Source organism: Nerophis lumbriciformis, linkage group LG24 (genome assembly GCF_033978685.3).
Source record: "Nerophis lumbriciformis linkage group LG24, RoL_Nlum_v2.1, whole genome shotgun sequence".
Taxonomy (NCBI): Eukaryota; Metazoa; Chordata; class Actinopteri; order Syngnathiformes; family Syngnathidae; genus Nerophis; species Nerophis lumbriciformis.
In genome coordinates this window covers 35072501-35325000 of record NC_084571.2, presented here as the reverse complement: position 1 = coordinate 35325000, position 252500 = coordinate 35072501, and the positions used below count along the sequence as shown (strand labels likewise).

General features: G+C 39.6%; 5 protein-coding genes and 1 long non-coding RNA gene across 10 annotated transcripts; 3 read left to right on the top strand and 3 right to left on the bottom strand.

The window, feature by feature from the left end:
- Window positions 1-7498: 7498 nt before the first annotated feature.
- LOC133620474 (uncharacterized) lies at window positions 7499-27285 on the bottom strand. The gene is made up of 3 exons (XR_009817522.2): window positions 27039-27285; window positions 26817-26968; window positions 7499-7729 (listed from the first exon to the last, which is right to left on the bottom strand). It is a non-coding gene; the product is annotated as an uncharacterized lncRNA (long non-coding RNA).
- lfng (LFNG O-fucosylpeptide 3-beta-N-acetylglucosaminyltransferase) lies at window positions 12192-36332 on the top strand. Its single transcript, XM_061982028.2, has 8 exons — window positions 12192-12697; window positions 24139-24187; window positions 24376-24478; window positions 26454-26607; window positions 26685-26770; window positions 26839-27004; window positions 27082-27167; window positions 33316-36332. The coding sequence occupies exons 1-8, from the start codon at window positions 12311-12313 to the stop codon at window positions 33380-33382; spliced, it is 1098 nt and encodes a 365-aa protein (XP_061838012.2). The 5' UTR covers window positions 12192-12310; the 3' UTR covers window positions 33383-36332.
- Window positions 36333-78742: 42410 nt separating this feature from the next.
- On the bottom strand, window positions 78743-154252 carry ttyh3a (tweety family member 3a). 3 transcript variants are annotated; one of them, XM_061982034.2, is made up of 16 exons: window positions 153854-154249; window positions 141577-141750; window positions 133343-133512; window positions 120702-120813; window positions 120391-120608; window positions 119355-119450; window positions 114906-114978; window positions 114757-114832; window positions 108437-108492; window positions 105663-105755; window positions 105155-105247; window positions 103217-103353; window positions 96662-96835; window positions 94447-94522; window positions 93914-94018; window positions 78747-78841 (listed from the first exon to the last, which is right to left on the bottom strand). In XM_061982034.2, the coding sequence occupies exons 2-15, from the start codon at window positions 141700-141702 to the stop codon at window positions 93938-93940; spliced, it is 1581 nt and encodes a 526-aa protein (XP_061838018.2). In that variant the 5' UTR covers window positions 141703-141750; window positions 153854-154249; the 3' UTR covers window positions 78747-78841; window positions 93914-93937. The 3 variants fall into 3 exon arrangements, with proteins under 3 accessions (XP_061838019.2, XP_061838018.2, XP_061838016.2); XM_061982035.2 differs by lacking the exon at window positions 93914-94018 and having other exon boundaries at window positions 78743-78841; window positions 153854-154243; XM_061982032.2 differs by lacking the exons at window positions 78747-78841; window positions 93914-94018 and adding an exon at window positions 87503-88719 and having other exon boundaries at window positions 153854-154252.
- A 62-nt stretch (window positions 154253-154314) lies between these two features.
- Window positions 154315-196960, top strand: snx8a (sorting nexin 8a). 2 transcript variants are annotated; one of them, XM_072916015.1, is made up of 14 exons: window positions 154315-154512; window positions 154634-154700; window positions 157346-157473; window positions 159972-160101; window positions 165921-166111; window positions 172674-172794; window positions 172872-173008; window positions 173156-173236; window positions 173303-173463; window positions 185433-185562; window positions 185654-185722; window positions 185793-185942; window positions 190664-190813; window positions 196126-196960. In XM_072916015.1, exons 2-14 carry the CDS (start codon window positions 154664-154666, stop codon window positions 196207-196209), a joined length of 1569 nt encoding a protein of 522 aa, XP_072772116.1. In that variant the 5' UTR covers window positions 154315-154512; window positions 154634-154663; the 3' UTR covers window positions 196210-196960. The 2 variants fall into 2 exon arrangements, with proteins under 2 accessions (XP_072772116.1, XP_072772117.1); XM_072916016.1 differs by having other exon boundaries at window positions 154315-154516.
- nudt1 (nudix (nucleoside diphosphate linked moiety X)-type motif 1) lies at window positions 187635-214679 on the bottom strand. 2 transcript variants are annotated; one of them, XM_072916017.1, is made up of 5 exons: window positions 214532-214679; window positions 214299-214455; window positions 205572-205717; window positions 205299-205484; window positions 187635-187735 (listed from the first exon to the last, which is right to left on the bottom strand). In XM_072916017.1, exons 1-4 carry the CDS (start codon window positions 214557-214559, stop codon window positions 205312-205314), a joined length of 504 nt encoding a protein of 167 aa, XP_072772118.1. In that variant the 5' UTR covers window positions 214560-214679; the 3' UTR covers window positions 187635-187735; window positions 205299-205311. The 2 variants fall into 2 exon arrangements, with proteins under 2 accessions (XP_072772118.1, XP_061838245.1); XM_061982261.2 differs by lacking the exon at window positions 187635-187735 and having other exon boundaries at window positions 205069-205484.
- A 9339-nt stretch (window positions 214680-224018) lies between these two features.
- On the top strand, window positions 224019-229548 carry mrm2 (mitochondrial rRNA methyltransferase 2). Its single transcript, XM_061982260.2, has 2 exons — window positions 224019-224330; window positions 228706-229548. The coding sequence occupies exons 1-2, from the start codon at window positions 224051-224053 to the stop codon at window positions 229134-229136; spliced, it is 711 nt and encodes a 236-aa protein (XP_061838244.2). The 5' UTR covers window positions 224019-224050; the 3' UTR covers window positions 229137-229548.
- Window positions 229549-252500: the final 22952 nt, after the last annotated feature.

The window sequence follows — 252500 nt, the reverse complement described above, 5'->3', positions numbered from 1 at the left end:
AAATCCATATTCTTTATTCCAGTAGAACAATGGCTTTGGCTAATCCATTTAATATGAGAGGATGAGCCCAGCTGGACTTACCACATGCTCTGCTGGAGATCCTGCAGGGGATAATCCTGCTGACCGAGGCAGAGGTGATGGCTGCAATCCTCTTCACGCACCTGCTGGACAGTGGAGACGTAATGAGAGCAGCATTCAAAATTGGACCTTGATAAAGACAATAAAGCTTACTTTTGATTTGACACTGTAATGTTTATTTTATTTTATTTTGACAGTCATTTGCATCTCAACAGTGCGCTTTCTAATATTTTGGCTAATTTAATTACCCTCAATATAAACTTTAGTGTGTGTTTATAATGTAGTTTTAAAAAAAAAAGTTGTACCGGTTACTATTGATCTATTTTCCATTCAAAAGAAAAAAAAAATAGAAAAAAGTACAACAATGTATATTTTATTCAAAACAAAATGACTACCTTTTAATAAATTAAAGCGTTTTATGAATAAATTAAACACAAAAATATAGAAAAAATACAGTTTATACATTTTTTTCATGACTTGAAAATAAGAAAGGCCTCTCATATAGCATTTGGTTGTATTATTTTCTAAAAGGTAACTTATGTACAAAAAGTGTGTATGTTGTTGCATTTTACTGGTATTTTTTCCATTTTTCATCATTTAATCATTAAATATGTATGTATTTTTTTTATTTGATACAATTTGTATTAATTTCTAAAATATAAGGTTTTTTAAAAATAAATAAATAAGAAATGTTACTTTATTAAAAGTACAAATCATCAACAATTACATATATTTTATTTGATGCACTTTGTATTTATTTCTAAAATATGAGCTTTTTAAAAAAAGGAATTTTACTAATATTTATCAAGCATTTATTAGCACTATAGCATTTGTTTTTATTATTTTCTAAAAGGTAACTTATGTACAAAACTTGTGTATGTTGTTGATTTTACTGGTATTTGTCATTTTTTCCATTTTTCATCATTTAATCATATAATATGTATCTATTTTTTTGTTTGAAAGAATTTGTATTCATTTGTAAAATATAACATTTTACATTAAAAAAAGGAATTTTACTTTATTAAAAGTACAAATCATCACAAATTACATATATTGTATTTGATGTACTTTGTATTTATTTCTAAAATATGAGCTTTTTAAAAAAAGGAATTTTACTAATATTTATCAAGCATTTATTAGCACTATAGCATTTGTTTTTATTATTTTCTAAAAGGTAACTTATGTACAAAAATTGTGTATGTTGTTTATTAAAAGTACAAATCCTCACAAATTACACATTAATATTTTATGTGATGCAATTTGTATTTATTTCTAAAATATGAGCTTTTAAAAAAAAAATATTTTACTAATATTTATAAAGCATTTATTAGCACTGCAGCACATCTAATTATTTTTATTTTTAATAATAAAAATACATTTCTAAAAATTATATATTTATAGCATTTTTTTTATTAAAATATTACGTTTTAAGAAATCATTTTACATGTATACATCAGTAATGTTGGCATCTTGATTAGCATTATAGCACTTTTAATTATTTTCCAAAGTGGTCATTTTATGTATGAAATTGTTATATGTATGATGTTGTAGAATTTCCCTTTTTTTCCTCACTTTTTTTAAATGTACAAATAATCACAAAACACGTACATTTTTATTTAATGTCACTCTGATTGTTTGCAAAATATTATTTTTTGGAAAGGAATTTTACTCGTATTTATCAAACATTAATTAGCATTTTACTGGTATTCGTCATTTTTTCTATTTTTCATCATATAATATGCATCTATTTTTTATTTGATACAATTTGTATTGATTTGTCAAATATAACGTTTAAAAATAATAATTTTACTTTATTAAAACTACAAATCATCACAAATTACACATATTTTATTTGATGCAATTTGTATTTATTTCTAAAATATGAGCTTTTTAAAAAAAGGAATTTTACTAATATTTATTAAGCATTCATTAGCACTGCAGCACATCTAATAATTTTTTGGGGTATTTTTAATGATAAAAATACATTTCTAAAAACGATATATTTATTTGATTTTTGTATTAAAATATTACGTTTTAAGAAATAATTTTACATGTATACATCAGTAATGTTGGCATCTTGATTAGCATTATAGCACTTTTAATTATTTTCCAAAATGGTCATTTTATGTAGGAAATTGTTCTATGTATGATGTTGTAGAATTTCATTTTTTTTCCCCTCCACCTTTTTAAATGTACAAATCACAAAACACATACATTTTTATTTAATGTCACTCTGATTGTTTGCAAAATATTATTTTTTGGAAAGGAATTTTACTCGTATTTATCGAACATTATTTAGCATTTTACTGGTATTCGTCATTTTTTAAATTTTTCATCATATAATATGTGTCTATTTTTTATTTGATACAATTTGTATTAATTTGTTTAATATAACGTTTTAAAAAAAGTATTTTTACTTTATTAAATGTACAAATCATCACAAGTTACACATTGATATTTTATTTGATGCAATTTGCATTTATTTCTAAAATATGAGCTTTTTAAAAAAAAGGAATTTTACTAATATTTATCAAGCATTTATTAGCACTGCAGCACATCTAATTATTTTTTGGGGGTATTTTTAATGATAAAAATAAATTTCTAAAAACGATATATTTATTTTATTTTTTTATTAAAATATTATGTTTTAAGAAATCATTTTACATGTATACATCAGTAATGTTGGCATCTTGATTAGCATTGTAGTACTTTTAATTATTTTCCAAAATGGTCATTTTATATATGAAATTGTTGTATGTATGATGTTGTAGGATTTCCCTTTTTCCCCCCACTTTTTTAAATGTACAAATAATCACAAAACACATACATTTTTATTTAATGTCACTCTGATTGTTTGCAAAATATTATTTTTTGGAAAGGAATTTTACTAGTATTTATCGAACACGAATTAGCATTTTACTGGTATTCGTAATTTTTTTCCATTTTTCATCATATAATATGTATCTATTTTTTATTTGATAAAATTTGTATTAATTTATTTAATATAACGTTTTAAAAAATGATTTTTACTTTATTAAATCTACAAATCATCACAAGTTACACATTAATATTTTATTTGATGCAATTTGTATTTATTTCTAAAATATGAGCTTTTTTAAAAAAAAGGAATTTTACTAATATTTATTAAGCATTCATTAGCACTGCAGCACATCTAATAATTTTTTGGGGTATTTTTAAAGATAAAAATAAATTTCTAAAAACGATATATTTATTTCATTTTTTTATTAAAATATTACGTTTTAAGAAATCATTTTACATGTATACATCAGTAATGTTGGCATCTTGATTAGCATTATAGCACTTTTAATTATTTTCCAAAATGGTCATTTTATATATGAAATTGTTGTATGTATGATGTTGTAGGATTTTCCTTTTTTTCCCCACTTTTTTGAATGTACAAATAATCACAAAACACGTACATTTTTATTTAATGTCACTCTGATTGTTTGCAAAATATTATTTTTTGGAAAGGAATTTTACTAGTATTTATCGAACACGAATTAGCATTTTACTGGTATTCGTCATTTTTTCCATTTTTCATCATATAATATGTATCTAGTTTTTATTTGATACAATTTGTATTAATTTGTTTGATATAACGTTTTAAAAAAAATTATTTTTACTTTATTAAATGTACAAATCATCACAAATTACACATATTTTATTTGATGCAATTTGAGCTTTTAAAAAAAAGGAATTTTACTAATATTTATCAAGCATTTATTAGCACATCTAATTATTATTTTTTGGGGGTATTTTTAATGATAAAAATACATTTCTAAAAACGATATATTTATTTTATTTTTTTATTAAAATATTACGTTTTAAGAAATCATTTTACATGTATACATCAGTAATGTTGGCATCTTGATTAGCATTATAGCACTTTTAATTATTTTCCAAAATGGTCATTTTATATATGAAATTGTTGTATGTATGATGTTGTAGAATTTCCTTTTTTTTCTCTACTTTTTTAAATGTACAAATAATCACAAAACACGTACATTTTTATTTAATGTAATTCTGATTGTTTGCAAAATATTATTTTTTGGAAAGGAATTTTACTTGTATTTATCAAACATTAATTAGCATGATTGTTTTTTTAATTTTCAGTATTTTTTTTAAGGATTATATATTTCTTTAAATGTTATCATTAAAACATTTTTTAAGAAATTATTTTACTTGTTCTTATAAGGAATTTTAGAAACTTGGTCAGCAATGTAGCACCTTTATTGCCTTATAATATGTTCTTCCGTAGTGCCTGTCATGCATTAGACTTCATGCAAATTCAACATGTTCCACAACACTGCAAAGTACACATGCAAAAAGTAAAAATGCATGTATTTACAGTAAATACGGCCCGTATGTGTTGGAGATTAGCAGCGTGCCCATTAAGGCAGCATTGACATGAGCGTCATGAGTGTTTTCACAGGGCAATAAAGTAATTGACGTGCCCTGCAGGCACATCTGCTTTTCATTGCCACGGCTGCCCTAATTTGTCTGGCCTCTCCTGTTGCCGTATATCACGCCGCTCCCCTGCCGTGCACGCGCTCGCTTAACAACATGCCTCGAACGTTATTAAGACAGAACTCCCGTCGTAAAAAACGGCAAAACTGCTAGAAAGGAGCGTGAGGGCCTCGGTGCGCTGCTCATCCTTGTTGCTGCCTCGCTATAGCGGCTAACAGGCTAAATAGCAACAGATGTCATGTGTATGGCAGATGATTGACCCTGAAATCCTGGCGCCATCTGTCATTGATCTCTGTGGGATAGAGTGGCATCACAGGAGAATATTGGGACACGGGAGCTGGGAGGGGAGAGGGGATCTAACATCAGAGGGAACGTACCCATCAAACATTTCTCGTGGTAATATATGAATATTTGTATTCTCACAAAGCCCAGAGGTTGCTAATCCTGAGACCCCCAAGGGAGTCCACATTGGCTTGAACCTGGGTTCACATGACCGAGTATGATAGGGAAACATGTGCCTCTACAAGAGCGTTGTGAGATGAGAGCTTCTAATGCTTGTTGCAAGCATAAGCATCTGACCACAGATCTTGCCTCCAGAAGGTCTTATCTTTGTCCATGTGATGTCAGATGAAACAAAAAGGGAGCTTTTTGACCACAAAACCATGTTTGGAGGAGAAAAGGTGAGGCCTTTAATCCCAGGAACACCACACCTACCGTCAAGCATGGTGGTGGTAGTATTATGCTCTGGGCCTGTTTTGCTGCCAATGGAACTGGTGCTTTAAATGGGACAATGAAAAAGGAGGATTACCTCCAAATTCTTCAGGACAACCTAAAATCATCAGCCCGGGTGAAGTGTCCTGCCCAAGGACACAACGGCAGCGATTTGGATGTCAAGAGGCGGCAAGTGAACCTGCAACCCTCAGGTTTCTGGCACGGCCGCTCTACCCACTACGCCATACCGCCCCCATATATATATATATATATATACATACATATATATATATATATATATATATATATATATATATATATATATATATATATATATACATACATATATATATATATATATACATACATATATATATATATATATATATATATATATATATATATATATATATATATATATATATATATATATATATATATATATATATATATATATATATATATATATATATATATATATACGTATGTACATACATATATACGTTAGGTCAGGAAAAAACACAGAGGCTATATCATCCCTACAAGCCTGTTTCGCAGATTTCCCTGCAAAATTTTATATTCCGCTCTACCCCGGTATTGAGCACTGAATCGACTATATATATATATATATATATACGTATGTATATATATATATATATATACACGTATATATATATATATATATATATATATATATACATACATATATACACGTATATAAATAAATAAATGATAAATGGGTTGTACTTGTATAGCGCTTTTCTACCTTCAAGATACTCAAAGCGCTTTGACACTACTTCCACATTTACCCATTCACACACACATTCACACACTGATGGAGGGAGCTGCCATGCAAGGCGCTAACCAGCAGCCATCAGGAGCAAGGGTGAAGTGTCTTGCTCAGGACACAACAGACATGACGAGGTTGGTACTAGGTGGGGATTGAACCAGGGACCCTCGGGTCGCGCACGGCCATTCTTCCACTGCGCCACGCCGTATATATATATATATATATATATATATATATATACATACATACATATATACACGTGTATATATATATATATATATATATATATATATACGTATGTACATACATATACATATATATATATATATATATATATATATACGTATGTACATACATATATACGTTAGGTCAGGAAAAAACACAGAGGCTATATCATCCCTCCAAGCCTGTATCGCAGGTTTCCCTGCGAAATTTTATATTCCGCTCTACCCCGGTATTGAGCACTGAATCGACCATATATATATATATATATGTATATATATATATATATATATATATATATATATATATATATGTATATATATATATATATATATATATATATATATATATATATATATATATATATATATATATATATATATATATATATATATATATGTATATATATATATATATATATATTTATTTTTTTAACCTACTCAGTGGCCTAGTGGTTAGAGTGTCCGCCCTGAGATCGGTTGGTTGTGAGTTCAAACCCCAGCCGAGTCATACCAAAGACCATAAAAATGGGACCCATTACCTCCCTGCTTGACACTCAGCATCAGGGGTTGGAATTGGGGGTTGAATCACCAAAAATGATTCCCTGGCGCGGCCACCGCTGCTGCTCACTGCTCCCCTCACCTCCCAGGGGGTGATCAAGGGTGATGGGTCAAATGCAGATAATAATTTCGCCACACCTAGTGTGTGTGTGACAGTCATTGTACTTTAACTTTAACTTTATATCTATATATATATATATACGTATATATATACTGTATATATATATATATATATACGACTCCCATTGGCTCCATTGCAAGCTGACTTTTGCTCACGTCTAGAATGCATTAAAACAAGAAATACATGTGTTCTTGTCTTACATAAGGATTGTGAGTGATAGGCAAATTCCCCCAAAAAGTACAGTTCCCCATTAAAGTAACTGTAATAGAGTAATTGTCATGTGTAACCATACGGCCTCTGCAGGTGTGCACTGCAGAGAGCCTGTGGTGATTATTTTAGCTCTTCCATCACGGCAGAGGTTGCGGCCGCTACTTCTCGCTTTAACAACCGCCTCGCTCCAAAAAAAAGGAGCCTCAAGGAAGTGCGAGAGGCGCACAAAGAAGCTTTTAGATGGGAGAAGAATGAAGGCCGCAGGGATGACGCCCTCCGTTGGCTTTCTTATGTTCCCTTTTGGACAATTTTCCGGGCGCCGATGAGAACAATGAGAGCGAGTCGAGAGCGACAAAGACACTTCTAACTTATGTCCCATGTGCTCCGCTGGACAACAACATCTGCAATTGAAAAAGATCAAAACTAAACTAAAACAGAACATTTTTGCTTGAAGGCGGCGTGTTACCGAGGAGTCTGAGCAGCAGATGCTGGTCGTCTGAGGGGTCAGCATCCTGGCAGCAGACGGCGCTTGCAGCTGAAAGCCACCATCTGAATAAAAACAACAAGCATTCACGAACGGCCAACTGCTCAATGACATGCAGGAACAATGGCGTCCATTCCTGCAGGCTGGGCACGGATCAACTTTGTCCGACATAGAATATAAAAAACGTTTGCTTGACTTTGCATGTAAAACATCTTTAACACACCCTATGATCTGCTACAGCGTCAAACTCCCGCCATAAATCAGAAATCACACCCGCATTCTTTTACTACGAAGCCACGCTGTTGTAACACGTGCAGAATGTGGCTTAGCATTGCCTTGCTGAAATAAGCAGGGGCGTCCACGAAAAAGACGTTGCTTGGATGGCAATATATGTTGCTCCAAAACCTGTATGTGTCATGATCCGTGGTCCGGATCATGTTTTGGGTTTTCTGTTAGTTTTGGACTCCTTTAGTTCCTGTTTGTGCACCTCTGAGTTTGTTTTGGTTGCCATGGTTGCTCATTATGTTCACCTGTCTCTGATTAGTGCTCGGGTAGCAGATGGACTATGGACTGTACTCTCACAATATTATGTCAGACCCACTCGACATCCACTGCATTCGGGGGTTTTTACCCACATATGCGGTCCTCTCCAAGGTTTCTCATAGTCATTCACATCGACGTCCCACTGGGGTGAGTTTTTCCTTGCCCTTATGTGGGCTCTGTACCGAGGATGTCGTTGTGGCTTGTGCAGCCCTTTGAGACACTTGTGATTTAGGGCTATATAAATAAACATTGATTGATTGATTGATTGATTGAGATGAGCGGGCGAACACTAATCAGAGACAGGTGAACATAATGAGCAACCATGGCAACCAAAACAAACTCAGAGGTGCACAAACAGGAACTAAAGGAGTCCAAAACTAACAGAAAACCCAAAAACATGATCCGGACCACGGATCATGACAGCATCAATCAATCAATCAATGTTTATTTATATAGCCCTAAATCACAAGTGTATCAAAGGGCTGCACAAGCCATAACGACATCCGCGGTACAGAGCCCACATAAGGGCAAGGAAAAACTCACAACCCCAATGGGACGTCGATGTGAATGACTATGAGAAACCTTGGAGAGGACCGCAATGGTCTCTAGGGGAGACCGGATGCAATGGACGTCGAGTGGGTCTGACATAATATTGTGAAAGTCCAGTCCATAGTGGATCTAACATAATAGTGAGAGTCCAGTCCATAGTGGATCTAACATAATAGTGAGAGTCCAGTCCATAGTGGATCTAACATAATAGTGAGAGTCCAGTCCATATATGTCCAGTATGTACCTTTCAGCATTAATGGTGCCTTCACAAATGTGTAAGTTACCCATGCCTTGGGCACTAATACACCCCCATACCATCACAGATACTGGCTTTTGAACAGTCCGGATGGTTCTTTTCCTCTTTGGTCCGGAGGACACGACGTCCACGGTTTCCAAAAAAATGTTTAAATGTGGACTCGTCAGACCACAGAACACTTTTCCACTTTGCATCAGTCCATCTTTGATGAGTTCAGGCCCAGCAAAGCCAGCGGCGTTTCTGGGTGTTGTTGATAAATGGCTTTCGCTTTGTATAGTAGAGTTTTAACTTGCACTTACAGATGTAGCGACCAACTGTAGTTACTGACAGTGGTTTTCTGAAGTGTTCCTGAGCCCATGTGGTGATATCCTTTACACACTGATGTCGTTTTTTTGATGCAGTACCACCTGAGGGATTGGAGGTCACAACCTTGCCGCTTACGTGCAGGGGTTTCTCCAGATTCCCCGAACCTTTTGGTGATATTACGGACCGTAGATGGTGAAATCCCTAAATTCCTTGCAATAGCTGGTTGAGAAATGTTGTTCTTAAACTGTTCGACAATTTGCTCAGGCATTTGTTGCCAAAGTGGTGACCCTCGCCCCATCCTTGTTTGTGAATGACTGAGCATTTCATGGAAGCTGCTTTTATACCCAATCATGGCACCCACCTGTAAAAAATAATATGGTGAGTTGGAATAATTTCACCTCAAAATTTTGTGTATATTACTGTAAATGGAAAAAAACAGTACTGCTGTTTTTTATGGTAAAGAAAAGGCAGCTCAGTTGCCAGACTTTTACTGTAAAATTGACTTTATTTTTTATTTTATTTTTTTTACTATAAATTAAAAAAACTGCAATTTTACAGTAATTTTTTTTTACTGGTTTGTTTTTTTTGTTTTTTTTTACTGCAAACTGTAGATTTTTTTGTGTATTACTGTGAATGCCAAAGCGGCACCACAGTTTATTACAGTAAAAAAAAAAGTACAGTGTTTTTTTCATTTAGAGAAAAATGCTGTAAAAACCACAGTAAATTTCACAATTTTACCATGAAATCTATTGCTACTTTTACATTGCACAATCTGATGGATAAATTGCCTTGAAATCATTATTATTAGTATTTATTTCTATTTTAAAAAATGGTTTGAATGTCGGATAATATATTTTTGCATAATTAGACAATATTTATGTTAACATAATTTGCGATTACATGGAGTACATGTATTTTTTTTCTCCTAAAGTATAAAAAAAGAATACATTTAGTAAGAAAAGTTACAGTACTTTTATTGATACATATTAACTCCAGGCTTTCGAGGGCCACATAAAATGAAGTGGCGGGCCACATCTGGCAACCCGGGCCTTGAGTTTGACACCTGTGTTTTAAAACCTTTGTCAGTAAATTTAGTGGAAAAAAACAATAATTTGGAGTAATATTTCACACTATCAAACAATGAGACCAATTTACTTGAAGACTACTTATCCACTTCAAGAAACTAAATTGCTTACAAAGTACAAAGAAGAAGAACCACGATAAACATTCGGAATTCATTTTCTAGATAATCTTACTCATCTCACTGTATGAAATATAACTTACTTCACTAATAATTATTTATTTTTGTATTGTTATTACTTACGGAGTATGTTGTGAATAAATTGAGAACAGGAAGGGAACAAAAGTTTTAGCAGCTGCTATGCAAAGGAAAAGGGGTAGGATTAAATAAACTCTCCTTCTTCCTACTCCTTTTCGAACATGTTGAGTAGAGAAACTGGAAAGTGTGATGCATCATGTTGTATGCATGCATACTCCAAATAAACTCAAACTCAAACTTACTATACTAGTACTAGCTTGTTTTATTTTTCTAATTTAACTATGGGAGACCGGGATTTCTGCTCCGCCGCTCCCAGTCTGTGGAATGCTCTCCCTGACCACCTGAGGGCACCACAGACTGTGGATGCTTTTAAAAAAGGCTTAAAAACCCTTCTTTTAAAAAAAGCCTTTTTATAGATATATGCATACAAGGTCTAGCTATTACATACTTGCCAACCCTCCCGAATTTTCCGGGAGACTCCCGAAATTCAGCACCTCTCCCGAAAACCTCCCGGGACAAATATTCTCCCGAAAATCTCCCGATTTTCAGCCGGAGCTAGAGGCCACGCCCCCTCCAGCTCCATGCGGACCTGAGTGAGGACAGCCTTTTCTTTATGACGGGCGGACAACAGGGTGACAAGAACTAAATCATCCAGACTAGAGATAAATTGTATTATTATGTTTATCTTACCTAAAAATAAATATATTTATTAATTAAAAAAAAAAAAAAAAAAAAAATGTTTTTCTATATCTTGCTAAAAACATCAAAATTAATTGTATTTTTAATTTGTATTTTTTCTGACTCCTTATTACATCCAGCCATAGAATTATACATTAAAATAAACATATTTGAAATAATTAATTTTAAATGATCATAATAATTCATTTAAAATGACCATATTTAATTATTAAAATAATTGCTTGTTTATCAACAACTTTAGCATTTTATTCATTACATTTTGAAGCTCTCAGAAGCCAAGTTATGTTATATTCCTTAAAATTTATTTATGCAAGTTTGAAGTATCAATTATCTAAACACAGTTTTGTTTGCATATTTTCAGGATATATATATATATATATATGAAATACTTGACTTGGTGAATTCTAGCTGTCAATATACTCCTCCCCTCTTAACCACGCCCCCGCCCTCAACCACGCCCCTGTTCCACCCCTGACCACGCCCCCCCCCCCCCCCCCACCTCCCGAAATCGGAGGTCTCAAGGTTGGCAAGTATGAGCTATTAGGCTGTTCTAGTTTTTTTTATTTTTATTATTATCTTTTTATTATTATTATTATTTTTCAAAACACTGTAGCACTTTGAGGTTGTTTGCTCAATGTAAAGTGCTTTTTACAAATAAAATCTATTATTATTATTATTATTATTAATTATATTATCTTTTTTGGTTCTTGTCGGAAACTCTTAGATGTTTGACTCAGATGACAATAAAACTTCTTTATTTCCCCCATCTTATCTTTCAACTGTAAAACGAAACATCCTGCATGCGGTTATCTTCGATAGGGCGTGGCCTTGGTGAAACTCCTCCCATGGGGCGTGGCTTGCGTCAGAGCTTATATATATAAGCTGCTGTGACGTAGCAGCCATTCGCTGGGTAGCAATGCACAGGAGAGGTCACGCAAGAGGACACAAAAAGTTACCGTATGGACTTTAAATAAGAAATTGGTGTATCGTTTTTGTCATAAAAATAGTTGAATTATGTTAAACAACAACGGGAAGAAGACTGCCATTTGCGTGGCCACCACTGCGGGTCTTTGCCTACTGACGCTGCTGGTCGCCGTGCGGCATCACCGGGTTTATGCGGAGAGCACCCTCCGGGGGACGCGCACCGAGCGGGACAGCGACGCCGCCGGGCAGAAGGGATTCTCGGCGTACTTCAGCAAGCTGAACCGCGGGCGGAGGGAGGCGGAGAAGCCCGCGGAGGGAACCCCCGGCTCGGAGAGCGCGGATGCTCGCGCCTCACCCCCGCCGGCGGAAGACATCAGCCCCAACGACCTGTTCATCGCGGTGAAGACCACCAAGAAGTTCCACCAGGCCAGACTGAACCTCCTGCTGGACACTTGGATCTCCAGAAGCATGCAGCAGGTAGACTTTATTCATAATAATCCATCCATCCATTTTCTACTGCGTGTCCCTTTTTGGGGTCGCGGGGGGTGCTGGAGCCTATCTCAGCTGCATTCGGGCGGAAGGCAGGGTATACCCTGGACAAGTCGCCAACTCATTATTCATAATAATATTAATAATAATTAATTATTGGTGGGTCTTTATGCCCCTCCCATTTGTGCACTTTCCCTTCTTCTCTGAGTGATGTGAGGGGGGGGGGGGGGGCTCCCTCTTTTTATGATGCAAGGGGTGTCAAACATGCGGGCCGGATAGGTTTTATCCGGCCCGCGGGATGAGTTTGCAAACTATAAAAATGAGCCGAAATTTTTGAATGAAAGAAGCTGCTGTTCTAAATGTGTCCACTAGAGGTCACCATAGCAATCCTTTGTATCTTTGTAGATGAATCTACATGTTTGTACACCACAAACTACGTCAATAACATCCTGTATATTGATTTCTATATTCTTTTTTTTTTATATCTTGATAGATTGAAAATGAACACCAATGAGTTGACTCACGAACATTATCACAATTTAATAATAATATATTTTATTTGTAAAAAGCACTTTACATTGAGCAAACAACCTCAAAGTGCTACAGTGTATTAAAAACTAATAAAAAGATGATAAAAATAAAAACTAGAACAGCCTAATATCTGTCGATTATTACTTCGATTAATCTATTAATAATCGGATAAAAGAGACAAACTAAATTTCTATCCTTTCCAGTATTTTATTGAAAAAAAACAGCATACTGGCACCATACTTATTTGGATTATTGTTTCTCAGCTGTTTGTAGATGTTGCAGTTTATAAATAAAGGTTTATTAATTGTTTTTATTTTTATTTTTTTAAGTAGCCTCCGCGCATAGCATAGATCCAATGAATCGATGACTAAATTAATCGCCAACTATTTTTATAATCGATTTTAATCGATAAGTTGTTGCATCCCTACTATGCATATATCTAAAAAAAGGCTTTTTAAAAAAAGAAAAAAAAAGAAGTGTTTTAAAGCTTTTTTTCATCCACAGTCTGTGGTGCCCTGAGGTGGTCAGGGAGAGAACATTTATTCAGAAAGTATAAATAACGACACATATAGATAGAACACTATTAACCGCAGCATGTAAGTGTAAAAAAATGTGTACATTTTCAGAATGTGCTTGTTCTATTTTCTAAACAAAGAAAGCAATCTGAGGTTGTCTTTATTTTTAAGTTTTCGTGCCGTGATTTTACAAGTCCGGCCCACTTTGGAGTAGATTTTTCTCAATGGGGCCCCCCGATCTAAAATGAGTTTGACACCCCTCTCTTTTTTTGGGGAGAGGGGTGTTTTTTTTTTCAAGCCCCCCCCCCCAGATGCTTCTTTCTGCAAGCCAGCACCACAACTCCTGTCCCCCCTTTCTTCCCAAACCATGAAGGAGGAACAAAGGCGGTCTTTTTTTTGGGGGGGGGGGAAGAGCTTTCCCAGTGCCTTGTCTCCCCTCTTTTTTTTCTCCATGGGAACGCTAGAGCCGAGTCTGGGTCAAGCGTACGGAGGTGACGGGGGGCTTCCTTCGAGAAGGGGACGCGGACAAAAAAAAAAGGGGTGCGTGTGAAAATGTCACCTTAAGATGGGGTAGGGGGGGATCATCCCATGTGAAGATGCATGGAAAGTGTTAGGCCACACCACAGGTTTTCTATTGGATTTAGGTCTGGGCTCTGTTCGAGCATGCTTTTGGTACGTTTATATCTGTGCATGTGTGGTTGAAAGGGGCAGGCTAAGCGAGTTAAGATCTCTAACTACTGTAGTGAAAAGAAAAAGTACTGCAAGGCAGCTGGCGACAATAAGGAGAAAGATAGAGACATGGTGTATGGGCTACAATGCAAGAGGGAGTTTCCTGCAAGGGAGGGGGTGCAACGCCAGGTGGTCAGGAGACACGGAACAAAGGATGCTCCCGGTTCCCACCGTGTACATATGGCCGCACATAGCCAGCGTCATTCATTCTCACGCTCAGCTGATGAACATCTGCGGTGCTTAAGGCCATCATTTTTGGCAACCAGAGTCAGACAGATGTCTTCACCATGGCGACAGCCATCGATTGTTTTAGTGACCTATCGATTACTTTATTCGATTAATCGGGTAAAACGCACTTTCCTTATTCTGCTTGCCATGACCTTCATTCTTTCATACGTATTGCGGTATAAAGTGTAATCCATTACTTGATTACTCAAACAAACTAGTCAATACATTACTTGAGTGCAGCCCTAGCTTTAGGGATGTCCGATAATATCGGACTGCCGATAATTATCGGCCGATAAATGCTTTAAAATGTGATATCGGAAATTATCGGTATCGGTTTCAAAAAGTAAAATGTATGACTTTTTAAAACGCCGCTGTGTACACGGACGTAGGGAGAAGTACAAAGCGCCAATAAACCTTAAAGGCACTGCCTTTACGTGCCGGCCCAGTCACATAATATCTACGGCTTTTCACACACACAAGTGAATGCAAGGCGTACTTGGTCAACAGCCATACAGGTCACACTGAGGGTGGCCGTATAAACAACTTTAACACTGTTACAAATATGCGCCACACTGAACCCACACCAAAGACGAATGATAAACACATTTCGGGAGAACATCCGCACCGTAACACAACAGAACAAATACCCAGTAGCCCTTGCAGCATTAACTCTTCCAGGACGCTACAATATACACCCCCCGTTACCCCCTAGCCCCCCCCCCCCTCCCTCCTCAACCTCCTAGAGCATGTCCCAAATTCCAAGCTGCTGTTTTGAGGCATGTTAAATTAAAAAAAAAAAAAATGCACTTTGTGACTTCAATAATAAATATGGCAGTGCCATGTTGGCATTTTTTTTTTCCATAACTTGAGTTGATTTATTTTGGAAAACCTTGTTACATTGTTTAATGCATCCAGCGGGGCATCACAACAAAATTAGGCATAATAATGTGTTAATTCCACGACTGTATATATCGGTATCGGTTGATATCGGAATCGGTAATTAAGAGTTGGGGAATATCGGATATCGGCAAAAAAGCCATTATCGGACATCTCTACCTAGCATACTATATTTTGAAAACTTTGAATATTCAATGTCTAACTTAAAAGTGAAATATGTCTCATTCCGGAAAATTACATTTTGAGTATATTTCTGTAACTTATTTTTGTGTCATACTTAAATGAATATTATTAGCATTGTACTAGTAATATTCTTTCTAGTTTGATACATTTATGTACCGTATTTTTCTGACTATAAGGCGCACTTAATATCCTTTCATTTTCTCAAAACTCCACAGTGCCTAATGTACGGAAACAATTTTGGTTGTGCTTACCGACCTCAAAGCTATTTTATTTGGTACATGGTGTAATGATAAGTGTGACCAGTAGATGGCAGTCACACATAAGAGATACGTGTAGACTGCAATATGACTCAAGTAAACACCAAAAATGTTGTATGTTCCATTGAAAATATAGAACATTACACACGGTGCTCAAAAATCTATCAAAAAGTTTTAGTAGGACTTTGGTAAGCTATGAAGCCACACCGCTTGAAGGATTGTACTGTGATTCAACATAGGAGTATTATTATGGTGTGTGTATAAGGTAAGACATATTATCTGCAGTTTTGTTTCGCAATATTATGCAAAAGCAACTTTTCTTACCTTCTGGTACCTGCTGAGCTGTATTTGGGATCTCCATAAGTCCTGAAAATTTGCGCGCATCCACCTTTGTGGATAAGCTTCTTCTTTTTCTCTATCTTCTTGTTATGGGACATTCATCCTCCGCTGTTGCCATTTCTAATATAAAGTAGTGTAAAGTTCTTACTTATATCTGTCAGTAAGCTCGCCATGAAAGCACTAAAACATACCGGTGTAGTGAGTTTACATTATTCACCCAAGGAACTTTAGTAATTAGAGTTTCGGTCGGACGGTTTTTCACGGGACACATTTCCGGTGTTGTTGTTTCCGGATGAGGAAATTCTGCTCCGTTATTGATTGAAGTAAAGTCTGGATGTCATTAAAACAGTTGGCGCCATCTTTTGACACTTCTTCCACTCCTGTCCTTGCACGCTACACCGCTACAACAAAGATGACGGGGGCATACTTGCCAACCCTCCCGATTTTCCTGAGAGACTCCCGAATTTCAGTGCCCCTCCCGATCTCCCGGGGGAACCATTCTCCCGAATTTCTCCCGACTTCCACCCGGACAACATAATTGGGGGCGTGTCTTAAAGGCACTGCCTTTAGCGTCCTCTACAACCTGTCGTCTCGTTCGTTTTCCTCCATACAAACAGCGTGCCGGCCCAGTCACATGATATATGTGGCTTTCACACACACTTAAGTGAATGCAAGGCATACTTGGTCAACAGCCATACAGGTCACACTGAGGGTGGCCGTATAAACAACTTTAACACTGTTACAAATATGCGCCACACTGTGAACCCACACCAAACAAGAATGACAAACACATTTCGGGAGAACATCCGCACCGTAACACAACAGAACAAATACCCAGAACCCCTTGCAGCACTAACTCTTCCCGGACGCTACAATATACACCCCCCGTTACTAAATCTCGCTCTCTACCGAATACACTTTGTTTTAGAATAGAAGAAGCCAACAATCCAGCAATGGCTGCCTAAATTCGTAAATGGGTGGAATTCAGTACATATTTGTTTTAGAACCACTTTTTCTACTACAATGGAGTCTGGGGTGCTCAATAGAGGGAAGGGTGCCCGCCAGTGGGCTTCCTTCCTGTGGCGCTGGAGGCAGCCATCCAGGCACCACGCACTCCGACGGGGGCCATGCCAAGCCACCCCTGACCTCCCTCCCCTTATCTCTGCTGCACAGATACTTTCATTTGCATGCAGTGAAAGTTGCCGTTTAGAAACAAAGGCAAGGGGGTGGCGGCGGGGTTAAGGGGGGAGGGGCTTAGCTCCTGCAGCTGAATGCAAATGCAAGCAAACATATTTAGAACTCACCCCAGTGGAGGATTTTCCTCAGAATGAAAAGTCCCACATTGTTCTATTCACTCCACATAGAGAGAGGGTGGTCGTCTCGGGGGCAGGTGGACACATACTTTTTGATTGACTGATCACATTCTGATCCCAGCTTCTGTGCCTCGCCATCTGCCTTTAGCTCACAGGTGTCAAACCCAAGGCCCGGGGGCCAGACGTGGCCCGCCACTTCATTTTATTTGGCCCTCGAAAGCCTGGAAATAATATGTATCAATAGAGTACTGTAACTTTTTTTTACTAAATTTAGTCTTTCTTTCTATTTTGGTAGAAAAAAAATACATGTACTTCATGTAATCGCAAATTATGTTAACTTAAATATTGTCTAATTATGCAAAAATATATTATCAAACATTCAAACCATTTTTTAAATAGAAAAAAATACTAATAATGATTTCAAAGCTAGTTATCCATCAAATTGTGCAATGCAAAAGTAGCAATAGATTCAATGGTAAAATAGTGAAATTTACTGTGGTTTTTACAGCATTTTTCTCTAAATGAACTACTTTTATTACTGTAATAAACTGTGGTGCTGTTTTGGCATTTACAGTAATACACCGAGAAATCTACAGTTGTTGATTTGCGGTAAAAAAAATGCCCCCAAAAAAACACAATTTTACTGTAAAATTGTAGTCTACAAGTAAATTGGTCTCATTGCACAGCATGTTTCTAGTGTTTGATAACTTGAAATATTACTCCAAAATATGAATTTTTTCTACTAAATTTACTGGCAAAGGTTTTAGAACACAGGTGTCAAACTCAAGGCACGGGGGCCAGACGTTGCCCGCCACTTCATTTTATTGGGCCCTCGAAAGCCTGGAAATATGTATCAATAGAGTACTGTAACTTTTTTTTTTTTTACTAAATGTAGTCTTTCTTTCTATTTTGGTAGAAAAAAAAATACATGTACTTCATGTAATCGCCAATTATGTTAACTTAAATATTGTCTAATTATGCAAAAATATATTATCAAACATTCAAACCATTTTTTAAATAGAAAAAAATACTAATAATAATGATTTTAAAGCAAGTTATCCATCAAATTGTGCAATGCAAAAGTAGCAATAGATTAAATGGTAAAATAGTGAAATTTACTGTGGTTTTTACAGCATTTTTCTCTAAATGAACTACTTTTTTTACTGTAATAAACTGTGGTGCTGTTTTGGCATTTACAGTAATACACCGAGAAGTCTACAGTTGTTGATTTGCGGTAAAAAAAAACGCCCCAAAAAAACAAGATTTTACTGTAAAAATTGTAGTCTACAAGTAAATTGGTCTCATTGCACAGCATGTTTCTAGTGTTTGATAACTTGAAATATTACTCCAAATTATTGTTTTCTACTAAATTTACTGGCAAAGGTTTTAGAGCACAGGTGTCAAACTCAAGGCCCGGGGGCCAGACGTGGCCCGCCACTTAATTTTATTTGGCCCTCGAAAGCCTTGAAATAATATGTATCAATAGAGTACTGTAACTTTTTTTTACTGAATTTAGTCTTTATTTCTATTTTGGTAGAAAAAAAATACATGTACTTCATGTAATCGCAAATTATGTTAACTTAAATATTGTCTAATTATGCAAAAATATATTATCAAACATTTAAACCATTTTTTAAATAGAAAAAAATAATAATGATTTTAAAGCAAGTTATCCATCAAATTGTGCAATGCAAAAGTAGCAATAGATTCAATGGTAAAATAGTGAAATTTACTGTGGTTTTTACAGCATTTTTCTCTAAATGAACTACTTTTTTTACTGTAATAAACTGTGGTGCTGTTTTGGCATTTACAGTAATACACCGAGAAATCTACAGTTGTTGATTTGCGGTAAAAAAATGCCCCCCAAAAAACAAAATTTTACTGTAAAATTGTAGTCTACAAGTAAATTGGTCTCATTGCACAGCATGTTTCTAGTGTTTTATAACTTGAAATATTACTCCAAATTATAGTTTTTTCCCCACTAAATTTACTGGCAAAGGTTTTAGAGCACAGGTGTCAAACTCAAGGCCCGGGGGCCAGACGTGGCCCGCCACTTCATTTTATTTGGCCCTCGAAAGCCTGGAAATAATATGTACCAATAGAGTACTGTAACTTTTTTTTTTTTTATAAATTTAGTCTTTCTTTCTATTTTGGTAGAAAAAAAATACATGTACTTCATGTAATCGCCAATTATGTTAACTTAAATATTGTCTAATTATGCAAAAATATATTATCAAACATTCAAACCATTTTTTAAATAGAAAAAAATACTAATAATAATGATTTCAAAGCTAGTTATCCATCAGATTGTGCAATGTCAAAATAGCAATAAATTTAATTGTGAAATTTACTGTAGTTTTTACCGCATTTTTCTCGAAATGAAAAAACCCCGTACTTTTTTACTGTAATAAACTGTGGTGCCATTTTGGCATTTACAGTAATACACCCAAAATATTTCCATTTTGGGAGAAAAAAAATGTACTCCATTTAATCGCAAATTATGTTAACTTAAATATTGTCTAATTATGCAAAAATATATTATCAAACATTCAAACCATTTTTTGAATAGAAAAAAATACTACTAATAATGATTTCAAAGCAAGTTATTCATCAGATTGTGCAATGCAAAAGTAGCAATAAATTTAATTGTAAAATTGTGAAATTTACTGTGGTTTTTACCGCATTTTTCTCTAAATGAAAAAACCTGTACTTTTTTACTGTAATAAACTGTGGTGCCGTTTTGGCATTTACAGTAATACACCAAAACATCGTTCTATTTTGGGAGAAAAAAAAAGTACTCCATGTAATCGCAAATTATGTTAACTTAAAAATGTTTTCTAATTATGCAAAAATATATTATCAAACATTCAAACCATTTTTTAAATAGAAAAAAATACTACTAATAATGATTTCAAAGCAAGTTATCCATCAGATTGTGCAATGCAAAAGTAGCAATAAATCTAATTGTGAAATTTACTGTGGTTTTTACCGCATTTTTCTCGAAATGAAAAAACCTGTACTTTCTTACTGTAATAAACTGTGGTGCCGTTTTGGCATTTACAGTAATACACCAAAAAATCTTTCTATTTTGGGAGAAAAAAAATGTACTCCATGTAATCGCAAATTATGTTAACTTAAATATTGTCTAATTATGCAAAAATATATTATCAAACATTAAAACCATTTTTTAAATAGAAAAAAATACTAATAATAATAATTTCAAAGCTAGTTATCCATCAAATTGTGCAATGCAAAAGTAGCAATAAATTGTAAAATTGTGAAATTTACTGTGGTTTTTACCGCATTTTTCTCGAAATGAAAAAACCCATACTTTTTTACTGTAATAAACTGTGGTGCCGTTTTGGCATTTACAGTAATACACCCAAAAATATTTCCATTTTGGGAGAAAAAAATGTACTCCATTTAATCGCAAATTAAGTTAACTTAAATATTGTCTAATTATGCAAAAACATATTATCAAACATTCAAACCATTTTCTAAATAGAAAAAAATACTAATTATGATTTCAACGCTCGTTATCCATCAGATTGTGCAATGCAAAAGAAGCAATAAATTTAATTGTAAAATTGTGAAATTTACTGTGGTTTTTACCGCATTTTTCTCTAAACTGTTTTGGCATTTACAGTAATACACCAAAAAATCTACAGTTGTTGATTTGCGGTAAAAAAAACAACAACAAAAAACCAAACTAGCAGCTCAGGTGCCAAAATTTTACTGTAAAAATGCACTTTTTTTCATTTACAGTAAAAAACAAATGTAAATTTTACAGTAAAAAAATAAATATACATTTTACAGTAAAATTCTGGCAAATGAGATGCCTTTTTTTTTTACCATAAAAACAGCAGTACTGTTTTTCCATTTACAGTAATATACACTACATTTTAAGGTGAAATTATTGCAACTTACAATATTTTTTTGTACATTTTAGTGTTAAAAAAATCTAATAAAATGCAAAAAAAAAAAAAAGGTGTAATAATAGTATTCACTGTGGACCCCAGTGAAAATCACTTTGACACTAGCTGGTGCACACAGACAGAAACCGTCTAGAGGACTTGCCCGGTCAACCGCCGCCCCAAAGCAAATAAAGTCTCATGGCGCTCCACTTAAGATGTTTGCCGCACAAACACAGCCAGGCGCCTCTGGATTTGCATGGACGGGGCGGTGAGGAGAAGGCGTTATGAGGCGGCGTGTATAGACACGTGGCGCCGTGCAAAAGCAGCGTGCCGCCCGGCAGGTGCTGCCTCACCTGGAGTGTAAACAGACTGTTGGGGCGAGCACCTGTCGAGTGTCACACGCACAAAAGTCGTTTTTTTTTTCTTCTAAAAGCGCCTCAAGTCACATACTTGGGTGGAAAAAGGGAGTGATGACGATAATTGGGATGCATGAATAGGGTCTGCAAGAAGGTGGGCGGACAGTCTGCCTCGCCCGTTTTGTTCCAGGGTCTGGGATGCTTCGGGGGCGGCTGTGCGGTTGCCATGGAGAGAGTAGAGACGGGCGGCACAATGGGCCTTTATGGGAGCAGGAGGTTGTTTAACTCGGGCGACATAAAAGACACGCTGAACGCTGCTAATCGGGGGCGGTTTGTCTTAAAGTGAGGGGAAGCAAGATGCATCATGGGGGCTCGGGTGCACCTGCACAATATAAGACCTTTTTCAATATGGAATGCACTCCCAACAGGTGTAAAAGAAAGGGCATCTCTATCCTCCTTCAAAATTACCATTTAGTGGTCAATTGTACGAAATATGTACTGTACTGTGCAATCTACTAATACAAGTTTCAATCAATCAATCAATTTCTATCTATCGAGCATTAGCCAGCTCCAGGTTTTAGGGTAGCTGAGTTCAGTGAACTAAGTAAATACAATAAATTGTGTAAACGTCACATATTTTATTAAAAAATGTGCTTTTACCGATCTAATCGATAGCATTAGCGTTAGCACCAGCTAGCAAGCCAGACTGGTAAATTACGCTATCCAGCTATGTATCATGTTAGTGTAAGAAATACATATCACTGGCTTGTTATCTACACATATACTTTTTCTTTAGAAACTAGCATCAATCGATCTAGCTTAGCATTAGCGTTAGCACCAGCTAGCAAGTCAAAATGCTAAATTACGCTATCCAGCTATGTATCATGTTAGCGTAAGAAATACATATCACTGGCTTGTTATCTACATATACTTTTTCTTTAAAAACTATCATCTATTTACGATCGATCTAACTTAGCATTAGCGGTAGCACCAGCTAGCAAGTCAAACTGGTAAATTACGCTATCCAGCTATGTATCATGTTAGTGTAAGAAATACATATAACCAGCTTGTTATCTACATATACTTTTTCTTTAAAAACTATCATCGATTGATCTAGCTTAGCATTAGCGTTAGCCTGCTAGCAAATAACACAGAATGTTAAGCAAATCAACTTTTTTTGCTATACTTCTTTTGTTAGCAAAATGATAACTTATGTTTTCTCGTGAGCTGATGCTAACGCTAGCTTAGCTATTATGTTCTGTATTCTCACGAGCTGATGCTAACGCTAGCTTAGCTATTATGTTCTGTATTCTCGCGAGCTGATGTTCTGCACTTCTAATTCCCTGCAAACTTTTTTTTATTCACCAAGCATGCAGGGGACATTTTGATATTTTTGTATTTAAAAAAAAAAATGCTAAAACAGAAATATTTAATTAAGGAATACATTTTGTGTCACCTTTGTGTAGTAGGTATTAGTAGAGATCGGCTTTTTTGCCGATATCCGATATTCCGATATTGTCCAACTCTTGATTACCGATTCCAATATCAACCGATACCGATATATAAAGTCGTGGAATTAACACATTATTATGCCTAATTTTGTTGTGATGCCCCGCTGGATGCATTAAACATTGTAACAAGGGTTTCCAAAATAAATCAACTCAATTTATGGAAAAAAAAGTAGCGGGGGTGTATATTGTAGCGTCCCGGAAGACTTAGTGCTGCAAGGGCTTCTGGGTATTTGTTCTGTCGTGTTTATGTTGTGTTACGGTGCGGATGTTCTCCCGAAATGTGTTTGTCATTTGGTGTGGGTTCACAGTGTGGCGCATATTTGTAACAGTGTTAAAGTTGTTTATACGGCCACCCTCAGTGTGACCTGTATGGCTGTTGACCAACTATCGGCAGTCCGATATTATCGGACATCTCTACTTATTAGTATCAAGATGTCAGCTTTTTCTCATTCCATTTAAAGTTTGCTCATTCTTTTTACTTTTTGAGTGCGATTTTTTTGTTTACATTTATTTCAACAATATGCTGCGGGCCAATCAAAGTCGAGCTAAGGTGCCACACATTGGACACTCCTGGTTTAGTGCATGTGTACCTAATATTGTGACCTGTCACACATAACAAACATGCCGTTAATTCCTTCCTTTCTCTTTGTCTACAGACGTACATCTTCACAGACGGCGAGGACGAAGAGCTCAAACGGAAAATTGGTGAGTGTCACGATTTGGCGGGGGATTTTCTCGCCCACACAGACGCAAGTGTTGACTTTTAAGCGCGTTGCGCCTTAAAGGGTCATAGGACACATCCGTCTCTGTGAAAGTTTCCGCCAAGAAGACATTGGCTGCATTGATGCAGGCGTTTATGTTTCATGACTCTCCTCCTTCATGTGCGGCCTCAGGGAGTCACGCCATCAACACCAACTGCTCCGCCGCTCACAGCAGGCAGGCCCTGTCCTGCAAGATGGCCGTGGAGTACGACAAGTTCATAGAGTCCAGCAAGAAGTAAGTGTTCACGTTAAGTACACTCGGGGGCGTCGCACTGATTCCTCAAAACCCCTAAAGGTGACTTTTTAAAGATGGCATTAACATATCTAGATAAACACCAAAAATACATTGGTTTTGTTTCGTAAACAAACCCCACAACAAATTCAATACAGTGGCCACAATATCAATTCAAATAACTTGTCGTTATTCTTTTAAATAAGATGATAAGTGTCTGCCCTGAGATCGGTAGGTTGTGAGTTCAAACCCCGGCCAAGTCATACCAAAGACTATAAGAATGGGACCCGTTACCTCTCTGCTTGGCACTCAGCATCAAGGGTTGGAATTGGGGGTTAAATCACCAAAAATTCACCATTATGTTAGATCCACTATGGACTGGACTCTCACACTATTTTGTTAGATCCACTATGGACTGGACTCTCACACTATTATGTTAGATCCACTATGGACTGAACTCTCACTATTATGTTAGATCCACTATGGACTGGACTCTCACTATTATGTTAGATCCACTATGGACTGGACTCTCACTATTATGTTAGATCCACTATAGACTGGACTCTCACTATTATGTTAGATCCACTATGGACTGGACTCTCACTATTATGTTAGATCCACTATGGACTGGACTCTCACTATTATGTTGGATCCACTTTGGACTGGACTCTCACTATTATGTTAGATCCACTATGGACTGGACTCTCACTATTATGTTAGATCCACTATGGACTGGACTCTCACACTATTATGTTAGATCCACTATGGACTAGACTCTCACTATTATGTTAGATCCACTATGGACTGGACTCTCAATATTATGCTAGATCCACTATGGACTGGACTCTCACACTATTATGTTAGATCCACTATGGACTGGACTCTCACACTATTATGTTAGATCCACTATGGACTGGACTCTCTCACTATTAAGTTAGATCCACTATGGACTGGACTCTCTCACTATTATGTTTGATCCACTATGGACTGGACTCTCTCACTATTATGTTAGATCCACTATGGACTGGACTCTCTCACTATTATGTTAGATCCACTATGGACTGGACTCTCTCACTATTATGTTAGATCCACTATGGACTGGACTCTCACACTATTATGTTAGATCCACTATGGACTGGACTCTCACACTATTATGTTAGATCCACTATGGACTGGACTCTCACACTATTATGTTCGATCCACTATGGACTGGACTCTCACTATTATGTTAGATCCACTATGGACTGAACTCACACACTATTATGTTAGATCCACTATGGACTGGACTCTCACACTATTATGTTAGATCCACTATGGACTGGACTCTCAATATTATGTTAGATCCACTATGGACTGGACTCTCACTATTATGTTAGATCCACTATGGACTGGACTCTCACTATAATGTTAGATCCACTATGGACTGGACTCTCACTATTATGTTAGATCCACTATGGACTGGACTCTCACTATTATGTTAGATCCACTATGGACTGGACTCTCACTATTATGTTAGATCCACTATGGACTGGACTCTCACACTATTATGTTCGATCCACTATGGACTGGACTCTCACTATTATGTTAGATCCACTATGGACTGGACTCTCACTATTATGTTAGATCCACTATGGACTGGACTCTCACTATTATGTTAGATCCACTATGGACTGGACTCTCACTATTATGTTAGATCCACTATGGACTGAACTCTCACTATTATGTTAGATCCACTATGGACTGGACTCTCTCACTATTATGTTAGATCCACTATAGACTGGACTCTCACTATTATGTTAGATCCACTATGGACTGGACTCTCACTATTATGTTAGATCCACTATGGACTGGACTCTCACACTATTATGTTAGACCCACTATGGACTGGACTCTCACTATTATGTTAGATCCAGTATGGACTGGACTCTCACAGTTACAATTTAGTTTGATGCTAAAATGTCCAAAATGGTGTTGCCAGGTGGTTCTGTCACGTGGACGACGACAACTACGTGAACGTGCGCACCCTACTGAAGCAGCTGTCCCAGTACCAGCACACCCAGGACGTGTACATCGGCAAACCCAGCCTGGACAGACCCATCGAGGCCACGGAGAGGCTCGGGGACAACAAGATGGTGCGGAGACCACCGATTTACCTCATTTCGGGTTGAGTTAGCCTGTCTACATTTGTCTGTCTTCTTCTTCACCACAGAAACCAGTCAACTTCTGGTTTGCAACCGGAGGGGCGGGCTTCTGCGTTAGTCGGGGTTTGGCGCTGAAGATGAGCCCGTGGGCCAGGTAAGAACCGCGGTCACCGATCAGGGGTTGTCTTATCACCACTTACCTTAACCGTGTCTCGTCTCTAGCGGCGGCCACTTCATGAACACGGCGGAGAAGATCCGCCTGCCGGACGACTGCACCATCGGTTACATCATCGAGTCGGTCTTGGGCGTGCCCCTGATCCGCAGCAACCTCTTCCACTCCCATCTGGAAAACCTTCAGCAGGTTTCGCGCTCTGAGATCCACAAGCAGGTAAGGAGCAATCGCCATCATCATAGTCTCTCACCTTCTGGAACCATCTTGACGTGACTTCTTCTCTTCCGTGTCAGATCACTCTGAGTTATGGGATGTTTGAAAACAAAAGTAACATCATCAACCTGAAAGGAGCTTTCCCCATGGAGGAGGATCCATCGAGGTGAGACCTTACAACATTAGATGAGAGCAAACAATCAAAAAATAATATAACAAGATGTATAAATATGCCTGTAGCGTATGTCATGTTTTTTTTTTGTTTTTTTTAAATAAATATAACCATAAACTACGGAGCCCCTAAAGGGACATGGGGGAAAGTATTTTTTTTACAATTTTTATTTTATTTTTTTTAGACTATTTATTTAAATATTGGCAATATAACAATAAATATTTAATTTTATATATATATTTTTTTAAAGATATGTTTATTACGGAGTCCCTAAGGGACAAGGGGGAATTTTTAATTTTTTTTATTTTTTTATTTAATTTTTTTTAGACATGGCACGAGAACGTTTTTTTTTTTAATAACTTTATAAAAAGTTTCTCGTGCGCACGAGATACATGTCTAAAAAAATAAATAAATTAAAAAATTAAAAAATTAAAAATTCCCCCGTGTCCCTTAGGGACTCCGTAATAAACATTTTTTTTTTTAAATTTAATTTAAATTGTATTTATTTTTTTAATTAATAAGAACAGCTACATCCTTGCAATATAAACTGGTACTTTTTTTTAATTAAAAACATAAGTCTCTCTACAGCAGTAGTTTTCTAAGGTTCAAATGTGTGGATCCTGTAAAAAAAAAACGTACAATGGAATACAATAAAATCAACACAAATATATTGATGGATACAATAATTTAATAATAATCATATAATTGTTATAGAAAAAGTGAATTATGTATAATTGTCTATACAAATAATTATTGGTGTTTTAAAATATTTTTTAAATTGGAAACAGTAATATTATGATTTTGTTCAATAAAATAAACTTATATTTTGTTGATGAATGTAGTGATTATTATTGTAATAATAATAAGATAAATATAGAAAAAAGGATTGGTACAAAGATGTGCAGATAATGATCTGAGTTTAAAAAGGTGTTTCAATTAGAAACAGAAACTAAATATAATTAAATAAACATATTCTACTGATGAATATAATAATTGAAATATAGAAACAAGTAACACATAAAATCTACAAATAATGATATAGGTTTAAAAAAAGTATTTACATTTAAAAAATAAAATACAATGAAATAAACATACATTTATTTGACTGTTTAATATAATGATTAATATGATAAATAAAAATCATAGAAATACTGTAGAAAAAAGTGAGTTAAGTATTAAAATCTACAAATAATAATCTGGGTTTAAGAAAGTATGTCAAGTAGAAACCAAAACACTAATTAAATATAATAAAGTGAACATATATTGATGAAGGTGGGACCTTACGACATTAAATGAGAGCAAACAATTAAAAAACAATTAATTATCAATATAACAAGATGTATAAATATGCCTGTATGTCATGGGTTTTATTTTTTTAAGAAATATAACCATAAACATATATATATATATATTTTTTTTATTAAATTAAATATTTATTGTTATATTGCCAATCTTTTTTTATTATTATAAAGAACAGCTACATCCTTGCAATATAAACTGATACTTTTTTATTAAAAACATAAGTCTCTCTACAGCAGTAGTTTTCTAAGGTTCAAATGTATGGATCCTGTCAAAAAAACTTACAATGGAATACAATAAAATCAACACAAATATATTGATGAATAAAATAATTAAATAATAATCATATAATTGTTATAGAAAAAGTGAATTATGTACAAGTGCCTATACAAATAATTATTGGGGTTTTAAGATATTTTTTAAATTGGAAACTGTAACATTATGATTTTGTTCAATAAAATAAATGTATATTTTATTGATGAAAGTAGTGATTATTATTGTAATAATAATAAGATAAATATAGAAAAAATAATTGGTACAAAGATGTGCAGATAATGATCTGGGTTTAAAAAGGTGTTTCAATTAGAAACAGAAATTAAATATAATTAAATAAACATTCTACTGATGAATATAATTGAAATATAGAAACAAGTAACACATAAAATCTACAGATAATGATATAGGTTTAAAAAAAGTATTTACATTTAAAAAATAAAATACAATGAAATAAACATACATTTATTTGACTGTTTAATATAATGATTAATATGATAAATAAAAATCATAGAAATACTGTAGAAAAAAGTGAGTTAAGTATTAAAATCTACAAATAATAATCTGGGTTTAAGAAAGTATGTCAAGTAGAAACCCAAACACTAATTAAATATAATAAAGTGAACATATATTCATGAAGGTGAGACCTTACAACATTAAATAAGAGCAAACAATTAATAATCAATATACCAAGATGTATAAATATGCCTGTGAACCATAAACATATATCTTTTTTATTATTTTTATTAAATTAAATATTTATTGTTATATTGCCAATCTTTTTTTATTATTATAAAGAACAGCTACATCCTTGCAATATAAACTGGTACTTTTTTATTAAAAACATAAGTCTCTCAACAGCAGTAGTTTTCTACGGTTCAAATGTGTGGATCCTGTCAAAAAAACTTACAATGGAATACAATAAAATCAACACAAATATATTGATGGATTCAATAATTTAATAATAATCATATAATTGTTATAGAAAAAGGGAATTACGTACAAGTGCCTATACAAATAATTATCGGGGTTTTAAAATATTTTTAAATTGGGAAACAGTAACATTATGATTTTGTTCAATAAAATAAACTTGTATTTTATTGATGAATGTAGTGATTATTATTGTAATAATAATCAGATAAATATAGAAAAAATAATTGGTACAAAGATGTGCAGATAATGATCTGGGTTTAAAAAGGTGTTTCAATTAGAAACAGAAATTAAATATAATTAAATAAACATATTCTACTGATGAATATAATATTAATTGAAATATAGAAACAAGTAACACATAAAATCTACAAATAATGATCTCGGTTTAAAACATTTAAAAAAATAAAATACAATGAAATAAACGTACATTTGACTGTTTAATATGATGATTAATATGATAATAAAAATCATAGAAATACTATAGAAAAAAGTGAGTTAAGTATTAAAATCTACAAATAATAATCTGGGTTTAAGAAAGTATGTCAAGTAGAAACCCAAACACTAATTAAATATAATAAAGTGAACATATATTGATGAAGGTGAGACCTTACAACATTAAATAAATAAAGTTGATTTGATTTGATTTGATTTAAATAAGAGCAAACAATTAATAATCAATATACCAAGATGTATAAATATGCCTGTGAACCATAAACATATATCTTTTTTATTATTTTTATTAAATTAAATATTTATTGTTATATTGCCAATCTTTTTTTATTATTATAAAGAACAGCTACATCCTTGTAATATAAACTGGTACTTTTTTATTAAAAACATAAGTCTCTCAACAGCAGTAGTTTTCTACGGTTCAAATGTGTGGATCCTGTCAAAAAAACTTACAATGGAATACAATAAAATCAACACAAATATATTGATGAATAAAATAATTAAATAATAATCATATAATTGTTATAGAAAAAGTGAATTATGTACAAGTGCCTATACAAATAATTATTGGGGTTTTAAGATATTTTTTAAATTGGAAACTGTAACATTATGATTTTGTTCAATAAAATAAATGTATATTTTATTGATGAAAGTAGTGATTATTATTGTAATAATAATAAGATAAATATAGAAAAAATAATTGGTACAAAGATGTGCAGATAATGATCTGGGTTTAAAAAGGTGTTTCAATTAGAAACAGAAATTAAATATAATTAAATAAACATTCTACTGATGAATATAATAATTGAAATATAGAAACAAGTAACACATAAAATCTACAAATAATGATATAGGTTTAAAAAAAGTATTTACATTTAAAAAATAAAATACAATGAAATAAACATACATTTATTTGACTGTTTAATATAATGATTAATATGATAAATAAAAATCATAGAAATACTATAGAAAAAAGTGAGTTAAGTATTAAAATCTACAAATAATAATCTGGGTTTAAGAAAGTATGTCAAGTAGAAACCCAAACACTAATTAAATATAATAAAGTGAACATATATTGATGAAGGTGAGACCTTACAACATTAAATGAGAGCAAACAATTAATAATCAATATAACAAGATGTATAAATATGCCTGTGAACCATAAACATATATTTTTTTTATTTTTTTTATTGAATTAAATATTGTTATATTGTCTATTTTTTATATTATTATACAGAACAGCTACATCCTTGCAATATAAACTGGTACTTTTTTTTTTTTTACTAAAAACATAAGTCTCTGTACAGCAGTAGTTTTTAAGGTTCAAATTTATGGATCCTGTAAAAAAAAACTTATAATGGAATACAATAAAATCAACACAAATATATTAATGGATACAATAATTTAATAATGATCATATAATTGTTATAGAAAACAAAAAGTACCTATACAAATAATTATCGGGGTTTTAAAATATTTTTAAATTGGGAAACCGTAACATTATGATTTTGTTCAATAAAATAAACTTATATTTTATTGATGAAAGTAGTGATTATTATTGTAATAATAATAAGATAAATATAGAAAAAAGGATTGATACAAAGATGTGCAGATAATGAACTGAGTTTAAAAAGGTGTTTCAATTAGAAACAGAAACTAAATTAAATAAACATATTCTACTGATGAATATAATATTAATTGAAATATAGAAAAAAGTAACACATAAAATCTACAAATAATGATCCAGGTTTAACAAAGTATTTACATTTAAAATATAAACATACATTTGACTGTTTAATATAATGATTAATATGATAATAAAAATCATAGAAATAGTACAGAAAAAAAGTGAGTTAAGTATTAAAATCTACAAATAATAATCTGGGTTTAAGAAAGTATGTCAAGTAGAAACCAAAACACTAATTAAATATAATAAAGTGAAGATATATTGATGAATATAATAATAGTAGTACAACATATCATTAAAAAAATTGACAACAATCTACACAATGATGGTTTTAAAAAAGGTATATAAATTGGAAAAAGCAAATCTATAATCATACAAATAATCTACTGATTAAACAGCAACCAAGTGCCTGCAAAAATTACTGGAAATTCAGAAAGTATCATTTTTTGCGGCTAAAATGATTACACATGCACAATATGTAAGTCTGTGTAAAGTACAATACTCCAAATATTGTTACGTAATATACGTTGGCCCTGCGATGAGGTGGCGACTTGTCCAGGGTGTACCCCGCCTTCCGCCCGATTGTAGCTGAGATAGGCTCCAGCGCCCCCCGCGACCCCAAAAGGGAATAAGCGGTAGAAAATGGATGGATGGATATTATCGGCCGATAAACGCTTTAAAATGTAATATCGGAAATTAGCGGTATCGTTTCGGAAATTATCGGTATCGGTTTCAAAAAGTAAAATGTATGACTTTTTAAAACGCCGCTGTGTACACGGACGTAGGGAGAAGTACAGAGTGCCAATAAACCTTAAAGGTACTGCCTTTGCGTGCCGGCCCAGTCACATATCTGCGGATTTTCACACACACAAGTGAATGCACATCATACTTGGTCAACAGCCATACAGATCACACTGAGGGTGGCCATATAAACAACTTTAACACTGTTACAAATATGCGCCACACTGTGAACAAAGAATGACAAACACATTTCGGGAGAACATCCGCACCGTAACACAACATAAACACAACAGAACAAATACCCAGAATCCCTTGCAGCACTAACTCTTCCGGAACGCTACAATATACACCCCCAGCTACCCTCTACCCCAAAACCCCGCTCACCTCAACCTCCTCATGCTCTCTCAGGGAGAGCATGTCCCAAATTCCAAGCTGCTGTTTTGAGGCATGTGACTTCAATAATAAATATGGCAGTGCCATGTTGGCATTTTTTTTTTTCCATAACTTGAGATGATTTATTTTGGAAAACCTTGTTACATTGTTTAATGCATCCAGCGGGGCATCACAACAAAATTAGGCATAATAATGTGTTAATTCCACGACTGTATATATCTGTATCGGTTGGTATCGGAATCGGTAATTAAGAGTTGGACAATATCGGATATCTGCAAAAAAGCCATTATCGGACATCTCTAGTAATAACGTATGTTTTTTTGGAAAGTCCTTGCTAACCTAGTTTCTCGCCTCTCTTTCTTGCAGGTTCAAGTCTGTGCACTGTCTGCTGTACCCAGACACGCCGTGGTGTCCCCTCCAGGTTGCCTTTTAGGGCGACCGCTCCTTTCCTCATCCTCGTCCTCGCCGTGCCTCGGTATCTGAAAGGCACGCGAGGACCAGCGTCTTTCTCTTTAAGGCCGCGTGTCGCCGCCGCTGGGTTCTTTACAGCGAGCGGCACGCGGGGTCTTTGTGTTAATTGGGCTGCTGTGCGGCACCACACTTACGGGACTGCCACCACTTCCTGTCTAGAGCTTGGACAGGAAGTAGCTTTCTGCGTTTTTTATTTTTTATTTTATATTTTCTAAGCTTTGCAGGCAATCAGTGGCGCTTGTAAATGAATCTGCAATTCTCATAGAATGTATTTGATATTTTCCAAGCCCTTTTTTTTTGCCAGCTTTACGCGACTTTTGTTTGTCTTTTAGAATGTTCAAGCGTTTCGATGGTGACTTTCGATGACGGCGATTTTGTTATTCGTCAATAAGGCGGCCCAATCTGAAGTTAATCAGGACTAAGCACTTTTTTTTTTAAAACAAATTACATAATATATGTCCTGGATTGGATTCAGATTTGTGTCAAAACTAGCAAAATGTTTTAACCAACAACCCCACAAAACCTCTTTCCATTCATTTGTATACACTTTATACAAACCCCGTTTCCATATGAGTTGGGAAATTGTGTTAGATGTAAATATAAACGGAATACAATGATTTGCAAATCCTCCATTCAATTGAATGCACTACAAAGACAAGATATTTGATGTTCAAACTCATAAACTTTATTTTTTTGTTGCAAATAATAATTAACTCTGAATTTCATGGCTGCAACACGTGCCAAAGTAGTTGGGAAAGGGCATGTTCACCACTGTGTTACATGGCCTTTCCTTTTAACAACACTCAGTAAACGTTTGGGAACTGAGGAGACACATTTTTGAAGCTTCTCAGGTGGAATTCTTTCCCATTCTTGCTTGATGTACAGCTTAAGTTGTTCAACAGTCCGGGGGTCTCCGTTGTGCTGTTTTAGGCTTCATAATGCGCCACACATTTTCAATGGGAGACAGGTCTGGACTACAGGCTGGCCAGTCTAGTACCCGCACTCTTTTACTATGAAGCCACGTTGATGTTGGCATTGTCTTGCTGAAATAAGCAGGGGCGTCCATGATAATGTTGCTTGGATGGCAACATATGTTGCTCCAAAACCTGTATGTACCTTTCAGCATTAATGGTGCCTTCACAGATGTGTAAGTTACCCACATCTTGGGCACTAATATACCCCCATACCATCACACATGCTGGCTTTTACACTTTGCGCCTATAACAATCCTGATGGTTCTTTTCCTCTTTGGTCCGGAGGACACGACGTCCACAGTTTCCAAAAACAATTTGAAATGTGGACTCGTCAGACCACAGAACACTTTTCCACTTTGTATCAGTCCATGTTAGATGAGCTCAGGCCCAGCGAAGCCGACGGCGTTTCTGGGTGTTGTTGATAAACGGTTTTCGCCTTGCATAGGAGAGTTTTAACTTGCACTTACAGATGTAGCGACCAACTGTAGTTACTGACAGTGGGTTTCTGAATTGTTCCTGAGCCCATGTGGTGATATCCTTTACACACTGATATCGCTTGTTGATGCAGTACAGCCTGAGGGATCGAAGGTCACGGGCTTAGCTGCTTACGTGCAGTGATTTCTCCAGATTCCTTTGATGATATTACGGACCGTAGATGGTGAAATCCCTAAATTCCTTGCAATAGCTGCTTGAGAAAGGTTTTTCTTAAACTGTTCAACAATTTGCTCACGCATTTGTTGACAAAGTGGTGACCCTCGCCCCATCCTTGTTTGTGAACGACTGAGCATTTCATGGAATATACTTTTATACCCAATCATGGCACCCACCTGTTCCCAATTAGCCTGCACACCTGTGGGATGTTCCAAATAAGTGTTTGATGAGCATTCCTCAACTTTATCAGTATTTATTGCCACCTTTCCCAACTTCTTTGTCACGTGTTGCTGGCATCAAATTCTAAAGTTAATGACTATTTGCACAAAAAAAAAATGTTTATCAGTTTGAACATCAAATATGTTGTCTTTGTAGCATATTCAACTGAATATGGGTTGAAAATGATTTGCAAATCATTGTATTCCGTTTATATTTACATCTAACACAATTTCCCAACTCATATGGAAACGGGGTTTGTACAACGGCGCTCCTTTATTGCACGTGTTACAATCAGGAGCGACATTATGAGTGGAAGAGTTCTTGATTCAGGGTTAAAAATCTGCTTTTTTATTATTATTTACAAAGATTTGAAAATTGCACAGCTGAATTTCAAATGAGCTGATGTGACCTCTCGACCTGAGCAACGTCAGCGTGTCTGCGCGGAGTCCACCCACATTGGGTTTAAACTGTACATGAGCATGACGACAGTATTGTGTACTGTGACTTATTGTGTACAAAATGTTGTAAAATGTGATTCTTTGTTGTACTGCTTTTTAAAGACAAATTATTCTCCAGCATCTGGAGCGTTCAAAACAGTTCATTCCCATTAGTTAGGATTTCTCAGGGATTATGAGCTGATCCTGATATTTAACTAACTCCGTGGGGGCCCCCCCAAAAAAACTCTAAATAAAAGTGCATAACCACTGAGAAACTGAATATGGATTCACTTGTTGTGTTTTCTTTCAAATTCACAATTGTTGACTTTTGACATTATAGTGAAACCTGACTGAAGAATGCTAGTCTTGACTTTCTGTCACATATTTTTGCAGTGTTGGGCAGCTGAGCTTTCATTCATTCACTGCTATGAAAAAAGTGCAGTGAGCATTACGGGCTACAGTAGTCCTACAAAGTCTGCCTAGCAACAAGACCAGAATAACATGAATAATCTGCAGGTGTAAATTGATGCTTCTGTTTGACAGCTACCATATATTTCGGACTACCGTATTTTTCGGAGTATAAGTTGCTCCGGAGTATAAGTCGCACCGGCCAAAAATGCATAATAAAGAACAGTGACGTGCAGTCACTAGAGGCAGGTGAGGCCATCATGGAAAGAAAAAAAATGTAAAAAGAAAAAAAATTAATTAAATTGTTATATGTATCCAGTGATTATACTATAAAGTTATTTTCCATTTAACTTCACCAGTTTTAGATTATTGTTATTCAAAATCGCTGAATTTTCACATTTGCCGTTCAAATACTGAGAAGAGACGGTGCGGTGAACAACAGCCAGTTGAGGCACGTCACTCAGTGCCTCAACATGGATTCCGGACTCGGCTAACTGCTGGACCGTATTGGTATATGAATTATATTATACATTTCCATAGTTTAGTTAGCTGAGGTATATAATGTACAGTATATTTTGTCAACAACTGTATGTGTGTAAAATATTTATTGTGCTGAGCGATCATAAAACGGCTGCAAAAGACGCACTGGCTGAGGCTCGCCTCCTGCACCCCCGCCGTAGAATTGTTATATCAACTAAAGCCCACACTTAAACTTTCCACGTGCAAGATTGAATCTATTTAAAAAAATTATTTCATAAGAAGCCAAAAAGTGCAAAAACAATAATGTTCGTGTTGGAGGAGTTGTGAATGACTGCAGGGACACAACATTAGGTACACCTGCAGACTGCAGGTGTATCTAATTCACAACTCCTCCAACACGAACATTATTGTTTTTGCACTTTTTGGCTTCTTATTAAATAACTTTTGTAGCCTATTTTCATGGGCTTTCCTCTTTGTGGTGTTAAGTTCCTGTTATGTGCTGTTATACAGTATATGCCTTGAGCTCTTATTTTGAAGGCGCTAAGAGCGGAAGTGATGTCACGTTGCGGAGGTTTTTGAAAGAAGGTAAATAAAGTGGTCCTCGTGTAAACTGGAGCCTCCGTGTTTGTTATTTTGTAGTTTCATACAGTATAGGCGACATTTATAAACCCTCGGTTACACTTTTTTAAATAGATTCAATCTTGCACGTGGAAAGTTGAAGTGAGGGCTTTAGTTGCGGCGCATGGACTTAATTTCTAAGTAAAGGTAAGACCATAATAACGTTTTTTTTTATTAAATGTGCTTTTTTGTGTGCTACAGTTTGTATGTGTAAAGTTAAAGTTAAGTTAAAGTAGCAATGATTGTCACACACACACACTAGGTGTAATGAAATTTGTCCTCTGCATTTGACCCATCCCCTTGATCACCCCCTGGGAGGTGAGGGGAGCAGTGGGCAGCATTGGCGCCGCGCCTGCGGATCATTTTTGGTGATTTAACCCCCAATTCCAACCCTTGATGCTGAGTGCCAAGCAGGGAAGAATGCTGGTATGAGCTTTTAAACATAACCCGTTAACTGCTGCCAATCAAATGATGAACAAGATACTCTTTAGGGTTCATATGTTTGTAAATCTGACTGTGATGAAGTCAGTGCCTCACCAGCCATCAACCTCACCGCACGTCACTGATATATGAGGCATAAATAACCAACTGAGAACGTTCCTGGTATGTTAACGTAACATATTATGGTAAGAGTCATTCAAATAACTATAACATATAGAACATGCTATACGTTTACCAAACAATCTCTCACTCCTAATCGCTAAATCCCATGAAATCTCATACGTCTAGTCTCTTACGTGAATGAGATAAATAATATTATTTGATATTTTACGCTAATGTGTTAATAAGTTCACACATAAGTCGCTCCTGAGTATAAGTCGCACCCCCGGCCAAACTAGTCCGAAAAATACGGTAGTTAAAATACTTTCATTTTCTCAAAAATCGACAGTGCGCCTTACAGCCCGGTGCGCCTAATGTACGGAGTAATTCTGCTTGTGCTTACCGACCTCGAAGCAATTTTATTTGGGACATGGTGTAATGATAAGTGTGACCAGTAGATGGCAGCCACACATAAGAGATACATGTAGACTGCAATATGACGCCAGTGAACGACCCCAAAACTTTAAATGTTCCATTGGAAATAAAGAACATTACACACGGCGCTCAAAAATCTGTCAAATTGTTTTAGTACGACTTTGATGGATTGTCGGCCCATTACGGCTACCGTAGTCAGAGGTACAAGTTTTACTATGGTGCGTGTATAAAGACCGCAAAATGGCACCCATTAGCAGACATATTATCTGGCGTTTTGTTTCAAAATATTATGCAACAGTAACTTTTCTTACCTGCTGATGTGTATTTGAGATCTGCATAAGTCCTGAAAATTTGCGCACGTCCGCCTTTGTAGTCGATAAGCTTCTTCTTTTTCTCTATCTTCTTGTAATGGGACATTCATCCTCCGCTGTTGCCATTTCTAATATAAAGTAGTGTAAAGTTCTTACTTATATCTGTCAGTAAACTCGCCATGAAAGCGCTAAAACATACCGGTGTTGTGAGTTTACATTATTCACCCAAGGAACTTTAGTTATTAGAGAGTTCCGGTCGGACGGTTTTTCACGGGACACATTTCGGATGAGGAGATGCTGCTCCGTTATTGATTGAAGTAAAGTCTGAATGTCATTAAAACAGTTAGCGCCATCTTTTGACACTTTTTCCACTCCCGTCCTTGCACGCTACACCGCTACAACAAAAATGACGGGGAGAAGACGCTGTCGAAGGTGAGCCACGTAAATAAGACCGCCCACAAAACGACGCTTCGGGAAGCGACTGTCAGAAAGCGACTTGAAGATGATGTGTAAAACATCATCTATGCAACATTTTGACCTAAGACTCACCATTACATGTTATGTAGACCAGTGTTTTTCAAACACACTAGTGGTCACCTATTTGGGTTAAAAATATTTTTTGCAAACCAGTAATTATAGTCTGCAAATGATGTGTTGTTGTTGAGTGTCGGTGCTGTCTCGAGCTCGGCAGAGTAACCGTGTAATACTCTTCCATATCAGTAGGTGGCAGCCGGTAGCTAATTGCTTTGTAGATGTCGGAAACAGCGGGAGGCAGTGTGCAGGTAAAAAAGGTGTCTAATGCTTAAACCATACTTGCCAACCCTCCCGAATTTTCCGGGAGACTCCCGAAATTCAGCGCCTCTCCCGAAAACCTCCCGGGACAAATATTCTCCCGAAAATCTCCCGATTTTCAGCCGGAGCTGGAGGCCACGCCCCCTTCAGCTCCATGCTTACCTGAGTGAGGACAGCCTTTTTTTCACGACGGGAGGACAACAAGAACTAAATCATCCAGACTAGAGACAAATTGTATTATTTTGTTTATCTTACCTAAAAAAAAAAAAAATTATTAATTAAAAAAAAAAAAAACTAAATACATTTTTATTATATTTTGCTAAAACATCAAAATTAATTGTATTTTTTTTTGTATTTTTTCTGACTCCTTATTACATCCAGCCATAGAATTAAAATAAACATATTTGAAATAATTAATTTTAAATGATCATAATAAGTAATTTAAAATGACCATATTTAATTATTAAAATAATTGCTTGTTTATCAACAACTTTAGCATTTTATTCATTACATTTTGAAGCTCTCAGAAGCCAAGTTATGTTATATTCCTTAAGATTTATTTATGCAAGTTTGAAGTATCAATTATCCAAACACCGTTTTGTTTGCATATTTTCAGGATGTAAATATACATATATATATATATATATATATATATATATATATATATATATATATATATATATATATATATACATACATACAGGTAAAAGCCAGTAAATTAGAATATTTTGAAAAACTTGATTTATTTCAGTAATTGCATTCAAAAGGTGTAACTTGTACATTATATTTATTCATTGCACACAGACTGATGCATTCAAATGTTTATTTCATTTAATTTTGATGATTTGAAGTGGCAACAAATGAAAATCCAAAATTCCGTGTGTCACAAAATTAGAATATTACTTAAGGCTAATACAAAAAAGGGATTTTTAGAAATGTTGGCCAACTGAAAAGTATGAAAATGAAAAATATGAGCATGTACAATACTCAATACTTGGTTGGAGCTCCTTTTGCCTCAATTACTGCGTTAATGCGGCGTGGCATGGAGTCGATGAGTTTCTGGCACTGCTCAGGTGTTATGAGAGCCCAGGTTGCTCTGATAGTGGCCTTCAACTCTTCTGTGTTTTTGGGTCTGGCATTCTGCATCTTCCTTCTCACAATACCCCACAGATTTTCTATGGGGCTAAGGTCAGGGGAGTTGGCGGGCCAATTTAGAACAGAAATACCATGGTCCGTAAACCAGGCTCGGGTAGATTTTGCGCTGTGTGCAGGCGCCAAGTCCTGTTGGAACTTGAAATCTCCATCTCCATAGAGCAGGTCAGCAGCAGGAAGCATGAAGTGCTCTAAAACTTGCTGGTAGACGGCTGCGTTGACCCTGGATCTCAGGAAACAGAGTGGACCGACACCAGCAGATGACATGGCACCCCAAACCATCACTGATGGTGGAAACTTTACACTAGACTTCAGGCAACGTGGATCCTGTGCCTCTCCTGTCTTCCTCCAGACTCTGGGACCTCGATTTCCAAAGGAAATGCAAAATTTGCATGGTTGGGTGATGGTTTGGGGTGCCATGTCATCTGCTGGTGTCGGTCCACTCTGTTTCCTGAGATCCAGGGTCAACGCAGCCGTCTACCAGCCAGACAAGGTACTTTAAAAAAAATAATTAATAAAATAAAATAAATTAAAAACATTTTCTTGAATAAAAAAGAAAGTAAAACAATATAAAAACAGTTACATAGAAACTAGTAATTAATGAAAATGAGTAAAATTAACTGTTAAAGGTTAGTACTATTAGTGGACCAATCATGTGTGCTTACGGACTGTATCCCTTGCAGACTGTATTGATATATAATGTAGGAACCTACCAGGTAACAGAAAGAAACAACCCTTTTGTGTGAATGAGTGTAAATGGGGGAGGGAGGTTTTGGGGGTTGGTGCACTAATTGTAAGTGTATCGTGTGTTATGTGTGTGTTTATGTTAATTTAATTAAAAAAACAAACAAAAAAAACCCGATACCAATAATTAAAAAAACGATACCGATAATTTCCGATATTACATTTTAACGCATTTATCGGCAGGCTGATATTATCGGACATCTCTAATAAAAACAAGTGAAATATTCTTGATTGCTAAAACAAAGTAGATGCGGGAAATATCGCTCAAAGGAAGACATGAAACTGCTACAGGAAAATACCAAAAAAAAGAGAAAAAGCCACCAAAATAGGAGCGCAAGACAAGAACTAAAACACTACACACAGGAAAACAGCAAAAAAAAAAGTCCAAATAAGTCAGGGTGTGATGTGACAGGTGGTGACAGTACACCTACTTTGAGACAAGAGCTATGGTCATGCATGCTTGGTTATGCTTTAAAGTCATATCCAACAATTGCGACAACGACTTTTTACTGTCGACTGAGTTTCGTTTTTTAATGATTTCTGCTGGTGGTGTTTTTAAACGCAAAAAATGTTGAAAAACACTAATGTAGACCACAAGGAAGTGTTTTACATTTAGAAAAAAAATTAAAATAATATGACCCCTTTAATGCGCCCTATAATCCGGTGCGCCAAAAAACCTGACTAGACCCGCTCATCGGCAGTGCGCCTTATGGTCCGGAAATTATGTTTTGTTTCCTGTGCAGCTCATTACTATTCGAGGAATATGACTTTCATGGTTAGTGCCTTACTGTTATTTACTTCATGAAACCACCAGTGACTGTATGAACCCGAGATGGAATGCCAGAGCAGGACTCAGACGTGGGAGGTCTTCCTCATGTGGCCAGCATGGGAATGTGCATAATTGCAACAGCAAACTGTGGCGCAGCAGCAGAGAGCAGCACTGCAATTAGATGTAATAAGTGCCTTCTGTGATGTCACACAGATGTGACCGTGTGCTGTGTGGGAAGGATGCTGAGGAATTATTATACAAATATCCCTCTGGGTCATGAACTGGAGGAGGGGGGAAAAGGGAAGGGACAACTTACAAAGGAAGTTTTTAGCCTGGGGTGCCAAGAAGGTCCTTGTCATAAAAGTCTAATATAAATGTAACACTCTCACTACATTAAAATATTCAAACATAACAGAATACTTAACATTTGTTTTGCTTATATGGCTCTGGAAAAACAATAAATGATATCTATTATATTCCATAGTATCATATTTAGGGGTGTCCTGATTTGATATTGATATTGATCCCATATCAGCAAAAGACCAAAGGCCTGGTCTGATTTATTAAAGGTTTGCATGGACTAAAGCAAGTCCAAACTTAATAGTAGAGATGTCCGATAATGGCTTTTTTTGCCGATATCCAATATTCCGATATTGTCCAACTCTTAATTAACGATTCCGATATCAACCGATACCGATATATACAGTCGTGGAATGAACACATTATTATGCCTAATTTTGTTGTGATGCCCCGCTGGATGCATTAAACAATGTAACAAGGTTTTCCAAAATAAATCAACTCAAGTTATGGAAAAAAAAAGCCAACATGGCACTGCCATATTTATTATTGAAGTCACAAAGTGCATTATTTTTTTTAACATGCCTCAAAACAGCAGCTTGGAATTTGGGACATGCTCTCCCTGAGAGAGCATGAGGAGGTTGAGGTGGGGGGTCAGGGGGTAGCGGGTGGTGTATATTGTAGCGTCCCGGAAGAGTTAGTGCTGCAAGGGGTTCTGGGTATTTGTTCTGTTGTGTTTATTTTGTGTTACGGTGCGGATGTTCTCCCGAAATGTGTTTGTCATTCTTTATTATTACACAAATTATTACTTAGCACGCGCAATGGGATTTATCATTGTTTTGCAAGCACTTGGATACGGAAAGGATACGGATAGAAAGGATAATGCACACAAGGGTACAAACAAAAGGTATAAAGTAGACTAAAAATGTACCATAGTAGCAATATAAAAGATAACATATATGTAATATTTACATATTATATATACAGTATATATATATGAGCTTCAAGAGGTAGTCACCTGAAAGGGTTTTCATTTCACAGGTGTGCTTGAGGCTCATCGAGAGAATGCCAAGAGTGTGCAAAGCAGTAATCAGAGCAAAGGGTGGCTATTTTGAAGAATCTACAATATAAAACATGTTTTCAGTTATTTCACCTTTTTTTAGTTAAGTACATAACTCCACATGTGTTCATTCATAGTTTTGATGTGACAATCTACAATGTAAATAGTCATGAAAATAAAGAAAACGTTGTGTCCAAACTTTTGGCCTGTACTCTATATGATAAAAGTTTAATATTTGAGATATTACAAGCTAAATACATTGATGATTCGTTTTGTTATAATAATTGAATGGTTTAAAACAATAATAGGAGTCACTGGGATCAAATCGGTCCTGTAGGTCAGTGTTTTTCAACCTTTTTTGAGCCAAGGCGCATTTTTTGCGTTGAAAAAACTCGGAGGCACACCACCAGCAGAAATCATTAAAAAACGAAACTCGGTAGACAGTAAAAAGTCGTTGTCGCAATTGTTGGATGTGAATTTAAAGCATAACCAAGCATGCATCACTATAGCTCTTGTCTCAAAGTAGGTGTACTGTCACCACCTGTCACATCACCCCCTGACTTATTTGGACTTTTTTGCTGTTTTCCTGTGTGTAGTGTTTTACTTCTTGTCTTGCGCTTCTATTTTGGTGGCTTTTTCTCCTTTTTTGGTATTTTCCTGTAGCAGTTTTATGTCTTCCTTTTAGCGATATTTCCCGCATTTACTTTATTTTAGCAATCAAGAATATTTCACTTGTTTTTAATCCTTCTTTGTGGGGACATTGTTGATGGTCATGTCATGTACGGATGTACGTTGTGGACACCGTCTTTGCTCCACAGTAAGTCTTTGCTGTCGTCCAGCATTCCGTTTTTGTTTACTTTGTAGCCAGTTCAGTTTTAGTTTTGTTCTGCATAGCCTTCCCTAAGCTTCAATACTTTTTCTTAGGGGCACTCACCTTTTGTTTATTTTTTGGTTTAAGCATTAGATACCTTTTTACCTGCACAATGCCTGCCGCTGTTTCCGACATCTACAAAGCTATTAGCTACCGGCTGCCACCTACTGATATTGTATTACACGGTTACTCTGCCGAGCTCTAGACAGCACCGACACTCAACAACAACACATCATTTGCAGACTATAATTACTGGTTTGCAAACAATACAATGCTTTACGGTAGATGGAAACGTGACTGCTGTTGTTGTGTGTTGTTGCCGCGCTGGGAGGACGTTAAAGGGGAACATTATCACAATTTCAGAAGGGTTAAAACCATTAAAAATCAGTTCCCAGTGGCTTATTTTATTTTTCGAAGTTTTTTTCAAAATTTTACCCATCACGCAATCCCTAAAAAAAGCTTCAAAGTGCCTGATTTTATCCACCCGTCCATTTTCCTGTGACGTCACATAGTGATGCCAACACAAACAAACATGGCGGAAAGAACAGCAAGCTATAGCGACATTAGCTCGGATTCAGACTCGGATTTCAGCGGCTTAAGCGATTCAACAGATTACGCATGTATTGAAACGGATGGTTGTAGTGTGGAGGCAGGTAGCGAAAACGAAATTGAAGAAGAAACTGAAGCTATTGAGCCATATCGGTTTGAACCGTATGCAAGCGAAACCGACGAAAACGACACGACAGCCAGCGACACGGGAGAAAGCGAGGACGAATTCGGCGATCGCCTTCTAACCAACGATTGGTATGTGTTTGTTTGGCATTAAAGGAAACTAACAACTATGAACTAGGTTTACAGCATATGAAATACATTTGGCAACAACATGCACTTTGAGAGTGCAGACAGCCCAGTTTTCATCAATTAATATATTCTGTAGACATACCCTCATCCGCTCTCTTTTCCTGGGGGTCTGGCGGCAGATTTCTTTGACTTTATCGTTGGAAATGCATCTGCTTTGAGTGTCGCAGGATATCCACACATTCTCGCCATCTCTGTCGTAGCATAGCTTTCGTCGGTAAAGTGTGCGGAACAAACGTCCAATTTCTTGCCACTTTCGCATCTTTGGGCCACTGGTGCAACTTGAATCCGTCCCTGTTCGTGTTGTTACACCCTCCGACAACACACCGACGAGGCATGATGTCTCCAAGGTACGGAAAACAGTCGAAAAAACGGAAAATAACAGAGCTGATTTGACTCGGTGTTTGAGAAAATGGCGGATTGCTTCCTGTCATCGCTCCAAGAGCGAATATTAGAAAGGCGTTTAATTTGCCAAAATTCACCCATTTAGAGTTCGGAAATCGCTTTAAAGAAATATATGGTCTTTTTTCTGCAACATCAAGGTATATATTGACGCTTACATAGGTCTGGTGATAATGTTCCCCTTTAATCAAAATAGGTGAAACTAGATCCCACGGCACACCAGACTGTATCTCACGGCACAGTGGTTGAAAAACAGTGTATGCATGTTTGCAAATGTTCTACTTTATACAATAGATAAACCCAATAAAGGGAATCATCTCACATTAAAAGGAATAATTACAACAACAACAAAAAACAGAGTGGCCACACTGCCTTAAAAGTGACTACTGAGAATGACAACGACCACAAAAGGGTTAAAAACCTTTGCACTGATTTGTGAACAACAACAAAAAGATCACAGTTTGCACATTTAACGCTTGCCAATCTAATCATCCACGAGGGCACACATGCTCGGCGTTCCCACGACGGGCCGGAACAGGAGAGGACCATTTATTTGGGCGCCGAATAAAAACGCTCAGGGACTCACCCGTTGCCGCGACACGAGAAGATGATGGATGTCCGTCTGACACAAAACACTTTATCTCCATTCCACATCCCTGCAAGGCAAAAAAGCATCGTGATGATTTGTGGAGGGAATGTTTGACTTCCGTGCGTGACTTTTGTTTTTATTGACTTTTCCCCAGAATCACATCCCTTCAGTTACAGAGAAATACCCTCAAGCTCATGACTATTATTGTACGGACGCTGGGAATAATCTTTGATAATCATTAGACCAGGGGTGCTCATTACGTCGATCGCGATCTACCGGTCGATCTCGGAGGGTGTGTCAGTCGATCACCAGCCAGGCATTAAAAAAATAGTCCTAAAAATGAGCGATCATAAATCTTCACTATGACGTCACTTTCGTCACTTGATTGACATTCACGGCACCCGAGGGTCTTCTGAGATGACGCTGGCTGCTGCCAGCTCATTAAAATTACCGACTGGAAGGCGAGAAACACTTTATTTCAACAGACTCTGGCGCTGTACCTGTCGTCAAAACTCCAAAGACCGACTGCACAGTTGCACAATAAAAGCTCTGCTTCATCCTGCCTGCGCTACCAAAATAAGAGTCTCAGAAAGCTGGCGTGCACAAGCTAGCAAGCTACGGAGTTTGCCGACAATGTATTTCTTGTAAAGTGTATACAAAGGAGTACGGAAGCTTGACAAATAAGATGCCAAAAACCAACCACTTTCATGTGGTATTGGACAGAAAGGAGGACTTTTTTTCTCCTCCATTCGAAAATGCGGATGTTATCATCACCACTGTCTGATTCCAATCAATGCAAGTCATCACAATCAGGTGATACACCAACTTATATTCTTGTCTTCATGAAAGAAAGGAATCTATATGTGTTAAACATGCTTGTATTATCTTTAACCACCTTTAACTTGTTAACAATATTAACTATATGTGTTAAACATGCTTGTATTATCTTTAACCACCTTTAAGTTGTTAACGATATTAACTATATGTGTTAAACATGCTTGTTTTATCTTTAACCACCTTTAAGTTGTTAACAATATTAACTATTTGTGTTAAACATGCTTGTATTATTTTTAACCACCTTTAACTTGTTAACAATATTAACTATATGTGTTAAACATGCTTGCATTATCTTTAAACACCTTTAACTTGTTAACAATATTAACTATATGTATTAAACATACTTGTATTATCATTAAACACCTTTAATGTATTAACAATATTAACTATATGTGTTAAACATGCTTGCATTATCATTAAACACCTTTAACTTGTTAACAAAAACATAAATTATATATATGAATGAGGTAGATCCCCACAACTTGATCAATTGAAAAGTAGCTCGCCTGCAGAAAAAGTGTGAGCACCCCTGGACTAGACAGATGATCAACGACTTATGGACAACGAGCTGAAGTCTCGCCCACATTTGGCTTGATAATAATAATAATAATACATTTGATTTATAAGCCGCCTTTCTGGGCACTCAAGGACACCGTACAAAATCACAACAATAAAATCAAATTGGATAAAAACAACAACAACAAAGAGAAAAGAAAAGATGATTACAATAGGAATAGGTGTGTTTTGAGTCTTGATTTGAAGAGGGATATTGAGTCTAAGTTGCGACGGTCTGGTGGTAAAGCGTTCAAAGATGTGGGGCAGAGCGGCTGAAAGCTCGAGCACCCATGGTGGACACTTTAAATAAAGGGACAGTGAGATGGATGGATGAAGAGGATCTTAGTGAACGTGAGGGCGTGGCGACATGGATCAGGCCATATTTCCTCACCAAGTTTTTACACACGTGGTTGTCGATCCCAAAAAACGTGTGTACCAGTTTTTGGGGTGATTCGACTAAGGCAGGGGTCAGCAACCCGCGGCTCTTTAGCGCCGCCCTAGTGGCTCTCTGGAGCTTTTTCAAAAATGTATGAAAAATGGAAAAAGTTGAGGGGAAAATTTTTGTTTTTGTTTTAATATGGTTTCTGTAGGAGGACAAACATAACACAAACCTCCCTAATTGTTATAAAGCACACTGTTTATATTAAACATGATTCACTGATTCGAGTATTTGGCGAGCGCCGTTTTGTCCTACTAATTTTGGCGGTCCTTGAACTCACCTTAGTTTGTTTACATGTATATCTTTCTGCGACTTTCTTGGACGTGTTTTATGCATACTTGCCAACCCTCCCGAAATTCAGCGCCTCTCCTGAAAACCTCCCGGGACAAATTTTCTCCCGAAAAACTCCCGAAATTCAGGCGGACCTGAGTGACGTGTTGACAACACACAACAACAGTGTCTACCGTAAAGCAGTTCGTCTGCCGTAAACAACAATGTTGTGACACTTTTAAACAGGACAATACTGCCATCTACTGTACATGCATACAGGTAAAAGCCAGTAAATTAGAATATTTTGAAAAACTTGATTTATTTCAGTAATTGCATTCAAAAGGTGTAACTTGTACATTATATTTATTCATTGCACACAGACTGATGCATTCAAATGTTTATTTCATTTAATTTTGATAATTTGAAGTGGCAACAAATGAAAAACCAAAATTCCGTGTGTCACAAAATTAGAATATTACTTAAGGCTAATACAAAAAAGGGATTTTTAGAAATGTTGGCCAACTGAAAAGTATGAAAATGAAAAATATGAGCATGTACAATACTCAATTGGAGCTCCTTTTGCCTCAATTACTGCGTTAATGCGGCGTGGCATGGAGTCGATGAGTTTCTGGCACTGCTCAGGTGTTATGAGAGCCCAGGTTGCTCTGATAGTGGCCTTCAACTCTTCTGCGTTTTTGGGTCTGGCATTCTGCATCTTCATTTTCACAATACCCCACAGATTTTCTATGGGGCTAAGGTCAGGGGAGTTGGCGGGCCAATTTAGAACAGAAATACCATGGTCCGTAAACCAGGCACGGGTAGATTTTGCGCTGTGTGCAGGCGCCAAGTCCTGTTGGAACTTGAAATCTCCATCTCCATAGAGCAGGTCAGCAGCAGGAAGCATGAAGTGCTCTAAAACTTGCTGGTAGACGGCTGCGTTGACCCTGGATCTCAGGAAACAGAGTGGACCGACACCAGCAGATGACATGGCACCCCAAACCATCACCCAACCATGCAAATTTTGCATTTCCTTTGGAAATCGAGGTCCCAGAGTCTGGAGGAAGACAGGAGAGGCACAGGATCCACGTTGCCTGAAGTCTAGTGTAAAGTTTCCACCATCAGTGATGGTTTGGGGTGCCATGTCATCTGCTGGTGTCGGTCCACTCTGTTTCCTGAGATCCAGGGTCAACGCAGCCGTCTACCAGCAAGTTTTAGAGCACTTCATGCTTCCTGCTGCTGACCTGCTCTATGGAGATGGAGATTTCAAGTTCCAACAGGACTTGGCGCCTGCACACAGCGCAAAATCTACCCGTGCCTGGTTTACGGACCATGGTATTTCTGTTCTAAATTGGCCCGCCAACTCCCCTGACCTTAGCCCCATAGAAAATCTGTGGGGTATTGTGAAAAGGAAGATGCAGAATGCCAGACCCAAAAACACAGAAGAGTTGAAGGCCACTATCAGAGCAACCTGGGCTCTCATAACACCTGAGCAGTGCCAGAAACTCATCGACTCCATGCCACGCCGCATTAAGGCAGTAATTGAGGCAAAAGGAGCTCCAACCAAGTATTGAGTATTGTACATGCTCATATTTTTCATTTTCATACTTTTCAGTTGGCCAACATTTCTAAAAATCCCTTTTTTGTATTAGCCTTAAGTAATATTCTAATTTTGTGACACACGGAATTTTGGATTTTCATTTGTTGCCACTTCAAATCATCAAAATGAAATGAAAAAAACATTTGAATGCATCAGTCTGTGTGCAATGAATAAATATAATGTACAAGTTACACCTTTTGAATGCAATTACTGAAATAAATCAAGTTTTTCAAAATATTCTAATTTACTGGCTTTTACCTGTATGTGACCCACCCATAATGTGTCACATTTTTGTGTTGATTTATTTATTTTATTTTGTGGTTTCGTTTTTGGAGCTGTCATTACACATTTATCAGTATTCACATTGGTCAGTAGGGGGCAGTAGGGCGTTTCTTCCCAATTGAATGCTATCACCTGCAGACCGGAAGTGTCTTGTCATTCTGATGAGCGCGACCAGTCTGCGAACAATTGAAACGTCCTGTGTGCTTTTTCCTCCTGTATAACAGGTTAGTTTTGGTGAATCAACTCACTGAATAATATCCATGTGATCTTTATAAGTTTAAGTACACAATCTGATGGTGGAGCCTAACTCTAAAGTGTTTGTGAGTTGTAGTTTGTAAATGAACACTGAAATTCAAGTATTTATTTTATTTATATATATATATAGCTAGAATTCACTGAAAGTCAAGTATTTCTTATATATATATCTTAACCACGCCCCCAACCACACCCCCGCCCCACCCCCCACCTCCCAAAATCGGAGGTCTCAAGGTTGGCATAAAACTTTTATGCCACTTCTTTTTCTGTCTCATGTTGTCCACCAAACTTTTAACGTTGTGCATGAATCCACAAAGGTGAGTTTTGTTGATGTTATTGACTTGTGTGGAGTGCTAATCAGACATATTTGGTCACTGCATGACTGCGAGCTAATCGATGCTAACATGCTATTTAGGCTAGCTATATGTACATATTGCATAATTATGCCTCATTTGTAGCTATATTTGAGGTCATTTAGTTTCCTTTAGGTCATATAAATTCAATTTATACCTCATGACACACTATCTGTATGTAATATGGCTTTTAATTTTTTGCGGCTCCAGGCAGATTTGTTTTTGTATTTTTGGTCCAACAAGGCTCTTTCAACATTTTGGGTTGCCGACCCCTGGACTAAGGGATGTCGGGATCAACATTTTTGGCCTACAATCGAGATACGATTTTTTTTAGCCTCACCCTGCAAAAAGTCAGTGTTCAAAAACAAGAAAAAAAAATACAAAAATTAGGGGTATTTTATTTGAACTAAACAAAATTATCTGCCAATAGAACAAGACTTTCCAAAACAAGTAAAATTAGCTAACTCCAATGAACCCAAAAAAATAGCTTAAAATAAGTATATTCTCACTAATAACAAGTGCACTGTTCTTGGTAGGAAAAAAAAATTGAAAACTTTTTGCTCAATATGTTGAAAAAAAATACCCCTCCAATGGGCTCACCACCCATAGCAGGGGCCATAGAGGTCGGGTGCATTGTGAGCTGGGCGGAAGCCGACGGCAGGGCACTTGGCGGTCCGATCCTCGGCTACAGAAGCTAGCTCTTGGGACGTGGAACGTCACCTCGCTGGGGGGGAAGGAGCCTGAGCTAGTGCGCGAGGTTGAGAAGTTCCGGCTAGATATAGTCGGACTCACTTCGACGCACAGCAAGGGCTCTGGAACCAGTTCTCTCGAGAGGGGCTGGACTCTCTTCCACTCTGGCGTTGCCGGCAATGAGAGGCGACGGGCTGGGGTGGCAATTCTTGTTGCCCCCCGGCTCAGAGCCTGCACGTTGGAGTTCAACCCGGTGGACGAGAGGGTAGCTTCCCTCCGCCTTCGGGTGGGGGGACTGGTCCTGACTATGGTTTGCGCTTACGCGCCAAACCGCAGCTCAGAGTACTCACCCTTTTTGGATTTGCTCGAGGGAGTACTTGAGAGTGCTCCCCCGGGTGATTCCCTCGTTCTACTGGGGGACTTCAATGCTCATGTTGGCAGCGACAGTGAAACCTGGAGAGGCGTGATTGGGAAGAATGGCCGCCCGGATCTGAACCCGAGTGGTGTTCTGTTATTGGACTTTTGTGCCCGTCACAGATTGTCCATAATGAACACCATGTTCGAACATAAGGGTGTCCATATGTGCACTTGGCACCAGGACACCCTAGGCCGCAGTTCCATGATCGACTTTGTAGTTGTGTCATCGGATTTGCGGCCTCATGTTTTGGACACTCGGGTGAAGAGAGGGGCGGAGCTTTCAACCGATTACCACCTGGTGGTTGGCTGCGATGGTGGGGGAGGATGCCGGACAGACCTGGCAGGCCCAAACGCATTGTGAGGGTTTGCTGGGAACGTCTGGCAGAGTCTCCTGTCAGAGAGAGTTTCAATTCCCACCTCCGGAAGAACTTTGAACATGTCACGAGGGAGGTGCTGGACATTGAGTCCGAGTGGACCATGTTCCGCGCCTCTATTGTCGAGGCAGCTGATTGGAGCTGTGGCCGCAAGGCAGTTGGTGCCTGTCGTGGCGGTAATCCTAGAACCCGTTGGTGGACACCGGCGGTGAGGGATGCCGTCAAGCTGAAGAAGGAGTCCTATCGGGTTCTTTTGGCTCATAGGACTCCTGAGGCAGCGGACAGGTACCGACAGGCCAAGCGGTGTGCGGCTTCAGCGGTTGCGGAGGCAAAAACTTGGACATGGGAGGAGTTCGGGAAAGCCATGGAAAACGACTTCCGGACGGCTTCGAAGCGATTCTGGACCACCAGCCGCCGCCTCAGGAAGGGGAAGCAGTGCACTATCAACACCGTGTATGGTGAGGATGGTGTTCTGCTGACCTCGACTGCGGATGTTGTGGATCGGTGGAGGGAATACTTCGAAGACCTCCTCAATCCCACCAACACGTCTTCCTATGAGGAAGCAGTGCCTGGGGATCTGTGGTGGGCTCTTCTATTTCTGGGGCTGAGGTTGCTGAGGGAGTTAAAAAGCTCCTCGGTGGCAAGGCCCCGGGGGTGGATGAGATCCGCCCGGAGTTCCTTAAGGCTCTGGATGCTGTGGGGCTGTCTTGGTTGACAAGACTCTGCAGCATCGCGTGGACATCGGGGGCGGTACCTCTGGATTGGCAGACCGGGGTGGTGGTTCCTCTCTTTAAGAAGGGGAACCGGAGGGTGTGTTCTAACTATCGTGGGATCACACTCCTCAGCCTTCCCGGTAAGGTCTATTCAGGTGTACTGGAGAGGAGGCTACGCCGGATGGTCGAACCTCGGATTCAGGAGGAACAGTGTGGTTTTCGTCCTGGTCGTGGAACTGTGGACCAGCTCTATACTCTCGGCAGGGTCCTTGAGGGTGCATGGGAGTTTGCCCAACCAGTCTACATGTGTTTTGTGGACTTGGAGAAGGCATTCGACCGTGTCCCTCGGGAAGTCCTGTGGGGAGTGCTCAGAGAGTATGGGGTATCGGACTGTCTGATTTTGGCGGTCCGCTCCCTGTATGATCAGTGTCAGAGCTTGGTCCGCATTGCCGGCAGTAAGTCGGACACGTTTCCAGTGAGGGTTGGACTCCGCCAAGGCTGCCCTTTGTCACCGATTCTGTTCATTACTTTTATGGACAGAATTTCTAGGCGCAGTCAAGGCGTTGAGGGGATCTGGTTTGGTGGCTGCAGGATTAGGTCTCTGCTTTTTGCAGATGATGTGGTCCTGATGGCTTCATCTGGCCAGGATCTTCAGCTCTCGCTGGATCGGTTCGCAGCCGAGTGTGAAGCGACTGGGATGAGAATCAGCACCTCCAAGTCCGAGTCCATGGTTCTCGCCCGGAAAAGGGTGGAATGCCATCTTCGGGTTGGGGAGGAGACCCTGCCCCAAGTGGAGGAGTTCAAGTACCTCGGAGTCTTGTTCACGAGTGAGGGAAGAGTGGATCGTGAGATCGACAGGCGGATCGGTGCGGCATCTTCAGTAATGCGGACGCTGTATCGATCCGTTGTGGTGAAGAAGGAGCTGAGCCGGAAGGCAAAGCTCTCGATTTACCGGTCGATCTACGTTCCCATCCTCACCTATGGTCATGAGCTTTGGGTCATGACCAAAAGGACAAGATCACGGGTACAAGCGGCCGAAATGAGTTTCCTCCGCCGGGTGGCAGGGCTCTCCCTTAAAGATAGGGTGAGAAGCTCTGTCATCCGGGGGGAGCTCAAAGTAAAGCCGCTGCTCCTCCACATCGAGAGGAGCCAGATGAGGTGGTTCGGGCATCTGGTCAGGATGCCACCCGATCGCCTCCCTCGGGAGGTGTTTAGGGCACGTCCGACCGGTAGGAGGCCACGGGGAAGACCCAGGACACGTTGGGAAGACTATGTCTCCCGGCTGGCCTGGGAACGCCTCGGGATCCCCCGGGAAGAGCTGGACGAAGTGGCTGGGGAGAGGGAAGTCTGGACTTCCCTTCTTAGGCTGCTGCCCCCGCGACCCGACCTCGGATAAGCGGAAGAAGATGGATGGATGTTGAAAAATATTCTTAAATGAAGTAAATGCTAGTGCCATTATCTTGACATAATGATATGCGTTCGGCATTACATGTACTTAAAACTAGGGATGTCCGATAATGGCTTTTTGCCGATATCCGATATTCCGATATTGTCCAACTCTTTAATTACCGATACCGATATCAACCGATACCGATATATACAGTCGTGGAATTAACACATTATTATGCCTAATTTGGACCACCAGGTATGGTGAAGATAAGGTCCTTTTTAAAAAAAAATAAAAAAATAAAATAATATAAATTAATTAAAAACATTTTCTTGAATATAAAAGAAAGTAAAACAATATAAAAACAGTTACCGTATTTTTCGGACTATAAGTCGCAGTTTTTTTCATAGTTTACTATTATGTTAGATCCACTATGGACTGGACTTTCACTATTATGTTAGATCCACTATGGACTGGACTCTCACTATTGTGTTAGATCCACTATGGATTGGACTCTCACTATTATGTTAGATCCACTATGGACTGGACTCTCACTATTATGTTGGATCCACTATGGACTGGACTCTCACAATATTATGTTAGATCCACTATGGACTGGACTCTCACACTATTATGTTAGATCCACTATGGACTGGACTCTCACACTATTATGTTAGATCCACTATGGACTGGACTCTCACTATTATGTTAGATCCACTATGGACTGGACTCTCACACTATTATGTTAGATCCACTATGGACTGGACTCTCACTATTATGTTAGATCCACTATGGACTGGACTCTCACTATTATGTTAGATCCACTATGGACTGGACTCTCACTATTATGTTAGATCCACTATGGACTGGACTCTCACTAATATGTTAGATCCACTATGGACTATACTCTTACTATTATGTTAGATCCACTATGGACTGGACTCTCACTATTATGTTAGATCCACTATGGACTGTACTCTTACTATTATGTTAGATCCACTATGGACTGGACTCTCACTATTATGTTAGATCCACTATGGACTGGACTTTCACAATATTATGTCAGACCCACTCGACGTCCATTGCATCTGGTCTCCCCTAGAGAGGGGGGGGGATCACCCACATATGCGGTCCTCTCCAAGGTTTCTCATTGTCATTCTCATTGACATCCCACTGGGTTGAGTTTTTCCTTGCCCTTATGTGGGATCTGAACCGAGGATGTCGTTGTGGCCTGTGCAGCCCTTTGAGTCACTTGTGATTTAGGGCTGTATAAATAAACATTGATTGATGATTGATTGATAATCCTATAGGCCCTATGGTCCGGAAAATACGGTTACTTTACATGAAGACTTAACAGTTAGCTTCTAGTGTTTTCCTGCTCGGTGTGAGTGTAGCATGCTGAGCCATTCCTTTTCATCTCCTCCAGTACTTGGAAGAAACTTTTCCGCCATGGTGGTGAGTAACAGTTTCTTAGAAGCGGCTTCACAATGTGGATAGACAATTTTAGCCATGTACCGTATTTTATGGACCATAAGGCGCACCAGATTATAAGGCGCATTAAAGGAGTCATATTATTAAAAAAAAAATTCTAAATGTAAAAGACTTCCTTGTGGTCTACATAACATGTAATGGTAGTTCTTTGGTCAAAATGTTGCATAGATGATGTTTTACACATCATCTTCAAGTCGCTTTCTGACAGTCGCTTCAGGATGCGCCGTTTTGTGGGCGGTCTTATTTACGTGGCTCACCTTCGACAGCGTCTTCTCCCCGTCATCTTTGTTGTAGCGGTGTAGCGTGCAAGGACGGCAGTGGAAGGAGTGTCAAAAGATGGCGCTAACTGTTTTAATGACATTCAGACTTTGCTTTAATCAATAACGGAGCAGCATCTCCATATCCGCTGGAAATGAAAATCGTCCGACCGGAACTCTCTAATAACTAAAGTTCCTTGGGTGAATAATGTAAACTCACTACACCGGTATGTTTTAGTGCTTTCATGGCGAGTTTACTGACAGATATAAGTAAGAACTTTATACTACTTTATATTAGAAATGACAACAGTGGAGGATTAATGTCACATAACAAGAAGATAGAAAGAAAGAAGAAGCTTATCGACTACGGACTACAAAGGCAGACACGCGGACTTATGCAGATCCCAAGTACAGATCAGCAGGTACCAGAATTTAAGAAAAGTTGCTTTTGCATAATATTGCGAAACAAAACGCCAGATAATATGTCTTACCTTATACACACACCATAATAATACTCCTATGTTGAAGCACAGTACAATCCATCAAGCGGTGTGGCTTCATAGCTTACCAAAGTCCTACTAAAACATTTTGATAGATTTTTGAGCGCCATGTGTAATGTTCTATATTTTTCAATGGAACATATAAACTGTTGGTGTTGTTTACTTGATTCATATTGCAGTCTACACGTATCTCTTATGTGTGACTGCCATCTACTGGTCACACTTATCATTTCACCATGTACCAAATAAAATAGCTGCAAGGTCGGTAAGCAAAACCATAATTATTCCGTACATTAAGCGCACTGTCGAGTTTTGAGGGGGAAAAAAGGATTTTAAGTGCGCCTTATTGTCCGGAAAATACGGTATAGCAGATGTCGACACTATCGATACCTGGTAAAGTATCTGTATAAAAACAATACGAAAGTGATTCGAACAAATTTTTTTCCTGTTATTATTACAAAACCTTTTTGTCTGGCCGTTTTTGTTATCGTTTACAAACTGCTTCTTTATTTTGCTGAAAAATTGTATGTAGCATTCAATACCACACAATTTATACGTCATCTGATTTACAACTATACTATCAATTTCTACATTTAATAAGATCATCTTTATAGAAAATAAAATGTCTTATGGTGTTCACTTTTACGGAGCCCCTGGTCACACTTATCATTTCACCATGTACCAAACAAAATCGCTTCGAGGTCGGTAAGCACAACCAAGATTATTCCGTACATTAGGCGCTGTCGAGTTTTGAGGAAATGAAAGGATTTTAAGTGCGCCTTATAGTCCGAAAAAGACGGTACACACTGGGACAGAGCTGCGGTAAAGATCGACTGGGATCAGCGGCGTAGTTTCAGTGGTCGTTTGATAACAGTGGTCAGTTGATAACAGCGCCATCGTGTGGTGTATCAGCACAAAAATAATACAACATTAGAGGTGCACTATTTGGTGTCCAGTGGTAGACTACAGACTGGACCGAGAAAAAGGGACATGGGTGACGAGTGTGTGTTAATTGATTGATTGCAACACAAACACAAAGCTGTGCTTCCTCGCACCTCCCGTTGTTGAACGCTCGCAGGGAAGCCGTGAAGTTTGTCAGCTCCGCTAAGTCTCGTTTACGACCGAATGAAAGCCGACGACAACAGCAGGTATAATGGCTCTTTGGAGGGCAGGGGGCCACGGGGGTGTGAAGTGTTCGTGGCAGCCAGCGAGGGACATTCCTCAGATTTCAGGGGATTACGCGGACGGCGTCCACTCGCACATTGTCTTCATGGCTTCCCTCCGCCACGTCCAATTAAGCGTCGGTATTGTCTGCCGGATCAGACGTGGGACAGCAACTGGCAGAAAAGGTTCTGATCCTTCTGGTCGGCACACGAGAGGGACTCTAAACAAATCCTACTATCACGTGTCAGTGCTGGGACTTCAGCTTTGTAGAGGGCAACACTCCACAACTCTACAACCTGTTGAGTGTCTCCAATGTGCTCACGAGACCTTTAAAACATGTTTTCAATCAAAATCTTCATTTTGAAATTGATTATTCTTTGTTTTCATGCAATAAATGTGCAGTACAAATCAATCCATCAATGTTTATTTATATAGCCCTAAATCACAAGTGTCTCAAAGGGCTGCACAAGCCACAACGACATCCGCGGTACAGAGCCCACATAAGGGCAAGGAAAAACTCACAACCCCAATGGGACGTCGATGTGAATAACTGAGAAACCTTGGAGAGGACCGCATATGTGGGTGACCCCCCCTCTCTAGGGGAGACCGGATGCAATGGACGTCGAGTGGGTCTGACATAAAATTGTGAAAGTCCAGTCCATAGTGGATCTGACATAATAGTGAGAGTCCAGTCCATAGTGGATCTAACATAATAGTGAGAGTCCAGTCAAAAGGGGATCTAACATAATAGTGTGAGAGTCCAGTCCATAGTGGATCTAACATAATAGTGTGAGAGTCCAGTCCATAGTGGATCTAACATAATAGTGTGAGAGTCCAGTCCATAGTGGATCTAACATAATAGTGAGAGTCCAGTCCATAAGTGAGAGTCCAGTCCATAGTGGATCTAACATAATAGTGTGAGAGTCCAGTCCATAGTGGATCTAACATAATAGTGAGAGTCCAGTCCATAGTGGATCTTACCCCATGTCTCTAAAGGGACATGGGGGAATTTTTATTTTATTTATTTTTTTTTTAGACATGTATCTCGTGCGCACCAGAAACTTTCTTGTGCGCACGAGATACATGTCTAAAAAAAAATAATAATAATAATTTTTTTTCCCATAAAGTTATTAAAAAAAAAAAAGAATATATATATATATATATATATATATATATATATATATAATTTTGTATAAAAAAAAAGTATATTTTTTTTAGACATGTATCTCGTGCGCACGAGAAACTTTTTATAAAGTGATAAAAAAAAATGTTTTATTTTTTTTTAATAATTTGTATTTATTTATTTATTATTACAATAAATACATTTATTATTTTAGGCATGTCTCGTGCGCAAGAGAAAGTTTCTCGTGCGTATGAGATACTGGTCTAAAATTTTTTTTTTTAAAATACATCATTTTTATTATTATTATTTTTTTAGACATGTATCTCGTGCGCACGAGAAACTTTCTCTTGCGCACGAGATACATGTCTAAAAAAAATTATAAATTTTTTATTTTTTATAACTTTTTATAAAGTTATAAAAAATAATTTTTTTTAATTATTTTTATTTTTATTTTTTTAGACATGTATCCCGTGCGCACGAGAAACTTACTCTTGCGCACGAGATACATGTCTAAAAAAAAAAAAAAAAAGTCTAAAAAAAATATATATATATATCATTTTTATTTTTATTTTTTTTAGACATGTATCTCGTGCGCACGAGATACATGTCTAAAAAAAATTATACATTTTTTATTTTTTATAACTTTTTATAAAGTTATAAAAAATAAAATTGTAATTTTTTTTATAATTTTTATTTTTATTTTTTTAGACATGAATGAGTGTGAATGGGGGAGGGAGTTTTTTTGGGTTGGTGCACTAATTGTAAGTGTATCTTGTGTTTTTATGCTGATTTAATTAAAAAAAACAATACCGATAATAAAAAACCGATACCGATAATTTCCGATATTACATTTTAACGCATTTATCAACCTTTTTTTTTTATAACTTTATAAAAAGTTATTAAAAAAATTATAATTTTTTTTTTTAGACATGTCTCGTGCGCAAGAGAAACTTACTCGTGCGCACGAGATATATGTCTAAAAAAAATATATTATATATATCATTTTTATTTTTATTTTTTTTTAGACATGTATCTCGTGCGCACGAGAAACTTTTTATAAAGTGATAAAAAAAATGTTTTGTTTTTTTTAAATAATTTGTATTTATTTATTTATTATTACAATAAATACATTTATTATTTTAGACATGTCTCGTGCGCAAGAGAAAGTTTCTCGTGCGTATGAGATACTGGTCTAAAAAATTTTTTTTAAAAATACATCATTTTTATTATTATTATTTTTTTAGACATGTATCTCGTGCGCACGAGAAACTTTCTCTTGCGCACGAGATACATGTCTAAAAAAAATTATAAATTTTTTATTTTTTATAACTTTTTATAAAGTTATAAAAAATAAAAAATATTTTTTTTTTATTATTTTTGTTTTTATTTTTTTAGACATGTATCTCGTGCGCACAAGAAACTTACTCTTGCGCACGAGATACATGTCTAAAAAAAAAAAAAAAATGTCTAAAAAAAAAATATATATATATCATTTTTATTTTTATTTTTTTTAGACATGTATCTCGTGCGCACGAGATACATGTCTAAAAATAATTATACATTTTTTATTTTTCATAACTTTTTATAAAGTTATAAAAAATAAAATTGTAATTTTTTTTATAATTTTTATTTTTATTTTTTTAGACATGAATGAGTGTGAATGGGGGAGGGAGTTTTTTTGGGTTGGTACACTAATTGTAAGTGTATCTTGTGTTTTTATGCTGATTTAATTAAAAAAAACAATACCGATAATAAAAAACCGATACCGATAATTTCCGATATTACATTTTAACGCATTTATCAACCTTTTTTTTTTATAACTTTATAAAAAGTTATAAAAAAAATTATAATTTTTTTTTTTAGACATGTCTCGTGCGCAAGAGAAACTTACTCGTGCGCACGAGATATATGTCTAAAAAAAATATATATATATCATTTTTATTTTTATTTTTTTTTAGACATGTATCTCGTGCGCACGAGAAACTTTCTCTTGCGCACGAGACATGTCTAAAAAAAAAAATTATAATTTTTTTTATAACTTTTTATAAAGTTATAAAAAAAAAAGGTTGATAAATGCGTTAAAATGTAATATCGGAAATTATCGGTATCGGTTTTTTATTATCGGTATTGTTTTTTTTAATTAAATCAGCATAAAAACACAAGATACACTTACAATTAGTGCACCAACCCAAAAAACCTCCCTCCCCCATTCACACTCATTCACACAAAAGGGTTGTTTCTTTCTGTTATTAATGTTCTGGTAGGTTCCTACATTATATATCAATATATATCAATACAGTCTGCAAGGGATACAGTCCGTAAGCACACATGATTGTGCGTGCTGCTGGTCCACTAATAGTACTAACCTTTAACAGTTAATTTTACTCATTTTCATTAATTACTAGTTTCTATGTAACTGTTTTTATATTGTTTTACTTTCTTTTTTATTCAAGAAAATGTTTTTAATTTATTTATCTTATTTTATTTAATAAATTTTTTTTAAAAGGACCTTATCTTCACCATACCTGGTTGTCCAAATTAGGCATAATAATGTGTTAATTCCACGACTGTAAATATCGGTATCGGTTGATATCGGTATTAGTAATTAAGAGTTGGACAATATCGGAATATCGGATATCGGCAAATAAGCCATTATCGGACATCCCTAGTAAGAATTATACATTTAAATGAACTTAATCTGATTTAGATTTTAAAACACCAAACGGACTATTTTCACATTGTTATAATTGTTTTCCTTTTTGCTGTCTTTGAATAAATACCTAAAAAAAAATCTTGAAAGAAATCTAATTATCTTTTTAATTGATTAATTTTGCGATCATTATTACTTTTTTTTTTTTTGTTAAACTTTATTAATAGACTCATGTTAATCACCAAAGGGATACTAATTAATCATTTAAACTCTGTATGTTCCTTTCAAGCCCTTTTTGACTGTTAAAATGCCAACTCTCTAAAGGTTGGGGGTGACAATGTTGGTAGTAAAGGGGCAAATAGCATCCTGGTGAGCGGGCGTCTTTTCTTCCTTTATGGAGCTGTGCTAACTCTCCAGCTCCATAAATCCTTCACAGGCTGCATGCTCCCTCTGACTGGTGTGGCTGACGTGTACAAAGGAGGAGGTGAGGTGTTAATAACGTGACGCCACCACAACCACTGACTGACTCGCCACCCCCCAACACCCCCTCTTTCTAAAAAGCCATCCAGGATGCAGCTGCCTCCTTGTGTGCAGAAGACAATAGAATAGCATCACTATGACACGCACGCACACACAATGACTTCAATGTCTGCTGATTTCTCATCAGTCACTCGGCTGCTGTTTGCTTTCTAACAGGCTAACAATCGAATTGAACTATTGTTTGTCACTTCAGTAAGTAACAGCCGAAGTGCAAAAATCAACACAAGTCTTATCCAAGGTAACAATTTTGAAGGACTAAAACCAGATAACAATTTGGCCTTGATTGGTGCATTTTGTTATGTACCATATCTGATATGTGATATTCCGATATTGCCCAACTCTTAATTACCGATTCCGATATCAACCGATACCGATATATACAGTCGTGGGATTAACACATTATTATGCCTAATTTTGTTGTGATGCCCCGCTGGATGCATTAAACAATGTAACAAGGTTTTCCAAAATAAATCAACTCAAGTTATGGAAAAAAAAAAATGCCAACATGGCACTGCCATATTTATTATTGAAGTCACAAAGTGCATTTTTTTTTAACATGCCTCAAAAAAACAGCTTGGAATTTGGGACTTGGGCGGGGGTTGAGGTGGGGAGGTAGGGGGTAGCGGGGGTTTATCTTGTAGCGTCCCGGAAGAGTTAGTGCTGCAAGGGGTTCTGGGTATTTGTTCTGTTGTGTTTATGTTGTGTTACGGTGCAGATGTTTTATATATATATATACATATTAGAGATGCGCGGATAGGCAATTATTTCATCTGCAACCGCATCAGAAAGTCGTCAACCATCCGCAATCCACCCGATCTAACATTTGATCAGAACCGCATCCGCCCGCACCCGCCCGTTGTTATATATCTAATATAGACGATGCAAGGCATTAGTGAGGTTATAAAGCTTTTGCCTGTTAAAGAAAGGAGACTGATCCAATGCATCACAGACATTCGCGTGCCACGCTGTCACGACCCAGACGCACACCAGTGCGCAATCATATGGGAGCCGCGCTGAGCGCACCTCCAAGCGCGTCTCGCTGCCGGCGACAGCCGGGTATGGGCCCGACGCTCCAGCGCCATCCATATTCAGGGCTAGTTGATTCGGCAGGTGGGTTGTTACACACTCCTTAGCGGGTTCCAACTTCCATGGCCACCGTCCTGCTGTCTATATCAACCAGGGTGAGCCCCACCCCTTTCGTGAGCGCACTGCGCGCGGAGTGACCCCTGTTACGCGCCCCCGGCAGCAGGGGTGGCGGGCAGGTAAGCTGCGCGGGCGGAGCGCGCGGAGTGACCCCTGTTACGAGCCCCCGGCCACGGGGGTGGCGGGCAGGTAAGCTGCTTACCTGCTGCGCGTGACGCCGGCCGCGGCGAAGGCGGACGAGGCGGGGTGTCGGTACGGTGGGCGCGGTGGTGACCCTGGACGTGCGTCGGGCCCTTCTCGCGGATCGCCTCAGCTACGGCTCCCGGTGGGGCCCTCTCGGGGGAAAGGGGCCTCGGTCCCGGACCCCGGCGAGGCGTCCCTTCTCCGCTCCGTAAAAGTGTCCATCTCTTTTCTTTTTTTTCTTCTGTTGTGGCATATGCAGCAGGTGCCTGTTCGTTTTTCGTATGTGGGTAACAACATTTAACTATGTATATATATTTCCCAATTGGTTTAACTGCCACCCCGCCTGAATCTATTTAAAATCTAATTTTTTTTTATTTCAACCACCCGACCCGACCCGACCCGCGGATAAAATCTAATTTTTTTAAATTTCATCCGCCCGATCCGCAGATAATCCGCGGATTCCGCGGTTGTGCCCGCAAACCGCGCATCTCTAATACATATATATATATAAAATATTGGGGGGCCGGAGTTTGGGGACCCCTGACCTACAGCATTGCAGATAAAACTGAAACGTTGCATTATCGCCACCTACAGGATTGGAGTTAAACAACATAGCTTGTTAGCACGATTATGCTAAAAATACATGATGAATTCCGACAAAGTTTGGATAATTTTTTACATTGAAAACAGAAACCTGCAACATTTTGGTACAACTGCAGTAAATTTTGCATTTCTGCAACCTAAAGAACTAGAGATGTCCGATAATATCGGACTGTCGATATTATCGGCCGATAAATGCTTTAAAATGTAATATCGGAAATTATCGGTATCTGTTTCAAAATGATCAGTATCGGTTTCAAAAAGTAAAATTTATGACTTTTTAAAACGCCGCTGTGTACACGGACGTAGGGAGAAGTACAGAGCGCCAATAAACCTTAAAGGCACTGCCTTTGCGTGCCGACCCAGTCACATAATATCTACAGCTTTTCACACACACAAGTGAATGCAATTGCATACTTGGTCAACAGCCATACCGGTCACACTGAAGGTGGCCGTATAAACCACTTTAACACTGTTACAAATATGCGCCACACTGTGAACCCACACCAAGCAAGAATGACAAACACATTTCGGGAGAACATCCGCACCGTAACACAACATAAACACAGCAGAACAAATACCCAGAAGCCCTTGCAGCACTCACTCTTCCGGGACGCTACAATATACACCCCTTGCTACCCCTTACACCTCAACCTCCTCATGCTCTCTCAGGGAGAGCATGTCCCAAATTCCAAGCTGCTGTTTTGAGGCATGTTAAAAAAAAATATTGCACTTTGTGACTTCAATAATAAATATGGCAGTGCCATGTTGGCATTTTTTTCCCCCATAACTTGAGTTGATTTATTTTGGAAAACCTTGTTACATTGTTTAATGCATCCAGCGGGGCATCACAACAAAATTAGGCATAATAATGTGTTAATTCCACGACTGTATATATCGCATTGTTGCCAACCCTCCAGGATTTTCCGGGAGACTCCTGAAATTCAGCGCCTCTCCCGAAAACCTCCCGGGACAAATTTTCTCCCGAAATTCAGGCACACAATATAAACAGCGTACCTGCCCAATCACGTTATAACTGTAGAATGACGGAGGGCGAGTTCTTGGTTTCTTATGTGGGTTTATTGTTAGGCAGTTTCATTAACGTCCTCCCAGCGCGGCAACAACACACAACAACAGCATTTCGTCTACCGTAAAGCAGTTCGTCTGCCGTAAACAGCAACGTTGTGACACTCTTAAACAGGACAATACTGCCATCTAGTGCATTTGATGAAAGCACTTTTGTGCGTGCCACACAGCAATGCATCATCAGAGAGGGTGTTCAGCATGGTTCGAAAAATAGTGACAAATAGAACAAAGATGGACAATTCAACCCTTAACTCAACAATGAGTAGATGAGTGTTATGTGTGTGTATATGTGTAAATAAATGAACACTGAAATTCAAGTATTTATTTTATATATATATATATATTAGAGATGCGCGGTTTGCGGGCACAACCGCGGAGTCCGCGGATTATCCGCGGATCGGGCAGATGAAATTAAAAAAAATTAGATTTTATCCGCGGGTCGGGTTGGGCGGTTAAAATAAAAAAAAATTAGATTTTAAATAGATTCAGGCGGGTGGCAGTTAAACCAATTCGGAAATATATATACATAGTTAAATGTTGTTACCCACATACGAAAAACGAGCAGGCACCTGCAGCATATGCCACAACAGAAGAAAAAAAAAGAAAAGAGATGGACACTTTTACGGAGCGGAGAAGGGACGCCTCGCCGGGGTCCGGGACCGAGGCCCCTTCCCCCGAGATGGCCCCACCAGGAGCCGTAGCTGAGGCGATCCGCGAGAAGGGCCCGACGCACGTCCAGGGTCACCACCGCGCCCACCGCACCGACACCCCGCCTCGTCCGCCTTCGCCGCGGCCGGCGTCACGCGCAGCAGGTAAGCAGCTTACCTGCCCGCCACCCCCATGGCCGGGGGCGCGTAACAGGGGTCACTCGCAGTGCGCTCACGAAATGGGTGGGGCTCACCCTGGTTGATATAGACAGCAGGACGGTGGCCATGGAAGTCGGAACCCGCTAAGGAGTGTGTAACAACCCACCTGCCGAATCAACTAGCCCTGAAAATGGATGGCGCTGGAGCGTCGGGCCCATACCCGGCCGTCGCCGGCAGCGAGACGCGCTTGGAGGTGCGCTCAGCGCGGCTCCCATATGATTGCGCACTGGTGTGCGTCTGGGTCGTGACAGCGTGGCACGCGAATGTCTGTGCTGCATTGGATCAGTCTCTTTTCTTTAACAGGCAAAAGCTTTATAACCTCACTAATGCCTTGCATCGTCTATATTAGATATATAACAACGGGCGGGTGCGGGCGGGTGCGGTTCTGATCAAATGTTAGGTCGGGTGGATGGCGGATGGTTGACGACTTTCTGATGCGGTTGCGGATGAAATAATTGCCTATCCGCGCATCTCTAATATATATATATATATATGAAATACTTGACTTAGTATTTCTTATATATATATATATGAAATACTTGACTTGGTGAATCCTAGCTGTAAATATACTCCTCCCCTCTTAACCACGCCCCCGCCCCGCCCCCCACCTCCCGAAATCGGAGGTCTCAAGGTTGGCAAGTATGATATATCGGTATCGGTTGATATTGGAATCGGTAATTAAGAGTTGGACAATATCGGACTATCGGATATCGGCAAAAAAGCCATTATCGGACATCTCTATAAAGCTATTAAGAAAGACTGTAAAATAATAATAAAACAATATTCTTAAAGAACTTTTTGTAAGTAATTTTGATGTCAAATGCTGTGGTTTTGCATCACTGCCACCTACAGTACTGGAATGGAACAGCAACATTTGCTTTTAATGGTACACATGACATAATTACGCTTGTGTGACCTCGTTTTATTCAAGTTTTAAAGGTGACGCACTGAGGAAACAGGGGTTTTGTGACCAGAGGAGTAGTTTTGCCAGGGAAGGATGCAAAACAGTTAGAGAGAAAAAAACCCAAAACAAGGCTATGTTGAATAGCAATAGAAGCGTCCTTGTAGTCTCTCAATGCTTTTCATGCTGCAGCTGCCCTGTGTGGCGTCACAAGCCAAGCAGCTGGCGCTCGGCCCGGCCAGACCCAGGAAGTGTCCGCCAGGAGGGTGCGGAGGGGGTGCTGGTGTCTGCAACACCACCCCCCCCCCAACCCCCCACCTCCACGACCATTGAGGTCTGTGCCTCAAAGCTTTAGCGACGCATTCCTCTGCAGTCCCAGCAACAAGCCAGCTAATTCAATTTTCTCTCCGACAGCGAGAGGTCGTGTGAAATTTAATTTGCATCTGCCCTCGCCCTCTGCGGACGACGGCTGATGATGACATCCCCTCTCGAGCCATCAAACACCCCCTGTTCCGCCGTGCTGGTTGTTTACAGCCTTGTTTAGCAGCCAGGACAATCAGCAGCAGGGGAGATGATGTCATTGCTTCTCTTTGTTGTCACGACACTTCAAACTACTGGAATGAGGGTCATTTTAAAAACGGGTCAAGCTAAAAATACTTGATAACGCACTTGTTTGATAGCAATATGCAACTTTTTTTTTTCCGCACAATAGGTCATTTAAAAAAAATTGTAGTTTACAGTAGGTTTGTTTTTAAAGTAAGCCAGTTTCAGAAGTGCTAAGCCTGTGTTTGTTTGTGTAAGAGATAGTGTGTGTGTGTGTGTGTGTGTGTGTAAAAGAGTGTTTGTGTCCATTTTGTGTTGAATTGTGAAAAAAAGTAGAGATGTCCGATAATGGCTTTTTGCCGATATCGTCCAACTAATAGTTTAAATGGATTAATAGTTTGGCATTGCTTGTGTCAGAGTATGTTGGTGGCGAACCCCAAGATGCAGAGATAGCGGCAGGCTTGGTACAAGAAAACATGATTTAATTTAACACTATAGCAAAAAAACAAACAAAAGGGTACAAACAAAAGGCGCGCACAAGGCGGAGAACAAACTTGGCTATGAACTAAAATAGCACAAAGGCTAACTGTCGACAAGAAACAAAAACACTTACTGTGACACGAAGGAACTATGACATGAGCAGTAGTGACGGGTCCGGCAACACCGATGCATCGGCGCATGCGTCGAGCTCATAGAGCAAAACCCTGTGTCGGTGCGCGTACCGCTTTTAGAAAGTCACGTGACCGATCATGAGCTGTTTGGTCACGTGACCGATACGCGAACTGTGTCGCACTGACGCCTCCTCTGTGCCCTGTGAGCGTGTCTTTTCTACAGCCGGAGAAATAATAACTAAGAGAAATCGCCTAAAATGTAATACGTCGGAATTTTTTTTTTTTTTTTTATAAAAATGTGTAAAAAACTAAAATTAAAACAATTCCCAGTCCACAATCCTCCACAACACGTTCTCTTAGATTTCCATGTTATGATACATGTTCACATTATTTATTGACTGTATCTAAAAAAGATAAAAATAAATTTTTATTTAAATGAAGATATGAAATAATCCTAAATGAAATACAATGACTTGGTTTATATTATTGTATATACTAGGGCAGGGGTCACCAACGCGGTGCCCGCGGTCACCAGGTAGCCCGTAAGGACCAGATCTGTCGCCCGCTGGCCTGTTCTAAAAATAGCTCAAAGAGCAGCACTTACCAGTGAGCTGCCTCTATTTTTTTAAATTGTATTTATTTACTAGCAAGCTGGTCTCGCTTTGCTCGACATTTTTAATTCTAAAAGAGAAAACTCGAATAGAATTTGAAAATATTTTAAAGACTTGGTCTTCACTTGGAATAAGCGGTAGAAAATGGATGGATGGATGGGTCTTCACTTGTTTAAATAAATTCCTTTATTTTTTACTTTGCTTCTTATTACTTTTAGAAATACAATTTTAGAGAAAAAATACAACCTTAAAAGATGATTTTAGGATTTTTAAACAAATATACCTTTTTACCTTTTAAATTTCTTCCTCTTCTTTCTTGACAATTTAAATCAATGTTCAAGTAAATTTATTTATTTTTTATTGTAAAGAATAATAAATATTTTAGCTTCTGGTTTTTCGACGAAGAATATTTGTGAAATATTTCTTCAAACTTACTATGATTAAAATTCCAAAAAATTATTCTGGCAAATCTAGAAATTCTGTAGAATCAAATTTAAATCTTATTTCAAAGTATTTTGAATTTCTTTTAAAATGTTTGTTCTGGAAAATCTAGAAGAAATACTGATTTGTCTTTGTTAGAAATATAGCTTTGTCCAATTTGTTAAATATTCTAACAAAGTGCAGATTGGATTTTAACCAATTTAAAACATGTCATCAAAATTCTAAAATGTATCTTAATCAGAAAAAATTACTAATGATGTTCCATAAATTTTTTTTTTTTAATTTTTTCAAAAAGATTCAAATTAGCTAGTTTTTCTCTTCTTTTTGTCGGTTGAATTTTGAATTTTAAAGAGTCGAAATTGAAGATAAACTATGTTTCAAAATTTTATTTTAATTTTTTTCGTGTTTTCTCCTCTTTTAAACCGTTCAATTAAGTGTTTTTTTCATCATTTATTCTCTACAAAAAACCTGTAAAAGGAAAAAAAAAATGTACGACGGAATGGCAGACAGAAATACCCATTTTATTTATTTAGCTATTCTTGTTTAAATCACACTTACGTGTAACTTACAAATGACAATACATTTATTTATTTAAGTGTGTATCAAACTGGTAGCCCTTCGCATTAATCAGTACCCAAGAAGTAGTTTTTGGTTTCAAAAAGGTTGGTGACCCCTGTACTAGGGCATAAAATCAGTGTCAGTTGAGTCGGTCCATAGGTTGCCTGTAGGGATTTTTAATGTCCAGCAGATGTCAGTATTTAGTGACACAGTATCGACACAGTATCAATACAGTTTTGCAATGTGTCAAAACGCTTCATGACGCCTCATCAACCCATCACTACCGATATCCGATATTGTCCAACTAATAGTTTGAATGGATTAATAGTTTGGCATTGCTTGTGTCAGAGTATGTTGGTGGCGAACCCCAAGATGCAGAGATGGCGGCAGGCTTGGTACAAGAAAACATGATTTAATTTAACACTATAGCAAAAAAACAAACAAAAGGCGCGCACAAGGCGGAGAACAAACTTGGCTATGAACTTAAATAGCACAAAGGCTAACTGTCGACAAGAAACAAAAACACTTACTGTGACACGAAGGAACTATGACATGAGCAGAGTGAACAAAAGTAGACAGAGCTACAACGACAAGTATTACGACAGGTAGTAGTGACAACAACAATGACAATAATCCAGCACTGACTGGAGAGGAAGGCAGGTTCAAATAGCAGCTGGCTGATTGACACCAGGTGTGGCCAGGTGCCAATCAGCCACAGCTGAGGGGACAAAGCACTCAGGGAGATAATCAGGAAATAACCAAAATAAGAGCGCTGACAGGAAACAAAGACAGGAAAAACTAAAACCTAACTGAACTGTCAGTGACAAACCTGACAGCTTGTGTTGTAACTCCAGTTTGTTCCATAGTTTTACTCCGCATACAGACACACAAAAACGTTTACGAGTGGTTTGAGCTTTCGGCAATAAGAAATATCCAAAGCCTCTCAAGTTATGAGCCTGCACTCGTCTTATAAAAAATCGTTGTAGATTTGGCGGCAATAATTTATTAAATGCTTTACGATTAATACGAGTGAACCCCCACATATGTTATACCTAGAGATGTCCGATGATGGCTTTTTTGCCAATATTCGATATTGTCTTACTCTTAATTACCGATTCCGATATCAACCGATACCGATATATACAGTCGTGGAATTAACACATTATTATGCCTAATTTTGTTGTGATGCCCCGCTGGATGCATTAAACAATGTAACAAGGTTTTTTCCAAAATAAATCAACTCAAATTATGGAAAAAAAAAATGCCAACATGGCACTGCCATATTTTTATTATTGAAGTCACAAAGTGCATTATTTTTTTTAACATGCCTCAAAACAGCAGCTTGGAATTTGGGACGTGGGTAGGGGGGTAGCAGGGGGTGTATATTGTAGCTATTGCTGCAAGGGGTTCTGGGTATTTGTTCTGTTGTGTTACGGTGCGGATGTTCTCCCGAAATGTGTTTCGTCATTTGGTGTGGGTTCACAGTGTGGCGCATATTTGTAACAGTGTTAAAGTTGTTTATACGGCCACCCTCAGTGTGACCAGTATGGCTGTTGACCAAGTATGCATGGCATTCACTTGTGTGTGTGTGAAAAGACGTAGGTACTACGTGATTGGGCCGGCACGCAAAGGCAGTGCCTTTAAAGTTTATTGGCGCTCTGTACCACTCAGTACAGCAGCATTTTAAAAAAGTAATAAATTTTCCTTTTTGAAACCGATACCGATAATTTTGAAACCGATACCAATAATTTCCGATATTACATTTTAAAGCATTTATCGGCCAATAATATCGGACATCTCTAAAAAAAAAGGCATGACGTTGAATGAATACTTGCATAGTTGCAAACAAGTCGTCCCATGTTAACAGTGGCGGGCCGTGAGTTTCCCACCTAGGCCGTCAGTGATGTCCGACTTCAGTGATTACCTCTCAAAATACCATCATTGATGTCCCCACATGACCATTGCTGGAGAAATACTATACAGAAACACATTTATGCACTACTGAGTATTGAAACACATCAACAGTGTACAAAACGGGTTATTTTCTGGCGCATTTAAAAGTCAATAAACCCGCAAACATATCTTAAGTGGTACTGTCAAAATTTAAATTGCAAAACAGGTGAAAAAATAAAGTAATAAAATATTTGAACTCACAATTTGTAGAACCCATTCGAAGACGTATAGCCCCTCGTAGTCGGTTGATTCGAGTGGAAACGGCGGCCATTTCCCCATTTCATCGCAGACATGGTCTCACGAGATGTAGTTTCTCTTTAAATATCCTTCTTGAAAATGGCCTTGCGAATATGTATGTATATATATATATATATATATATATATATATATATATATATATATATATATACATATATATATCCTGCGAAATTGAAACTTGTGAATAGATACTCACTTTGGAATGACAAGTGAGTATCCAATCACAGTCTCGTTAACACCAGGCTACCTAGATAGGCTACTGTCAACGACTTGTGATCTGATTGGCTATCGCAACTGTCTATCAACTGTATGTGTTCTCAAAGTCATCCGCCAACGGTCCTGGTGAGTATCCAATCACAGGACGTGTAAATGTCAGCTTCAACGTTGAGGCCAGCTGACAACAACTCGTGATCTGATTGGCTATCGCAATTGTCTATCAACTGTATGCGTCCCTTCACTTCCAGTGCATAGACGCCTGCATTGTTGATTCTGAAAGAATTTGGTACAAGCATGGCAATTTAAGCTAGCTGAATTCTGATTGGATACAAACTCTAACCTTAAAACAACAGTACTGGAAGGAGCATAATATGACATGAAGAGAATATGAATATTTTTACATATTTAGGGCAATTAATAAAAAAAATACTTTTATCTTTAATTATAATCATGATGTTAGGCCAGCAGAGACATGCTGCTCATATTCTAGACTGGAATGTATGAAAATGGAAAAAGGTGTGGGAAAAATATATATATTTTTGTTTTAATGTGTTTTTTGTAGGACGACAAACCTTCCTAATTGTTAGAAATCCCACTGTTTATAGTAAACATGCTTCACTGATGAAAGCATTCAGCGAGCGTCGTTTTCTCCTACTAATTTCGGCGTTCCTTGAATTTACCGTGGTTCGTTTACATGTGCAACTTTCTCCGATGCTGCCACAGAAAGACGTGTCTTATGTCACCAAATGTTTTATACTGTACGTGAATACACAAACGTGAACCTGGTTGATGTTGACTCGTTGGAGAGCTAATCAGGCATATTTGGTCACGAAATGACTGCAAGGCTAGCTGTGTGTACATATAGCATCATTATGCCTCGTTTGTAGGTATATTTGAGCTCATTTAATTTCCTTTACTTATGTCCTCGGTGTATTTAATTTATATCTGCGTGTCTCATGACATATCTGTATGTAATATTAATAATAATAATAGATTTTATTTGTTAAAAGCACTTTACATTGAGTAAACAACCTCAAAGTGCTACAGTGTATAAAAATAAATAAAAAGATAATAAAAAAAATAAATAAATAAAAACTAGAACAGCCAAATAACTAAAACTAGTACCGGTATGCATATATCTAAAAAAAAAAAAGCTTTTTAAAAAAGAAGGGTTTTTAAGCCTTTTTTAAAAGCATCCACAGTCTGTGGTGCCCTCAGGTGGTCAGGGAGAGCGTTCCACAGACCGGGCTTTCTGCTCCCAGTCTCCCATTGTTCGTAGCTTTGTCCTCGGAGGTTGGAGGAGGTTAGCCTGTCCGGAGCGGAGGTGTCGTGTGGAGGATTTGGGGATGAGTAGATCTTTGAGGTAGAGGGGGGGCATTTCCATGGAGGCACTGGTGGGTTAGTAGGGAGACTTTGTATTCAATCCTGAGTGGAACAGGAAGCCAGTGAAGGGATTTGAGAATTGGTGTGATATGGTCATATTTCCGCACTCTCATCAGACTGCATTTCTGTGGTGTGCCATGTTGTTCCAGACCACAGCAAACGTTACCCAGGGAGCAAAGATTGTAATGAATCCATTAGAAGAAGACAACCGGCTGTTTCCTTTAACTTGAACACACACACATATACATTTGGCCACTCTAAACCAGTAATTTCCAGGAGTTATCTCACCCTCTGAGAAGCCTCTGTTTTACTAGAGTTTTCCAATGTTGTAAAAATTTGTAGAATAAATATTACATTTCAACATAGCAGCGAACATTTGTCTCACACTGCGACACAGTCATTTTGATAGTAGGCTAATACAGCTAATATAAACACTTACATCATGTGTTGCCTTATACAAGACTTTTAATATTTGTGGCTCCACAGAGATTTTTTAATTTTGTATTTTTGGTCCAATATGGCTCTTTCAACATGTTGGATGGCTGGCCCCTGTTCTCCAAGCTTATCAGTCCCCGAAGTGTGTACAAAATTTGGTGATGATTAGGGATGATGTTCGAAACCGATTCTCCCGGTTGTTCGATAAGAAAAGAACCGATTCCATGGACTCGAATCCCTTTTTGAGAACCGGTTCCCGTTATCGCGGCCACTATAGTAAAGAAAAAGAGTTGGTTCTTTATTCGAATCCCTGGGAACGAATCCCAAATGGGCAATGTTATGCCCATTTGATTGGAGACTCTTACTGACATCTTGTGGCGATATGAAAATACTACGCGTCAATAGTTTGGGCACTTCCGGGTCGACGATGTTAGTCCAGTTCATGAGACAATTGAGAAGTAGACAAGTTGTGTTAGCTCTTACAAGTCTCGGAAAAGATAAGTCTGTAAGGAAACTGTTTAACTTGTTTATGTAACTCAATATTAAGGTGGAAAGTGGTTAAATTTGATAGTAAGATGTTTATTGAAAAACGATTTTTGTGCACTGTTTCAATGGATGTTTTGAGGACTTAAAATGGAATGCCAGTCGTATATTTCCACCATCGAAATAGTTTCAACACTCGGAAGTATTTGTTTGATGATAGTACTGTATATTTGTGTGAAGCTAATATTTACATAGTGTTTTACATTTCAGTATGTTAATTGAATCACATAGCTTATACATGTGTCATTGTGTGTATTTCAGTTTAAAAAAAATAAAAAATAACAGTCCAGTGCAAGACAAAAATAAAGATAGGAAAAGACAAAGCAAGATCAACAACAATAAAGAGCCTAAATGGATGAATCTGCTTTGGAACTTTATTAGACGTCTTGGATTGTTTGTTAGCAGTCTGCCTGTGTGTGTAGTTAGTATGTTCCAATAGCAGTAGAAGTGCACTTTTTGGAGAGCTGTGTTATTTTCAGTTTTGTGCCCAAGGGACTGATTTGATTTAACACTATATTATTATTTATACACCTATAGTGATCACAGAGACAGGTTGTTTTTGTGTTACTGTATATATTTGTTTTTCTGAAAAATCCCACTTAATATACTTTGGGTAACAACAGTCAATATATATATATTTTTTTCTTATAAAAGTGAGCTTTTGTTAAACCAAATATTGAGGTTTTTTCCATATACAACAACTTATCTGGATTCGATAAGAGGATTTGATAATAGGCTCGAACTCGATAGTTTCTTATCAAACATCCATACTTGCCAACCCTCCCGGATTTTACGGGAGACTCCCGAAATTCAGCGCCTCTCCCGAAAACCTCTCGGGATAAATTTTCTCCCGAAATTCAGGTGGAGTTGGAAGCCACGCCCCCTCCAGCTCCATGCGGACCTGAGTGACGTCGTGTGCGCAACACCACGTAAATCGTTGGCCAACCAAAAAGTAACCCCAGTACGCTATAGCCAACATTCACCAGGAGATGGCAACAGACAAACATAGATAACTCTATTACATTCCTCCCCTTTTAGAAATGTATAGAAGTTACTCAAAATAAATAAACAACCCAACCAAAAAAATGCAGCAGCTCGATTAAAAAACTGTACTTAAGCCACATTCTTTTCTTTTTTTTTTTAGTACTGAACTCTTAACCCTCATTTGTAAAAAAATAACATGCTTATTATACAAACAGTATTTGTACACCTTTAACACAGATTTTTATACTGTCTTCAGAGATTCAGTTTTTTTGGTGGTACTCGAAACCTTTCTGGGTACCTGCGAAAGGGTGTTCAGCATGGTTAGAAAAATAGTGACAGAGAATAGAACAAGGATGGACAATTCAATGAGTAGATGAGTGTTATGTGTGTGTATATGTGTAAATAAATGAACACTGAAATTCAAGTATTTCTTTTATATATATATATATATATATATATATATATATAATAAAAAAAATATATATATATAGCTAGAATTCACTGAAAGTCAAGTATTTCTTTATATATATATATATATATATATATATATATATATATATGTATATGTGAAATACTTGACTTGGTGAATTCTAGCTGTAAATATACTCCTCCCCTCTTAGCCCCGCCCCCAACCCCCCACCCCCCGAAATCGGAGGTCTCAAGGTTGGCAAGTATGAACATCATCCCTAGTGATGATACAGCTAAACACTCTAAATACAGTGGGTGTTTTGCATCAAACTGTGTGAGAAATTTCAATTCAATCTGACTTTTGAAGAATAGTAAATAACAGCGCCACCATTGATCCAATAGTACCATGTTATATGAAACCTGGAAGCTCCACCCGCCCCCCACATGACGGGGAACAGCAGCAGCAGCTGGTTGGCAACAAGACGGGAACGCTGACTAAACCAGACGGGAGGTTTTGGCGCTGACTTTGACCTCGACGCCAGCGAAACATCAGACACACAACACCTGCTTTGTCCTTCACTCGCACAAACGAGCTGATGTCTAGTGAAAGCTGTTAAAGGGGAACTGCACTTTTTTTGGAATGTTGCCGATCGTTCACAATCAATATGAAAGACACGACGATGGATGTTTTTCGGGGTTTTTTGCATTCTAAATAGCAAATAAATGCAATCAAAAGTCCGCTTACAATGGAGCCTACGGAAGCTGTGCAATCCTGCCTACAAATAAGCAGGGGCGTCCATGGTAACGTCGCTTGGATGGCAACATATGTTGCTCCAAAACCTGTATGTACCTTTCAGCATTAATGGCGCCTTCACAGAAGTGTAAGTTACCCATGGCACTAATACACCCCCATACCATCACAGATGCTGGCTTTTACACTTTGCGCCTAGAACAATCTGGATGGTTCTTTTCCTCTTTGGTCCGGAGGACAGGACGTCCACAGTTTCCAAAAACCATTTGAAATGTGGACTCGTCAGACCACAGAACACTTTTCATCGGTCCATCTTAGATGAGCTCGGGCCCAGTAAAGCCGGCAGTGTTTCTGGGTGTTGTTGATAAATGGCTTTGGCTTTGCATAGTAGAGTTTTAACTTGCACTTACAGATGTAGCGACAAACTGTAGTTACTGACCGTGGTTTTTTGAAGTGTTCCTGAGCCAATGTGGTGATATCCTTTAAACACTGATGTCGCTTTTTTTTTTGACGCCTGAGGGATTGAAGGTCCGTATTATCATCGCTTACATGCAGTGATTTCTCCAGATTCTCTGAACCGTTTGATGATATTACGGACCGTAGATGGTGAAATCCCTAAATTCCTTGCAATAGCTCGTTGAGAAATGTTGTTCTTAAACTGTTGGACAATTTGCTCACGCATTTGTTCACAAATTGGTGATCCTCGCCCCATCCTCGTTTGTGAATGACTGAGCATTTCATGAAAGCTGCTTTTATACCCAATCGATGGCACCCACCTGTTCCCAATGAGCCTGTTCACCTGTGGGATGTTCCAAATAAGTGTTTGATGAGCATTCCTCAACTTTCTCAGTCTTTTTTGCCACTTGTGCCAGCTTTTTTTTAAACATTCCAAATGAGCTAATATTTGCAAAAAATAACAAAGTTTTCCAGTTCAAATATTAAATATATTGTCTTTGCAGTCCATTCAATTGAATATAGGTTAAAAATAATTTGATAATCATTGTATTTCGTCTTTATTTACGATTTACACAACGTGCCAACTTCACTGGTTTTGGGTTTTGTATTTTTTTTTAAATACATCCGTCGTCATGTATTTAATAATGATTGTGAACAATAAGCAAACTTCCAAAAAAAAAAAGCGCAGTTCCCCTTTTAAGTGAGTATCCAGTAAAGTGAAAACAAACCAATAAGCTTCAAGTGCTCTGCTGCCATCTGCTGCCTGCTGGTGTAATTACACACAAAAGAACTACAGTTAAATGTATTTAATTTTGAAAACACGGCGTTCAAGCTCATTAACCACAGTTTGAGATCACATAACTGTATAAAACCTGATTAAAAAGGAAAACATCTATTATTATCCACAACATTTTTACTAATAAAATAAAGCGGAAAAAAATCCAATCAAATTTAAAGCAACAAAAAAAAAAAGGTCCAATTTCAGTAACTCGACAATGACACACAAAGATAATAAGACGGCCAAACAAAAAAAAATAGCATCAAACATGAAAAGGAAAAAAAAAAAAAATTAGGCTCATTTAAGACATTTAAAAAGGTTTGTTTGGCACCGTCTGTAAACTGGCATAAACATCTGGTCGTAGTCATCTATTTGTTAAAAAAATGCTAAAACACATTTGTGAGACGCTGCAATACCGACGCAAAAGCTTTGGAAGTCTACCAACAACAAAAAATGCTTATTTCACATCAACTTGCACCCAGGTGTCTTTTACTGTAAACTGCTGCACTGTTATAAGCGCCCTTTGCTTTTGCCGTGCAGGTTTTATTTTTTTTAATTTTTTTTTTGCTGTTGCAGTGAGCAGGTTTGAAGACGGCGAGGCAGACGAGCTTCCAAAAAAAACCAAAAAAAAACTGAGTGGTACTGTAAAAATGTTCCGCTTTCCAGTAGTTGTCAAAAAAAAAGTCTCAAGTTTTAAACCCTCTTTTGATTCACATTTTTCATCCTTCTGACAGAAACCTTTTTTTTTTTTTTTTTCTCCAATGCAACAAATCAAATCCTCCAAATTCACAGCTTTGTGGCTGGTCAGTGCTGCGGGAAATGTCTGGGAAAAAAATTGCTCCGTTTCAGGCTTGTAATGCATGCAAGTTGTGCAGGATGACTGGTCCCCAACACCAGGGTTAAGACTAAGCATCAAATGAATACTATACCATGTACAAGTCAGTACACATGAAGTCTTTTTTCTTCATTTGTTCCAGTAAGAGGAAAGATTCTGTGAAAAGTCGCCAGGAAAACGGCTAAGAAGGAGTGATCCCAGGATGTTGGGAGAGTAAAAACTTCAGAGAGAAGGTGGGAGTGACGTTTTCAAAAAAAAAAAAGAAAAAGAAAAACGAGTGGCAGGTCCATTTCCTGCTAGTTTGATGACGACGGGGGCGTGTTCTGGGGTTCCGGCCGGCTGTTAGCGATGTACTTTGCCCGCATGCTGGAGGTGTACTGTGTGTGACAATCAGATGGGAGGATGAAATGATGGAAAAAAACAAAACGTGTTACTCTCTGCAGGATGTTCACAGAGCTTCAAACAGGAGGAGAAAAGGGGACACACACATAGAGGTTACACATGCAAGGGTTCACTTTGCAAACTGCACACTAGGGGGTGCAAAGGTCTACTGATTAGGGATGTCCCGATCCAGGTTTTTGCACTTCTGATCCGATACCGATACTGACCGATACTGGCCTATCCGAGCATGTATTAAAGTTTAAAGTTATTTCGCCTACTTAGTTGTCAGAATCATGTTGAAAAGGGTTTTAGTACTCTTGATAACAACTAGCCAGCTGAATTAGGGGAGTTTGAATAATACACAATGGTTGGTAACAAGAAACTGACCTGTTTATTCAAGGATAAACACAAAATAGACAAAATTATACACGACAAACAGAAATGGCATCATTGAACTAGGGCTGGGCGATATGGCCTTTTTTTAATGTTGCGATACACAATATATATCTCGATATTTTGCCTTAGCCTTGAATGAACACTTGATGCATATAATCACAGCAGTATGATGATTCTATTTGTTTTGATTGATTGATTGAGACTTTTATTAGTAGGTTGCACAGTGAAGTACATATTCCGTACAATTGACCACTAAATGGTAACACCCCAATAAGTTTTTCAACTTGTTTAAGTCGGGGTCCACTTAAATTGATTCATGATGCAGATATATACTATCAGATATATACTATCATCATAATACAGTCATCACACAAGATAATCACATTGAATTATTGACATTATTTATAATCCAGGGTGTGGAGGGGGGCGCCGGACATAAGTGTCAAAAAGACAGCCAAAAGAGTTTGATATGAGAATAAATCTAAAGTTAAAATATAGGGTAGAAATGCACCCATTTGCAGGAAATGTAGTCTTGATTTTCAAAATGTTCTTTCAAGGCTTGCATGTCTACATTAAACATTCTTCTTCATACTGCATTAATATATGCTACTTTTAAACTTTCATGCAGAGAAGGAAATCACAACTAAAAAAAATCACTAATTTTTTCATACGGTGTTGATGTGGAAATTTTTGCCTCAGCATTTTGATGGTGTGGGCGTGTGGCACCGAATGGAGATAAGCGTCTCGACAGACGTCACAATATTTGAACAATGATGACGAAAACTGTTTTCTCTGTCGTGTCCGTGTTTCGAAAATTGTTATGCGCTTATTTTTTTATTAGATTTTGTGCGTGGCATAGATTTGCTATGCGCAGAGGACGCTTAAACAGTGCGCAATTGCACAGGCGAGCACCTTAGAGGGAGCGTTGCTCGCACGGCTGCGCTAGCATCACAGCTAACGTTAGCCATGCTGCTACCTCTCTGCTCGGGGAGGACGTATACGTATGTGACGTATGTCGTGACAGTATGTGACGTGTGTAAGAAGGTGCGCTTGCTGTCTGTGAGAAGCACAGACACAGGAAAGAGTGTAATGCCAGCAGCTAAAAGCAACTGCGTGAGAATTCACAGACGTGTGGATGTGTTGAAGGTGTGCTGGAAAATGCGGAACGGAAATTACGGAGCAGCAGAAAAGTGGAATGTATTATTTAAATCGGTGCGTTGGAAAACACGGACCGGAGTTTTTTTTCAAACTGGATCGGCATTTTCCCATGCCTTGCCGATACGCAATTTTTGGCAAATATCGGCAGCCGATCCGATCCAAATATCGGATCGGGACATCCCTACTACTGATCCAAACAGAAGCTGAGCCACAGAGGAAAAGGAAGGGTATACTTCCATCCATCCATTTTCTACCGCTTGTCCCTCTAGTGCAGGGGCGTCAAACTCATTTTAGCACAGGGGCCACAAGGAGGAAATTGTGTGGAGACGCGGGCCGGACTATTAAAATCCTGGCATTAAAACTAAAAAAATTAAGACAACTTCAGATTGTTTTCTTTGTCTTACTTTGGCCAAAAATAGAACACATTGTGAAAGAAATACCAGCAGCGGTAAAGTTTAGATCCATGAAGGAAAGAAGAAGCCTATAGACAGCGATTTTAAACTTGACAAACAAGTCAATGGCGTTTTAAAATCGAGTTTTTATCATCTTCGTTTTTTTAGCAAAGGTAAAACCGTTTTTATCTTTTAACCTTTTTGAACAAGTCGTGCATGCTTTTATTTCAAGTGGCCTGGACTACTGCATTGCACTTTATGCTGGCATTAGCCAAAAAGCTCTCTCCCGGTTGCAGTTAGTCCAGAATGCGGCAGCTCGACTTTTAACGGGCCAGGAGACGCCAGCATATAACCCCAATTCTTGAGAGTTTGCACTGGCTCCCTGTTCATCTTAGAATTGATTTTAAAACCTTGCTGTTTGTTTTTAAAGCTTTACATGGACTGGCACCTCAATTTATCTCGGACCTTATCCAAATTTACAATCCTGCGTGCGCTCTGAGGTCCGAGAGCCAGCTCCAGCTCGTGGTGCCCAAGACCAGACTTAAAACCAGGGGAGACAGGGCCTTCTCTGTGGTCGGCCCTAAGCTCTGGAACACTCTGCCCCTCCATGTTCAAACTGAGTGTTTTAAGTCTCGTCTTAAGACCCACTTTTATTCTTTGGATTTTAACACTACGTGAGTTGTGTGGTCCTCTGTGTTTTTAAAATTTTGATTTCTATTTACTGTTTTAATTGGTTTTACCCTTTAAAATAATTTTTAATCATATATATTTTATATTGTTTTTTTTGTATTTATTTTTTGTAATTTATTCAGTCATTGGTGGAGCTAAGGATAATATTTGAATATTGTTTTTAATATTGTTGTGCAGCACTTTGGAAACATTTTGTTGTTTAAATGTGCTATATAAATAAAGTGGATTGGATTGGATTGAAGAAAGTGAATTATTTTATAACTGAATACATTTACATATCCATAAACATTTTTCTTTTGTAATATTTTTGAATGAATTAACTTTTATGACAACCTTTTTCCAAAACACAATATAGAATGTGAGATGTAACAGGATAATGCATACATTTATCATATGTTTTCAAAACGCTTACAAAAAAAGTGGGACCCCAAAAATGTACCGTGGGACCCCATTTTTATGACTTGATGGGGTACCTGGGACTAGGGATGATGTTCGAAACCGGTTCTCCCGGTTGTTTGATAAGAAAAGAACCGATTCCATGGACTCGAATCCCTTTTTGAGAACCGGTTCCCGTTATCGAGGCCACTATAGTAAAGAAAAAGAGTTGGTTCTTTATGACACTAAATGACACAAGCAGCAAAAATAATGGACCGGAAAAAACGCCTCAAGGCATGGCTATTCACCTATAGTGATCACAGAGACAGGTTGTTTTTGTGTTACTGTATATATTTGTTTTTCTGAAAAATCCCACTACTTACTACTTTGGGTAACAACAGTCAATACTTATTTATTTTATTTTTTTAGGGGGGGTAACAGTCAATATTTATTTCCATCCATCCATCCATTTTCTACCGCTTATTCCCTTTGGGGTCGCGGGGGGCGCTGGAGCCTATCTCAGCTATTTATTTATTTATTTTATTTTTTTCGATGTTAGTCCAGTTCATGAGACAATTGAGAAGTAGACAAGTTGTGTTAGCTCTTACAAGCCTTGGAAAAGATACGTCTGTAAGTAAACGGTTTAACTTGTTTAATGTAACTCAATATTAAGGTGGAAAGTGGTTAAATTTGATAGTAAGATGTTTATTGAAAAACAATTTTTGTGCACTGTTTCAATGGATGTTTTGAGGACTTAAAATGGCTGCCAGTCGAGTATTTCCACCATCGAAATAGTTTCAACACTCAGAAGTATTTGTTTGATGATAGTACTGTATATTTGTGTGAAGTTAATATTTACATCTTGTGTATTACATTTCAGTATGTTAATTGAATCACATAGCTTATACATGTGTCATTGTGTGTATTTCAGTTTAAAAAAAAATAAAAATAACAGTCCAGTGCAAGACAAAAATAAAGATAGGAAAAGACAAAGCAAGATAAACAACAATAAAGAGCCTAAATGGATTAATCTGCTTTGGAACTTTATTAGACGTCTTGGATTGTTTGTTAGCTGTCTGCCTGTGTTTGTAGTTAGTATGTTCCAATAGCAGCAGAAGTGCACTTTTTGGAGAGCTGTATTATTTTCAGTTTTGTGCCCAAGGGACTGATTTTATTTAACACTATATTATTATTTATACACCTATCGTGATCACAGAGACAGGTTGTTATTGTGTTACTGTATATATTTGTTTTTCTGAAAAATCCCACTTAATATACTTTGGGTAACAACAGTCAATATATATATATATATATATATATATATATATATATATATATATATATATATATATATATATATATATTTTTAGGGGGGTAACAGTCAATATTTATTTATTTATTTTTTTCTTATAAAATAAAAGTGAGCTTTTGTTAAACCAAATATTGTGGTTTTTTTCATATACAACAACCTATCTGGATTCGATAAGAGAATGTAAGGAATCGGTTCGATAGGAGGATTCGATAATGGGCTCGAACTCGATAATTTCTTATCAAACATCATCCCTACCTGGGACCCCATTTTGAACATTCCTAGCGCCAACGCTGATGGAGTATTGATGCGTGCAAAACAGCAGCAGGCGGCTGTGGCCTGTGGGGCCGGTTCTATTACTAATCAAATATCATCCCGGGGGCCATAGATCATTCATTCACGGGCTGGATCTGGTCAGCGGGCCTTGATTTTGACACACAGGCTCTAGTACCAGTCAAAGGTTTGAACACACTTTATCATATTATCCAAAGGAAGGATGTGTCTAAGCTTATGACTGGTACTGTACATCTTTTTAAAAGTACAATTCTTAACTTCATCATTCCAGTAAGTCCTACTCATGTTTAACTTGATTAAAAACATAATTTAAGGGCTTAAATTTTTTTTGGAGCCGTGCAGAAGACATTTTCCATCACAAACACTACAATTTTACAACACCTCATGTAAAGCAATAACGCCCCAAAATGTACTGGTAAATTCTAACCATATTAAATCGATTGTGTTATACAAACTCGTTTCCATATGAGTTGGGAAATGATGTAAGTTGTAAATATAAACGGAATACAATGATTTGCAAATTATTTTCAACCCATATTCAGTTGAATATGCTACAAAGACAACATATTTGATGTTCAAAGTCATAAACTTTGGTTTTTTTGCAAATAATAATTAACTTAGAATTTCATGGCTGCAACACGTGCCAAAGTAGTTGGGAAAGGGCATGTTCACCACTGTGTTACATGGCCTTTCCTTTTAACAACACTCAGTAAACGTTTGGGAACTAAGGAGACACATTTTCTAAGCTTCTCAGGTGGAATTCTTTCCCATTCTTGCTTGATGTACAGCTTAAGTTGTTCAACAGTCCGGGGGTCTCCGTTGTGCTATTTTAGGCTTCATAATGTGCCACACATTTTCTATGGGAGACAGGTCTGGACTACAGGCAGGCCAGTCTAGTACCCGCACTCTTTTACTATGAAGCCACGTTGATGTAACATGTGGCTTGGCATTGTCTTGCTGAAATAAGCAGGGGCGTCCATGGTAACGTTGCTTGGATGGCAACATATGTTGCTCCAAAACCTGTATGTACCTTTCAGCATTAATGGTGCCTTCACAGATGTGTAAATTAACACCCATATCTTGGGCACTAATACACCCCCATACCATCACACATGCTGGCTTTTCAACTTTGCGCCTATAACAATCCGGATGGTTCTTTTCCTCTTTGGTCCGGAGGACACGACGTCCACAGTTTCCAAAAACAATTTGAAATGTGGACTCGTCAGACCACAGAACACTTTTCCACTTTGTATCAGTCCATCTTAGATGAGCTCAGGCCCAGCGAAGCCGACGGCGTTTCTGGGTGTTGTTGATAAACGGTTTTCGCCTTGCATAGGAGAGTTTTAACTTGCACTTACAGATGTAGCAACCAACTGTAGTTACTGACAGTGGGTTTCTGAAGTGTTCCTGAGCCCATGTGGAGATATCCTTTACAGACTGATGTCGCTTGTTGATGCAGTACAGCCTGAGGGATCGAAGGTCACGGGCTTAGCTGCTTACGTGCAGTGATTTCTCCAGATTCTCTGAACCCTTTGATGATATTACGGACCGTAGATGGTGAAATCCCTAAATTCCTTGCAATAGCTGGTTGAGAAAAGTTTTTCTTAAACTGTTCAACAATTTGCTCACGCATTTGTTGACAAAGTGGTGACCCTCGCCCCATCCTTGTTTGTGAATGACTGAGCATTTCAGGGAATCTACTTTTATACCCAATCATGGCACCCACCTGTTCCCAATTTGCCTGTTCACCTGTGGGATGTTCCAAATAAGTGTTTGATGAGCATTCCTCAAATGTATCAGTATTTATTGCCACCTTTCCCAACTTCTTTGTCACGTGTTGCTGGCATCAAATTCTAAAGTTAATGATTATTTGCACAAAAAAAAAAGTTTATGAGTTTGAACATCAAATATGTTGTCTTTGTAGCATATTCAACTGAATATGGGTTGAAAATGATTTGCAAATCATTGTATTCCATTTATATTTACATCTAACACAATTTCCCAACTCATATGGAAACGGGGTTTGTATTATAACCATTGTTTTTAACCATTTAATGTTAAATGTTGACAATTTTGTTGTTTTGTAAACGCAGCAACTGTAAGGTCCACAAATATTTTGACAATGACAGTTTTTTCATTGATTTTGCCTTTACAGTACGTACCACCACAAAGGATTAGGACTAAATTAATCAATGAATAAATTAGTATGTGATTGAAGTGTAGACTTTCAACTTTAACTAGATGAGGCGATTCTTGAAGTTGATCTAAAATGCTGACAGAATGTAGTATGAATGTAAGAATAGTTTGAATGTTGGAATGGTTTGAATGTTGAAGAGTTAGAATTTCCGGAAAACCGGAATTTGGTTTGGAAATTGGGAAAGTGTTAGTTTGAATGTCCAGGATGAGTGGAACGTGTTGATGTTGGAATGGTTTGAATAGGTTGAAAAATGTGGGAATTTTGGAACTTGGAAAAATGTCCCAATCATTTCAATGGGAATTTCATGGAATTTTGGGAAAAGCGGGATTTTTTGGAAAATGATTAAGACCATGGATGTCCTGAATGCTTGGAATTTTTGTTTGTTTTCGTTATATTTGGATGTAATTGTTGGTTTATTTGATATTAAGTAAGACTACGTATTATGTTGAAGGGGGCAGGAAAATATAAGATTTTTCTTCATCCTACTCCTTCTCAGGCATTAGTGTGTAAATGTATAATTTAATAATTGTGGTATAATTGTCTATCGATCAAAGATGCACATCAATGAAAGAGATAAATAAAAAATGAAATGAATGAATGAAATGAAATGTGTTGAATTGGTTGGTGTTGGAATTTTTTAAATCGGTCAAGAAATTTTATTATGGAATTTCAGGAAAACCGGGAATTTTTCAAGTTCTTAAACTAACTTGTTTTTTTGTCATGACTATGAGGAATATTTTGACAGTGGAACGATTGAAATGCGTTGAAAAATGTGAAAGGAGTCATCGCACTAAAAAAGGTTGGAGACAGGGTTAGAAAAAAAAAGAAGGAATTCCTGGAAATGTGTTGAACATGGAAAAATGGTTGTTTGAATTTCCAGGATGAATTGAATGTGTTGAAGGTGGAATGGTTTGAATCGGTTGAAAAATGTGGGGATTGTGGAAGTTTAAAAAAATTGATCATTCATTTTGAATGGAGAAAATGTCCCTAAAGACTGGGAATTCTAGGAAATTCTGGACTTTTTTTTATAACTGTTGAAAGAGAGCACACAATTCCTGAACAGGCTGAATATTTTGAAGTTGGAATGGTTTAAACCAGATAAAAAATAAATGTGGGAGTTGTGGAACTTTGAAAAATGTCCCATTGTTTTCAATGGGAATTTAATGGAAATTTCTGGAAAAGTGGGATTTTTTTTTTTGAAAATGCTAAGAAATGTGAATTGATTGATTGATTGAGAAGTTTATTGACATCTTAAAGAATTTAATCCATGTAATGCTTTAAAAAGGCAAATGGATGACACAAAAAGCCAAAAGGCTTGTGTCCATTGTGTGGAATGTTCTAAATGAGAATGAGAAAATTTGTGGTTTTCAAAATCTGTAAACCATGATCATCAAAATTTAAATGGTTGGTGTTGAGAAATGGTATTATGGAATTACTGGAATTTTGGGAAAACTGGGGATTTTTACGGGTTCAAAAAACAACTTAGTTTTTTGTCCTTATTAAGAGGAATGTTTTGACAGCGGAACAGTTGAAGTGGGTTGAAAAATGTGGAAGGAGTAGTCGCCAAAAAAGGGTGGAAAAAGAGTTTGAAAAAACGGGAATTCTGGGAATTCCTGGAGTTTTTTGGAACTTGGAAAAATTATAGTTTGAATGTCCAGGATGAGTGGAATATGTTTAAGGTTGAATAGTTTGAATCGGTAAAAAAATGTGGAAATTGTGGAAGCTTGAAAAATGGCCATTTCGTTTTGAATGGGAAAAATGTCCCGAAAACCCTGGAATTCTCGGAAATCTACGAGAATGAAATCAGATGAGTCCCTTGCATCCTGTCATGCACGGGACTCATCAAAGACACAGTATGGTCTTCAGCCATTTTGGTTTTTATGTCCCATTTTTGGGGTTATTTGGGCCGATTTAATTCCTTCTTTGTTTTTTAGGTGTAATATTCTAACTTAGGACGTGGACATTATTTTGTCTCCAGACTGTGCTGTGGGCCAACACAAAACAAGCCGTGGCCTGCAATTTGGACACCCCTATTCTCGACATTTGTTTACATGAAAATATCAGAGTTTAGAGTTCCCATGTAAATGCTGAGAACGGTATTGGCTAAAAGCCAAAAGGCAAGTTTAGCTTTGCTATGTGCTCGTACAGTCCAAGTCGAAAGGTTGGACACGACTTCTCATTTCATAGCATGGGAGAGTGGCTCTAAACTTTTGACTGTGGCGAGTCACTGTACTTTTGTAGTGTTTTTGTGCATCTCTCTTTTTAAAGTGCGCATTTATTAGTTGTTTTCATTGCCATCACCTGGCCTGCCCGCAAACTGACAGCGGCAAGTGACCAAACGCATCCTCAACGCAATGTAGATAATGGCTAAAGTCCCTGCATAGTGCAGCTTCTAAATCAATAATCCTCACTTCTATGGATGCAAATACATGTATCATTATCACTGCAGGACTAGAGGAAGAGGAATAACTAAACATGCTACATTACACACCGTAGAAAGATACAAAAAAGCGATTGTGAATGTAAACAAGGGTGGGCGGATCGATACACATATCGATAGTAACAATACCAAGTATAGTATCATTATATGGGCAATAGTAGTGATTAGATCGACATTCTTTTTAAACATTTTTGTTGTTGTTTACAAACTTACCGACCCTGAAAATGTAACCTATCTGTATCAGCGTTGATATGTTTAAAACTGCCCCGTAACTACTTGTATTGGGTCGATTCCCATAGTTGTGGTATTGCCCAAAACAAATGTAAAGTAGCCAAACAACAGAAGTTTAAGTGCTTTTAGTACATTTTAGCAGAAGTGTAGACAGACCCGCATTACAATAGAAAGTAATGAGCTATCAACAGTAAATTAGCAAGTAGAATAATAATAATTTTGAGAAAATAATACAACTACTATGATCATACTTGCCAACCCTCCCGAATTTTCCGGGAGACTCCCGAAATTCAGCGCGTCTCCCGAAAACCTCCCGGGACAAATATTCTCCCGAAAATCTCCCGATTTTCAGCCGAAGCTGGAGGCCACGCCCCCTCCAGCTCCATGAGGACCTGAGTGAGGACAGCCTTTTTTCACGACGGGAGGACAACAGGGTGACAAGAACTAAATCATCCAGACTAGAGACAAATTGTATTATTATGTTTATCTTACCTAAAAATAAATATATTTATTAATTTTTTCTAAAATAACTTAATACATTTTTACTATATTTTGCTAAAAACATCAAAATTAATTGTACTTTTAATTGTATTTTTTCTGACTCCTTATTACATCCAGCCATAGAATTATACATTAAAATAAACATATTTGAAATAATTAATTTTAAATTATCATAATAATTCATTTAAAATGACCATATTTACTTATTAAAATAATTGCTTGTTTATCAACAACTTTAGCATTTTATTCATTACATTTTGAAGCTCTCAGAAGCCAAGTTATGTTATATTCCTTAATATTTATTTATGCAAGTTTGAAGTATCAATTATCTAAACACAGCTTTGCTTGCATATTTTCAGGATGTATGTATATATATATATATACATATATATATATATATATAATGTATTAAATACTTGACTTGGTGAATTCTAGCTGTCAATATACTCCTCCCCTCTTAGCCACGCCCCCAACCACGCCGCGCCCCACCCCCGACCACGCACCCCACCCCCCACCTCCCGAAATCGGAGGTCTCAAGGTTGGCAAGTATGACTATGATACAATATGTTACCGCATACGTCAGCAGCTGAATTTGGAGCCTTTGTAACCCGTTTTAAAATTATTCTATTATCATTTGAATGCCAAATAATTTAACTGGATATACAGTACAGGCCAAAAGTTTGGACACACCTTCTCATTCAATGCGTTTTCTTTATTTTCAGGACTATTTACATTGTAGATTGTCACTGAAGGCATCAAAGCTATGAATGAACACATGTGGAGTTATGTACTTAACAAAAAAAAGGTGAAATAAATGAAAACATGTTTTATATTCTAGTTTCTTCAAAATAGCCACCCTTTGCTCTGATTACTGCTTTGCACACTCTTGGCATTCTCTCGATGATTCGAGAGGTAGTCACCTGAAAGGGTTTTCACTTCAAAGGTGTCATAGTTTTGATGCCTTCAGTGACAATCTACAATGTAAATAGTCGTGAAAATAAAGAAAACGCATTTATTTTGAAAATGTAATTTTGTTTACAGATTATATGCAATATGTTGTTGAAGTTCCCAAATTTCGAGTGTACATAAATGTAGGTGTGTGTTGCTGAGCCCGACCTGGACATAATCTGGACTGGACCTGGTTTTAAGAACCCTTTAAACAATCTAATTTCATTGACAAGCAGGTCTGGTGAAGATATGGTCACTTTAAAAAAAAAATAAATAAAAAAAAAAATAAGATAAATAAATTAAAAACATTTTCTTGAATAAAAAAAACAAAAAACAGCTACCGTATTTTTCGGACTATAAGTCGCAGTTTTTTTCATAGTTTGGCCGGGGGTGCGACTTATACTCAGGAGCGACTTATGTGTGAAATGATTAACACATTAGCGTAAAATATCAAATAATATTATTTAGCTCATTCACGTAAGAGACTAGACCAGGGGTCGGCAACCTTTACCACTCAAAGAGCCATTTTGACCCGTTTCCACAAATTAAAGAAAACAATGGGAGCCACAAAACTCTTTTGAAATTTAAAATGAAATAACACTACATACAAAGTTTTTTTTTGCTTTGTGCTATGTATAAACCAGGGGTCTCAGACACGCGGCCCGCACCTTAATATGGAAATGTAATGTTAGTGCGGCCCGCGAGTTTTATATGAAGGGCACTTGACAGCGTCACACTTGCCAACCCTCCCGATTTTTCCGGTAGACTCCCGAATTTCAGGGAAACTATTCTCTCGAATGTATGCTGATTTTCACCCAAACAACAATAATAAGGGCGTGCCGTGATGTCACTACCTTTAGCGCCCTCTACGGCTTGAACAAACAGCTTGCCAGCCCAGTTACATGTTATATGAGGCTTCTGCAAACACACATAAGTGAATGCCATCCATACTTGGTTAACAGCCATACAGATCACACTAAGGGTGGCGATATAAACAACTTTAACACTCTTAATAATATGCGCCACACTGTGAACCCACACCAAACAAGAATGACAAACACATTTCGGGAGAACATCCGCACCGTAACACAACAGAACAAATACCCAAAATCCCATGCATCCCTAACTCTTCCGGGCTACTTTATACACCCCCGCTACCACTAAAGCCCGCCACCCCAACCCTGCCCCCCCCCACACATCAACAACACCCCCCAACCCCCGTGCGTAGATTGAGGTGGGAGGGGTTTGGTGGTAGCAGGGTGTGTAATGTAGCCCGGAAGAGTTAGGGATGCATGGGATTCTGGGTATTTGTTCTGTTGTGTTTATGTTGTGTTACGGTGTGGATGTTCTCCCGAAATGTGTTTGTCATTCTTGTTTGGTGTGGGTTCTCAGTGTGGCGCATATTAGTAAGAGTGTTATAGTTGTTTATACGGCCACCGTCAGTGTGATCTGTATGGCTGTTGAACAAGTATGCCTTGCTGTCACTTAGTGTGTGAGCAGACAAAATGTGACTGGGCCGGCACGCTGTTTCTTAGGTGAAAAAGCGGACGCGACGACAGGTTGTAGAGGACGCAAAATGCAGTGCCATCACGGCACGCCCTCAATTTTGTTGTCCGGGTGAAAATCGGAGAATGTTTGCCCTGGGAGAGGCAGTGAAATCCGGAAGTCTCCCGGAAAAATCGGGAGGGTTGGCAAGAATGCAGCTGAGCTGCATCAGAGTGGTCAAAGAGCCGCATGCGGCTCCGGAGCCGCGGGTTGCCGACCCCTGGACTAGACGTATAAGATTTCATGGGATTTAGCGATTAGGAGTGACAGATTGTTTGGTAAACGTATAGCATGTTCTATATGTTATAGTTATTTGAATGACTCTTAACATAATATGTTACGTTAACATACCAGGCACGTTCTCAGTTGGTTATTTATGCCTCATATAACGTACACTTATTCAGCCTGTTGTTCACTATTCTTTATTTATTTTAAATTGCCTTTCAAATGTCTATTCTTGGTGTTGGATTTTATCAAATAAATTTCCTCAAAAAATGCGACTTATACTCCAGTGCGACTTATATACGTTTTTTTCCTTCTTTATTATGCATTTTTGGCCGGTGCGACTTACTCTGGAGCGACTTATACTCCGAAAAATACGGTATTTACATTGTAGACTGTCACATCAAAACTATGAATGAACACATGTGGAGTTATGTACTTAACAAAAAAAGGTGAAATAACTGAAAACCTGTTTTTATATTCTAGCTTTGCATACTCTTGGCATTCTCTCAATGAGCTTCAAGCACACCTGGGAAGTGCAAGCCATTTCAGATGACTACCTCTTGAAGCTCATCGAGAGAATGCCAAGAGTGTGTGAAAAAGTAATCAGAGCAAAGAGTGGCTATTTTGAAGAAACTATAATGTAAAACATGTTTTCAGTTATTTCACCTTTTTTGGGGAAGTACATAACTCCACATGTGTTTCATACCGTATTTGTTGGACTATAAGTTGCAGTTTTTTTCATAGTTTGGCCGGTGGTGCAACTTATACTCAGGAGCGACTTATGTGTGAAATTATTAACACATTACCGTAAAATATCAAATAATATTATTTATCTCATTCACGTAAGAGACTAGACGTATAAGATTTCATGGGATTTAGCGATTAGGAGTGACAGATTGTTTGGTAAACGTACAGCATGTTCTATATGTTATAGTTATTTGAATGACTCTTACCATAATATGTTACGTTAACATACCAGTTGGTTATTTATGCCTCATATAACGTACACTTATTCAGCCTGTTGTTCACTATTCTTTATTTATTTTAAATTGCCTTTCAAATGTCCATTCTTGGTGTTGGATTGTATCAAATAAATTTCCCCCAAAAATGCGATTTATACTCCAGTGCGACTTATATATGTTTTTTTCCCTTTTTTATTATGCATTTTCGGCCGGTGCGACTTATACTCCGGAGCGACTTATACTCCGAAAAATACGGTATTTACATTGTAGATTGTCACATCAAAACTATGAATGAACACATGTGGAGTTATGTACTTAACAAAAAAAGGTGAAATAACTGAAAACCTGTTTTTATATTCTAGCTTTGCATACTCTTGGCATTCTCTCAATGAGCTTCAAGCACACCTGGGAAGTGAAAGCCATTTCAGATGACTACCTCTTGAAGCTCATCGAGAGAATGCAAAGAGTGTGCGAAAAAGTAATCAGAGCAAAGGGTGGCTATTTTGAAGAAACTATAATGTAAAACATGTTTTCAGTTATTTCACCTTTTTTGGGGAAGTACATAACTCCACATGTGTTTATTCATACCGTATTTGTCGGACTATAAGTGGCAGTTTTTTTCATAGTTTGGCCGGGGGTGCGACTTATACTCAGGAGCGACTTATGTGTGAAATTATTAACACATTACCGTAAAATATCAAATAATAAATATTTATCTCATTCACGTAAGAGACTAGACGTATAAGATTTCATGGGATTTAGCGATTAGGAGTGACAGATTGTTTGGTAAACGTATAGCATGTTCTATATGTTATAGTTATTTGAATGACTCTTACCATAATATGTTACGTTAACATACCAGTTGGTTATTTATGCCTCATATAACGTACACTTATTCAGCCTGTTGTTTATTTATTTTAAATTGCCTTTCAAATGTCTATTCTTGGTGTTGGATTGTATCAAATAAATTTCCTCAAAAAATGCGACTTATATATGTTTTTTTCCTTCTTTATTATGCATTTTCGGCCGGTGCGACTTATACTCCGGAGCGACTTATACTCCGAAAAATACGGTACTTTTGTGATTGATGACCCCATTTTGAATGTGGCTTCTCCATGTATACTACTTAATTCAACATAGCTTCATTGAATCCAAAGAAAGATGATGAAAAGACAAGGATCAGTGAGTCTTGAGGTAGTTCCGCATGTTCCCCTCAGAATGTGAGGGGTTGCAAAAGGGTGGAATGCAGCCCAAAGGGCTGCAGGCAACAAACAGGTGGGACACTGAGCAAGAATCGAGAGGGTAAGTTGAGCTGGGTATTGGGAGGTTGCACTTGAAGGGAAGCGGGTCTTGGGGTTTACAGGCCAACAGGTGGGGTACAGGGGGAGGGCGGTTAGTGTTGTACCTGTTAGCATAGCAGACCAGAAGGTTACCAAAACGACCTCGAGCTGTCCGAAGGCTTTAACTGCCAGCTGTGGCCACTGTTAGTGTGGGCGGGAGTCAAATACAACTGGATGGATTGGCAAAGGGGGTCGAAGTGGGAGAGAAAAGAGACGACAAGAGAGTAGAGAAGAAATGTGAAGCAGCAGTGTCCAGGTCAGACACAAGAGGTAATGAGGAGAGAGAGGGTGTGGGAGTTTAGACTGGAGAAAGGGGGTGGTGTTAGCTATGGGATAGCTGGTGAGAGGAACACCACTTTGAAACTGTCAGCTTTTTTTTAAATGAGTTAAGTAATAATACCAGCCAGAGAGGGCGCTCGTGTTACTATAGGATGCTTGGTGGATCTTTCCGGATCAGGGTTATAGCGCCATGTTTTCACCGAGCGACAAAGGTACTAAAATAATCTGTTGTGGTGAATTAGGCTTTCCAAATGGACTGAGCGGCTCGGTGGAAGCTTAGCTGAAGGTGCCAGTCGGGCATTTGTCGCTTTGAACTCACCGAGGGGGGAGGAGACTCTCGTCCGATCAGAGGAGTGTTCTCACAGCGGGAGTTCGGGAAGTTGGCATTCTGCGCCCTGCAAAGGGAAAATAAGTATCGATATCAAACAAGGAAATGAGACATTTGCAGTGCTTGAATATGGAAATGATGGCGGTAGTGGTCCCAACCACTGACCCCAGGGAATGGGTAGCAAATTCATTTTTTATCATCAATCCATGTTTCTGTGTAGGTGGATGTGCTCCTAAATCTAGGTCTTCTTGTTTAGTGGTCCCTTGGAACATAGTAGTGTTGGTGTTAAATGTGTTTGTTTTCCATCAGACTCCATTATCATCGTCGTCGTCGTGGAAGCAGTGTCAACTTTAAAATGTGTACAGGACCTTGATGTCATGGACGGACAACAAGGACTCTTGCTTCTGGACCTCCATTCAGCGTGATGTACATTTTACAGTTGGCGCTCCAAGTCCCCTGAATTATTCCCTGCTTTCTCAAGTCGCATGCTTTTCTTAGCGAGTTCAGCATTACGTTTTGTGAGACGCTCATTCATGTAATTTGTTCCCTTCAGCTTCTTTAACGAGTTTCAGAAGGACGACTGGAGGACTGGTGTCGTTTCTTCCATTCGGTGGGATGCATGTTTCCATTTCAATTTCCTTTGATTGCAGAAAGATGACCACTTGCTGTTCTGCTGAAGCAACATCCATTTCATCTGGTTCTCCATTATTCACAGCTTTCACGTAGGATCTTGGTTTAATTCGGTGCCCTGCCACGATGATATCATTCATTCGTTTATCCAGATATTCCTCGACATGTTGTTGTCTCGTTTCACTGCAATAACTTCTTCTTGAAGAATCCTCATTTCTTATCGCATTTCCTGAAAGTCCTTTCTTATGTCGTTATTCTGACTTTGCAGACTTTCTAAATTTTCCTGCACACTTCTCCGATCTTCTTTGTATTCTGTTGTTGCTTTTCTCTTGTTACTCTTTCTAGGTCTGCTTTGTAATCTTCTTTAAGTGCTCTTATAAGGTTAGGTCTGGAGTGTCTAATTAAATGGTTGTGGTGGGCCCATTTTTACAATGCCAACTCTGTTTTGATTTACCGTATATATTTAAGTTAAAGTTAAAGTACCAATGATTGTCACACACACACTAGGTGTGGTGAAATGTGTCCTCTGCATTTGACCCATCCCCTTGTTCACCCCCAGGGAGGTGAGGGGAGCAATGAGCAGCAGCGGTGGCCACGCCCGGGAATCATTTTTGGTGATTTAACCCCCAATTCCAACCCTTGATGCTGAGTGCCAAGCAAGGAGGCAATGGGTCCCATTTTTATAGTCTTTGGTATGACTCGGCCGGGGTTTGAACTCACAACCTACCGATCTCAGGGCGGACACTCTAACCACGAGGCCACTGAGTAAACAGATTCTGGTGATTGTAAAATACTTAAATATAAAAGCACTATTGGACAGAAAGGCTCTGTTGGTTTTAAAGAATCTACCGCGAAAATCCAAATCAGAAATCCTCTAAATGTTTTTAAAGGACGTCCTGTTGTGTTTTATCATTTCCCTGCCTTCTCCTTTATTGTGATGTGTTTTCTTCAGCTCCTTAGTCTCCAGCGAGGGGCGGACACTAAGGCACACCGGCAACCAATTTCAACCGAGGAGTATTCAAGCTCGTCACTTACAGCTGGGTCTTGCCGGTTATTTTCTCCTGCACCTCCCACGTGCATGCGCCTGCTTCACCTTGTCAGTTCTGGTACGTTGTCTCTCCTTAGTCCTGAAATCCCTCACCTTTTGTGTTTGTTTCCTAGCCTCCCTGAGGTAAAGAGGACTTTATGCTGTGCTCAGTGCGCCCTGGCTTTTCCCCCTGCCGACCACTGAGGAACCTGTTTTTGTTGGTAATTCATGGTGTGCACTTCTGCCCCATCGCCTTTTGTGACACTTTTTGGACTTATTACATTTTTCCCTTTTTGCAATTCAACCTTGCCTCCCGTCTCTGCATCCTGGGGTCACCTCCTTGATCAGTTCCTAACACGTCCTGCAGAAAGGCTAATCAAACATCCTCCTTTTAAGCACCTACTGCAAAAAGGCTAGTCAAACATCCCTCTCTATGTGACGGACAGAATATTCTGCTGTTTATTTGTCACTTGACTGAACCTGGTTTGGGGTTTCACATGCATCACAGCTGGAAAGAGACGGTGTAGTTGACAAATGGGAGTGTCTTACATATACTCGGTGACAGGGGCGTTGCTGACGGTGTGTGCGGTGGCCGGGATGGACGCCTCGCTGCCGTAGCTGCTGCCACAACTGTACAGGCTTGGCATGTGCACGCGGTACAAGTTGTCGTGGTTTTGCCTCCCGCCGTGACCCAGAGAGCCGTCGTCGCTCTCCTCGTCAGCCCTGCAAACACAGCGCAGACACTGTGAGCCACCAGAGGGAGCCCCCTCCCTGTCTTTTATTTTTTCAAATTGACAGGAATATGGAAGCCGTGCCATGTTGTAACGTTTGCCGATTCGTTAGCGTCTGTAGGGTAAAGAATTAAAGTTAACACGCTTGACACAAAAAACTAATTATGTGCATTGCATCAGCTTTGCAGGGAGCACTGAGCAGAACAGGCTCTAACAGGAAGCGCCAGCTGTGATGAAGCAGATGAACACCCTAGCCTTCATTAGTTTGAGGGATCCCTTAATTAAGTGTGAGACTTTCCTGTGAGAAGAATGCAAAAAGCAAACACATCTGAGTAAATCCACCTTCCCAATGTGGGAGATGACTTCAACTCTGGCAGTGGCTGTGACAGATTCAGGCCGACTCTTCACAATTTAGCGTGGGGGGAGGAAATGAGTACTACTTGAGGACGCAGCTGGTGTAGTCCGGAAGTGAATGTTTGCCGAGTAATTTGTGCACACACACACAAAAAAAACAAAAACACTTACTGGTTCCATGTCCAAACGAGACCTTGCAATACATGTTTTGAAGCTATGATTAATTTATGTGTTTGCCCTCATAAATCATTCCTAGCTGTGTATGCATGCACACGCACTAACACGAGCGTGCCAATATAAGCTTTAAAGGGGAACTGCACTTTTTTTTGGAATTTTGCCAATCTTTTACATTATCATTGTGAAAGACATGATGACAGATGTATTTTTTTTTTTTTGTAAATATACATCCATCCATCCATCCATCCATCTTCTTCCGCTTATCCGAGGTCGGGTCGCGGGGGCAGCAGCTTAAGCAGGGAAGTCTGGGCTTCCCTCTCCCTAGCCACTTCGTCCAGCTCCTCCCGGGGGATCCCGAGGCGTTCCCAGGCCAGCCGGGAGAGATAGTCTTCCCAGCGTGTCCTGGGTCTTCCCTGTGGCCTCCTACCGGTCGGACGTGCCCTAAACACCTCCCTAGGGAGGCGTTCGGGTGGCATCCTGACCAGATGCCCGAACCACCTCATCTGGCTCCTCTCGATGTGGAGGAGCAGCGGCTTTACTTTGAGCTCCCCCCGAATGACAGAGCTTCTCACCCTATCTCTAAGGGAGAACCCCGCCACTCGGCGGAGGAAACTCATTTCGGCCGCTTGTACCCGTGATCTTGTCCTTTCGGTCATGACCCAAAGCTCATGACCATAGGTGAGGATGGGAACGTAGATCGACCGGTAAATCGAGAGCTTTGCCTTCCGGCTCAGCTCCTTCTTTGCCACAACGGATCGATACAGCGTCCGCATTACTGAAGACGCCGCACCGATCCGCCTGTCGATCTCACGATCCACTCTTCCCCCACTCGTGAACAAGACTCCAAGGTACTTGAACTCCTCCACTTGGGGCAAGATCTCCTCCCCAACCCGGAGATGGCACTCCACCCTTTTCCGGGAGAGAACCATGGACTCGGACTTGGAGGTGCTGATTCCCATCCCAGTCGCTTCACACTCGGCTGCGAATCGATCCAGTGAGAGCTGAAGATCTTGGCCGGAGGAAGCCATCAGGACCACATCATCTGCAAATAGCAGTGACCTAATCCTGCAGCCACCAAACCAGATCCCCTCAACGCCCTGACTGCGCCTAGAAATTCTGTCCATAAAGGTTATGAACAGAATCGGTGACAAAGGGCAGCCTTGGCGGAGTCCAACCCTCACTGGAAACGTGTCCGACTTACTGCCGGCAATGCGGACCAAGCTCTGACACTGATTATACAGGGAGCGAACTGCCACAATAAGACAGTCCGTTACCCCATACTCTCTGAGCACTCCCCACAGGACTTCCCGGGGTACACGGTCGAATGCCTTCTCCAAGTCCACAAAGCACATGTAGACTGGTTGGGCAAACTCCCATGCACCCTCAAGGACCCTGCCGAGAGTATAGAGCTGGTCCACAGTTCCACGACCAGGACGAAAACCACACTGTTCCTCCTGAATCCGAGGTTCGACTATCCGGCGTAGCCTCCTCTCCAGTACACCTGAATAGACCTTACCGGGAAGGCTGAGGAGTGTGATCCCACGATAGTTGGAACACACCCTCCGGTTCCCCTTCTTAAAGAGAGGAACCACCACACCGGTCTGCCAATCCAGAGGTACCGCCCCCGATGTCCACGCGATGTTGCAGAGTCTTGTCAACCAAGACAGCCCCACAACATCCAGAGCCTTAAGGAACTCCGGGCGGATCTCATCCACCCCCGGGGCCTTGCCACCGAGGAGCTTTTTAACTACCTCAGCAACCTCAGCCCCAGAAATAGGAGAGCCCACCACAGATTCCCCAGGCCCTGCTTCCTCATAGGAAGACGTGCTGGTAAGATTGAGGAGGTCTGTAAATATACAGTACAGGCCAAAAGTTTGGACATACCTTCTGCTCATTCAATGGGTTTTCTTTATTTTCATGACTATTTACATTGTAGATTGTCACTGAATGCATCAAAGCTATGAATGAACACATGTGGAGTTATGTACTTAACAAAAAAAGGTGAAATAACTGAAAACATGTTTTATATTCTAGTTTCTTCAAAATAGCCACCCTTTGCTCTGATTACTGCTTTGCACACTCTTGGCATTCTTTCCATGAGCTTCAAGCACACCTGTGAAGTGAAAAGCATTTCAGGTGACTACCTCTTGAAGCTCATGGAGAGAATGCCAAGAGTGTGCGAAAAAGTAATCAGAGCGAAGGGTGGCTATTTTGAAGAAACTAGAATATAAAACATGTTGCGAAGTTGGTAGAGTGGCCGTGCCAGCAATCGGAGGGTTGCTGGTTACTGGGGTTCAATCCCCACCTTCTACTATCCTAGTCATGTCCGTTGTGTCCTTGGGCAAGGCACTTCACCCTTGCTCCTGATGGCTGCTGGTTAGCGCCTTGCATGGCAGCTCCCACCATCAGTGTGTGAATGTGTGTGTGAATGGGTGAATGTGGAAATACTGTCAAAGCGCTTTGAGTACCTTGAAGGTAGAAAAGCGCTATACAAGTATAACCCATTTATTATTTATTTATTCAGTTATTTCACCTTTTTCTGTTAAGTACATAACTCCACATGTGTTCTGTGGGGGTGGAGGGCGTGGCCCGCGGACCTGCAGCGAAGCGGGGTTTGCCAGGACCGGCTTCGAGATCAGCGTGCGTACATGGCCCACCTGGGCCTGCTTATCTAATCACCTGTCGCTCTGTTAAAAGTCAGCAGCCGGGAAGGAGAGGAGAGTTGAAGTTGGAGCACACGAGAGAGAGTGAGACCAGACAACTGCTGAAAAGCACCAAAGGACATTGCACATGGATGAAAATAAAACTGTCTAAAAACCCTGAAAAGGAGCGATGATGTCGGTGATTTGTGGTCCGAGGGAAGGAGTCTTTCACATGTTTTGATGCCTTCAGTGACAATCTACAATGCAAATAGTCATGAAAATAAAGAAAACTCATTGAATAAGAAGTTGTGTCCAAACTTTTGGCCTGCACTGCATACTACTCATGTTGAAATAACTTTTTATGAAAATGATCTGCTCCAAATATTGATCATCGGCCTCCTTGACTATTAATCGGTATCGGTCCTGAAAAAACTACATCAGTCGATCTCTATTGTTAATCTGTCAATAGCACTTACCATGAATAAAACAAACAATTTACAGTTAATACATGTGTATGGTATTGGTATCGGCCGATCTTGCTCATGGATGATCGGAATCGGCAGCATGTCGGAACAAACCCTAACAAATTATTCAGCATGTTAAAGTCAGTACCTGCACTAAAATCCCCACCGGCTAGTCCGCAGCTGAGATAGGCTCCAGCACCCCCCCGCGACCCCAAACGGGACAAGCGGTAGAAAATGGATGGATGGGGATGGCATTGAATGAAGGTGTGTCCAAACTTTTGGCCTGTACTGTACGTAAATAAAAGTGTGCATACAACAGAGCCAATAGGAGGTATTCTATTCCGCCCAAAAAACCCAATCAATAACCATCCAAAACCCGCCAACAATACTCCATATACATTTCGTGGCTTGAATATTAACCAAGTGTTAGTGATATTGTTATTATAAGCGCTAACGCACACAAACTATTTATAGTGGTGGCGTGATCACGAGCTTGTGTGCCTGTGTTGAAATGATTGACTGATCTGCTCCTTCCTTATTTTCTTGCTTGTGGAAGTTTATTGTAGATCATAAATCATGCCTCTCACCCTAATAGTACAAGGATGAGGACTTAGTCCGACAAGTTCGTACACTTCGACAGCCAATTTAGACCTGGAAATGGCGAGAACAACACAAAAACACGCTTGGTTCCATGTTCCTTTTCTTTGCGATTATGAGTCATTCTTGAGCTAAACGGGACTATAACAATATTCTATCAGTCGGCATCCTAATGACAGCAGACAACGTACAGTAAGTGATGTTTTATTATGCTTGTTGGCTCCCATGAAGTCTGCAGTGAGTAGTAGTAGTTTTTGAAATGAATGCGCCGCGTATGCTTAAAATGAGCAAATTACGTAAATATTAAATGTTATTATAAATGTGCCTGTTACTACATTACATATACCGTATTTTTCGGAGTTTAAGTCGCACCGGCCAACAATGCATAATAAAGAAGGGAAAAAAAACATATATAAGTCGCACTGGAGTATAAATCGCATTTTTTGGGGACATTTCTTTGATAAAAGCCAACACCAAGAATAGACATTTGAAAGGCAATTTAAAATAAATAAAGAATAGTGAACAACAGGCTGAATAAGTGTACGTTATATGAGGCATAAATAACCAACTGAGAACGTGTCTGGTATGTTAACGTAACATATTATGGTAAAAGTCATTCAACTATAACATATAGAACATGCTATACGTTTACCAAACAATCTGTCACTACTACCGTATTTTCCGCACTATTAGCCGCACCTAAAAACCACAAATTTACTCAAAAGCTGACAGTGCGGCTTATAACCCGGTGCGCTTTATATATGGATTAATATTAAGATTCATTTTCATAAAGTTTCGGTCTCGCAACTACGGTAAACAGCCGCCATCTTTTTTCCCCGTAGAAGAGGAAGTGCTTCTTCTTCTACGCAAGCAACCGCCAAGGTAAGCACCCGCCCCCATAGAACAGGAAGCGCTTCTTCTTCTACTGTAAGCAACCACCCGCCCGCGTAGAAGAAGAAGCGCGCGGATATTACGTTTCATTTCCTTTGTGTGTTTACATCTGTAAAGACCACAAAATGGCTCCTACTAAGCGACAGGTTTCCGGTTCATGAAAAGACGCAATCTCTCCATCCGCACACGGACTACTATTTCACAGCAACTGCCTAAAGACTTTCAAGAAAAGCTGGCTACTTTCCGTGCATATTGTAAAAACAAGATAGCTGAAAAAAAGATCCGGCCAGAGAACATTATCAACATGGACGAGGTTCCACTGACTTTTGATATTCCTGTGAACCGCACTGTGGATACAACGGGAGCACGTACGGTGAATATTCGCACCACAGGGAATGAGAAGTCATCCTTCACTGTGGTTCCACCCATGGTGATATTCAAAAGGAAGACCTTGCCAAAAGAGACCTTTCCAGCCGGCGTCATCATAAAAGCTAACTCGAAGGGATGGATGGATGGATGAAGAAAAGATGAGCGAGTGGTTAAGGTAAGTTTACGCGAAGAGGCCGGGTGGCTTTTTTCACGCAGCTCCGTCCATGTTGATATACGACTCCATGCGCGCCCACATCACGCTGGTTTTTAATATATTATTAAAGTTTGACTGACCTATCTGACTGTTTTTTTGACATTCCTTTAGCGCAGTTAGATGCGGCTTATAACACGGGGCGGCTTATAGGTGGACAAAGTTTTGAAATATGCCGTTCATTGAAGGCGCGGCTTATAACCCAGGGCGGCTTATGGTGCGGAAAATACGGTAATCGCTAAATCCCATGAAATCTTATACGTCTAGTCTCTTGCGTGAATGAGCTAAATAATATTATTTGATATTTTACGGTAATGTGTTAATAATTTCACACATAAGTCGATCCTGAGTATAAGTCGCACCCCCGGCCACACTATGAAAAAAACTGCGACTTATAGTCCGAAAAATACGGTATATTCACAGCATGTATATAAAACCTTTATGGAGGTGTTTCAATGTTTTTTTAAGGGCTTTATAGGCAGAATAGAGCGATTCCCATCGGCTGTATTGTAAGCGGACTTTTAATCACATTCGTTTACTATTTAGAATGCATTACAAAAATAAAACGTGTGATTCTTTTTACATATAAGGATTGTGAATATTAGGCATAATCCCAAAAAAATGCAGGTCCCCTTCAAAAAGCCTCTACAGTTTCAGGGCTTACTGACCGTTTGCTGTGCCAGGTATGAGGTACGCTGCAGATAATGGAGCTGAACATGAGGGCCGTCACAAAGGAGAAGAGCACCAGGTAGATGAGGCCCTCCAGTGCGTCGTAGCACACCCCGGTCACAGCCTGGACGTAGTCCTGCAAATTGGAGCGACGGCAGGGATAAAAAAGCAGACCTAATAATGACAACACAGGATGCGAGAGTTTCTATTTTCACATTTCGTGGTTTTTTGCGATTCTAACTAGGTCAAAGTGCTGAGCTCACAGTTGGCACGCACGCACGCACACACACACACACACATGCACACGCACACATGCACACGCACACACACACACACACACACACACACACACACACACACACACACAAACACACACGCACATTCTTGTATTTGTTACCTTCTTGAGACCTCAGAAAAAAAAAAGCCTACCTCTTTAGGACCAACTTTTCTAAATATATATAGATTTGTATTGACAACATTAAAACATATACATATTATGCACATATAAAAAAAATCAAGCTTTTAGTAATTTTTTTTTAATTTAAATTTTTTGTTTGAAATAGGTTTTTAATATTCATTACTTCAAGTTATTACAGTATGTCTCTCTATACATATGTATTTCCATCCATTTTCTACCGCTTGTCCCTTTCAGGGTCACGGGGGGTGCTGCAGCCTATCTCAGCTGCATTAGGGCGGAAGGCGGAGTACACCCTGGACAAGTCGCCACCTCATCACAGGGCCAACACAGATAGACAGACAACATTCACACACTAGGGCCAATTTAGTGTTGCCAATCAACCTATCACCAGGTGCATGACTTTGGGGGTGGGAGGAAGCTGGAGTACCCGGAGGGAACCCACGCCGTCATGGGGAGGACATGCAAACTCCACACAGAAAGATCCTTAGCCCGGGATTGAACTCAGGACCTTCGTATTGTGAGGCACATGCACTAACCCCTGTACCACCGTGCTGCCCACATATGTATTTATTTTTTTAAATACATTTTGGCCAAAGGGGGCATATTTCAATTTCTTACACACACTTGTTATTACATATGTTGGCCAGAGGGGGAGCATTTCAAATGTTCACACACACTTGTTATTTCATATGTTGACCAGAGGGGGGGCACTTTTAAAACCGACACACAGTCAATTTGAAAAATTCCTCCTTTTTTGGCCCACCCTAATTTTAAAGTTAAAGTTAAAGTTAAAGTACCAATGATTGTCACACACACACTAGGTGTGGCGAAATTATTCTCTGCATTTGACCCATCACCCTTGATCACCCCCTGGGAGGTGAGGGGAGCAGTGGGCAGCAGCGGTGGCTGCGCCCGGGAATCATTTTGGTGATTTAACCCCCAATTCCAACCCTTGATGCTTGATGCTAATTTTGATAGATTTCACCACCAGGGGTGCAAATGAGACATTCTCTATTAGATACAATGGTTTTTCCGTAATAGGACCATGATTTCGGTCATAACTTGTTCACCGGTCCTCATATGGAAGGTACTTTTGCTTGTTGATGTCTCAAGAAGGGTAGAAATACAAGAACACACACACACACGCAGGAAGCCGCACATTTTCTCTCCTACATTCAAGAAAGCACTACATAAACCCCCCAACCCCCATAGGAAGACCTCCATCTTGTATGCATGGCTTGTTAACGGGGAAAAGGCTTGAAGGAGAAGTCAAGACCGTAAGAAGGAAAGGGCGCACATGTGCAATTTGGATGCGACTACAGCGAGTCCTCACAGCGGACAGGAAGTCCCGTGCATGAGTGTTATTTATGAAGACAAGTGGAGTCAGCTGCATGGAAGAAAGGTGCCTTTTATATAACTTTAGCACTGCACTGCGCTGATGTCACAACACATCAGCGCCCGGCTGGCCACCTTTTCCTTGCGAGCAGAGGAGCGAGGCGGAAATGTCTCGGTGGCTCACCATGTGTAGGCTGCGGCAGTCCACCAGGGCGGTAAGCTGATGAAGGCTGATCTCAGTGGTGTTCAGTATCCCCTGAATCTCCTCCAAGCTCACCTGAAAGTTAATGAGGCGGGGAAAAAGACACAGACTTAATGGGGGGTTAAGCTGCATGCTATACCTACAACAAAGCAGGTAGTAAGCACCATACATGAATAGCAATGCTACAGCAATATAGTAGCAATAACAGGATGGTTGCATAGTTTCATTTTATTTAGCAGTTGTGCACCATTGAAAAAAAGTCTGCCCCTCACAAATGATTCCACCAGCTCAGCACATTTCGCGCTAAAAATCAGCTGCAGTTTGTGCCCATCAACACACAGGGGGAGGACAATAATGGAGCTCCGCATTGACTGAAAGGCTAATGCAGCTAAATGGACATAATGCAAGGCCCCAGGTGCACTGTGCTTCACTGCGTGTCATCACAAATTAGAACAATGGCGTATGTGAGTCTCGGTACGCTGAGATGGACCTGAGTCTGTTTGTATTCCCCGGTGGCGGATCGCAGAAGCTCCAGCACGTCGTCCTGCATCTCAACGAGCGCTTTGTGGCTCCCAGAAAGCTTCTGCAAAAGAGAGCATTAGGACTTAGCAGCCCACACTCATTGTCAATGTTTTGATTTACGCTCATGCACTGCAAAAACTGAAATCTAAGTAAGATTAAATATCTCAAATAAGGGTGATATTTGCTTACTTTCTGTCTGATAAGATAATTCTTTTCACTAAGCAGATTTTATGTTAGAGTGTTTTACTTGTTTTAAGGGTTTTGGTCCTTAATGATCTCAGTAAGATATTACAGCTTGTAGCTGAGATTTTTTGACCTATATTGAGTAAAACATGCTTGAAACTACAATATCAACTGATGCAAAGCTGTGTCATCAACAGTGTTGGGACTAACGCGTTACAAAGTAACGCGTTACTGTAACGCCGTTAGTTTCGGCGGTAACTAGTAATCTAACGCGTTATTTTTTATATTCAGTAACTCAGTTACCGTTACTACATGATGCGTTACTGCGTTATTTTACGTTATTTTTCATGTAGTATCGGCTAGAAACAGAAGATCTGAGTGTGTTTTATTGCAGCGGTGGAAAAGAAAAGGCGTGCTTTGTGTGGGTGGGGGCGGGGCTCCCATACCGCAGTTGAGGAGCGCAGGGGAGACGTTCCTCCAGGGCCTATGTACGTCTTCGGGGCTAACAACCTTCACTTTACCCGGCAGTGGGTCTTTACAGCTGAGGGTGAATGACGAGACCGGCGGTTTGTTGCAACTTTGTGACTTTATTGTACGCAGCCATCCACCAAGCTAGAGCACCTGCAAGCACTCACTGTCGCCGGTCCCTCACCTCTCTCGCCCACTCACTCACTGACGTCACTCACCTCACATGCTGTCATATCTTAAAGGGCCACACACACACACACACACACATACGCTACTCTCATAACAACTAACAAGACATCATGGAGAAGCCAGAAGTCGAGTTTTTTAACATGGAGATATTCTCAATACTTTTCTTTTGTCGAGCACAAAGAAAATAACATTTTCGTTAAATGTAAGTTGTGTCTTGGATCAAAGATCCTATCTACTTAAAGTTAAAGTTAAAGTGCCATTATGTTGCAGCTATTTAAAATAGTTTTGTCAATTTGTTGTGGCCTGAAATAAATTGGCCTTTTAAAACATATCTTTGTCTTTGTGTGTTGTATGTAGAGCACATTGCTTAGCAGAGTTCAGTGATGCAAATGCATAACTGAGTTACTTTTGAAATAAAGTAACTAGTACCGGTAACTGTAACTAATTACTGGTTTTCAGTAACTAACCCAACACTGGTCATCAACACTCACAAGTATAAAACTACTTTTTTAAAGTAATAATTTCTTATTTCAAGCATGAAAACAATGTTTTGTCTCATAATTAAAACAGATGGACTTTGCTGTTTTATTTTCAATGAAACAATAGAAAATACATACTCATATAGTAGTACAGTTGGCACCGTACAGTAAACTGACTGTTAATATTTAAACATTTAACATGTGACATTTCTAACAATTTTGAACAGAAATAGTTCATGCACATTCAGATGAATTCTTCAAAATTACAACTAAACATTTTTTGCTGTATATATATATATATATATATATATATATATATATATATATATATATATATATATATATATATATCCATCCATCCATCCATTTTCTACCGCTTATTCCCTTTGGGGTCGCGGGGGGCGCTGGAGCCTATCTCAGCTACAATCGGGCGGAAGGCGGGGTACACCCTGGACAAGTCGCCACCTCATCGCATATATATATATATATATATATATATATATATATATATATATATATATATATATATTCCTCGCGCACTAATTGACTGAAAAAGCACGCACTTGGCACAATGATGTCATGTTATCGATGGGAAAATGCATTTTTAGACAATATGATTTGCCTGAGTGGCTAGGAGACCCCGAGAGTAAAAGTTGCCTTTCCATTAAGAAAAATCAATTAGTTTTTAGTATAAGTTTGCTGGTTTCAAGAAATGTAATGCCGAGCGCATATCATTATGTCAAGATAATAGCACTAGCATTTACTTAAATTAAGAATATTTTTCAACATATTGAGCAAAAAGGTCTCTTTTTTTTTTGTACCAAGAAAAGTGCACTTGTTATTAGTGAGAATATACTTATTTTAAGCTATTTTTGGGTTCATTGAAGTTAGCTAATTTTACTTGTTTTGGAAAGTCTTGAAAAGCCATATTTTCTTGTTCTATTGGCAGATAATTTTGCTTAGTTCAAATAAAATACCCCTCTTTTTTTTTCTTCTTCTTGTTTTTGAACACTGACTTTTTGCAGTGTGTGAAAGCATGCGGTCAGTTTTTAGACGGAAGATGCACACTGTAGGCACTATAGAATATTTTTAACAATAGATGCCTTCAAGCACTCAGAGGCTGTGACTTATTCATGCAGTCAAACTATAGATTATTTGCACAAAAAAAAAGGAAGTCCCATTTCAGTGTAATATCTTTGACCTGAAAACACAGCACGGTGCTATTTGCAGTGGGATCGTCAGCATCTTCTCTAGGGCTGTAGTAGTCACTTGCTGTGCCCACAAATTTACACAATATGCAAACTATTGATGCAATGTATCCACCAAGATTCGAATAACATCAGCAAACGTTGCGTTAATAGTAAACTATAAGTTTTAAAGGCAAACCCTTGTGATTGTAATTTTGTATTTACAAGCAGCTGACCTGCTGGAAGGGGTTGGTTTGGTCCAAACTGCAACTCAGGTAGTACTTGAGGATTTCTGAGAATTAAACAGAAGGGAACAGATTAGCATACTCTAGGAATGTAGACAAGAACTGAATACATTTGTTAGAAGTTAGAGAAGAACAGGATTTTTTTTTATAAGATTCTTATGCATTACATCATTGTTTTTCTGCTCATGATGCTGCCATTGATCCAAAGAAAGTCAAATTGATGGGAAGGGATAATAGCTCAGACGGAGAAGAGCAAATGCTCACCCCTCCATCGTATGTTGTTTTTTAATAGATTGTTAATGAGTTGAAGGACTGTGCTTCTTTTGGGAACAATACAAAACAAAACAAAAAGACTACATTTTAGAGCATGTGTTATTTTAATGTTTTTCGTGCTCAAAATGCATATATTTTTTCTAGAGTACACATTTTGGCACACAGTTTTTAAGTCAATAAAGGTCCGCAAATGGCGATTTCGTTGCAGGAATAACAATAATAAAAAATGAAGCCTTCCACCTCCATGCTCAGACCCTAATGTTTTGATGATCGTTACGTTTCTGAACTCTGTTACATCTTACTGTACTTTCTCATCGGCTCTCTGTATTGCTCGCACAAGTTAATAACAGGGGTGCATGATAAAGATTGGACAGAAAATTGTCGGGCTGACATGAGGGATTCCATCAATCCATTCCGCTTATCCGAAGAAAGAAACTACAAACCCCGTTTCCATATGAGTTGGGAAATTGTGTTAGATGTAAATATAAACGGAATACAATGATTTGCAAATCCTTTTCAACCCATATTCAGTTGAATGCACTACAAAGACAAGATATTTGATGTTCAAACTCATAAACTTAATTTTTTTTTTGCAAATAATAATTAACTTAGAATTTCATGGCTGCAGCACGTGCCAAAGTAGTTGGGAAAGGGCATGTTCACCACTGTGTTACATGGCCTTTCCTTTTAACAACACTCAGTAAAGGTTTGGGAACTGAGGAGACACATTTTTTAAGCTTTTCAGGTGGAATTCTTTCCCATTCTTGCTTGATGTACAGCTTAAGTTGTTCAACAGTCCGGGGGTCTCCGTTGTGGTATTTTAGGCTTCATAATGCGCCACACATTTTCAATGGGAGACAGGTCTGGACTACAGGCAGGCCAGTCTAGTACCCACACTCTTTTACTATGAAGCCACGTTGATGTAACACGTGGCTTGGCACTGTCTTGCTGAAATAAGCAGGGGCGTCCATGGTAACGTTGCTTGGATGGCAACATATGTTGCTCCAAAACCTGTATGTACCTTTCAGCATTAATGGCGCCTTCACAGATGTGTAAGTTACCCATGTCCTGGGCACTAATACACCCCCATACCATCACAGATGCTGGCTTTTCAACTTTACGCCTATAACAATCCGGATGGCTCTTTTCCTCTTTGGTCCAGAGGACACGACGTCCACAGTTTCCAAAAACAATTTGAAATGTGGACTCGTCAGACCACAGAACACTTTTCCACTTTGTATCATTTCTTCTTAGATGAGCTCAGGCCCAGCAAAGTCGACAGCATTTCTGGGTGTTGTTGATAAACGGTTTTCGCCTTGCATGGGAGAGTTTTAACTTGCACTTACAGATGTAGCGACCAACTGTAGTTACTGACAGTGGGTTTCTGAAGTGTTCCTGAGCCCATGTGGTGATATCCTTTACACACTGATGTCACTTGTTGATGCAGTACAGCCTGAGGAATGGAAGGCCACGGGCTTAGCTGCTTTCGTGCAGTGATTTCTCCAGATTCTCTGAACCCTTTGATGATAATACGGACCGCAGATGGTGAAATCCCTAAATTCCTTGCAATAGCTGGTTGAGAAAAGTTTTTCTTAAACTGTTCAACAATTTGCTCACGCATTTGTTGACAAAGTGTTGACCCTCGCCCCATCCTTGTTTGTGAATGACGCATTTCATGGAATCTACTTTTATACTCAATCATGGCACCCACCTGTTCCCAATTTGCCTGTTCACATGTGGGATGTTCCAAATAAGTGTTTGATGAGCATTCCTCAACTTTATCAGTATTTATTGCCACCTTTCCCAACTTCTTTGTCACGTGTTGCTGGCATCAAATTCTAAAGTTAATGATTATTTGCACAAAAAAAAAAGTTTATCAGTTTGAACATCAAATATTTTGTCTTTGTAGTGTATTCAATTGAATATGGGTTGAAAATGATTTGCAAATCATTGTATTCCGTTTATATTTACATCTAACACAATTTCCCAACTCATATGGAAACGGGGTTTGCAATTTCGGCCGCTTGTACCCGGGATCTTGTCCTTTCAGTCATAACCCAAAACTCATGACCAAAAGGTGAGGATGGGAATGTAAATTGACCAGTAAATTGAGAGCTTTGCCTTCCGGCTCAGCTCCTTTTTCACCACTACGGATCGATACACTGTCCGCATCACTGCAGATGCCTCACCAATCCGCCTGCCCATCTCACGAGCCACTATTCCCGCACTCGTGAACAGGACTCTGAAGTACTTGAATTCCTCCACTTGGGGCAAGATCCGAGGGATTATGATGTTATAAATCCGATGAAAAATAGCTTCGATAAAATAACAGGTCAGGGTCTATTCTTGGGCATTGTGTTACATTATTGCTTCACAAGGTACAAACAACCGACAACACTCCAATGAAGTAAAATGACCCGTACTGTGGGTTAGGGTGAGCAAATCAAGCGCTCCTTTTCTCCTGCTCTAAACGGCCTGAGCTGACTGTAAACAAGCGTGGCATTGTTTGTGTGAGGCTTCCTCACTGCTTCAGAGGAAACGTTTGTACCAAATGTCCTGCAAACATTCCGCGTGGGGAAAAAAAAACATTGCGCCTCAACACATCAAACCTTATCCGCCACCTGAAACGCATAAACTGCCTGTAAACAAACATGCCGTTGACCATGTGGGACTTCTTCACTGTTTTAGAGGAAGACATTTTGCATGCTATTTGCACCAAATGTTCGGCAAACATTTCACAAGGAGGGAAGCTCCGACACATCAAACCTTATCAGCTACCTGAAATGCTAGCATTGCAACCTACAAAGCTGCCCTAAAGCCAGCCGTAAGGAAAATATAAAGATATACAATAAGTAATTGTTTACCAGTCTTGAGAAGCAGGAAGTTATCTGTATCATTTTGGAAAATGTATATAGTACATACTTAGTAATTCATTAGATCAGTGTTTTTCAACCTTTTCTGAGCCAAGGCACATTTTTTTCATTGAAAAAATCTGGAGGCACAGCACTAGCAGAAAACATTAAAAAAAATAAACTCAGCAGCCGATATTAACAGTAAAAAGTTGTTCTCGCAATTGTTGGATATGAATTCAAACCATAACCAACCATCATCACTACAGCTCTTGTCTCAAAGTAGGTGTACTGTCACGACTTGTCACATCACGCCGTGACTTATTTTGACTTTTTTGGTGTTTTCCTGTGTGTAGTGTTTTACTTCTTGTCTTGCGCTCCTATTTTGGTGTTGATTGTCACGTCATGTACGGATGTACATTGTGGACGCCGTCTTCGCCATAGGCTGTAAGTCTTTGCTGTCGTCCAGCATTCTGTTTTTGTTTACTTTGTAGCCAGTTCAGTTTTAGCTTTGTTTTGCATAGCCATCCCTAAGGGTCAATGCCTTTTCTTAGCGGCATTTGCCTTTTGTTTATTTTTGGTTTAAGCGTTAGATACCTTTTTACTTGCAAACCATCGTCGTCATTCCCGACATCTACAAAGCAATTAGCTACCTGCTGCCACCTACTGATATGGAAGAGTATTACACGGTTACTCTGCCGAGCTCTAGACAGCACAGAGACTCAACAACAATTTGCGGATTATAATTACTGGTTTGCAAAAATTCAGGTGTACTGGAGAGGTGGCTACGCCGGATAGTCGAACCTCGGATTCAGGAGGAACAGTGTGGTTTTCGTCCTGGTCGTGGAACTGTGGACCAGCTCTATACTCTCGGCAGGGTCCGAGAGGGTGCATGGGAGTTTGCCCAACCAGTCTACATGTGCTTTGTGGACTTGGAGAAGGCATTCGACCGTGTCCCTCGGGAGGTCCTGTGGGGAGTGCTCAGAGAGTATGGGGTATCGGACTGTCTGATTGTGGCTGTCCGCTCCCTGTGTGATCAGTGCCAGAGCTTGGTCCGCATTGCCTGCAGTAAGTCGGACACGTTTCCAGTGAGGGTTGGACTCCGCCAAGGCTGCCCTTTGTCACCGATTCTGTTCATAACTTTTATGGACAGAATTTCTAGGCGCAGTCAAGGCGTTGAGGGGATCCGGTTTGGTGGCTGCAGGATTAGGTCTCTGCTTTTTGCGGATGATGTGGTCCTGATGGCTTCATCTGGCCAGGATCTTCAGCTCTCGCTGGATCGGTTTGCAGCCAAGTGTGAAGCGACTGGGATGAGAATCAGCACCTCCAAGTCCGAGTCCATGGTTCTCGCCTGGAAAAGGGTGGAGTGCCATCTCCGGGTTGGGGAGGAGACCCTGCCCCAAGTGGAGGAGTTCAAGTACCTAGGAGTCTTGTTCACGAGTGGGGGAAGAGTGGATCGTGAGATCGACAGGCGGATCGGTGCGGCATCTTCAGTAATGCAGACGCTGTATCGATCCGTTGTGGTGAAGAAGGAGCTGAGCCGGAAGGCAAAGCTCTCAATTTACCGGTCGATCTACGTTCCCATCCTCACCTATGGTCATGAGCTTTGGGTTATGACCGAAAGGACAAGATCACGGGTACAAGCGGCCGAAATGAGTTTCCTCCGCCGGGTGGCGGAGCTCTCTCTTAGAGATAGGGTGAGAAGCTCTGTCATCCGGGGGGAGCTCAAAGTAAAGCCGCTGCTCCTCCACATCGAGAGGAGCCAGATGAGGTGGTTCGGGCATCTGGTCAGGATGCCACCTGAACGCCTCCCTCGGGAGGTGTTTAGGGCACGTCCAACCGGTAGGAGGCCACGGGGAAGACCCAGGACACGTTGGGAAGACTATGTCTCCCGGCTGGCCTGGGAATGCCTCGGGATCCCCCGGGAAGAGCTGGACGAAGTGGCTGGGGAGAGGAAAGTCTGGGCTTCCCTGCTGAGGCTGCTGCCCCCGCGACCCGACCTCGGATAAGCGGAAGAAGATGGATGGATGGATGGTTTGCAAAAAATAATTTTAACCCAATTAGGTGAAATTACATAATCTCCCACGGCACACCAAATATCTCACGGTACACTAGTGTGCCGCGGCACAGTGGTTGAAAAACACTGCATTAGACTAATGAAATGTCGTTATATTTTAAATTTTGCGGATTTGTTCAGAGTTTTTGCTGTATATTATTTTTATTTTTAAATGTAACTGTGAAGGAGCCATTGTAAGTGATTTATATTATGTTTATTTTTAAATGTAACTGTGAAGGAGACATTGTAAGTTTACAAGCTGGGCTAAAAAGAGGACCAACAAATACTAAGTGATGTGCAAGCAAGCACACATCAATGCTGACTCATGAGACGTTCAAGAAGATAACCACATCCGTCACAAACAGCTACAAGACAATATCAAGAGCAGCACATTTCCTGAAGTGGAACACAGTGTGTTTTCATGCTGCTAAACAAAACACAATAACAGGCATGAAGCAAACTTGTGGTTACTTCTGCATCACATTTCTACCTTAAAAGCAAGCTTTGGTTGTGACTCATGCCAATTGTGATTGATGATCAAATTAAAAAAGGAATCACATGACTGCTTCAAAGAATACAGCTTGTGCAAGCTCAATAAAACATTGGCCTATTCCCTGCAGCTTTTGTCAAACGCTTAGATTTTCAAGCACAAGGAACTCGGGCCTACTCAACACAGTGAATGGGCATCCAATTTTTAGCGTCACAATCCCTAAATAGATTTTTAGCCTTTAGCGGTGAGAAAAAATAGAACATATGTCTGAAATACTTTGACAACAATGGAGTCTATTGCACTATTCCATTCATCTTATTTGCCTCAACACAAGCCTCTCTGTCTTTAAAAATTGGTCTTTCTGCAACCATGTCTCATCGTTTGACCAATTACTAAAATGAGCTGTAGTCTATAGAAGCTTCTGTTCAGCCTAAAATGGTATCCCGTTGCCCTGTGACACGGCTGGCAGCCAATACTAGGGGCTTTTTTCATACGCAGCGCAAAAGGCCTGCTCTTTAGAACAATGCCATCTCACTGCTGCGCAATAATCGCGGCATTGAGTGCAGCAAAAAAAGGACGTGGAGAAGGCCCCTTTAGAGATGACTGAGAACACAAGTCGTCATAACGTGCATAAAAATCCTACCTTGATTGATGACTCCATGCTGGTTTGCTACTTGGATTACGTACATCTCAGGAGCCACGCAGAAGTCACTAGACGTCTAGGAGAGTTGAAGGGATGAAGGATATCACATAAAATACAGAAAGATATCATCTATACAGATGGACACCTACCACAGAGGCGGCAATTTCCAGACCGAGTGAGGCCCAACTGACCACCAGAGCCAAAACACCAAACAAGCACACCCTGTCAAGAGAACCACACGATTGAAACTGTAAACTTGATACAGTCTTGAAGAATGCACTTACGCTTATGTATATCTACATAATTTAATAATACTGCAATCATGCTTTTACGGATACTGTACAATGGTGCCTCAATTTATGAGTATTTTGAGATAAAAGCTCTGCTTTTCGCTATGCTTTAAAGGGGAACATTATCACAATTGCAGAATGGTTAAAACCATTAAAAATCAGTTCCCAGTGGCTTATTATATTTTTCAAAGTTTTTTTCAAAATTTTACCCATCACGCAATATCCCTAAAAAAAGCTTCAAAGTGCCTGATTTTAACAATCGTTATAAACACCCGTCCATTTTCCTGTGACGTCACATAGTGAAGCCAACACAAACAAACATGGCGGAAAGAACAGCAAGCTATAGCGACATTAGCTCGGATTCAAACTCGGATTTCAGCGGCTTAAGCGATTCAACAGATTACGCATGTATTGAAACGGATGGTTGTGGTGTGGAGGCAGGTAGCGAAAACAAAATTGAAGAAGAAACTGAAGCTATTGAGCCATATCGGTTTGAACCGTATGCAAGCAAAACCGACGAAAACGACACGACAGCCAGCGACACGAGAGAAAGCGAGGACGAATTCGGCGATCGCCTTCTAACCAACGATTGGTATGTGTTTGTTTGGCATTAAAGGAAACTAACAACTATGAACTAGGTTTACAGCATATGAAATACATTTGGCAACGACATGCACTTTGAGAGTGCAGACAGCCCAATTTTCATCAATTAATATATTTTGTAGACATACCCTCATCCGCGCTCTTTTCCTGAAAGCTGATCTGTCCAGTTTTGGAGTTGATGTCAGCAGGCCAGGGAGGCTAGGGTCGATAGGGGGTTTAGCTCGCTCGTCTTCGGGAACAAACTGCCGCCATTGCTTGCCGTGCTACCAAGGCCCTTTGTCCCTGAATTGCTCACACACTCTGGCAGATTCAATGGGGGTCTGGCGGCAGATTTCTTTGACTTTATCGTTGGAAATGCATCTGCTTTGAGTGTCGCAGGATATCCACACATTCTTGCCATCTCTGTCGTAGCATAGCTTTCGTCGGTAAAGCGTGCGGAACAAACGTCCAATTTCTTGCCACTTTCGCATCTTTGGGCCACTGGTGCAACTTGAATCCGTCCCTGTTCGTGTTGTTACACCCTCCAACAACACACTGACGAGGCATGATGTCTCCAAGGTACGGAAAACAGTCGAAAAAACGGAAAATTAACAGAGCTGATTTGACTCGGTGTTTGAGAAAATGGCGGATTGCTTCCCGACGTATTAGAAAGTTCACCCATTTAGAGTTCGGAAATCGGTTAAAAAAATATATGGTCTTTTTTCTACAACATCAAGGTATATATTGACGCGTACATAGGTCTGGTGATAATGTTCCCCTTTAAATTGTGAGCATAAATTGGAGGTAGGAGCCACCTCATCACTCGTGGGCATACCGATTGTTAGAACAAACCCCGTAAGATCCACCCCTAAACATCCGGTCATACTAGCTACATTAGCTTATAGCTAGAAGTCCACATACATTTTTTTTTCAACTATGGGAACGGAGAATGTGAGTGTGAATGACAGTGCTGAGAAGAACAATCAGATGATATTCATTGAACTAAAGAAATAATAGGAAATGATCAAAGACATGACAGACCTGGCAAGGCAATGGTAGTCGGCAGACTACCATTGGCGTTAGCTGTCGCGAGCTGACTAGCCCAGCTTGTGACAGCCCCAAGCCTAAATCTACAAGCCACGGTGAGCCGGTTGAGACGCATACTACATTTAGCCCTTTAGCTAGTCCTCCACCCCTGTCTACCGGGTACCACACCTTAGTCATAGGGGACTCCATTAAGTGGAACATAAATCTTAGTAATAAACCAGCCATAATTTAGTGTATTCTTGGGACCAGAGCACCTGACATTGAAAGTAGTCTTAGGGAACTGACTCGCAACATGCCTCGTAAACACGTAAAACAGGCTAATCGCGTCACTAGCTACACGAACATAGTTGTACACTCCAATGACACTAGGATGAGACAGTCAGAGATTACAAAGAGGAACATAGCTAGGACTTGTAATCTCGCTGGAAAGATGTACCGGTATCGAGTACTTGTCTCTGGCCACCTGCCTGTGAGACGCAATGATGCATGGCAGATTAGCCTTGCTTAACAAGTGGCTCGCTAATTTTTGGAGAGATCCTGGACTAACGTTTATTGATGATTGGCCCTCTTTCTGGGGCAAACCAGGCTTGCTGAGGAGGGACGACCTTCACTGTCTCCAGAAATGTAGACCACTATTTGAGTCAACCTTGACTAACGACACTAGAGCACGCTCGGACACAGGCAACTACAGTGTCTGTTAGTCCGGGTGAAGAGTCAGTTAAGCTAGAACTAACCAACCATGTGATCGAAATTATTTAAGGCGCACTACACAAAATAAACATATTGTTATTAATACCAGTACTACGGATACCATTAACAAAAATTCCTCAAAACAGCCCACTATCTATAATATGAGCTTTTTAAACATCAGATCATTGTCTCCCAAAACTTTATTAGTTAATGAGGTCATTAGAGGCAACAATCTTAATGTTATTCACCCCCTTGGGCCGTATTTGGACTTTATTAGTGAATTTTCAGAGTTTGTCGCTGATCTAGTGACGCACGCAGATAGTATAATTATAATGGTGGATTTTAATATCCATATAAATACCCCTTCAGACCCTCTGTGCCCGGTGCTCCATAATAAATGAACCCACGCATCGCAACGGTAATACGATCGACCTAGTCCTTGTCTGGTGTGTCACCACCTCCACAATTATGGTACTCCCACTGGGCGCAAACCATCCATCCATCCATTTTCTACCGCTTATTCCCTTTGGGGTAGCGACTGAGAAACCAGGAAAGACAGCTAAAAGCCCTGAGCTGTCAGTTCATTGTCTAGCGCTGTTTTTGAGGTGTCAGGAAGTGCGCGCACTGCCACACTAGGTGGCATCCATGTACTTAAAGGGGAACATTATCACCAGACCTATGTAAGCGTCAATATATACCTTGATGTTGCAGAAAAAAGACCATATATTTTTTTAACCGATTTCCGAACTCTAAATGGGTGAATTTTGGCGAATTAAACGCCTTTATATTATTCGCTCTCGGAGCGATGGCGTCACAACGTGACGTCACATCGGGAAGCAATCCGCCATTTTCTCAAACACCGAGTCAAATCAGCTCTGTTATTTTCCGTTTTTTCGACTGTTTTCCGTACCTTGGAGACATCATGTCTCGTCGGTGTGTTGTCGGAGGGTGTAACAACACGAACAGGGACGGATTCAAGTTGCACCAGTGGCTCAAAGATGCGAAAGTGGCAAGAAATTGGACGTTTGTTCCACACACTTTACCGACGAAAGCTATGCTACGACAGAGATGGCAAGAATGTGTGGATATCCTGCGACACTCAAAGCAGATGCATTTCCAACGATAAAGTCAAAGAAATCTGCCGCCAGACCCCCATTGAATCTGCCGGAGTGTGTGAGCAATTCAGGGACAAAGGACCTCGGTAGCACGGCAAGCAATGGCGGCAGTTTGTTCCCGCTGACGAGCTAGCTAAACCCCCTGGATGTCTTGGCTCACATCGTCCCTTAAACTGGACAGATCAGCTTTCAGGAAAAGAGCGCGGATGAGGGTATGTCTACAGAATATATTAATTGATGAAAATTGGGCTGTCTGCACTCTCAAAGTGCATGTTGTTGCCAAATGTATTTCATATGCTGTAAACCTAGTTCATAGTTGTTAGTTTCCTTTAATGCCAAACAAACACATACCAATCGTTGGTTAGAAGGCGATCGCCGAATTCGTCCTCGCTTTCTCCCGTGTCGCTGGCTGTTGTGTCGTTTTTGTCGGTTTTGCTTGCATACGGTTCAAACCGATATGGCTCAATAGCTTCAGTTTCTTCTTCAATTTCGTTTTCGCTACCTGCCTCCACACTACAACCATCCGTTTCAATACATGCGTAATCTGTTGAATCGCTTTAGCCGCTGAAATCAGAGTCTGAATCCGAGCTAATGTCGCTATAGCTTGCTGTTCTATGCGCCGTGTTTGTTTGAGTTGGCATCACTATGTGACGTCACAGAAAAATGGACAGGTGTATATAACGATGGTTAAAATCAGGCACTTTGAAGCTTTTTTTAGGGATATTGCGTGATGGGTAAAATTTTTAAAAAAACTTCGAAAAATAAAATAAGGCACTGGGAACTGATTTTTAATGGTTTTAACCCTTCTGAAGGTGTGATAATGTTCCCCTTTAACTGTGAGACAGTTACATGCAATTTCATGGTGGAGACTCACCCAATGAGGGTCCCCTTGGAGTTTCGAATGAGGCCAAACAGCACCAGCAGACAAATGAGGATATCGAACAGCAGCAGACCAAGGTAGCCCAGCCACCTGTAAGCATACATACACAAAAAAATAGTGAGCGCTACTATCACATAATTATTTTTGCAACTTTTTTTTGGCAGTCACTGATGCTGCATGCAAGGAACTGTAGCAGACCACTGAAGAACCTACACCATAGTCCATGTGCAAAACGCAAATTAATCCCAAAGAAGGCAGATGAGACTGAAACTGTCAAGACTTGGTTCGGGGTGTGTGCTTTTCCAGGATGCAACGGAAAGTTGGCACGGGCGAGACGGGAATTAAGGTACATGATTTATTTATTAACTATAAATACAAAAAAAAGGATCAAACAAAAGGCGCGCACAGTGGCGGAGAATAAACTATGAACAATTAAACAAAACTTGCAAACTATGGCTTGAATAAAGAAAACTTACTTGGCATGGACAAAAAAGGAGCAGCGTGAACATGGACATGAAACAATGGACAGAGCATAAATGTGGTGTGAAGTCGTCAGGACGAACAACAGAAAATGAATGAACTTAAATACTATGGACATGATTAACGAAAACAGGTGCGTGACTCAAAACGTGAAACAGGTGCGTGACGTGACAGGTGAAAACTAATGGTTGCTATGGTGACAAACAAGAGTGTACAATGAGTCCAAACGTGGAACAGGTGAAACTAATGGGTAATCATGCAAACAAGACAAGGGAGTGAAAAGCCAGAAACTAAACAAAACATGACTAAGACAAAACATGATTACACAGACATGACAGAAACCTGGTAAAAGTGAAAGACAGCATCTTTGCTCATTAGCTTAAGCACAATAAAACATTTATGACTCAATCTAATGAGGTCCAAAGCTAGAGAGACGACCTGTCAGTGTATCACTGCTTCATCCTTATTTAGCTACATGACAGCATTTTGTAGATGCAGTGATGTTTACCAATTGAAGCGTTATAAGCGAATAGTAGTTTTTCTGGCTCACCTGTACCAGTCATACAGCTCGATCCTGACAGCCAGCTCCTCCAGGGAGATTGTGTTGTCCCAGAAAGGAATCTCCACCATCTGTCTGACAAGCTCGTCCAGCTGGCCCTGCAGCTTTTGGATGATGGACTGGTAGTCTGCATTCTGCGCGTACTGGCTCTCGAGTTGCTGCAGCTTTTCATCTATGGTCTGGTTCAGCGAGGACGTACCGTTGGAAACCTGGACCCGGTGAGGGGACAGTCATGGTGAAGAAGGAATGTGAAACTTTGTTCTGGCTGAGTTATGAAATGCTTTGGTTTTATGTGCCCTCACCAGATACTGCACACCAGTGATTGTGCGGTTTGCGTGGCGCAGGGAATACGTCAGCCGGTTCACTCCATCACAAGTCTCGCCGTTCCCATAGAAGCCGACAGCAATGCCAGCACTGGGAGGAGACAAAGGGAATAAGGAAAGGGAGGAGAGACGAGCGAGGGGGCGGGAAGGGGATTTGCTTAAAAAAACAAACGGACGAGGGAGATGGTGAGCCAGGGAGAGGAGGAGGCATGTGAACCCCAAATTAACCCCAGCAGTTCAGACGCCACTCGGCCAGGCTTCTTTTCAGAACCAGAACCATGGGAACACCGTGGAATGGACCCTGTATGTGTATGTGTGCCACAGGCCACAGTACCGACAAAAGGGTGCACTTTGCTCGGCTTATCAGATCGTATGTGAAAAGAACGGCCTGAGCGTGCAGAAAAGCAGGACTGAAATGTCGTTTTCTGTATTTTAATGTGTCAAATTCAGCATTGAGTGATGAATGCAAATAGGAGCCAGTAGAAATTCAATATCTGGCCTCCATAATTATGAATTTGACAATAATATGAGAGCTCAGCTCAGCAAGGATAAAAAATTAAAAAAAAGCTCAACTTTGCATGTTTTTCTTTTTCTTTGGCCTTTTCGCAACACAAGAGCAGCCTTGTGGAATGTTAAGAAGACTCAGACTGCAGCGTCACTTGTCATCAGTGCATTTTACTCTTTTAACATTTTACAACGGTTAACTTGTGGATAGTCGAACCTCGGATTCAGGAGGAACAGTGTGGTTTTCGTCCTGGTCGTGGAACTGTGGACCAGCTCTATACTCTCGGCAGGGTCCTTGAGGGTGCATGGGAGTTTGCCCAACCAGTCTACATGTGCTTTGTGGACTTGGAGAAGGCATTCGACCGTGTCCCTCGGGAGGTCCTGTGGGGAGTGCTCAGAGAGTATGGGGTATCGGACTGTCTGATTGTGGCGGTCCGCTCCCTGTACGATCAGTGTCAGAGCTTGGTCCGCATTGCCGGCAGTAAGTCGGACACGTTTCCAGTGAGGGTTGGACTCCGCCAAGGCTGCCCTTTGTCACCGATTCTGTTCATAACTTTTATGGACAGAATTTCTAGGCGCAGTCAAGGCGTTGAGGGGATCCGGTTTGGTGGCTGCAGGATTAGGTCTCTGCTTTTTGCGGATGATGTGGTCCTGATGGCTTCATCTGGCCAGGATCTTCAGCTCTCGCTGGATCGGTTCGCAGCCGAGTGTGAAGCGACTGGGATGAGAATCAGCACCTCCAAGTCCGAGTCCATGGTTCTCGCCCGGAAAAGGGTGGAGTGCCATCTCCGGGTTGGGGAGGAGACCCTGCCCCAGGTGGAGGAGTTCAAGTACCTAGGAGTCTTGTTCACGAGTGGGGGAAGAGTGGATCGTGAGATCGACAGGCGGAACGGTGCGGCATCTTCAGTAATGCGGACGCTGTATCGATCCGTTGTGGTGAAGAAGGAGCTGAGCCGGAAGGCAAAGCTCTCAATTTACCGGTCGATCTACGTTCCCATCCTCACCTATGGTCATGAGCTTTGGGTTATGACCGAAAGGACAAGATCACGGGTACAAGCGGCTGAGCTGACTTTCCTCCGCCGGGTGGCGGGGCTCTCCCTTAGAGATAGGGTGAGAAGCTCTGTCATCCGGGGGGAGCTCAAAGTAAAGCCGCTGCTCCTCCACATCGAGAGGAGCCAGATGAGGTGGTTCGGGCATCTGGTCAGGATGCCACCTGAACGCCTCCCTCGGGAGGTGTTTAGGGCACGTCCAACCGGTAGGAGGCCACGGGGAAGACCCAGGACACGTTGGGAAGACCATGTCTCCCGGCTGGCCTGGGAACGCCTCGGGATCCCCCGGGAAGAGCTGGACGAAGTGGCTGGGGAGAGGAAAGTCTGGGCTTCCCTGCTTATGCTGCTGCCCCCGCGACCCGACCTCGGATAAGCGGAGGAAGATGGATGGATGGAACGGTTAACTTGTTACTATACTAGCAGAGGGGTCGGCAACCTTCGCCATACAAAGAGCCATTTGAGCCCATTTCCCACCAAATAAAACCCACAGAGAGCCGCAAACTCTGTTTGATCCCTAAAATGACGAGAACACCACTTATAGTTTCACTACACTTATGAAATAACATTCATTAAAAATCAAACCCTAGACAGAAAACGGACTCACCAAGTTTTTTTGTTCGGATCAGCTTTTTCGGTCATCTCCAGCAGGGTATTTTTCCGCAAATGCTGTGTGTTTGTTCTCATTTGATGCTATTTTCTCCCCACATATTAATAAGCACACAGATGAACCAACCTCTTCAACAGCGAAGGCAAATTAATCTGTCCACAAAGCATTAAATGTTGCATTTTCCATCAATTGCTACAGCTTACCAAATGTCGACCGCTAAAAACAATACAATTGCTTGACAATCAAAGATGACACTTAAGGGGTGTGAGTGACATTGCTTTTCGATCGACAAAATATTGAAATATGTTTTATTTTTATATTACAAGATCACAGAACTATCCAAAATAACAACCGTAATATTAAAATAAACTACCTGTAAATAAATAAAATGATACAAATTAAATAGCCTTTATTTAGTGAAATCTTATGTCAAAGGCAAGCCGCAGGTTGCAGACCTCTGCACTAGCATGACAAGTAAGAGTGTGCAATAATGGGTGTGCCTTGCAAATGTGCGACAGTATGGCTATGTTTATATTATAAGATGGTGTTTAACGTTTTTTTAGACTTGAATGACAGTTTAGAATGTTACTGTTCAACATGTCTGTACAGTTAAATGGTAGGCCTGGGCTGAAAGTACATTTTGCAGGAGAATGTCCCTCATATTATTGCCTTTTAACAATATTATTGCCTGTATTATTTTGAGCTAATATTAAGCACTAACATAATCATATAATAATTATAATGCAAATACTCCTTTCAAACGCAATAAACTTTAATTTCTCATTAGTTGTTTTTTTTACCCCTTGCAACTGGAAGTCCAAGGACTTTAAAGGGGAACATTATCACCAGACCTATGTAAGCGTCAATATATACCTTGATGTTGCAGAAAAAAGACCATATCTTTTTTTAACCGATTTCCGAACTCTAAATGGGTGAATTTTGGCGAATTAAACGCCTTTCTATTATTCGCTTGCGAAGCGATGACGTGACGTCACATCGGGAAGCAATCCGCCATTTTCTCAAACACATTACAAACACCGAGTCAAATCAGCTCTGTTATTTTCCGTTTTTTCAACTGTTTTCCGTACTTTGGAGACATCATGCCTCGTCAGTGTGTTGTCGGAGGGTGTAACAACACGAACAGGGACGGATTCAAGTTGCACCAGTGGCCCAAAGATGCGAAAGTGGCAAGAAATTGGACGTTTGTTCCGCACGCTTTACCGATGAAAGCTATGCTACGACAGAGATGGCAAGAATGTGTGAATATCCTGCGACACTCAAAGCAGATGCATTTCCAACGATAAAGTCAAAGAAATCTGCCGCCAGACCCCCAGGAAAAGAGTGCGGATGAGGGTATGTCTACAGAATATATTAATTGATGAAAACTGGGCTGTCTGCACTCTCAAAGTGCATGTTGTTGCCAAATGTATTTCATATGCTGTAAACCTAGTTCATAGTTGTTAGTTTCCTTTAATGCCAAACAAACACATACCAATCGTTGGTTAGAAGGCGATCGCCGAATTCGTCCTCGCTTTCTCCCGTGTCGTTTTCGTCGGTTTTGCTTGCATACGGTTCAAACCGATATGGCTCAATAGTTTCAGTTTCTTCTTCAATTTCGTTTTCGCTACCTGCCTCCACACTACAACCATCCGTTTCAAAAAATGCGTAATCTGTTGAATCACTTAGGCCGCTGAAATCCGAGTCTGAATCCGAGCTAATGTCGCTATAAACTTGCTGTTCTATCCGCCATGTTTGTTTGTATCGGCATCACTATGTGACGTCACAGGAAAATGGATGGATGGATATATAACGATGGTTGAAATCAGGCACTTTGAAGCTTTTTTTAGGGATATTGTGTGATGGGTAACATTTTGAAAAAAACTTCGAAAAATAAAATAAGCCACTGTGAACTGATTTTTAATGGTTTTAACCCTTCTGAAATTGTGATAATGTTCCCCTTTAATTATTCTAAATAAGTAAACAAACAATAAAAATACAATGGACTTAATCTCTGTTAGCAAAAATAGCACTTGAATAAATATCGATGAACATCATGAAGTGCAGTTTTTTCAGTTGGTAAAAATGGGTTGAGTGGTTTACTTGATTGTTGGGTTTTGTTGCTATCCCTTTCCAACAACGTGTACATGTGTGCACGTTCATCCATGTTGATGGGCTCATAAAAAAATTCCACCGAGACAAATACTGTTGATGACAGACAAGAGGGTTACCTCCGTTCATTTAATTCTGCTATTGAGCTCAGGTGCTAAGAGTGATGTATAAAGTATTATACCCTGTTTGAAAGCCAGAGACAAGACAAACACACACGGAAGACATTACAATTTATAAATGACAGCAAAGTTGTAGAGGTAATGTCTATTTATTCCATCAATCCATCCATCCATTTTCTACCGCTTGTTTTTTTTGGCGTTGCGAGGGGCTGGAACCTATTCTGGCTGCATTTATTGTTCTATTATTTATTGACAATTGGCCTAGGTCAGGGGTCGGCAACCTTTACCAGCCAAAGAGCCATTTTGACCAGTTTCACAAATTATAGAAAACAATGGGAGCCGCAAAATTTTTTTGAAAATTTAAATGAAATAACACTGCATACAATATTTTTTTTTGCTTTGTGCTATGTATAAACCAGGGGTCTCAGACACGCTGCCCACCCCTTTATGTGGAATTTGAAAGCTGGTGCGGCACGCGGGTTTTAAATGAATGGCGCTTGTCAGCGTCATGCGTGCCGTGATGATACAGCATATAGCACCTATTACAGCCAGCGTGCCTGATCAGCCACACGTTGTATGGGGCTTCCGCTTGCTCACGTAGGCGACAGCAAGGCATACTTGGTCAACAACCACACAGGTTACACTGACGGTGGCGGTATAAAAAAAAAAACTTTAACACTCTTACTAATAATGCGCCACACTGTGAACCCACACCAAACAAGAATGACAAACAAATTTCGGGAGAACATCTGCACCGTAACACAACATAAACACAACAGGACAAATACCCAGAATCCCATGCAGCCCTAACTCTTCCGGGATACATTATACCCCCCCCGCCCACCTCAACCGACGTACGGGGGGTGGGTGGGGGGTGGGTGGGGGGGGTGATGTGTGAGGGAGCAGGGTTGGGGTGGGGGCGGGGTTTGGTGGTAGCAGGGGTGTATAATGTAGCCCGGAAGAGTCAGGGCTGCATGGGATTCTGGGTATTTGTTCTGTTGTGTTTATGTTGTGTTAAGGTGCAGATGTTCTCCCGAAATGTGTTTGTCATTCTTGTTTGTTTTTGGTTCAAAGTGTGGCGCATTATTAGTAAGAGTGTTAAAGTTGTTTTATATGGTCACCGTCAGTGTAACCTGTGTGGCTGTTGACAAAGTATGCCTTGCTGTCACGTACGTGTGCAAGCAGAAGATGTATATTGTATAACAAGTGTTGGGCTGGCACGCTGTTAATACAGATTATAGAGGGCGCCAAATGTTGTACCATCATGGCACGCCCTTATTATAGCCATATGGGTGAAAATCGGTGAATATTAATCCCGGGAGTTTTCCGCGAGAGGCACTCAAAACCGGAAGTCTCACGGGAAAATTGGGGGGTTCAGCAAGTAAGCTGCTGAGCCGCATCAGAGTGATCAAGGAGCCGCATGCGGCTCCGGAGCCGCGGGTTGCCGACCCCTGGCCTAGGCTTAGTTAAAGGGGCTGTTTGACACCTTTACGTAGATGCCTATAAGGCGCTAACTTTCCTGTGTTTTAAGCATTATGTTCTGCCCTCTTACGGTTTTTAACACATAAAGACATAATCTGCCCTTTTACGGCTTTTCACACAAAGACATAAACTACGTTTGTACGAGTCTTAACTACCGTAGTGATAGAAATTTGGCTAGTTAACTTTAGCTATCATTGAATGTATAGCCTTTTGCCAGTGATGGGCAAGCTACTTGGAAAATTTTGTAGGCTAAGTTACAAGTTACTCTCGATTAAATGTAGTTTAGCTACAGGGGAGGCTATCCCGGGAGAATTGTAACCAGCTACACGGCCAAAGAAGTTTGCTACATTTAACTGCATTTATATCTATAGGCCCACATGTATAATATCAATGTTAATGTAACTTCAAGTGTACAAATGGGCCTAATAACTATCTGTCATTTAGCTGGGGACACCCTACAACTACCTCTATGGGTCCCCGTACCATGTATGTATTTATTTAGTCTGCCTTTTCTTTGGCCCACCCCTATAATGTTATTAATTTTCTCTACCTACAGTAAAAAAAACAGCATCTATCTGTATCTTGGCAAAAAAATAAATAAAACGACATGTGTGTTGTTTGGTAACAGTCAATAATGGTTATGTGCAGAAAAACTTTTCATGAGCTCAACTCACCTTAATGTGTGTTCCTAAATGTGTGTTGGACAACTTATTAGAGCAGTTATAATTTTGGTTTACAGAGTAAATCACTAAAAACTAAGGTTTTGGGCATTGTTTTCTCTAATCGCATATATTTGTCCAAATATGGTCAAGGACTTGCATTATTGTGGTTTTCCTGGATGTCGTCTTTATCACTAAAGGTAAAATCTAATCTGCTGGAGAGAATCCTTTAAAAACTAAGGTTTTGGGTAGAGATGTCCGATAATGGCTTTTTTGCCGATATCCGATATTCCGATATTATCCAACCGATACCGATATATACAGTCATGGAATTAACACATTATTATGCCTAGTTTTGTTGTGATGCCCCGCTGGATGCATTAAACAATGTAACAAGGTTTTCCAAAATAAATCAACTCAAGTTATGGAAAAAAATGCCAACATGGCACTGCCATATTTATTATTGAAGTCACATAGAGCATGATTTTTTTTTTAACATGCCTCAAAACAGCTGCTTGGAATTTGGGACATGCTCTCCCTGAGAGAGCATGAGAAGGTTGAGGTGGGCGGGGGGTGTATATTGTAGTGTCCCGGAAGAGTTAGTGCTGCAAGGGGTTCTGGGTATTTGTTCTGTTGTGTTTATGTTGTGTTATGGTGTGGATGTTCTCCCGAAATGTGTTTGTCATTCTTGTTTGGTGTGGGTTCACAGTGTGGCGCATATTTGTAACAGTGTTAAAGTTGTTTATATGGCCACCCTCAGTCTGACATGTATGGCTGTTGACCAAGTATGAATTGCATTCACTTGTGTGTGTGAAAAGCCGTAGATATTATGTGACTGGGCCGGCACGCAAAATCAGTGCCTTTAAGGTTTATTGGCGCTCTGTACTTCTCCTTACGTCCCTGTACACAGCGGCATTTTAAAAAGTCATACATTTTACTTTTTGAAACCGATACCGATCATTTGGAAATCGATACCGATAATTTCCGATATTACATTTTAAAGCATTTATCGGCATCACTAGTTTTGGGCATTGTTTTCTCTAAAAGCATACATTTGTCCAAATACAAATTGTGGGTTTCCTGGATATCATCTTTATCACTAAAGGAAAAATCTAATCTGCGGGAGAGAATCCTTTAAAAACTAAGGTTTTGGGCATTGTTTTCTCTAAACTTATACATTTGTCCAAATACGGTCAAGGACTTGTATTATTGTGGGTTTCCTGGACGTCGTCTTTATGACTTAAGGAAAAATCCAATCTGCGGGAGAGAATCCTTCTGCCATTTTCATGTACGTTTTTTAAATTATTTTTGAGTCTTCAGCTTGAAGCGTCCCTCTGTCTCCGACTCCCTTGTCATCATGTGACATGAGTGCATGTCTGTTATGATTTTGCTTACTAGTTTCGATGACCCGTCTTATCTTGCCTCTGATTGGCCAGTGTATAATATTTAGCCCCAACCTTAGCCAATTGTGACTCATCATACAAACACCAACCAATTATCATGGATTTTCTCCATATGTATGGATATTTTGATTCATCAAGGTCATCGTATTTTCTCCGTATTTTGTGGAGGCCTGGATTCGCACTCCATTTTCTCTCTTTGTAGCTTGTAGCTTTATTGTAAGCTACCTCGCTACATGGGTCTAAAAGTAGCTAAGCTTCCGCCAAACTACTGGAAAATGTAGTTAAGCTACATAGCTTAGTGACATGTAGCTTTGTACTGCTCATCATGACGTGACTGCAAATTGCTAGTTGCTTCTCTGTGACTGCTTTTGTGAGTGCTCGCGCTCTCTTGTCTGTACATGTGGATGAGACAGCGGTGAGTGACAAGCCTGAACACCAAAGTAATTCCTATAACCTATTTTATTCAATATAATAAGTTATTTTGAAAAACATACCCATTAAAATATATATACATTACAGGCTCAAAAGTTTGGACACACCTTCTCATTTCAATGCGTTTTCTTTATTTTTCTGACTATTTACATTGTAGATTGTCACTGAAGGCATCAAAACTATGACACCTGTGGAGTGAAAACCCTTTCTTGAAGCTCATCGAGAGAATGCCAAGAGTGTGCAAAGCAGTAATCATAGCAAAGGGTGGCTGTAGTTTCCTAATGAAGCCTTAGCTTGACGCTCCTCTACTTTCTCCTGCTCCCGCTTGCTGCGGCAACAACAAACAAAACTCCAGACGCTCCTCTTCGTTTTGTATCGTTTACTTGTCAACTTAATCCTTCAAAAAACGTAAAACATGATGTGGGAACAAATGAATGGCAAAATAAAGCTAGAAAAAGTAAGACTAAGGTCAAAAAACTGTGTGGCTCGATTCCACCATACCTAACTGCCATTACCCATAATACATTGTGTCCAAACCATATTACCACACAGATCCTTACGCCATATATGCAATTAAACAGTTACATAATCTTCTGTATTAAAGCAGTATAAAATAATACATCATCAAATTATTCAGACAAATGTAATAATTACAAATAAAGTGTACCTTATAAATATTCTAAACATGCAATATATACATTTTCGTATTATGCAAATAAAGTAAATAGTCCCATTTTGGCTGAATAAACATAAAGCGCCTTCCATAAAATGTAAATTAACTTAAACAGCATTTAGGCTCCTACAGTGGCTATTTTGAAGAAACTAGAATATAAAACATGTTTTCAGTTATTTCACCTTTTTTTTGTTAAGTACATAACTCCACGTGTGTTCATTCATAGTTTTGATGCCTTCAGTGACAATCTACAATGTAAATAGTCATGAAAATAAAGAAAACTCATTGTGTCCAAACTTTTGGCCTGTACGGTATATATCTTCTGTTAAATCACTAATAGCAAGTACGGTAATAGAGATGTCCGATAATATCGGCCTGCCGATATTATCGGCCGATAAATGCTTTAAAATGTAATATCGGAAATTATCGGTATCGGTTTCAACCTCCCGATTTTCCCGGGAGACTCCCGAATTTCAGTGCCCCTCCCGAAAATCTCCCGGGGCAACCATTCTCCCGAATTTCTCCCGATTTCCACCCGGACAACATTATTGGGGGCGTGCCTTAAAGGCACTGCCTTTAGCGTCCTCTACAACCTGTCGTCACGTCCGCTTTTCCTCCATACAAACAGCGTGCCGGCCCAATCACATAATATATGCGGCTTCTACACACACACACAAGTGAATGCAATGCATACTTGATCAACAGCCATACAGGTCACACTGAGGGTGGCCGTATAAACAACTTTAACACTGTTACAAATATGCCCCACACTGTGAACCCACACCAAACAAGAATGACAAACACATTTCCGCACCGTAACACAACATAAACACAACAGAACAAATACCCAGAACCCCTTGCAGCACCAACTCTTCCGGGACGCTACATTATACCACCAAACCCCACCCACCTCAATCCCCCCCACCAAATTCGGAGGTCTCAAGGTTGGCAAGTATGCTCTAGTATACTATGGACTGAAGCTGTGTGCCTTCATTGTTTTTGTAGCTGTTGTTTTGAGGCATGTTTAAAAAAAAAAAAATGATAATGCACTTTGTGAAAGTCAAAGTATAGTACTTCCCATAGTTGTAGTGGGTATTAGGATTATCTCAGGGAGAACATGTCCCAAATTCCAAGCTGCTGTTTTGAGGCATGTTAAAAAAAAAAGAAGCACTTTGTGACTTTAATAATAAATATGGCAGTGCCATGTTGGCACTTTTTTCCATAACTGGAGTTGAAGTTGTTTTTTGGAAAACCTTGTTTTTGATTGATTGATTGAAACTTGTATTAGTAGATTACACAGTACAGTACATATTCCGTACAATTGACCACTAAATGGTAACACCCCAATAAGTTTTTCAACTTGTTTAAAGGGGAACATTATCACAATTTCAGAAGGGTTAAAACCATTAAAAATCAGTTCACAGTGGCTTATTATATTTTTCGAAGTTTTTTTCAAAATTTTACCCATCACGCAATATCCCTAAAAAAAGCTTCAAAGTGCCTGATTTTAACCACCCGTCCATTTTCCTGTGACGTCACATAGTGAAGCCAACACAAACAAACATGGCGGAAAGAACTGCAAGCTATAGCGACATTAGCTCGGATTCAGACTCGGATTTCAGCGGCTTAAGCGATTCAACAGATTACGCATGTATTGAAACGGATGGTTGTAGTGTGGAGGCAGGTAGCGAAAACGAAATTGAAGAAGAAACTGAAGCTATTGAGCCATATCGGTTTGAACCGTATGCAAGCAAAACCGACAAAAACGACACGACAGCCAGCGACACGAGAGAAAGCGAGGACGAATTTGGCGACCGCCTTCTAACCAACGATTGGTATGTGTTTGTTTGGCATTAAAGGAAACTAACAACTATGAACTAGGTTTACAGCATATGAAATACATTTGGCAACAACATGCACTTTGAGAGTGCAGACAGCCCAATTTTCATCAATTAATATATTCTGTAGACATACCCTCATCCACTCTCTTTTCCTGAAAGCTGATCTGTCCAGTTTTGGAGTTGATGTCAGCAGGCCAGGGAAGCTAGGGTCGATAGCTCGCTCGTCTGCGGGAACAAACTGCCGCCATTGCTTGCCGTGCTACCAAGGTCCTTTGTCCCTGAATTGCTCACACACTCCGGCAGATTCAATGGGGGTCTGGCGGCAGATTTCTTTGACTTTATCGTTGGAAATGCATCTGCTTTGAGTGTCGCAGGATATCCACACATTCTTGCCATCTCTGTCGTAGCATAGCTTTCGTCGGTATAAAGTGTGCGGAACAAACGTCCAATTTCTTGCCACTTTCGCATCTTTGGGCCACTGGTGCAACTTGAATCCGTCCCTGTTCGTGTTGTTACACCCTCCGACAACACACCGACGAGGCATGATGTCTCCAAGGTACGGAAAACAGTAGAAAAAACGGAAAATAACAGAGCTGATTTGACTCTGTGTTTGAGAAAATGGCGGATTGCTTCCTGATGGGTTCCTGATGAGCGATGACGTCACAACGTGACGTCATCGCTCCAAGAGCGAATATTAGAAAGGCGTTTAATTCGCCAAAATTCACCCATTTAGAGTTCGGAAATCGGTTAAAAAAAATATATGGTCTTTTTTCTGCAACATCAATGTATATATTGACGCTTACATACAGTAGGTGTGGTGATAATGTTCCCCTTTAAGTCGGGGTCCACGTTAATCAATTCATGGTAAAGTTACATTGTTTAATGCATCCAGCGGAGCATCACAACAAAATTAGGCATAATAATGTGTTAATTCCGCGATTGTATATATCGGTATCGGTTGATATCGAAATCGGTAATTAAGAGTTGGACAATATCGGAATATCGGCAACAAAGCCATTATTGGACATCTCTAGTAAGTAACATAAGCTAGCAGGTGGTGTTCTTGTTATATGTATATTTTTTTACTTTAAACAACCACTTATTACATTATTTTCTATAGGATTATTACAGGGTGGACATGACAGCATCTGCCGTTTTAATGACATCCATTTAAACCATAGTGGTTTTGTGTTGTCAAGTAGGGTGATGACATGAGCACCACTTCAAGCTAGAGTCAGACCGGTCTAGTGGTGGTAAGCCAACAGTGCATCATTGTGCTCGTCTCCTCTTCCTGGACCGCTAATCTCTTCCTCTCACGCTTCGCGGTGGGAAAACCAGTGGACAATAGCCGTGTCACAGCAAAACAGGACAGGGGGGAAGAGTATGGAAACTATGAAAAGCGATTTTAAAAAGCCATCCTCCTAAGTAGTCTGTTTTGACAAGTGATGCTTAGCATGACGTCTTTATTGCTATTAGTAATGACCAGAGACACGGAGTGATTGTGATGCAGTTGGCGTCCTCGTCAGGTCCCCAAAGCTCTTTTTTGTGTGGCTCTGAATCAACTGTGATGGCTCTCTAGTGGCTCATAAACACATGGAGAAAAAAAAACAGGAAACAAATGCTGACGCAATTCCAGATGGTGCATTTGTAACACATTTGTTACTCCACCGCGCATTGGCGTGGATTTTTTATTTTTTTTATTTCGTTGCTTCACTCTTTTAAACAATTCTACCTGCACTCACCTGCACACCAGCGTGGCGATGATGACACACCAGGCGGTGCAGCAGCAGTCGGCCGACGGCTGCTCCTCCCTTTTGCTCCGCCGGCAGCACAGCCAAATGGAGTAGAAGAGCAGGAACAGGAGGTCCAGGGCCAGACAGACCAGCGCCACACCTCCCAGTAAGAGGATGGACTGCACGAGAAGAGGGTGATGGAGACGTAAATGGATACCATTATCGACACTGTGAGGATAATGGACGTTCTAGTTTCCAAGTGCTCTGGAGAGAAACACCACTCAGAGTGTTGTGTTCGCATCAGCGTGTATTAAAACCTTTTTTGCTTGTGTTGTCAATATGTGCAGCTAGTCACTTTATGAGTCCTGACCTAAATATCGGACTATTATAACCCTGACGATAAGACTATTTCTCATTTCTTAAGAGAAAACCTGTATCTCACATTTTTAATATCAGTGAAATAATACACCAATGCGATGTAATATCTTAGTTGACTTAAAATTAGCACAACTCTTCCTCTGTTTGCCAACAACCTTTCAGACGCCCTTTCCCATGTATGCCTTTGTCACATCTTTCCAGGGCACTGTTGTGCGTGTGTGAGTGACGGGAAAAAAAGCTCTGGCAGGCCTAGGGATGATACTCGAAACCGGTTTTCCCGGTTGTTCGATAAGAAAAGAACCGAGTCCTCGGACTCGAATCCCTTTTTGAGTACCGGTTATCGAGACCACTATAGTAAAGAAAAAGAGTTGGTTCTTTATTCGAATCCCTGGGAACGAATCACCTTTGATCACTAAAGACACTTTAACTGCTGCTGTGACCAAATGTCACCTCCATATTTATACTGTTGACTGTCAATCAGAATGTGCAATAATGTTATGTTACTTACTGTGCCTTGTATATACATTTTTATTTTTTAGCTAAGTACCGTGTGACTTGTTGAAGGGTGGACTAGCAAAGTAAGATTTTCATTGTACGGCAAACTGTCTGTTTAACTGTGCATATGACAATAAACAATCTTGAATCTTGAATTTTGACAAGCCAAATTTTCTTGTTCTATTGGCAGATAATTTTGCTTAGTTCAAATAAAATACCCCTAATTTTTGTATTTTTTTCCCTTGTTTTTGAACACTGACTTTTTGCAGTGTAACATTATAGCAGTATTGCCTTCATTTTAATTGTTCTAATATCTTTCATTTAGCCCGTTTTATGTTGATTTACACAGAATATGTTATTATTATACTGTATGTGATTTGATTATTATGATCATGTTTTCTTTTGATTATGTGTAAGTGTCTTCAAGTACCGTATTTTTCGGAGTATAAGTCGCACCGGAGTATAAGTCGCACCTGCCGAAAATGCATGATAAAGAAGGAAAAAAACATATATAAATCGCACTGGAGCCCGGCCAAACTATGAAAAAAACTGCGACTTATAGTCCGAAAAATACAGTACCTATTAAAAGCATTATATAAATACAATCAATTATTATTAATAATATGTACTTATGACCATATATGGATTTACATTTGAACCTATACTAGTACCAGAAACGATGCCGGTGCTTAAACAGTGTCCAAACCGGTATATTAAAAATGGAAAACATTCCTGTAAAATAAACATAAAAACAATGCCTTTATATTTTTATTTTGTGACATTAAAATTTAACCAAGTGAACTTCAAAACACTTTTTCACAACTTCCACCATACTTGATCTTGTGTATTTGGATATTTTTAATGTAATAAAATGTACACTTTGGGTCACCTATGGATTTGATCTGATTCCGATTGCTGTGGTAATGATTTAATTCAGAATCGATTCTCGATTCAAACCGGTTCTCGCAATGTGTTGTTTTTTTTAATTATAATGAAACTTTTTCAAAACAGGTTACAGGTTAGAAAAGCTCCTTCTGGTTGCGTGGAAACTACCTAATGTATTTAAAAAAAATGCATTCCTATAAAACTAGAATTCACTACAAATACCCTCCCACTGTTTCATTATAATTAAAAAAAACAACACATTGCGAGAACCGGTTTGAATCGAGAATCGATTCTGAATTAAATCATTACCACAGCAATCGGAATCAGATCAAATCCATAGGTGACCCAAAGTGTACATTTTATTACATTAAAAATATCCAAATACACAAGATCAAGTATGGTGGAAGTTGTGAAAAAGTGTTGTTTATACTGTCTGCAAACAGCACCATTAAAAATGTTCCACCCAAACTTCCTATCAAGAATTGTCCAATTACACTCATGGGGGTAAGACAACATGTGTGAAAGATTTTCATGTCATAAAGTCCCAACTCACAGTAAAAACATCTTACTTCAAACGCTGGTTCTATCTAATCTGTGAGCTATGACGCCAATCAGGGCTCACGGTGTCCACTCAAGTACCCCTGTGAGATTATTTACTGTATGTACATAGTGTATGGAATGTCAGTGCACCGCTTGGTAAAGAGACAATGTGATAATGACGCATGTCTGGGCTGAGTCTTTCTCTGTCATAGCAACGGAAATTGAAATATGAATCATAGTGGGAAAAAAAGAGCTCAATTTGTGTCAAGTAAAAGAAAAATGCTTTTGAAAGGCTTGTGATCCAAGGCATACCACATCGTGATGGAAGTGCTACAAACCAGGTAGGTTAGAAGGGATTGTAAAAATACTTGTGTGTGAAGAAATAGCAAGGAAGCCCCCCACTAAGGTGGCTTGGCCTGGATTAGAACAATACCAGCTGGTCTAACGCCTTGAATAGGCCAAGGAAGACACATATAGTAGCTAAACAGATGGTGACATAGATCTAAAAGGTTAGGAGGTGGAAGAACAGGTGCTGAGGAAAACATTTCATCTTCCAAGAATTAGCATGAATGGGGGAATTCATACATTAGACATAACCATGATGGAAAGCTTGTATGTCATGGGCGATATGACTGAAAACTGTATCACAATATACTAGGGGTGTAACGGTACACAAACATTTCGGTTCGGTACGTACCTCGGTTTAGAGGTCACGGTTCGGTTCATTTTTGGTACAGTAAGAAAACAACAAAATATAAATTTTTTGGATTTTTATTTACCAAATTTGTAAACAATGGCTTTATCCTGTTAACATTGGGAACACTATAATAATTCTGCCCACATTAATCAACATTAAACTGCCTCAAGTTGTTGCTCAGATTAAATAAAATGACAAAACTTTTCTTCTACATATAAAAAGTGCAACATTAAACAGTTTCAAGTCAACTCATCATGCTTAATTTATTACAGCATTTGGTAAGCCTGTAATTGATTTTTATATGTAAATGTTATATTTTTATCAACGTGTGATAGCAGGGACCCTGCCATTCAAAACTAGACTGCTGCATTACTAATGATTAATGTAACTATAGCTGAAAAAAATAGTACCATAGCAATAGGAGAGACTATTCATCCCTGAACACCATGGAGTTCATGTAGGCTTAATGATGCAGTTACATTGTTATATCAACTATCAGAGACAGAAACTCTTTATTTAACATAATGTCCTTTTTTGCTGCTTCAACACAGCTCAATCAACACAGAAAAAGGTCAAGTGAAATAACAGACAGACAGGGCTTTGCTGTCCGTAACACACACACACACACACACCGCAAAATGACCTAACGTTACGCTAAAAACGAATTAGCCTTCGCCTCAAGCTAGGACTGCGAGCGAGCTGAGCTGCCTTTTATATTTCTAGAAGGTCAACGGGCTCACAGTGATGTTACTAGTAGTTGACTGGGAGGTGTTTATTATAATTTGGGGAGAGTCCGCTGCCTGATGCTTACCTGCTAAACGCTAAGCACTGACTACATGCGCTCTGAATACGCACTGCTGATTGGCTGTTACCGCTCTGTTTGTAACCAATCAGATGGTTGTGTGGGTGGGACAATGCTGGGTGCTGTGTAGAGGACTGACAAAGACAGAGGCAGAAGGAAGCGGAGGCGGCTACTTAATATGTTCGTGTGGAAACTCGTTCGGTACACCTCCGAACCGAACCGAAACCCCCGTATAGAAACGGTTCAATACAAATACACGTACCATTACACCCCTACAATGTACGTGTTTTATATTGGTTGATCGGTAATTGTTGGCTTTTTTATGACCTACCGGTACTCAAATTAAGGATATGAAGTGGAAATGCAAACATGTCATTTAAAATGAAACCTTCCTCTGATTAAAATCCCCTCAGGTATCAAGGCAAAAAGGAAAGGAAAAGTCGACACAACCTTGGAAAACAACTAATGTAAACAACATTGTAAAACCACATTGACCACTTAAAGGGGAACATTATCACCAGACCTAGGTAAGCGTCAATATATACCTTGATGTTGCAGAAAAAAGACCATATATTTTTTTAACCGATTTCCGAACTCTAAATGGGTGAATTTTGGCGAATTAAACGCCTTTCTAATATTCGCTCTCGGAGCGATGATGTCACAACGTGATGTCGCATCGGGAAGCAATCCGCCATTTTCTCAAACACCGAGTCAAATCAGCTCTGTTATTTTCCGTTTTTTCGACTGTTTTCCGTATCTTGGAGACATCATGCCTCGTCGGCGTGTTGTCGGGAGGGTGTAACAACACGAACAGGGACGGATTCAAGTTGCACCAGTGGCCCAAAGATGCGAAAGTGGCAAGAAATTGGACGTTTGTTCCGCAGACTTTACCGACGAAAGCTATGCTACGACAGAGATGGCAAGAATGTGTGGATATCCTGCGACACTCAAAGCAGATGCATTTCCAACGATAAAGTCAAAGAAATCTGCCGCCAGACCCCCATTAAATTTGCCGGAGTGTGTGAGCAATTCAGGGACAAAGGACCTCGGTAGCACGGAAAGCAATGGCGGCAGTTTGTTCCCGCAGACGAGCGAGCTAAACCCCCTGGATGTCTTGGCTCACATCGTCCCTTATGCCACCGAAGATGATCAAGAGAAGAATATCGACCCTAGCTTCCCTGGCCTGCTGACATGAGGGTATGTCTACAGAATATATTAATTGATGAAAATTGGGCTGTCTGCACTCTCAAAGTGCATGTTGTTGACAAATGTATTTCATATGCTGTAAACCTAGTTCATAGTTGTTAGTTTCCTTTAATGCCAAACAAACACATACCAATTGTTGGTTAGAAGGCGATCGCCGAATTCGTCCTCGCTTTCTCCCGTGTCGCTGGCTATCGTGTCGTTTTCGTCGGTTTCGCTTGCATACGGTTCAAACCGATATGGCTCAATAGCTTCAGTTTCTTCTTCAATTTCGTTTTCGCTACCTGCCTCCACACTACAACCATCCGTTTCAATACATGCGTAATCTGTTGAATCGCTTAAGCCGCTGAAATCCGAGTCTGAATCCGAGCTAATGTTGCTATAGCTTGCTGTTCTTTCCGCCATGTTTGTTTGTGTTGGCTTCACTATGTGACGTCACAGGAAAATGGACGGGTGGTTAAAATCAGGCACTTTGAAGCTTTTTTTTAGGGATATTGCGTGATAGGTAAAATTTTGAAAAAAACTTTGAAAAATAAAAATAAGCCACTGGGAACTGATTTTTAATGGTTTTAACAATTCTGAAATTGTGATAATGTTCCCCTTTAACAAAAACCTCTTAAAACTAGGGAGCAAAAATAAAAAATACGGAAAAAAATGCTTAATAAAGTGTGACAAAATAATGCTAAGTCTGAAAATGTAAACCGAGTGGGGCGAAGGTGGTTCACATTGATCTGACTAGGCACCGTTTTTATACTGTCAAGGTGACTTTCCCTGTTTTATTGACAATTTATTCACTCTTTGCAGCAGTCATTTTTACATTCTCTTCTCACACTGGCGCAACCAAACCTGATAATTACATGTTACCCGAATGGCTGTTAGCGTGTCACTCGCACTGATCAGTGATCACTTCCTGCGTTGCTCGGTTACCAAACAGCGAGTGCCTTTGTTCAGTTAATCAACCTTGCTTAGCAACTTCTGGTTTCTTTCGACATAAGAAAAAAATGATTCAACATTTTAACGAATGCATTTTTTATTGATATCGAGTACATGTATATCGCGATATACATGTACTCACTCAGCCCTAATGTCATTTGTATCGATCGGTGATCACTTCTTGCATTGCTCGGTTACTCGAGAGTGAGTGTGTTTGTTGCAGGCAACCAACCCTTCTTCACAACTTGTTTTCTTCCAACAAAAACGGAAAAAAAAAAAACGTTTTATCGAACACATTTTTTTTAATTGATATCGATTGTATTTATCATGATATATCTTGATATCGTTTTATTGCCCAGCCTTACTGTGCCTCGCACATATCAGTGATAATTCCTGCGTTGGTCGGTTACCAGACAGCGAGTGCCTTTGTTCCTGTAACCAATCTTGTTTTGCAATTTCGCATTTCTTCCGACATAAAATTTAAAAAAAATCAAACGTTTTATCAAACACATTTTTTATTGATATGGTGTACATGTCTGTCACGATATACAGTACAGGCCAAAAGTTTGGACACACCTTCACATTTCAATGCGTGTTCTTTATTTTCATGACTATTCAGATTGTCACTGAAGGCATCAAAACTTTGACACCTGTGAAGTGAAAACCCTTTCAGGTTTCACTACCTATTGAAGCTCATCGGGAGAATGCCAAGAATGTGCAAAACAGTAATCAGAGCAAAGGGTAGGTTATTTTGAAGAAACTACAATATAAAACATGTTTTCAGTTATTTCACCTTTTTTTGTTAAGTACATAACTCCACATGTGTTCATTCATAGTTTTGATTTGACAATCTACAATGTATATAGTCATGAAAATAAAGAAAATGCATTGAATGAGAAGGGGTGTCCAAACCTTTGGCCTGTACTGTATATTGATATCGCCCAGCCTTAGTATCACTCGCACTGATCAGTGGTCACTTCCTGCGTTGCTCGGTTATCTGAGAGCGTGTGCGTTTGTTCATGCAACCAACCCTTCTTTGCAACTTCCGTTTTGTTCCAACTAAAAGAAAAAAGAGACACTTATTGAACGTTTTATTAAACACATTTTTATTGATATCGAATATGTGATTATCGTGATATATATTGATATCGTTTTATTGCCCAGCCTTACTGTCCCTCGCACATATCAGTGATAATTCCTAAAACCTTGTTTTGCAATTTGGGTTTCTTCCGACATAAAAGGAAAAAAAAATCCAACGTTTTTTTTTACCAAACACATTTTTTATTGATATCGTCGTGTACATGTCTATCACGATATATATTGATATCGTTTTATCACTGAGCCCTACTTAAACATATGTAAATATTGACAGTAAATCATCTCGGAAGTTTAATTGTGACACAAATTTGAACTTCTCAGGATAACACCCCAAAACATGATTTAAAGAAACTAGAGATGTCCGATAATGGCTTTTTTTTGCCGATATCCGATATTGTCTAACTCTTAATTACCGATTCCGATATCAACCGATACCGATATATACAGTCGTGGGATTAACACATTATTATGCCTAATTTTGTTGTGATGCCCCGCTGGATGCATTAAACAATGTAACAAGGTTTTCCAAAATAAATCAACTCAAGTTATGGAAAAAAATGCCAACATGGCACTGCCATATTTATTATTGGGGGGGGGGGGGGGGTGTATATTGTAGCGTCCCGGAAGAGTTGGTGCTGCAAGGGCTTCTGGGTATTTGTTCTGTTGTATTTATGTTGTGTTACGGTGCGGATGTTCTCCCGAAATGTGTTTGTCATTCTTGTTTGGTGTGGGTTCACAGTGTGGCGCATATTTGTAACAGTGTTAAAGTGGTTTATACGGCCACCATCAGTGTGACCTGTATGGCTGTTGACCAAGCTTTGCATTCACTTGTGTGTGTGAAAAGCCGTAGATATTATGTGATTGGGCCGGCACGCAAAGGCAGTGCCTTTAAGGTTTATTGGCGCTCTGTACTTCTCCCTACGTCCGTGTACACAGCGGCGTTTAAAAAGTCATACATTTTACTTTCTGAAACCGATACCGATAATTTCCGATATCACATTTTAAAGCATTTATCGGCCAATATTATCGGACATCTCTGAAAGAAACATATTTTCTTCTCACCCTAGAATTCTAAACGTTCTCTCACAACAACAGCCAAAAATATATTAATTAATTTGATTAAGCCTTTGCTGTAACTAAAGTAAGATTCTCCTAATTTTTCTGAAGCTGCTGCGCCTCCCTGAAGTCTTTGGATCAAAAAAATAGCCTTACCTGCTGATACGTCCAATCCTCCGGCTGAAAGTCACTGCTGGTTTGCTCGAACATGAGGTTGAAATGGGGAAGCCGGTGCAGCAGGTTGACCCACCACGGTGGAGAGTAGCTCACCACCGCCGCCATGGCCACCCAGAAGTCCGGTCAGTTGGTAAACAAAGACGCTAGTAAAGTCTGTACAGGAAACAAAACAAAGGGCGTTCGGCGCTGAATTCCCAGAGCTCAACAACCTAGCATGCACTCCAAACAGCATCACTTGCATAATTCATAATATTGTGGGTATGCTCTTGCGCTGAATAAGAGACCCTGGAGAATTTGCCAGCTCTCATTTTGTGCATGTGAGTGACTAAGAAAAGCTCTGACTGAAACAGTTTAAAACATCAGACATATCTTCTCCCTTTGAATGTGTGTAATCCCTGTCCAAATACTAACAATAAAGACTCTTTGAAGTCTCAACATGTTGTCAAGGAGTGTGCTCTGGTTAGAGTGTCTGCCCTGAGATCGGTAGGTCGTGAGTTCAAATCCCCGGCCGAGTCATACCAAAGACTATAAAAATGGGAGCCATTACCTCCTTCCCACTCAGCATTAAGGGTTGGAATTGGGCCAGGGGGTGAGGGTCATAGGTCAAACGCAGAGGATAATCTCACCACACCAAGTGTGTGTGTGTGACAATCATTGGTGCTTTAACTTTACTAACACAAGACCCTGGAGAATGTGCCAGCTATCATTTTGTGTACGTGAGTGACAGGAAGAAAAGCTCTGACTGAAACAGTTTAAGAAACATTACTTTTGAATTTGTTGTAATCCCTGTCTAAATATTAACAATAAAGACTCTTTGAAGTCTCAACATATTGTGTCAAGGAGTGTGTTTGCTAGCATCGTTTAGTAAGTAAGCTAGTAACCAAGCACCACTACTAGTACTAGCAACTAGTTAACTTGAACGTTTTTCTTCTTAGTCATTCTGTCCATACAGTTTGTTTACATCCTGCTGAGCGGATCCAATCCGTGTCACGGTTCGTTATTCGTAGTCGCTCTTGCTCTTACTAAGAGACCCTGGAGAGTTCGCCAGCTATCATTTTCTGGATGTGAGTGACAGTAAGAAAAGCTCTGACTGAAACAGTGTAACTAACTTTTGTTTCTCCTTTTAAATTTCTGTAATCCCTGTCCAAATACTCACAATAAAGACTCAAAATGACCTGCTCAGTGGCCTAGTGATTAGAGTGTCCGCACTGAGATCAGTAGGTCGTGAGTTCAAACCCCTGGCCGAGTCATACCAAAGACTATAAAAATGGGACCCATTACCTCCTTCCCACTCAGCATTAAGGGTTGGAATTGGGGGTTAAATCGCCAAAATGATTCCCCGGCGCGACCGCCGCTGCTGTTCACTGCTCCCCTCACCTCCCAGGGGGTGAGGGTGATGGGTCAAATGCAGACGATAATCTCACCACACCTAGTGTGTGTGTGACAATCATTGGTGCTTTAACTTTACTAAGAGACCCTGGAGAATTTGCCAGCTATCATTTTGTGTATGTGAGTGACAGTAAGAAAAGCTCTGACTGAAACAGTTTAATAAACATTACTTTTGAATTTGTTGTAATCCCTGTCTAAATATTAACATTCTGTCCATACAGTTTGTTTACATCCTGCTGAGCGTATCCAATCCGTGTCACGGTTCGTTATTCGTAGTCGCTCTTGCTCTTACCAAGAGACCCTGAAGAGTTTGCCAGCTCTCATTTTCTGGATGTGAGTGACAGTAAGAAAAGCTCTGACTGAAACAGTTTAAAATATTAGACATATCTTATATCTTATTTGTGTTTCTCCTTTTGAATGTGTGTAATCCCTGTCCAAATACTAACAATAAAGACTCTTTGAAGTCTCAACATATTGTGTCAAGGATTGTGCTTGCTAGCATCGTTTAGTAAGTAAGATAGCAACCAAGCACCACTACTAGTACTAGCAACCAGTTAACTTGAACATTTTTCTTCCTTGTGAAATGTCAACAATACAACGTTTATACAACAGATAATTAAGAATATTGAGGATGTTTGCTTTGTTCATACTCGCAGTGAGGTCCTAGTTAAGTCGGCAGCTAACGTTAGCCGGTTTAGCTCTAGTTAGTAGGTGATAACGAGTCTCTTTTGTTCCTCTACTTAGTAAGTGATAACGATTCTTTTTTGTTCCTCTCGTCATTCTGTCCGTGCGGTTTGTTTACATCCTGCTGAGCGGATCCAATCCGTGTCACGGTTCGTTATTCGTAGTCGCTCTTGCTCTTACCAAGAGACCCTGGATAATTTGCCAGCTATCATTTTGTGTATGTGAGTGACAGTAAGAAAAGCTCTGACTGAAACAGTTTAAAACATCAGACATATCTTACTTCCATTTCTCCTTTTGAATGTGCGTAATCCCTTTCCAAATACTAACAATAAAGACTCTTTGAAGTCTCAACATGTGTTAAGGAGTGTGCTTGCTAGCATAGTTTAGTAAGTAAGTTAGTAACCAAGCACCACTACTAGTACTAGCAACTAGTTAACTTGAACGTTTTTCTTCTTTGTCATTCTGTCCGTGCGGTTTGTTTACATCCTGCTGAGCGGATCCAATCCGTGTCACGGTTTGTTATCCGTAGTCGCTCTTGCTCTTACTAAGAGACCCTGGAGAGTTTGCCAGCTACCATTTTGTGTATGTGAGTGACAGTAAGAAAAGCTCTGACTGAAACAGTTAAAAAAACATCAGACATATCTTGTAGCTTACTTTTGTTTCTCCTTTTGAATGTGTGTAATCCCTGTCCAAATACTAACAATAAAGACTCTTTGAAGTCTCATGTTGTCAAGGGTTGGAAATGGGGGTTAAATCGACAAAATGATTCCAGGGCACGACCGTCGCTGCTGCTCACTGCTCCCCTCACCTCCCAAGGTGATGGGTCAAATGCAGAGGATAATCTCACCACACCTAGTGTGTGTGTGTGTGACAATCATTGGTACTTTAACTTTACTAGGACAGGACCCTGGAGAATTTGCCAGCTCTCATTTTGTGTACGTGAGTGACAGTAAGAAAAGCTCTGACTGAAACAGTTTAAAACATCAGACATATCTTCTCCTTTTGAATTTGTGTAATCCCTGTCCAAATACTAACAATAAAGACTCTTTGAAGTCTCAACATGTGTTAAGGAGTGTGTTTGCTAGCATCGTTTAGTAAGTAAGCTAGTAACCAAGCACCACTAGTACTAGCAACTAGTTAACTTGAACATTTTTCTTCTTCGTCATTCTGTCCGTGTGGTTTGTTTACATCCTGCTGAGCGGATCCAATCCGTGTCACGGTTCGTTATTCGTAGTCGCTCTTGCGCTTACTAAGAGACCCTGGATAATTTGCCAGCTATCATTTTGTGTATGTGAGCGACAGTAAGAAAAGCTCTGACTGAAACAGTTTAAAACATCAGACATATCTTACTTCCATTTCTCCTTTTGAATGTGCATTACATCCCTTTCCAAATACTAACAATAAAGACTCTTTGAAGTCTCAACGTGTGTTAAGGAGTGTGCTTGCTAGCATAGTTTATAGTAAGTAAGCTAGTAACCAAGCACCACTAGTACTAGCAACTAGTTAACTTGAACATTTTTCTTCTTCGTCATTCTGTCCGTGCGGTTTGTTTACATCCTGCTGAGCGGATCCAATCCGTGTCACGGTTCGTTATTCGTAGTCGCTCTTGCTCTTACTAAGAGACCCTGGAGAGTTTGCCAGCTATCATTTTGTGTATGTGAGTGACAGTAAGAAAAGCTCTGACTGAAACAGTTTAATAAACATTACTTTTGAATGTGTGCAATCCCTGTCCAAATACTAACAATAAAGACTCTTTGAAGTCTCAACATATTGTGCCAAGGATTGTGCTTGCTAGCATCGTTTAGTAAGTAAGATAGCAACCAAGCACCACTACTAGTACTAGCAACCAGTTAACTTGAACATTTTTCTTCCTTGTGAAATGTCAACAATACAACGTTTATACAACAGATAATTAAGAATATTGAGGATGTTTGCTTTGTTCATACTCGCATTGAGGTCCTAGTTAAGTCGGCAGCTAACGTTAGCCGGTTTAGCTCTAGTTAGTAGGTGATAACGAGTCTCTTTTGTTCCTCTACTTAGTAAGTGATAACGATTCTTTTTTGTTCCTCTCGTCATTCTGTCCGTGAGGTTTGTTTACATCCTGCTGAGCGGATCCAATCCGTGTCACGGTTCGTTATTCGTAGTCGCTCTTGCTCTTACTAAGAGACCCTGGATAATTTGCCAGCTATCATTTTGTGTATGTGAGTGACAGTAAGAAAAGCTCTGACGGAATTAGTTTAAAACATCAGACATATCTTATTTCCATTTCTCCTTTTGAATGTGCGTAATCCCTTTCCAAATACTAACAATAAAGACTCTTTGAAGTCTCAACATGTGTTAAGGAGTGTGCTTGCTAGCATCGTTTAGTAAGTAAGCTAGCAACCAAGCACCACTAGTACTAGCAACTAGTTAACTTGAACGTTTTTCTTCTTCGTCATTCTGTCCGTGCGGTTTGTTTACATCCTGCTGAGCGGATCCAATCCGTGTCACGGTTCGTTATTCGTAGTCGCTCTTGCTCTTACTAAGAGACCCTGGAGAATTTGCCAGCTATCATTTTGTGTACGTGAGTGACAGTAAGACAAGCTCTGACTGAAACAGTTTAATAAACATTACTTTTGAATGTGTGTAATCCCTGTCCAAATACTAACAATAAAGACCCTTTGAAGTCTCAACATGTTGTCTAGGAGTGTGCTTGCTAGCATCGTTTAGTAAGTAAGCTAGTAACCAAGCACCACTACTAGTACTAGCAACTAGTTAACTTGAACGTTTTTCTTCTTCGTCATTCTGTCTGTGCGGTTTGTTTACATCCTGCTGAGCAGATCCAATCCGTGTCACGGTTCGTTATTCGTAGTCGCTCTAGCTCTTACTAAGAGACCCTGGAGAATTTGCCAGTTATAATTTGGTGTACGTGAGTGACAATAAGAAAAGCTCTGACTGAAACAGTTTAATAAACATTACTTTTGAATGTGTGTAATCTCTGTCCAAATACTAACAATAAAGACCCTTTGAAGTCTCAACATATTGTGTCAAGGAGTGTGCTTGCTAGTATCGTTTAGTAAGTAAATAATAAGATAGCAACCAAGCACCACTACTAGTACTAGCAACCAGTTAACTTGAACATTTTTCTTCCTTGTGAAATGTCAACAATACAACGTTTATACAACAGATAATTAAGAATATTGAGGATGTTTGCTTTGTTCATACTCGCAGTGAGGTCCTAGTTAAGTCGGCAGCTAACGTTAGCCGGTTTAGCTCTAGTTAGTAGGTGATAACGAGTCTCTTTTGTTCCTCTACTTAGTAAGTGATAACGATTCTTTTTTGTTCCTCTCGTCATTCTGTCCGTGCGGTTTGTTTACATCCTGCTGAGCGGATCCAATCCGTGTCACGGTTCGTTATTCGTAGTCGCTCTTGCTCTTACCAAGAGACCCTGGATAATTTGCCAGCTATCATTTTGTGTATGTGAGTGACAGTAAGAAAAGCTCTGACTGAAACAGTTTAAAACATCAGACATATCTTACTTCCATTTCTCCTTTTGAATGTGCGTAATCCCTTTCCAAATACTAACAATAAAGACTCTTTGAAGTCTCAACATGTGTTAAGGAGTGTGCTTGCTAGCATAGTTTAGTAAGTAAGTTAGTAACCAAGCACCACTACTAGTACTAGCAACTAGTTAACTTGAACGTTTTTCTTCTTTGTCATTCTGTCCGTGCGGTTTGTTTACATCCTGCTGAGCGGATCCAATCCGTGTCACGGTTTGTTATCCGTAGTCGCTCTTGCTCTTACTAAGAGACCCTGGAGAGTTTGCCAGCTACCATTTTGTGTATGTGAGTGACAGTAAGAAAAGCTCTGACTGAAACAGTTAAAAAAACATCAGACATATCTTGTAGCTTACTTTTGTTTCTCCTTTTGAATGTGTGTAATCCCTGTCCAAATACTAACAATAAAGACTCTTTGAAGTCTCATGTTGTCAAGGGTTGGAAATGGGGGTTAAATCGACAAAATGATTCCAGGGCACGACCGTCGCTGCTGCTCACTGCTCCCCTCACCTCCCAAGGTGATGGGTCAAATGCAGAGGATAATCTCACCACACCTAGTGTGTGTGTGTGTGACAATCATTGGTACTTTAACTTTACTAGGACAGGACCCTGGAGAATTTGCCAGCTCTCATTTTGTGTACGTGAGTGACAGTAAGAAAAGCTCTGACTGAAACAGTTTAAAACATCAGACATATCTTCTCCTTTTGAATTTGTGTAATCCCTGTCCAAATACTAACAATAAAGACTCTTTGAAGTCTCAACATGTGTTAAGGAGTGTGTTTGCTAGCATCGTTTAGTAAGTAAGCTAGTAACCAAGCACCACTAGTACTAGCAACTAGTTAACTTGAACATTTTTCTTCTTCGTCATTCTGTCCGTGTGGTTTGTTTACATCCTGCTGAGCGGATCCAATCCGTGTCACGGTTCGTTATTCGTAGTCGCTCTTGCGCTTACTAAGAGACCCTGGATAATTTGCCAGCTATCATTTTGTGTATGTGAGCGACAGTAAGAAAAGCTCTGACTGAAACAGTTTAAAACATCAGACATATCTTACTTCCATTTCTCCTTTTGAATGTGCATTACATCCCTTTCCAAATACTAACAATAAAGACTCTTTGAAGTCTCAACGTGTGTTAAGGAGTGTGCTTGCTAGCATAGTTTATAGTAAGTAAGCTAGTAACCAAGCACCACTAGTACTAGCAACTAGTTAACTTGAACATTTTTCTTCTTCGTCATTCTGTCCGTGCGGTTTGTTTACATCCTGCTGAGCGGATCCAATCCGTGTCACGGTTCGTTATTCGTAGTCGCTCTTGCTCTTACTAAGAGACCCTGGAGAGTTTGCCAGCTATCATTTTGTGTATGTGAGTGACAGTAAGAAAAGCTCTGACTGAAACAGTTTAATAAACATTACTTTTGAATGTGTGCAATCCCTGTCCAAATACTAACAATAAAGACTCTTTGAAGTCTCAACATATTGTGCCAAGGATTGTGCTTGCTAGCATCGTTTAGTAAGTAAGATAGCAACCAAGCACCACTACTAGTACTAGCAACCAGTTAACTTGAACATTTTTCTTCCTTGTGAAATGTCAACAATACAACGTTTATACAACAGATAATTAAGAATATTGAGGATGTTTGCTTTGTTCATACTCGCATTGAGGTCCTAGTTAAGTCGGCAGCTAACGTTAGCCGGTTTAGCTCTAGTTAGTAGGTGATAACGAGTCTCTTTTGTTCCTCTACTTAGTAAGTGATAACGATTCTTTTTTGTTCCTCTCGTCATTCTGTCCGTGAGGTTTGTTTACATCCTGCTGAGCGGATCCAATCCGTGTCACGGTTCGTTATTCGTAGTCGCTCTTGCTCTTACTAAGAGACCCTGGATAATTTGCCAGCTATCATTTTGTGTATGTGAGTGACAGTAAGAAAAGCTCTGACGGAATTAGTTTAAAACATCAGACATATCTTATTTCCATTTCTCCTTTTGAATGTGCGTAATCCCTTTCCAAATACTAACAATAAAGACTCTTTGAAGTCTCAACATGTGTTAAGGAGTGTGCTTGCTAGCATCGTTTAGTAAGTAAGCTAGCAACCAAGCACCACTAGTACTAGCAACTAGTTAACTTGAACGTTTTTCTTCTTCGTCATTCTGTCCGTGCGGTTTGTTTACATCCTGCTGAGCGGATCCAATCCGTGTCACGGTTCGTTATTCGTAGTCGCTCTTGCTCTTACTAAGAGACCCTGGAGAATTTGCCAGCTATCATTTTGTGTACGTGAGTGACAGTAAGACAAGCTCTGACTGAAACAGTTTAATAAACATTACTTTTGAATGTGTGTAATCCCTGTCCAAATACTAACAATAAAGACCCTTTGAAGTCTCAACATGTTGTCTAGGAGTGTGCTTGCTAGCATCGTTTAGTAAGTAAGCTAGTAACCAAGCACCACTACTAGTACTAGCAACTAGTTAACTTGAACGTTTTTCTTCTTCGTCATTCTGTCTGTGCGGTTTGTTTACATCCTGCTGAGCAGATCCAATCCGTGTCACGGTTCGTTATTCGTAGTCGCTCTAGCTCTTACTAAGAGACCCTGGAGAATTTGCCAGTTATAATTTGGTGTACGTGAGTGACAATAAGAAAAGCTCTGACTGAAACAGTTTAATAAACATTACTTTTGAATGTGTGTAATCTCTGTCCAAATACTAACAATAAAGACCCTTTGAAGTCTCAACATATTGTGTCAAGGAGTGTGCTTGCTAGTATCGTTTAGTAAGTAAATAATAAGATAGCAACCAAGCACCACTACTAGTACTAGCAACCAGTTAACTTGAACATTTTTCTTCCTTGTGAAATGTCAACAATACAACGTTTATACAACAGATAATTAAGAATATTGAGGATGTTTGCTTTGTTCATACTCGCAGTGAGGTCCTAGTTAAGTCGGCAGCTAACGTTAGCCGGTTTAGCTCTAGTTAGTAGGTGATAACGAGTCTCTTTTGTTCCTCTACTTAGTAAGTGATAACGATTCTTTTTTGTTCCTCTCGTCATTCTGTCCGTGCGGTTTGTTTACATCCTGCTGAGCGGATCCAATCCGTGTCACGGTTCGTTATTCGTAGTCGCTCTTGCTCTTACCAAGAGACCCTGGATAATTTGCCAGCTATCATTTTGTGTATGTGAGTGACAGTAAGAAAAGCTCTGACTGAATTAGTTTAAAACATCAGACATATCTTATTTCCATTTCTCCTTTTGAATGTGCATTACATCTCTTTCCAAATACTAACAATAAAGACTCTTTGAAGTCTCAACATGTGTTAAGGAGTGTGCTTGCTAGCATAGTTTAGTAAGTAAGCTAGCAACCAAGCACCACTACTAGTACTAGCAACTAGTTAACTTGAACGTTTTTCTTCTTCGTCTTTCTCTCCGTGCGGTTTGTTTACATCCTGCTGAGCGGATCCAATCCGTGTCACTGTTTGTTATCCGTAGTCGCTCTTGCTCTTACTAAGAGACCCTGGAGAATTTGCCAGTTATAATTTGGTGTACGTGAGTGACAGTAAGAAAAGCGCTGACTGAAACAGTTTAATAAACATTACTTTTGAATGTGTGTAATCCCTGTCCAAATACTAACAATAAAGACTCTTTGAAGTCTCAACATATTGTGTCAAGGATTGTGCTTGCTTGCATCGTTTAGTAAGTAAGATAGCAACCAAGCACCACTACTAGTACTAGCAACCAGTTAACTTGAACATTTTTCTTCCTTGTGAAATGTCAACAATACAACGTTTATACAACAGATAATTAAGAATATTGAGGATGTTTGCTTTGTTCATACTCGCAGTGAGGTCCTAGTTAAGTCGGCAGCTAACGTTAGCCGGTTTAGCTCTAGTTAGTAGGTGATAACGAGTCTCTTTTGTTCCTCTACTTAGTAAGTGATAACAATTCTTTTTTGTTCCTCTCGTCATTCTGTCCGTGCGGTTTGTTTACATCCTGCTGAGCGGATCCAATCCGTGTCACGGTTCGTTATTCGTAGTCGCTCTTGTTCTTACTAAGAAACCCTGGATAATTTGCCAGCTATCATTTTGTGTATGTGAGTGACAGTAAGAAAAGCTCTGACTGAAACAGTTTAAAACATCAGACTTTCGTTTCTCCTTTTGAATGTGCGTCATCCCTGTCCAAACACTAACAATAAAGACTCTTTGAAGTCTCAACATGTGTTAAGGAGTGTGTTTGCTAGCATCGTTTAGTAAGTAAGCTAGTAACCAAGCACCACTAGTACTAACAACTAGTTAACTTGAACGTTTTTCTTCTTCGTCATTCTGTCCGTGCGGTTTGTTTACATCCTGCTGAGCAGATCCAATCCGTGCCATGGTTCGTTATTCGTAGTCGCTCTTACTAAGAGACCCTGGACAATTTGCCAGCTCTCATTTTGTGCATGTGAGTGACAGTAAGAAAAGCTCTGACTGAAACAGTTTAACAAACATTACTTTTGAATGTGTGTAATCCCTGTCCAAACACTAACAAAAAAGACTCTTTGAAGTCTCAACATGTGTTAAGGAGTGTGTTTGCTAGCATCGTTTAGTAAGTAAGCTAGTAACCAAGCACCACTAGTACTAGCAACTAGTTAACTTGAACATTGTTCTTCTTCGTCATTCTGTCCGTGCGGTTTGTTTACATCCTGCTGAGCGGATCCAATCCGTGTCACGGTTCATTATTCGTAGTCGCTCTTGCTCTTACTAAGAGACCCTGGAGAGTTTGCCAGCTATCAATTTGTGTATGTGAGTGACAGTAAGAAAAGCTCTGACTGAAACAGTTTAATAAACATTACTTTTGAATGTGTGCAATCCCTGTCCAAATACTAACAATAAAGACTCTTTGAAGTCTCAACATATTGTGTCAAGGAGTGTGCTTGCTTGCATCGTTTAGTAAGTAAGATAGCAACCAAGCACCACTACTAGTACTAGCAACTAGTTAACTTGAACATTTTTCTTCCTTGTGAAATGTCAACAATACAATGTTTATACAACAGATAATTAAGAATATTGAGGATGTTTGCTTTGTTCATACTCGCAGTGAGGTCCTAGTTAAGTCGGCAGCTAACGTTAGCCAGTTTAGCTCTAGTTAGTAGGTGATAACGAGTCTCTTTTGTTCCTCTACTTAGTAAGTGACAACGATTCTTTTTTGTTCCTCTCGTCATTCTGTCCGTGCGGTTTGTTTACATCCTGCTGAGCGGATCCAATCCGTGTCGCGGTTCGTTATTCGTAGTCGCTCTTGCTCTTACCAAGAGACCCTGGATAATTTGCCAGCTATCATTTTGTGTATGTGAGTGACAGTAAGAAAAGCTCTGACTGAAATAGTTTAAAACATCAGACATATCTTACTTCCATTTCTCCTTTTGAATGTGCATTACATCCCTTTCCAAATACTAACAAAAGACTCTTTGAAGTCTCAACATGTGTTAAGGAGTGTGCTTGCTAGCATAGTTTAGTAAGTAAGCTAGTAACCAAGCACCACTAGTACTAGCAACTAGTTAACTTGAACGTTTTTCTTCTTCGTCATTCTGTCCGTGCGGTTTGTTTACATCCTGCTGAGCGGATCCAATCCGTGTCACGGTTCGTTATTCGTAGTCGCTCTTGCTCTTACTAAGAGACCCTGGAGAGTTTGCCAGTTATCATTTTGTGTATGTGAGTGACAGTAAGAAAAGCTCTGACTGAAACAGTTTAATAAACATTACTTTCGAATGTGTGTAATCCCTGTCCAAATACTAACAATACAGACTCTTTGAAGTCTCAACATATTGTGTCAAGGAGTGTGCTTGCTAGCATCGTTTAGTAAGTAAACTAGTAACCAAGCACCACTAGTACTAGCAACTAGTTAACTTGAACATTTTTCTTCTTCGTCATTCTGTCCGTGCGGTTTGTTTACATCCTGCTGAGCAGATCCTATCCGTGTCACGGTTCGTTATTCGTAGTCGCTCTTGCTCTTACTAAGAGACCCTGGAGAATTCGCCAGTTATAATTTGGTGTACGTGAGTGACAGTAAGAAAAGCTCTGACTGAAACAGTTTAATAAACATTACTTTTGAATGTGTGTAGTCCCTGTCCAAATACTAACAATACAGACTCTTTGAAGTCTCAACATATTGTGCCAAGGATTGTGCTTGCTAGCATCGTTTAGTAAGTAAGATAGCAACCAAGCACCACTACTAGTACTAGCAACTAGTTAACTTGAACGTTTTTCTTCTTCGTCACTCTGTACATACAGTTTGTTCACATCTTGCTGAGCGGATCCAATCGTTATTCGTAGTCGCTCTTACTAAGAGACCCTGGATAATTAGCCAGCTCTCATTTTGTGCATGTGAGTGACAGTAAGAAAAGCTCTGACTGAAACAGTTTAAAACATCAGACATATCTTATATCTTACTTTTGTTTCTCCCTTTGAATGTGTGTAATCCCTGTCCAAATACTAACAATAAAGACTCTTTGAAGTCTCAACATGTTGTGTCAAGGAGTGTGCTTGCTAGTATCGTTTAAGTAAGTTAACTAGCACCACTACTAGTACTAGCAACCAGTTAACTTGAACGTGTTTTCTTCTTTGGTGTAATGTAAACAATTCGCATGCAACATTTATACGACAGATAATGAAGAATGTTTGCTTTGTTCATACCCTCAGTGAGGTCCCAGTGAAGTCGGCGGCTAACGTTAGCCGGTTTAGCTGCTAGTTAGTAGGCGATAACGAGTCTCTTTTGTTCCTCTCGTCATTCTGTCCGTGCGGTTTGTTTACATCCTGCTGAGCGGATCCAAATCCGTGTCGTCGTCGTCGCTCTCATTCCAGCGGCTTCGACAAAGGCGAGCCTTCGACTGGGATCTCCATAGATCCGGACTGGATCTATCAAGCGACTCGTCTAGTTGACTAAAAGATCTGGTTCACATCCGCCCTTCTTCCTCCTCCTCCTCTTTTGCCTCGTTGAGCTTGAAATGACACATCAGCGCCCCCCAGAGGCTTGACTATAGCAAACAGTGGGCCGATGACGCGTTCAAGTGACGTCGGAAAAATGCAAACTACACACAGGATTGCGTGGTGACTTTTTTTTTAAGGGTGTTTACGTGTAATTGGTGAAACACGGCACACGTGATATGTGGGGGGATTAATTAAACACGCACAAAGGCAGCTTTTTAAGGGTATTTACATGAAATGATAAGTGGGGGAATTCCTAAAACCCGCACTAGAGCAGCACATAAATCTAACTGACGTGACAAGAGGAAGTGGAGCGAAATTAGACGACGACAGACCAAACATTAATGGCGAAACTCTACCTCAAATAAGTTAGTTATGTCACTTTATATTACCCCGTGTCCTTCTGGGACCTGGACTTTAACCAGAGCGGCCTACAACTTTAAGAAATAAATGACTTGTTTTTTTTCTTTCCCGTCTTCTTTCCTGCAGGAAGTCACATGGAGGTATTGTGGCGCTCACATGACAGTCCGAGCCATGGCAGCGGAGATCAATGAAGGTACAAAGTGTCCTTTTCTGACGTGCGCACGACTTTTGTGCGCCTTTTTTGTTTGTTTTTTTTGCAAGAGATTATTGTTAAATGCATTTCAAACAATGTCGTCTGACGTGCGGGTGAGGTAGCCGAGCGTGCTTGGAAAAGAGCAGAGTCGGTTTTTGGCTATGTGTGTTGTGTACGTTTATTTTGTTTTACTCCAATGAACTTGCAGTAAAATGGGAAACAAAGTAAAATTGTAACTAGGGGAGGTTTAATTTGATATATTTTAGGCGGACCATATTGTGAAATCCCTAAAAGAGGACACATATATGCGTGCCAAGGCCGGGACAAGGTAAAAATTTGCCAATTATACTCGAACTTGCTTATTTATTTTTTTTTTTTTTTAATTAAATCAACATAGTCGAACAGTCATACTCGAACTTGCTTTATAAATAATATATTTATTTAAATAAAGCATTTTTTCTCCTCTGTTGACATCAGTGTTGGTGCTAGGAATTTTCCAAAATGGGGTACCTGGGACCCAATTTTGTCATAAAAATGGGGTCCCACTTTTTTGTAAGCGTTTTGAAAATAAATGATAAACGTATGCATTATCCCAGGGTTCAGCAACCCGCGGCTCTAGAGCCGCATGTGGCTCCCTGGACCTCTTTCAGAGATGTGTAAAAAATGGAAATTTCCATCCATCCATCTATCCATCTTCTTCCGCTTAGCCGAGGTCGGGTCGCGGGGGCAGCAGCCTAAGCAGGGAAGCCCAGACTTCCCTCTCCCCAGCCACCTCGTCCAGCTCTTCCTGTGGGACCCCGAGGCGTTCCCAGGCCAGCCGGGAGACATAGTCTTCCCAACGTGTCCTGGGTCTTCCCCGCGGCCTCCTACCGGTCGGACGTGCCCTAAACACCTCCCTAGGGAGGCGTTCGGGTGGCATCCTGACCAGATGCCCGAACCACCTCATCTGGCTCCTCTCCGTGTGGAGGAGCAGCGGCTTTACTTTGAGCTCCTCCCGGATGGCAGAGCTTCTCACCCTATCTCTAAGGGAGAGCCCCGCCACCCGGCGGAGGAAACTCATTTCGGCCGCTTGTACCCGTGATCTTGTCCTTTCGGTCATAACCCAAAGCTCATGACCATAGGTGAGGATGGGAACGTAGATCGACCGGTAAATTGAGAGCTTTGCCTTCCGGCTCAGCTCCTTCTTCACCACAACGGATCGATACAGCGTCCGCATTACTGAAGACGCCGCACCGATCCGCCTGTCGATCTCACGATCCACTCTTCCCTCACTCGTGAACAAGACTCCGAGGTACTTGAACTCCTCCACTTGGGGCAAGATCTCCTCCCCAACCCGAAATGGAAATTTTTTTTGTGTTAATATATTTTCTGACACAAACCTTCCTACCGGTAATTGATAGAAACCGCACTGTTTATGTTATACATGCTTCACAGAGTATTTGGCAAGCACCGTTTTGTCCTACTAATTTCAGCGATCTTTGAACTCGTCGTAGTTTGTTTACATGTACAACTTTCTCCGATGCTGCCACAGAAAGACGTGTTCTATGACACTCCTTCTTTGTCTCATTTTGTCCACCAAACGTTTCATGCCGTGCGTGAATCCCATACTTGCCAACCTTGAGACCTCCGATTTCGGGAGGTGGGGAATGGGGGGGGGTGGGGGAGGTGTCGTGGTTAAGAGGGGAGGAGTATATTTACAGCTAGAATTCACCAAGTCAAGTATTTCATATATATATATATATATATATATATATATATATATATATATATATATATATATATATATATATATATATATATATATATATATATATATGTGTGTGTGGGGGAAAAAAATCACAAGACTATTTCATCTCTACAGGCCTGTTTCATGAGGGGGGGTTCCCTCAATCATCAGGAGATTTAAAAAAAAAAAAAAAAAAAAAAAAATCTCCTGATGATTGAGGGAACCCCCCCTCATGAAACAGGCCTGTAGAGATGAAATAGTCCTGTGATTTTTTTCCCCACACATACATATATTGCGCTCTACTATGGTATCGAGCACTATTTTTTGGATAACCTTATTAAGACATATATATATATATATATATATATATATATATATATATATATATATATATATATATATATATATATATATATATATATATATATATATACTGTATAAATAAGAGAAATACTTGAATTTCAGTGTTCATTTATTTCCACATATACACACACATAACACTCATCTACTCATTGTTGAGTTAAGGGTTGAATTGTCCATCCTTGTTCTATTCTCTGTCACTATTTTTCTAACCATGCTGAACACCCTCTCTGATGATGCATTCTGCTTGGTCTCCTTGTTGTGTGCGCAGTTGTGCACTGCACCCTCTAAAAGCCCTAGATGTTAATGTCACATATGCATGTAGAGTAGATGACAGTATTGCCCTGTTTAAGAGAGTTGTTTTGTTTTTAACCCCTTCTTAACCCTGGACGTACATTGAAAATACACGCAACCCTAACTCAAAATGCCGGACATTTGAGGCATTTAAGAAACTCCGCCCTGACAGCTCCGCAAAAGAAGACATGTCCGGTGAAAAGAGGACGTATGGTCAGTCTAATATATCTGTTTTTTTTATACCATTTTTTCTTTTTTAAACCAGGCTCAGTGCCTGCCTATTACAGAGAAGTCTACGAGGCCATCCGCTGCAGGAATGATGAAAAAGTTCAAGTGGAGGTTTTCCATAGGTTGCTGGAAAGGACAAAACTCTCCAAAGCCGTTCAAGCCCAGGTAAAGTGCCACACACACACACACACACACGCTCAACATATGGTAGTGAGTTCAATTTAACCAGTCTCAATGCTGCAATGATTAATGCCACCTTTTTATTTAATGCATCACAGGGTAACAAAACTAAAATAAAACTACGACACACAAAACCAGTGAAGTTGGCACGTTGTGTAAATGGTAAATAAAAACAGAATACAATGATTTGCAAATCCTTTTCAACCTATATTCAATTGAATAGACTGCAATCTGGAAAACATTTATTTTTTGCAAATATTAGCTCATTTGGAATTTGATGGCTGCAATATGTTTTTTAAAAAGCTGGCACAAGTGTCAAAAATTACCGAGAAAGTTGAGGAATGCTCATCAAACACTTATTTGGAACGTCCCACAGGTGAACAGGCTCATTGGGAACAGGTGGGTGCCATGATTGGGTGTGAAAAGCATCTTCCATGAAATGCTCAGTCATTCACAAACAAGGATGGGGCGAGGGTCACCACTTTGTCAACAAATAGTTTAAGAACAACATTTCTCAACGAGCTATTGCAAGGAATTTAGGAATTTCACCATCTACGGTCCGTAATATCATCAAAAGGTTCAGAGAATCTGGAGAAAACACTGCACGTAAGCGATGATATTACAGACCATCGATCCCTCAAGCGGTACTGCATCAAAAAGCGACATCAGTGTGTAAAGGATATCACCACATGGGCTCAGGAACACTACAGAAAACTATTGTCAGTTGGTCGCTACATCTGTAAGTGCAAGTTAAAACTCTACTATGCAAAGCAAAAGCCATTTATCAACAACACCCAGAAACGCCGCCGGCTTCGCTGGGCCCGAGCTCATCTAAGATGGACTGATGTAAAGTGGAAAAGTGTTCTGTGGTCTGACGAGTCCACATTTCAAACTGTTCTTGGAAACTGTGGACGTTGTGTCCTCCGGACCAAAGAGGTAAAGAACCATCCGGACTGTTACAGGCGCAAAGTTGAAAAGCCAGCATGTGTGATGGTATGGGGGTGTGTTAGTGCCCAAGACATGGGTAATTTACACATCTGTGAAGGCACCATTAATGCTGAAAGGTACATACAGGTTTTGGAGCAACAGGTTGCCATTCAAGCAACGTTATCATGGACGCACTAATACACCCCCATACCATCACAGATGCTGGCTTTTCAACTTTGCGCCTATAATAATCCGGATGAATATTTTCCTCTTTGTTCCGGAGGACACAACGTCCACAGTTTCCAAAAACAATTTGAAATGTGAACACGTCAGACCACAGAACACTTTTACACTTTGTATCAGTCCATCTTAGATGAGCTCAGGCCCAGCGAAGCCGGCGGCGTTTTCTGGGTGTTGTTGATAAATGGCTTTGGCTTTGCATAGTAGAGTTTTAACTTGCACTTACAAATGTAGCGACCAATTGTAGTTACTGACAGTGTTCCCCGAGCCCATGTGGTGATATCCTTTACACACTGATGTCGGTTTTCGATGCAGTACCGCTTGAGGGATCGCTTACATGCGGTGATTTCTCTAGATTCTCTGAACCTTTTGATGATATCACGGACCGTAGATGGTGAAATCCCTAAATTCCTTGCAACAGCCGGTTGAGAAATGTTGTTCTTTAACTGTTGGAAAATTTGCTCACGTATTTGTTGACAAAGTGGTGACCCTCGCCCCATCCTTGTTTGTGAATGACTGAGTATTTCATGGAAGCTGCTTTTATACCCAATCATGGCACCCACCTGTTGTTACCAATTAGCCTGCTCACCTGTAGGATGCTCCAAATAAGTGTTTAAAGAGCATTCCTCAACTTTCTCAGTCTTTTTTGCCTCTTATGCTAGCTTTTTTGAATATTTGCAAAAAATAACAACGTTTTCCAGTTTGAACGTTAAGTATCTTGTCTTTGCAGTCTATTCAATTGAATATAAGTTGAAAAGGATTTGCGAATCATTGTATACCGTTTTTATTTACCATTTACACAACGTGCCAACTTCACTGGTTGTGTATAATTAAAGTTTTGGTGATACAAAAAAATACTCATGTTTTCAAATGAATGAATTATTGTGTTATTAATCGTGATTACATTATCAATCAAAATAATCGTGATTAATATTATATATATATATATATTTATTTATATATATATATATTTTTTTTTATTTTTTTTTTGCCATAATCGTCCAGCCTTACTAACAAGCTCCAGTAAATATTTGAAATGGGGAAAATAAACCCAAGAAAGTTGATAAAGCGTCTTTTACAATCTTCCCAGCCAGGCGAACTTGACCCTGTTTTGTTTTGAGGCATATATTATTCCAGAAACTTTCAACTGCACTTCAAACTTATCACAATGATGATAGTACTAACAGTATTACATGGCTGGTCACAATTCATGTTCACAGTGTACTTTCTGCAACAAAGGACAAGCACAGTTGTATTTAGATGTGTGTGCTGCGGAGGGACGGTGACACACTGTCTTGTCTGTCTTTGTCCTTCAGATAGTGGAGCACGTCCACTCTACAGACGGATTCCTGAGCAAGCTGACACTCTATAAAATGCTGGCTTTAATTGCCATCGCTCAGCAGGGGAAGCAGCCCAGTCCCAAAGTCCTGGAGAACTACACACAAGGTGGATAACCGCATAAAAATGTTTTTGCTTAGTTAGTAGTTCGGTCGTCACGATGGTGGGTGTCAAAGCTCAAGCTTGTAAACGCTTTTGCAACTCATTGTTTTAACAGCATACAGAAAGTGAAAGATTTCTATGTTAAAAAAAAAGACTACCGTATTTTTTGGACTATAAGTCGCAGTTTTTTTCATAGTTTGGTGCGACTTATACTCAGGAGCGACTTATGTGTGAAATTATTAACACATTACTGTAAAATATCAAATATTATTTAGCTCATTCACGTAAGAGACTAGACGTATAAGATTTCATGGGATTTAGCGATTAGGAGTGACAGATTGTTTGGTAAACGTATAGCATGTTCTATATGTTATAGTTATTTGAATGACTCTTACCATAATATGTTACGTTAACATACCAGTTGGTTATTTATGCCTCATATAACGTACACTTATTCAGCCTGTTGTTCACTATTCTTTATTTATTTTAAATTGCCTTTCAAATGTCTATTCTTGGTGTTGGCTTTTATCAAATACATTTCCCCCCAAAATGCGACTTATATATGTTTTTTTCCTTCTTTATTATGCATTTTCAGCCGGAGCGACTTATACTCCGAAAAATACGGTAGATGAAAAATTGTAAGTGTCAATAACCTGTACAGTTAAAAATCAAAAGATAAACATTGTTAAAACAGGATTCTCAAATTTGCAGCCCCATATTTTCTGGCCCTCTGATTAAGTGTAATTAGGGCCCGCACACCCTGGGCGACAAATAGTTATGGGCCTGCTGCAATGCCAGCAGCCCATATTATTATTATTGTTCATACTTCAACTTTTATTACCGTATTTTTCGGATTATAAGTCGCAGTTTTTTTTTCATAGTTTGGCCGGGGGTGCGACTTATACTCAGGAGCGACTTATGTGTGAAATTATTTACACATTACCGTAAAATATCAAATTTTACTATTTAGCTCATTTACGTAAGAGACAAAGCCAGGGGTCGGCAACCCGCGGCTCCGTGGTCACTCTGATGCGGCTCAGCTGCATACTTGCTTTGCTGACCCTCCCGATTTTTCCGGGAGATTTCCGAATTTCAGTGCCTCTCCCGGGGCAACAATATTAAAGATTAAAGATTAAAGTACCAATGATTGTCACACACACACTAGGTGTGGTGAAATTTGTCCTCTGCATTTGACCCATCCCCTTTGATCACCCCCTGGGAGGTGAGGGGAGCAGTGGGCAGCACGTGATGGCAATGCCTTTAGCGTCCGATTTTACACTATCACATGTTGTATGCGGGCTCTGCCCTACACACGTAAGTGACTGCAAGCCATACTTAGTCAACAGCCATACAGGTCACACTGAGGGTGGGCGTATAAAACAACTTTAACACTGTTACTAATATGCGCCACACTGTGAACCCACACCAAACAAGAATGACAAACACATTTCGGGAGAACATCCGCACCGTAACACAACATAAACACAACAGAACAAATACCCAGAATCCCATGCATCCCTAACTCTTCCGGGCTACATTATACACCCCCGCTACCACCAGACCCCGCCCACCTCTTACCATAATATGTTACGTTAACATACCAGTTGGTTATTTATGCCTCATATAACGTACACTTATTCAGCCTGTTGTTCACTATTCTTTATTTATTTTAAATTGCCTTTCAAATGTCTATTCTTGGTGTTGGATTTTATCAAATAAATTTCCCCAAAAAATGCGACTTATACTCCAGTGCGACTTATATATGTTTTTTTCCTTCTTTATTATGCATTTTCGGCCGGTGCGACTTATACTCCCAAAAATACGGTACACTGTAAAATTTGCAGTGGTTTTTACAACTTAAATGAGGGGTGTCAAACTCGTTTTCACGGAGGGCCACATCAGTGGTCTTGTAACTGAATAATTTATGGATATAGATGTATTGGAATTCACCCCATGTTAGTATTGTACAACTGCCTGTGCATTAGATTAATAAATTGTTTTAAATACTGTAAAAAAAATCTTTAAATTTTGCAGCAAAAAACTCGCAGCTCAGTCGCCCCAATGTTACTGTAAAATTTAAGTTGTTTACAGCATTACTGTAAATTGACAAACGGTAGTATAACTTTTTTACAGTAAATATTCGGGCAACTGAGCTTTTTACCGTAAAATCTATTGTCTATTTTACAGTGTAGAATTGGATGGATAGCTTGATTTGAAATCATAAGCCAAGCAGATATTTATTATTTTTATTTTAACAAAAAAATGTTGACATATTTGTTGCATTATTAGATAATATTAAAGTTTAAAAGATATAGTGTTGTGTGCAAAACATGTATTTTTTTCTGTCAAAATGAAAAGAACGAATACATTTACAAAGAAATATACTTTTATATTATTTCAAGGCTTTCATGGCCCACTTTAAATAACATATGTGGGGGTTCGTTGGCCGGTTCGTCTCGTATTAGACAAAAGGTGCGTACCTATTCAATTGGCCCATTTTTTGTTTTTGTTCGTGAATAGTGTTGCCATGGTAACACAAAATGTTCCCAATTTAGGGTTCCGCCATCGGCACGAACGAGACCTTTCCAACGGTATAACATATGTGGGGGTTCGTTGGCCAGTTCGTCTCGTAGTAAACGTAAGAGAAACGTGCGGAACAAGAATACCGTATTTTTCGTATTATTAGTCGATCCGGAGTATAAGTCGCACCGGCCGAATATGCATAATAAAGAAGGAAAAAAACATATATAAGTCGCACTGGAGTATAAGTCGCATTTTTGGGGGAAATGTATTTGATAAAAGCCAACACCAAGAATAGACATTTGAAAGGCAATTTAAAATAAATAAAGAATAGTGAACAACAGGCTGAATAAGTGTACGTTATATGAGGCATAAATAACCAACTGAGAACGTGCCTGGTATGTTAACGTAACATATTATGGTAAAAGTCATTCAAATAACTATAACATATAGAACATGCTATACGTTTACCAAACAATCTGTCACTCCTAATCGCTAAATCCCATGAAATCTTATACGTCTAGTCTCTTACGTGAATGAGATAAATATTATTTGATATTTTACGGTAATGTGGTAATAATTTCACACATAAGTCGCTCCTGAATATAAGTCGCACCCCTGGCCAAACTATGAAAAAACTGCGACTTATAGTCCGAAAAGTACGGTATACAATATTGCAGTCCAAAACAGAAACATTTGTCCATCCATCCATGTTCTACCGCGTGTCCCTTTTGGGGCCATGTAAACAAGTACTAAACAATTATAGTTGCTTATTATTTACTAGGGATGTCCCGTTCCGATATTTGGATCGGATCGGCTGCCGATATTTGCCAAAAATTGCGTATCGGCAAGGCATGGGAAAATGCCGATCCAGATCCAGTTTAAAAAAAAAACTCCGGTCCGTGTTTTCCAACGCACCGATTTAAATAATACATTCCACTTTTCTGCTGCTCCCTAATTTCCGTTCCGCATTTTCCAGCACACCTTCAACACATCCACAGGTCTGTGAATTCTCACGCAGTTGCTTTTAGCTGCTGGCATTGCACGTCAGGCTCTTCTCACTCTTTCCTGTGTCTCCCTCTCACAGACAGCAAGTGCACCTTCTTACACACGTCACATACTGTCACGTCATACGTCACATACGTATACGTCCTCCCCGAGCAGAGAGGTAGCAGCATGGCTAACGTTAGCTGTGATGCTAGCGCAGCCGTGCGAGCAACGCTCCCTCTAAGGTGCTCGCCTGTGCAATTGCGCACTGTTTAAGCGTCCTCTGCGCATAGCAAATCTATGCCACGCACAAAATCAAATAAAAAAATAAGCGCATAACAATTTTCGACACACGGACACGACAGAGAAAGCAGTTTTCGTCATCATTGTTCAAATATTGTGACGTCTGTCGAGACGCGTATCTCCATTCGGTGCCACACGTCCACACCATCAAAATGCCGAGACAAAAATTTCCACATCAACACCGTATGGAAAAAATTTGTGATTTTTTTAGTTGTGATTTCCTTCTCTGCATGAAAGTTTAAAAGTAGCATATATTAATGCAGTATGAAGAAGAATATTTTAATGTAGAGATGCAAGCCTTGAAAGAAAAATTTGAAAATCAAGACTACATTTCCTGCAAATGGGTGCATTTCTACCCTATATTTTAACTTTAGATTTATTCTCATATCAAACTCTTTTGGCTGTCTTTTTGACACTTACATCCGGCGCCCCCCTCCACACCCTGGATTACAAATAATGTAAATAATTCAATGTGATTATCTTGTGTGATGACTGTATTATGATGATAGTATATATCTGATAGTATATATCTGTATCATGAATCAATTTAAGTGGACCCCGACTTAAACAAGTTGAAAAACTTATTGGGGTGTTACCATTTAGTGGTCAATTGTACAGAATATGTACTTCACTGTGCAACCTACTAATAAAAGTCTCAATCAATCAATCACAACACATAGAATCATCATCCTGCTGTGATTATATGCATCAAGCGTTCATTCAAGGCTAAGGCAAAATATCGAGATATATATTGTGTATCGCAATATGGCCTTAAAATATCGCAATATTAAAAAAAGGCCATATCGCCCAGCCCTAGTTCAATGATGCCATTTCTGTTTGTCATGTATAATTTTGTCTATTTTGTGTTTATCCTTGAATAAACAGGTCAGTTTCTTGTTACCAACCATTGTGTATTATTCAAACTCCCCTAATTCAGCTGGCTAGTTGTTATCAAGAGTACTAAAACCCTTTTCAACATGATTCTGACAACTAAGTAGGCTAAATAACTTTAAACTTTAATACATGCTCGGATAGGCCAGTATCGGTATCGGTCAGTATCGGTATCGGATCGGAAATGCAAAAACAATATCGGTATCGGATCGGAAGTGCAAAAACCTGGATCGGGACATCCCTATTATTTACAGAAAAAAATTCTCCAAGGCAGAAGTGTTTTTTGAATGTATCCAGTAACAAATGTGTTTGGGTTATTTGATTTACTCCTTGAGCTCAACTTCATGATTTATTGTGGACTCCAGATGTCAACACAAAAAATGTTTGTGCTTATTGGAAGACATTTAGATGTTAACTGGCTATCCAGATTTGCACAAGTAAATACTCTGCCGGACTGCTTGTATCGGAGCTTATATCAGACATTTTACATGTAAGCCGAGATCAACCGCACTTGTTTTTTTGCCAATACCATATCAGATCGGATGACCCCTCTTCAAAATGTGCAATTTTTACATTCAATTTGACATTTATAGCTACCTACCATAGCTCAGGGTCATTGTGCTGGTAGAAGTAGTTAACACATTTAGTCACATGGTTAAAACGTTATTCTGAATACTTTGTGTGGCCCAGCGTCACCCAGATGAATGGAGTTTGAAACCCCTGCATTAAATTAAAAAAAATTGAACCTGCATCTTCATTACCCACCTCCTTTTTTTATAACACAATGTTGTCTATACTTTATAGCCATGAGGCTAACTTGCAGGGGATTATTTTAAGACTTATTTCAGGTGTAGCCAGCTGCATGCCACTTCCTCTTTTGTGCAAGAATAAGTTTTGTGCATTCGTCGCATTCAATCCTTTGACCTTTTTTGGAATGCACGGGAAAGACCTAGAACCCTGCGTACGGCACGTATTGCGACAAAGAAAACCGAGATACCTTCAAAACCGGCATTCCTCACACCCGAGCTACGTTGCAGCTGAGAGTAGTGAAATAAGTGTTTAGTATTATCAGTGCTCGTGTGTAAATATTAGAAGTTGGGGGCTGTTGGCTGTGTGTGTTACAGAGCTACCGAAGCCTCAGCTGGGGGAGTTGGGGGACTTGTGTGCTCTTAGGATGCAGCCCGTTCAGGAAGACGTGCTGACACTGTCGCAGACGTTGGACCAGCATCTCGGCAGAGACAGCGTCCAGGTGGAGCTCATACCGGAGAAAAAGGGCCTGTTTCTCAAACATGTGGAGTACCAGGTCACCAGCCAGGTAAGGAAGCCCGTAGTACCCAAACCTGAAGACTCCACAGGTTTATATGCGAGTGAATTGGACAAATACAGCGAAGGTATCAACACATTGGGGCTAAAGTCACCCTAAAAAACTAAAATCGGAGTCCTTTATTCCTTAACTTCAAGTATGTTTTTTTTTTTTTTTGGGGAGTTGTCAGCTTGCAGCGTCCCTCTGTCTCCGACTCCCTTGTCATCATGTAACATGAGTGCGCGACTGTTAGGATTTTGCTTACAAGTTTCGATGACCCGCCTATCTTGCCTCTGATTGGCCAGTCCATAAATTTATATGAACACCAACCAATCATCATAAATTGTTTCCGTATGTATGGATGTTCTCATTCATCCAGGTCGTGTGTAGGGATGATGTTCGAAAACCGGTTCTCCCGGTTGTTCGATAAGAAAATAACCGATTCCATGGATTCGAATCCCTTTTTGAGAAACGGTTCCCGTCATCGAAGCCACTATAGCAGGGGTGCTCATTACGTCGATCGCGAACTACCGGTCGATCTCGGAGGGTGTGTCAGTCGATCACCAGCCAGGCATTAAAAAAATAGTCCTAAAAATGAGCGATCATAAATCTTCACTATGACGTCACTTTCGTCACTTGATTGACATTCACGGCACCCGAGGGTTTTCTGAGATGACGCTGGCTGCTGCCAGCTCATTAAAATTATCGCCCGGAAGGCGAGAAACACTTTATTTCAACAGACTCTGGCGCCGTACCTGTTGTCAAAACTCCAAAGACCGACTGCACAGTTGCGCTAACAAAACAAGAGTCTCAGAAAGCTGGCGTGCACAAGCTAGCAAGCGACGGAGTTTGCCGACAATGTATTTCTTGTAAAGTGTATACAAAGGAGTACGGAAGCTGGACAAATAAGATGCCAAAAACCAACCACTTTCATGTGGTATTGGACAGAAAGGAGGACTTTTTTCTCCTCCGTTCGAAAATGCGGACGTTTTTAGCACCACTGTCTGATTCCAATCACTGCAAGTCATCAGAATCAGGTAATACACCAACTTATATTCTTGTCTTCATGAAAGAAAGGAATCTATATGTGTTAAACATGCCTGTATTATCTTTAAACACCTTAACTTGTTAACAATATTAACTATATGTGTTAAACATGCCTGTATTATCTTTAAACACCTTTAACTTGTTAACAATATTAACTATATGTGTTAAACATGCTTGTATTATCTTTAAACACCTTTAACTTATTAACAATATTAACTATATGTATTAAACATGCTTGTATTATCATTAAACACCTTTAACTTGTTAACAATATTAACTATATGTGTTAAACATACTTGTATTATCTTTAAACACCTTTAACTTATTAACAATATTAACTATATGTATTAAACATGCTTGTATTATCATTAAACACCTTTAACTTGTTAACAATATTAACTATATGTATTAAACATACTTGTATTATCATTAAACACCTTTAATTTATTAACAATATTAACTATATGTATTAAACATTCTTGTATTATCATTAAACACCTTTAATTTATTAACAATATTAACTGTGTTAAACATGATTGCATTATCATTAAACATCTTTAACTTATTAACAAAAACATATATTTCATAAATAAGTAAATATAAATTATATATATGAAGGAGGTAGATCCCCACGACTTGATCAATTGAAAAGTAGCTCGCCTGCAGAAAAAGTGTGAGCACCCCTGCACTATAGTAAAGAAAAAGATTTGGTTCTTTATTCGAATCCCTGGGAACGAATCCCGTGTCACAGGAAATGTCCTGTGGCACGTCGCAGGAAATGACGTAGCTCAGTCATTCGGCGGCAGACACAGAAGCAGCAACAACAATGGACCGGAAAAAATGCTCCAAGGCATGGCATCACTTTACTAAGAAATACGACAGGCTTCGCTTTCCTGTAAGGGGAGCAGTACAACAAACATGTTGAAACATCTTCAGGCCGTACATAACCTGAAGGTTAGAGAAAGGTGTCGTGGAGATGACGAAGCACGCCCCTCTTCCTCTGCTTTAACCTGCAGTCCCAGTGATAGTGCCAGTGAGTAACTAACGTTAACTGTTGCCAGTTAATTTCCATATCTGCTCACTTGTAGCCTTTAGGCCAGGGGTCGGCAACCCGCGGCTCCGGAGCCGCATGCGGCTCTTTGATCACTCTGATGCGGCTCAGCAGCTTACTTGCCGAACCCCCCAATTTTCCCGTGAGACTTCCGGATTTCAGTGCCTCTCGCAGAAAACTCCCGGGATTAATATTCACCGATTTTCACCCTTACGGCTATTATAAGGGCCTATAATAAGGGCGTGCCATGATGGTACATCATTTGGCGCCCTCTACAATCTGTATTAACAGCGTGCCAGCCTAACACTTTAATACAATATACATCTTCTGCTTGCACACGTACGTGACAGCAAGGCATACTTGGTCAACAGCCACACAGGTTACACTGACGGTGGTCATATAAAACAACTTTAACACTCTTACTAATAATGCGCCACACTTTGAACCAAAACCAAACAAGAATGACAAACACATTTCGGGAGAACATCTGCACCTTAACACAACAGAACAAACACCCAGAATCCCATGCAGCCCTGACTCTTCCGGGCTACATTATACACCCCTGTTACCACCAAATCCCGCCCCCACCCCAACCCTGCTCCCTCACACATCAATATACATATAATGTATCCCGGAAGAGTTAGGGCTGCATGGGATTCTGGGTATTTGTCCTGTTGTGTTTATGTTGTGTTACGGTGCAGATGTTCTCCCGAAATGTGTTTGTCATTCTTGTTTGGTGTGGGTTCACAGTGTGGCGCATTATTAGTAAGAGTGTTAAAGTTGTTTTTTTTATATCGCCACCGTCAGTGTGACCTGTGTGGTTGTCGACCAAGTATGCCTTGCTGTTGCCTAGGTGAGTAAGCGGAAGCCCCATACAACGTGTGGCTGATCAGGCACGCTGACTGTAGTGGGTGCTATATGCTGTACCATCACGGCACGCATGACGCTGTCAAGCGCCATTCATTTAAAACCTGCGTGCCGCACTAGCTTACAAATTCTACATAAAGGTGTGGGCAGCGTGTCTGAGACCCCTGGTTATACATAGCACAAAGCAAAAAAAACAAACTTAGTAAGCAGTGTTATTTCATTTAAAATTTCAAAAAAAATTTGCGGCTCCCATTGTTTACTATAATTTGTGAAACTGGTCAAAATGACTCTTTGACTGGTAAAGGTTGCCGACCCCTGCTTTAGGCTAAAATAACGTTACCTCTTATGTCAACCAGGACTGCAGTAATGTTAGCTAGACTAACGTTACCTAAGTATAGTCAGTGGCTAACGGTAACGTTAACGTTAGCCTTTTTGTACGTGTCTGATAACGTTAACGGTATCTTGTAGCCTACACCACTCCAGAGTTTGCAGGTCTGTCTAATAAATAATACAGGATTTTCCCTGCATGTATTTTTCTTAGGTGGCCCAATTAATGGGGCACTAAAAATCAATATTTATTTATTTGTATTTAATTTTTTTCTTAAAAAATATAAGTGAAGGCTGCCAAAAGTGAGTTTTTGTTAAACCAAGTATACCATATACAACAACCTATCTGGATTTGATAAGGAATCGGTTCGATAATGGCATCGAAATCAATCATTTCTTAACAAACATCATCCCCGGCACAAGTGGCAAAAATGACTGAGAAAGTTGAGGAATGCTCATCAAACACTTATTTGGAACATCCCACAGGTGAACAGGCTAATTGGGAACAGGTGGGTGCCATGATTGGGTATAAAAGCAGCTTCCATGAAATGCTGTCATTCACAAACAAGGATGGGGCGAGGGTCACCACTTTGTGAACAAAAGAGTGAGCAAACAGTTTAAGAACAAACATTTCTCAACCAGCTATTGCAAGGAATTTAGGGATTTCACAAACTATGGTCTGTAATATCATCAAAAGGTTCAGAGAATCTGGAGAAATCACTGCACGTAAGCGATGATATTACGGACCTTCGAACCCTCCGGCGGTACTGCCATCTAAAAGCGATATCAGTGTGTAAAGGATATCCTCCGGACCAAAGAGGAAAAGAACCATCCGGATTGTTATAGGCGCAAAGTTCAAAAGCCAGCATCTGTGATGGTATGGGGGTGTATTAGTGCCCAAGACATGGGTAACTTACACATCTGTGAAGGCACCATTAATGCTGAAAGGTACATACAGGTTTTGGAGCAACATATGTTGCCATCCAAGCAACGTTATCATGGACGCCCCTGCTTATTTCAGCAAGACAATGCCAAGCCAGGTATTCCAACAGTGTGGCTTCGTAGTAAAAGAGTGCGGGTATTAGGGTAGTCCAGACCTGTCTCCCATTGAAAATGTGTGGTGCATTATGAAGCCTAAAATACCACAACTGTTGAACAACCTAAGCTGTACATCAAGCAAGAATGGGAAAGGATTCCACCTGAAAAGCTTCAAAAATTGGTCTCCTCAGGTCCCAAACGTTTACTGAGTGTTGTTAAAAGGAAAGGCCATGTAACACAGTGGTAAAAATGCCCCTGTGCCAACTTTTTTCCAATGTGTTGCTGCCATTAAATTCTAAGTTAATGATTATTAGCAAAAAAAAATTAAGTTTCTCTGTTCGAACATTAAATATCTTGTCTTTGCAGTCAATTCAATTGAATATAAGTTGAAAAGGATTTGAAAATCATTCTATTCTCTTTTTATTTATAAAAATTACTTAACATGCCAACTTCACTGGTTTTGGGTTTTGTAATAAAATCGTGGAAATGATGGGTGAGGTACAATGTGGTCATCATCTACAGTACAACTGCATTTCCTTGTTGATTGTTCATCTCACAAATACTAAGTCATTGTTAGGGATGTCCCGATCCGATATTTGGATCGGATCGGCCGCCGATGTTTGCCAAAAAATGCGTATCGGCAAGGCATGGGAAAATGCCAATCCAGATCCAGTTTAAAAAAAAAACTCCGGTCGGGGTTTTCCAACGCACCGATTTAAATAATACATTCCACTTTTCTGCTGCTCCGTAATTTCCGTTCCGCATTTTCCAGCACACCTTCAACACATCCACAGGTCTGTGAATTCTCACGCAGTTGCTTTTAACTGCTGGCATTACACGACAGGCTCTTCTCACTCTTTTCTGTGTCTCCCTCTCACAGACAGCGAGCGCACCTTCTTACACACGTCACATACTGTCACGTCATACGTCACATACTGTCACGTCATACGTCACATACGTATACGTCCTCCCCGAGCAGAGAGGTAGCAGCATGGCTAACGTTAGCTGTGATGCTAGCGCAGCCGCTAAGGTGTGCGCCTGCTCAAACGTCCTCTGCGCACGGCAAATCTATGCCACGCACAAAATCAAATAAAAAAATAAGCGCATAACAATTTTCGACACACGGACACGACAGAGAAAACCGTTTTCGTCATCATTGTTCAAATATTGTGACGTCTGTCGAGACGCTTATCTCCGTTCGGTGCCACACGTCCACACCATCAAAATGCTGAGGCAAAAATTTCCAGATCAACACCGTCTGAAAAAATTAGTGATCTATTTAGTTGTGATTTCCTTCTCTGCATGAAAGTTTAAAAGTAGCATATATTAATGCAGTATGAAGAAGAATGTTTTAATGTAGACATGCAAGCCTTGAAAGAAAATTTTGAAAATCAAGACTACATTTCCTGCAAATGGGTGCATTTCTACCCTATATTTTAACTTTAGATTTATTCTCATATCAAACTCTTTTGGGTGTCTTTTTGACACTTACATCCAACACCCCCCTCCACACCCTGGATTATAAATAATGTAAATAATTCAATGTGATTATCTTGTGTGATGACTGTATTATGATAATAGTATATATCTGATGGTATATATCTGTATCATGAATCAATTTAAGTGGACCCGGACTCAAACAAGTTGAAAAACTTATTGGGGTGTTACCATTTAGTGGTCAATTGTACGGAATATGTACTTCACTGTGCAGCCTACTAATAAAAGTCTCAATCAATCAATCAAAACACATAGAATCATCATACTGCTGTGATTATATGCATCAAGTGTTCATTCAAGGCTAAGGCAAAATATCGAGATATATATCGTGTATCGCAATATGGCCTTAAAATATCGCAATATTAAAAAAAAGGCCATATCTCCCAGCCCTAGTTCAATGATGCCATTTCTGTTTGTCGTGTATCATTTTGTCTATTTTGTGTTTATCCTTGAATAAACAGGTCAGTTTCTTGTTACCAACCATTGTGTATTATTCAAACTCTCCTAATTCAGCTGGCTAGTTGTTTTCAAGAGTACTAAAACCCTTTTCAACATGATTCTGACAACTAAGTAGGCTAAATAACTTTAAACTTTAATACATGCTCGGATAGGCCAGTATCGGTCAGTATCGGTATCGGATCGGAAGTGCAAAAACAATATCGGTATCGGATCGGAAGTGCAAAAACCTGGATCGGGACATCCCTAGTCATTGTGCACATTTTCTGATTCTCACTATTTGCCTCCCAGCGTTTCAAAATATCAGTTTATCGACGCTACAGCGATTTTGACGTCTTCCACGAGGTTCTGCTGCAACGTTTCGCCTACAGAGTGGTGCCATCGCTTCCTCCTAAAAGAATGTTAAAAGGAGGTACAATAAATACACGTGGATTGTCCATTTTTTGGTTCTTGGTCCTGATATTTTGAAGCTGTTTTTTTTTGCTACAGTCCTGACCTCCGTTTCCGAGCGCGAGTTCATCGAGGGGAGGCGGCGTGCGCTGGGCCGATTCATCAACCTGGTGGCGAAGCACCCCTTCTTTTCAGAGGATGAGCTGATCACGACCTTCCTCACCTTTAGTGGCTCTGTACGTGTTTTTCTTTTCTCAAAAAAAAAAAACTTGCTGCCTCTGCAATCCAAAGAGTGTTATCACCACGACGACTTCAGTTAGTCATTGTTCCTTTTCCACACACACCCTTTCCCACTACCACTCTTCTACCTGCTTCCCAAACAGGATGTCCAGATCAGGCTGCGTGACGCTTACAAGAAAACAGGCGATGAGTTCATGACCAACAGAATTGCGACTCAGGCGAAGGTCTGCTACACAAAATCCGCTATAAAACCTGCTAAATTCCAGCGCTCACACGCCTACATTTTCCAGGACTACCTCCCTGCCGACATCCAGTCGCAGTTCTCCCTGAGCAGAGAGCTGATCAAGAGCATCCACAACAGCTTCTTCAAGCTGCGGGAGCGAGCCGAGAAGATCGCCGAGCGCTCCAAGGGGAATGCCAGCGACCTCCTCCTGTTTGGCAGAGAGCTCAGGTATTTGCTATTATAGGAGTGTAATCCCAGAGGGCTGCAAAAAGAAATGGAATTCTGACCCCCCGCAGTACAAAGGAAGTGCTGTTTTACTTTATAGTATTGGGTCACAGCATTAAATACACCTGCACAAAAGAAAAGACCCCGTTTCCATATGAGTTGGGAAATTGTGTTAGATATAAACGAAATACAATGATTTGCAAATAATAATTAGAATTTCATGGCTGCAACACGTGCAAAGGTAGTTGGGAAAGGGCATGTTCACCACTGTGTTACATGGCCTTTCCTTTTAACAACACTCAGTAAATGTTTGGGAACTGAGGAGACACATTTTTGAAGCTTCTCAGGTGGAATTATTTCCCATTCTTGCTTGATGTACAGCTTAAGTTGTTCAACAGTCCGGAGGTCTCCGTTGTGGTATTTTAGGCTTCATAATGCGCCACACATTTTCAATGGGAGACAGGTCTGGACTACAGGCAGGCCAGTCTAGTACCCGCACTCTTTTACTATGAAGCCACGTTGATGTAACACGTGGCTTGGCATTGTCTTGCTGAAATAAGCAGGGGCGTCCATGGGAACGTTGCTTGGATGGCAACATATGTTGCTCCAAAACCTGTATGTACCTTTCAGCATTAATGGTGCCTTCACAGATGTGTAAGTTACCCATGTCTTAAGCACTAATACAACCCCATACCATCACAGATGCTGGCTTTTTAACTTTGCGCCTATAACAATCCGGATGGTTCTTTTCCTCTTTGGTCCGGAGGACACGACGTCCACAGTTTCCAAAAACAATTTGAAATGTGGACTCGTCAGACCACAGAACACTTTTCCACTTTGTATCAGTCCATCTTAGATGAGCTCAGGCCCAGCGGAAGCCGACGGCGTTTCTGGGTGTTGTTGATAAACGGTTTTCGCCTTGCATAGGAGAGTTTTAACTTGCACTTACAGATGTAGCGACCAACTGTAGTTACTGACTGGGTTTCGGAAGTGTTCCTGAGCCCATGTGGGGATATCCTTTACGCACTGATGTCTCTTGTTGATGCAGTACAGCCTGAGGGATCAAAGGTCACGGGCTTAGCTGCTTACGTGCAGTGATTTCTCCAGATTCTCTGAACCCTTTGATGATATTACGGACCGTAGATGGTGAAATCCCTAAATTCCTTGCAATAGCTGGTTGAGAAAGGTTTTTCTTAAACTGTTCAACAATTTGCTCACGCATTTGTTGACAAAGTGGTGACTCTCGCCCCATCCTTGTTTGTGAATGACTGAGCATTTCATGGACTCTACTTGTATACCCAATCATGGCACCCACCTGTTCCCAATTAGCCTGTTCACCTGTGGGATGTTCCAAATAAGTGTTTGATGAGCATTCCTCAACTTTATCAGTATTTATTGCCACCTTTCCCAACTTCTTTGTCACGTGTTGCTGGCATCAAATTCTAAAGTTAATGATTATTTGCAAAAAAAAAAAAAAAAATGTTTATCAGTTTGAACATCAAATATGTTGTCTTTGTAGCATATTCAACTGAATATGGGTTGAAAAGGATTTGCAAATCATTGTATTCCGTTTATATTTACATCTAGCACAATTTCCCAACTCATATGGAAACGGGGTTTGTAAAATTGGTTGTTAGAATTAGGGCCGGGCGATATATGGAATATACTCAATATATCGCGGGTTTGTCTCTGCGATATAGAAAATGACTATATCATGATATTCGAGTATACGTTCTCACGCAGTTGCTTTTAGCTGCGGGCATTACACTACAGGTGTTTCCCACTCTTTCTTGTCTCTGCTTCTCACAGAGACATAAAACAAGCGCACCTTCTCACATACGTCACATGAGAGGTAGCGGCATGGGTAACATTAGCTGTGATGCGATTGGTAATACGAGAGAAACAAGGTGCGAATGTGGTAACAAATGAAGGAAGAATAATTAATTCCCAAGAAAAACAGCAGGGGGTCCATTGTCTGGCGGTGGTTTGGCTTCAAGCGGGAATATGTTGAACAGACAACCGTAATACAGGTAAAAGCCAGTAAATTAGAATATTTTGAAAAACTTGATTTATTTCAGTAATTGCATTCAAAAGGTGTAACTTGTACATTATATTTATTCATTGCACACAGACTGATGCATTCAAATGTTTATTTCATTTAATTTTGATGATTTGAAGTGGCAACAAATGAAAATCCAAAATTCCGTGTGTCACAAAATTAGAATATTACTTAAGGCTAATACAAAAAAGGGATTTTTAGAAATGTTGGCCAACTGAAAAGTATGAAAATGAAAAATATGAGCATGTACAATACTCAATACTTGGTTGGAGCTCCTTTTGCCTCAATTACTGCGTTAATGCGGCGTGGCATGGAGTCGATGAGTTTCTGGCACTGCTCAGGTGTTATGAGAGCCCAGGTTGCTCTGATAGTGGCCTTCAACTCTTCTGCGTTTTTGGGTCTGGCATTCTGCATCTTCCTTTTCACAATACCCCACAGATTTTCTATGGGGCTAAGGTCAGGGGAGTTGGCGGGCCAATTTAGAACAGAAATACCATGGTCCGTAAACCAGGCACGGGTAGATTTTGCGCTGTGTGCAGGCGCAAAGTCCTGTTGGAACTTGAAATCTCCATCTCCATAGAGCAGGTCAGCAGCAGGAAGCATGAAGTGCTCTAAAATTTGCTGGTAGACGGCTGCGTTGACCCTGGATCTCAGGAAACAGAGTGGACCGACACCAGCAGATGACATGGCACCCCAAACCATCACTGATGGTGGAAACTTTACACTAGACTTCAGGCAACGTGGATCCTGTGCCTCTCCTGTCTTCCTCCAGACTCTGGGACCTCGATTTCCAAAGGAAATGCAAAATTTGCATGGTTGGGTGATGGTTTGGGGTGCCATGTCATCTGCTGGTGTCGGTCCACTCTGTTTCCTGAGATCCAGGGTCAACGCAGCCGTCTACCAGCAAGTTTTAGAGCACTTCATGCTTCCTGCTGCTGACCTGCTCTATGGAGATGGAGATTTCAAGTTCCAACAGGACTTGGCGCCTGCACACAGCGCAAAATCTACCCGTGCCTGGTTTACGGACCATGGTATTTCTGTTCTAAATTGGCCCGCCAACTCCCCTGACCTTAGCCCCATAGAAAATCTGTGGGGTATTGTGAAAAGGAAGATGCAGAATGCCAGACCCAAAAACGCAGAAGAGTTGAAGGCCACTATCAGAGCAACCTGGGCTCTCATAACACCTGAGCAGTGCCAGAAACTCATCGACTCCATGCCACGCCGCATTAACGCAGTAATTGAGGCAAAAGGAGCTCCAACCAAGTATTGAGTATTGTACATGCTCATATTTTTCATTTTCATACTTTTCAGTTGGCTTACATTTCTAAAAATCCCTTTTTTGTATTAGCCTTAAGTAATATTCTAATTTTGTGACACACGGAATTTTGGATTTTCATTTGTTGCCACTTCAAATCATCAAAATTAAATGAAATAAACATTTGAATGCATCAGTCTGTGTGCAATGAATAAATATAATGTACAAGTTACACCTTTTGAATGCAATTACTGAAATAAATCAAGTTTTTCAAAATATTCTAATTTACTGGCTTTTACCTGTATGTCAAGTATGCGGCAAAAGCTTTGCTACAAAAAGTAGCATTACTACTAATTTGTAGCATCATTAGAAAAGTCACCCGCTAGAGAATGAAGAGTGCTTGAAACTCCGCATGTCGACATCTCCGTTCGGTGTCACACCCACAAACTGCACAAGCAACCATTTAAAAAAAAAAAAAGTCAACAGAAGGAGATAACGTCCGCAGGAACCTACCACATAGCGAAGGACATACACTATTTGATTTCCTATTATGCAGATAATTTTTATTTGACACTTATTGAAATATCTTGTGTGACATCATGCACAAAAGTGCACTTTATTTGTTTTAAACTATTGTAGTGGCGTTCTGTACAAAAAGTGCACTCCAATTTAGTGTTGTTTTGATATGTCATCTTAGTGACATCATGCACAAAAGTGCACTCATAGCTTGTTTTAAAACGTCTCTGACAATCTTGCACTTTCTGTTTTGGAAATGACATGAATGTTTGTGCCACTGCTTAATAACTCTTTAATAAATACACTTTTAGTTGTGATTTCCCTCTCTGCATGAAAGTTTAAAAGTAGCATATATTTAAAGGGGAACATTATCACCAGACCTATGTAAGCGTCAATATATACCTTGATGTTGCAGAAAAAAGACCATATATTTTTTAAACCCATTTCCGAACTCTAAATGGGTGAATTTTGGCGAATTAAACGCCTTTCTATTATTCGCTCTCGGAGCGATGACGTCACAACGGGAAGCAATCCGCCATTTTCTCAAACACCGGGTCAAATCAGCTCTGTTATTTTCCGTTTTTTCGACTGTTTTCCGTACCTTGGAGACATCATGCCTCGTCGGTGTGTTGTCGGAGGGTGTAACAACACGAACAGGGACGGATTCAAGTTGCGAAAGTGGCAAGAAATTGGACGTTTGTTCCGCACACTTTACCGACGAAAGCTATGCTACGACAGAGATGGCAAGAATGTGTGGATATCCTGCGACACTCAAAGCAGATGCATTTCCAACGATAAAGTCAAAGAAATCTGCCGCCAGACCCCCATTGAATCTGCCGGAGTGTGTGAGCAATTCAGGGACAAAGGACCTCGGTAGCACGGCAAGCAATGGCGGCAGTTTGTTCCCGCAGACGAGCGAGCTAAACCCCCTATCGACCCTAGCTTCCCTGGCCTGCTGACATCAACTCCAAAACTGGACAGATCAGCTTTCAGGAAAAGAGCGCGGATGAGGGTATGTCTACAGAATATATTAATTGATGAAAATTGGGCTGTCTGCACTCTCAAAGTGCATGTTGTTGCCAAATGTATTTCATATGCTGTAAACCTAGTTCATAGTTGTTAGTTTCCTTTAATGCCAAACAAACACATACCAATCGTTGGTTAGAAGGCGATCGCCGAATTCGTTCTCGCTTTTTCCCGTGTCGCTGGCTGTCGTGTCGTTTTCGTCGGTTTCGCTTGCATACGGTTCAAACCGATATGGCTCAATAGCTTCAGTTTCTTCTTCAATTTCGTTTTCGCTACCTGCCTCCACACTACAACCATCCGTTTCAATACATGCGTAATCTGTTGAATCCCTTAAGCCGCTGAAATCCGAGTCTGAATCCGAGCTAATGTCGCTATAGCTTGCTGTTCTTTCCGCCATGTTTGTTTGTGTTGGCTTCACTATGTGACGTCACAGGAAAATGGACGGGTGTATATAACGATGGTTAAAATCAGGCACTTTGAAGCTTTTTTTAGGGATATTGCGTGATGGGTAAAATTTTGAAAAAAACTTCGAAAAATATAATAAGCCACTGGGAACTGATTTTTAATGGTTTTAACCCTTCTGAAATTGTGATAATGTTCCCCTTTAATGCAGTATGAAGAAGAATGTTTTAATGTAGACGCATAGAATCATCATACTGCTGTGATTATATGCATCAAGTGTTCATTCAAGGCTAAGGCAAAATATGGAGATATATATGGTGTATCGTGACGTGGCCTAAAAATATCGAGATATTAATAAAAAGTCATATCGCCCAGCCCTAATTAGACTATTAATTTAACATATTTTAGTATCATTCATTGTAGTTCGCAATGGTATAGAATGTCTGCATCATTCTCAAATTGTTCTTGCTCATGGTTAACCCTTTTAATGTAAAATACCACACAAGCCAACCAAAATATACAGTACAGACCAAACGTTTGGACACACCTTCTCATTTCGTTTTCATGACTATTTACTATGTCGAATGTCACTGAAGGCATCAAAACTATGACACCTGTTAAGTGAAAACCCTTTCAGGTGACTACCTCTTGAAGCTCATCGAGAGAATGCCAAGAGTGTGCAAAGCAGTAATCAGCGCAAAGGGTGGCTATTTTGAAGAAACTAGAATACAAAACATTTTTTCAGTTATTTCACCCTTTTTTTGTTAAGTACATAACTCCACATGTGTTCATTCATATTTTTGATGCCTTCATTGACAATCTACAATGTAAATAGTCATGAAAATAAAGAAAACGCATTGAAATGAGAAGGTGTGTCCAAACGTTTGGTCTGTACTGTACGTCGCAGCAAAACTACTTAAGTCGATGGGAGAAAATGCGCAAACTTGGATTTGACAAGGAACACCCACATTTAACCCCAAATTTCCACTGGATGCGTAACAGACTCGTTTTAATTCAAGTCACTGTGTTCAGTTTCCACCATGTCGCTGCTCTTCAACATTCCTGCACTAAATATACACAGTCCTTCTATATTTGCTGCTCGCCGCAAAACAGCCGTGCAATTAAGCTCAAATCTGCTTGGGTTAAACAGGAAGTCACACAAACTCAAATTAAATTATCTGGTTTACGTTTAAGTTTTTCAGGCTTTAAGTCGATGCTGCGAAGCCAGTTTCTGCACAATTATGAGTCTTTTTTCGGTTAAGCACTTGTGAGAATAGGGCCCTATATTCATTATAATGTTATACTAAAAAGGCACTACATAAGACTATTGACAAATATATACTGTATTGTTATATTTCAAATATAACGTCAGTTGTGAGTCTGTTAATTTGCTCAAAAAGGTTCATTATGTCTTCTTATTCAAATACTTTTTCAAATTTTCTTGTGATCAGACCATATTTTCAGTACCGTATTTTTCGGACTATAAGTCGCAGTTTTTTTTCCGGTTTGGTCGGGGGTGCGACTTATACTCAGGAACGACTTATGTGTGAATGTTGTCTGTCTATCTGTGTTGGCCCTGCGATAAGGTGGCGACTTGTCCAGGGTGTACCCTGCCTTCCGCCCGATTGTAGCTGAGATAGGCTCCAGCGCCCCCCGCGACCCCAAAGGGAATAAGCGGTAGAAAATGGATGGATGGATGGACGTAAGAGACTAGACCAGGGGTCGGCAACCCGCGGCTCTAGAGCCGCATGCGGCTCTTTAGCGCCGCCCTAGTGGCTCTATGGAGCTTTTTCAAAAATGTATGAAAAATGGAAAAAGATGAGGGGAAAAAAAAATATATTTTTTGTGTTAATATGGTTTCTGTAGGAGGACAAACATGACACAAACCTCCCTAATTGTTATAAAGCACAATGTTTACTTTAAACATGCTTCACTGATTCGAGTATTTGGCGAGCGCCGTTTTGTCCTACTAATTTTGGCGGTCCTTGAACTCACCGTAGTTTGTTTACATGTATAACTTTCTCCGACTTCTTTTTCTGTCTCATTTTGTCCAACAAACTTTTAACGTTGTGCGTGAATGCACAAAGGTGAGTTTTGTTGATGTTATTGACTTGTTTGAAGTGCTAATCAGACATATTTGGTCACTGCATGCTATTTAGGCTAGCTCTATGTACACATTGCGTCACTATGCCTCATTTGTAGATATATTTGAGGTAATTTAGTTTCCTTTAAGTCCTCTTAATTCAATGTATATCTCATGACTATCTGCATGTAATATGGCTTTTAAGTTTTTGCGGCTCCAGACAGATTTGTTTTTGTATTTTTGGTCCAATATGGCTCTTTCAACATTTTGGGTTGCCGACCCCTGGACTAGACGTATAAGATATCATGGGATTTAGCGATTAGGAGTGACAGATTGTTTGGTAAAAGTATAGCATGTTCTATATGTTATAGTTGAATGACTTTTACCATAATATGTTACGTTAACATACCAGTTGGTTATTTATGCCTCATATAACGTACACTTATTCAGCCTGTTGTTCACTATTCTTTATTTATTTTAAATTGCCTTTCAAATGTCTATTCTTGGTGTTGGCTTTTATCAAATACATTTCCCTAAAAAATGCAACTTATACTCCAGTGCGACTTATATGTTTTTTTCCTTCTTTATTATGCATTTTCGGCCGGTGCGACTTATAGTCCGAAAAATACGGTAGGCAGCTTTTTTCAGTTAAGCACTTGGGAGAATAGGGCCCTATATTCATTATAATGTTATACTAAAAAGGCACTACATAAGAGTATTGACAAATATATACTGTGTTGTTATATTTTAAATATAACTTCAGTTGCGAGTCTGTTAATTTGCTCAAAAGGGTTCACTATGTCTTCTTAATCGTATACTTTTTAAAATTTCCTTTAATCAGACCATATTTTCAGTATATTAGATGGTCAGGTGACCTGATGACAGTCAAAACATCTCAGGTAAAGATTCCATCTAATGTACCAAAAATATGGTCTGATTACAAGAACATTTGAAAGTGTTATTTTGTTGATGAGATTTATTTAATGTACTTCACTGTAAAAAATAACACTTGACTTCTTTCATCCTATACACTAATAAGTAGAGATGTCCGATAATATCGGGCTACCGATATTATCGGCCGATAAATGCTTTAAAATGTAATATCGGAAATTATCGGTATCTGTTTCAAAAAGTAAAATGTATGTGTACACGGATGTAGGGAGAAGTACAGAGCGCCAATAAACCATACTTGTCAACCTTGAGACCTCCGACTTCGGGAGGTGGGGGGCGTGGTTAAGAGGGGAGGAGTATATTTACAGCTAGGATTCACCAAGTCAAGTATTTCATTATATATATATATATATATATATATATATATATATATATATTATATACTATATAAATAAAAGAAATACTTGAATTTCAGTGTTCATTTATTTACTCATATACATACACATAACACTCATCTACTCATTGTTGAGTTTAGGGTTGAATTGTCCATCCTTGTTCTATTTGTCACTATTTTTCTAACCATGCTGAACGCCCTCTCTAGTGCTTTCATCAAATGCACTAGATGGCAGTATTGTCCTGTTTAAGAGTGTCACAACATTGCTGTTTACGGCAGACGAATTGCTTTACAGTAGACGAAAACTTGACTACTGTTGTTGTGTGTTGTTACCGCGCTGGGAGGACGTTAATGAAACTGCCTAACAATAAACCAACATAAGAAACCAAGAACTCGCCCTCGATCATTCTACAGTTATAACGTCATTGGGCAAGTACGCTGTTTATATTGTGTGCCTGAATTTCAGGAGAAAATTTGTCCCGGGAGTTTTTCGGGAGAGGCGCTGAATTTCGGTAGTCTCCCGGAAAATCCAGGAGGATTGGCAAGTATGCAATAAACCTTAAAGGCACTGCCTTTGCGTGCCGGCCCAGTCACATAATATACAGGTAAAAGCCAGTAAATTAGAATATTTTGAAAAACTTGATTTATTTCAGTAATTGCATTCAAAAGGTGTAACTTGTACATTATATTTATTCATTGCACACAGACTGATGCATTCAAATGTTTATTTCATTTAATTTTGATGATTTGAAGTGGTAACAAATGAAAATCCAAAATTCCGTGTGTCACAAAATTAGAATATTACTTAAGGCTAATACAAAAAAGGGATTTTTAGAAATGTTGGCCAACTGAAAAGTATGAAAATGAAAAATATGAGCATGTACAATACTCAATACTTGGTTGGAGCTCCTTTTGCCTCAATTACTGCGTTAATGCGGCGTGGCATGGAGTCGATGAGTTTCTGGCACTGCTCAGGTGTTATGAGAGCCCAGGTTGCTCTGATAGTGGCCTTCAACTCTTCTGCGTTTTTGGGTCTGGCATTCTGCATCTTCCTTTTCACAATACCCCACAGATTTTCTATGGGGCTAAGGTCAGGGGAGTTGGCGGGCCAATTTAGAACAGAAATACCATGGTCCGTAACCCAGGCACGGGTAGATTTTGCGCTGTGTGCAGGCGCCAAGTCCTGTTGGAACTTGAAATCTCCATCTCCATAGAGCAGGTCAGCAGCAGGAAGCATGAAGTGCTCTAAAACTTGCTGGTAGACGGCTGCGTTGACCCTGGATCTCAGGAAACAGAGTGGACCGACACCAGCAGATGACATGGCACCCCAAACCATCACCCAACCATGCAAATTTTGCATTTCCTTTGGAAATCGAGGTCCCAGAGTCTGGAGGAAGACAGGAGAGGCACAGGATCCACGTTGCCTGAAGTCTAGTGTAAAGTTTCCACCATCAGTGATGGTTTGGGGTGCCATGTCATCTGCTGGTGTCGGTGCACTCTGTTTCCTGAGATCCAGGGTCAACCCAGCCGTCTACCAGCAAGTTTTAGAGCACTTCATGCTTCCTGCTGCTGACCTGCTCTATGGAGATGGAGATTTCAAGTTCCAACAGGACTTGGCGCCTGCACACAGCGCAAAATCTACCCGTGCCTGGTTTACGGACCATGGTATTTCTGTTCTAAATTGGCCCGCCAACTCCCCTGACCTTAGCCCCATAGAAAATCTGTGGGGTATTGTGAAAAGGAAGATGCAGAATGCCAGACCCAAAAACGCAGAAGAGTTGAAGGCCACTATCAGAGCAACCTGGGCTCTCATAACACCTGAGCAGTGCCAGAAACTCATCGACTCCATGCCACGCCGCATTAACGCAGTAATTGAGGCAAAAGGAGCTCCAACCAAGTATTGAGTATTGTACATGCTCATATTTTTCATTTTCATACTTTTCAGTTGGCCAACATTTCTAAAAATCCCTTTTTTGTATTAGCCTTAAGTAATATTCTAATTTTGTGACACACGGAATTTTGGATTTTCATTTGTTGCCACTTCAAATCATCAAAATTAAATGAAATAAACATTTGAATGCATCAGTCTGTGTGCAATGAATAAATATAATGTACAAGTTACACCTTTTGAATGCAATTACTGAAATAAATCAAGTTTTTCAAAATATTCTAATTTACTGGCTTTTACCTGTAAATGGCTTTTCACACACACAAGTGAATGCAAATCATACTTGGTCAACAGCCATACAGGTCACACTGAGGGTGGCCGTATAAACAACCTTAACACTGTTACAAATATGCGCCACACTGTGAACCCACACCAAACAAGAATGACAAACACATTTCGGGAGAACATCCGCACCGTAACACAACATAAACACAACAGAACTAATACCCAGAACCCCTTGCAGCACTAACTCTTCCGGGACGCTACAATCTAGACATCAACCTCCTCATAGTCTCTCTCAGGGAGAGCATGTCCCAAATTCCAAGCTGCTGTTTGGATAGATAGATAGATAGTATTTTATTGATTATTTCAGGAGAGTTCCCTCAGGAAAATTTAAATTCCAGCAGCAGTGTACAGAATTGAGATCGAATTTAAAAAGTAAAAAGTAAATAATGGGGGTATACATGGAAACAGAATAGAAAAATATTACAATAAAAATAAAAAGCAACAATGAAAATAAAAATATAACAGTAAAATAAGAATATAACAAGAGAAACTAGGCAGTAGTGACCATGTTATGAAAAAGTATTGCACTGTTATTGTTTTGAGGCATGTTAAAAAAAAATAATGCATTTTGTGACTTCAATAATAAATATGGCAGTGCCATGTTGGCATTTTTTTTTCCATAACTTGAGTTGATTTATTTTGGAAAACCTTGTTACATTGTTTAATGCATCACAACAAAATTAGGCATAATGTGTTAATTCCACCACTGTATGTATCGGTATCGGTTGATATCGGTATCATTAATTAAGAGTTGGACAATATCGGATATCAGTAAAAAAAAGCCATTATCGAACATCTATTCATTATGTCTTTTTATTCATATATTTTTTCAAATTTTCTTGTAATCAGACCATATTTTCAGTACATTAGATGGTCAGGTGACCCTTCTGAAGAAGACTGCAGACAGTCAAAACATCTTAGGTAAAGATTCCATCTAATATACTGAAAATATGGTCTGATTACAAGAACATTTGAAAAAGTCTGTTATTTTGTTGATGAGATTTATTTAATGTACTTCACTGTGGGAAATAACACTTGACAAAAAAGCCATTATCGGACCTCTCTACTAATAAGGTACAATAACAAAGTTCATGTATAAATCTTTACACCCAGCACGTTGGGCTCAGAAACGTCGTCCCTTCCGTCGTTGGCTTCATCACAGAGTACTTGGGGCCGCCTGTGTCAATCCCTAAAGAGTCTGTCGGTAGAGTTTGCCGTGCTCTCGGACAAAGCCGGTCAACAGGTAGTAACTTTTTTTTTTTTGCCCATCTCAATCAAAAACTGGCACCGCTGAAGGGACAAGTAAACAAACATGTTGTGCTAAATGTCCACAGGCGAGACGGGAGGAGGACGATGTTGTGGAAAGACTGCATTTTTTCCTGGATTTGCTCCAGTCGTACAGAGTGAGTCCTTTTCTCAACTTAATCATCTTATAAAAAAGGTAGAAAATGTCAACCTCTGTCCCTTCTGCAGGACCTGTGCGAGCGCCACGAGAAGGGCGTGCTCCACGAGCACCAGCGAGCGCTGCACAAGTACAGCGTGATGAAGAGGCAGATGATGAGCGCCACTGTGCAGCCCAAAGAACAGGCATCGGTAGTGCAGCTCGAATCGCGAATTGTTCAGGTACTGCACAGTAAAAACCTATAACTAAGTACTGTTTTTTTTCCGGACTATAAGGCGCACTTAAAATCCTTTAGTTTTCTCACTCCTCAGCCTTCCCGGTAAGGTTTATTCAGGTGTACTGGAGAGGAGGCTACGCCGGATAGTCGAACCTCGGATTCAGGAGGAACAGTGTGGTTTTCGTCCTGGTCGTGGAACTGTGGACCAGCTCTATACTCTCGGCAGGGTCCTTGAGGGTGCATGGGAGTTTGCCCAACCAGTCTACATGTGTTTTGTGGACTTGGAGAAGGCATTCGACCGTGTCCCTCGGGAAGTCCTGTGGGGAGTGCTCAGAGAGTATGGGGTATCGGACTGTCTGATTGTGGCAGTCCGCTCCCTGTATGATCAGTGCCAGAGCTTGGTCCGCATTGCCGGCAGTAAGTCGGACACGTTTCCAGTGAGGGTTGGACTGCCCTTTGTCACCCATTCTGTTCATAACTTTTATGGACAGAATTTCTAGGCGCAGTCAAGGCGTTGAGGGGATCCGGTTTAGTGGCTGCAGGATTAGGTCACTGCTTTTTGCGGATGATGTGGTCCTGATGGCTTCATCTGGCCAGGATCTTCAGCTCTCACTGGATCGGTTCGCAGCCGAGTGTGAAGCGACTGCGATGAGAATCAGCACCTCCAAGTCCGAGTCCATGGTTCTCGCCCGGAAAAGGGTGGAGTGCCATCTCCGGGTTGGGGATGAGATCTTGCCCCAAGTGGAGGAGTTCAAGTACCTCAGAGTCTTGTTCACGAGTGAGGGAAGAGTGGATCGTGAGATCGACAGGCGGATCGGTGCGGCATCTTCAGTAATGCGGACACTGTATCGATCCGTTGTGGTGAAGAAGGAGCTGAGCCGGAAGGCAAAGCTCTCGATTTACCGGTCGATCTACGTTCCCATCCTCACCTATGGTCATGAGCTTTGGGTTATGACCGAAAGGACAAGATCACGGGTACAAGCGGCCGAAATGAGTTTCCTCCGCCGGGTGGCGGGGCTCTCCCTTAGAGATAGGGTGAGAAGCTCTGCCATCCGGGGGGAGCTCAAAGTAAAACCGCTGCTCCTCCACATGGAGAGGAGCCAGATGAGGTGGTTCGGGCATCTGGTCAGGATGCCACCCGAACACCTCCCTAGGGAGGTGTTTAGGGCACGTCCAACCGGTAGGAGGCCACGGGGAAGACCCAGGACACGTTGGGAAGACTATGTCTCCCGGCTGGCCTGGGAACGCCTCGGGATCCCCCGGGAGGAGCTGGACGAAGTGGCTGGGGAGAGGGAAGTCTGGGCTTCCCTGCTTAGGCTGCTGCCCCCGCGACCTGACCTCGGATAAGCGGAAGAAGAAGATGGATAGTTTTCTCAAAACTCGACAGTGCGCCTAATGTACGGAATCATTTTGGTTGGGTTTACCGACCTCGAAGCTATTTTATTTGGTACATGGTGTAATGATAAGTGTGACCAGTAGATGGTGTCAGGTTCTATTAAACAAGACAAGAAGCAAAGAATTAAACAGAGACAGAATTCAATTTGGCTCAATACTGAGGAGAGTCGCCTGGACACTGTACTCTTGTACAGTGTCTCAGCACACTCTGCCAAAAGATTGCACGCCTCCTCCTTTATTTGGACCTCCTCTGACCACATGGCAACAGCTGCTTCTAAGGGACGAGGTCGTAAACAGTTCAAAAGAAAAGGTCGTAAAACAGTTCAAAAAGGGGTCGCCTGGAGGGGAGTCTGGTCCTGCTTCCTCTTCGCTTTTGTAGTTCTTGGGTCAGACAACATCTTTCTGTTAATTACAATACATGAAAGAAACAGATTACCTTAATTTTGCTTCCACCCCTACACAGTGGAGTTTTACAAGCCTTCTTCTTGGTAGGTTTCAAAGACAGCTTTTGCTTCTCACCGGGCACTCAATGTAGCACAAAGTTTTTGTGATAACTTAGAAACAATTATTCTAACAGACGGCAGTCACACATAAGAGATACGTGTAGACTGCAATATGATGGCACTCACACATAAGAGATACGTGTCGACTGCAATATGATGGCACTCACACATAAGAGATACGTGTCAACTGCAGTATGACTCAAGTAAACAACACCAAAATGTTCTGTGTTCCATTGAAAATATAGAACATTACACACGACGTTAAAAAATGTATGTTTTAGTAGGACTTTGGTAAGCTATGAAGCCACACCGCTTGATGGATTGTACTGTGCTTCAACATAGGAGTATTATTATGGTGTGTGTATAAGGTAAGACATTATTATCTAGCGTTTTGTTTAACAATATTATGCAAAAGCAACTTTTCTTACCTTCTGGTACCTGCTGATCTGTATTTGGGATCTGCATAAATCCTGAAAATGTGCGCACGTCCGCCTGTGATGACGCCGTAGTCGATAAGCTTCTTCTTTTTCTCTATCTTGTTATGGGACATTCATCCTCCGCTGTTGCCATTTCTAATACAAAGTAGTGTAAAGTTCTTACTTATATCTGTCAGTAAACTCGCCATGAAAGCGCTAAAACGTGTGTTGAGTGAGTTCACATTATTCACCCAAGAAACTTTAGTTATTAGAAAGTTGCACTCGTGAGCCACGGATGAGGAGATGCTGCTCCGTTATTGATTGAAGTCAAATCTGAATGTCATTAAAACAGTTAGCTCCATCTTTTGACACTTCTTCCACCCCCGTCCTTGCACGCTACACCGCTACAACAAAGATGACGGGGAGAAGACGCTGTCGAAGGTGAGCCACGTAAATAAGACCGCCCACGAAACGGTGCATCCTGAAGAGACTGTCAGAAAGCGTCTTGAAGATGTGTAAAACATCATCTATGCAACATTTTGACCAAAGAACCACCATTACATGTTATGTAGACCACAAGGAAGTCTTATACATTTAGAAAAAATAAAAATAAATATGACCCCTTTAATGCGCCTTAAACAAACCCCGTTTCCATATGAGTTGGGAAATTGTGTTAGATGTAAATATAAACGGAATACAATGATTTGCAAATCCTTTTCAACCCATATTCAGTTGAATATGCTACAAAGACAACATATTTGATGTTCAAACTCATAAACATTTTTTTTTTTGCGAATAATCATTAACTTTAGAATTTGATGCCAGCAACACGTGACAAAGAAGTTGGGAAAGGTGGCAACAAATACTGATAAAGTTGAGGAATGCTCATCAAACACTTATTTGGAACATCCCACAGGTGAACAGGCAAATTGGGAACAGGTGGGTGCCATGATTGGGTATAAAAGTAGATTCCATGAAATGCTCAGTCATTCACAAACAAGGATGGGGCGAGGGTCACCACTTTGTCAACAAATGCGTGAGCAAATTGTTGAACAGTTTAAGAAAAACCTTTCTCAACCAGCTATTGCAAGGAATTTAGGGATTTCACCATCTACGGTCCGTAATATCATCAAAGGTTCAGAGAATCTGGAGAAATCACTGCACATAAGCAGCTAAGCTCGTGACCTTCGATCCCTCAGGCTGTACTGCATCAACAAGCGACATCAGTGTGTAAAGGATATCACCACATGGGCTCAGGAACACTTCAGAAACCCACTGTCAGTAACTACAGTTGGTCGCTACATCTGTAAGTGCAAGTTAAAACTCTTCTATGCAAGGCAAAAACCGTTTATCAACAACACCCAGAAACACTGTCTTCTTCGCTGGGCCTGAGATCATCTAAGATGGACTGATGCAAAGTGGAAAAGTGTTCTGTGGTCTGACGAGTCCACATTTCAAATTGTTTTTGGAAACTGTGGACGTTGTGTCCTCCAGACCAAAGAGGAAAAGAACCATCCGGATTGTTAGAGGCGCAAAGTTGAAATCCAGCATCTGTGATGGTATGGGGGTGTATTAGTGCCCAAAGCATGGGTAACTTACACATCTGTGACGACGCCATTAATGCTGAAAGGTACATACAGGTTTTGGAGCAACATATGTTGCCATCCAAGCAACGTTACCATGGACGCCCCTGCTTATTTCAGAAAGACAATGCCAAGCCACGTGTTACATCAATGTGGCTTCATAGTAAAAGAGTGCGGGTACTAGACTGGCCTGCCTGTAGTCCAGACCTGTCTCCCATTGAAAATGTGTGGCACATTATGAAGCCTAAAATAGCACAACGGAGACCCCCGGACTGTTGAACAACTTAAGCTGTACATCAAGCAAGAATGGGAAAGAATTCCACCTGAGAAGCTTCAAAAATGTGTCTCCTCAGTTCCCAAACGTTTACTGAGTGTTGTTAAAAGGAAAGGCCATGTAACACAGTGGTGAACATGCCCTTTCCCAACTACTTTGGCACATGTTGCAGCCATGAAATTCTAAGTTAATTATTTGCACAAAAAAAATAAAGTTTATGAGTTTGAACATCAAATATGTTGTCTTTGTAGTGCATTCAATTGAATATGGGTTGAAAATGATTTGCAAATCATTGTATTCCGTTTATATTTACATCTAACACAATTTCCCAACTCGTATGGAAACAGGGTTTGTATGTGAAAAAAGATTAAAAATAGACCATTCAATGGCAGTGCGCCTTATAATCCGGTGCGCCCTGTGGTCCGGAAAATACGGTACTTGGCATACGTGTAATATTGCATTATTAGGTGGCCTTCATTGAAATAAGTGTACTTAAGCCTCAGTATAGTCTTAAGAGTGTTAATTAAGTAACTGCTTTGTCCTTCTATTTACAGCAAGAAAATGCCATTCAGACCATGGAGTTGCGTAACTACTTCTCATTGTTCTGCCTCCACCAAGAAACACAGCTCATCTTCACCTACCTGCCAATCACCTCCCACATCCTGGGAGCTTTTGTAAACTCCCAGGTGCAAGGACACCGAGAGGTGAGATTCATTTCTGTCTATATTTCCCACTTCTACTGTTGGACCTGTAATGGTGTGCGCCATAATCGCGGTTCAGTACATACCTCGGTTTTAAAAGGGACACTTTTTGGGGGGGAATTTTGCCTATCGTTCACAATCATTAAGACAAGACGATGGATGGATTAAAATAAAAAATAAAAAAAGCATTTTAATTATTAAATAAATTCGATCAAAAGTCTGCTTACATTGGGGCCTATGGGAGCCGTTCATTTGTGCCTATGGAGCCCCTAAAAAACATCCAAACACCTCCATTAGGGTTTTATGTTCAGTGCATGATGTAAGTATATATGTAATGTAGTAAGAGACATTCAACAAAGACTGTCAGCTATTCGAAAACTTAAAAGGACTATACGTTGCACCTTATCTCCTGTTATTACTTTACCAAAGCATTGTTCAACCCATCCTTATGTACTGTTCCACATGTTTTTTCACCATGCTTTCTGTAACCAACCGGACCAAACTCACACGCATTACAAACATAGCAGCTAAAATCATCGGCCTACCCACACCCAACATTTCAGATTTAAACCACAGGTCCATCACTCGACTGGCAAACACGATAGTCCAGGATATCACTCACCCACTACACCAGGGGTTGGCAACCTTTACCAGTCAAAGAGCCATTTTGACCAGTTTCACAAATTATAGATAACAATGGGAGCCGCAATTTTTTTTTGAAATTTTAAATGAAATAACACTGTATACAAAGTTTTTTATTTGCTTTGTATATACAGGACAAATACCCAGAATCCCATGCAGCCCTAACTCTTCCGGGATACACCCCCCGCTACCAAACCCCGCCCACCTCAACCGACGCACAGAGAGGGGGGGGTTGATGTGTGAGGGAGCAGGGTGGGGGCGGGGTTTGGTGGTAGCAGGGGTGTATAATGTAGCCCGGAAGAGTCAGGGCTGCATGGGATTCTGGGTGTTTGTTCTGTTGTGTTTATGTTGTGTTAAGGTTAGAGATGCGCGGATAGGCAATTATTTCATCCGCAACCGCATCAGAAAGTCGTCAACCATCCGCCATCCACCCGATCTAACATTTAATCAGAACCGCATCCGCCCGCACCCGCCCGTTGTTATATATCTAATATAGACGATGCAAGGCATTAGTGAGGTTATAAAGCTTTTGCCTGTTAAAGAAAGGAGACTGATCCAATGCAGCACAGACATTCGCGTGCCACGCTGTCACGGCCCAGACGCACACCAGTGCACAATCATATAGGAGCCGCGCTGAGCGCACCTCCAAGCGCGTCTCGCTGCCGGCGACGGCCGGGTATGGGCCCGACGCTCCAGCGCCATCCATTTTCAGGGCTAGTTGATTCGGCAGGTGGGTTGTTACACACTCCTTAGCGGGTTCCGACTTCCATGGCCACCGTCCTGCTGTCTATATCAACCAGGGTGAGCCCCACCCCTTTTGTGAGCGCACTGCGCGCGGAGCGACCCCTGTTACGAGCCCCCGGCCACGGGGGTGGCGGGCAGGTAAGCTGCTTACCTGCTGCGCGTGACGCCGGCCGCGGCGAAGGCGGACGAGGCGGGGTGTCGGTGCGGTAGGCGCGGTGGTGACCCTGGACGTGCGTCGGGCCCTTCTCGCGGATCGCCTCAGCTACGGCTCCCGCTGCGGTCCCGGACCCCGGCGAGGCGTCCCTTCTCCGCTCCGTAAAAGTGTCCATCTCTTCTTTTTTTTTTCTTCTGTTGTGGCATATGCTGCAGGTGCCTGCTCGTTTTTCGTATGTGGGTAACAACATTTAACTATGTATATATATTTCCGAATTGGTTTAACTGCCACCCGCCTGAATCTATTTATAATATTTTTTTTTTTTTTTTTTCAACCGCCCGACCCGACCCGCGGATAAAATCTAATTTTTTTTAATTTCATCCGCCCGATCCGCGGATAATCCGCGGACTCCGCGGTTGTGCCCGCAAACCGCGCATCTCTAGTTAAGGTGCAGATGTTCTCCCGAAATGTGTTTGTCATTCTTGTTTGGTTTTGGTTCAAAGTGTGGCGCATTATTAGTAAGAGTGTTAAAGTTGTTTTATATGACCACCGTCAGTGTAACCTGTGTGGCTGTTGACCAAGTATGCCTTGCTGTCACGTACGTGTGCAAGCAGAAGATGTATATTGTATTACAAGTGTTGGGCTGGCACGCTGTTAATACAGATTGTAGAGGGCGCCAAATGTTGTACCATCATGGCACGCCCTTATTATAGCCGTAAGGGTGAAAATTGGTGAATATTAATCCCGGGAGTTTTCCGCGAGAGGCACTAAAATCCGGAAGTCTCACGGGAAAATTGGAGGGTTCAGCAAGTGAGCTGCTGAGCCGCATCAGAGTGATCAAAGAGCCGCGGGTTGCCGACCCCTGCACTACACCAATACTTAATCCCACTACCATCAGGGCGCAGGTACAGAACCATCAAATTCCGGAGGGCCCGCCTCAAGAAAAGCCTGATCCCTGCAGCTATAGCCGCCCTTAACCTGTCTGACAAGCCTATAAATGTGTTGGTCATGTATGATGTCTTTTTGTTATTTTTGTTTTGTGATGTGTAATGTCTATCGTTAAAATGTAAGGTAGTGAAAATTAATTTCCCCAACAGGGACCAATAAATCTAAATCTAACAGGCACATTTATAATAACATTTAATATTTACGTATTATGATGATTTTAAGCATATCATTTTTATAATAATTTTAAAAATGCATCACGTTTGCTTTTTTTCTTCGTCACTGATTATGACTTGGTGCAGACTTTATGAGAGCCAACAAACATAATAAAACATGACTTACAGTACTTTACAAGGTCTGGGTGATATGGCCTTTTTTTAATATCTCGATATTTTTAGGCCATACGATACACGATACAGTATATATCTCGATATTTTGCCTTAGCCTTGAATGGACACTTGATGCATATAATCACAGCAGTATGATGATTCTATGTGTCTACATTAAAACATTCTTCTTCATACTGCATCAATATATGCTACTTTTAAACCTTCATGCAGAGAGAGAAATCACAACTTGTGTCCATACACTCTTTGTGTAATGATGTAATTGTCAAATTTCCATAATTGCCCATGACACAAAAAGTGAGTCAGAAAACATGAAAAGCAAAAAAACATTTAGGTATGTTTTTTTGGAGGTTTTTTTTTTTGTCATAAAAAAATACAATCATGTGTGCTTACGGACTGTATTGATCTACATTGATATATAATGTAAACCAGAAATATTAATAACAAAGAAACAACCCTTTTGTGCGAATGAGTGTAAATGGGGGAGGGAGGTTTTTTAGGTCGGTGCACTAATTGTCAGTGTACCTTGTGTTTTTTATGTTGATTTAATAAAATAAAAAAAATAAAAATAAAAATATATATATATATATATATTTTTTATTTATTTTTTATTTTATTTCTTGTGCTGCCCGGTACCAATCGATCCACGGCCCGGTGGTTGGGCACCACTGCTCTAAAGGCTTAGTGGCCACATGCGTGGACAGCACCTTTTAGCTCTTATTTCCAAAATTGTGTACACTACTGAATTGGGGTCTTATGGCCGCTTATGTGAACACTTGTACTGCCATCTGGTGGTGTCAGAAGAGTATAACATACAATGGAATTTGGAAAAAAATAAAGTGTAAAAATAAGAATTAGCATGTCACCAAACATGAAGTACACGTTTGTGTACTCAGTGGCCTAGTGGTTAGAGTGTCCGTCCTGAGATCGGTAGGTTGGGAGTTCAAATCCCGGTCGAGTCATACCAAAGACTATAAAAATGGGACCCATTACCTCCCTGCTTGGCACTCAGCATCAAGGGTTGGAATTGGGGGTTAAATCACCAAAATGATTCCCGGGCGCAGCCATCGCTGCTGCCCACTGCTCCCCTCACCTCCCAGGGGGTGATCAAGGGTGATGGGTCAAATGCAGAGAATAATTTCGCCACACCTAGTGTGTGTGTGACAATCATTGGTACTTTAACTTTTAACTTTAACTTTAAATACATATCAAAATATGATTCTTAGTTTTTATTCTTATTAGGGTCCAATAAGCCCAAATAGCAAAGAGAAATAAAAAAAAGCATGTAAACAAACAGCTTGGGCCTTAAGAGGTTAGCATTCGGCCCAAGCCTAATGTTTAGAACTACAAATTTACCAACCACAATTTTGTAGTTTTTGTTTTCTCAGATGTCACATACAGAACTAAGTCGTCTGTGAGTGTATTTATTAGGGGTGTAACGGTACGTGTATTTGTATTGAACCGTTTCGGTTCGGAGGTGTACCGAACGAGTTTCCACACGGACATATTAAGTAGCGTAACGCACGTTGTGTAAACAATGCACAACACACGGCATGCTGGCAGCTAACGGGCTACGATAGACTGACCATACGTCCTCTTTTCACCGGACATGTCCTCTTTTGCGGAGCTGTCAGGGCGGACTTTCTTAAATGCCTCAAATGTCCGGCATTTTAAGTTAGGGTTGCGTGTATTTTCAATGTACGTTCAGGGTTAAGAAGGGGTTAAAAACAAAACAAATTGTGCGCGCAGCAGCATTGGTGAGGGAGGGGCAGAGACAGAGAGAGAGAGAGAGTTATGATAAACGCGCATGCGTCGCCAGGCTCTGCTTTTTATCCATAGATTTATCACATTTAATTTTTTATTACCTATAGCAGGGGTGTCAAAAGTGTGCCCCGGAGGCCATTTGCGGCCCACAGCTAATGTTTTAAAGGCCCACGGCACATTCTAAAAATACTATTAAAATAAACAAAAACATAACCAAAGTGAAATAAAAAAAAAAGGTTAAATGTAATTTAGAAAAAGTTGCAATGTTGACTAATAAAACAAAGCTGTTTTTTTTTTCTTTCAAACTGTCATTGCTCAAAACATAATATTGAATCAAAATCAATGTTATTATGAATTATTGACCTATCCAAGATTCCCATTACTTCACATCAAATATTCCACTAAGGAAAATATTTTTGGTGGAAGATTTTGCAAATTTGGTAAATAAATAACCCCAAAAAGAATATTTTGTTGTTTTCTTACTGTACCGAAAATGAACCGAACCGTGACCTCTAAACCGAGGTATGTACCGAACCAAATTTTTGTGTACCATTACACCCTTAGTATTTAGATTGGGGAGAAGCTCACAGCAGCTCGTAGAGAAGAGCGAAACGTACTTTCATGTCAGTATCCAAAAGACTATTCTCTAGATTTGTTCTTTAAACATAAAGTGGGCATTATTTGTTCCAGAGTAAGTTCATTAAAACAATTTCTTCCAGATGGGCGAAGTATGGAACGAACTCCAGCCAAAGCTGGGCTGTCTCTTCGGTGAACACAACGGATTGAAACGGGCCCTCAAATGAAGCAGCTGTGCATGAGGGGCTGCTCATGAAGATCACAAACTGGAAAAAAAGAAACCTTCACGCAAGTGCCTTTTGCTACCAATTCAGTGTTTGGTCTTATCACATTTTGGCTGTAAAATCAACTTTAACTGGCAACCAAGAGGGAAATTAGCCAAGCTGTATTTCGATTTTTTACAAGGGACCAATTTAGCGCAGTCAAAATGTAAGCTTTTCCTTTATGTACATAAGTTATTGTGTAAGACGTGGAAAACAATCTAACGCAGTAGGACAAAGTATTTCACTTTATTAGGAATGTTGTTTATGATCACTCCACAAGGTTTTGAGTTTGGAAAGATTTTTTTTTTTTTTATACAGATTATACAAATTTTTTTATCGAAGTGCCTCATTTTGCATGTACTGTTTCTTTGCATCATCTCAGTCTGCTGTGCTTATACTGTTTTGATTTTGAATGACTCCCAGGTTTGTATCATAAGCTAAATTCCAGGTGCCTGGTCTCAAACTTGCACAATAGGGTTACGGAATGAACGGCACTTCACGCTCTCATTGAATGGCACTCTATGTCTCTCTGTATGTGCAATAGGATGTATGAAGCCCATAAAACACTATTGTTCTTTATTTTGAAAAACAAACCTTATAGAGAAGATAAAGGAACACTTGGTCACAATTGCACAGATTCTGTCCTACAAAGTGTAAAGCATAAAAAAAGATCGACTTGTCTATTTGATATTTTGCTGAATAATAAATGCACTAAGGTAAAAATGCCTGCTCTTTTTGTGTGAATACCCACTTCTCCACATGTTTTTGGTAACATTTTAGTATGGGGAACATATTCTAAGTAACAAACACGAATGAAGCGTGCATGAACATCACCTTGTTCAAAGAACAAAACCAACACAGTGCATAAACTCACAACAAATTACACACCTGCAAATCAGTCTGACTTCTGCTGTTGCCGTATCCGTAATACGCCGATAGGGAGAAGTTTTTATTTACACGATGAGTCGGGTGTGTCTTGACCTCCACCGAACCCCTGAGCCCAACTCACCGAACCCCTAGGGCATACTTGCCAACCTTGAGACCTCCGATTTCGGGAGGTGGGGTGTGGGGGCGTGGTTGGGGGTGGGGCGGGGTGTGGTTGGGGGCGTGGTTAAGAGGGGAGGAGTATATTGACAGCTAGAATTCACCAAGTCAAGTATTTCATACACACACATATATATATATATATATATATATATATATATATCCTGAAAATATGCAAACCAAACTGTGTTTAGATAATTGAAACTTCAAACTTGCATAAATAAATATTAAGGAATATAACATAAATTGGCTTCTGAGAGTTTCAAAATGTAATGAATAAAATGCTAAAGTTGTTGATGAACAAGCAATTATTTTAATAATTAAATATGGTCATTTTAAATGAATTATTATGATAATTGAAAATAAATTATGTTTATTTTAATGTATAATTCTATGGCTGGATGTAATAAAGAGTCACAAAAAAATACAAATCAAAATACAATTAATTTTGATGTTTTTAGCAAAATATAGTAAAAATGTATTTAGTTTTTTTTTTTTTTTTTTAAGTTAATAAATATATTTATTTTTAGGTAAAATAAACATAATACAATTTATCTCTAGTCTGGATGATTTAGTTCTTGTCACCCTGTTGTCCTCCCGTCATGAAAAAAGGCTGTCCTCACTCAGGTCCGCATGGAGCTGGAGGGGGCGTGGCTTCCAGCTCCGGCTGAAAATCGGGAGATTTTCGGGAGAATATTTGTCCCGGGAGGTTTTCGGGAGAGGCGCTGAATTTCGTGAGTCTCCCGGAAAATTCGGGAGGGTTGGCAAGTATGCCCTAGGGTTCGATCGAACCCAGGTTAAAGGGGAACATTATCACAATTTCAGAAGGGTTAAAACTATTAAAAATCAGTTCCCAGTGGCTTATTTTATTTTTCGAAGTTTTTTTCAAAATTTTACCCATCACGCAATATCCCTAAAAAAAGCTTCAAAGTGCCTGATTTTAACCATCGTTATAAACACCCGTCCATTTTCCTGTGACGTCACATAGTGATGCCAATACAAACAAACATGGCGGATAGAACAGCAAGCTATAGCAACATTAGCTCGGATTCAGACTCGGATTTCAGCGGCTTAAGCGATTCAACAGATTACGCATGTATTGAAACGGATGGTTGTAGTGTGGAGGCAGGTAGCGAAAACGAAATTGAAGAAGAAACTGAAGCTGTTGAGCCGTATTGGTTTGAACCGTATGCAAGCGAAACCGACACGACAGCCAGCGACACGGGAGAAAGCGAGGACGAATTCGGCGATCGCCTTCTAACCAACGATTGGTATGTGTTTGTTTGGCATTAAAGGAAACTAACAACTATGAACTAGGTTTACAGCATATGAAATACATTTGGCAACAACATGCACTTTGAGAGTGCAGACAGCCCAGTTTTCATCAATTAATATATTCTGTAGACATACCCTCATCCGCGCTCTTTTCCTGAAAGCTGATCTGTCCAGTCCAGTTGGAAATGCATCTGCTTTGAGTGTCGCAGGATATCCACACATTCTTGCCATCTCTGTCGTAGCATAGCTTTCGTCAGTAAAGTGTGCGGAACAAACGTCCAATTTCTTGCCACTTTCGCATCTTTGGGCCACTGGTGCAACTTGAATCCGTCCCTGTTCGTGTTGTTACACCCTCCGACAACACACCGACGAGGCATGATGTCTCCAAGGTACGGAAAACAGTCGAAAAAACGGAAAATAACAGAGCTGATTTGACTCGGTGTTTGTAATGTGTTTGAGAAAATGGCGGATTGCTTCCCGATGTGACGTCATCGCTCCGAGAGCGAATAATAGAAAGGCGTTTAATTTGCCAAAATTCACCCATTTAGAGTTCGGAAATCCGGTTAAAAAAATATATGGTCTTTTTTCTGCAACATCAAGGTATATATTGACGCTTACATAGGTCTGGTGATAATGTTCCCCTTTAAGAACCACTGTGTTTGTGTTTGCTTGGTACGTAAAAGCTGAATTATGGCTGGATTTGACCCGTTTTTCATTTTTAAACTAAATGGCATCCGAGAGAGATTACAGCACCGAACCTGCATCAAGTCAAATTTTTTGAATGCCATTCTACGTTACTCACAGCCACAAGGGGGAATGTTACTTGTGGATTGGCAACTATTCATCAACAGTGGACTCAATTCTTAATCATAACTGACAACTACCGTATTTTTCAGACTATAAGTCGCAGTTTTTTTCATAGTTTGGCCGGGCTCCAGTGCGACTTATATATGTTTTTGTTCCTTCTTTATTATGCATTTTCGGCAGGTGCGACTTATACTGCGTTGCGACTTATACTCCGAAAAATACGGTATGTCTAAAACTGATTGGTGAGTTAAGCCCTGATACAATACAGGACTTCCAGGATTTCGCGATTGATTATGTGCAGCCTTGAAACTTTTTTTTAAAGCCCACAACTTCCCCACACATTTTGGCAAATCAGCGTCATTTTCGCTAATTGAATCTATCCTTAATTTAAACAGTTTTAAGCTGGTTCAAGTCATATCTACAAGATAGGAACTGTTTTGTTTCCATTGGTGACTTTGTATCAGAACCAACCAATATAACGTGTGGAGTCCCCCAAGGTTCAATCTTGGGGTGACTTTATTTAACATCTATATGCTCCCACTAGGACAGGGGTCGGCAACCTTTACCACTCAAAGAGCCATTTTGACCAGTTTCACAAATTAAAGAAAACAATGGGAGCCACCAAAATCTTTTGAAATTTAAAATGAAATAACACTGCATACAAAGTTTTTTTTTTTTTTTGCTTTGTGCTATGTATAAACCAAGGGTCTCAGACACGCAGCCCACACCTTAATATGAAAATTGAATGTTAGTGCGGCCCGCGAGTTTTATAAGAATGGCGCTTGACAGCGTCATAATTGTCAACCCTCCCGATTTTTCCGGCAGACTACGAATTTCAGGGCAACTATTCTCTCGAACGTGCCGTGATGGTACAGCATTTAGCGCCCACTACAACCAGCGTGCCGGCCCAGCCACACGTTGTATGGGACTTCTGCTTGCTCACTTAAGTGACAGCAAGGCATACTTGGTCAACAACCACACAGGTTACACTGACGGTGGTGGTATAAAAAACTTTTAACACTCTTACTAATAATGGGCCACACTGTGAACCCACACCAAACAAGAATGACAAACACATTTCGGGAGAACATCTGCACCGTAACACAACAGAACAAATACCCTGAATTCCATGCAGCCCTAACTCTTCCGGGCTACATTATACACCCCCGCTACCAAACCCCGCCCACCTCAACCGACGCACAGAGGGGGGGAGGTGTTGGGGGTTGATGTGTGGGGGAGCAGGGTTGGGGTGGGGGCGGGGTTTGGTGGTAGCAGGGGTGTATAATGTAGCCCGGAAGAGTCAGGGCTGCATGGGATTCTGGGTATTTGTTCTGTTGTGTTTATGTTGTGTTAAGGTGCAGATGTTCTCCCGAAATGTGTTTGTCATTCTTGTTTGGTTTTGGTTCAAAGTGTGGCGCATTATTAGTAAGAGTCTTAAAGTTGTTTTATATGGCCACCGTCAGTGTAACCCATACTTGCCAACCCTCCCGAATTTTCCGGGAGACTCCCGAAATTCAGTGCCTCTCCCGAAAACCTCCCGGGACAAATATTCTCCCGAAAATCTCCCGATTTTCAGCCGGAACTGGAGGCCACGCCCCCTCCAGCTCCATGCGTCCTGAGTGAGGACAGCCTTTTTTCATGACGAAGGACAACAGGGTGACAAGAACTAAATCATCCAGACTAGAGACAAATTGTATTATTATGTTTATCTTACCTAAAAACAAATATATTTACTAATTAAAAAACAACAAAAAAATACAAATACATTTTTACTATATTTTGCTAAAAACATCAAAATTAATTGTATTTTTATTTGTATTTTTTCTGACTCCTTATTACATCCAGCCATAGATTTATACATTAAAATAAACATATTTGAAATAATTAATTTTAAATGATCATAATTAATTTAAAATGACCATATTTAATTATTAAAATAATTGCTTGTTTATCAACAACTTTAGCATTTTATTCATTACATTTTGAAGCTCTCAGAAGCCAAGTTATTTTATATTCCTTAAGATTTATTTATGCAAGTTTGAAGTATCAATTATCTAAACACAGTTTTGTTTGCATATTTTCAGGATGTAGATATATATATATATATATATGTATGAAATACTTGACTTGGTGAATTCTAGCTGTCAATATACTCCTCCCCTCTTAACCACACCCCCAACCACGCCCCGCCCCACCCCTGACCACGCCCCCCACCCCCCACCTCGCGAAATCGGAGGTCTCAAGGTTGGCAAGTATGGTGTAACCTGTGTGGCTGTTGACCAAGTATGCCTTGCTGTCACTTGCGTGTGCAAGTAGAAAATGCATACAACAAAAGGCTGGGCTGGCACGCTGTTTGTACAGATTGTAGAGGGCGCTAAATGTTGTACCATCATGGCACGCCCTTATTATTTTTGTTAGGGTGAAAATCGGAGAATATTAATCCCGGGAGTTTTCTGCGAAAGGCACCGAAATTCGGAAATCTCCCGGGAAAATCGGGAGGGTCGGCAATTATGCAGCTGAGCCGCATCAAAGTGATCAAAGAGCCGCATGCGGCTCCGGAGCCGCGGGTTGCCGACCCCTGCACTAGGACAAATCATGCAAAATAATAACATTGACCATCATTGCTATGCCGAGGACACCCAAATCTATGTAGCGCTATCACCAAATGACTATCGCCCCATAGATCTTCTGTGCCAGTGCATTGAGCAAGACAAACACTGGACGTGCCAACATTTCCTACAACTAAATGAAGATACAACTGAGATAATTGTTTTTAATTGTTTAAAGTCATCCAACACCTTCAATCACTGTCCCTGAAAACCTCAAATAAAGCCAGAAATCTTGGGGTTATTTTAGATTCTGATTTACATTTTGACAGTCACATCAAATCAGTGACAAAATCGGCCTACTATCACCTCAAACATGTAACAAGACTTAGAGGGCTCATGTCAGCTCAAGACTTAGAACAACTTGTACATGCCTTTTATTACCAGTAGGCTAGACTATTGTAATGGTCTCCTTGCAGGTCTTCCCAAAAAAACTGTCAGGCAGCTACAGCTTGTTCAGAACGCTGCTGCTAGAGTTCTAACAAAGACCAACAAATGTGAGCACATTACACCAATTCCTAAATCCTTACATTGGCTCCCTGTACATCAGAGAATTGATTTCAAAATCCTCCTGCTCACATATAAATCACTACATGGTCTAGGGCCGAAGTATATCACCGATATGCTCCCACTATATAAGCCCTCTAGATCACTAAGATCTTCTGAGAGCAATCTGTTAGCGGTTCCCAGAGTAAAGTCAAATCAAGGGAGAGCATCATTCAGTCACTATGCAACAAATAGCTGGAATAAACTTCCTGAAGATGTCAGACTTTCCCCAACTCTGACTACTTTTAAAACTAGACTGAAAACTTTTATTTTCACCTTAGCTTTCAGCTAAATCTTTTAATCTTTTAACTTCCGCACTGTTTTTATTTTTATTGTCTGCATTTTAATTTTGCTTTTATTTTCTTTCATTTCACTTTGTTGTCTGTGAAGCACTTTGAGTCTGCCTTGTGTATGAAAAGTGCTATACAAATAAAGTTGCCTTGCCTTGCCTTAATTGGTGCTCAAACAGGCATGACAACTGTCTAATCAAAACTTATGTTTGTTTCTTGTGTGGACGAAACAGGACGGCAACGTGTAAAAACAGATAAACATGGAGAATATCTGCAACTTGTGGACAGCTGACAATACGGAGGCTTTTAGTCATGTTTCAGTCTGTAGTTATAATTATTTGTTCTATTTAAACCATACAGTAATGTGACAATGAGCTCTGAGTGTGTGCTTTTACTGCCTAATAGTGTCTATTTTTAAGTCTGTACGGTATACAGTATACAGAGTAAAAATAGAGATGTCCGATAATATCATCGGCCGATAAATGCTTTAAAATGCAATATCGGAAATTATCGGTATCGGTTTCAAAAAGTAAAATGTATGACTTTTTAAAACGCTGCTGTGTACACGGACTTAGGGAGAAGTACAGAGCGCCAATAAACCTTAAAGGCACTGCCTTTGCGTGCCGGCCCACTCACATAATATCTATGGCTTTTCACACACAAAAGTGAATGCAATGCATACTTGGTCAACAGCCATACAGGTCACACCGAGGGTGGCCGTATAAACAACTTTAACACTGTTATAAATATGCGCCACACTGTGAACCCACACCAAACAAGAATGACAAACACATTTCGGGAGAACATCTGCACCGTAACACAACATAAACACAACAGAACAAATACCCAGAAGCCCTTGCAGCACTAACTCTTCCAGGACGCTACAATATACACCCCCCGCAACCCCCTACCTCAACCTCCTCATGCTCTCTCAGGGAGAGCATGTCCCAAATTCCAAGCTGCTGTTTTGAGGCATGTTAAAAAAAATAATGCACTTTGTGACTTCAATAATAATTAAAGCTGCAAGCAGCGATGGACGGGACCGACTTTGAGGGCTCATAAAATCCAAACCGGAGCAGTAATTAAAACTCTTTCATTAACTTTTAATCAAAAGTGTTCAATCTCTCTCCTGTGCTAATTTGAAGCCGACACGACAAACGCGCCCAGAGGAGATAATGTTTGAAAAAAGGTGACTTTTTTTACACAACTTTTGTTTTGAAGGGGGAATTGCAAACTTCCTGTTGATTTTTGCTGGGGGTTGTCATTGTATGGAATAATCAAGGGACGGCGTGGTGCAGTGGAAGAGTGGCCGTGCGCAACCCGAGGGTCACTGGTTCAATCCCCACCTAGTACCAACCTCGTCATGTCCGTTGTGTCCTGAGCAAGACACTTCACCCTTGCTCCTGAAGGGTGCTGGTTAGCGCCTTGCATGGCAGCTCCCTCCATCAGTGTGTGAATGTGTGTGTGAATGGGTAAATGTGGAAGTAGTGTCAAAGCGCTTTGAGTACCTTGAAGGTAGAAAAGCGCTATACAAGTACAACCCATTTATCATTTATTAATATAGGTCTAAGTGAGACCTACATAGAGGTTTTTGTTTCATGTCTCTACGACATTCCTACTGGGAGTTACAGGCAGTTTTGACCGTGTTTTCTTCCTAGAGCGCAATTTTGAGTTTTGGGGTTTGGTTTTTTGATTAGATCGCAATTTTCGCCAGTCCTGATGTGTGTGTCCAATTTGGTGAGTTTTGAAGCATGTTAAGGTTATTATCACCTATGTTATTATTATATATATATATTATTATATAATAATAAAACGCTAGAAATACAATAGGGTACACTCTGTCCCAAAGAGACTCAGTTCCTAAATATGGCAGTGCCATGTTGGCATTTTTTTACATAACTTGAGTTGATTTATTTTGGAAAACCTTGTTACATTGTTTAATGCATCCAGCGGGGCATCACAACAAATTTAGGCATCATAATGTGTTATTTCCACGACTGTATGTATCAGTATCGGTTGATATCGGAATCGGTAAGTAAGAGTTGGACAATATCGGGATATCGGCAAAAAAGCCATTATCGGACATCTCTAAGTAAAACATCAATATAGTATTAGTTTTCCAAGTTTTGTTGAAATCCTGTGCTTTTTTAGGTTAAAAGTTGCACGAAACACTTAAAACTTACAAAAATCTACAATTTGATTCAATGCTGTTGAAAAAAAATACGTCTCAAAACCTTGCAACCTTTTGCTGCTGCTTTCTGAAAAAGCTGCCAGAAGTTCAGGCATTTTAACCCGAAACAATAACAAAAAAAAATCCTGGAGAGACTAATGGTAGCCTTTTTTACTTTCAGTGCTGTAGTCATGGTGTTTTAGCTCAGCATTGTAAATGTAAAAAGTAAATAAACTATTCAGTTAGCTAGTTTTACAATACAGTATACATATTTACATCAGCGCCACCCGATGTGACTCCTCCCACACAGCTCACCGGCTCCTCCCCCTCACAGCTCGTCCACCTCCTCCAGCTTGTGGCTGAGGATCACATCATGGCCCTGGAAGAGCATGTAGCCAGAAAACTTCTTCTTCTGCAGCAGCATGGGGAACCACATGGAGTCGTCGGGCCACATTTGGCTGTAGGGGATTTTGTCCCAGTCGAACCACTGGGGTCTCATTTCTATAGCACAAAAAAAAAAAAAAATAACATGTTTATTTTCCTGGAGTAGAAATGATTTAGAACTGTGTGGTGTTGTGGAAAATGTACCTTCGGTTTCAATTGGTTCTCCGTTGTACGAGTCCGCTCTGAAAATATGAACGTCCAGCAGCTGCGTCTCTCCGACAAATTCAAACTTTATATTTCCCACCTTCTCGAGAGCATCCACTGTGAGGCCACTTTCTTCAAGGAGTTCCCTAAAAAAAAAGGCGCAAGTAATATAAAAGTTATGTTTTAGCATTTTAATTTTACTTACAATTCAACTTTATTCACACTCAAAATGGTTTATGAATAAAGCAATACAACATCTGACATAGAAGGCACAATATTGTTTCTTTCAATGTACTTACTAATATACAGTATCAGGGTGTCCAAAGTGTGGCCCGGGGGCCATTTGCAGCCCGCTAAATTTTTAACGGCCCGCAGTACATTCTATAAATCAGGGGTGCTCACACTTTTTCTGCAGGCGAGCTACTTTTCAATTGATCAAGTCGTGGGGATCTACCTCATTCATATATATAATTTATATTTACTTATTTATGAAATATGTTTTTGTTAACAAGTTAAAAGGTGTTTAATGATAATGCAAGCATGTTTAACACATATAGTTAATATTGTTAAAAAATTAAAGGTGTTTAATGATAATACAAGTATGTTTAATAAATATAGTTAATATTGTTAACAAGTTAAAGGTGTTTAATGATAATACAAGAATGTTTAACACATATAGTTAATATTGTTAACAAGTTAAAGGTGTTTAAAGATAATACAAGCATGTTTAACACATATAGTTAATATTGTTAACAAGTTAAAGGTGTTTAAAGATAATACAAGCATGTTTAACACATGTAGTTAATATTGTTAATAAGTTAAAGGTGTTTAAAGATAATACAAGCATGTTTAACACATATAGTTAATATTGTTAATAAGTTAAAGGTGTTTAAAGATAATACAAGCATGTTTAACACATATAGTTAATATTGTTAATAAGTTAAAGGTGTTTAAAGATAATACAAGCATGTTTAACACATATAGATTCCTTTCTTTCATGAAGACAAGAATATAAGTTGGTGTATTACCTGATTCTGATGACTTGCATTGATTGGAATCAGACAGTGGTGCTGATAATGTCCGCATTTTCGAATGGAGGAGAAAAAAAGTCCTCCTTTCTGTCCAATACCACATGAAAGTGGTTGGTTTTTGGCATCTTATTTGTCCAGCTTCCGTACTCCTTTGTATACACTTTACAAGAAATACATTGTCGGCAAACTCCGTAGCTTGCTAGCTTGTGCACGCCAGCTTTCTGAGACTCTTATTTTGTTAGCACAACTGTGCAACTGTGCAGTCGGTCTTTGGAGTTTTGACGACAGGTACGGCGCCGGAGTCTGTTGAAAGAAAGTGTTTCTCGCCTTCCAGTCGGTAATTTTAATGAGCTGGCAGCAGCCAGCGCCATCTCAGAAGACCCTCGGGTGCCGTGAATGTCAATCAAGTGACGAAAGTGACGTCATAGTGAAGATTTATGATCGCTCATTTTTAGGACTATTTTTTTAATGCCTGGCTGGTGATCGACTGACACACCCTCCGAGATCGACCGGTAGCTTGCGATCGACGTAATGAGCACCCCTGCTATAAATACTAGAGATGTCCGATAATGGCTTTTTTGCCGATATCCCGATATTGTCCAACTCTTAATTACCGATTCCAATATCAACCGATACCGATATACACAGTGGTGGAATTAACACATTATTATGCCTAATTTTGTTGTGATGCCCCGCTGGATGCATTAAACAATGTAACAAGGTTTTCCAAAATAAATCAACTCAAGTTATGGAAAAAAATGCCAACATGGCACTGCCATATTTATTATTGAAGTCACAAAGTGCATTATTTTTTTTAACAAGCCTCAAAACAGCGGCAGTCACATGACCGTCTGGTCATGTGACAGCTGCTGATGTTTCAGCGGCAAAACAACAACAAGCTTACATGAACTTAACGTCAAATTTGAGGAAGCACATCGCGGTAAGTAACGTTAGTAGATATTTTGGCTGTCACCGTAGGCTGATGTTAGCTTCCCTGCTATGAATCACTGTCAAATGTACATCGTGTGGGGGCATTTATTAACGCACTGCAGCCTCATAGACAGAGACACACACGCACACACACTCACGCATGCATACAAACACCAATCAGAAGTGCACAGTGTGTTCTCAGGTGCAGGTTTGCGTAAAGGCTAACTTGTTATTTTCCTTTGTAATCTCTGCCTACTGAGCCTATGGTGCTGTTAAGTTATTGTGGCTCAATTTGCCTTAAATTTTTTATGTTAATGTATTAATGTTATTGTTTTAGTTGCTTAAGAGATATTCCTGGCTCTGAATTTGCTCATTGCTATTTTTATGTATTTGTTGCCGTCATCATTAAACGAACAAGTTACTCATCAGTTACTCAGTACTTGACTAGTTTTTTCACAACATACTTTTTACTTTTACTCAAGTAAATATTTGGGTGACTACTCCTTACTTTTACTTGAGTAATAAATCTCTAAAGCAGGGGTGTCAAACTCAAATACAGAGTGGGCCAAAATGTAAAACAGAACAAAGCCGCGGGCCAAGGTTGAACAAATTAACCTTTTAATAGGGACCCAAACAAGTTTTGCATTGAATATTGAACAAGCAAGGCTTATATAACTTTATAGTGACATGCAAAATCGAGTTTCAAATAATAATAATAATAATTTAAAAATATCAATGGCATATCAAATACAATTTAAATAAAAATGTAATGCCTCTTTTCTATTTGCAGCCTTCTGAGGTAAATATCAACATTAACTTTTTCCACAGGCTAATACATTTGAAAATAAAATCACAATGAATAAACCAACCATTCAGGACTTTAAACTGCTCAGTTTGCAACACACTGATCTAATCTGATATGCCTAAGCCAGATACCTGCCATCTTTTCTTGGATGCTAGTTTATTAATGTCGGGCTCAGGCTTTGAGCTGAGGCAACCTTCATTATCGAACAAATGTCTTTATCAGTCATTTTATCTCGTAGTCCGCCGGGACAGCCTTTAACGTCGAATACGAGCTGTCGTCACGTCTGCTTTTCATCCATTCTAACAACGTGCCGGCCCGATCACAAATATGTGCGGCGTCTGTATGCACAAACATGTGAATGCAACAGCGATACAGGTTACACTGAGGGTGCCCGTATAAACAACTTTTGCACTGTTAGAAATATACGCCACACTGTGAACCCACACCAAACAAGAATGACAAACACATTTTGGGAGAACTTCCGCACCGTAACACAACATAACGGGGTGGCGAAGTTGGTAGAGTGGCCGTGCCAGCAATCGGAGGGTTGCTGATTACTGGGGTTCAATCCCCACCTTCTACCATCCTAGTCACGTCCGTTGTGTCCTTGGGCAAGACACTTCACCCTTGCTCCTGATGGCTGCTGGTTAGCGCCTTGCATGGCAGCTCCCGCCATCAGTGTGTGAACGTGTGTGTGAATGGGTGAATGTGGAAATACTGTCAAAGCGCTTTGAGTACCTTGAAGGTAGAAAAGCGCTATACAAGTATAACCCATTTATCATTTATAAACACAACAGAACAAATACCCAGAACCCTTTGCAGCACTAACTCTTCCTGGACGCTACAATATACACCCTCCCCCCACACACACACACACACACACCTTGTAGCGTCCTGGAAGAGTTAGTGCTGCAAAGGGTTCTGGGTATTTGTTCTGTTGTGTTTATGTTGTGTTACGGTGCAGATGTTCTCCCAAAATGTGTTTGTCATTCTTGTTTGGTGTGGGTTCACAGTGTGGCGTATATTTCTAACAGTGTAAAAGTTGTTTATACGGGCACCCTCAGTGTAACCTGTATCGCTGTTGATTAAGTATGCGTGACATTCACTTGTGTGTGTGTGTGTGCAGAAGCCGCACATATGTGACTGGGCCAGCCCCCGTTGGACTGGATGAAAAGCAGACGTGACTATTATTGGGAGGGGCAGTGAAATTGGGAGTCTCCTGGGAGGGTTGGCAAGTATGAGAATTAGCGGTGAATGAGGTGTTACCGCGGCACCGTCGCTGTATATAATCGGCGGGCCAGCTCCAGTGTTAATTTGATATCGCCTCAAGGGCCAAGTGAAATTACACGGCGGGCCAAAGTTTGACACCCATGCTCTAAAGTAACAGTACTCTTACTTGAGTACAATTTCTGGCTACTCTACCCACCTCTGGTTATTATGAATGTGCCTGTCACTACATTACATACAGGCAGGCACGTGCACACATAGGGCCCTATGGGTGCTTGAGCCCCTGCCCTTTTTTGTCTCGTCTTAAAAAGTGCCCTCTGCCTGTGTGTGTGTGTGTTTTTTTTGTTTTTGTTTTTCTTTGAACAACATTAATAAATTCCTGTCAGGGATGTAAAAAAAAAAAAAACAGCGGTACAAAAACTCCACGTTTTCTTATAATACCGGGTTGTTTGAGCCTGCCGCTTCCGCCAGAGAGAGAGAGAGAGGGCGAGTGAGTGAGTACGTGAGAGGAGAGAGAGCCAAATGCGCCCCTGAGGAGACGTGACAGTGGAGCAACTTGAACCTGTGAGTTATGGTCTAGTCGCCGTCCACTTATTCAGCATCTAATATGGGTAATAATTCATAAAAAAAACTGTATTATTCTATTATTCAATGTGTCAGCTTCTGTTTTTGCCGGACGTCGGAGCACGGCGCATCAATTGAGCACGGCACATCCAATTCCGCACAGAGCAGAGCGGATCGTGCGGGACAGGAAGTAGTGTACAAAATACAAAATAAAACACCGGGTTAATTTTCAAAATAAAATGCACTGTGTTTACGGCGGATCACGTTTCTCTCACAGTAGAGGTTTAGATATAAAGTTTATTGTGACTTTTCTATTACTGTGGGGGTTAACAAAATAATAATGATAATAATAACAATAAGAAGAATGATAATGATAATAATAATAATAACTATTATTGTATCGGTTTCCCGATATTCCCGGGAGACTCCCGAATTTCAGTGCCCCTCCCGAAAATCTCCTGGGGCAACCATTCTCCCGAATTTCTCCCGATTTCCACCCGGACATCAGGGGCGTGCCTTAAAGGCACTGCCTTTAGCGTCCTCTACAACCTGTCGTCACGTTCGCTTTTCCTCCATACTAACAGTGTGCTGGCCCAGTCACATAATATATGCGGCTTTTACACACACATAAGTGAATGCAACGCATACTTGGTCATCAGCCATACAGGTCACACTTAGGGTGGCCGTATAAACAACCTTAACACTGCTACAAATATGCGCCACACTGTGAATCCACACCAAACAAGAATGACAAACACATTTCGGGAGAACATCCGCACCGTAACACAACATAAACACAACAGAACAAATACCCAGAATCCCTTGCAGCTCTAACTCTTCCGGGACGCTACAATATACACTCCACCTACCTCTTACCCCTCCCCCCCACCTCAACCCCGCCCCCCCAACCCTGCCCACCTCAACCTCCTAATGCTTGTCCCAAAATTTCAAGCTGCTGTTTTGAGGCATGTTAAAAAAAATAATGCCCTGTGATGAGGTGGCGACTTGTCCAGGGTGTACCCCGCCTTCAGCCTGAATGTAGCTGAGATAGGCTCCAGCGCCCCCCGCGACCCCGAAAGGGACAAGCGGTAGAAAATGGATGGATGGATGGATTATTATTATTATTAATAGTAATAGTAATTTCAGCATTCTGGGGATATAAGATGTAGGTTATCTGTTAGGAATATTACCATCTGTATTTAAACTTGATTCATGTTGATTATGCCTGCAGCACAATGCCAAAAAAAGAAAGGATACAGTAAAGGAAGGAGAAGGAGCGCCAGGAAGCAGCTAAGGGTAGCAGACCTCTTAATGCGTGGCTAAAACCAAGTACTAGCACCAGAATTCAAGAAAGACCACAGACCTCAGAAAGTGTCACACCTGAGATGTTGCACTGTTCAATGCTCAATATTAAAGTGCTTATCTTTAACAATAAATAGCCTAACAATAAACCAGTGTTTTGTTGCTTTTCATGTCTTCCAAGGCTATGATCATGTGAATTAACTCATTATGACAATAATTTGTTGACACAAAAGAAATGGCAATCACTTTTACCTACAAAGGACACACAGCTAAGTAGTTAGCTTCCTATTAGCAAATTTAATTTTACATTAATTTCCATATTGTCAGAGGTGGGTAGTAACGCGCTACATTTACTCCGTTACATCTACTTGAGTAACTTTTGGGATAAATTGTACTTCTAAGAGTAGTTTTAATGCAACATACTTTTACTTTTACTTGAGTATATTTATAGAGAAGAAACGCTACTTTTACTCCGCTACTTTTATCTACATTCAGCTCGCTACTCGCTACTAATTTTTATCGATCTGTTAATGCACGCTTTGTTTGTTTTGGTCCGTCATAGTGCCTGCGTTTCAACAAATACAGTCACTGGTGACGTTCACTCCGTTCCACCAATCAGATGCAGTCACTGGTGACGTTGGACCAATCAAACAGAGCCAGGCGGTCACATGACCTGACTTAAACAAGTTGGAAAACTTATTGGGGTGTTACCATTTAGTGGTCAATTGTACGGAATATATACTGTACTGTGCAATCTACTAATAAAAGTTCCAATCAATCAATCAAAAGTGTGAAGGAAAAAAGACCCTTTTTTATTTCAACCGTACATCCCGTCAAAAGCCTAAAGACTGACTGCACAGTTCCTGTCTTCACAATAAAAGTGCCGCTCCATCGCGCCTGCACTTTCAAAACAAGAGTCTCCGAAAGCCAGCGCAAACAAGCTAGCAAGCTACGGAGTTTGCCGCCAATGTATTTCTTGTAAAGTGTATAAAAACGAATATGGAAGCTGGACAAATAAGATGCCAAAAACCAACAACTTTCATGTGGTATTAGACAGAAAGGAGGAACTTTTTTTCTCCTCCATTTGAAAACGCGGACGCTATCAGCACTACTATCTGATTACAATCAATGCAAGTCATCAGAATCAGGTAATACACCAACTTATATTCTTGTCTTCATGAAAGAAAGGAATCTATATGTGGGCTTTGTACCGAGGATGTCGTTGTGGCTTGTGCAGCCCTTTGAGACACTTGTGATTTAGGGCTATATAAATAAAGATTGATTGATTGATTAAACATGCATGTATATTCATTAAAACACCTTTAACATGTAAACAAAAACGGCAAAATAAATAAATATAAATTATATACTGTATATATATGTGTATATATATATAAATGTGTGTGTGTATATATATATATATATATATATATATACCGTATTTTCCGCACCATAAGCCGTGGGTTATAAGCCGCGCCTTCAATGAACGGCATATTTAAAAACGTTGTCCACCTATAAGCCGCCCCGTGTTATAAGCAGCAGCTAACTGCGCTAAAGGGAATGTCAAAAAAACAGTCAGATAGGTCAGTCAAACTTTAATAATATATTAAAAACCAGCGTGATGTGGGCGCGCATGGAGTCGTATATCAACATGGACGGAGCTGCGTGAAAAAAGCCACCCGGCCTCTTCGCGTAAACTTCCCTTAACCACTCGCTCATCTTTTCTTCATCCATCCATCCCTTCGAGTTAGCTTTTATGATGACGCCGGCTGGAAAGGTCTCTTTTGGCAAGGTCTTCCTTTTGAATATCACCATGGGTGGAAGTTTCTGGCCATTAGCATGGCAAGCTAGAACCACAGTGAAGGACGACTTCTCATTCCCTGTGGTGCGAATATTCACCGTACGTGCTCCTGTTGTATCCACAGTGCGGTTCACAGGAATATCAAAAGTCAGTGGAACCTCATCCATGTTGATAATGTTCTCTGGCCGGATCTTTTTTTCAGCTATCTTGTTTTTACAATATGCACGGAAAGTAGCCAGCTTTTCTTGAAAGTCTTTAGGCAGTTGCTGTGAAATAGTAGTCCGTGTGCGGATGGAGAGATTGCGTCTTTTCATGAACCGGAAACCTGTCGCTTAGTAGGAGCCATTTTGTGGTCTTTACAGATGTAAAGACACAAAGGAAATGAAACGTAATATCCGCGCGCTTCTTCTTCTTCTACGGGGGCGGGTGGTTGCTTACAGTAGAAGAAGAAGCACTTCCTCTTCTATGGGGGCGGGTGCTTACCTTGGCGGTTGCTTGCCGTAGAAGAAGACGCGCTTCCTGTTCTACGGGGAAAAAAGATGGCGGCTGTTTACCGTAGTTGCGAGACCGAAACTTTATGAAAATAAATATTTATATTAATCCATATATAAGGCGCACCGGGTTATAAGCCGCACTGTCAGCTTTTGTGAAAATTTGTGGTTTTTAGGTGCGGCTTATAGTGCGGAAAATACGGTATGTATATATGTATATGTGTGTGTATGTTACTCATCAGTTACTCAGTACTTGAGTAGTTTTTTCACAACATACTTTTTACTTTTACTCAAGTAAATATTTGGGTGACTACTCCTTACTTTTACTTGAGTAATAAATCTCTAAAGTAACAGTACTCTTACTTGAGTACAATTTCTGGCTACTCTACCCACCTCTGCATATTGTGTAAAGGACCAAAAAAAAAATTCCTACCCTTTTCTGACTTCGAGCCCCTGCCCCTCTATAATCATGTGCACGTCCCTGCATACAGGTATATAAAACCTTGATGGGAGTTGGTTACATAGTTGTGTAACCCGAAATACAATAATGTCCTCACCCTATTCAAATAAACGTACCTCCTTGCTCCTTCCTCAATAGTTTCTCCATTTTCAACCTTGCCTCCAAAACCGTTCCACCTCCCAGCCGCGAATCCTCGCTTCTTCATGCCCAGCAGGACCCTGCCAGGCTGGACCACCAGCACCAGGGTCAACACCTTGGAACTCTGCATCCTATCTGTCTCACAAAAAATGGAAATTACATTGGAACGACAATAAGAAATTTTTTTTTTAGTCAACTGTAGAATCATTACCTGTTGTGTTAATATCCGTCGAAGTCATAAAAAGTAATATTTTTGTAAGTTCATATGAGGAAATAACATTAGTCAGTCAAAAAGCACGTGTTTCCGCATCCTGGTTTGTGACGTGCCACTCTGAAATATGACCCACTAGAAACAACGGTTAAACACAGTTTTACTATCCTTACACAGTGCAATATATTTATACTATTTTTACATGAATATAAAAACGCATGGAATAAACAAATATGATTGTGGTGTTAAGAAAATGAATACTAAAGCTCACGTGAGGTGTGTTGTGGTGGGAGGAATGCAATGCTTGTTTTTATTTATTTATTTATTTTTTTATTTTTTTATTAAATCAATATAAAAAACACAAGATACACTTACAATTAGTGCACCAACCCAAAAAAAATCCCTCTCCCATTTACGCTCATTCACACAAAAGGACCGCCTTATTTATGCTCCAGCCAATCATAGCCATCTTATAAGGGTACGCAGCATCGAGCGCTACTGCCTACCGGCGCTGACGAGACGCGGGGCCGCCATCTTGGAGTGGTGATCCGCTCCACTCAGTGCAATTCATTTGGCAGGAGCAATGAACTGCCAGCGCATTTAATTCATCTTCCCTCACTAAATACCACTGATTTTCACGCAGTTTTTTTTATATCATACGTGTAGCTATGATTAAGGACACATGTTTTGGCGTGTTTTATTATTCATAGTTTGCTTAACAGTAATAGAATATTCTTATATGCAGTGTTGGGTTAGTTACTGAAAACCAGTAACTAGTTACAGTTACTAGTTACTTTATTTCAAAAGTAACTCAGTTACTAACTCAGTTACTTAAACCAAAAAGTAATGCGTTACTGTGAAAAGTAACTATTTAGTTACTTATATATATTTTTTAATTTTTTTAAGGCCCCATTTAATGCCCTTTTAGCTTTCATTTTAGTACTGTTATTGCACTGGAGAATAATACAATGTGTTGATCAACTTGACATGCATTTGCATCACTGAACTCTGCTAAGCAATGTGGTCTACATACAACACACAAAGACAAAGATATGTTTTAAAGGGCCAATTTGTTTCAGACCAGAACAAATTGACAAAACTATTTTAAATAGCTGCAACTGAACATACATAAGTAACAAACAGCATAATAACAACATAGCTGTAAAACAAGAAAGGCACACACTACATACATAAAGCCTAACCAGGCGTTTTTTTATCTCAAGGAATTCTGAAATAAAATCATGTCTGAAGCCCAGAACACTCTACACATTTCCCCACTTAGTTTAGAGAAAAGGAAATATTAGCCTGGCCCACTAGTATCCCTCTTTAGGTTTGTGAACTTTATAGTCTAAACATTTAGAGTGATGTGATAATCAAACTCTCTAAAAGTCTAAAATGAAAGAGTATATAAGAGAATTGACAGAGTGTGTGTACCTTCAGTGTGCAGTGCCTCATTAAAATCCAGCCGCTGTTGGAGGTGGAGGTGAAGTGTGTGTCTCTTTACTAGCTTTGTCGAAGCATGTTGTTTTTGTAGCTGTTTCAGCATATTTGAAACTTACATTCAACTAAAATGTTCTTTTCTTTGTGGTCGATAAAAGAAACGTACTGAAAATATCTCCATTTTAAGAAACTCGGCTTCGGGGTTCGCCATGACGTCTTGATAGTAGACACAGACACGCCCCCTCCCACACACACACACACACACACACACACACACACACACACACACACACACACACACACACACACGTACACACAGACAGCGCGCGGCGCGCCTCTTTTTTGTCGCCTCTTCAGCAGCGCTGCAACACTCAGATCTTCTCAGTTTCTAGCCGATACTACATAAAAAAATAACGCAAAATAACGCAGTAACGCATCATGTAGTAACGGTAACTGAGTTACTGAATATAAAAAATAACGCGTTAGATTACTAGTTACCGCCGATAGTAACGGCGTTACAGTAACGCGTTACAAAGTAACGCGTTAGTCCCAACACTGCTTATATGCTATATAGACGTCCGAGATCAAAAACAGAGAAGGGGGAAAAAACGGTCAGCTATTTTTAAATTGAAGAAACAATATGATTAGGTTATATATACATGCGTATATCCTACATAAATATTGTATGAATACATTAGATGTCTACATATCTTAGGGACCTATAGACTCTCTGTTGCTGCAGCAGCAGAGAGTTTATTATGTCTTGACACTTTGTATTGATATTTTGTATTAAATTCTTCCCTTAAATGATAATGTTCACAGTGATTGTTTTACATGTTTTTTTTTAATGTATTTTACCATGAACTGATTTACGTGGACCCCGACTTAAACAAGTTGAAAAACTTATTCGGGTGTTACCATTTAGCGATCAATTGTACGGAATACGTACTGTACTGTGCAATCTACTAATAAAAGTTTCAATCAATCAATCAATCAATGAATGTCGCTTTGGATAAAAGCGTCAAATACTTAAACATAAACATATATAAACACCTGAAAATCTTTATATCAGCTAAAACCACCAATCTGTTTCACTGGATTCAGAATAAAACCAAATTCTGTCTTACCCAACAATGTTAGTATTTGAATATTGTTACTTGAAGACTTATTCCTGGTTACAATTATACTGTTAAGAAAGTATTGTCTTATACTTTGCCTAAAATGAGAATGCATCGTAATAAGTGGCGGCTGGTGAATATTAATATAGGTGGGGCTGAAAGTTTGTATTTTCACATACAAATGAAGCATCGTGGTGCATTCGGACAAAAATAATTTAATTAATTTCATTGACAAGCAATTCTATTATGGTCATACTCTTGTTTGCTAGCGGCTACGATTTCAGTACAATTGAAGATATTTGCTCCTTCTGATTGATTGATTGAAACTTGTATTAGTAGATTGCACGGTACAGTACATATTCCGTACAATTGACCACTAAATGGTAACACCCCAATAAGTTTTTCAACTTGTTTAAGTCCACGTAAATCAATTCATTCTCAACTCTGTGGTAATATTATTTTCACAAAATACAACCAATAGATAGAGAGATAGATAGATCGTACTTTATTGATTCCTTCAGGAGAGTTCCCTCAGGAAAATTTAAATTCCAGCAGCAGTGTACAGAATTGAGATCGAATTTAAAAAGTAAAAAGTAAATAATGGGGTTATAAATGGAAACAAAATAGAAAAATATTCCACTAAGAATAACAATAAAAAGCAACAATGAGAATAAAAGTATAACAATAGGAATATAACAAGAGAAACTAGGCAGTCCATAGGGCTGTGAATCTTTGGGTTTCCCACGATTCCATTCAATATCGATTCTTGGGGTCACGATTCAATTCAAAATCGATTTTTTTTTCAATTCAACACGATTCTCGATTCAAAAATGATATTTTCCCGATTCAAAAGGATTCTCTATTCATTCAATACATAGGATTACAGCAGGATCTACCCCAGTCTGCTGACATGCAAGCAGAGTAGTAGATTTTTGTAAAAAGTTTTTATAATTGTAAAGGACAATGTTTTATCAACTGATTGCAATAATGCAAATTTGTTTTAACTATTAAATGAACCAAAAATATGACTTATTTTATCAAGCTTATGAGATGTGATGCAAGTGTAAGCCACTATGACACTATTGTTTTTTTTTGTTGTTTTTTTTATAAATGTCTAATGATAATGTCAATGAGGGATTTTTAATCACTGCTATGTTGAAATTGTAACTAATATTGATGCTGTTGTTGATAATATTCATTTTTGTTTCACTACTTTTGGTTTGTTCTGTGTCGTGTTTGTGTCTCCTCTCAATTGCTCTGTTTATTGCAGTTCTGAGTGTTGCTGGGTCGGTTTTGGTTTTGGAATCGGATTGCATTGTTATGGTATTGCTGTGTATTGTTTTGTTGGATTGATTAATTAAAAAAAAATAAAAATTAAAAAGTTAAAAAATAAATAAATACATTTTAAAAAATCGATTTTTAAAAAATGAGAATCGATTCTGAATCGCGATTCAAATTCGAATCGATTTTTTTCCCACATCCCTTAGTGACTATGTTATGAAAAAGTATTGCACTGTTATTGTTTTGCATCCCCTGTCATCCTAGTACCACTCCTCCCCCTCAGAGAGGAGTTGTACAGTCTAATGCAGTTTTTTTCAACCACTGTGCCGCAGCACACTAGTGTGCTGTGAGATACAGTCTGGTGTGCCGTGGGATATTATCTCATTTCACCTATTTGGGTTAAAAATATTTTTTGCAAACCAGTAATTATAGTCTGCAAATGATGTGTTGTTGTTGAGTGTCGGTGCTGTCTAGAGCTCGGCAGCTTAACCGTGTAATACTCTTCCATATCAGTAGGTGGCAGCAAGTAGCTAATTGCTTTGTAGATGTTGGAAACAGCGGGAGGCAGCGTGCAGGTAAAAGGTGTCTTATGCTTAAACCAAAAATAAACAAAAGGTGAGTGTCCCTAAGAAAAGGCATTGAAGTTTTGGGACGGCTATGCAGAACGAAACTAAAACTGAACTGGCTAAAAAGTAAACAAAACCAATGCTGGACGACAGCAAAGACTTACTGTGGAGCAAAGACGCCGTCCACAATGTACATCCATACATGACATGACAATCAACAATGTCCCCACAAAGAAGAAAAAAAACAATTGAAATATTCTTGATTGCTAAAACAAAGTAGATGCGGGAAATATCGCTCAAAAGGAAGACATGAAACTGCTACAGGAAAATACCAAAAAACGAGAAAAAGCCACCAAAATAGGAGCGCAAGACAAGAACTAAAACACTACACACAGGAAAACAGCAAACAAGTCAAAATAAGTCACGGTGTGATGTGACAGGTGGTGACAGTACACCTACTTTGAGGCAAGAGCGATAGTGATGCATGCTCGGTTATGGTTTAAAGTCATATTCAACAATTGCGACAACGACTTTTTTTATTGTCTACTGAGTTTCGTTTTTTAATGATTTCTGCGGGTGGTGTGCCTCCGGATTTTTTCAACGCAAAAAATGTGCCTTGTGTAACTGTTCTGGGTCGGCACAATGATGAGACTTTTCCACTGTTCTCAGCTTCATTTATTTTCCTTCCAACCTGCGGGGCGACAATCAGACAATGTCGGTATCCCGTCTTTCTTTGGCTTACGCCCTCAACCATGTGGAACTTTTCTATGAGGGGAGAAGGGAGGGGCTACACAACCCAGGAGAACTACAGGAGCTCAGGAGGGACAAAAAGATATCAAACCGCCCTCTCATAGGCGAGCAGACAAGATAACTATTTGGAGATAAAATTCACAAACAAAATATAATATATAACAAAGGTGTATTTTAACTCCATTACATTCACCCCCACTGAATTTTATCGAATTAGAGCACACACATTATAGTATACAAGAGACTATCACAACACGAGAAATCACAGGGGCCAGCGCAATGGTATCTAACACTAAATGTTTTCCTATAAGAATGAAGTGGAACGAATCCATCAACTGGCAACAGGGTGCCTTCTACACCCCGCAAGGCCCCTGTGATTTCTCGTGTTGTGAAACATGTCAACCATGCGGGTGAGAAGTCTTTCTTCTGTCTGTTGGAGATTTTGCACCACCGCTGGAGCAGAGGTAAGGCTTGGGGAACGCTGGTGTTCATTTGGAACAGAGGCAGACATTGGGGGAGTGAAAGGGGGGCAGTACACATGACGCTGAGCTTGGGGGAAGAGAGGAGAAGGAACTGGGGTGCGACACTCTTCAGACACTGGCAGGCTCACTGACGGTGGACCGGCCTGCTCAGAGGCCACAGCGGTGATGTGACTCTTTAACTGTGCAGTTCCAGCAGCCCTTCTATTAGCCCTTGACTCTCCCTGGTAGTCATCGATTCTCTGTTGAACATCACGGGGCGTCCACTCATGAAGTGGCTTACACTTTAAAATGCAGGATAGTTCCGGGTCAGGACAGTGTTTGACAAACATGAGAGCCACTTCATCAAACATGTTCTCTGCCCGTTTTCCTTGTCTGTGAAGACCCTCAAGAGCCAGGTCTGCTGCTTTGTTCAGTCTTATCCAGTAGTCTACTGGGTTCTCTCTGTGCTTGGGCAGAGTAGCATAAAAGTCAGCAAGAGGGAGACATGACGGAGCATCACTGAAATACTGGAGTAGGATATTGTATATTAGTTCAGGTCTCTGTCTAACATTCAGTCCAGGATCACTACGCAATGCAATCTGCACTACATCCCTGGCTTTGCCCATCAAATGGTTCAAGATTTCCTCCGCCTGATCATCTATAATAACATTGTGTCTCTTGAGGTAAGTCTTAGTCATAACAATCCAGTCTTGCACTGAATACCTGTCAGTGTTGTCACCTCTAAATGTCTGGAGGTCTTTATCTGACTTAACTTGAACTGTCAAATGCTGGAGATCATGCTTGCTACCTCCATTGTGTGTGTTCTGCACAGCAGGACTACAGTCACTCTGCATATTCACAACACCAGCTGACATTAGCTTTTCAACAATGGATTCACCAATTTGGGCACCTAACTGCCCTACCATGCCAGTGAGGTGGTGGATGGCATCTACATCACTGTTGGGTGTGGAAGTGTGAGGTGTCTCCCTCATGGACTCGTCAACAGGAGTGAACAGCAAACCTCGACCCAACCCCTTATTTGTACACCCATCAGCTACAATGCTGGAACGCCCCACCTCCCTACTATTAGTGAAATCAGAAGACAAAATCCCCCTACCTCTTGATAACACAGGAGTAACAAACTTATCCATCGTGATGCCAATAATGATATGTACTTGCGTTGTGTAATTATACCGGAACAAACGGACTCGGAAAAAAAATAAGATGTGTTTTAGCACAAAAATAATGTACTACCGAAAGTTACCGACCCACTGAAAATAAAAGAGGGAGAGAAAAAAAAGAGAAAGAAAAAAAAATAGATCACTGTACCCAAACACACTGTTTTGAGATCCGACCACACAATAATCATCAACTGTAGATCAGGACAGCAGCGCAGCATCCGCGGCGACGAGCATCAAGCCGATCTGAAGATCCGAAGGTTCACGGCACCAGTGTAACTGTTCTGGGTCGGCACAATGATGAGACTTTTCCACTGTTCTCAGCTTCATTTATTTTCCTTCCAACCTGCGGGGCGACAATCAGACAATGTCGGTATCCCGTCTTTCTTTGGCTTACGCCCTCAACCATGTGGAACTTTTCTGTGAGGGGAGAAGGGAGGGGCTACACAACCCAGGAGAACTACAGGAGCTCAGGAGGGACAAAAATATATCAAACCGCCCTCTCATAGGCGAGCAGACAAGATAACTATTTGGAGATAAAATTCACAAACAAAATATAATAAATAACAAAGGTGTATTTTAACTCCGTTACACTTGGCTCAAAAAAGGTTGAAAAACACTGGTCTAATGGCGTGTGGGACAAAGGAGTTTTTGAGTCTATTAGTCCTGCACTTGGGATGAAGTGTACGACTAATAGTAAAATAGTACGTTAATGTTAAACCTTACTTGTGAAAAGTAATCCCCCAATTCCTATTTTAAACAGTCCGCTCATTTGAGCAGGAAAACGCTGAACACCATCTTTGTTTTCTACCTGTCAACTGCATACTTGCCAACCCTCCCGGATTTTCCGGGAGACTCCCGAAATTCAGCGCCTCTACCGAAAACCTCCCGGGACAAATTTTCTCCCGAAAATCTCCCGAAATTCAGGCGGAGCTGGAGGCCACACCCCCTCCAGCTCCATGCGGACCTGAGTGACGTGTTGACAACCTGTTCACACGTCCGCTTTCCCACAATTTAAACAGCTAATGATCGAGGGCGAGTTCTTGGTTTCTTATGTGGGTTTATTGTTAGGCAGTTTCATTAACGTCCTCCCAGCGCGGTAACAACACACAACAACAGCATTTCGTCTACGTAAAGCAGTTCGTCTGCCGTAAACAGCAATGTTGTGACACTTTTAAACAGGACAATACTGCCATCTACTGTACATGCATATGTAACCCACCCATAATGTGTCACATTTTTGTGTTGATTTATTTATTTTATTTTGTGGTTTGAATTCGTTTTTGGAGCTGTCATTCCACATTTATCAGTATTCACATTGGTCAGTAGGGGGCAGTAGGGCGTTTCTTCCCAATTGAATGCTATCACCTGCAGACCGGAAGTGTCTTGTCATTCTGATGAGCGCGACCAGTCTGTGAACAATTGAAACGTCCTGTGTGCTTTTTCCTCCTGTATAACAGGTTAGTTTTGGTGAATCAACTCACTGAATATTATCCATGTGATCTTTATAAGTTTAAGTACACATTCTGATGGTGGAGCCTAACTCTAAAGTGTTTGTGAGTTGTAGTTTGTATTTGTGAATGAATCCAGTGCACAGCTGCAGTAATCAATACAAAATGGCGACTTGAGTACGCAATGTTTATATAGGAACTTCTGATCCTAATTCAGACTCCCGAATTAGAGCTCCCGTTTTCTTATTGATTTTATAATGTATGTTTGTATAATGTGTGTGTTCTGAAATAGTGACAGAGAATAGAACAAGGATGGACAATTCAACCCTTAACTCAACAATTAGTAGATGAGTGTTATGTGTGTGTTTATGTGTAAATAAATGAACACTGAAATTCAAGTATTTCTTTTATTTATTTATATATATATATATATATATATATATATAAATAAATAATAATTTAGAGGCTGCAAAGAGTGGTCAAGACGGCTCAGAAGATCATCGGCCGCCCTCTCCCCTCTCTGACGGACATCTACACCTCCCGCTGCGTCAACAGAGCCAGTGCCATCATCAAGGACAGCACCCACCCTGGCTCTGACCTGTTCCACCTGCTGTCCTCTGGTAAGCGCTACAGGTGCATTAAAACCAAAACAAACAGGCTAAAGAACAGCTTCTTCCCCAGGGCCATAACCATCCTGAACGGACTGTCCCATTGTCCCTCATAACTGCCTTCTCTTCGGTGCAATAACCCATTCCACCAACCACCCTGTTTTTTTTTGTTTTTTTTCATGTATATATTCATTTCACACCATATTCATTGCACTTCTACATTTTTTATATTTCTATATATTTGCACATTGTTTTTCTAGCATGCACACATCGCACTGTATGGAATGGCCTCAATCTCGTTACCTTGCGTAATGACAATAAAGCTGATTCTGATTCTGATTCTGATATATATGTAATAAAAAAAAAAAATATATAGCTAGAATTCACTGAAAGTCAAGTATTTTTTATATATATATATCTTAACCACGCCCCCAACCCACCACCACCTCCCGAAATCGGAGGTCTCAAGGTTGGCAAGTATGTCAACTGTCAGTTTAGGCTGTTCACCGGCTACTCATCACCACTTCAAGATGGCGGCCCAATTTCTCGCGTCGCAGCAGCCGATGCTGCGTCTAACTTATAGGATGCCTATGCAGCCAATGGGGAGTTCTATTTCGACGCATGCGCACTCTATTCCACTTCCGGTTTCCCGTCCTTCCAGAAAGCATGTTTACAAGTCCCATACAGCGAAGACTGATCCACCTGACGTGGCGTAACCCCAAAAAGAAAAGTCCCGCGGAGAAAAGGTGGCTCGTCCGCCAGTCTAACGACCCCTACGTCAAAGCTTCGCACGCCGGGAACTTTCGCTGCAGGAGCGCCTTCAAATTGCTGGAGATCGACGACAAGTTCCGGCTCCTTCAGCCGGGATGCAGCGTGGTGGACTGCGGTGCTGCGCCCGGCGCCTGGAGCCAAGTGGCGGTTCATAGGGTCAACGCGGCAGGGACAGGTGTGTAAATATGAACGGTTGGGGTTATTTATAGATATATATATATATATTAAAAAAAATAAATAATAAGTTAACAACCTGCAAAAGCTAAGCAATATGATGGTCCAAACTGCACATAAATACAAATTAATTTTCTTGCACAAAACATCTCAGTTTTTGTCAATGCAACTTACAAACTCCGTTTCCATATGAGTTGGGAAATTGTGTTAGATGTAAATATAAACGGAATAAAATGATTTGCAAATCACTTTCAACCCATATTCAGTTGAATATGCTACAAAGACAACATATTTGATGTTCAACTGATAAAAAATTTTTTTTTTTTGCAAATAATCATTAACTTTAGAATTTGATGCCAGCGACACGTGACAAAGAAGTTGGGAAAGGTGGCAATAAATACATCCCACGGGTGTGCAGGCTAATTGGGAACAGGTGGGTGCCATGATTGGGTATTAAAAACAGCTTCCCAAAAAATGCTCAGTCTTTCACAAGAAAGGATGGGGCGAGGTACACCCCTTTGTCCACAACTGCATGAGCAAATAGTCAAAACAGTTTAAGAACAACGTTTCTCAACGTGCAATTGCAAGAAATTTAGGGATTTTAACATCTACGGTCCATAATATCATCAAAAGGTTCAGAGAATCTGGAGAAATCACTCCACGTAAGCGGCATGGCCGGAAACCAACATTGAATGACCATGACCTTCGATCCCTCAGACGGCACTGTATCAAAAACCGACATCAACCTCTAAAGGATATCACCACATGGGCTCAGGAACACTTCAGAAAACCACTGTCACTAAATACAGTTGGTCGCTACATCTGTAAGTGCAAGTTAAAGCTCTACTATGCAAAGCGAAAGCCATTTATCAACAACACCCAGAAACGCCGCCGGCTTCTCTGGGACCGAGATCATCTAAGATGGACTCATGCAAAGGGGAAAAGTGTTCTGTGGTCTGACGAGTCCACATTTCGAATTGTTTTTGGAAATATTCGACATCGTGTAATCCGGACCAAAGGGGAAGCGAACCATCCAGACTGTTATCGCCGCAAAGTTCAAAAGCCAGCATCTGTGATGGTATGGGGGTGTATTAGTGCCCAAGGCATGGGTAACTTACACATCTGTGAAGGCACCATTAATGCTGAAAGGTACATACAGGTTTTGGAACAACATATGCTGCCATCTAAGCGCCGTCTTTTTCATGGACGCCCCTGCTTATTTCAGCAAGACAATGCCAAGCCACATTCAGCACGTGTTACAACAGCGTGGCTTCGTAAAAAATAAGTGCGGGTACTTTCCTGGCCCGCCTGCAGTCCAGACCTGATTCAATTGAATTTGGGTTGAAAAGGATTTGCAAATCATTGTATTCCGTTTATATTTACATCTAACACAATTTCCCAACTCATATGGAAACGGGGTTTGTATTTAGGCTGACCATATTGTGAAATCCCAAAAAGAGGACACATATATGCGTGCCAAGGCGGGCAGCATGCAAAATTTGCCAATGATACTCGAACTTGCTTTATAAATAATATATTTATTTAAATAAAGCATTTTTTCTCCTCTGTTGACAGCAGTGTTGGCGCTAGGAATTTTCAAAATGGGGTCCCAGGGACCCCATCAAGTCATAAAAATGGGGTGCCACAGTAAATTTTTTGGGGTCCCACTTTTTTGTAAGCGTTTTGAAAACAAATGATAAACGTATGCATTATTTTGTTATATCTCACATTCTATATTGTATTTTGGTAAAAGGTTGTCATAAACGTTACTTAATTAATTAAAAAAAATAATAAAAGAAAGAAAACAAATGTATGTAAATGTATTCAGTTATAAATATTCATTCACTTTCTTCTTTCCTTCATAGATCTAAAATTTACCGCTGCTGGCAGTTTTTTCTGTTTTTATTTAATAAGTTGTAGGAGTATTTATTTCAGTATAAAAGTGTAAAAAGTGTTTTGCTTGGGTCATGAAATGATGATAATGCATACCTGCCAACTACTCCGGTTTTCCCGTAATTAGTACGGTTTTCATCAACCTTTTCCGGGTTACGGTTGCAGTGATAAAAAATACGGTTTTTCATTAATTAAAAAAAATTTTTTTTTAAAAAGTTTTATTCACGAAATCGCGTAACAACAATGACAATCGACACTGCTTCCCGTAACTTCCTTCCGAGCCATTCCGAATGCCATGCGCGAGGCTATTTATAGCACCGCTGCCAAGCACGAGGCCATTGTTTCCAAACGAGCGAACGATCATGGAATCAGCCGGAGAAAAATCGCATACGCGTCTTAAACCGAAAAGAAAACTGCAGTCATTCCGTGAAGAATATTCAAAAGCCTATCCGGGAATAATTATCCGTTCCAAAAAGGGTGAAAACTACGAGAATTGCACCTTGTGCAGACAAGATTTTTCAATCGGACACGGAGGAATTAGCGATGTAAAAGACCACGTTGGGACAAAAAAACACAAGTCTAATGCCGTTGCTAGCGATACAAGTGGAAAACTTTCAACGTTTTTCGTCGCCCAAACAGATTCTTTGGATGTGATAAATGCCGAAGTTTTATTTACGGAGGCAATAATTGAGCAAACAAAAAGGTAATGACACCAATGTTATCTATTGGAATTGTTTAGTACTGTTATACTGTTAAAAGTGTTTGTACTATTTATGCTTTCAAGTCCAAGTTGAAGAAACCTTGTTAAATGTTGACAGCATAACTACCAAAATACAGAAGTATGTCCTTAATATTTTTGCAGTGCTATTTCTGTTGAAAAGTTAAAATGATTACATTAGAGATGTGATGTGCCACTTTTCAAGTGTCTGATGGCTTCAATTAATTTTCATTAATTTTTCATATTTTGAATTCTTTTGAAAGGCTTACAAAAAAACTACATTTGAATTGTAATTCCATGCTATTGACAGGACTATTAATTTTAATGAAGTTAGCTTGCCATGTTTACAGTATGATAATTGTGATAGAAATGTGAATATTAGGCACAGAATATTTTTTACAATTGAACAAGGCAGTAGATTATACAAGCTTGGACAGAAAGTTAATAATGACACCAATTTTTTTTTTTATGGAATTGTTTAGTACTGTTTTACCATTTGTTTACTGTAAAAAGTGTTTATACTGTTTATACTTTCAATTAACAAATTGAAGTCTTGTGAAAGGTTGACAGGATAACTGGCATTAACTGTCAAAATAATTTCAAACTATTGAAGTTAGCTTACAGAATAAACATGTCAATCAACCCATATGATTTTTGCTGTAATATTTTTGTTTTGAAAAGTCACTGTGACTGATAGAAAAGTGATGGTTTTAGCAACATTTTAACCTGTCTGAATGCTAATAATCATTTTGCGTCGGGGGGCGAAGGAACCCCCCACCAGGACTTTGTCCTGGACCTACCGGGGCCTGCGGCCCCTGGACCCTGGCTACTAGGTTTTTCTGATTTCAAAAGTTGGCAGGTATGATAATGGTGTGCCAGGGCATACATACATTTTATATTTAATGCTTAAATCTCTGGAGTCTACATCAACTTCACATCTATCCCTCATTTCTAAATGTTTTAGTTTTTTTTAATGTTTTGTTTGTTGGTTTTCCGCCCTTTTTGGTCAAACAAAACTATGTTTTTAATGGCAAACACACAAAATATGCAAAATCTTCCACCAAAAATATTTTTGAAAGTGGAATATTTGATGTGAAGTAATGGGAACCTTGGATAGGTCAATAATTCATAATAACATTGATTTTGATTCAATATTATGTTTTGAGCAATGACAGTTTGAAAGAAAAAAAAAAACAGCTTTGTTTTATTAGTCAACGTTGCAACTTTTTCTAAATTACATTTCACCTTTAAGCTTTTTTTATTTCACTTATGTTTTTGTTTATTTTAATAGTATTTTTAGAATGTGCCGTGGGCCTTTAAAACACTAGCTGTGGGCTGCAAATGGCACACCCCTGCTATAGATAATAAAAAATTAAATGTGATAAATCTATGGATAAAAAGCAGAGCCTGGCGACGCATGCGCGTTTATCATAACTCTCTCTCTCTCTCTGTCTCTGCCCCTCCCTCACGAATGTTGCTGCGTGCACAATTTGTTTTGTTTTTAACCCCTTCTTAACCCTGGACGTACATTGAAAATACATGCAAACCTAACTCAAAATGCCGGACATTTGAGGCATTTAAGAAACTCCGCCCTGACATGTCCGGGGAAAAGAGGACGTATGGTCAGTCTAACTTATTGCATTATTATATTAATTTACAATATATTACTTTGAAGCGTATATGACTACAAATGCAACATAATGAAATTATTGAGCTAAATACAACAATATTACATGTATTTAAAATAATTCTGTTTCAACTGAAGATTCAAAGTTACCCTGTGGAACAGTCCTTGGTATTGACCTCCAAAACATGCACGCTCTGGATGGCGCCCACTTCCTGTCCAGCCACGACGTCGCCGACCCCGCCACGCACGCCAAGCTGTCCCACCTGCTCCCCGGGGGCCGGGCTCATCTCCTCCTCAGTGACATGGCCCCCAACGCCAGCGGCTTCCGGGACCTGGACCACGAGAGGGTCATCACGCTGTGCTTTTCTCTCCTGGACTTGGCCGAGAAGATCCTGCGGCCTGGAGGTTCCCTCCTGTGCAAGTACTGGGACGGGTCCTTGGCCGGTGGACTCCAGGAAAAACTCTCGCTTGTGTTTGGTAGCGTACAGAGTTTAAAGCCAAACGCGAGCCGGAAGGACTCTGCGGAGAGGTATTTCCTCGCCAGGAACTATAGTAAAGTTAAGCGATGAAGGATTTGAATACTACTACCAGTTTGTTTCCACCACTGTTGGAAAAAAAACTCAAAACAGGAGGTTAAATAAGCCTTTTCCTATTTAAATTAGTGGGTGTTTTCTCCCAGTTGGGATTAATACAGTGTATGTAATACAAACTCAATTCCCATAAACCCCTGAAATTATATGAGTCAATAAAGCATTTTATTATTTACTAAATGTAACCTTTTCATTGTGACAGACAGAAATACATGTATTGCATGCTACTGAGTATATTTTAAACTGTATTGTCTTATAATTAGAGATGTTATCGGCCGATAAATGCATTAAAATGTAATATCGGAAATTATCGGTTTCGGTTTCAAAAAGTAGAATTTATGACTTTTTAAAACGCCGCTGTGTACACGGACGTAGGGAGAAGTACAGAGCGCCAATAAACCTAACAGAGACGAAGCAGAAGAACGAAGAAGAGACATGGCGACGACGAGTAAGAAGAAGTACGCTTGCAAGTTTCAAAAATGATTGTTAATCCAGGGGGCTTCACGGTGGCAGAGGGGTTAGTGCATCTGCCTCACAATACGAAGGTCCTGAGTAGTCTTGGGTTCAATCCCGGGCTCGGGATCTTTCTGTGTGGAGTTTGCATGTTCTCCCCGTGACTGCGTGGGTTCCCTCCGGGTACTCCGGCTTCCTCCCACCTCCAAAGACATGCACCTGGGGATACGTTGATTGGCAACACTAAATTGGCCCTAGTGTGTGGATGTGAGTGTGAATGTTGTCTGTCTATCTGTGTTGGCCCTGCGATGAGGTGGCGACTTGTCCAGGGTGTACCCCGCCTTCCGCCCGATTGTAGCTGAGATAGGCTCCAGCGCCCCCGCGACCCCAAAGGGAATAAGCGGTAGAAAATGGATGGATGGATGGATGGATGTTAATCCAGGACAGCTCGAAGGGGAAGGGATATGCTGCCTGCACATTTTGTAGATCAGACTTTTGTGTGTGTATACGTGTAAATAAACACTGAAATTCAAGTATTTATTTTATATATAGTATATATATATATATATATATATATATATATATATAATACTTGAATTTCAGTGAATTTTAGCTATAAATATACTCCTCCCCCCTTAACCCCGGCCCATTGTATTCTGTTTTTATTTACCATTTACACAACGTGACAACTTCACTGGTTTTGGGGTTTGTAATTGAATAATATTGGTCCTGGACCTGACCCCTGGGGTACACCACAAAATATAAGCACTCTGGTGTGTGATTGCTCGCATAAAACCACTCACCTTATGCCAAATCGTTCTAATTTGTCGTCACAAATTTTATGATTTATGGTATGAAAATTGTCAGGTTCAAACACTGGTGACATCTATTAAACAAGACAAGAAGCAAGGAATTAAACCGAGACAGAATTAAATTTGGCTCAATTGAGGAGACGTCTGTATTCTTTGTACAGTCTCACCACGCTCTGACGAACGATTGTACGCCTCCTCTTTTATTTGGACTTTCCCTGATTACATGGCAACAGCTGTTTCTAAGGGGCGGGGGTCGTAAACAGCCATCGCCTTTTGATTAAAGCAGTTCAAAGAAAAGGTCGTAAAACAGTTCAAAGAAGCGGTGCCTGGAGGGGAGTGTGGTCCTGCTTCCTCTCCGCTTTGTAGTTCTCGGGTCAAGACAATATATTTCTGTTGATTCAAGTCTTTCTTATATACATATATATAAAATACTTGAATTTCAGTGAATTCTAGCTATAAATATACTCCTCCCCCCTTAACCCCGGCCCATTGTATCCTGTTTTTATTTACCATTTACACAACGTGACAACTTCACTGGTTTTGGGGTTTGTAATTGAATAATATTGGTCCTGGACCTGACCCCTGGGGTACACCACAAAATATAAGCACTCTGGTGTGTGATTGCTCGCATAAAAACCACTCACCTTATGCCAAATCGTTCTAATTTGTCGTCACAAATTTTATGATTTATGGTATGAAAATTGCCAGGTTCAAACACTGGTGACATCTATTAAACAAGACAAGAAGCAAGGAATTAAACCGGGACAGAATTAAATTTGGCTCAATTGAGGAGACGTCTGTACTCTTTGTACAGTCTCACCACGCTCTGACGAACGATTGTACGCCTCCTCTTTTATTTGGACTTTCCCTGATTACATGGCAACAGCTGTTTCTAAGGGGCGGGGGTCGTAAACAGCCATCGCCTTTTGATTAAAGCAGTTCAAAGAAAAGGTCGTAAAACAGTTCAAAGAAGCGGTGCCTGGAGGGGAGTGTGGTCCTGCTTCCTCTCCGCTTTGTAGTTCCGGGTCAAGACAATATATTTCTGTTGATTCAAGTCTTTCTTATATACATATATACATATATATATAAAATACTTGAATTTCAGTGAATTCTAGCTATAAATATACTCCTCCCCCCTTAACCCCGGCCCATTGTATTCTGTTTTTATTTACCATTTACACAACGTGACAACTTCACTGGTTTTGGGGTTTGTAATTGAATGATATTGGTCCTGGACCTAACCCCTGGGGTACACCACAAAATATAAGCACTCTGGTGTGTGATTGCTCGCATAAAACCACTCACCTTATGCCAAATCGTTCTAATTTGTCGTCACAAATGTTATGATTTATGGTATGAAAATTGTCAGGTTCAAACACTGGTGACATCTATTAAACAAGACAAGAAGCAAGGAATTGAACCAAGACAGAATTAAATTTGGCTCAATTGAGGAGAGACGTCTGGACTGTACTCTTTCGACAGTCTCACCACGCTCTGACGAACGATTGTACGCCTCCTCTTTCCTTGAAATCTTAGGCTCTGTAGCTTGGTTCCTATCTACCATCCCCAGCATGCCCACAACACTCGTAACTTAGATCAGGATATCAAGTAAACATCGTTTACTGGATTGTACCGCTCGAAGTGTTGTATGCAGGGGACCAAAGATTTGGAACCGGCTTAATGAGAGCCTCAAGATGCTGTATCCATTCTCCAACTTCAAAAAGAAACTGAAAACATACCTATTAACCACCTATATTTAATGCCTCATGTGGGGTAGACTACTGTTGGGTTTTGCATGGTTGAATGAATGTATGTATGTATGTGTATGCTTGCTTTAGTACTATTATCTTGTGTTAATATAAATAAAGTTGATTTGATTTGATTTGATTTAATCATATAGCGTTGTTTTTTTTTGTTTTTTTGTTTTTTGTGGTTGTGCTTGCTACCATGTTTCATCATTCCATGTATATACTGTCCTCTGGACCCCCTGTCAAAAGCTTCTTCTAGCTTATTTGGGGGACCCTTTCATGTACCAACATCTTTAAATGATGATATTCACTACTATTGTAATTGTTATATGGTATTGTGAATAAACTTGAACTTGAACTGGATTACATGGCAACAGCTGTTTCTAAGGGGCGGGGGTCGTAAACAGCCATCGCCTTTTGATTAAAACAGTTCAAAGAAAAGGTCGTAAAACAGTTCAAAGAAGCGGTGCCTGGAGGGGAGTGTGGTCCTGCTTCCTCTCTGCTTTGTAGTTCTCGGGTCAAGACAATATCTTTCTGTTGATTCAAGTATTTCTTATATATATATATATATGAAATATATATAATATAAATATACAATTTCAGTGAATTCTAGCTATAAATGTACTCCTCTCCCCCTTAACCCCGGCCCCGCCCACCTCAACCCCCCCAACCCTCCCCCTAAAAGGTCTCAAGGTTGGCAAGTATGCCCTATGGTCTGGAAAATACGGTACTTCATTGACACACATTATTTCCTGGCTTTTGAGAGCCCCCCCCCCCCCCAAAAAAAAATGATGTGGCTGGCCAGATCTGGCCCCTGGGCCTATAGTTTGACACCTGTGCTTTATAGTACAAGTGTGATTGACACATTTATTACAACAATCAGGAAAGGCTGATTTCACAGTTTGTGTTGACATGCTGGCTGCTTTTGAGGAACATGCGGTGCTTCATAGCTATCACCCATAGGTGGCACTGTTGAGGCAGCATTGAGGGCCTCTTGCAGGGTGCTGCAGCCCTGGCTCAGTAATATGTAAACCTTTATGAGAAGCATATGCCTGGAGACTGAGCTCCATTGAACCTCTTAGTTGGCCCACGGTGTTTGTCCTACGCTCTTACTTTTTTTTTTTTTTTTTTTTGGCGCTATTTGCTTTGTGGAAATACATTTGCCGGCTCTGCTCATGCTAGTAATTAGCACCGGCGGCCATGTAGAAATCTCCAACTCTTGTCATGGAGAGGGAGTGATGCACTCGCACTCGCTTGCATGACTAATAGGCGGGAAGGAGCTGTGTGACGCTTGACTCTCCAACAGGGAAAACATTAGCGACCAACAGACCTTTATAGACAATTATTTAAAGGCCTACTGAAATGAATTTTTTTTTATTTAAACGGGGATAGCAGATCCATTCTATGTGTCATACTTGATCATTTCGCGATATTGCCATATTTTTGCTGAAAGGATTTAGTAGAGAACATCGACGATAAAGTTCGCAACTTTTGGTCGCTGATAAAAAAAAAAGCCTAGCCTGTACCGGAAGCAGCTTAAGTTGTTCAACAGTCCGGGGGTCTCCGTTATGGTATTTTAGGCTTCATAATGCACCACACATTTTCAATGGGAGACAGGTCTGGACTACAGGCAGGCCAGTCTAGTACCCGCACTCTTTTACTATGAAGCCACACTGTTGTAACTCGTGGCTTGGCATTGTCTTGCTGAAATAAGCAGGGGCGTCCATGATAACGTTGCTTGGATGGCAACATATGTTGCTCCAAAACCTGTATGTACCTTTCAGCATTAATGGTGCCTTCACAGATGTGTAAGTTACCCATGCCTTGGGCACTAATACACCCTCATACCATCACAGATGCTGGCTTTTGAACTTTGCGCCTAGAACAGTCCAGATGGTTCTTTTCCTCTTTGTTCCAGAGGACACGACGTCCACAGTTTCCAAAAACATATTCTCGTCACACCATAGAACACTTTTCCACTTTGCATCAGTCCATCTTGGATGAGCTCGGGCCCAGCGAAGCCGGCGCCGTTTCTGGGTGTTGTTGATAAATGGCTTTCGCTTTGCATAGTAGAGTTTTAACTTGCACTTAAAAAACTGTGGTTACTGACAGTGATTTTCTGAAGTGTTCCTGAGCCCATGTGGTGATATCCTTTACACGCTGATGTCGCTTTTTGATGCAGTACCGCCTGAGGGATCGAAGGTCCGTAATATCATCGCTTACGTGCAGTGATTTCTCCAGATTCTCTGAACCTTTTGATGATATTACTGACCGTAGATGGTGAAAACCCCACAAAGTGTTCCAGTTCGAACGTGGAGTATCTTGTCTTTGCAGTCTATTCATTGGAATATAGGTTGAAAAGGATTTGCAAATCATTGTATTTTGTTTTACACAATGTGCCAACTTCACTGGTTTTGGGGTTTGTACGTAATGATTATGAATGAAATTCCAATAAAAGAGCAGTTCCCCTTTTAAATTGATGACCGCGGCTATAATGTGGCATACAGTACACAGCATCCGACGTGGCCATCATATCAATGTTTCCCTCCCTCTCAAATGACTTCTGTCTGCAGCTGCCGGCCACAGGAATATGAATTAACCTGTGAATGAATCATCATTCATCCTTGGCGCCACGAGGCGCCGGCCAAATTAACATAAAGCCTACAGTAATTTCTGCATAATTTTAATCTGAATAGCACAAAAAAAAAAGGTGGGCGGGCGAGGAGGTGTTGGAATAATCAACAAATAATGAAAAGTAAAATGGATCATCTGTTCACATCTAGCTTTTATCTGCTCCATCAACAGGCACGGGCGCTCCCATTCATCCCAAACAATCATCTTTAGAGGTCGGCCGCCCTTCCATCCTGTTCCGTTCAACAAACGTGTCTCTACCCTGACACACACACACACACACACACTATATTGCCAAAAGTATTTAGCCACCTGCCTTGACTCACATATGAACTTGAAGTGCCATTCCATTCCTACCCATAGGGTTCAAAATTATGTGGGTCAACCTTTTGCAGCTATTACAGCTTCAACTCTTCTGGGAAGTGTTGCGTCTGACCAGTATTCCCTCTCAGAGGATTAAAGTCACTGGTCAATCCCAAATTCTTTCAGATGACATATATGCAGAGTAAGAAGGACCATCAAGACAGAATAGGAATATTATCAAGTTTTACTAAAGCTTCAGGAGACTAGCCCACACCAATATATTCATACTGGCTTCTCGGAATTGATCTAACATTCAAACGGAAGAGACAAGTTCTTCCATACGAAGAAAGCCCCCACCCTGTCCAGAATGGAATACAGCCTCCTTGTTCTAATACAGATAAAGATAGAAAAGGGAGTACTCCAACTCCCACATTCCTTCGACTTTCAAGGTAGAGCACACAGTTTACTTGCAGACATAAGATACAAACACAGAAAGAGTACAAATGGAAAAACACTAGCTGATTTAAACATGACTAAGAATAAAGAAAGAACTCTTAAACATATATGCATTGTCCACAAGGTTGTGGAATGTGTTTCTAGGAATTGTCCACCATTCTTCCAAAAGCGCATTGGTGAGGTCACACACTGATGTTGGTCGAGAAGGCCTGGCTCTGAGTCTCCGTTCTAATTCATCCCAAAAGGTGTTCTATTGACTTCAGGTCAGGACTCTGTGCAGGGCAGTCAAGTTCATCCACACCAGACTCCGTCATCCCTGTCTTTAAGGACCTTGCTTTGTGCACAGTCATGTTGGAAGAGAAAGGGGCCCGCTTCAAACTGTTCCCACTAGGTTGGGAGCATGCATATGTCCAAAATGGTTTGGTATCAAAGTTCCTTTCACTGGAACTAAGGGGCCGAGCCCAACTCCTGAAAAACAACCCCACACCATAATTCGTCCTCCACCAAATTCGAGAAGGCCTGGCTCTCAGTCTCCGTTCTAATTCTTCCCAAAAGGTGTTCTATCGGGTTCGGGTCAGGACTCTGTGCAGGCCAGTCAAGTTCATCCACACCAGACTCTGTCATCCATGTCTTTATGGACCTTGCTTTGTGCACTGATGCACAGTCATGTTGGAAGAGGAAGGGGCCCGCTCCAAACTGTTCCCACTAGGTTGGGAGCATGGAATTGTCCAAAATGTTTTGGTATCCTACAGCATTCAAAGTTCCTTTCACTGGAACTAAGGGGCCACACACCATAATTCGTCCTCCACCAAATTTCACCCTCCTACCACTTTGTGGCTGAGTTGCTGTTGTTCCCAAACTCTTCCATTTTCTTATAATAAAGCCGACAGTTGACTTTGGAATATTTAGGAGTGAGGAAATTTCACGACTGGATTTGTTGCACAGGTGGCATCCTATGACAGTTCCACGCTGGAAATCACTGAAAGCAGCCCATTCTTTCACAGATGTTTATAGAAACAGTCTCCATGCCTAATTGCTTGATTTTGTACACCTGTGGCCGGGCCAAGTGATTAGGACACCTGATTCTCATCATTTGAATGGGTGGTAAAGGAGATATATATATATATATATATATATATATATATCAGTGATGTGCAGTCACTAGAGGCAGGTGAGGCGGGGCCTCAACTGCCATCATGGAAAGAAAAAAAATGTAAAAAGAAAAAAAAAAATTAAATTGTTATATGTATCCAGTGATTATACTATAAAGTTATTTTCCATTTAACTTCACCAGTTTTAGATTATTTTTATTCAAAATCGCTGAATTTTCACATTTGACGTTCAAATACTGAGAAGAGACGGTGCGGTGAACAGCAGCCAGTTGAGGCACGTCACTCAGTGCCTCAACATGGATTGCGGACTCTGCTAACTGCTGGCCTGCTGTGCAGTGAGACTGTATTGCTATATGAACTATATTATACATTTCCATAGTTTAGTTAGCTGAGGTATATAATGTACAGTGTATTTTGTCAACAACTGTATGTGTGTAATGTATTTCTTGTGCTGAGCGATCATAAAACGGCTGCAAAAGACGCACTGGCTGAGGCTCGCCTCCTGCACCCCCGCCGTAGAATTGTTATATCAACTAAAGCCCACACTTAAACTTTCTACGTGCAAGATTGAATCTATTTAAAAAAAAAATTTCATAAGAAGCCAAAAAGTGCAAAAACAATAATGTCCGTGTTGGAGGAGTTGTGAATGACTGCAGGGACACAACATTAGGTACACCTGCAGACTGCATGTGTATCTAATACACAACTCCTCCAACACGAACATTATTGTTTTTGCACTTTTTGGCTTCTTATTAAATAACTTTTGTAACTTATTTTCATGGGCTTTCCTCTTTGTGATGTTAAGTTCCTGTTATGCGCTGTTATACAGTATATGCCTTGAGCTCTTATTTTGAAGGCGCTAAGAGCGGAAGTGATGTCACGTTGCGGAGGTTTTTGAAAGAAGGTAAATAAAGTGGTCCTCGTGTAAACTGGAGCCTCCGTGTTTGTTATTTTGTAGTTTCATACAGTATAGGCGACATTTATAAACCCTCGGTTACACTTTTTTTAAATAGATTCAATCTTGCACGTGGAAAGTTTAAGTGAGGGCTTTAGTTGCGGCGCATGGACTTCATTTATAAGTAAAGGTAAGATCATAATAACATTTTTTTTAATTAAATGTGCTTTTTTGTGTGCTACAGTTTGTATGTGTAAAGTTAAAGTTAAGTTAAAGTACCAATGATTGTCACACACACACTAGGTGTAATGAAATTTGTCGTCTGCATTTGACCCTTCCCCTTGTTCACCCCCTGGGAGGTGAGGGGAGCAGTGGGCAGCAGCGGCGCCGCGCCCGGGAATATTTTTTGGTGATTTAACCCCCAATTCCAACCCTTGATGCTGAGTGCCAAGCAGGGAAGAATGCTGGTATGAGCTTTTAAACATAACCCGTTAACTGCTGCCAATCAAATGGTGAATAAGATACTCTTTAGGGTTCATATGTTTGTAAATCTGACTGTGATGAAGTCAGTGCCTCACCAGCCATCAACTGATTTATATATATATATATATATATATATATATATATATATATATATATATATATATATATATATATATACACATATATCATATATAAGAGTTATTTCTTTCTATAGTCATTTTTGAAATAGCTAGTGTTTGATTGATTGATTGAATTATTTATTTCAAACCTGCACAGTACAACACACACTTTTTTTTTTTTAAACATTTTGGCAGGGACATTTATGCAAGGCTTGAAAAGGGGTTGGATGAAGCAAATGCTTATAATATCCCAACCCCTCTCACTCATTCCACATTTAACATAAACAATATAATACAAGAACAATACTATACAAACAAAAACAAGAAAAGCTCCTGTACACTAACAATACAATAGTACCACTGTTACTATAAAACAAGACAAGACGAGACAAAACACACACACACACACACACACACACACACACACACACACACACACACACACACACACATACACACACACACAGGCCCAAACACTCTCTGACCATACACCTCTCTCCCATCGCTCTGTGCTTAGGGCATCACTCTCTTTCCTCCTCGTACTTCTTCAGTACTTCTTTTTTAAACAGTCTTTTAAATGTAATCATGTTAGAACAGGTTTTTAACTGGTCCCCTAAGTTGTTCCACAGACTGACTCCACGCACTGAAATGCACATTGATTTTAAAGTTGTTCTAAATTTAGGCAAATATAATTTGTTGTTTCCTCTTAGACTGTAACTATGATGAGCATCTCTATCCTGGAATAGGTTTTGTATATTGGATGGTAGAGAGTTTTGGGATGCCCTAAACATAATTTGAGCAGTTTTAAAATTGATCACATCGTGCAGTTTAAGTTGCTTTAACTCCATGAATAGTGGATTTGAATGATGTAAGTAGTGAACATTGGACACAATCCTAATGGCCTTTTTCTGCAGAGTGACTAAAGGCTGTAGATGGGATTTATAACAATTTCCCCAGACTTCAACACAATAGTTTAGATATGACATAATAAATGAATGATACAATAAAAGCAGAGCATTGGTGTTCAATAAATGACATGATCTCCTCATCATTCCAACACATTTAGCAACTTTTGTCCTCAGGTAATTTATATGAGGCTTCCATGATATATTTTCATCTATTACCACTCCTAAGAATGAATTTTGTTGAACATATTCTATTGGTGTACCATCGATAACAATCCTGATGGGTATTTCACTTTTGCGATTGCTAAAGAGCATGATTTTGGTCTTCTTTAAATTGAGAGACAATTTGTTGGTATTAAACCAAGTTTTTAACTTGATCATCTCCTCAGTTACAGAGGCCAGAAGTTGCTTAACGTCGTCACCTGCACATGTAATGGTTGTGTCGTCAGCAAAGAGGATGAACTTCAGCAGTGTTGATACTTTACATATTTCATTGATATACATTATAAATAGTGTGGGTCCCAGTATCGACCCCTGGGGGACTCCACAGGTTATGTTCATGAGTGTAGATTGATGTTGGTCGATCTGAACAATCTGCTGTCTCTCATTCAAGTAGCTCTTCAGCCATTTCCCTGCCACTCCCCTTATGCCATAGTTTTCCATTTGTACTCTTTCTATTTTTTCCTCCATCTCATGCCCGCTAGTGCACTGTGAGTTACCTTGAGCTTTGGAATGTAGGGAGTTGGAGTACTCCCTTTCTATCTCATCCTGAGTCATACTTGCCAACCCTCCCGGATTTTCCGGGAGACTCCCGAAATTCAGCGCCTCTCCCGAAAACCTCCCGGGACAAATTTTCTCCCGAAAATATCCCGAAATTCAGGCGGAGCTGGAAGCAACGCCCCCTCCAGCTCCATGCGGACCTGAGTGACGTCAGGTGCGCAACACCACGTAAATTGTTGGCCAACCAAAAAGTAACCCCAGTACGCTATAGCCAACATTCACCAGGAGATGGCAACAGAGAAACATAGATCACTCTATTACATTCCTCCCCCTTTAGAAATGTATAGAAGTTACTCAAAATAAATAACCCAACCAAAAAAATGCAGCAGCTCGATTAAAAAACTGTACTTAAGCCACATTCTTTTCTTTTTTTTTTTAGTACTGAACTCTTAACCCTCATTTGTAAAAAATAACATGCTTATTATACAAACAGTATTTGTACACCTTTAACACAGATTTTTATACTGTCTTCAGAGATTCAGTTTTTTTGGTGGTACTCGAAACCTTTCTGGGTACCTGCGAAAGGGTGTTCAGCATGGTTAGAAAAATAGTGACAGAGAATAGAACAAGGATGGACAATTCAACCCTTAACTCAACAATGAGTAGATGAGTGTTATGTGTGTATATGTGTAAATAAATGAACACTGAAATTCAAGTATTTCTTTTATTTATATATATATATATATAATAAAAAAAAAAAATATATAGCTAGAATTCACTGAAAGTCAAGTATTTCTTATATATATATATATATATATATATATATATATATATCCATCCATCCATCCATTTCTACCGCTTATTCCCTTTGGGGTCGCGGGGGGCGCTGGAGCCTATCTCAGCTACAATATATATATATATATATATATATATATATATATATATATATATATATATATATATATATATATATATATATATATATGAAATACTTGACTTGGTGAATTCTAGCTGTAAATATACTCCTCCCCTCTTAGCACCATGCCCCCGCCCCACCCCGACCACGCCCCCCCACCCCCCACCCCCAACCTCCCGAAATCGGAGGTCTCAAGGTTGGCAAGTATGTCCTGAGTAGAACAATGAACTTGTGTATTCCATCTTGGGAGGGTGTGGGCTATTGGCAGATTGAAGAAGAGTGTTAGATCAACTTGGCTAGACAGATTGAATGTGTTGTTTTTAGGTTGGTCTCCCAAAGCTTTGGAATAAATTGCAATATACCTATTCTGTTCTGGTGATCATTCATACTCAGCTTATATGTCATTCGAAAGAACTTGGGATTGACCAGTAACTTCAATTCCCTTGGAGGAAGAACTGGTCCAAACCCAACAATTGCCGAATACTTTTGGCAATATAGTGTATATTCATCTCTTCCTTTGCGGAAAGGAAAGCCCATGAATGCAAATGCCATCTTAATTAGGCTTGGTGGTGATTTTGTTGGAATGATCATATTATATATATAAAAAAAATAATCATTCTAGAATAATCTAATTTCCACATAATAAACCATTTGGCAATAATTTGAAGGACTTGAGGAAAATATGACTTTCCAATTAAGCTGCAAGTAATGGCTGAGTGAGTCATATGCATGTATGCAGGAGTACGTCGCCAAATGGGAGAGACACTGAGATGGAAATGAAAGCCCATTAAATTGCATTTTAATTAATTTATCCCGGTCAAATAAACCGAACTGTACATTCAACGTCTGATGGAAATACTCCAACATGGAGAGTGTCCTGCATGTGTAATGCAGGGTAGTGATGTCCCGAAAATGTATTTCGATACTTTTCGAAATAAAGGGGACCACAAAAAATTGCATTATTGGCTTTATTATATAAAGTCCTATCCTATCCTAATGCAGAGCATTTTAAAGATCTATTTTTAGCCAAATTACATGCATGGTTTTGTTGTTTGCAGTCGTGCTCAACTGCACAGTTAAGCTCTTTCTAACATTTTGCACAGAGGTCAGTGGTTATTAAGAATAACAGCCGCATGTTGCCGTGACCTTTGTTGCTCTGGTGGGGGACAGAGGTCTGCTGCACCAGACAATTTTATCAATGCAGTTGAGGTGAAAAGTTCCTCCGCTTAACACTCTGCTGGGCATTAAGATTGATAAAAATGCCGTTTCCATTCACTATTTCATTTACCGGAACACAAACATGTCTTTTGGCTGTTCTCTGTGAATCACAAAGTAAACTTTCAGACAAACCAACATATTTTTGCAATAAAAACAATATTTCCCCTTAATGTTTTAATTTAGCTAGAGCAGCGAATAGAAACATGATTATTTACTCTTTGAACTTAAGTAAATCTGCTGTCTTGCATCTGTTCGCTTACATTTGCAATAAAAACTATATTTCCCCTTAATATTTTATGCGGCTCGAGCAGTGAATAGAAACATGATTATTTACTCTCTGAAGTTAAGTAAATCTGCTGTCTTGCATCTGTTCTCCTACATGTCCAATAAAACAGTATTTCCCCTTAATGTTTTATTGCGGCTCGAGTAGCGAATAGAAACATGATTATTTACTATTGGAACTTAAGTAAATCTGCTGTCTTGCATCTGTTCTCCTACATGTCCAATAAAACAATATTTCCCCTTAATGTTTTATTGCGGGTAGAGTGGTGAATAGAAACATGATTATTTACTATTGGAACTGAAGTAAATCTTCTGTCTTGCATCTGTTCTCCTCCATGTCCAATAAAACAATATTTCCCCTTAATGTTTTAGTGTGGGTAGAGCGGTGAATAGAAACATGACCATTTGCTCTTTGAACTTAACCAAAAGTATATCTGCTGTCATGTATCGGTTTTATGACATTTGCAGACAAAAACAAAACAATCATTTAAGGTTGTATGATTTTTCTAATCTAGATTTAGCTTATTTTCTAAATTATATGTATTGAATATGTTTTGCTATCATTTTTTCTCTTTTTGCCACCTTTTTCTCAATAGAAATGCTCCTGTGCACCAGGAAATACAAAATGACACCGTCTTGTCGTCCTACGTCAGAGGTGTCGAAGTTGTTCTCACTGAGGGCCACGTCGCAGTTATGTTTGGCCCCGAAGGGCCGCTTCTAACAGTGAATACTATTATTACACAAATTTTTTTAATGCATTTTTTAGTATATTTAAAAAAAACTGCAATGTGGAAAAAAATATGGTAAGTTGCAATAATTTGTAAAGTTCAATCACTGATGACATTTATTAAACAGACAAGAAGCAAGGAATCATGCAGAGACAGAGTTAAATTTTGCTCAAATGAGGAGAGACGTTTTTTTGGGCTGTACTCTAGTTACAGTCCAAACTAGGCTCTAAAGTCCAGCCCAGGTTCTTCCTCTATTTATTTGGGAGGTCCCTGGTTACATCACTGAAGCTGCCGCTGAAGGAAGGGGTTAATCGCAGCAGCTCCAGTTAGACACTATATATGACTATTAATAAAATGCAAATGTGTTGACACTCGTGATATCGCCCCGTCTCTGCTTTGTCTACGTCCCGGTACTCGATGTTCGGTCTTGGCGGTCAGCAGGCTGAGTCTGGACACAACACTGATACGAGACGACTTGCTTTGCGCAGATAGAAAAATACAACTTCAGCACAATTGATAATAACTATAGCAACGGCCCTTAAGCATAAGAGTCGTGTGATGATATATACATATTCTAACATCATTTCACCTCAAAATGTAATGTGTATTACTGTAAATGGAAAAACAGTACTGCTGTTTTTATGGTAATAAAAAAAAAGAAAAAAAAGGCAGCTCGGTTGCCAGAATTTCACTGCAAAATTTACATTTGTTTTTTTACGGTAAATTAAAAAAAAAGCTTTTACAGTAAAATTTTGGCACCTGAGCTGCCAGGTTTTTTTTGGTTTTTTTTTTTTGTACCGCAAATCAACAACTGTAGATTTTTTGGTGTATTACTGTAAATGCCAAAATGACGCCACAGTTTATTACAGTAAAAAAAAGTACTGTTTTTTTCATTTTGAGAAAAATACTGTGGTTTTTACAGCATTTTTCTCTAAATTAAAAAAACAGCAGATTTACTTAAATTCAAAGAGTAAATAAATCATGTTTCTATTCGCTGCTCCAGCCGCATTAAAACATTAAGGGGAAATATTTTTTTTATTGCAAATATAAGCGAACAGATACAAGACAGCAGATATATTTAAGTTCAAAGCGTAAACGATTGTTTCTATTTGCCGCTCTAGCCGTAATAAAACATTAGGGGAAAAATAGTTTCATTGGATATGTAAGACAACAGATACAAGACAGCAGATTTACTTAAATTCAAAGAGTAAATAATCATGTTTCTATTCGCTGTTCTTGCCGCGTTAAAACATTAAGGGGAACTATTGTTCTAAAATGTAAGCAAACAGCAGTTGTATTTAAGTTCAAAGAGTAAATGATTGTTTCTATTCGCCACTCTAGCCGTAATAAAACATTAAGGGGAAAAAATTGTTTCATTGGATATGTAAGACAACAGATACAAGACAGCAGATTTACTTAAGTTCAAAGAGAAAATAATCATGTTTCTATTCGCTGCTCTTGCCGCATTAAAACATTAGGGGGAAATATTGTTTTTATTGCAAATGTAAACGAACAGATACAAGACAACAGATGTATTCAAGTTCAAAGAGTAAATTATTGTTTCTATTTGCCACTCTAGCTGTAATAAAACATTAAGGGAAAAAATAGTTTTATTGGATATGTAAGACAACAGATACAAGACAGCAGATTTACTTAAGTTCAAAGAGTAAATAATCATGTTTCTATTCGCTGCTCTAGCCGCATTAAAACATTAAGGGGAAATAATGTTTTTATTGCAAATGTAAGCGAACAGATACAAGACATCAGATTTATTTAAGTTCAAAGAGTAAATGATTGTTTCTATTCGCCACTCTAGCCGTAATAAAACATTAAGGCGAAAATTTGTTTCATTGGATATGTAAGACAACAGATACAAAACAGCAGATTTACCTAAATTCAAAGAGCAAATAATCATGTTTCTATTCGCTGCTCTAGCCGCATTAAAACATTAAGGGGAAAAATTGTTTTTATTGCAAATTTAAGCGAACAGATACAAGACAGCAGATTTGTTTAAGTTCAAAGAGTAAATTATTGTTTCTATTTGCCGCTCTAGCCGTAATAAAACATTAAAGGGAACTATTGTTTTTATTGTAAATGTAAACGAACAGATACAAAGACAATAGATGTATTTATGTTCAAAGAGTAAATGATTGTTTCTATTCGCCACTCTAGCCGTAATAAAACATTAAGGGGAAACAATGTTTTATTGGATATGTAAGATAACAGGCACAAGACAGCAGATTTACTTATATTCAAAGAGTAAATAATCATGTTTCTATTTGCTGCTCTAGCCGCATTAAAACATTAAAGGGAACTATTGTTTTTATTGTAAATGTAAACGAACAGATACAAAGACAATAGATGTATTTATGTTCAAAGAGTAAATGATTGTTTCTATTCGCCACTCTAGCCGTAATAAAACATTAAGGGGAAACAATGTTTTATTGGATATGTAAGATAACAGGCACAAGACAGCAGATTTACTTATATTCAAAGAGTAAATAATCATGTTTCTATTCGCTGCTCTTGCCACGTTAAAACATTAAGGGGAAATATTGTATATATTGCAAATGTAAGCGAACAGATACAAGACAGCAGATGTATTCAAGTTCAAAGAGTAAATGATTTTTTCTATTCGCCACTCTAGCCGTAATAAAACATTAAGGGGAAAAATAGTTTTATAGGATATAGGCCCCCGCGAACCCGAAGGGAATAAGCGGTAGAAAATGTATGTATGGAAGGATGGATGGATGAAAGAGAACAGATACAAGACAGCAGATTTACTTAAATTCAAAGAGTAAATCATCATGTTTCTATTCGCTGCTCTTGCCGCGTTAAAACATTAGGGGGAAATATTGTTTTTATTGCAAATGTAAGTGAACAGATACAAGACAGCAGATGTATTCAAGTTCAAAGAGAAAATTATTGTTTCTATTCACCGCTCTAGCCGTAATAAAACTTTAAAGGGAAATATTGTTTTACTTGATATGTAAGAGAACAGATACAAGACAGCAGATTTACTTAAGTTCAAAGAGTAAATAATCATGTTTCTATTCGTTGCTCTAGCCGCATTAAAACATTAAAGGGAAATATTGTTTTTATTGCAAATGTAAGCGAACAGATACAAAGACAACAGATGTATTTAGGTTCAAAGAGTAAATGATTGTTTCTATTCGCTCTAGCCGTAATAAAATATTAAGGCGAAAAATAGTTCATTGGATATGTAAGACAACATATACAAAACAGCAGATTTACTTAAATTCAAAGAGTAAAGAATCATGTTTCTATTCGCTGCTCCAGCCGCATTAAAGCATTAAGGGGAAATGTTGTTTTTATTGCAAATTTAAGCGAACAGATACAAGACAGCAGATTTGTTTAAGTTCAAAGAGTAAATTATTGTTTCTATTTGCCGCTCGAGCCGTAATAAAACAATAAAGGAAAAAATAGTTTTATTAGATGTGTAAGAGAACAGATACAAGACAGCAGATTTACTTAAGTTCAAAGAGTAAATAATCATGTTTCTATTCGCTGCTCTTGCCGCGTTAAAACATGAAGGGGAAATATTTTTTTTAATTGCAAATGTAAGCGAACAGATACAAGACAGCAGATGTATTTAAGTTCAAAGAGTAAATTATTGTTTCTATTCGCCACTCTAGCCGTAATAGAACATTAAGGCGAAAAATAGTTTCATTGGATATGTAAGACAACAGATACAAGACAGCAGATTTACTTAAGTTCAAAGAGTAAATAGTCATGTTTCTATTCGCTGCTCTTGCCGCCTTAAAACATTAAGGGGAAATATTGTTTTTATTGCAAATGTAAGCGAACAGATACAAGACAGCAGATGTATTCAAATTCAAAGAGAAAATGATTGTTTCTATTCGCCGCTCTAGCCGTAATAAAACTTTAAAGGGAAATATTGTTTTACTTGATATGTAAGAGAACAGATACAAGACAGCAGATTTACTTAAGTTAGAAGAGTAAATAATCATGTTTCTATTCGCTGCTCTTGCCGCGTTAAAACATTAAGGGGAAATATTGTTTTTATTGCAAATGTAAGCGAACAGATACAAGACAGCAGATGTATTCAAGTTCAAAGAGTAAATGATTGTTTCTATTCGCCGCTCTAGCCGTAATAAAACATTAAGGCGAAAAATAGTTTCATTGGATATGTAAGACAACAGATACAAAACAGCAGATTTACTTAAATTCAAAGAGTAAATAATCATGTTTCTATTCGCTGCTCTAGCTGCATTAAAACATTAAGGGGAAATATTGTTTTTATTGCAAATTTAAGCGAACAGATACAAGACAGCAGATTTGTTTGAGTTCAAAGAGTAAATTATTGTTTCTATTTGCCGCTCTAGCCGTAATAAAACATTAAAGGAAAAAATGGTTTCATTGGATATGTAAGACAACATACAAAACAGCAGATTTCCTTAAATTCAAAGAGTAAATAATCATGTTTCTATTTGCTGCTCTTGCCGCATTAACACATTAAGGGGAAATATTGTTTTTATTGCAAATGTATGCGAACAGATACAAGACAGCAGATGTATTCAAGTTCAAAGAGAAAATGATTGTTTCTATTCGCCGCTCTAGCCGTAATAAAACTTTAAAGGGAAATATTGTTTTACTTGATATGTAAGAGAACAGATACAAGACAGCAGATTTACTTAAATTCAAAGAGTAAATAATCATGTTTCTATTCGCTGCTCTTGCCGCATTAAAACATTAAGGGGAAATATTGTATATATTGCAAATGTAAGCAAACAGATACAAGACAGCAGATGTATTCAAGTTCAAAGAGTAAATGATTGTTTCTATTCGCCACTCTAGCCGTAATAAAACATTAAGGCGAAAATTTGTTTCATTGGATATGTAAGACATCAGATACAAAACAGCAGATTTACTTAAATTTAAAGAGTAAAAAATCATGTTTCTATTCGCTGCTCTAGCCACATTAAAACATTAAGGGGAAATATTGTTTTTATTGCAACTGTAAGCGAACAGATACAAGACAGCAGATTTGTTTAAGTTCAAAGAGTAAATTATTGTTTCTATTTGCCGCTCTAGCCGTAATAAAACAAAGGAAAAAATAGTTTTATTGGATGTGTAAGAGAACAGATACAAGACAGCAGATTTACTTAAGTTCAAAGAGTAAATAATCATGTTTCTATTTGCTGCTCTAGCCGCATTAAAACATTAAAGGGAACTATTGTTTTTATTGCAAATGTAAGAAAACAGATACAAAGACAACAGATGTATTTTGGTTCAAAGAGTAAATTATTGTTTCTATTCGCCACTCTAGCCGTAATAAAACATTAAAGGGAAACAATGTTTTATTGGATTTGTAAGATAACAGACACAAGACAGCAGATTTACTTAAATTCAAAGAGTATATAATCATGTTTCTATTCGCTGCTCTTGCCGCATTAAAACATTAAGGGGAAATATTGTATATATTGCAAATGTAAGCGAACAGATACAAGACAGCAGATGTATTCAAGTTCAAAGAGTAAATGATTGTTTCAATTCGCCACTCTAGCCGTAATAAAACATTAAGGGGAAAAATAGTTTTTATAGGACATGGGCCCCCGTGACCCCGAAGAGAATAAGCGGTAGAAAATGTATGTATGGATGGATGAAAGAGAACATATACAAGACAGCAGATTTACTTAAATTCAAAGAGTAAATCATCATGTTTCTATTCGCTGCTCTTGCCGCATTAAAACATTAAGGGGAAATATTGTTTTTATTGCAAATATAAGTGAACAGATACAAGACAGCAGATGTATGTAAGTTCAAAGCGTAAACGATTGTTTCTATTCGCCGCTCTAGCCGTAATAAAACATTAAGGGGAAACATAGTTTCATTGGATATGTAAGACAACAGATACAAGACAGCAATTTTACTTAAAATCAAAGAGTAAATAATCATGTTTCTATTCGCTGCTCTTGCCGCCTTAAAACATTAAGGGGAAATATTGTTTTTATTGCAAATGTAAGCGAGCAGATATAAGACAGCAGATGTATTCAAATTCAAAGAGAAAATGATTGTTTCTATTCGCCGCTCTAGCCGTAATAAAACTTTAAAGGGAAATATTGTTTTACTTTATATGTAAGAGAACAGATACAAGACAGCAGATTTACTTAAGTTCAAAGAGTAAATATTCATGTTTGTATTCGCTGCTCTAGCCGCATTAAAACATTAAGGGGAAATGTTGTTTTTATTGCAAATGTAAGCGAACAGATACAAAGACAACAGATTTAATTAAGTTCAATTCGTAAATGATTGTTTCTATTTGCCGCTCTAGCCGTAATAAAACATTAAGGGGAACAATTGTTGTAAAGCAAATGTGAGAGAACAGATACAAGATGGCAACTATACTGAAGAGCAAATAATTGGTTTATTGGTTTCTATTCGCCACTCGAGGCCGTCAGAATTTCCAACCTGAGTTATTTTAGTCGAAATACTATTGATTGTTTTGATGATAAAAAAACCCACTGGATATAAAAATGGGAGGCGCTCGGCATCAAGGGTTGGAATTGGGGGTTAAATCAACAAAATGATTCCCGAGCGCGGCCTCCGCTGCTGCTCACTGCTCCCCTCACCTCCCAGGGGGTGGAAAAGGGAATGAGTCAAATGCAGAGAGTAATTTCACCACACCTAGTGTGTGTGTGTGTGTGACTACCAATGCTACTTTAACGTTAACTTAATAAATTCAATATAACAGTCAGATATCGGCAGAAATTTTCCATACATCTCAAACATGAAAGGCGCCTGTCACCCTGCTTATGTAAGCCTTGTTGTTTTTGTTGACTAATGTTGTGTTTCAAGTTTTTTGTCAAGGCTAAGTTAGGCCTCCGCCTCGTCGTCTGAGCGCACGTTGCTGATTGCAGCAGCTGCCAAATACGGCGCTCCATCAGACACATTTCAGTAACACATTTGGAAATGATGCCACTTCTAGTATTGGATGCGTGACACAATAGCAAAGGTATACTTACCTGCCTTTCTTCCAGCATGTGGGTGTTGCAATTAAAATATTCACGCCCGCTCCCGCCATTACATCGCTGTCATGCCACTCTGCCACATTTTACTTGTGGGGGTAATTCGGGTTATTATTTCGTCTCAAAAGGACTCATGTCTGTGAATAAATCCCTCCGTCTCTTGTGTTGCACAAATTGTTCTTTTAGATGCACGCTTGCAGGACGAGGGTTAAAGTGAGGCGTAGTGACATAAATGGAAAGCTTCAAATACAGGTTTTTTTTTTTAACCGGATGTAACTACAAGAGATGTGTTAGGATAAATACATTTTGTTTATATTGTCAAGATAAAATGACAGGTTTGGTGCGCATTGAGGATGCATTCACTTGCATTACTTTTTTAAATAAAGGGGACCACAAAAAAATGGTATTATTGGCTTTATTTTAACAAAAAATCTTAGGGTACATTAAACATATGTTTCTTATTGCAAATTTGTCCTTAAATAAAATAGTGAACATACAAGACAACTTGTATTTTATTAGTAAGTAAACAAACAAAGGCTCCTAATTAGTCCACTGACAAATGCAGTAACATATTGTGTCATTTATACACCTATTATTTTGTTAACATTATGAAGTACAAGTGGTAGAAAATGGATTATTAATCTACTTGTTCATTTATTGTTAATATCTGCTTACTTTCAACATGTTCTATCTACACTTCTGTTAAGATGTAATAATCATTTTGTCAGGTTCAAACACTGATGACATCTATTAAACAAGACTAGAAGCAAAGAATTAAACAGAGACAGAATTATATTTGGCTCAATTGAGGAGAGACGCCTGGATACTGTACCTTTGTACAGTGTCTCAACACGCTCTGGCGAAAGATTGTACGCCTCCTCTTTTATTTGGACTTTCCCGGATTACATGGCAACAGCTGTTTCTAAGGGACAGAGGTCGTAAACAGCCATCGCCTTTGATTCCAGAACAGTTCAAAGAAATGGTCCTAAAACAGTTCAAAGAAACGGTCCCAATTTGTCACCTCGAAGGCGTGTCCTGGTGATGAAAATCACGGGCAGGTTTTTTTTTTTTAATTTTTTTTTTTTTTTTAAACATTTTTAATTTTCTGGCGAAAGATTGTACGCCTCCTCTTTTATTTGGACTTTCCCGGATTACATGGCAACAGCTGTTTCTAAGGGACGGGGGTCGTAAACAGCCATCGCCTTTGATTACAGAACAGTTCAAAGAAATGGTCGTAGAACAGTTCAAAGAAATGGTCGTAAAACAGTTCAAAGAAACGGTCGTAAAAGAGTTCAAAGAAAAGGTCGCCTGGAACTTGGGCAGATCCTGCTTTCTCTCCACTTTTTAGTTCTTGGGTCAAAACAATATATTTCTGTTGATTACAATACATGAAAGAAACAGAACACCTTCATGTTGCAAAGTTTTGTGACAACTTAGATACAATTATTCTAACACACTTATTCTTCTGTTAGTTTTGGATTATACCACAAATGTAGGTATCGGTCCGATACCAAGTAGTTACAGGATCATACAATGGTCATAATTTAAGTCCTCATGCGTCCAGGGATCATATTTCCTGAGTTTATAAAAATACATTTTTAAAAAACGAAAAAAGATTTTGTGTTGCTAAAAAGAATAAATAATAGTAGTATCGACTAGATACTCTCCTGTACTTGGTATCATTACAGTGGATGTCAGGTGTAGATCCACCCATGGCGTTTGTTTACATTGTGACGCCGGTGAGCTACGGTGTGTAGTGAAGCATGTTTAGCTTATTCCAGTCATGCACTGACCAAATATGCCTGATTAGCACTCCAACAAGTCAATAACATCAACAAAGCGCACCTTTGTGCATTCACGCACAGTATAAAACTTTTGGTGGACAAAATGAGACAAAGAAGGAGTGGAATATTTTACAAACTGTCGCGTCATAGTCCACACTACGGTGAGTTCGAGAACCGCCGAAATGAGTAGGGTAAAAGGATGTTCACCAAATAGTCTGTTAGAATAATTATGTGTAAGTTATCACACAACTTTGTTATGCTTGAAGTCCGTTGCTATAATTATTAGCTATTGTGCTCAAGCTGTACTTTTTCTATCTGTGCAAGGACAAAACTTCTTGTCTGAGGGGTGGCCTCAGCCGCAGATTTTTGTTTTAGCCCGCTAACAGCCAAGGACTTCAAGGACCTCAACGAAGATAAGACGACAGCACGCAGACGAAGCAGAGACAAAGCGAAATCACAAGGCCCCAGCACATTCCGTCACGTATTGTGCGTAGTGGAGCTGCTTTGCATGATATGTGTGACCACTCCTTTTAGAGGCGCCCTCAGTGATGTTGACTGGGGAACTCCTGAATAAATAGAGGGACGCGGGAGCTGTACCTTAGAGAGTAAGGCGAGACTGTGACTAAGTGTGCAGCTCCATGCGTTCTCCTCATTGAGCTAAATTGAACTCTGTCTCTGCATGATTCCTTACTTCTTGTCTGTTTAATAGATGTCATCAGTGAAGACAAACATATTAAACAGTGGGCTTTTTAAAACAATTGGGAAGGT

Bases quoted from the DNA above. Each gene is read 5' to 3' on its own strand.
- nudt1 (XM_072916017.1), bottom strand. From the start codon at position 214,559: ATGACTTCGACGGATATTAACACAACAG. The intron at 214,456-214,531 runs GTAATGATTCTA...TTTGTGAGACAG, and splicing joins GACGGATATTAACACAACAG to ATAGGATGCAGAGTTCCAAG. The intron at 205,485-205,571 runs GTACATTTTCCA...TTTGTGCTATAG, and splicing joins AGAACCAATTGAAACCGAAG to AAATGAGACCCCAGTGGTTC.
- lfng (XM_061982028.2), top strand. From the start codon at position 12,311: ATGTTAAACAACAACGGGAAGAAGACTGCCATTTGCGTGGCCACCACT. The intron at 27,005-27,081 runs GTAAGGAGCAAT...CTTCCGTGTCAG, and splicing joins GCTCTGAGATCCACAAGCAG to ATCACTCTGAGTTATGGGAT. The intron at 27,168-33,315 runs GTGAGACCTTAC...TCTTTCTTGCAG, and splicing joins ATGGAGGAGGATCCATCGAG to GTTCAAGTCTGTGCACTGTC.
- mrm2 (XM_061982260.2), top strand. From the start codon at position 224,051: ATGTTTACAAGTCCCATACAGCGAAGACTGATCCACCTGACGTGGCGT. The intron at 224,331-228,705 runs GTGTGTAAATAT...TTTCAACTGAAG, and splicing joins GGTCAACGCGGCAGGGACAG to ATTCAAAGTTACCCTGTGGA.
- snx8a (XM_072916015.1), top strand. From the start codon at position 154,664: ATGACAGTCCGAGCCATGGCAGCGGAGATCAATGAAG. The intron at 185,563-185,653 runs GTAGTAACTTTT...AAATGTCCACAG, and splicing joins CGGACAAAGCCGGTCAACAG to GCGAGACGGGAGGAGGACGA. The intron at 190,814-196,125 runs GTGAGATTCATT...AATTTCTTCCAG, and splicing joins AGGTGCAAGGACACCGAGAG to ATGGGCGAAGTATGGAACGA.
- ttyh3a (XM_061982032.2), bottom strand. From the start codon at position 141,702: ATGGCGGCGGTGGTGAGCTACTCTCCACCGTGGTGGGTCAACCTGCTG. The intron at 96,836-103,216 runs GTCAGTAAGCCC...CTGTGTTTGCAG, and splicing joins CATACCTGGCACAGCAAACG to GGCTGACGAGGAGAGCGACG. The intron at 88,720-94,446 runs GTGAGTTCAAAG...GTCCTCACTCAG, and splicing joins GAGAGTCTCCTCCCCCCTCG to GTCCTCATGGAGCTGGAGGG.